General features: G+C 39.5%; 2 protein-coding genes across 4 annotated transcripts; one reads left to right on the top strand and one right to left on the bottom strand.

The window, feature by feature from the left end:
• Positions 1–461: 461 nt before the first annotated feature.
• STK32B (serine/threonine kinase 32B) lies at positions 462–162795 on the bottom strand. 2 transcript variants are annotated; one of them, XM_039551615.1, is made up of 12 exons: positions 162772–162795; positions 134055–134110; positions 126193–126344; positions 74442–74615; positions 53134–53171; positions 43823–43912; positions 31949–32052; positions 27314–27430; positions 26066–26191; positions 21171–21302; positions 20365–20429; positions 462–2042 (listed from the first exon to the last, which is right to left on the bottom strand). In XM_039551615.1, exons 3-12 carry the CDS (start codon positions 126309–126311, stop codon positions 1904–1906), a joined length of 1104 nt encoding a protein of 367 aa, XP_039407549.1. In that variant the 5' UTR covers positions 126312–126344; positions 134055–134110; positions 162772–162795; the 3' UTR covers positions 462–1903. The 2 variants fall into 2 exon arrangements, with proteins under 2 accessions (XP_039407549.1, XP_039407548.1); XM_039551614.1 differs by lacking the exon at positions 162772–162795 and adding an exon at positions 162354–162654.
• A 24543-nt stretch (positions 162796–187338) lies between these two features.
• Positions 187339–190105, top strand: CYTL1 (cytokine like 1). Of its 2 annotated transcripts, none has more exons than XM_010401904.3 (4): positions 187339–187593; positions 187703–187747; positions 189116–189244; positions 189431–190105. In XM_010401904.3, the coding sequence occupies exons 1-4, from the start codon at positions 187453–187455 to the stop codon at positions 189512–189514; spliced, it is 399 nt and encodes a 132-aa protein (XP_010400206.1). In that variant the 5' UTR covers positions 187339–187452; the 3' UTR covers positions 189515–190105. The 2 variants fall into 2 exon arrangements, with proteins under 2 accessions (XP_010400206.1, XP_010400205.1); XM_010401903.3 differs by having other exon boundaries at positions 187341–187596.
• Positions 190106–243793: the final 53688 nt, after the last annotated feature.

Raw genomic sequence — 243793 nt, 5'->3', positions numbered from 1 at the left:
GTGCTAGCACAGTGGCATCCTGTGTGGTTGATGTACAAAATCACCCGGAGTAACTCTTCTTGCTCAAAATAACTGTAACCACAGAAAAAGAATAAAATGTGCAATTGCCTTTTTTCCCCATGTTTTCCAGCTGGAAAATTTTACATGGAAAATCTCACTAAATTACTGGTTCTCCTTATAAACACTCTGTCTCTAATCTATATCGTCTGATACATCATGGATCTTGCAAAATTTTGCTTACGATATTTACCCAGTAACATTAATCTCTGTAGGATTACTTAAATAAATAAAAGATTTTCTTTCACATCCAGATCAAGGTCCAGGATCATAATGAATTTTGACTGGAACAGAACAACAGGTGTTTCCAGAAATTATGTGAAATCTTATCCCCTTTGGTCATTCCCAAGGGAAACCAATGTCAAGAAAAAAAAAAAAAAGAAAAAGGTCATTATAAGAAAGGATGGATATGAAACAGTTTATTCTGGGCAATGATATCTGTCCTCTTATGACCAGAAAAATTCTGCTCCTTTGCTTGATCCTATGATTATTCCAGTCTATGACCAAATTAAGCAAGTAGACCAACATCATGCTCATGACAGACATAAAATCTTTATCTTTGTACATTTGTAAACTGCTTGTTGTTGATAGGAACACCATTTCGTGGAGCGATAAAAATCTGTATTTGCAAAAAATTGTGACCAAAATATAACATGAAACAAAATTTTAAAATATATTCAATTACAAAGAACTTTGTAAAAGATAGAATGGGAACAATGCAGTAAAAATAGATTATTTCAAATGTTTTTCACTTCCAAAAACCTTACTTTTTTTTAAAAGGCTGAAATGAAATTTGCTTACAAGTGGTAACCCTTCAAAATAGAAGCACAATAGGAGAGAATAAACATGCATTTATTATCAAAATGTGGATGTACAAGTTGCAAAATGCCATAAATGTTTGGAATTTTGGGTGCTGTTTAAAATAAAAGGATTTCATGTCAGCAATATTTTGACTAAATTATGTTTCTTTCTATTCAAGATAGTTTCATCCGGAATAGATCCATGAAAATAGAGACGCATGTAACTTCTTCACATTTTATAACAGCTAGCTATGGATCTGAGCAAATTCTTAATGTTTTTAGCTCTCCTTACTAACTCTGGCTCAGTCAGCCTATTGGTACAAATAAAAAGGTCTTTCTTTACCATGGTTAGCATACATAACTAATGTGTCTGATCTTGCATCCACTAAAGTCACTAGCAAAACTTTGACTTGGCCAGGGTCACATCTTTTACTACAAAGCAGAACACAGGATGTTAAAGAACAATGTGAATACACTCACACTGCAACATTTTCAATGAGTTTCAGGTATTTAAATGAAATTATTCAGTGTTTGGCCCATTTGACACTACATTCATGTATTTACATCATGTACATCTGTTATAAACTCAACAGCAGGTGCTTAGAAACAGCTGTGTGCAGCAGTTTCACAAAATTCCAAACTGGACCATTTTAATTAACGGAGGGATTTGGGGTAATGTAAAGCCTTCAAGACAAAGCTGGCCCCAATATAACGTTGTCTCTTGCAAATATCCAGGAATGTGGCAATCTTTGAGAGGCTGCCTAATGAATTGTTTCAAGTTTTCTTCCAGGATTTTGAAAACAAAAGTCACACTTACTTAAAAAACTGTATTTTGTTGCTGATGGTCATTTTTCCAGTGGCAGATTCAAGAGCAGAGTTGTATGTGGAAAATCTCAGCCAGTGTGCTGTGTGGGTTTGTCCTTGGTCGGGGATCCGGCTTTTGGAGGGGTCAGGTGTCCCAGGACCCAAGGGGTGCAGAAGAGGGGGGGTGCAGAGAGGACCTCCCCTCCCGCTGCCGCTGAGGAAGCGTGTGGGACCGTGGCTCACTAACTGCTGCAGCCTCTGGTGCAGCCGTGTCCCAGCAAATTGTTGTTCCTCCCGTCTTGGAGTTTCTCATGGCTCTGAAGGGATGCTCTGCTGTCAATGCTGGAAGTCTGTCCACTTTGATCCTGCTGTCTTCTTAATCTGCCAGAGGTTAAAAACATTGATAGAGCTGTCATGTGCAGGTAGCTGTAGCAGAAGGACAGCTGCTGCCTGCCCTGTGGACGGCCACGTACACCTGGGTATAAAACAGATTCCTGCAGCATTTCACCTGTATTAACTGCTTGAGCTTTATAGCTGCCATTTCCTCTAAACACTGATGATTGCTTCCTCCTAAATATATGAAGTTAGGTCTTGGACAAATCCTGCTTCACTTCAAGCCTACCATAAACAGCCAGCAGAGGAGAGTGCTTTCCCTGGCTTTAGCACCTCTGCTCAGGCTGTAGCTTGGTAAAACCTCCAGGTAGCTGGAGGCTGATGAAAGCTGTTGACTGGGCACACAACAGCTGCTCCCCTCTGTTGTCCTACAAAGTTATCAGTGACCTTCATCAGTAAAAGAGAAAAAAACCATGAGATGAAAGCATATTCAGTACTCCTCTTGTAATTACTTCATATGTTATCAAAGCCTCATAAGTGGTTTCAAGCAACAATGGCAACAAAATCCTATGTTTAAAGACTGCAACATTATCTTTTTTTGACATCACTTTCTAGAGAACAGCAACAGCCCTAGAAGCATCTGCAGTCCTCACCAACTGTGTTATCATAGAGCTTCTCAGCATTTCTGCTCAACAGTGGTAGCAGTCTCTGTGATTTTACTGTGATTCATGTCATATTCAGTGTTTTCCTCCAAACACTGTGTAAATACTTTCAGGAGAGATGGAAAGACTCACAGGGAAGCTACATGGTAGGGACCATTTTTTTTTGAAGCATGGACAGCTACTATTTTGAAGGAACTTTTCTCTGACTGCTTCTTTTCTCAAAATGGGAAATAGTACTCCTGAAAATGGCACCAAGACTTGGCACCAGAGACACTATGGAAGAGCTCTTTGGTACAGTGATTATAAAAGGTATATATGCTATACTCCAAAAAAAACCCAGCTTTGAAAGTAATATAGAATACTTAGAAAATAATCATTAATGGAAAAGGATGAAAAAATCAAAGTTAAATGATCAATTTCAAATCCTTAAATACTTCCAGGTGGCGTAAAGAATATGGAGACACCATAATGAACACTCAGAAGAGAATGTGAATGGATATGAAAATACTTTAATTAAACAGAGGACTAGAGGAGGCTATTAAAGCAAAAAATATGGGAACACTGTACAAAACCTTAAGTTTAAAAGGGCAGACACATTAAATGAAAAGCTGTAAGGCAGAATGAAAACAACAAATCAGAGGAACAAATTTCTAAGAGCATTTACCCTAATGGTGAATTTTTTCAATTGCATCAGAAATCCAATGGTTACCATTGAGTCTAGAGGTCAATGTAGGATTTATTAGAGGATAGCACAGAAAATACGAGTCCCCAGCTGAAAAGCCTATGAATTATCTTCACTAATGTCCACAACAAACGTGCTTAGGAAGATTCCTTTCCTTATGACAAATTTGTCCATCATCTCCAGTTAAACCATCAGTGAAAGAGCTTTAGAACCTGTTGCTTAAATTAATGTTGGCAAAGCATCAAGACAATGGATTTTCACCCAAGGACTCTAAGAAAATTATAATTTTTGCACAGCTGAATGGAGAGTGTAACTTATTCTTCAAACTGTCTTGGCACCGTGGAAGACAGCAAATTTGATGACTTAGTTTTTTTGTTGGTTTGGGGTGTTTTTTGTTTGCTCGTTGGTTTGGGTTTTTTAACAAGACCTTCAAAAAAGATCCAAGAGACTACCAGGAGAGCAATAGAGCTCGACTTGAGACTTGAAACATCTCAGGATCTGAGCTACTGGTACAAGACTAATGTGTTTGTAGGCATCGAAAGAAAAGACTACAGTGCTTGGAAACTCATGTTGCAAAGTGTGGGTGGCAAACCTTGCAAACTGCTAAATAGTGGAGTGAGACAAATTTTGGCTCTATAGAGATCTGAGGAATCATTGCATTGGTCTAAGACATGCAGGTGCTTTCTCCCTGAAACTGTATATTTCCTTTGTTTGTAGAAAGCTGAAAAAGAAGGCAGTTACTGCACTGCTCAATTTAAAAGGAAAATAAGAATTCTCTCAATAACAACATGAAGCAAGAAAACACCAATTTTTTTTTTTTTTCTGAGAACCACTCAAACTGGCACAAAGGCAGCATGCATGTAAGGAGGACAGTGTAAAAAGGAGAGAAATAAAACCCATGCTGAGTTCAAAAGATACCTCTGGCCAGGCTCAATTTTTTCACTCTCTACAGAGGTGGTTAATAATGGTGATTTATTTCCATTATTTTCTTTTATACTGTTCCTACTCCCCAGGTCTACTATTGAAACAGAATATGGGGATTTGGAAGTGCTAAAGAAATACATTGTTTTAGCAGTGCTTCATTGAATTCCCTTTTCAGACATTTTCTGTTTCTGTATCTAGATTCACTACCCATATTTCAAACTATCGAAGTAAGCAATAGGTTATTAACCTGATGAGGAGGTAAAAAATTAACTGGTATTTAACTATTTAATAATTTATCAATAACTTTATTAAGTTATTTAAATTACATTAAGTATTTCACTCTAGGGGTTTAGTTACTGTGGGCATACAAAAACCTGCTTACCAATGGTCTCTTGGGGCTGGGGAATTGGACTAAGAATCAGAAGATTTTTATTCTTTTTCCACCTCTGTGGACAAATTGCAGCACTTTTCTGTGTCTCAGCTTCTCTCATCAGCTGTCAAGGCAGCTGCTGTCTAAAATGATGGAAGCTGAGAACTTTGTGTCTCTAAGTACTGCTCTGTGTCTCACAGGCCTGAATGAAACAGGGAATTACAGTCTGGTCTCTGTGATTATTAGAAAAGAAGGTGGTGTGTATAATCAAGAAAAATGTAATTATACTGCATGTGTAATTATGCATGTATGCATTACTGAATATATAAAAATACAAAAATAAAGAGAAAAAACTGGCTAAAAGCTAGGATGGAAAATAAAATCTTGAACTGAAAAAGACTGCTACAACTATGGCAGGCCAGAACGAAAATCACAAACATTTAATGAAACCCAGTAGCAAACTTGGGAGCACCAGGGAATTGCTTACAGCTCAGCTTTGTTCTCTAGATGAAGAAGAATATTGAAGTTTGTCTTTAGGCTGCTTAGTAGGATAAGTCCAATGACAAAGAATGAGTAGTTGCAGATTCAACATAACTGTCAAAATTGCAGATTTGCTAAGAATAAGGCCTCATCCCAAACCACTGCAGTTTCAGAAAAAATAAAATAAGGCAATTGGTTTGTATTTCTCTCTAGCTCAAAACTGCAGACTCAGGTCAAGACACAAAGAAATGTGTGTGCACAGTCTCTTCAGTTAAAATATTAGACAGTTAAAGAAGTGAAATTTCTCTCTTTTTGGTGCATTCTTGATTCGTTGGTGTCAAACCCGGAGAACTTTTCTGTCAGATGTTCTCAGCTTTTAAAAAATGTGAGTACCTTGACATGTTTCCTGTAATCATGGCAAAATAAATGCAGTCTGGGCCATTCTGTTCAAAAATGACTCTAGTGCAATAAATCACTTGTAGGAGCTGCTTTCCAGTGAATGACTTATCTTGCCTTTAAGCTGATGCAGCGACAGGCTGTGATAACTGGATAAAGGCCCAGGGAGAATGAATGGCTTGACAGAGACTTTGTGGTGGATCTGAAGCAGGTTCAGATGTTCCTATGCTGAATACTATTGGCTAAGAATAAATAATAAAATGGCCAGCTATGAATGAAAAAGTGAACAAGTGGTTCTAGTGGACAGTCATATGGAACAAAAAAAACCTGCAGGGAAAAGAGGATGAAAATGAGTTTGAACAGTTTCTGTTACAATTATTCCATGACAGTTCTGTGCAAATACATAAGTAGTCTCAGAGGCAATTATGCTGAGTGCTTCTGCTGAACCAACAAAGAGTTTTCCTTCCCTTCGCCATCGATCTGTGCAATATTGCTAGTGTGTGACACTGAGCACTGCACAGACTCCTCTCCAGCAGCGAGGAAGAAGGAGGCTGTACCAGCCACTACAGGAATGAAGCAAGAACAGTAACGGAACCTCCAGTCAAGTCTTGGCTTTGTCAGTATTTCTGGTAAAGAGGAAGAGCCTGTGTGAGCCATGAATTGCTTTTTAAGGTTCTCATTTTCTCAATACTCAGATATTACAGTAACTTTCCTGCAGCATTGATTTCTGATGCTGGATCTTGAATCTGATATAGGTCAGTGGAAGGGAATTCAGAGGAGAGGGAAAAATTCTAGGTCCAAAACTGCTATATCAGTACAGAGCAATGGCATCAGGCTTTGCAAAACATAGTTGCTGTGTTTGACAGCCATGCAGAGGCTGTTACACTGCCTGTCACTCATCTGTTTGCTCAGTGCATGGTAACACCTTTGTGCAGCTGATGCACTCCTCAGTGGGCCTTGCCAGGCTGTCAGGGTGAAACTGAAGCCTCAGAAATACAAGGAGTTTCAAAGGGTGAGCCTGCTCTCAGCAGCCATTGAGAGGAGAAAAGAGACCTTCTACTGGCAAAAGAGACCTCAAGCCAGGCAGAGCTGCCCCTCCTCTGAGACTCTCACACTTACCACATCGTAAAGGAAACTCTTTTGACTATGGAAAATCTGCAAGTGAGTTCGCCAATATTGCAAATCAAGTGTCCTAGGTGTGGAGGAAACAGAACAGTCTGAGTGGGCAGTGGATTTGTTTTGCCTTTTCTATATTTAGCATTTTACCTTGGTCTCTTGATATTTCAAACACTTTGCTGGAGAAAATGGATGCTTTGCTTTTGGTTTGGGGGAAAGAAGAGCTTAATAAAATGAACTTTAGAAACTGTAGTTTTATTGTAGGAAAAAAAGCCTATTAATGACAACTTTTACATCCCTTGGGATAAGTCCTGAGGAGTAGATAAATCTGTGGAATATTTTTCCCAGTTATTTTTCACAAGGGAGGGGGTCTGAGATCAGAAGAGATGAGGCATGTCTGTGCTGGCTTTTTGAAATTCATGAATCCTGGAGGACAGTTTGCTAAATAGTCAGAAAACCATCTCAGTTGTATGATTTAGCATCTACACAGAAGTAATGCTGATGGCTTGTGCAGATGGCCTTGCTATAAGGCTAATTCTGAACACATCTGAATCAGAGACTGATCTGTCATGAGGAATGACTGTGCTCAGGAAGGAACTGTTTCATCTACATGTGTCTGAGCATGTCATGTGTTTTGTCTACGAGACCACAGATACAGAAGTCACGAGGAGATTTTAAAAACGCAGTGAATGTCCTAATGTCCAAATCCCATATTTTTAGAATGAGTTGGCAAATAATACAGCACTAGAAACTTTTCATTCTCAATAGAAAAGATCTAGCAATGACATTTTCTGAAGGACTTAAAAGAAGCCAGAAAGGGACAGAGATAGGCACTATTTTGTTAGATCCTGGTCAGAGAAAATACAAACGTGAAAGTTATGCCATATAACTAAAATAGCTGAATATTATAATGTTGAAAAACTTTCATCCAGATAATTTTTACAGGGTGGTACAATTCTGTAGAGGGACTCCATAAAGTAAGAAGATCCCAACAGTAGCAATATCTCGCAGGGATCTTGTCAGAGCTGGGGACACCCAGCATGCCCAGCCAAGATGGGAGCAAGTTGCCGAGATAGCCAAGGATGGAGTAAGATATCTCAGCACTGAGGGCAGGCAAGGTGTCAGTTTTGTACCCACTACTCTTGCCCACTGTTTGTTTCCAATTTCAATTTTTATTCATTGTGGTAATGATGCATCCAAATTTGTATGCAAACATAACCAAATCAGGCCCAGAAGAATAAATCACAAGTGTTGAACACAATTTCTTTCACAAGGTGGTGACTCTTTAATTATTCCCACACCACCACTGCCTGTCCCTGAACACAACTAATTAGTTTGAGTGATAACTAAGCACTGTTTCACCAAATGGTTCAGAAATTGCTTCCTAAGGAAATGGACGTAGTTAGCAGCTGTTATTGAAACTGGCTTCAAGGCTTGGTTCCACACAAAAGAAAGATGAAATGCTCAGCCCAAATAATTTGTAAAATTTGTGGCAATCTGGAGCTCTGTGAACCAGATCCCCACCCATCTCCTTTATTTCCAGTCAAAAGGTATAAAAAGGAGAACTTAATGGGACTTTGGAGTCTAACTGTGGCAATAAGATTTGCTTACTGTGGAATAAGTACAGACTATATCCCTGTGTTGCTCACATTTTTAAGTGTTTTTATGCAGAGAAACATGTTCTAGAAAGAACAGAAGGATTTGGACTGTGAGGATTCGAAAGGACTCACACTGAGTGTGATACAAAATGTAACCAGAAAGCTGCTGGGCAGCTTGGACTTTACACCTTGGTATAACCCTCATGAAAGGGGTCTGTTTTGGTTTACATCTCTGCCTAAATAATAAGTGTTCAGTAGTAAGCAGGTGGTTGACAGGTGGAAATCAACAATGTTGGTCATGCCAGCTCATTTTCTACATCAGCTCACCCAGCAGCCCCAAAAGGACTCTTCCCTCAGCTTGGCACTGAGGAAAAATGTTCACAGCACCCACAATTTCTCATGCTTTACCTGGAAAAAGAGTCACTTCCCCAAAGTCATGCAAAACCTCATCATTTATAAAACCCCTGTCTAAGCTTTATAGCAGCTCATGCACTTCAGTAAAGTGGACATACTACAAAAACAGGGCAAGTTTTTGGCAGTAAAATGTAGGTCCTGCAGTGCACACACGTCTTTTCAAAAATAATGGGCTGTATGCATGTGCATCTCATACTCCACTTCGAAAAATTCACCCATTATTTTTCTGACATCATTTTAACATCAGCTGCAGGCAATGATTGTGGAAATACTGATAACAGAGCATGATTTCTGGGACAATAAGCAGCTTGGCTTGTTGTCTGGTTTCCTCTGTCGGGAATAAGAATGGACTTTGATACACAGTCACTTAATAATTTTCTGCCTGCATGTTTTAAGGTTTCTCTTATAAATTGGTCCTTGCTGTGTTCTACTTTTTGTAAAAATGGAAGAAGCTGGCAGTACTTTATTCTGCTTACTAGTTCTCTTCTGCCAAGATTTCATTCAACTATACTTTTTAGTGAAAAGGTGAAATAAAGAAGGAAGAAGTGAGCAAAGGATCCTGATCAAGTTATTTTTTAACTGAATAAGCATATGAAGAAGAGTATTTTTACTTTTCAAAACAAAGTAGCCAGAAAAGTTATCATAAAGGACTGAAAATTCCTAGATTTGCTTTCTTTTTTAAAATGTTAGCAAAAGTGAGCCTATAAGTTTATCAGAAGTTCAGACAATTTGCTTAATTTACACTTCCATCCATAAAGAAGAAAATAGTAGCTTTGCTCAGTGTAAATCTTAAGGAGCAGTCAGGTCTACCCAAATCCTATGAAATTCCCCAACTTGAAAAGATGTGCTCTAATTTAATAGCAACATATAGCAGAAATAATTGTTAATCCTCCTTAAGATTAAGTTACCTGGTAACCTGAACATCTGACAATTTATTCATCCACTTCCTATTCCCCGGTGGTACCTGGGAGGGCTCTCATGACAGGCAGCAAATAGAGCACTGCATGGGAATGCAATTCCTGTCTTTTAGACATCAGTTCCATTTGCTCCTGAAGATAAGGATCAGTGCCTGGGAACTGAGTGAGTGGCACAGACTGCCTCACACCCTTATGGCTAATCTCTAACCTGCAAACCAGAGTTGTTGGATTCCAGCTGCCTGTTGGGCAGCCTTTGGTCTGTGATAACCCCTGATGCATGAAGGGAATTGCTTCAAAGAGTGATTTTAGCCTGGGAAAAATTATGCCAGGGACCACACTAACAATGGAGCAGTATGGCAGATTGCCTGTGTACTGCCTATGAAAAATAGGCAGAAAACAGCAGTGAAGGTGGAAAATGCAGGATAAGAAAAAAAAGGAGTGGAAATGGAGGAAGGAGAGTTAAACACTTTAGAAAAGAGGACGGATTCAAAAGAATCCCAGCTGTGGGCATCTTATTAATTAAACTAAGTAATTATATAGCCAATTGAAACTGTCCCAAAAGACAGCTGTATATAGCTAATGTCCTTTTTGGTTTGTTTATTAAAAATTCTTTTTTACATGTAGCAGAGGAACAGAAAGCATGGGAGAGTTGATAGTGGGCTTTTCTTTCATTTGGCCTCTGCACAGAGTGATCTCAGAAGTCTTTTCAGGAAAACAGAAATCACTGGAAAGTGTATGAATTTTCTAATCATTTCTGAGTAAACAAGGAAGGCACACTCTTGCTCTGTGTCAGAGGAAGCTTGGGGCAGACCAGGGCAGACTTATGGAGTTGCTGAAGCAGAGACAACATTCATCACTCAGCCACATCAAAGCTGAGTCACAAGACTCCAAAGTGAAAATTAGCCTGTAAACTCAGATCATTTCCCCTTGATCTGGAGTTTGTGTAGAGAACCGATGTGTGCAGAGCAGCCTTAAATGAGACACAACCCTCCCCGCTGTCTGAGTTACAGCAGGTGTGTGTTTTGGGAGACCTGGGTCCAAGAAGCAACTCCATTGAACCACTAGCCAAGAGTGGATGTCATGAGTCTTTGACACTTCCTTGATAATGTTTACAGCTATGGCTTGCTTGTTCTTGGCCTCCTGCCCCCATGGCTATGGACATACACTCAAATGCAGCTGCCCCACAAGCGATGCTTGGTGCTCCATGAGATACCCTTGATTACCTGACACAGAGAGAGTGGTCAGACCACAGAACTCCTGTGCCTGTGGAACTGACATTTAGAAATGATCTGAACTCTCAAATGTGGGATGGATTTTATGCCAGCTAACTGTAGACAACTGAAAGATTAGTTCAGATTCTCTCTACAGGATAAATAGAGTCACTAACATAGATTAATTTCTTCTGGTCTAAGTAATCTAATATATGTGTCACAGATCAATCTTGGGAGATACAAGTCTCTCCTCACTGAGTACTAAAGGAGCTTAAACTAAATAAATTATTTTAAAATATATTAATTTAAAGGGATACAGGCTTGTTGCACCTCTAGAAAAACATATATGCCTTCCCTCTTTGAGAAACAGATTCAAGGCCCTTCCTGTCTAGTGGCTTTACAAGCTCACCACACACTGCACTGCTTATCAGAGCCAATTTACTTCTGGATTAGAGCTAATTTGCACCCACACTGTTCAGGCGTGCAGAAATTGAATGGTCCCATCAGCCTGTAACACAGCACATGCTGATAAACTCTGCCAAGAGCTGGGTAATGAAATCACCAACGAGAACAGGGTGCAATTGCCTGCTCATCCATGCAGGCGTGCCTGTAGCGTATCCAGGCTCCGGCTCTGCCAGCAGTGGCTTTTCTGCATGACTTGGGCTATAACTTGAAAAATACTTTGTCATCTAATTCCCATTTATTTCAGATATCTCTGAAAAACCTTGTGTACAGCCTGTGGGGTAGGAGTTGTTCTGTGTCTAAGCACTATTTAACTCAGTCAGTCTTTGACCCCAAACATGTTCTCTTGGAACTGAGTGCTTTGATGGAAAGAGTCATAACGTCAGGTCTGTTTTCCTAATACACCATGGCGTACGTGTTTTGATAGCTCAGTAGACTACCAAGTAATTATTCAAATAACTGTATTTTAACTCCATTTAAATTTAAATTAATGATTTTCAAACTAAAAGTTATGCTTTATTACAGCTGAATGTAAAAAATAAAATGTTGGGGGAAGTATCCCCATGTAGCCCGTATATCTTCTTTTACCACTGACACTCATGACATTTACTCCCACCTTTTCCAAGAATCTTCAGGGAAATATTCTTAGAGTTTGGATAATTGATTCAGGTTGATGGTTCCTGCTGAGTAATTACACTCAGTAAATGGCTGTGAATATAATTTTCTATCAACCAGCAATTTATAATCAAACCTAATGGGTTCAGGTGCACATACAGCATGAGTGACATGTGAAATACCAGTGTGCAGAAGGCAAGTGAAATATTGTACTGGGTGCTATAGGATGTTGACATTCGTTGTCTTGAGATCTCAGGTTTATCCTGGGATTTGATGAAGCAAAATAAGTGAAGACATGAAGTAAATAAATGAAGACTTCAAACGATGTGCAGTCATTTAAGAAAATGTGACTAAACCAACTGATTAACACTAACATTAAAGCCAGGTTCAGACAAGTGAAATAGGTGTCTCTTAGAAGTGGCCTATTGTCTGTTCAAGGTGCATCCTAAACAATGTCTGTCTTGTTCAGCCACATTTTTAAATGTGAACAAGTTTTTCTAGTTTAAGTGTCTTTGCAGATCCACATCTACAGGGAACAGGAAAGCAGTTATGAAATTTCCCAATAATATACTGGGTTTTAGACTTTTTGGGATGACAGGGAAAAGATTTTCTTTCTAGTTAGCCAATATCCAGTTTTAAGACCATAGGCACCTGTCCACAAATAAAGATATTTCCCGGTGTGGGCCAAAACACATTTTCAAGAAAGGCATTAATTTCCTAGCCTGCCTTTGGTGTGTATCCTGCAGGATGTTAGGCTCACCCTTTTGTTCAGCTGCCAGCAGATGGACAGACCACATGGAGGTCAAGGGACCCACTCTGTAGCAGTTTATGAAGAAATGCAGCCTGTGTGAGGAAACTCACATTGGAGCAGGAGAAGACTGTGAGGAGGAAGCAGCAGCAGAGACAACATGGAATGAACTGACTGCATTCCCCATCCCCATGTGCCCCTGTCATGGAGGAGGTAGAGGATTTGGGAGTGAAGTTGAGCCCAGGAAGAAGGGAGGGGTGGAGGGAAGATGTTTTTAAGATTTGCGCTTTATTTCTTACTATCCTGGTCTTTTATTTATTGGCAATAAATTAAATTAATCTTCCCCAAGCTGAGCAAATTTTGCCCATGACAGTAACTGGTGAGTGATCTCTCTCTCCCTGTCCTTTCCTCAACCCATGAACCTTTTGTTGTATTTTCTTTCCCCAGCCCAGCTGAGGAGAGCTGTGATACAGTGACTTTGGTGGGCATCTGGCATCCAGACAGGGTCAACACACCACTAAAGTCAGTCTGGCTTTGCCTAATTATTTAGACCTGACAATAAACATTCTCAGGCTGGCATATGCATCTGGGAGTAGGCAGGTTCAGCCCTACCCTTCTCACAGCACCAGACTTCCAGGAATTAAAGGCTGTGAGTTGCCAGGGAGCAGCCACAGCCTGCACTCACCTCTCTGCAGGCTCATCTCTCTCCACCTATTTCTTATGCAAGATTTCTCTGCTCCAGTCCAAAACTTAGCTTCACATGAAGTCTGATTAACTGTGGAGCTCCTTCCTCCCCTGAAGGTGGACCCCACAAAAGGAGGCTGAGCCAGGAGTTCACCTGTGGTTGCACAGCATAACTTGCAGCCTTCGGTTAATCACCAAATCTCCCTGCACAATGTGTGGGAAAGGTGCTGCCTAACACAGGGATCCCCAGAAGCCACTCTACTGAACATCATTCAGGTTAGTCACTAAGGTGCACCCACAGCAGAAGCATGTATTGTGCCCCAGGTGGGACACAGGAAAATTACCTCCACATGGGAGGTCTTCCCAGGGGATGGGGGATGTGTCCTGGAACACAGCAATGGACAGTCTGAATCTTACCTAAATCTTTTACTGACCTAAGTCTGCATTTCTTTTCCTATTTCCAATAGTAGATATATATATAGATAAATAGATAAAGATATAGATAGATACAGATAGATATATATACACACACACATACTTGCATGTATGCATACATACACAGATATGTGCTATTATGAAGGGTATATGAAAATGGAGGCCTTGTAATCTGTGAGAAGCCATAAATGCACAAACCCAGCCATTCTACCTAACAGAGATTCCCCTCTCTCATAGTGGCCCATTTCAGACACTAGTGCATGTTGTCGAAGAATGAGCTGAATGGAGACAAATGTCTGCTGTGGCATATCCCCCTCACTTCTGACATTTCCAGGTTTCCAGAACCAATAACTGCATCAGAGGCCTCACATCTCAAGGACCTTGATGGATCTTTTCCCATGAATTTCTCTAATCCTTTTTAAAATCTTTTTGTATGTTTAACATCCAAAGCACCACTCAGCAACATGCTGCAATTCACAAAAAAGCATGGTTTGTTTTCTTTTAAACCTGCAGACTGATAACTTTGTGACCTTGGGTTACCACAAAGAGTGAATAATCATTGCTTAGTCATCTTCTCAATAAGTTTCAGAACATGTTATTATTTATCCAGTTCCTGTCTTTTCAGTTGCCTCTTCTCGGAGTTTAAATTAGTTCAAGTCTATTAAATCCTTCTACATGACCCATGTCACCCCCCTGGCCAATCCTGTTTTTCTTGAAACCTTTCTAAGTCCTTTGTAACTTTTTTGAGATACGAAAGCAGAACTGTACACAGAATGAAAGATGCAAGTTTATGTATATGAACATATATTTATCTGTAGCTGTTTTTTCAGGTTTTAACATATCAGCACCTTTTAGTCTTCTGCTTAGCATTGTGCTATCCACAGTTTTTTCAAACTCTCTGTCCTTCATAACTGGAGTTAATTTTGAGTCTATTATCCTAAAGGTAAAGTTTAGATTTTCTTCTTCCTAATGTATTTGCATTTGTCAGTACTGAATTTGAGCTGCCATTTTCTTACCCTGCAACTCAGAACCATGGCTATCATTATCTATTGCAGCTCTTTGCAGTCAGATTTAGTCGTGACTACTCTGGTATCATAAGTGAACTTTGTTCCCTCACCATTCACCTCCCTTCCCAACTCATTTATGAATATATTCAACAGATACATGGACATCAGAGGGACTGGCAGTAATAATGTTATCTCATTACTGGCTTGTTTCTGCATTGCTTCATCAACTGGCTCCAAATTGCTTTCTTAAAACAGGACAAGGATTTCAGTCTTCACGACTCATAATGGTGACTCATAATAAGTGAAAATTTATGTTAGTGTGGGACACAAAGAGAGATGAAGAGAAATCATGGAGGTAGTCCCCTATGGCAATGGAACAGTCATGACCTGTTATGCAGCCTTTATTTATCACAGATATGATTTGTCCCATGTAACCTGTTCAAAAAATTAAAATATTTGGTACTCAGAATTATACAGTTGTGCTTCCCCTCCAAAGTCTGAGATGTATAAATGAAGACTCCTCTTTCCTCTGAATTGACTTCCAATTAGTTTTAATGAGGTGTATTTCTGTTTAGTTTTCTGTGAGTAAAAACTAATTTCTGGCCTCCACTGCTGAGGATGTGCATGTTATCCTGACCTTTCCAGGACCACATTTCAACATGGAGAATGCCCTGACATATGCACCCCCATACAAACTTTCATTCCCAAAGTTGGATGGTCAAGTGTAGCCATTATAATGGTATCATTACTTGCTTGGGAAAACTTTGACCATTTTTCCTGGAAGACTTTTAAAATGAGGTTCCAGGTACTCATTAGCCTTTGTGGGTTTTTTCCCTCCATGAAACTGTGAAAGGAACACGTCATTGAAACAATGGCATTTTTCTGACCACTCCTTTCTCAAAAAAAAGTGAATTTGAAGGTATATCTGTAGAAAAATTACCAGTTTGGACCTGCTACACTCAAACTTTTAGGCAGCTTGGCTCACTAGGAAGAGAGTGACATTTGGATTGGCAATTCTAAACCAGCAACAGTGAGCAGGAATCAAAGGCAGAAGTGAAAGGGCTCATGTGAGCAAGCAACAGTTATTACTGCCCAAACACAAATCAGGTTCAATCACATTCAGAAAAACATCTTTCTAATTGCGAGAGCAATCTCCAAAAGCAGACATATCCATTTCAAAAGGGAGAAGAAAGCTTCAGTGAAAAGCTGTGCAACCACTTGAAATGCTCAGAAAGAAATGGATCTAAACTGAATTAAGGTCAGCAGAAGGGGCAAGAAAAGGAATGCAGCTTCATCCAAAAAGGATTCAGCTATTAGAAGGATTATGATAATATAAAGATCTCCAGAGATACCAAAGTGACGTAAAATACATATTAGAAAAGTACATTCAATGAAGTATACTGCAAATCATTATGAATATTCAATTTCAATCAAAATAAAATGAAAGAGAGTACTCAGGGACTCTGGATTTGAATCTGAAAAGACAATTAAAAGAAAAGAAAAAGAACTAAAAAGAGAGAGATAATAAATTTGATCCTATAAAAAATGCAGAGAATATTAAGTAAGCTTTTCACCTATGATATGGAAAAAATCAGACAACGTGATTTTAAGCATCTTAATATGCTTAAAATATGCTCCCTCAAGTTTTGCTATTTATTCTGGGAACAGAGAGCTGTCTGTTCACCTCGAGCTGTTCAGGATCATTTATAAGAGAGCTAGATATGCTCAAAAGGTAGGAATGATAGCAGGAAAAGACAGAGCAATGTGCTTCAATTTGTGGCAGATTTTTTTTAGTGTGGAAGCATTGAACAAATACTGAGAAGAGGAATAAGGTGTATCAGTATCTTAGGACAGAGACAATTTTTCAGGGCGAAGAAGAGGCTCAGGAACCATAATGGGTAAGAAATATGATTTCACTACAAGCAAGTATTGGGTCTATTTCTTAATTTCTGGTCATTTCAGGTTTTAGGTATTCATAAAGAGATGTAGTTGTATGTGAAGATCTGTTTAGTGATTACAGCACAAAAATAGCAAAATAATCTGTGCTCATCTTTTCAATAAAGCTACAAGAACACAGTGTGGATTTATCTGTACAATCTCCTCCACCACAGACACACACACAAAATTTAAAAAAGAAAATTTGAAATTGTAGCCTACAGCTTGTAAATGAGATCAAATTCTTGAAAAATTGCTGGCAAGTCTATGGGAATACACATTAAGATACTGCAGAATGTTTGGTGCTGCATTTCTGGATATAATAAAATATCTATATACAGAAAAGGAATTAAAACCAAAAAATAATTATTTTTCCACCAAAAGGAGCCAAACAGATCCCTGAAACCTACTTCAGATCATACTTGCCAGCTAACCAGTGTGTGGACCATTTGTATATCAGAGTTTATTTTGTTTATGTGTTCAAAACTAAGAGACTGCATTGACACTTTTAAGAATAGAAAACAAGTCCTGCAAAAGGATTTTCCTATGTTGTTTTACTTTGCATCAGTGCAGTGAGTGCCCCTGTCTTGAAGGTACTGGAAGATAACATCACTGTGGACAGATGCCATACCCCCATGTCATATCAAAAGACACCCACACCCACCCACACCCACCCATACGCATTTTAATTTGCAGCTCACGCCCACTGAAATATTCAACAGAAGATGCCATGTGATCAGGAGTGGGTAAGGGATGCATTTCTAACTTTTTTTACCCACTGCTGGCAATCACTAACATCATGTCTTTGTCAAGGAAGCCGTTGCTTAAAACATTCCTACAAATACCAGTTTTCCATTACTTAAATACAGAAAGCAATGGAATACAGAAAATGTGCACATTCTGTCTTTGTCTCCGTTAACTGAAACTATTAACGTACTTCAGTCTCTTCCACTATGTTTAAATTATTTTTATCATAGTGAGCCTTTTCTCTAATTCCCCCTGCTCCTCTTGCCTGCAATCTAAGAGCGTCTGATAGTCTCCTGAGCTTCTTGACAAGAAAGCAAGTATGACATATTGCAAGATTTGCAGTGTCTGTTGCAGGATGAAAGACACACAGTGGAAAAGAGGCACAGTGTACAACTACCAGCAAGGCATTCGATAAAATCAGACTCTGCTTTTCATACCAGATATTTTACAAGTATTGGATTGCAAGATATTGTGGAACTGGGATGGTTTAACATCACACAGTTAACTACATATTACTACCTGACTTTGTGTTGCTCAGATAGAAGCATCTGAAATTTTCCTCGAATCCTTGTAGTTTAGAGAGTCTCATTTTTTCCCTTGAAAGACATGCTATTTTTTTTTCATCCTTTATTGGGATTTTTGTGGTGTTCTGTGACACTGAAGTAAACTGAGCAGAGGGCTTAGGTCACAATAAAATGTAGATTTTTGTTGCTGAATATAATGAATATCTATAGAAATATGCAGACAGTTTCAACAGTTACTATGCAGAGGAACATGGAAGAATACCAAAACATCTGGCTGCTTTAATCTGAGACTGATTTAAAGCCCTGTTTGGGGTTGACACCTAACCTAATGATACAATCACATATTAATAGGTATTGTGTTTGTGGGAACAAACAGTTCACATCTTTCAGCATCTGCAGCTGTTCCTAAGAACTTGATGGGCCATGTGGCTTTGGAAATCCATGTAAGCACAGCCTCAGCCTGTACATCCAGTCTTGAGGGCACAGAAGGTCTAAGGAAACCCACCCTGAGTTCCTCTGGTGTATACTGTGTAGCTTCTTCTGGTATAATGGCATCTGTGCCTGCCATTGCTCCTATTTTGTTCTCATTAACCTGAATTCACTTTGCACTTCAAACATTTGACCTCTGCTTCCCCCCAGTCTTAACATTTTTGTCTTTGGAAAGTATTACAGAAGTCTCTCCATGTCCTTCTGAAGCTATAATGCAATTTAAATGAGAAATTATTGTGATCTGGCTTTAGACAATGCAGGATCTGTTGTAGGTCTATACTAAATATTTTTCCATTACCTTGTCAAAGCCAGCCAAGCAATGACCAAAACACATGCTTTTTTTGATTGAAGTGCATGTGGTTTACCTTTTGCTTCCATTTTACTGGTACTCAATTTAAACCTCTTGATCTCTCATCAGCCTCTCAGAGTTCTTTATAGCTTGTGTTGCTACTGTAGTTGTGCAATATGAAACAAATGAAAAAAATTTCCTATGCATAAAATGATTTAAGAATAACACAGTAAAATCATGATGAGAAATTGTTCAAGGTAGTGAACACACCAATGAAATTTTGAGTGTCTTACAAAATCTGGGGTTTTAACTTTCAAAAATTGCTGCATATTGGAACTTCTTGATGTATGACTCTAGAGTAGGTGGTATAATAATAATAGTAGTAATATCTGGAAATTAATTACTTGTGTGAATAGCTTCTAGAAAACTCATTAAATTGATTAATAAATGTAAAATTTTTCTAATCTTGTCATTATGATCTTAATAATTTTATTTTTGTGGGTTAAATTCAAAGTTCAAGCATTCACTGGTTCAACTGATTCAGAGAATCCACCAAGATGTTTCTGAAAACCTTCTATGGGCTGACTTGGTCTGGCTTCTCTTCTTTATGGTTTTTACAGAAACAAAAGGCTTTCTTGTGCTAGAGATCATGCAAAATAACATGAAGAATCTGCTGGACCTTCTTTTTCTTTCTAAGACCTTGTAGCTTCTGTGAGCATCAGTATCAATCATAGAAATGTCCCACAGATTGTAACAGGAAGAAGGGTATATCATGGCATAATTTCCTTTGTGCTATTGTGTGAACTGTACAAAGCCGACAATTCCTTTCCCAGTTTTAATTACAGAGACAGTAATTACCTGCATTGTATGCATTAATTAAAATAGTCACAACTTTTAAATTAATTTTTAACATCTCACAACTCTATTAGAAAGGCTTGCATATATAGTTAGGCCAAATAAAAACATGGAATATACTTGAATGAAATGCAATAATTTGACCAAAGACACAAACAACTCCACTGTTATGGGGTGTATCTGCTAATACAAATGGGTTCATAATGACTGCAACTCAAAGGCAGTAAATTATGAAAAATGCAGTGCATTAATTGAACCAGGAAGATTATTGATATCCTTGGGAATCAGTCTTGTGCTTCTGACTAACCCTCAGATTACAAGTTCTTGCTTCGTGTCTGGTATAGGTGTAATACTTAGCTTTGTTGAAATAGGTAATGTTGAAATACACTTTTTTTTTTCCCCAATAGTGGGGAAGTATGAACAGTGTTTCCAAGTCAGAACAGTGCAGCTCGTATCATTAAAATTTCATGAGTTATGACTTCCCTTGGATTTGTTTGAGTTGTGAAAAAGCAGTACCTTGTATTGTATTCCTCTGCTTAATTACTGGCATTTTCTCTGGGGAGTTCAGTAACATTTACCTTATATTTCTAACATACTTTCATCACAAGGTCTTCTGCTTGGTTGCAGAGAAGCAAGCACTACAAAACCATCCCACCAGAGACTGTAGGGGAAGAAATCAATGGAAATCCAGTCTTTTAGGCTCTGCTGCTGTGATCATTAATCACTTCCCCTTATACTGTGAGAAAAAAAAATAGTTTTCAATTTAATTTTAGTAGTGAGTGCTAAAGAGGCATTAAGAAATGCACTTACTTCTCTCTGTTGAATATGATGAATTCTTTCCTAACGGTTTCCAAGCACTGCTGCAGGTGTACGTTCTTTAAAAAACAGCATGAATAGGTTGATTAAAAAAGATGAGAAATCATAGACAAAAATCACACAAACACAAACAACACTGAACAAAAAGGCTTACGAATGAATATTATCACGAGTATTTTGAAGACTCTTAAATTGGGCTGTGATAGCACAATCAATCTCATTCTTTTGGAAGAAGTTCCCCATAAAGAATTCCTGAGGATTTTTACATCTGATAGCTGTACGAAGAACAGCTTGCACGAACGTACAAAATCATTAGGAGTAGCAACATAATTTATAAAACCTCACTGAAATGATAATTCAAGTCTGGAAATTGTTATTAATTTTCTCAGTACTCTTGACTATTCATACAATGCATCTTTCTACATGGGACACATTAGTCAAGGGTAAATAAAAAGCCTTTTCACTGCATACTTTTCATTTTTGGTAGTAGTACTGAATAAATACTTTTTGTAACTATTTGTCCATGTGTGGGAAGTGTTTTTGGCAACTGGAAACACTTTTTCATACTTTAAATGAGCATCTGTGATAACCTTAAAAATTATTATAGCTTAAACATGTTGTTACTATTTGACTGAAAAAAAATGGTTGCTTTTCATCTTGCTTTGGAGATGATTTATGCAATGTATGAAATCACAGACAGAAAGGTTGAGTCTATTTTCAGAGGTAATAGAAGTGAATGGAGTTTGCCTATTCGAGTGTAATCAAAATGCCACTGACTGCAGTCACAGTCCCCATCTTACCAGCGGGCAGGTTTCCTTGGCTCCGTCTTTGGATTTGTTTTTGGCAAGTCGCTTTTTCTTTTTATGGAGAGGCTTGGACTCTAAAATCATTTCTTCAAGTTCAAATGTGGGATCACAGTTCAGTCTTCCTTTCTGGTACAAAAGGATTCAAAGTTACTCTTTGAAGCATTGTTGTGGTTTTTTAGTTTGCTTGGCAAGTGTTAATAGCAGTAATAATGAACCAACTCCTCAATCACATCTGTAAAATGAAAACTGTCTTTTTAGGCCTGGAGTGACGCTCAAACTCTAAGTAAGGGAGATAAGATAAAAATCATATTATATAGCAATTATAAAGAGTTAGATCCACTTCCTAGTTATAAACAGATATACTCCTAGAGTGACTAAAGTTATGCTTCCCCAGTGAGAGAGATTAATCTGGTCCCAGGTCTTCACGAGAATATCAGTTAGTGCTGTAGAGCGTAAATGGCACCTGTAATAGTGCAAAAGAGATGGGGAGTGCCTCTAAGACTTTGTTGAAATCTGATTTTCTGAAGTGTTACTGTGGATTCAGTTACTTACATGCTGTCCATGAGAACAAAGGAAGGAGCAGGCCTGTTTTGGTTAGCAGCCTATACTAAAAAAATTGATTCACAGTATTATAGAATCCCGGGTTGGAAAGGATCCCAAGGATCTCCTGGTCAAACTTTTCTGGAAAAAACCACAGTCCCCAGTCTGGACAAGACAGCCCAGCAACCTGTCCAGCTGAAAAGTGTCCAGATTTGGGGAATCCACCATTTTAATGGGCAGATTATTGAAATGGCTGATTGTTGTTATGAAAAACTTTGCTCTTATGTCCAGCTGGAATCTTCCCAGGAGTAACTTGTACCCAATATCCCTTGTCTTTTCCATGTGACTCCCTGTAAAAAGGGAGTCTCCATCTTTGTAGCTAACCTTTAAATAATGGGACATGGTGATAAGGTCTCCCCTAATCCTTCTTTTCTCAAGGCTCTACAAGCCCAGTTCTTCCAGCCTTTCCTCTTATGGCCTGTTTCCCATTCCTCTGATCATCTCTGTGGCCCTTCTCTGGACCGACTCCAGCCTCTCCACACTTTTATGTGTAGTGTGGACCAAAACTGAACACAGTATTTCAGGCATGGCCTGTCAAGTGCTGAGTAGAGTGGGCAGTGACTTTTCCTCTGCTGGTGATGCCCTTGTTGATGCAACTCAACATCCCATCATCTTTCTTTGCCGTGGCAGCACCCTGGTCACTCACATTGAGCTTGCTGCCCACCTGGACCTCCAGAGGTGCTGGAGCTGTTCCCCAGTGGGGTAGATCCCACCCTGGGCTACATCCCTGGATTATGCTTCCCAGGTTTAAGACCTTACACTTGTTCTTGTTGAACTTCATAAGATTCTTGTTAGCCCACTTCTCCACAGGTCTTCCTGCAGGGAGGTTCTCCCAAAGTGTCCACTTCCCCACTCAGTTTGGTATCATCAGGGAACTTCCTCAGAGCACACTTCCCATCATCTACATCATTTGTTAAGGTATTAAACAGTGTTGGACCCAATATCGATCCCTGGGGGCCCCACTTGTGACAGGCTGCCAGGTGAAAAGGAGCTGTTTTCCACCTCCCTCTGGGTGCAGCCCACCAGCCAGCTCCCCACCCATAACATGCATCACTTGTCTGTACCATAACACGATTTCTCCTAAAGGAGGCTGTGGGAAACTGTATCACAAGCCTTGGAGAAATCCAGGTAAACAATGACCACCACTTGCCCCATATCAACTGAGCAGGTTCCTTTGTCCATGAGTATGATCAGGTTTGGAAAGTACTTTTAGTCCTTGGTGAATCCCTGGCTTTTCCCAATTATGGGCTTCATTCTAGTCTATTATTCTTTTTCTATTCTATCCACTTTATTAAGATTTTCCTTACCCATTACACAAATTACTTAAATATTTTGGATTCTCCATAAAAAAATGTTATGTTAATTTGTGATGCATGATGCAAATTTTAAGATTCTTTGAATCTTAAAATACAAGGAAGTCCTTTAAAAATTTTTTAAATTTCTTTTGGAAGTCCAAAAGTTTCCTTTTATTTTCGGAAAAAAATTTTCCGAAAGATTTGAATTGTGTTGTGGAAGATGCTAAAAGCAGCCTGTTTTCTTCTGGGACTTCTGAGAGTTCAATCACACCATTGTCACTGTCAAGGTGGCAGTACTAAAATGAGTCATATATGGACGACAGATATTTTTAGTAACCAAAACCACCAAGCAGTAAAATCACATCAGAAATTACTTGTATAATTTGTGGTATCCTACAATGAAACATTTTGTTTAGCGATCACTCCATCGTTTTTATTCCTAGTGAATTCTGTATAGTCGGAGCATAATATTTACATATCTGATGCCTTTTCGCATATTATCCAGACAGCTTTAGTAAAATGTATTTGGTTTTTATTTATGGAAATTTATAGTTTGTTTATATTTATTAATAAATAAATATTTATTACCTTAGGTTTCATTAATATCAGTTTCTTTCTTGACAATGTATAGTTTTGAGATTTGTGTGACTACTTAAAAAATAGATCACTTTAATTCTGAAGCTTTAAAAATAAAAGTAAATTATATTTTTAAAAACCGTACTAATAATTTATGACTCCAAGCTGAATATGAAGAAACTAACTAAGCCATAAAGAAACACATGTGCTAGTTAAGTAAGAACTATGTTTATGGAATCACTCTGTAAGGGAGAAACTAACCTGTGGGATATTGCTCCCACGGGCCTCCCATGTGCCCTCTTAGCTGCAGAGGGCAGACAAGCTCCTGACAGTCATGGCAAGCTGTCAAAATTTGTAAAACTCTCTACTTTCAAAACACTCCACAGGTCACAGGGCCCCAGCTCACCCTCTCATCAAAGGCTGAAAAAGAAGAAATATTTTGTTGTGTGGCCCCAATTAATCAGTGAAAATTTTGCTGGTGCAACAAAGAGAAAGTTCCTGGAAAATGTGTGACCAAACTTGGTCTCATGAAACAATAAAGTTTCTATAAAAAGAAATATTGTACTAGAAAAGACACTTTGATTCCCATATCACTTTTTTTCCTGACACACTTGATTGACCAGGTGAAACGAGCCCTGGTTGATATCAGACTCTTCATGAAAGAGTCTGATAGAGCTTGTAATGGGACTTTCATATTAATCTGGGTAGATAAATGAAACATTTTACTCCTATTTCCTTTTAAATGTAGAATATTATTTTGCTTCAAATAAAACAGCTTTTCCCTTCAGTTTTATAGATGCCTGCCAAAACACAAATAAGGTGAATCCCAATGTGAAAAGAAAAGCTGTCTTTGCAGAATCTGAGTCTCTCTTGGATCCCCAAGTATGTTGTACCTTTGGATATGGGGAAATGGATCTCCCTTTTAAGATACTGTGTTGTGAAGTTTTCCACATGCTGACAGTTGTGGATTAAACTTTTAGCTGGGAGTAGGAGGTCTAAATAATCAGTTGAGTTCTGCCTGAGAAGTCAGTGCACACCTCTGGTATCTCAAAGAGCAGCTTGAACTTGAAAAAAGGAAAAGAGGAAAGTCAGTCTCCACTCATCTTGCAGATCCACACCACCAGGAGAACGGAGTTTACAGTCCACCAGGCCAGGAAGGAGCTTTGTTCTGCAGTGCTTTGCTTAGGGCAGAAACCTGAAGGAGTGGAGGGGAGGTTCCTGGCATGGCATAGCTTAGACACGGAAGTAAGAGGGAAAGACTCCTGGCCTGACAGATATGACATTCACCTCTCCAACTTTCATGTTGCACTAGGATTGAGCTACAAAATGAAAGGAAGGAATTTCCCCGCAGGTGAACATTGTCCTGAGTGCCTGTACAGAGGAGCATGCCTTTCCCTTCTCCTGTTGTGCTAGTATTATACCTGCCATATTCCTGGTCTTTCCCCCAGTTCCCTCAGGGAGGCCTGCTTCCCCACCTGCAGCTTTCTTCTCCTGTAGGATATTGCTTCCAGAGAGGCTCTGGTCAGGTGCCAAGAAGCCCAGCAAACACTGCCAGCAGTGTCTTGGCAACCCACCTGTCTACCTTTGCTCCGTTAGGCAATGTCTCTCACCTCCAGCTTCTGAAGCATTGGATCCTGTCCCCATCATGTTTATGATGGACTCTAATGCGCCCCTGGATGAAGACAGGGTCTACCTATTCCACCTTCGTCATCTTTGTTTACAGTTGCATAAAAAAACCCCCAGCAAAACAGAAACAAACCTTGGTATGCTACAAATATGTTGTTTGGAGAAGAATTATAGTGTGATATGACTGAAAAAAGTGAAGAAGCATGTTAACACCACAGTCATTGCTTTTTATTCATGGCCTTCGAATACATTTAACTTGAAAACGATGAAAATGGAAATACCCGGAAAACACCAACAAAATGAGACTACAGTAAAAAAGAAACCACCAGATTCCCTCACACATCTGAATGTTTTATTGTCAGAAACTGTCACAAAGGAAATAGGTCAGCCTTTTGGAACCCTATTTTTTAAGTGAAAAAGTAGCAGCATACTGGGATGTCAAAAAGTTTTCCAAATGTTATTTAAATGCCGGACTTTCACAGCCACACAGTCTTCTTGGTTTTCTTTGTCTCAGAGTTAACTCTGACAATCATTTGCTCTAACAGCGGAAATGCAAAGTCTAGAAAAAGCTTTCTTTTATTTGAAAGGGAACGAAAAGTGAACCAAGGTTAATTAGTTTTTGTTGTGATCTATTGAAATGGGACGAATTTTCCCTTAGCTGTGACTGAGTAAATGAAAGTAGAATCCAAAGTAAATTGCTGAAGAGCAATAAATACAAGCATAAACAAGTAAAATAGCAGTGATAACTAAAGTCAGAATTTACAAACATATTCACCTGGAATATCGACTTACGTTAGGAACAAAGCCCGGGGTCACAGCTTTCTCTAGAACAGCATCCCAGTTGACATCAGCTAGGTATGGAGAGTTTTGGATGTCTGCAAGGCTTGAAAGGCGGCACTCTGGGTCCTTAGTGAGGAGCTGTGATCAAGCACAAGGCATTTTCTAAGGGACTGGATGCCATATGCAAGAGTAAATGTATCACACACATAATTGTAGGATACATATTTTTAAGTAAGAAAATGGCTAGGGAATCTTCTGACAGATGCTAGAAGTCCCAATTAAAAAAAAAAAATTAAAAGTAATAACTCATAGGGTATGGGTATAATTTAATTGCCCCCAGATGGCTGCTGCAGGCATGAAGTGTATAAACGCATTAGCAACAAAAGTCTGTTTACAAATACACAAGAGTCTGAGCGAAATGAAACATCATAGTGCAACACCACCCAACAATTTGTATTTTGTATTTAATTTTTTGGACAATAAAGTTACACTGAGCATCCTGGCAGCAATTAAAATTATCCACCTCACTTCTCTTATCTATTCAACACTAGATTGCTAATTGCTTCAAAAGACATGTATTTTTTATTACTCTATTCAAACATTCACCAATATTTCCTGTTCAAGTGTCAACATTGATGATCTGAAATATCTAAAATAGACAGATTATCTTTGCAGTATGGCCAGAAAATTAAAGCAAACAAAAACCTGGGATTTTAGGAAGAACACAATTTTTAGGGTCGGATGCATTCAGAAAGAGCCCTCCCTTGTAGCTTAGCGACATTTACAGCAAAGTGGCTTGACTTTTGTTGTTGCCACTGTAGCAACGTGGGACAGGAAAAGATACAGCCATTTTAATTTTTAATCTCCCTTTCTGGAAACTGCAGCAGAAATTCAGAGGGCAGAGTGGTCCTTCCTTCCCTGTCCCACTTGCATATCCACAGCTGGGGGGAAATGGGGCCAGGGCACAGAGGAGGAATTACTGATCCCCAAACTTTTACTATCACTTGTGAATCAGTTCCAAAATAAAAGAAATATTAAATTTTTACTTCTCTGAAGCCATGAAAAGCCTGAATCCAAGCCTAAGAATAAAGCACCTAAGAATACTGCACCACTCACACTCAGCCTAGAAATAAGGCCTGCTCTCTCATCCTTGAAATGTCGACTACCTAATGTGTGTGCTTGTCTAATGCCTTTTCCAGTATTGGAGGGGCTTCTGGAAGAGAAGAGAACAGAGGACAAAAGGTATTTGTGCTTTCTTACCTTTTTCAGTAGTGCTATCATGCCCTTGCACCATGCAGATGAGTAGTGAACTCTTTCTATCTTGAACATGTTGAGTATCTCATCAATGGGGGTGGCTGAATGAATTTCATAGGGCCTCTGGGATAAAGTTAAAACAAAATCAAGTCAGCAAGAATGGATAAAAGAGTGCAGACTATTCACGTTTTCCTGAGCTCAGTATTGTTTATCTTGGAAATACCAAAACCACAAAAACATCTTATAACAATTTTGAGTCTAATCCTTTGCATGTATGCTTTTCTTTGGTTGTAATAAATATAATTACTCATAGATGCATTTCCTTTGCAAATTTTTCTCTCATGAAAGGAAGTATCAGTTCAAATGAGATGAATAAATAATTTTGAACCTAGGACATTCTATGTGAAATGTGGATTACTTACTATTTTTTGGTTGTAGTACCAGTGGTCAGTTCTGGTAACCTAAACTGACTAAATCAAAAAGAGGTGGCTGAAAGGAGCTTTGTCATCCTGATTTTACTGAGTAGTAGATAAAGAAACTAAAAAATGCTTACAAAAGTCTGTGTCAGAATCACAGTAAAAAAGAAGACTCCCAATCCTTCTCCTTTGCCCTTGTTTAAAATCCAAAATTTACTCATTATATGGATCTGCTGTCATGTGTTTGCAGTGCCTAAATTCTTCTACAGATGAAGAAAAGCCCCGGGCTTTGCAGTGCTTTGTTCATGAAGTTTGCTCTGATTTATCTTTTATAAAATGCAGAATTTGGAAACAAAGGTACTACATATAAATTTATATTCTTGTCATTTTCTGTGCGCATACTTGTATGTTTGAAGCAAGTTGTTATAATTATAGTGTATTTTTATAAACAAGGACAGAGTGGATTGTTTGTGAATTAAGTTGTACCCAGCAGGTGATAAATATGTGATATGAGATCTGCAGCTAAATGCCATCCTAGCAGCAGTGTGCAAATTAATGCATCGTAATTCATAAACAAAATAGAGTTACCTATTAATCCATATCCTGAACAGCAAAGGGCAGACACTCATTATCTTGACTAAGAACTGAATCATGCCGTGACTTTTGCTAGTATGTACTGGTAAAACATTATAATTTAAGAATATTTCTAGGTGTTAGTTATCTAATCTGTTAAGGACTTGGAGTCGCTCTTCATAAAGACCCAGGACATATTCTTATTCTGGGAAGATTGATGCACATATTTAACTTTTAACATATGTATGAAACCAAGTCCATTCCAAGGCACTGGGGTGTTCTAAAAATAAGTTCAAGGAGGGCTTAAATCTTTTTGCTTTGATTCACATTAAGTTAGCCTGTTGTCATTTAGCTATACCATGTCCATATGAATTCAACAGGACCTAAATGTCTGCTCTAAATACGTAATTTTCTTGAATCAGTTTCAAAATTGTCATTAGAAATAGTCTGTCATGCTTTTCCCTACCTGTGGCAATGTTGCCATAAAACAGTTATTAAAAATGAAGCCTTGACATGCTTTCTGTCACCTAGAAGTAACCTACTGCTGACTTAACTTGATATAAAAATGTGGTCAATAGGATCATTGAGGCAGAATGTACACCAATTGTTGAAAATGGCAGTTAACTCTAAAAATAGCAACTATAAGGAATTGTGAATCATGAAAAGTTTTTCTGTTAAGGATATTTCTGTCCATGCCTTTTTCCTCGCAGGAAAATCTCTGAAGTTTACCTTATTTTCAAGACTATTAGCATTCTGCCCTCTTGATTTTTTGAGATTTGCAGAGATTTTAAATATTGTTATTAGTTAATTCAAACCATAAATGGCCATTATAAGTTTGGTCTTTTGAGGCTCTTCGTACCTCTATCTCCCCTGCTTTTCAGCTATTCAATCCACTTGAGTGTCCTATCCCTTCAGTTCTATTTTGTGAAAAAAGGAAAAAAAAAAATCTGGTTTGCTTTTGTTCATGGTTTTTTATCAAAGTTTGTTGTAAATTGGTCACATTGCAGTGAAAGTCAGAATCTGGGAATCCCACCTACTATCTCATTCCTTCTCTTTGTCTCTACTGAATTCATGGTATATACATTTATTGTAGCATTTTAGCAGTTGTCTATAGCTCAGTAGCAGACTGTCACGTGGCAGTTTGCAACAGGCAGTTTAATTACAATTTAATTTCATGGACTTGGTGAAAAGATCGATGTCTGATGCAAGGCTGTATGAATTTGCTTTTTTCTTGCTAGGTATTTTATTAGCAGTTGGGTAAGGAGAAAAATTAAAGGAGAAAAACTAGTGAGAAATGTTAGCTCTGCTGTGGATAACCAAAAAATGGTGCAGACAGCTCTGTACTGGACACAACCTGCTCCTGTAGCTACAGCCTCATTTCCAGCACAGCATTGTTTTAGCTGCCCAGCACTAAGAAGCCAGACATGAGAGTGGCTGGAATGCCTTGAGCACCCTGAACAGTAGAGGCAAATAAAACCAAAAATTTTCAGCTCAATGACAAACAACTCATTTTTACTCATTTTACTTTTACTTATCACCTCTTGAATTCAGATTGTCAGCATCATACGCTATGCACAGCTCCGAGGTGGAAAATCAAATTTGTGATGTTCCTTATTTCTAATGCTCCTTCCTTGCTTGCCTGCTGCCTTTCCCATGCAGCAGCAGGCAGCAGGCTCCAGCTGCAGACAGCCCTGTGTCCTGTGGCTCTGCCCTGTGCCACAGCCTCCTCTCTGCCCAGGGCTGCTGCTGCTGGCGTGGGTGGGCTGCTCCAAGCGCCCACCCATGTTCTGGGTGGCAGTGGGGCTGTTTCCTTGCTGTGGGACAGAGAGCTGTGGGAGCCTGGAGGAGCAGGGGCTGCGTGCCTGCAGCTTTAGCTCGCAGCCTTGTGTGTGCAAAGTGCACCTTCGCGGCCACCTGCACGGCGCTGCTGCTGCAGATGGGGCTTCGGAGCTCGCTGCTGTTGAGACAGCAACGTGCCTCGGGTTAAGCACATTTCCTCAACCCACTGCTACTTCTCTTGTCATCACTTGTCAGTTTAGGCCTTGTCTAGACTAGAAAAATTTAGAAAATATTCACCTTTTCCTTATCCATACAGTGGTGTGGGCTGCCAAGCCATCCTCTGGCTTGCTCAGCAGCCAAGAGCTGCTCTTCAGGAGAAAACAAGCAGCTGACTTGGTTGACTTGAGCAGGTACAGATGGCAATGTTTTTATTAAAAAAAAAACCAAACAAAAAAATTGATTCAGTCTCAACTTTGCTTTGTTTGTAGCCAGATTGACTTAGTCAGGAAAGACTGTATGGATCTTGGCAAATGGATATTAGTCTACGTAATTTTTCATTTATTAAAGTGAATTTGACACATTAAAGTGATCTTTTGTGATTAGTCTTGGGAGTTCAGCTTTCATTAACAATCATTCATTGTGCTCCTTTCTTGGAGACACTCAGTGGTGAAAGGGTTGTTATAAAACCATCAGGATGTTCTCTAAATTTACCGAAAGTGCAGCTAGAACTACCGTCTCTGACTAGGATTGAGGATGTATTATCCTTATCACTGCCAGACTTTAACTTCTCCATTCCAGAAAGAATGTCAGCCTAAAAACTGCCTGAGGTTTGAGAATTATGGTAGAGAAAAATTGATAATAATTGTTGGTTTGTTGTTTTTGTTAAGAAAGGTATTTAATATTCCTCTGCTTTGAGAGCTGAAACAGTCTTTGCATGGGAGAGATCTTTGTCAGGAGCATAACTTTTTCTATTTCTGTGAAAATACAAAACAGATTGGCCAAATTTTAGGCCTTTGAAAAATTAAATGCTGAAGCAACAATATGCAGACACTCTCAAATTAAGTCTTCCACCAAAAAGAGGGAATAACAATTATTCTTTATTTCTATTTTCCTTTTTCTGTCATCCTACATGAAATTGTGAGATCTTTGTGGGACGGATTGTCTGGCAAGACAAGGTAGCAGAACTGTGTTAGTGTCATAATATAAAAAATACTCCTTCCCTTTTAAAAAAGCATACTGCAATGCAATAAAATCCTCTTTCCAAAACAGGAATGAAAAATAATTTTAAAACCTTCAAACAGCTACTTTAGCTATGTCATCTGAAATAGTATCTAAATTAGTGTTTTCCATGGGGAATAGTAAATATTTAAGCAACTGACTGAAATCCTTAGAACCAAAATGGAAAAGAATTTTCCATTATCTTCTGTGATATTTGACCATGCTCAGGAAGATTTTTCATTAAGCTTATTCACATAATTGATTAGATAAGAAACAAATGCACTGGCAGATAAGCATTTTCTATAGCTGGGCCAAGCATCTTAGGATATTGCATTAAGTCTCTTATGGTATTAGCCAAGACAATCAAAGATAAAATAGAGTCTGAAGTAACTCCTATTTGAAAAAGAACACCATTGTTTGCAATTCAGCATTATAAAGAAGCCATTTAACATAAGGCTTTTCCTTAGCCAAACTGAGGCAAATTTTCATAATGTATTTGAGTGTGGGGTGAAACTTTCCCAAGAGTGTTTTCAGCTGGAAAAGAATCAGGACAGCATTCCTGACCTGGACCTCAAATTTTATCCTGAAGAGTGCACTCAGTGGCACTGCAAACTTGAGACTTTTGTCAGATAACAACAAACTCCATCATTCTTACCCAACCCCTCAGTAATTCATATGCTGTAATTCCTAGAGACCACCAGTCTACTGGGTATGAGTATCCTGGACCTCCATCCATAAAAGCCTGGAACACTTCGGGAGCTAAAACAGTAAATGAAATCAAACAAAAAAGCATTTCACTAAGGTTACACTACAGATATTATTTCACAGCTGAAAAATTATCAAGGACTCAACAAACTGGAATTAAATAGACCTGGAAGAACAGTATTTTCAGGATGTAGTTTCAGTGCCTTGTTTTACTGATAAAAAGCAACCTTCACCAGTCAGGGTATTTCAAAAGTCAGTAATTTCATATGTTAATTCTTACCTGATTAATTGAAGTTTTAAGCTATGTGAATAAAAATAAGTAATAAGAGGGGAATTCTTGATCTGAAGTGTGACTTAGAAAGTTTAAGGTAATGTAAACATTTTATGGGAAAAATATCTGCAAGTGAGGCGGTTCTTCCTGATTGATGGAGATGTTGAATATAGTAAATCTCATCCTTCTTCTCCATTTGGGTAGAACTAATCAGACAGGTTTAAAAGTATTCAACACAGGAAAATGGTACTTAGAAATCCTGACACTGATTTTATGATGTGAGAAACTGTGATGACTGCAAGAAAACCCACTGTCAATGAAGCAATGACTTCCATAAAAGTAACTTTTGTGGAGGAAAAGAAAAGGTATTTTCAAAACAAGGATCCACTTGTCTAATTTCAGGAAAAAACTTGTACTAAATAATGCTACTGTAGTCTCTTCAGAAAACCAGACATAAATAAGAGTGCATATGAAATGAAACGAAATGAAATGAAATTAAATTAAAACTCAGTCATGCTTTTCTAATGATTTAACAGCAGAATCTTAGTGCACTTTGTGAAAACAACACTTTCACTGGAGATTTTCTAAATAACATTGTCCCCAGCCATAACATCATGCTAGATTACAACTACCATGTGAGCCTCTTCCGGCCATGGTACCGAGTCTAATGTACCACACTACCCTCTGATTACCATGGCCTCACTTTGTGATGTGCACACTGCAGTGAATGATGTGCTCTGGTCACACTTACTTCTGACTGGCAGTTTGGGATTTCACTATTTAAGGCATTTAGAGAAGCACCTTTAATAAATGGAAAGGCATTCCTTTTAGAGGAGTTTTTGCAGTCCTTGCATTATGGATGGCAACCTAATAATTTACACCTCCAGACCTGACTTCAGAAAGTCTTCAAGAGCCAAATATAATAGAAGATTTCAGCATGGCAAAACTCTAATCTGTAGAATAAAAAGCAGTGAATGTATGAAAGTAGTCTTATACTCTTTGGCCAGCAGGACCATGTCTAAACACATTTGGTATGAGATCTGCAGGCACCTAAATAAACATTTTTGCTAGGATACATGTGTTTGGAGAATAGATGACCAGTGGATCTCTGTCAGAGTAAAACTTGTGCTGTGATCCAGTATGACATGAATCAACAATGCCATAAGAGTCATTACACTGAGTTAACTCTGTCTCACCTCCAGATGACATAGCTTCCCTTGGCATGCTATATCTTCATGTGTATTTCAGCTCTTGTTTGCATGCTGCTGGTGTGCAGGCACATTTTACAGGTGTGAAGTCTATCAGATAGGTCCTGAGAGTGTAAGCAGGACTCTTTTTATTACTTGAATGGATGGATGAACTTAAATTGCACATTAGGCACCAAACTTATATTTTGAATATCACCATAGGCACCTTGTAGTGAAGGTTTGCTTGATTTAGCCCCATTTGTTATGGTTTTTGCCCACCGTGCCTAGATGACGTACCATATTTCATTACAGAAAATAGCCTTTTGGCATTTTTACTGAGCTGTGTAGGTATAATATTGGTTTCACTATTTCTTTTATAGCTTTAACATTTTAATAATGAGACAGATCACTATCTGATTTCTGTGAGATAGAGGTGAAAGTACTTTATTGATGCAACCTGACATTGCCAGAATCATGCAGCTGTTTTGCTAATTTAGTGACTGAGCAATTGATTTACACTGTATTTTATTTTCTTGTTCTAGAAGTTTCAAGGTCAAATCATCCTACATTAAGCAGATCAGCAGAAAATGCTGTCTTTTGCCCTGGAGTTTTGAAGCTGCTCTCTTACCTTAAGCCGATGGCATTCTTAGGTCAGAATATGAGCAGTTAAGGTCCCAATTTTTAAAGCAGATAGCCCCGTTTGCCCACTTTAACATCATTATTTTCAGTCCACCTGGAATGCCTCCCTGCATTCCACCAGCTCCAGTGAAGCAGTTGTAAACACTCTCTTCCTGTGAGGTGGGGGACTGGCAGAGGGTGCAATATAATTTGCAGTATCCTATATACAGGTTTTTTCCCAGGGTGAAATCTCAACGATGTTGAAGCCAAAAGACCTTTCTCTAGTTTGACAAGGCTGTTAAATACCCATTTCACACTAATCTTGTGCTTAATGTGTCTAAAAGTTTTTCTGAATGGAGACATTAGGTGCGAACAAAGGGCTCCAGGCTGTGTGCAGACTTCGGGAGTTTGCCTGCTCATTCAGAGAAAGCATGATCTTACAGAAAGACAGCACACCCTCCAAATCATGGAATTAGCCAAGCTCTGAAGAACTAGAGCTGTGAAATACATGACATAACACTAGGTTTTGCTGTAAGAAATAACTGTGCCAGAAGAACCAATTCAGAGTGCAAATTGGCTAGGACAAAAGCAAATAAAAATTCTGAAAGGAGGGATGAAATTCTCATTGAATTTCTTTAACATTGTTACTTAAATAGGCTAGCTGTAATCTTTTAAAATTTGAACTTGATCCCAGGCTCATCTTGGACAGCCATCCTGCAGACTGCTCTGGGTAGATTCTTCCAATGGATGATCAGATTTGAGCTTGCCAGCTTGGAGCAAGGGCAACAGCTCTGATGTGTGCACCCTTTGTGAACATATCCTCTCTTGCCATAACAGACTTAGGATGAGAAGAATACTTCATCTTTTACCCCCATGCATCTACACAGGCAGAAGTATTCTGCCTTCGAGAGTGTGTCAACAAGAGTGAGAGTACCTGCAACAACAAGAGTTTCAGACCTTTTCCCTCTAGCAGTTTCTACTGAACAAAGGCTTTTCAGGAAAATAAATGGGTTTAATAATGGGTTTGATCCTGCAGTTTGTTTTGGCTGAGAGCTGTAGTTCCTATCACAGGCACTTAGGCAGAACGCAGTAGATGTTTGCATGGCAATAGCACGACTTTTAGATAGCGAAGCTAAATCAAGTAATAGAAAGTCTAGCATCAAGAGTGAATTCAAAGAAAAGTTGAGAAGTGTTGCAATTGGTAGATCCCACAGGTCCTCACAGCTTCCCCTGACCTAATTTCTTTCATATGATGGAGAACCACATATTCCTAGAGCTGCCTGAAGAATGACTCAACAGCAGGAACCTGGTCCAGCCTCACTGCTCACCCTTTGAGCAGAGCTGGGCTAGAGGCTCCTGGGGCCCCTGCTATCACAAGCCACCCCACAGTCCTGTGATCCTAATGAAGCTCAAGCAGCCAGCTCCTCACAGCACATCTGAGTGGGATGACAGAGGCATCTGAGGCCAGAAAGCCTCAACGAGGTCTTTACAGCTTCTTCCTCTTGGCAGTCATCATTAACTGCATGGGCTCTTCACCTCTGCTCAGACACCCAGAAAACCTGACGCCCAGAGTACGGGGAATTTCTAAAAGTATGCAATTCAGAAGTAATGCAGTCTTCTTGTTTGGGTTATTGCTTTTCATGGTTTGAGAAGTGTGATCTGACACCTTTCATGCAACTTTTTGAGAGAAAAGTTTCTTTGACAAAGAAAAACCCTTTAAATACCAGAGCCATTCCAAGCTGGGACATCTGTACTAATTTTAACAGAGTAAACAACAAAATCAGGAATGTGTCTGTGCCTTATATAACAATGAGTAATTGCACATCTTTAACTTTGGCAACTAGCCAAAGTTGTTTCTTTTCTGCATCTGTATTTTTCTCTTAATAATACACTTTCATGATTTTATTGTTTATCTGCTTTGCTTTCTTGAAAAATTACATAAACAAATCCACTTTTGTACTGTCTTGTGTGCTTCAGTGCATTTCTTGCAGTCCCCAATACAAATTTCCAGTCAAGATTTTTTTCCAACTAATAAATAAATAAATCCTCTTCAGAGATGTGTGTTCTGATGCTCTTGCACAGTATCTTTTTAGTAATACAATATTACTGCAGACTGTAGGAAGTAAATAAATGGTTATTTCTCTGTAAAATAAAACCATACTAGGGGACAACATATGAAAAAATTGAATGTGAAAGCAAATCTAGTGGGTCTGCACCCATCTCAGAAGCAATGGCTTATTGTGATAGCCTTACTCCTGTTCTGTAGGTTTGTGCAAAAGGGAGTAATTTCTGGCAAATCCATTAATGTACATAACTATCCACTGGAATTTTCATAGTAGTCTGCAATGTGAATTATGTAGATGATGCATCTCATACTGTATACATATTTTCCTAAAGATCTGTAACAAAAATAAAGTTATAAAAAAGAAAATGTCATGTAGCTGGTAGGTAATCATCTACCTTTATTTGTGGAAAGGTATTAGTATCTAACAATATGATTCATGAGCTTGAAATTAAAGAGAATATCAATGTAAATGCAAACAATGCTACACCAAATTTTCAGTATTCTTTCCTATTGTAGAAGTCCATTTTGTACAAAGAATAAAATGTTTTGAGTACGGTTTCTGAAAATCTGCTGAGTACTCATTGGTATCGCAACTTCATAAATTTTAAGTGCTTTGGATCTCTGAAATTCAGACTATGTTTAATTTGGTGCTAAAAGGTGAGTTTGAAAATGCTGACCATGATAAAATGATCAATTTGAGGTCTATCTCTTGATGTGGCTGGCAAAAAGAATAGCTGCTATTATTTCTGATGGAACATCTACATACTAACAAATCTGTCTATTTAAGCAATAACTTACTAGTCAGTCTTGCAAGATGGATTACTGTAAGGAGCTCACTGTCCATAAAAAGCTAAATGTTGCCAATGACAGCTGGTCATCAGTTCCTGCAAAATGCCCTGTGCCAGTGTTATCAATAGGAGAAACTGAAAATGAAACAAATAATTAAAGCCTAGTGGTTTTGTCTCTTTTTTTTTTGAATGATCCATTTCAGGTGGATATGTCCAAAACATTTCTTAAGAATGAAATCCCTGACATTGCTCATCCAGTTGTCTAGCTACAGCTCTCTGAAGTCTATTTGTATCTCAGCAGAGACCCTACTTGCCAGTAAGGGGAATCAGAGGTTTGTGGTTTACAGCAGGGGTTGCAAAGCAACACACTCTGCTGTAGTCATTGCAGCAAAACATATTTCAGTGGCGTGGCTTTGATTGCAATGCCCAAGATTTCAGATTAGAAAATACATTCCACTGTCATTAACTGCGATTCAGCATAATACCACACTGCCAGATATCATACTCCTTCCACGTTAGTCCCTGATCTTGGCAAAAAAATTATGTCTATAAGTATAAATTGATATATACATATACATACAATACACACAGCATAAGCAATATTTTGACTGACTAGCACAGGTCAAGCTGTTAAAATCTTAGATGTTTGCAAATTTTAAGTGTGTGAATGATGATGGATATAACACATTTATAGTTTTACCTTGCTGAATCAGGCTTAAGGCATGACAGATTGAGCTGAATAAAAAATGAACTTGACTTTTGGAATAATATTCCAAGAACCTTGAACTGAGATGTTTCAGTGAAATATTAATTGCTTTCTCAGCACTGTGATGAGAAAATAATAATTTTCACTTTCCCCTGAGAAGTAAATTCAGGGGTCAGTAATTTTTCTGGATCATGGTTTAAATAGAAAACAGAAATCGAGCTACAGTAATGACAAGTGATCTTCTATCCAGAGTAGAAGCTGTTTCTAGAGCAAAATGGAATAAAACAACTTCCCTCTCCCTAAATATAAATGTGGATTTGGTAAACTATCAATTTACCTCCTAGTGTTTACCTTCTCATGTGCTAAAAGGGTCTAAATTATAATGGTCAGCCTTCTGACTCAGAGCTTTAGACTAGTCAGCTGCTAACTTCTATTTTATAAGGCAAAATGCTGCTTAAAACCTGGCCATGCTGGGATGGCAATTTTCTACCGTGAGGTTTATACTTGTTAAAGCCATGTAACCGATTTTGCACCATTATTCACATTATACACCTCAATAGTTTTAATACTCATATTTAATGCAATTATTCAATCAAAGTAAATAACTTAGATACCATTACCTGAAAACAGACACGGCATTTAGAATGCCTTATCAGTTTTCCATATGGCTGTATAACCTCTCCTGCCCTTATTCAGCGTGCTATCCTCATACAACCCTCTGCTTTACTCAACCACTGAACAGAACTCACTTCCCAACCTTGCACAGAGAAGCCCTTAGTGGCTGAACATCCTGATCAGCCTCAGAGAAACCACCTCAAGTTGCTACCCCTGCTGAAAGCAAGCCCAACAGCAATGAGCATGTCATGGTCTCCCATTATTGAACATGAAATTATACACAAGCACCTTCATTACTCCATACAAAAGCTCACAGTGGATGCAGGGCCAGTTTTTCTAGCAATTTTTAGAAGGGATTTTGTCCAAAAATATCTGTTTGATGTTCCAGTGTATAGACAGCAGCTGCTCTGCCTAATACGGAAATTAGCTGATCTGCATAACTGGGGATTCACAGGACAGACTGTACCTGACACACCAGAAGGACTATTACATACTCCTGCCTCACATACTCCTCACAGGTTAGAAAATATCTTTACACCAGTTTATGCATGCAAAAACCTGGGGGGGCTGGCCTGACCAAAGAACAAGAGTTATCCAGTGGGCAGAAGGGCCCTGCTGGGGACTATTTGCCACCTCCACTGGACATCTGCTCCCCCTCAGATCTGCCTGCAGAGCTCCACAACACATCAGGCCCTTTCAGGCAGGTAATAAATAAATAAACAAACAAACAAATAAAAATCCCAACCCAAAACTACCTCTTGAACTCAGAGTGGGGTATTTATTAACTGAAATAGTCAAAGAAATGATTACATTAGTAGTTTTGCTGGAAGATCTGAAAGGATGGTAGGAAGTCAGAGAGCACAAAGAGGTGAAGAGCAGCTGGAGGTAGTAACTTCTTTCCTGACCTCCTGAGGTTCCTCAGCTGCTTATACTCCTACTCGTTAATGTCAGAGTGGAACCAAAACCTGAATGCCTGCTTGCAGCTCAGTGTGTAATCCCTTGAGCCAAGTAGCTCCTAGCATGAGCTGAAAATCCCATCAGTGTGGGGAATATTTATTTCAGCACCTCAAAGTCTCACATGGCCACTCTTGGTTCTTATCAGAACAAACAGGAGCCTCCCTTGCCATGCTGACATAGTGAGATTTCCCTGGGATCAAAAGGTCAGGTAATGCCATGAACACAGCAACTCTGCAGATGGGCAGTCAAACTCCTTGTAGGATAAAGGTAGGATTTTTAAAAACCTAAACACTGCCTTAACTGCATTCAAAATGCAATGAGCTGCAAAACAATATTTAATTTCAGAGCACTGCTTGAGTTCAAAGGAAGACCAAAGGTTGACCACTTTTGAAAACCCTACTCAAAATTTGCCCCTGCTGTATTTTAACCATCTGAGGAACAAATTTAGCCCTATGGGATATGTTTTTTTTTACATGAAAGGTTTATATCAGAACATCCACTGGCTTTCCTCTGAATCCAATAGTACTCCTACACAGTATTAATTAATAAATATGGATGACTCATACATTTTAGAAGTTCAGTGGACCAGTGTAAATCCACAATCCTCTGGTAATCTCAGGCATACAGTCATTCTTCACCACGACAGCAACTTATGAAAGGAGCTGTGAAAACCTGAGATAACAAGCCTGTAGGATAGGAGGAGGGTAGCTGAAACCTTTCACATAATTTATGACTGATTTTATTGACTTTGGATTTTTGTCAGGTGTATTTGTGTAATAAAATGTATTTTATTAGTTTGATTTGAGGTAAAGTCACAGTGCATCATTTGAATAACTTCAGTCTCTGCTGAGAAAAACATCAAAGACTCTACCTAGTCCCCCCAAACCCTCCTACCACTAAAACCAGAAACTCCAAAAAACCAAAACAAAAATAAGCAACAACAGCAACAAAACTACACAAAAAACCAAAAAATCCTTAACCCCCCAAAATATAACCTGTGAATGGCAAGTTTTTGCAGCACTCAGAAATAATACACAGATCCGTGGAAACTAATTATTCCAAAATATTTCAGTAAGGAGAAAGCATATGCTATAGGACTCAAACACCCAGTCCTCCAACGTGAGGAATAAACAAAAGTGACACCTGTCATGTTTTCTAGATGTGTTTTACTATTTAACTTCTGGGTTTGTAGCTGAGCAACCTGTTCCAGTGTAGAGGGCCATCACTGCAGATGGGTACCCAGCACAAAGCACATTCTTTCAGACACACAGGTTTTTCCTGCAGCCTTGTTCTTGAGGGAGCAACTTAAGAAATATCCTTTTTTCTTTTTTTTGTTTTTCACTCATAAAGATGGAAAAGTGTTGAAAGTAGCAAGGACTTACACAGGTGCTTCCAGTCAGGTGAACACACACTTCCCTTTCACACAAGAGGCCAAAGTAATATCCTTCTGCAGGAAGAAAGAGCCACAGCTGAATCGCCCAGCACAGGCTGCAGCCAAGGACCATGTCCTGCCCTGCACTGGCTTTCCTGGTCCACATCCCAGTGCAGAATGGAGAGGGTCCTGCACAAGTGCTCATGCTCATTGTTGGCAGCAGCTGTGCCTGCCAAAAGCCAGCCTGGTCTCAAAGGATATTTTGTGTTGTTTGCCAGGGTAGGATGACGGCCTGAAACCGTACGAGGTTTCAGAAAGCTATTCCTGCAATAAAGCCTTGACAACAGCTCCAGTCACAGGTGTTGCAGAAGGTTTGAGCAGTGAATTTGTGAAGGTAAAATCAGGCACGGGTGACACACAGGTTTCCCAAATCAGCTGAAGGCACACATTGCCTTCCACAGTCACAGCCACCTGAGTCTGTTGGCCTTGTTCCTTTCACATAAACTGCTGTCGCTGTCTTTGTTTCTGCATGTGGCAGGTATTTCAGTTGTCTGAGTGAACTGGCTGGGAAGGGGGGGACACAGAAATTGACAGGGTTTCTAGAGAAACATTCAGGTTCGGGTATAGTGCATTCTGCATAAACATTTAATAAGTAGGGAAAGAGGCAGGGAATATTTCAGGCTGAGAAAGACTTAGGGGCTAAAAGGCTAATGTGAAGTGGGATTAAGCAAAAGCTGCAGGAGCTGACTCACACCATGCTTAGCATTACAAGATAGGCATCTTAATCAGAACAGCTAGGGCATTTTTACAACACAATATCAATTCACTCTGGTTTTTTTCCTGGAAACCATTTTTATTCTGTCATGCTGCATGTGAACAAATCACTCCCTAGGAATTTCTTAGCCTATTTCAATCAGATTTCAAAGAGGAACAGAGGCTTTAGAGATAACATTTTTCTGTTTATTTCCTTAAATGGGCCATAGGAAGAAGTGAGAAATCCTATAAGGGCCTCTGCTAAGGGAAAGGTTGGAGAGTGCCCTCATATCTGATTAAACATAACAGGATCCACATGAGAGTAAGATTTTATAAACCTTAAAGAGGGGGGGAAAGCTTTCATCACATCTCATACTGTCATCATTGTGAAAATCAGCATAGCATAAGGCATATCTCACAGAAACTGCTAAGTTTCCTTGGTTCTGGTACTCAGCAAGTACCATGCTTGAAGGTGACTTTGGCTTGTTACACCAAGCTTCAAATGTGGTTTGAATTCCTGGTAATAAAATCTTACCACCAACCATAGAGCCAACCTCCCTAGCTCTGTTTATTTCTATTTTTCTCTTAGTCTAAATGTCTCAGGAGAAGCCACATGGAAAGCCTTTGATACAGCCTTACAACCAGAAATCACTGCAACTGAAAAGTCCTTGTAGAATTTCAGTAAAGTTACAATTCTTCACAAAATAAAAGGTGTAAACTAAAAGAGGAAAGCAGCACCAATGAATGTCTGACCATATCTGTCACACAGCTAATATTTGGTTTGTTGAAGCCTTGATATCCAAACTGTGCCACAGAGAATCCTTACCCATCGCTTTTCATCTGAAATAGAGGATTTTTACAGCTCTGAAATATTTTCTGTCTTTTTATAGCTCCAAATCAAAACAAGGATGGCTCTTCTGTCTCCTTCTGAATGGCAAAGACTGCACTTGTGGCTTTTGCAGCATCTTTGTATTTCCAAGAGGTGAGGAAGGCACACTGAAGAGAAAGTCAGCTGCTGGATGGTATGACAGCCTTCATAAAGGAAAGGAGAGCATTTTTTGGTACTGTTTCTTCTTGTGTGGTTGTTGGATATGGTGGAGATCTGATGTGTGGGGAAGAAGCCTCAGGAGTAGAACAGCTACATGAGCTGAAGAGAACCGAGACCAGACCCATTGGTGTGAAAAGGTAAAATCTTTTCCCTATCTCCCATCTTTCCCTTGACCTCCTAATGCTCTATATCCCATGCCTGTGCTGTGCTGCTCATTTAATCTAAGCAGAGTCACTGAACTAGCCTGTCAGGGGCAACAGACTCCAGCTCCTGCTAACTGTTGATTCACAACAAAAAATGTATCATATGTGAAAAAATCTACTCTCATCCACTGCCTGGGACTGCTCTGCCACAGTCCCACAGCTAGTGTGGAGGCACCCTGCAGATGCCTGCCTCCTTCATGTGCAGGGTAGTACAGTGCTCTTTGTGCTGTGAAAAACATCAGTGTCAATTCCTATTTCTTGAGCACATGCTTTTACTCCTATGCTAAAATGCAGAGGTGTGGCAACACAGTGGCCTCTGGTTCCCCAAATGGCAGTTTCAGAACATGATAATTTACCAATATTTCACCACTGCACATGGTTAGGTGTGCTCTGAGCACGTCTGCTAAAGACTCTTGGAGATACACCTGTCTCTTAGTATATGGTTTCCTGAATCTAAATACATTTAGTCTTAAGCTAGTCATCTGCCCAAGCAATGACAATTACATATACAGAAAAAACTAAAACAGCAGATATGTATAAAGCCACAAATAGGACAAATCACACATACACTTAGTCATGGAAGCTAGCCTAACTTTGGTGGGACAAACGACCTTCAGGAGATGCCTTCTATCCTTCAGCTTCAGGGAAAGTTTGAGTTTACCTTTTTGACACATGAAGACAGATAAACAGAATTTTACTCTCCCAGCCTTCAATCAATCATATATTTTAAATATATTATTACAATATATAACATGGCCCTAAAAGCCATAGGGCAAGAACTTCAGCAATTAGTTACAAAGAACTCTAATTTTAAACAGACACCTTTCTGAGGAACTCAACATAGGAAAGCAATTAAGGATGTGCCTAAATACTTTTAAATGACATTAGGTGTTCTCTGCTAGGTCATAGCCACAGTGGTGCAAATATACAATATATTCTTGTCTCAAGATGTGGGGATTTACAGAAAGTAACACGGCTGAAATTCTCCTGAATTTGAATTCACAAAACCAAACAGAACCTGACTAGAAGCAGTGTAGAGATCAAGCTCCTCTTTAAAATTAGCATCCAAACTACATCCTCTATCTCCCAAGTTTTGCACTGCTAACACACGTATATCTTGTCAAAAAAAGAAGTTGATCTCATCTACTTTATGCTTTTACAACTTAAAATCATTTTGCTATACCATTAGTAATCCTTAATCTGTCAATTTTCCTACATTTTTAAATGTCTTGAGAACTTACCCATATAGGGTTTTGTGCCAGCCATAGAAGAAGCTTTTTCTGAGCCTTTCACTATGGTTGCTATGTTAAAGTCGGTGATATGAACATGTCCTGCAATTACATAAAGTAAAAACAGAAGTTAAAATAGCACATAATACAAATAGTTCTCTCTTTATCTAACATTTAAATAAGGGAAAGAAACAAATTTGGAAAGATCCGTAACATTAATAGAAACAATATTAAACGTTACTCTTAACTAGAAAAAATCAAATTGGAAGTAAAGTGGTGAAATACTCTTTTTATGTGGTTGCACCCCACTACCTGTTTGCAGTGCTGAACTGTTTTTGCTGATCACTCCTGAATCCTGCCCTGCCATGAACAAAGTGGGCCCACAAGAACCTCACGAAGTTCAGCAAGTCCAAGTGTAAGCTACTGCACCTGGGTGGGGGCAATCTCAGACATGAGCACAGACTTGGAGATAACTCATTAAGAGCAGCCCTGCGGGAAAGAACTTGGGGGTTCTTGTGGATGAAAAGCTGGACATGCCAGAGCAGTGTGCATTTGCAGCCAAGCCTGTTCTGGGCTGCATCAAAAGAGGCACAGCCAGCAGGCTGAGGGAGGTGATTACTCCCCTCTCTGCTCTGCCCTCATGAGACCCCACCTGGAGTGCTGTGAGACACTGGCACAGGTTGTCCAGGGAGGTTGTGGATGCCCCATCCCTGGCAGTGTTCAAGGCCAGGTTGGATGGGGCTCTGACCAACCTGGTCTAATGGAAGGTGTCCCTGCCCATGGCATGTAGGTTGGAACAAGATGATCTTGAAGGTCCCTTCCAACCTCAGCCATTCTGTTTATTCTATGATTCTCTCTGTATTCTCAGAACAGTAAGTAACATGCAGAAGCAGAATGTGAAGCTATGTGCAAAATTTGCCTCTCCCTCTCCTCACATCTCAGGTACTTGCAGCACTGTCTACAATTGCATCCACTACATGTTACCATCAGCCTGACTTTTTCTGTCTTCTCAGGGCAAAGAGAGAGTGAGAAGAAATTTTTTTATCACACAGTAACTATAAAATTAGATCCATAGTAGCAGAAGATGTGTATGTAACAGGAGCAGGTCCCAAATGCTCACTCATTTGACAGCAGGTGACAAGATGAACAGTAAGTGGCAGAAGTCAGCCTGAGAATGTGCTACCTGACCAGCCAGACAGATGATTTAAACTGAACTAATCAGGCTGGATGGCCCAAACCTTCTATTACTTTTTTCCTATTACTTTTTTTCCTGGGATAGTTTATTATAAGCATAGGTTCAATTACTCCACCACAGTGAAGTAATAGTTGTTAACCCTGGTTTGTCATAGGCAGGTAAACTGAATAGAAATCCAGTTTGAAAATCTGCAGTTTTAATTTGTCAAGTCTTCTGGTAGGTTTTGCATCTTTGCTCAAGGACTAGTGTTGTGGAGTGATGCGGATACTGTCCTCTCTGTGATTACATCTGGCAATGCCATGGAGGACAGGGGTGTGTACTCCATTTCCCAGCTGAGCTCTGCACTCAGATCAGGATTAATACATCATGTGTTGAACTAGACTCCTGAGTGACAAATTTGTGTGGGTTTTTTTTATCAAGGTCTCAGTCTCGTTCAACCCACAGAATGGATCAGGGTTTGGGCATGATGCAGTTGTTAAGTGAGGGAGGCTTTTATCAGACGAAAAGATTGTAACAAATGACTGATGGATGTTACCCTGGTGCCTGATGGAGGAAGAGCAGTCTCAACAAAATGTCATGCTGCTCCAACAATCTAACCTAGATCCTGCTCAAAGTCCACAGGAAATGTATCTGCCAACCTCTAACTGTGAAGCTATGCATGTGTGAACTGAAATTCTCAGAGGACCCTGATTTGGCCAGATCTGAGCTGACTTTGAATTGGAAAAGGAAGAAGACACTTCTCACTGCTAAACTTAAAGCTGCTTCTCCAAATGGGAGACACAATAGAAGTTTTCAATGAAACGGTTTGCATGTTTTTCCACAATTTTTTTGAAAAACCTGCTTGCATTTTATTGACACTTTTTTCCTAAGATGCCCAGACCAGGAAGTCCTCTACACATGGCAGAGAAAAACTGTGAGCCAGTGAAAGCCATCTCTTTACAAGATGTGGAAAATGTTAGGCTGCCATAACGAGAATTAGTGTTCACAGCCCAGCTTGACATACCAATTGGAAGGTGGTATTCCTACTTCCTGGTGGCTGGAATGTAGCATATTTGCAGTTTATTTCCACCATCACAAAACACTGTGGCAGAATGTTTTTGAAAATTATAACTGAAAAATATAAATCCACCTCATGGCAGTAGTTTAAAGCAATTCTGTGTATACTATAGAATGAATAGTTGTAAGGACCTTAGTAGACTAATGCTTTCTCTTTTTTTAACAAATAATATAAATAGAAATATAAATATAGCTCTGTCACTTAAATGACAGCATTGTAAGTGACACTCCCTATTATTAGATTGTTGGAGCAGCATGATATTTTGTTGAGACTGCTCTTCCTCCATCAGCTAGCATCACTGCCCATTGCAAAACATCTATTGCATAATATCTGTTCACACTGAGCCAAATAGGTGATTTGCAATGAAAATGGGATTGTTTTCTCTCCCTTTTATTAGATTTTTTTCATTTAACAAAACCAAAATAGCACACATGAAGTGTTGTATACATTGTGGGGGATTTTATTAAAAAATGCCTTTCTGGAAGGTAAGGGGTGGATTGGGAAGGTAGGTTCCCTATAGTTCCTCTGCATCCTGCTGCCCATACAGCAACAGGCAGCTCCTGTACACGAGATAGGGCACAGTTTACTGCTGGAAAAGCTGCCCTTTTGCTTTTCCCCGTAACAGGGCCACTCCACAACTCTCAGGCTGTCTGCAGGCTGCCTTTGCCTGGTGCTTGAGGGGCTGCTAATTGGTGCTGGAGGGAAAGGAAGGTGCTCTGCAGGCAGAGGAGGCAGCTGGTGGGAGCTGGGGGCAGGGAGAGTGGCTGTGTGTGGGACAGGGGCAGAGCAGGGGTGACTTCCCTGTGCCTGTGGGCAGTGGAGGAGGGCTGGAGAGAGGTCGAGGTGGAGCTCTGCCTGCCTGTGCATACCACTGAATGACCTCAACTCTTGTAAGCCTAAGGACTTTGGGGTTTTGGTTTTGGCAGTTTTTGGTTTGGTTTGGTTTGGCTTTTTAAGGTTTTCATTCCTGGTGTGAATATTTCAAGAGACAATTAGATCCCAGTTCTCTATAGCAGTCTTTCTAATCAACCTCTAAGACAAGTTTCTACTGAAACTCTTGCATGTAGGAAAAGGGAAAGTTGCTATTGCTGCAGTGAATATGCTGGGATTCCACCTACTTCATACTGTTTGCAAAATTTCTGTTCGTGAGGAGTTTTTCCCATCTGAGCTTCACACCTTGTAGTTGATCTCCCTTTCTGGATATGATTGTGAACAACTAAATGTCAAAACCAAGTCTGTACCCTGGTATAATATTGAACTAAGCAGAATGTCAGTGTCACTTGAATTTAGCTCTTATGAACAGTGAAGCAGAGCAGTGCACAACAGATTCAGCAGACCTAAATAATTTCAAGTATTCCAGGGAAAGAGCTCATTGCTTAATTCTTGGAGCTGCATGACCCCGCACATAATAAGATGGTGGTAGAAAAAGCAAATGACCGCATTCCTTTGACTCTCTGCAGAGTGGCTTCTTCAAATAACATCAGACTGCAGATTTCACATACACCAACATATACATTTGAAGAAGAAATTATCTCAGTGGAAATTGTTTCAAAATTATATTGCTTCAGTCAGCTTCCATTTAAAGCTTTAACTACCCACAGAACCGTGTATGACTTTGGAAAGCTTTATGCAATGTGACTTTTATGTCTCACTTTTCAACGTGGCCTGAAATTACAGTTTCTGAGGTAAACAGCAAATGATCTGTATTTACATTTAATTTTTGAGCAAATCATAATGACAATTAGAGCAAGTCCCGAAAGTTGGCTGGGGCTAGCTGACTAACATTCAGCAGAGGAAGATGTACGTGACTTCAAACCTCACTGAATTTTTCAGAGTCGGAACCGAAGTGGTGAATGTGATGTCAGAGAGAAGAAATATTATACTGGAGTTAATGCCATCAACTCAGCATGCACCAGAGCTGATTGTAAATCTCAGAACTGTAACATTTTGAAGTACAGTCAAATCTGATTTGCTCCCAGAAAGTCGAACCCCATGAAGAATTTAAAAAGCCTCTCTGGGTTCATCTGTACTATGTATGAGAGCCTAAGCTTGTACCCACCTGAACTTGGCATGACTTGGCAGTCTGAAACTTATCATCAGGGAGATTGGTAGAAATTGCATGACTGTATATGGGTTCAGCAGAGCTGTGCATTTCAAAAAGTTAGGCTGTTGAATGGCCATGTAGGCATGTAAAATTTCAGATACACTTTCAAAGTCTAGACAGCTCCAGGTGGATGAATTATGCTGGAATCTTTTGTCTTCTTAATCAGCACTGGAGGGTTAAACAAGATTTAGTCCTTGCAAAGTGTCTCACAGACATCAGCATACAGCAATAATATTGTCAGTTTTGCTATTCAAAAGTCAATACTGGGATTCCAATTATTTATTTGTGGGTAGGTTTTTTCATCCCATTTTTGGTTTTAATGCCAGGATTGCCCATTGGCTACATCTTTCAGTTTTGCTGAGAGTTTTCAAATAAGAGCTGAAATGTATTCAAGGAAATAGAGTTTTAAGGAAAACTTTGATGATACACAAATATAATAATATATAATAAGGCACAAATGAATGCCAGTTTCAATTAATTTTGCTCACTCATAAGTGAAATGATTTTACTGAGTAAAATTGTCACAAACAGATGCAAAAATCTAACAAACCCCCAAAACCTCATAACATGTAAATAGCCCTGTTAAGTATAACAGTGAAATATTAGATCTGTGATTTCAGTATGGAGAACCATCGGGTAACAGTTTCAAGACTAGAAATAGTAATAATTTGGTGAAATTAGCAGGTAGCACCTTCAAAAAATAACAAGGAGGTAGTGAGTCTTCACATAATCTATCTTTAAACTAAGGACCCAAACACAAGATGTTAAGGGTGCTAAAAGTTCTCTCCACTCAAGGAAGCACCAGAAAAGATCTTGGAAAAGGTCAACAAAAGCTCTTAAATGTGTGGAAACCATGATCCAGGAAACACCTCAGTCACAAAAAACTGGAGGTTAGGTGAGTACATGGGGAAAGTACCACAAAAAATAGTCTCTTTATATCCTGCTCTGTCATTCACTTTTTGGAGACTCCTGGAGATAAGAAGCTCAATTAGACAGGTCTTTGATCCACCATGGTTGCTCTTCTGCCCTGAAACAGGAAGCCTGCATATCTGTAACTCTATCTATGGCAAGAGAGAGAGGGGCAAAACATCTCCCTAATAGGGAGACATTAAAAACACTGAGGGTCTTTTGCTGATAGGAGGGTGCTGAAGGAGTTTTTGAATATCTTGAATATTGTGATTGTAAGTTATAATTCATCAAATCCTGGAATTCTAAATGTTTGGATTTTTTTTTTTTTAAGAATAATACTTTCAAACATATTAAAGAAAACACTTTTCTTTCATGAAGGATGGTGAACTTCTACAAATTGTTGCTCCAGGAGGGTGTAGAGGCTAGTATCAGCTGCAGCTTCAAAGAGGCAGCAAACAAACTCATTAACAAGAATTCCTTCATATTCTAAATGGAATATGAAAAGATGCTGTAATATCCCACCACAAAAAAATTGTGGGTGATAGGCAGCACTGAAGCATTTGGTGCCCAGGTGGCAAAAGGCATGTTCCACAAATAATGTTTCCTCTTGCTACCAGTTGCAATAAAATGCTGGCCAAGGTCTTGGATCTCACCTAGCAGGGAGTTCTTCCTCAGTAAACCAAGCAAGGATCTTGCTGCATCTCATGAAATGATGTTGTGGAAAACTTGCCTGAGAGGAATTCCAATCCTTGCAGATTTTTTGTAAACAGATTTTAATGATGGTGTGGTCACTTAGTACAAGGCTAAGCCTGGATGCAAAAGTGGAGCTTGTAATTTTTGCAGAACCAGCAGAGATGTTAATTTCAATGGTGCTACCAAATACCTACAGAAATAATGTTATCATCCTTTTAAAAAGTCAGTTTACTCATCTGTTTGCCACTGCTTGTTTTTCTGCACTTAGAAAATTCTATGTCTCTTTAGACGTCATAGTTAATAGATCATGCAAACTTTTAAAGTTACCTTTAATTTCTTTGGTATTTCAGAAAAAAATACAACATGGACCAGACTTAGCAGATTCCAGATCTAAATGTTGTCACTTCAGTTATATTGTTCTAAACCATTAAAATGAAAGGAGTAGAAGAGGAAGCAGAATTCTGCCATTAAGAGAATTCTATAATGCTTTTCTCTGTACGATACAATAGTAGTAGTTCTCCTGGAACACTAGGTAGTCCCTTCAGCAGTCACTGGAATAATTCTGTTTCAGATGTTTGTTAGCAGAACAGAGCACTACTACTAAATTTAGAGATTAATGTTAGTCATAAAAGGAAGAGCTTTCTGCGAAAGCTGAGAAGGAAACATAAAAAAAAAGAGCTTTATTGAGTGAATTAATTTCCTTAGAGGATCTGATTCTGATTCAGAGAATGAACCCTGAAACCATCCCTACCTTCTCTCCTCAGAGACAGGATGTGGAATCTCTCCAGGACACCATACAATCATTCTCTGATAGGGGCTGAACACTGTTTTAAACTGCCAGTTATCCCATTCTCATGTGCCACTATGCTTTTCATGATCATCAAACATTTATTTCCACTGATGCATCAGAACCTGTGCTCAGCAGTGCTGAGATGTGGCTTTGATGAAAAACATATGGAAAAATTCAGACTTCCTCTGCCAGAATGATTTTGAATAGGTTGTATATGTTTTTGTGTTCATTTTTTTTTTTAATTTGTAAATTAGATTGATCATTTTTAAAAAAAAATCTTCTATTTTCACTACTTCTGTATTCCAGAGGTGTGTTCCCTAAGCCATACAGATAAATTATAGAGAAAATAGTTTTAATGAGCACAAATATCTATAATATATATTCTTGGTATCTGTTCTGAAAGTCAGTCAATTTAACTGCTTGAAGATGTAAGGCAATGTGAATAAGGTAACACTAAATTTTGACTTCAGCCAGAACAGGTTTGTTCAGTGAGGCCAAAGAAATCTAAGTCAGTGAGACAAAGTCTCAGTCAGAAATGCTGTGCATATCCCATTACCTGATACTTTGTGTAAGCATAATTTGTTTAATGAACTGTAAGAAAGACCTAGGGGGTACAGTCAAGCACATAGGAAACTGTTGTGCCATTTTAGAGGCCACAGGCTAAGATAAAGTTCCTTCCCGTGCACCTGGTTAAGCTCATATTAGGTGAATTTGTTATGCTTACTCTGCAGCCAAACATATTTGTGGTGCATATATTCAGCGCATTTTTCCATTAAGTGAAATCTGATGATTTCATTAAAATGATGTTACTATGTTGCAGCTTAATCAGAGCTGTTAGGGACTTTAAGAATAGCTTTTTCTTGCGAAAGAACTTCACTTCTGTAAGGTAAGCCTGAGGTAACGAGCATGGTACAGACGCTTGTCCCACTGATATCACCACATTTAGTGAGTTGAAGTGTATAGACCCTTTCCCAGCTCCAGGGAATTCCTTCTCCAAACCACATGACAGGTCTCTGAACCTGTTTGAACCCATGAATTGATTACTTCTGCTGACCAAGATTTGTGTGCATGTCTGGAGAGGTCTGTTGCTCCACCACTTGTCTGCAGGTGTGCTATGAGGGAGCAGTACTCTGCTGCTTTGCAAAAAAGAGGTCATCCATCCCAAAATTTCCAAGCTGTTATTCCAACAGATAACTTTGTTGCTGAATAGTTTATAATCACAAAAAAATCCCTTCATTTTGCATTTTAGTGCTCACTCTGGTGTGGGTTTTTCTCTGTGCTGCTTGAGTCTCTGTAGGAAAGCTCCTGCAAGAGGCTGGTTTTGTGCACTAATTGACCTTGATGAGAGGCAAGGAGAGATAAAGGCGACCGTGCTTCAAAGGCTGTCAATCAGAGATTTAACATTCTCATACCCATTTTGTGTTGCTGTTGACATCTTTAATTCACCAGGACTTAAAGACAAGATATTTCTATTTCATGCTTGTTTGCTGATGCTAGAATCTTGGGAACATTAACACTTATGGGTCTGAGATATTAAATTGTTGAAGTTCTAAATGGTTTCAAACTCTAGATGGTTTAATATTACTTAGCTTTATTAGCTTTCATGTTCCTAGGAACTTCAGCTATGCAGAATGTTACCTCTTTAATCAACTTTAAATTGTATACCCAGCAGTTCTGCAATCGATTTTGAAACATAATGCCATCGTTGGCATAATTTCAACATTATAGTTTCTCAGAGATTATCTGCTTTTAATCAATTTCTGAAGTAAACAAAGCACAAGATTTTCGCACAGTAGCAAACACATATCTCCTTTTTCCATTTAGTCTTTTTCCTCTATGTATTTCTGTTCTGACTGATACAAGGCCCTCTTTGCCTATATTTCTCATGTTTTCCCTATGAACAATTACAAGAAGATACACGACATTTTAGCTAAATACTCCTTAGAGAGAGTATATGCTTAAAATTTAAGTTTAAAGAAATTAGCTGCTTTTTTTTTTTTCATACTATGTCTTTTATCTTTGAGAACATGGAATTAGAAGTAAAAGTTCAAAGTTGTTTATTATGGTCTACTCTTTTTTGTGCTATTTAAGCCAAAACTACATGTAGAGGCACACAAATTTTGCAGTCAAATTTCCAAAATCCCTATCTTGATTTAGGAAAGTAATTTTAGCTACCTATATGAGAAATAATTTGTTATGTGACCTTTCTTAGCCCTTCAGAAGTTCAAAAAAAGAAAATAAAGTGCTTGGTACTGTTCTACTGGTAGGCACCTAAAAAGGGGTTATGGAGATTCACAGAAACCCGTTAATAAAATACTAAGATCTTTTTATCAAGTGTCCCTGCTGGTCTCAACTCATATTAAATTCCTTTGTTTTCCGACCTTGAAAGTTTCTGATCCACACATTTCTTTGGCAATAAGAGAGAAAACTACAAAATCCACAAGGTGTTTTGAGGGAGCTTTCTGAGAAAGTCCAGGTTTAGGTAGGAATTCAACATCTGAGGTTGATTTACAAAGAATGTCATGAGCATGCCACAATTAGAGATTCTGAGACAAAGCAGTCAATATTCACTTACCATGTTCATCCAGCAGTATGTTGTCAGGTTTGATGTCCCTGGAAAATAAGGAAAGGAAAGCATTACACTTTTTAATAAAAGGAAATCTGCAATTTTAAAGTTTTTCCCATTTGGGTATGAGGACTAAGTCACTTAAATCATTACAAAACCAATGAAAACCATGTAATACATACAGGCAAATGATTTTTATCTACATCCTTTTGCTGCCCTGAGAAAACATGCATACTAAAGAGGCTCTCTGGGTTTCCATTTATTGTGCTTTTGTTTTCATATGGTTAACATTGACATGGGTCTGGTTTTCAAGATTATGTGCTTTATTCTTTATAGCACAGTAAAAACGAGAAGGAAGATTTGCATCTAGAAGGTGCCTGATTGCTTCAGGGACTCCACATTTGACAGAAATCATTTAATTGGAAACATAGGTGGTTTACCCTGTCTGCCAGACCCCACTAATCTGCCATGCTCACATGCGTGGTCGCTCACATACTGCAGAGTCCCGTGAGCTCTCTTGTGCTGACTGAACATGTCCAGCAGCTCTGCCTTTACCCCCAAATCCCCACTTGGCCCTCTGTAATCAAGTGCCATACTGGGGAAAGGAGCAGGGATAGGGGAAGATGGAGATCATGACAGGCTGAAGCATCAGGTCAACTCTTGCCATTCTTGGCTCAAGAGAACAATATTGCCCTAGAGATTTGCACTTTCAGGATTATTTTCCTTTGACCTAAGTTCATGCTGCTGTGAGGAGGGATGGAAACAACTTTTCCCCACCACTGTCAGGCATTCCCATTCTCTTTCTTGGTCCAGAATTATTGCCCCTGGTGTGGAGCTGTTCAGGAAAAATTCATCTCTTCACTTTGCCGTCTGGATCGGTCCCTGGTTTGGCTCACCCCATGGCTTGGTGAGTGTGCTGTGGCAGTGTTGTGTGGCACTGCCTTGTCACTGGTAGCTTGCACTTCATGCAGGTTTGAAACTGTGTTTTTTTCTTGGTGGGGCATTGCCAGAGTGGCAGAGGCAATCATCCACCTTGAGCAAAGATTTTGCCCCTTGGGCTGATTTTTCCACTTATCTCAAAAGACAAGGAACCATAAACAGGCAAAATAAACTCTTGAATGTCTGCAAATGAACTCCAAACACTTCCACCTCTGTAATCTCTTTTAGATAAGGAATGTTTAAGTTTCAATTTAACCATTTCCTAGGAAATTTTTTTTTACAACATGCCCATAAATGGAATAATCAGAAAGGTGAAATGTTGCAAAAGGAAAACATATTACACCAGAATGTCTTTTTTTTTCCAAATTTAAAGTAGAGAAGGACTTTTAAAATAAACATTATACAGGAATAAGATAGCAATAGCAATTATAATATGCATATTGCTTGCATGATATGAGCTCAGTCATCACCTAAATTTCACATCTTTATTGACAGAAGAAGGAAGACCACACTTTCCTTAGCATTCTGGATTCCACACTTTCTAGCCCTTCCTGAGAATCATATGCATTTGTGAAGTATTTTACAATTATTTTTATAATTTGTGTAGTGGCAGCTGGGGAAACACAGGATAAATAAGAAATTAGTTTGAATAATTCTCTGCAAATTTGGAAATAATGTAGAATGCATGTACATATGTCTGTGTAAGGAAAAGGATCTCATTATGAATTAGCATCTGGAATGGAAATTTAAAATTATACCAGTATTTCAGTGTGAATACTGTCTTTTTTCTGCACAACTTACAAGCTACCTATAACTGTCTGATTCAACAGCAGTTCTAGTTATGTGTGTAATATAAAGAAACATCTGTCCTAAAGTTTATTTAATCCAAAATCTTCCAGACTCTGTCTTTCCTGTCCACTGTAATCACTTGGCATATCGTCTATCATATCATAATCTTTCCTTCCCTGATTTCATATGGGTGAAGCTGTAAGACAAACTGTAGGAATAAATAACTTTGTATATATTATGAAACATGATTGTGTTTTGTTTGAATTTGGAATTTGTATTTTGTTGAATTTGGTTGAAGTATCACAGGAGATTCTATGCAATTCAAATGTAACATCATATCTAATCTCTCAATTGATGAGACAGTTTTTGAAAGAGCTGCTGCTCTGATGATATCTATATTTGCTAGTGACAAAATGATCTTTGGTTTCTGATAACTGTTTTGTGATAAGAGTTGGAATTGTGATTTCCTGTTGAATAGTCTTTGGGATTGATCCATGACTTGAAAATACAGCAATAACTTTCCATGGAAGTAAGTAACTAAGTCATAGTTTTGACAGCTGAGTTAAATATTTTAAACTTTGTCTTCACAAATTTTAACAAGCACAAAGTTCACACATGGGTAAAAATATTGGGGGTCATATACAAGTACATTTGGGTCTTTTTGTGGCTTCCTAAAATCAGTGATACATTCAACATCACTCCAAAGTCTTTTCCCCAGTTTAAGAAAATTGAGAATTAGAATTATACATTCATTAGCACTTCACCAAGAATAAAACTGATCAAAAGGAGAAATTCATCTTTATGAGCTACTGCCATGTGTATAACAATAGAGCAACCAGGGATGGCTCATTACAAGACAGTGACTTTTCTAGCTTTTTTTTTAAGAAGATTAGTTCAAACAATTTGAATATCTGCTATGGTATTGCATCATTAAATGGACTATACATTTTTATAGTCACCAGAGAAGACATTGACAAATCCACTTGACAACTGCATGTATCATCAAATATATTCTTCAGGCAGTCTGCATCTGTAATGTTCAGAAAGTTGAGTGGTAAAATTAGATCTGTGCTTATCTTTCCATGACTAATTCACGCAGCGGCTGGTACTTGATACAGATGAGCACAACCATAAAGCCTTTCCCATCTAAGGGATGTTCCCCACTGTCAGCTTTGCTCATTTTGCTCAGAGGCAGGATATAGCTGGGGGCAGGCACCACAGGGTGTATCGCCTTGCACACAGCAGCGCAACCCCTCAGTCCCTGAGGCAATCTGATAGACTCATAACCCTTCCTCAGACCTCAAACAGTCCATTTTAAACTGCTTTTACAGCAAGTAAAAGTCTTAAAAAAACTTAAGCCAGAAGGTAACAAGTTTCTTAAGACACTACTGCTTTGGGGTCACACGCCTGGAGAGGCGCGAGCCGCACAGATTCACACGGCAGGTGAGAAGGACAAGCACGGGGTCACCATGCAGAGTGTGCCTTCCAGCGTGCCTTCCTCTCTGCTGTGTGCTTGTCCCCAGTTCACAGTGCACACTAAAAGTTCTGCTCTCCAGAGGCTGCTTGTTGAAAGCTCTAAGGACTGCAGTGGAGCAAGGGCACTGCTCTGCTCTTGCACTGACTGCTGCCAGCCAGGTGCAGGGCAGAGAGGGTTCAACAGGGTCAAGGGGAAGACTTGGCAGGTCCAGGTGCATTGCAAGTTACTGGATATATTCAGAACTGAGCGCTTCTGAAATCTTTTTTTTTAGTTCCTCTAGATAAATACTCTAGTGAATTTAAAAGATAACGCCTCTTTATTTAAGCAGTTTAAATTCAAACATATTATGTAAGTGAAATTCTGTTTTGATTACACATCAATTTTTCTGAAAAACATTTCCCATTAGCTAGCATGTTCAAACAGCAGGGTGCTGTTCAGCAGCACCTTAACTTCAGGGTTTTCCTGTTACATGTATCCCTAGCTAAGACAATTAATTGAAACACTCATTTCATAATCCAAATACTTTGAACCAGCTTATAGGAGAAATTGAAGGACTTTTGCAAGGAGAACACTCACCACAGTTTGGATTCAGATACGCCCTGGGCTTCTCTCTGGCCATTCATCAAGCCATGACCAGCAGAGCTATGGAAGCATCCTTGACACTTCCTCAATCTGTACTGGTGCTACTCCAACTGTTTTCATATGCAGAAAATTCAGAGCAACATAGAAACAAGGGTAGAGAAACCTTTGAAGTCTTCTGGTCAGTGACAGGACAAGGCATAACTAACATGAAAGCTGGCTCAAGAAACTCAAAGGTGCAGACAATTGAGAAAAAACGTGGAAAAATCCCACAATTTAATTGCCACTTGTTGATACTGCCTGTGAAACAATTTCTAGATTTCTTCAATTGCCTTATCTACAAGTGTCAAAATAAAGCTGCCTGAAGGATGAAAGTTGAGTAAGAAGTTGCTATTATAAAAACAATTTCCAAGTAGGAAAGAATGATTAATAATCTACTTGTATCTTCCATAATATCTAGGCTGTATGTGCATCCCATGTGCTTGAAGATTTTCTCTCTGCATGGAGTAAAACTATGCACATGGCTCAACTCACGTTCACTGCATATGCCAGTCAGAGTGTCCTCCCTGGAAAGGCTCACAATGGTTATAAAGGACTTAGGTTCAAGAATCTGCAGTTTTAATTACCTCTTCCATCAATTTCTTTCTGATGTTACTAAGTAGAAGCAGGTTTCTAAATCAAGAGGTGGAGAAGTCATGCAGTCTTCATCCTTGTTGGTTTTCAAGACCTGACTGGATAAATCCCAAATAACCTGTTCTGATCAAAGGCTGACCATGCTTTGGGAAGATCATTATACTGGAGGCCTCTGGAGGTCCCTTCCACCCTGAATTAATCCAAGTCTATGAAAAATAATGTATCTGAGTTCAAAGACTGTCATACTTATTCCTCCTCTTTTTGACTGCAAGGAAGTTCATGAAAGATTGAAGAAACCTGTGAGAGAACTATATGTGGAATTTAGTGAGTCTTTGATATGGTCCATAGTAGTTGGCAGCTAGTGAGGGTTTTCACCTCTTAAATTCTGTCATAGGGCTTGAAAGCTAATGAAGAAAATAGTAGGAATAAATAGCCTATCTTCATCTTGAAATGAGGTTAAAATTGCAATGTCCTGCAGTTTAGCACTGGAGAGGTGTAACACAATATTTATTAGCTATGTAAGCTGTAAAAGAATGAGGATTATACCACCTGAAGGGGACTCAAAAAAAGTTTCATGTGATATGATCAATCAGGACTTCATGACTTTTTATCTCTGTTTTTATTGATGGCACTTGAAACATCCATCTACAAAAGAAAGGAGCATCTCTGGTGAATTCAACCATGAACTGCTCCGTTCTCTCAAGAAAAAAATGATGGCTGGTTCATATCACTTCACACTGAAATCAACTAATTCTAAGCAGGTTACAGAAAATTATTGCAAAAAAGTGTTGTGTGGTAATTTAAAAAAATGTAGGTCCTTCAGTTATGTAATTTCTTAGGAACTGTAAGAAAACAGTCAACAAAGGAAAGATCTAAGACTAAACAAAAAAATTCCTTGTGAATAAAGAACAAATAGATTAGATTGCTTAGTTAACAGCAGAGACCTGTAAGATGTGATGTGACAAATAATAGTACCTACATGGGCAGCAAAACCTTTCTATTTGCTTTTGGAACATGAATGTGGATTCATATTCCATAAAATCAAAGCGAAATAAACAGTGTTCTATTTATACAACTGAGAATTAAACTCAAGTTGATTACTACAAGACATAATTCTGTAAAAATGCTTCAGAGGCTTAAGCAAAGATTTAGCCATTGATGTGAATAACAGAACTACCAGCTAGACTTCCTCCAGCTAATATTAATCTAATTGATTTAGGAAAGCACTTCTACATCAGAGACGCTCTACCCTTCACCTTTTTGAAACACACCCATAATAATACCAAACACAAGATCTATGCTTTTCCTTAAACCTGTGAGAACTGAAAACCTATCACTGTCTGTCTGTTTTACTCTGCTTTCAAATTTTGCAGCAAGCTTATACACACCACACACTTGGTTTTGGCCATGTTTGACTTTGTGATTTTTTGCTTTTAGCTACATTTTCTCATTTTATCAAAAGATTTCAAGTGTTTCCAACACAGGGACAGCTGTTCTTTGCCCATCCAAACAGCGAAATATTTCCACTTATAACAGCTCTGTATAGGTCTGAATTCACAGATGTAATAACCCCATACCCTTAATTTGGTATCGGCAAAAAATCAAAGTACATTATTTCAGATTTATATCTGATATATTTCACTCTTTGCCTTACTGGGTCAGACCAGCATCTAATATATTATCACATTTCCATTCTCTTGAGTTTCTAAACTCCAACAGTACCATATATGAGCATTCCAGTTGATAGAAGTTTTGCCAGCATGAATTACAATGCAGTATCTCCACTTTTTAATGAGGATTGGTTTTCCCAAAATGAGGACCACTGAGGCTTCAACTGTTCATTAACCAAAGGTGAGTTAAGGAGAAAACGCAATTCTGTACAAACTGAAGAAATGAAGCCTTAGATTTTTAAAAGTAGCTTCTGCCTGCCTTTATTTGACTAGACAAAAGACACATGCTCACTTTCATTCAAAGGACAGAATCTAGCATACGAAAAACAGGTGTGAGTTGCAACAAGGGAGTTCAGACTGGATATAAAGGAAAACTTCCACCGTGACGACAGAGAGAGGAACAGGAGTGGCTGTATGGTCATCATCCCTGGAGTTTTTCAAGACTCATATGACTACATAATCCCTGGGTAGACTGGTCTGGTGTTGTATCTGATCATGCTTTAATCAGAAGGTTGGACTGAAGACCTCCTGAGGTTCCTTTCTACCTGAATTTTGCCTATGATGATTTATGTTTAGACAAGTTCTGAAGGAAGAAAAGAGGCCTTTCTCCACGCTTCAGTTCAGAGCAGAAGTTGAGTAACTTCCTATAAATGACACCCAGCATTGCAGCCTATGGCCAGCCTCCTCCAGGGAAGTGGTGATGCCTAGAGCCCATGGACAATAAAACCCCTGGGTCACAAGATATGTTTATCTCAGCCTGGATGTAGTCACCCCAAATTTACATGTGAATCACTGAAAATTCATTGGCTGACAATGAACCCATGTCCTTGCAGAACACTAAGGGTTTTTTTCTCAAAGATAATTTCAACACATCCACAGAGAAATTAAATTAGATGGATTTTGCATTCTCATAAGGACGCAAAATAAGCAGGATTTAAAGGCCCTTGAGGTCAGTGGAAGAATTACACTGGCTTCAGTAGACTTTGTTTCCACTTTAATAAAGGCTTTCTTATCCATTTGTCTCTTTAGTGCTAAAAATCTAACTGTTGTGTAGGAGAAAACCATGAAATACTGAGTTAAAGGTTTTTTCTTAATTATGCGGTTCATGTCTAGGTATAATATTTTTTTTCCTTACATAGAAATAGGCATTAAGATTAATGCTAGGTGCATAGCAGTTCTCAACAACCATAAAAAAGGCAAGGAGCTGGGAAATACAAGCTTCAGCTATGGATTATTTGAGTTCACATCAGACATCACTGTATCAGAGCACTGAAGTGAACCATATATGATAAAGGGTTTTCTCCTGATTATGGAAAGAAACATGAACAAATTCTGATTTTCACAGATAGGGACCTTATTTCCTTCCTATTTGTTATTATACACACAAATAATACAAATGTCCAAGGCATGCAGTACATAAAAAAAGTGACTGCATACATAGGGAAGTTTTCTTTAGGTGAATTTACTGAAGCTTTGGATAAAGGAAAAGTCAATAAATATTAGCTACTGTATAGTCATCAATTTTGTCAAAGGTGTTTTGCTTCTGTAAGGGTGGTACAGAAATGAGGTATCTTCCAGAGCTGAACTGTGCAGGGCACCTACCAGGAGGACTTGTTCAAGAAATAGCCTTAATGAAGTGTGATGCATCTTTCCTTCCTTTCATCAACACCTCACTCATTTAGCTTTTTATTTTTCTGTTCCTGACCAACATCCTTCCTAGTTTCAAGAACTGTATAATAGTATTAAAAAAAGATCATAGTAAGAATCTCAGAGCTCTTTACTGTTATTTACTATTAGATGAATGGGAATGAAAGACTTTGACAGCTCCAGAGCTCTGATTGCCTGTTCACATACTACTCACTTCGGTCTCAGCAGTAATTGCTGCCGCTTACTGTCCTTTCATAAAAAGATCTTCAGAGCCTTCTGTTTCTGCTCCAATGAATGTTGTGACATTACATGACCCTGTGCATCACGGTAATTTTGAAATTTAAACAATTCAGTGAAACTGAAAATAAGCTGAGAAGACGAGATACTAGATTTTGTTGTTTTTCTCTGCAATTCCTGCTCCTGGGGCTTTAATGCAGAAACAAAAAATGCATAATTACTTCCAACTATTTATCTGGTAGCAAGCATTCATACGCTCCTAATCAGGGTCCCATCATCCAATCTATTACCACATTCTGGAGTCTTTTCTTTCTGTGGGACAACCTATGTGGCTACAAGACCATTTTCTAGTCTGTATGAAAGATATGACTGCTGTAATAACTTTGACAACCGAAAAAGCTCCCACCCATGAAGGCCTCTGAAGGTCCCACCTCTCCCTATGTACCTTTAAGGAGTGTCTGGACACCTGGCTTAAGGCTTGGGATTGTAGTGCCTCATTATACAGAAAAAAGTTACTGTGATGCTGAGTGGTGTGGTGCCTGGAGTTCCTTTCTAGTTTAATTCTATTTTTTGCCAGGTGTCCATGACAATGCTGGATTTTCTTAGCACTTGTACTAGCCAATTTTACATTGCTCTAAAAATAAGCTGTCAAACAAGACATCAAAACATGTTTATTTACAAATGTCTTAACTGGAACAAGCTCATTATTTTCCAATTTTATCCCCATGTGGAAATATACAAATATGAAAATATCTTCAATTCTCTCCTCGTAGCAATAGGTGGCAGTAATGATATCTACATTTGTCTGGATGGCCAGTGGGTTTTGGAAACACTGTGTTTGCCAGTTTTAGCTTAGACAAATGGTTGTAGTAGATATTTTTATCCCAGGTTGAAGAAAATTACCTTTTTAAATAAAGAATTCCTATATCTAACCTTTCACATATCTGGGTATATATATATAGCCAGATAATAGTCTTCTTTGGCTACATTCAGCTTCTGAATTTACACAGTTGCCAAATTAAAATAAAAATATTAAACGCAGACTATTTCATTATATTGTTCTTATTGAATATCCAAAATTGCTTTACCACAGGGGTAATTATATACTGCAATAGCAAGAAAAATAGGCAAAGAGTCTTAAATGTTATACAAGCTAGAAAGATTTGTCCAAAGGACACTGTGAATCTGTACTTTGTTCTTCATTGTATGATGCCTCAGAGAATGGGATTAGAAAGTACCACTGCAGCCTTATAAACTGAGCTTTTACATAACAAAGCCCAGGCTATATTATCCAGGATTTGTCTTCCAGACAAATTTAGTTCTTTTTCAACTAAACATTTACAAGCACAAGCAATTTGCAGGCAATCTAATGGTTAGTTTTAATTTTGCCTGAAGGACTTAAAGTAATGACAAATGTGGTATTCCTTTGCTAGAACAGTTTCCTATAGTTTCTAGAGTTAATGTTACACAGTTACAGGCCTTGGACTTTCACACAAATCTGAAGGGAACAACTGTCAACACTGTGATGATGTCAAACATCACCACATCTCAAATAAAAAGCTTCTTCAGCCAAATGCTTCTTCAGATCACATGGAGGAGCCATGCAGAATCACCACAGAGCAGTAAATTTTGATACTCTCACAGGTAATGACTCCAATCTTTCCTGTGTTGTAGAGTCAAGTATTACTGAGACCTTCTGCGTGTACACGTACAAGGCTCAAACCACTATGTGTGAATCAGTTTCAGGAACAGGTGACACCTCTGACAACCATGGGAAGGGCACAACTCATTAGGCCTGTGGCAGTGTGGCATTTGGAAAGAATTATCTGGTGCAGCAGGAAAGCGTATGCATTGCAATGGTGATGTTTCCTTCCATGACCTTGTGAAGAGAGCTTTTTACTAGGAATAAGGGAGAATGTAATCGGTGCCAGCAACTGCAAGACTAGAAGTCTCCTTCCAGTAGAAGGCATAGGCCCTCTTCCAATTTCCACAGGAAGAAATCCATGTGTGAAACTAAATGAGAGAAGAAATTGATGACATTTGCCCTCTGCCTAAAGACAAATCTGTAGGGTATTGTTACTGATAAGCACATTTGGCTTTATCTGTTGAAAAAAGCCAGCATTGAAAGTGTGGTGTTTTGTAATGTCTGAAATTCATATAGCTGCTCCTTTGTTTTACTCTGCATGAAATATGGAATAGACCCATTCAGATGTATCACATCCCCAAGAGTTTGCTCAGCTTATCAGACAAATTCAAAAAGAAAATATACAGAATTCCAAGCACACACATGTGCTTGTCAGCCACTGTTCATAGTGTGTAATACTGTATAATATCCGTAATATTTACCTTAAACCCTATACCAACTTCTGTACCTAAAAGTTCATGCGCCACCTGCTAGAACAACAGTATCCACAATAATACTATCACATTATTTAACAGCTGTTTCCTTCATCTATACCATAGTGCAATCAATTACAGTCAACATGGCTGGCAACTAAAGTGTGGCTCAGCACAGTGCTCTTCACGTGCAGGGCAAGGAAATAAACAGCAGCTTCGGAATGTTTCAAGATTTCAGCAAGTACCCGGGTTCAGTGCAGCAGTGAAACTTCCCAACAAGCACATTTTCTGCTGATCCAAGTCTCTGCAGCACCGTGCAGCAGGGAGAAGGGCTGCTGACCAGCAATCAGGAAACAACCACGTGAGGCTGTGTTATTCACTTTCATCTGAAGCCCCAAATCACCTTCACCACTGCCAGTGTCTCCTGCTGGCTTGTGCCTATGACATGGGTACAAGTATTTGGACCTTTACTCCTCAAACTGACCACCTCATATCCTGTAATATACACAACCAGGACATATCACCATGAGGATGTTGAATATGTTCCACAGACAAGCGAACTTTGATGTCCTGCATATGCTTCCCCTTCTGGGTTGTTTTATAGATTTATGCAAAATGGATAAATCTGCTGTGGTAGACCAGGATGGGAGGTGCAGTCTACGCTAGAAAAGAAAATTACATTTCATAAATGATTTAAAAACTGACCTGCTACTGATGCCATGAAGATTTTTGCCTTTTCTTTTATACCCGTTATACCTTTTTACAGCTTCTGTATTCCTAGTGCTTTTTGCCTACATTCTTGGACTTGTTTGTTCAGCTAAGAGACTAAACATTTTAGAAGCCTCATAGCTAGGGATCAGTGTGCCCCAGACCCCAAGGTCCTCTCCAGAACATATTCTGTAAACTAAGATAGAACCATCCAGGGGAAGGTTCCTTGGGGAGGGGGGGCTCACTTGAACCTCTCATTGGGGAATCTTTGATAGATATGCTAATTAGAAAACCTATAATGTTATACCCAATGTTGGGGGGAGGACACGGAAACACACGGGAGGAGAGAGACACAGAGACACAGGGAAAGACTCGGTGGGGTACATCTTGATGCATATGACCTGGACGTGTACACCTAAGGATCCTTAAGAATAAATACCAAGGTAAAATCCCTTTTCCCCTTCTAACCGTGTATGCCTCTTGATTTTAAGAACAGGAAAAAGGCATCACTACTACCTGAAATGTCAGTAGCATGTCCCATGATACTTCTCTATGTTGAGCTTCAGGTATCTTGGGAAGCACTGTAATAAGTTACTTGTAAGAATAACTTTGTATGCTTTTAAGAAGGAACACTTGCAAACAAACTCACAGAGCAATAAATGTGTGTATTACCACATGTTGCTGTTTAGGATAATGAGACATGTCAGGCAACATTTGACCCAAACCCAACCCCCATTTCAGTATACCACCCTTCTAAGAAGTTTCCCTCTTCTAGGAGATGTCAAAAACATACTGCTTGTTGCATGAAATCAAGCAGCCAAGTATTCTAACTCCTCTTGAAGAATCTGGATAAGGAATTATATAGTGGTAATATTGTTTGAGCCCACAGACTGTAGTGCCAACATCCTGGTTAACTGGATGACTAGGCAAGAATATAGTAGGGTTGAAGGTGAGTTTAAACTAGACAGTGCAGAGAAACTGCTGTCACAGTAACTACTTGCACTGAAATGATTATAAGGATTATTCTTGTTATTTATTCAAGTGAAAATAGCTATGGGATTCTGATCTCAGGTTAAGGTGCTTGGATTAGGTTCTATTGTAAATTAGGCATGTATATACCCATTTATAGTCAATGGATGTGTAACCTTCACAGTCATTGGAGTGCAGAAGCCATTCAAATGACTATCTGTTTTTAGATGAACTGAAAGCTTTATAGATTCTGTTAGCTTTATAGATTTGTTGGCTAGGTTGGCTTGTTTGGACAGACAACTAAAAAAGCATAGTCTCTCTCATTTAAATCTTGGTAAACTGTGGACTAAGTTTTTAAAAACAAGAAAAATCTTGCATGCTGTGTGGAATTCTGAAAACAACTGGGGATGTTCTCAAGTCAAATTATTGTAAGGTGCTATCACAGAAGTGCAGGCAGGTGTTTAAGCCTCTTGCAGGAGTCACGCTTCTGGCACTCATTGTCTTGTTTGACGTCATGTCACACCACGAACAGTGCAATCCTTCATACATGATTAATTGTGCCGTATTTAAAACACCTTGCACATTTGAGAATTCTTTTAGTTGCTGCCATCAAATAAAACATTTGCACACACGAACCCTCTGAGGCTCTGTATTGTCTTCTGTCTGTGTGAGGCTTAGAGGGAGATACCTGTGCAAGGAGCCCAGGAGTTCCTTGCTTCCCTCCAAGGCAGGTGGACTTCCCAAGCTCAGCTGTTTGTGGCATGCCAGGAACCTGGCGCTGCCACACAGAGCTGCTTTTGTACAACTGGAGCCACATTTCAGCTTGGGGAGTTAACATCTTGTCTCCTGCAAGGAAACTGGTGACCAAGTGTTTCATAGGAGGGAACAACAGGCAATGACTGAGCCCATTAACTGAAGAGTAACAGTGGTCTGATGTATAGGTTCAAAAATCTAGACAACTAAGGCTTAATAATTCCATTTCTCAGCTGTAGATCTCATATGCTACGCCTTTTTGACACTGTTCCTTCCAAAAGCAAATATTAAGTAATAATGATAGGATAAAAGACTGTTTGCTGGAAATGTACTTCCTTAAGTACCTGCTCATAATTCTTAGTTTCAGCAGTGGAGCTACTCTGGGACTCAGGGAAATAAGCTGGTACTTTAATTAGTGTTAACTCTCTTTACATATATAAGTGCATGTGTTTGCATTGGGGTGCCTCTGTAAAGCATTTCTGTGGCTGAGGAGATTTGCAGAAGAGAGTTGAAGGAGCACCACCAGGGGGAAATTCTGCAGCATCTCAAATTAAGAGGCAAGCTGTGACTCTCTGTGGGTTTTAAAAGCAGAACTCTAGATAACTAATATGTTTAATTAGCATAAAAGCTGAAAATGCACCATCCTGGCAATAGGTTTTCCACTCAGCAAGTCTTGTTAAGTGGCTGTATTAGTAATTGTTACTGATTATTGACAATACATCAATTATTTTTTATTGGATTGCACTCAAAACAGACCTCTGACACTCATTGAGTAGTCCTGTTGATCTGATATTTTTAATGAAGACCGTATCTAAATTATTGTAGCAACATGAGAGAGAAATATGGGAAATATAAAACTGCACTTCCCCACATCATCACTTTTTCTAGAAACACAAAGAGAGATTAATCCTTATGTCCATGTGTTATTTTTTATCCGCAGAGCTCTGAGCAGAGGTTTTCACAGCTGGTAAATAAAGCTGTTTGACCCCTACAATGACAAAGAAAAACATACTCAAAACCATTCAGCCTTCAGTAAATCTTATCCTGCTGACTGGGAATTTGCATACTGCCACCAAGCCCCTATTTCCTCTGCTACTGGACCCCTACGTTCACCCTCTCTGGCCACTCTTAACTTTGGCTTTTAGGGTCTGACTCTTTCCATAGCAGTTTTCTCTTGCCCACATCCTACACCACACTCTGCACTCCCTGGTCATTTCCTTAGCCATCCTAGTCCCCCTGTGAACATCTCTGCCCTACCTGATGGAGATAGATGATGTCCTTTTTTTGGTGCCCTCAAATCCATCTATCTTACCATCAATTTCTCTTTTATTGTTCCTGTCTCTCCAAAGAGTAGCTGTCCAAAATATTTGCAATCTAAACTCAGCCTGAAAGCAGAGTAAAGACAGTATCTGAGTATAGAAAGTGGGCCCACAGCTTTATCATAAAACCCTCACATTTATCTTCTAATATATCTGTGTCCATAATTAAAACTCCAAACCTAAAAAATAAAGTGACGTGTGCAGTAAGAGTATCACTGAAATAAACTTTGAGAGTACAACATGGTTACGCACAGAGTAGTCACTCACTCTGAAAGGTAAAAAAAAAAAAGAGATGCACCAGTTTTGTATTGTTTTTTTCTTAGGCTAGAAAGGAAGTCCTCTACATTCAGAACACTACCAAAGTTTCACGTTTATAACAAAATGAAGAGAAAAATGTCTGAATAAAAATGGTAGCCAGTGGATAGAATTTCTCATTCTTGTTAGTTAGGCTGTAGAGATGATTTTGATCATCACTGTAAGAATGACCCAATTAATCTGAAACCAATTTAATAAATTTTGGTTTATTGAACATGCAGTGCCTACCAAGTGCTGTTTCCACCTTGCAAGGTCCCAGTTTGGCATTGTATTTTAAGGTCTTTCCCTGCTGACAACATTTCTTCACCACAAGAGCACCACAGCTGCTGAACTGCAGGTTTTCCTTGTCTCCTCTGCTGCAGGCAAGCATGATTATCCACACTGCATTATCCCAGAAAATTCCCTCAGGATAAAGGTAAGCTGTGTATGCACATGTTGGGAGAAGCAGAGGCTCTTCAGTAGCACTGTCTGTCATAAAACATCAAAGCTTTGAGCTGCTGTGATTTCTCCTCTTGAAAACCTATCCAGGGGAGTTGGGACAGGATTTTACAGAGAATATAGGAATGTTTGAAAATAACCTTGAGGGAGTGTCCTGAGGAGCATCCAAGGAGGGGTATAGAAAATAAATGCAAGGGAAAAAAAACTGAAAAGGCAAATTCAGCATAACAAATCTGATGGCAATTTTTATCCTAATTGCAGTCCCTGCTCACAAGGTGATTTATTTTGAAAGAAGAAATTGTCATATGATTACAATTACAACTCTCACTCTTTCTCATCTCTCAGTGTATCTGTGAAGTCAAAAGTTCTACAAAGTAGACTACATCTCACCTGAAATATTAAAGCTGTACTGAAAGCTGCTGAATGCATTTCCAAGGCATGAAGGAAGCTCAAATTGCAATATCTATTAATGCAATGTCTTCTGCCACACTGTGAACAGTTCGCTCAACTCCTGAGATACAGAAGACTACTGCAGGCCTGAAGAAGTCAAGTAAAAGTCTACTTTTTTCCTAAGTCTTTTTTATTTTTCCATATGTTAGAAAAACTTACATTGTAAGGAAATCTCCAAGGGAATGATAGAATACTTTATGTCTGTGTTGCCTATTCAAGCTGAAAAAACATTGCCACCACTGAAGCAGAAACAGGAGAAAGAAACAATAGTCCATATGCTGCTCTTGGTTCATACTTTGCTTAGCATGAAATGTACAGTGTTTTGCCATATTTCCTTTCCCATCACCTTAATCAAAGATTTTAAATTTCTTCACTGACTGCAAACAAAAAAGATTCAAGTACATTGCATGCAAATCTGCCATTTTGGTGAAGAGAATATGCCACTCAGGGTCATGCTGTTGTGAAATTTCCAAGATACAAAGATATCAGAATACTTATAACATTAACACTGAAGCTTTGGGAAAAAAAGGATGAACATATGGTTAGCTCTTGTTCTCTCCTCTGTTTGTTGGGACTTCACATCATTTCTCATTTATCTCTCTGGATCAGCCACTTCCTTCACAGATGCATGGAGGGTTTGGGGCAGGAGGTGGAAGGTCACAAAACCAGGGTAAGCCAGGCAGTGCCATAGGAGCCAGTGGATACAGTTATGCCTCTGTAGAAGGAGTGCCTAATCATTTTAATTACTTAGTAAAAATTACTTGCATGTAGTTATTAATACTCTTGATTATTATATTTAGCATAATAGTATCAACATGCTATTAATATGGTGGTCTTTGCTAGCATAGATCAGTTAGGAGCAGACACCCATACTAAAATCACTTGAAGCTTTAAAGCAAAACCAAGAAATTTTTAAGGGATTTCTGTGAAAGAAAGATATCTCTGATAACTGGCCACAAAGAAACTAGCAATATGCTAAAACAGAAAACTGGCATTAGCCAGATCAGATTTGTGCATGGAGACCTGAGATAATCTTGAATATAAAGCCCTGCTTTAGTTCTTTCAGCATCTTCTGCTTCAGTGTCTGAATGTCTAAAAATGATTCATGATCAAAATTTTAATACTGAGGAGGTAGGGAAGGAAGGAAACAAAACATTTAATTTTATTATCCATCAATAGAATGCTAAATTGTGGAGATGAGGGATATGTAGCATTTTAATACATATCGTGTGCCCTAAAGACTTCTTTTCCTAAAAGGGTAGGTTAATGTAAAGGGATTATTGAAGAAAACCAGGAAAGGAAAAGCAGGAACATAGACAGGTGATGGCAGCTGATTTAAGTGTGGGTGCAACCAATGGGTGTGTTTGTGGTGTACACAGCATAATAGTTGGTTTTCTTATTGATTGCTGCTCTGTTTAAAAGCAGACACCCTGACAAGTGAAGACATGAGCTATACACAAAGGATTGTATGACATGCATTTAGAAAAAAGAGTTACTAATTATTCTAGAAAGAATTTCAAGCAATGGTATCTAAATCATAATTTTTATACACTGATTTAAAGGTTTCCCTGAATCCTCCCCCAGATAATTGTCATTTAGCTGCAACCAACAAAATAAACCTGAGAAATCTCTAAAATCACAATGCCATCACTAGGGCATTGTGGACTTAAACATCTCTAGATCATATCTACACTTGTCTGGGTGTCTGATTTTAAACAGAGAAGCAATCAATAATAAAACCAACTACTGTGCTCTGTACACCACAAACACACATTTAAGATGGCCTTGATTTAGGTTATCTTTGACCACTAGGTTTGTTACCTAATGCAAAATGCATGGCCAAGCTCAGTCTATAGGTCAGATGTTCCATCTGCTACCATTGACCAGACATGTAAATTTTAAATGATCTGGAGCTGGTGAGATGAGTTTTCCTTGGCTAAACAATAATTTCATAAAAGCACATTCCTGCAATGCCACGATAATGAAAGAAGGAAGATGAAAGAAAGGGCCAAGAGGTGACTTCATCTACTCACTTGAAAACTGTAAGGAAACAAGCAATTCCCTGCTGGGTTCAAGGAGGGTCTCAGCCCTGGGGTATTGAAGGAGTGAGGGTGTGATAGGTATCTTCTGGTATTTCACCTCAGTGAGGAAAGGACAGTACATCAGGCCCACAATAAAAGATTGTATCCATGCCAGTGGCAGGAACTAGAGCACTTGATGGGGTGTCATGCACCTCAGAGAGTTCCCTGTGTCTCTTTCCCAATACAGCCTGTTTTACTTCATTAGTGCTTTAGTCTCTGTATAAGGAAATCTCAGTATATTTTGAAACCAGCTTCATTTATTAGCAATATCTCATCTGGTATATCAAATAACTTTTTCTGTAGCTAAATGGAAGTAAAATTAGTTTGTTCTTGTAGGGAATGAACTCCATTCAGAAGTTGAAAGGCTTGCTCTCTACATATTTGCATGTTGTGGTATCTAATTCTTTGTTAAGGGCATGACTGAAATTTAAATACCCTTTGTGCCTAGAATTTGTGAATCACTTTCTTTTTTCATCAGTGATGGCTCATAAGCATTCAACAGGTTTTCAGGGCTTTATAGTTTGCGTGGTGCTTATTTTTTGACTGGTTTTGGTATGTTTTCTGATTTATTTCTCTTACGTAGCTCATTGCTCAGTTCCTGTAATTTTTCCTTTGAATAATGTGGGCTAGCATTCTTTTAAAGAACAAAATAAAATGCCATGGAAGAGACATGGGAATGTGAACTAAGAAAATTCAATGGACAAGACTCCTGATCTGCTATGATCTTTGATAATGCTTATGAATGGTAGTCGTATTGTGGTTATTTTTTCCCTAGTTCATCTACTTCAGACCTTATTTTTCTTCATCTACACACACTTGTCAGAAAGTAAAAAACTATTAGTATGAGCAGAAATCTGTAAGGAACTGTGTTTTATTATGTCCAGCTAAATATCAGGTTGGCACTATTCTGCCTGTGACAACTGTGAAAAACTAGGGGCAAATTTTCCATTTCCAAGCAATTTTCAAGCCTATTTGCTGCTTACATACTAAATGGAAAATGTTATGAAGGGAACACTTTTAAATAGAGTTTGTTCTTTTGCTATGTGTTGTTACAAGTGAGGCAGGGAAGGCCCATTTTAAAGAAGTGTCGAATCATTTAGATATAACATCTTATTTCACCAGACTGTTGGAGATCTTGAAGGACTCAATGATAATGAACAAACAGGTCCAGTTCTGAACAAAGAGTAGCCCTTGTCTGGTTGATAGCAGTAAGACATCCTTACCCTGCAGTGGGTCATCTGGCAGAGGAAAATGCAGTGCTCAATTTGCCCCCATTTTCCAATTGCTTTTGCCCACCCTGCACTGCTATTGAGTTACTCCAAGATGAAATAACTGCTCGTGCTACTCTCCATTGGAAGCAGAACTTGGAGGAATGGAAAACAGACCGGTGATCACAGTAGCCACACTGCACAGACCTGCCAATCCAGGCTGATTGCAGTCATATTGTGCTCAGCAAAAATTGTTATGTATGCTTATATATGTACACAGACACACATGAATAGTTTTGTATTAAATAAACCCCACTAAAATAAAAGTGTCCTGGGCACACAGATCAAACAACTAGTCCAGTATCCTAAAATTGTGCTGGAAGGTTACTGCAATTTCCATTCCAGGCATCTGCCATATCCAGCCTCCTCTCTAAGCAGATGAAAACCAATGGAGCCAGACGATGATGAAAAGTTGTGAGGGCAATGCAGTTAACACTTGCCCCTTAGAAAGAGAAAATATGATTTTTTTCAGCATGAGCATATTACCAGGGCAGCAGCCACAGCATTGCAGGGCCAGCACTGCTCTGAGCCAAGGCTGTAGCTGCAAGAGCATCCTGGAAGGATCACAACACTGGAGGTACTGCCGGAAGAACTCGCTGAATGGAAACAGGCAGCCTACTCTGGTGAGGAGGCAGGTGGTTTTATTGAAATGTATGAACAGCAACATTTGTGAAAGGAGGAGGCTGAGTTACTCATGGCTGAAATAAGTTTATTCAGCCTTTGATGGGAAAACTTTTGTCCAATACATTATTCACTGGCATTATACAATGAGTTCTGGAAAGAATGTATTTAGTCATACCATCTTGGAATGGCAGAATGCCAGATTTGATCCAAGATTTGAGAATGTTGAGATGTATACTGTGAGAAGCCTTTCTGTGTGTACTGGGATCCAAGAGTCTATAAGAAACAGCACTCATCCAGCTAAAAAATAATAAGTTTTTCACGTAAGAAATGTGGATAAAATATAATTACAGGAGTGCTGTGAGAAAATAAAGTTTTTTGGTGTAACTCTTACCTGTGACCAACAATCTCAGTATTAAGTTAGCTGTTGTAAAAGTGTCTCGGGGTGACTTTATGATGTTGTATCTCCAACAGTGAAAAATCTACCCAGACTAGTCTTCAAATAATAGCTTGAAACTTAGATCTTTTCTTTTTAAAGTTTTTATAAGTCTGGGTGAATATCCATGTAAACGCAAACATTTACAATAGAGCTGTGAGACATAGTGCAGCATTCATTATTGTGCCATAATAAATAAATCCACTATTGCAGAATTACGAATGACAAATTTGGATTTTATATACATGGATGTGATTAATAAAAAATGCAAGTTTCATAAATACACCAGAACAGTAGTGGTTTTTACTCTATTTATGGCTAAATTTGTCCCTGCAGTAACAATAGTCCTATTGCTGAAATGATTGCCACATTCAAAGTACAGACCACAAACCACATCAACAAACACAGAAGCATTGCAAGGTATCTCCAAGGGGAACTGGCATAGTACTGATCTGTACACTTTGCCTCCATTCATACATGCCTGGTGATTCCTGTCCCCTTCAGTACCATTTCCTTTTGTAGCAAACTCCTGGGGCCACAGGTTAGCCTAGAAAAACCCATTCTGTCATGTTTCTGGATGCAATAGTAATGGAAACCTGAACACATTTCATACACAACTGTATATTAGGAGGAGTTAAGCTCCTGATTCACATCCCCTGTATTCAGTTCTTTATGATACTGCAGTTTGAAAATCCACCTACCCAGTCTGATAAATTGTTCGATTATTCTTTATTTGTAGCCAAGATGAAATTTAGTAGCAGGCTCTCTCAATGACTCACTTACTAACATTCTTCTTCCTTTTTGCTGCCAACACATTCATTTTAAAATGAAAGATCTAATATGGTTTTGTAGGTTAGCATGTGAATGCTGACTGGAAGCACTTGGTAACAATGATATTGCTAAGGTCTGCTACCACAAACTATAAACACCAAGCAGAGCACTGATTTCATCTCCAAACGAGATGGTGTGTTTGCAATGATAAAGAAATGACTACATGTCTCCTCACTGTGCATCACTGTTGGCTCTGCTCCTGAATGAGTTTAAGTCACTGCTGCGCCCTTGATGCCAGAAATGCTACAAAAATTTAAGGCAGCTGAAGACCCATCCCACAGACTGCTGTTCCACGTAGTGGTGAGATAGAGGGCAGAATTTGTACTATTATTCCTACTTCCCCACCTCTCTTCCTCCTGACCTTCATGCAAATGCTGCAAGTAAACAAATTAGTCTCAGCTTTGTTCTATAACCATTCCCTGATGTTATTGTGGGAAGCTCTTATACTGGATTACGATTACAACATTTTTGTGTTCAGTAACATTGTGAAACTGGAGAATTAAAAATAAATTAAAAGCAGTCAGGATGCTATTATGGGTTGTATTTAGTGTTTAAGGACCACAGCGAAAAATTTACATCATGGTATGAGATCAGAAGAAGAAAAGGGCAGCATGAGAAGGATACTGAATGGCTACTGAATGGCTGTAGACAGAAAGAAAGCACTATAAAAAAACCCTTTCAGAGCCAAATTCCACCCTTGAATAGCAATGTGAACTTTTCAGAGGTTTTGAATAAACAGAACTACAAATTCAGATGTGTGATCGAATTCCTCTGCTTTACCAAAAGCAAGCAGCCCATTCCTCAAATGAAATTCACTCACCTGTGAATGATGTGGTACCTCTGCAAATAATCCAAGGAGAGCGCCAGCTCACAAATGTACAGTTTAACAGTTCCTTCATTAAAGTGAACGTTCTGCTGCAAATGGTAACGCAGGTCACCTCCGAGTAAGAGATCAACCACCATGAACATGTCTTCTTCATCTTGAAATGAATACCTGGAAGAAAGAGTTACAGCTGAGGTCTCAGGGCTGATAATGCAGTCACAGCTGTGCCTTAGAGTGGCTCTCATTAAGGAGAGCCTGGTAAGTCCCTGATTTGCTCAAAAGGCATGCACAGAAAGGAATTCTGACTGCTGTGGTCTGGTCCTGCAGCAGACTTCGATTGTGGTGGGACTCTGCCTATTGAAGCATTGTGCTTTTACCCCAGTGACAATTAAATACCATGCAGATGCTCACTCACTCCTCTTTGCCCCAGTGGGTTGGGGACGAGAATAAGAAAAAAGTAAAAACTTGTGGGTTGAGATAAGAACAGTTTAATAATTGAAAAAAGTAAAGTATAATAATAGTACTAATGATAAAAACAGTAATAATTGCAATAAAAAGGAGAGAAAGAAAGAAAACCTGAGAAGAACAAATGATGCATAACACCAGTGCTCACCACCTCCTGACTGATGTCAAGCCTGTCCCCCAGCAGCGAACAGCCCTTCCCATCCAGATCCCCCAGATTATATGACCATGACACTTTATGGTGTGGAATATCCCTTTGGACAGTTTGGATCAGCTGTCCCAGCCATGCTCCCTCCTGGCTCCTTGTGCAGCTCCTCACTGGCAGAGCATGAGCCACTGAAAAGTCTTTGACTTAGGGTGAGCACTACTGAGCAACAGCCAAAACATCAGCGTGTTATCAACAGAATTCTCATCCTGAATCCAAAACACAGCACTGTTCTAGTAAGAAGAAAACTAATTTTATCCCAGCTGAAATCAGAACATGAAGGCAAGCCGACCTTGAACTGCTGCCATACTACTGTCTTATTCTAAACATGGATTAACACCTGAATGTTGATAAAACAGTATTTAAAATACCTTTAAGGTTTTTACATTCTTAAGTAACCATATTCTCATTCAGGTGACAAAATGGCTTACAAAATAGTACCAATAAAAGGGAAGGCCTTGAAACACACTTGGTATTTACACACATACAACTCTAGTTCAGTGCTTATGGAAAGTATCCTGGCAGCATTGAGAGCTGCTGTCTCAGGGGTATTTTCCAGATTCAATAAATATACACAATGTTCTATTGGCTGAGTATTTTTTACAGCTTGCAGCATAGGTCCAAATTCAATAAGGAATAAAACTGCAATTTTACTGCCTAACAATACATTTTTTTTTCAGTCAACAACTTATATCTTATAAAATGACAGAGTCTTCATGGTTACTGACTGAATTCTTCTGGACCCTTTCCCAGAACTGCCTGCTGAACACTCTGAGGACCAAATTTTGATGTGATTTAAATCCTGTAAATCCAAAGGTGTAACCAGTCAATGCACAGTATATATATACATATATAGTGCTTGGGCAAGCAGGAATTTCCATGTGTTTTTACTTACCTTGGCTATGCTGCCATTGCTCTGTTTATTGCGGTCTGGGTGGACCAATAGAAACTCTCTGGATTTTGTTTCTAAATGCATCTCTACAAGACAGTTTTTTAGTTTTCCCAAATGGGGATTGGTAAATACCTTATTTCCGATGTGAAATCACTCTTTTCTTAGAAATTGTTCTAGAATTAATTTTGATGTGAAGTTATATTATTTTATACCAGATATATATGGACTACTGAGTCCATATATACAATGACAGTGCCTCTTCCACCACCTTTGCTCCCATGAGGTGTGTAACATATGTTGGCTACAGATGTGATTCAGTTCTCCTGAACTGTAAAATTTATGCCAAGGAAATGAAAAAAAGTGGGCTTCCAGAAAATCTGTGTACACCCTCCCCCCAGAGGCAGAAAAGTCTATATTAGATTATTTTAATTGACAGTTACGTACAGTTTCACATTCATTCCCAGGCTTGCACTTACTGAAGTGAGGCACTGCTTAGGGGTTGTCACAGATGGTTCATTTTGAATTTAATGCTTGTTATTCTTTTTGAACACAGTTCTGAGAAGCGACTTTCTCTCATACTCTGCTCTGCTGTTGCATTTCTGTGTGACTGCCAAATGCCAGGAGGGGAAAATAATTTTATTTGTATTAAGCTTACTTCTCCCTAAGTGAAACCTCTGAAGAAAAATGGTGAAGTAGGTGGCACATGGTGTCTTCTCACCTCTAGAGGTGAGAGGCAGAATTTTGTAACACACAAACACATAGGTTAAAAACCCAGAAGACTTCAAATATATTCAAATTCCTCCAAGTATTGTGTGTTACTGAACCTGGAGCAAAGGCAGAAGCAAAGCTTAAATGTGTAGTTACATTTAAGATTTTTTTTTCTTTTTTGACACTGCTGTTATTTTAAGTGGAGAAATTGTAGCATTGAGCAGACGTAAAATCATCATCATAGAATGGCTTTGATTGGAAGGGGTCTTAAAAATCATCTATTTCCAACCCCCTTGTCATGGGCAGGGACACCTTCCACTATCCCAGGTTGCTCAAAGCCCCATCTACCCTGGCCTTGAACACTTCCAAGCATGGGGCAGCCACAGTTGCTCTGGGTACCAGTTCCAGTACCTCACCACCCTCTGAAAAATGTTAATTTTTCCCTTCATTTACCACTTGAGTAAGGTATAGATTTTGTTTGTTTCCTTTTTATATTAAAAAAAAAAATTGAAAACAAATTGCAGATTGAAAACTCTACTCAAATGATAAGTGAAATACTGTGTCTTGTCTGGGACTAAAGAACACTCCTGGTGCCTAAAATCATATGATTACATGTCAGTAGAAATGGTTCTGATGCAACTCTAGTCTTGAGATACACATGTTCTTAGTCATTTTTTTGGGCACAGCATGAAAACAGGGTAAAGAGTGACTGCTGTGAACTTGCTTTTAAATCCAATGATTACTCCCTTTCTTCAGAAAATTATGAGTATGTTTCAAGGTGAATGTTCAGTCTGGACAAAAGACCCATCAGAACCATCCAGAAATAAATGTGAAATCTTGTTCATGTCCAGATGAATGCTAACACTCGGTGGAACATGGTTTTCATTCCAAGCATGTTTTTCAGCTGATGTACTCTGGTTTTCTGTGCTTGTGAGTGGGGAATGGTGGTCCTTTGTCACCTCCCAGGCAAGCTTTGATGCATCTATAATTGTTAATGATTTAAAAGAGAGATCAAACAAAGCTTTCCTCCAGGGCTCAACCAATCCCCACCCATTCACTGCCTTGGGACTCTCAGGGCCTCAGGTATCTCTGGGAATCCAGGCTACGATGACAACAGATGGGTTTTGTCCAGGGGCTGTCAGATTTGCTAGTAAATCATTGGTCTCCTGCTACTATGCCTTGCCTCTCAGATAAACACATGAAGTGCAATCCCTACAGACAGAGCTACAAGGCTTCCAGATGTGACTGTACCTCTTGAACAAAGTATTTTGAAGCCAAACAGAAAAACCAAAACAAAAAAACCCAAATAAACAAAACCCTCAACAAAACAAAACCCTCAACAAAACAAAACAAAACAAAAAACCAAAAACCCCATCAGCACCAAAACTGAACTGAGAGGTATGCAGAAGTATGGCTAATGTTTGCACTAGGCAGCCTTCCCTCATTGGACACTTTTCAGATTTGTCTGGGCCATCTTGTCTAGATCATGATTTGCTAAGAAAGGTTAGAGCAGATGATCCTTGAGATCCTTCCACCCTGGTATTCTATGATTCTGTGATCTTTCATGACTTGTGGATGGAACATAAGTCAGTTTTATTTGGATGTTGAAGGTAGAATGACGCACACCAAGACACAGCAGTTGTGAAGCTTAGTATACCCTCTCTGATGTTCTGCTCTTTCACTCAGAACCAGAGTTGGTTTTTTTCATTTGTACTGATTATGTGTGTGTGGTAACTCTGCTGACCCTGCCAGAAGTGTTGTACGTACTGGTGTAGTTAAGACACAAGTTGTACAGGCATGGTTTGAAAGAATATGTGCATGGACATGTTCAGGATATCAGCAGATTTTTTCACCCTCTCTAAATTCTATCACACCTGACACACATCATTATGCTAATCTTATTATGCCAGTTCTCAGGGATAATGGGGTCTTCCCTGGACATTTGATCCAGTTGGGTCAAACCTTCATGGGTGGCATTTCTCTGACTGTCTGGATCAGACTACAGTGTGATTAAGACCACCCCAAGGTATTTTCTGGAGGGTGAAGAAGTTTATCCCTGTGAAAATATGTGTCTATGACCTAGAGGAGAGCTTGGGCATGGCAAACAGGAGAAAGTCTCTGGAGCTGATAGACACTCCACTAAGCAGATCCTGCAGCTACCAATTTCTAATGCAGAGCACGAGTTTCTCCAGGTCCTGCTGTGCAGCTGGATAAGAAATGGTATTGTTTTCCTCCTTCCCTGCCTTAAGGACTAACAGGACTTTGTTTACCAGCTTAGACAATTTGGTTTGTCATAGTCACAAGCAATCTAGTCCTATGGCTCTCTCCCTCACACAAATCCAGTATTCTTTCTTTACATAAGAAATGAAATACTACCTTTATCTTTTTTTTCTATTTCAATATTTCAAGAAATAAGAGCTTTTGATTTATTGGTCTAAGAATTGAAATAGGCAAGTGAAATATGGGAGAAAGAAATCTTTGAAAATGTTGCTGCAGGTTGGGGAGGGGCTGGTGGCAAATCAGACCAGTGGAGATTAATTTTTGAGCAAACACTGTAATTTTACTTCTGTAAGTTTCTTATCTCCTCAAAGGTAAATGACATAGAAAAGGATTTATTGGTTTTTGAAGTAAACTCAGAGGTTGTTTGGGATTTTTATGTTAACCAGTAGCTGGGAAATACCTGCTGAATGAATTTTAACATTGTGACTTATATGGAATATTAATCGATACTGAATACCAATAATACATTACTAGCTTACCCTAAAAACAAAATTTTAATCCTTCTTGAAATGAAAGAGTAAATGACTTGAAGTAATAGTTCTTGTTTCTTTAGTAGCATCATTATCCATTTATAGGAAAACTGTTCTAATTAGAGACTCAGCCTCTGCTTTCTCTTGTTTGAAGAAAGTTTTAATACATTAGAATCATCTTTCTCCAAATTAAGATAAAGTAATAAAGCCCATGGCAAACAGGGAATTGAATTTTTGGTTATCTTCAGACAGGAAGATAAACTAGTATTGAACATAGTCCTCAATGGAAACACATTTAAACAAATAACTTTTTTAATATGTTATATCTGTTTCCACATTTATATCTGTATATTTGTTTTAATAATATTTAATTTTTGTATTTATATCATATTTGTACTTATTATTTGTAACTCTGTGTCTTCATGAAAGCAGTTAGAAATGAATTATTAAGATAATTTTCCCCCTTTTCATTTCTTCTTTTTAGTTAACTAGAGTAATTTTTCATTTAAATCCTTCCAGTTGAGGCACCCAGTATTCATATATCTTGTTTCACATGAATTACCTGAGGAAAAGGACATCATGATGGATATTTTATATATTACTTAATGATTAAAAACACATTAGAAAAATTTCATCATTAAGCACAAACCTAACTTCATAATCTTGAGGTAATCAGTTAAAGCACAGTTCATATATTCAGAAAACACTTCTGCTTTCTATTGAATACAACAAATGATTGATCCTTGGTGTCTCCTAACTACAAAATTAAAGAAAGATCCCTTTTCAGTTTTCCCCTGGTAATATTAAAGGGACATGGTAATTTTTTCAAGGACATAAACCCCCCACTAGGAACTGTAGATTTTCCCAGTGTAGATGTAGATGCCATTTCTTGATATGGTTGCCTTGCTTTTTTCTCTTACCAGTCCAGTTAGTGGAACTATGTTCCAGAATACTCCTCAGCTGCTGTGAAGCAGCAACAGGTTCACCCACGACTTGCTGCATTGAAAAACTACAGGTTGCTTAAAGGCTTGAATAATTTGGCATTTGCCAAAGAACAGTAAGCCAGAGAAGAAAAGTAACAGTCCAGAGCTCTCTTGTACGGGTATGGTGGAATAAAATATAGACATAAGTTGGTATAAGTATAGGTTATAATATAGGTGCCAAAAATAGCAACTTCGATCAGTCAAACATCAAATCATTACAAACTTGCCCATTCTGAGAAGGTGTGCTGAAAATTATTACACTCACTGTGACCGGGAATAGCAAATACTTCCCTCTGAATTACATGTTTCATAAAATGAGGTGTCCAAGCCAACCAAATTAATGTTTTTGTTTAAGTTTGTTTTTTCTGCCAGCCAAGGACAAGCCTCAAGAGACAAAGCTTCAAGATATATTAACTTGGTAAATACAAATATGCAAGTATTTTGAAGGAATGTTGGAAATGTTCCCTCATAATGTCTGTTTTTGCTTACATTTCTATAGATTTCTTTGTTCTTTTGGAAAGTGGATAAACATCAGCTATTGGAATTTGAGGTTTATGCTTGCAAAGTATTTAATAGAAGACTATTGTTGGAAAGAAATATGCCTATTTCCAAACTCAGAAAGACAGGAGTCATTTCTACAAATGTTAAGGACAAAGGACAATTACTTTCTTTATTCTTCCTATATTTCTTCATATAGACATGAAAATATCTTTCAGTATTCCCTATTGAAAATTTCTGAGAACAGGGAATTTCTTCTATAAACTTTTCTATAAAGAGTTGAGTTGTTTATGCTTATACCTTCTCAAATTCTATTCAGCTCTGAAGCGACCAAAAGAAACAGGTAAGAAAAATGCCTAAATAAAAAATGACCTGAAATTAAGTTGAAAGATGACTAGAATTTGTTTCAACAAAGATAGTAAGAGACATGTCACAGACTTATTAGCATAGTAAATATTCACCATTAGCTCCCATCCAGGCAAGGATTATTAATTAGAGACAGCTCAGTATTTATCCTCACACGGAAGAAAATTTTCTCCCTCCAATAGGTTGAGAAGACCACAAATCCTCTCCGATCTGAGAATGAACCATTCATCATCTGGACATGAGCTGGCCATGTGCACTCATAGCTCAGAAAGCCAAAGCTGTCCTGGGCTGCATCCAAAGCAACGTGTCCAACAGAGTGAGGGAGGGGATTCTGCCCCTCTGCTCTTCTCTCCTGAGGCCCCATCTGCAGTGCTGCATCCAACTCTGGGGCCCTATCACAGGAAGGACACAGACCTGCTGAAGCAAGTCCAGAGGAGGCCACCAAGATGATCAGGGGGATGGAGCACATCTTCTAGAAGGAAATGCTAAGAGAATTGGGATTGTTCAGCCTGGAAAAGAGAAGGCTTTGGGGTGACCTAACTTGGGCCTTCCAGCACCTGAAGGGAGCCTACAAGAGAGTGTGTAGGGACAGGACAAGGAGGAATGGCTTTAAACCAAAGACAAGTTTAGATTAGATATTAGGAAGAAATTCTTTACTGTGAGGATACTGAGGCACTGGAACAGGTTTCCCAGAAAAGTTGTGGATGTGCCTACCCTGAAAGTGTTCAAGGCTGGGTCTGGTGAGGTTCTGAGCAATGTGGTCTAGTGAAAGGCATCCCTGTCCATGGCAGGGGATTTGGAACTAGGTGAACTTTGAGGTAGGTCCCTTCCAACCCAGGCCACTCTGTGATTTTATGATCATTCCCATATGCACTGTCACAGCATTTGGCTCAGTTCATCACAAGATACACAACCATGCCATGGGCAGGCAGCAAACAGTAATGAACTAAACATGAAAAACCAAAATGCAAAATAAATGTTGTTTGCTCTTTTACAATGCACTTTGCTTTCAGCTAATGAAATAAAACTCATTAGTATATTTTTGCATACACAAACTACAGTTATTGATCAATGCTGTTTTGAAGTGTTTAAACTCTTTGTGAGTCCTGATCATTTGAGCTGGTTTGTTTTAGAGCACATTTTCTTTCACTCCTTCACCTGGTTCTAATCAACTAAGGCTTTGCTCCACCTAAAAGAAGCTTCTTTATTTCTGCCTCTGATTTTGCAAATGCTAGGGGAGGAAGAGGTCATTTGTGATGTGGGTTATGGTAATAACTCTGGATAGTGAAAAAGGGCAGGTTTAGATTCGATGTTAGGAAGAAATTCTTTATTCAGAGGCACTGGAACAGGTTGCCCAGAGAAGCTGAGGATGGCCCATTCATGGAAGTGTTCAAGGCCAGGTTGGATGGGGTTTGAACAGCCTGGTCTAGTGGAAGATGTCTCTGTCCATTGGAAATAGATGATCATTAAGGTCCCTCTCAACCCTAACCATTCTATGAAAATATGGTATTTTGCTTGTCTTTGATCATGGTGATATTGTAGAGAAACCATGAGAGAAACCGTGTGATTAAATGTAGGCGGTCATCTACTAAAAGAGAAAGAGTTCTTACTGTTTTCTGTTGCTTTTAGGCTGGGACTAAAGAGCTTAGATGCAGGGTTTGCACACAGCCCACAGTCATGTGAGCTCTTTTACACTGTGATTAAGTAGTGTTCACTAAACATTAATATAGACCCACAGAATAATTTTGAATGGAAAACCTCTTCAGATGTCAGCGAGTCCAACCTCCTGCTCAAAGCAGGGCTAATTTCAAACTAGGTCAGGTTGCCAGGGGCCTTATCCAGGGCAGTTTTGAAACTCTCCAAGGATAGGAATTCCACAGCTTCCCAGGGAAGCATGTTCCAGCCACTCATTTAGTTTTGAAGAGACATTTTGCTTATATCCAGTTAAGATTTCAGTTGCTGAACTGTGCCACTTAAGTCACTCATCCTTTCAGTGTATGTGAGTTTTTCTCCATCTGTAGGCATTGCCGTCTTCATGTCATCACCACCACACCTTTGGGTAGTGGAAGACTGTAAATTGTTCCCTCCCTCAGCTCAGCAGTGTCATGTCCCAGCTCTGCTCTAACCCAGGAGCAATGATACTTCCTTAGATCTTGTAGAAAAGGGCTGGATTACCTTATTCCAAGGAAGACCACTGTAGTAGGTGTAGGTATCACTTTTGAGATGATAAATGGCATTAGCTGAAACTTTCATGAACACTTGTTTAAGGCCTAGAAAATTTCAGACAAATAGGATGAATTATTGGTACACTATGAACAATCACATGGAGGGAAAAAGCCACACTGCTATCAATTACTGTGATTCTGGAAACATTTTTATTTCCACATATTAAGAGCTCTGTTTTTGCAAATGGCTGGTCTCTAAAAGTGTTTTCTCATAATTTGTTTTTCAGGAGAAAATTAATTACTTTTCTGGCTCATTTGCTCATATACTTGTAGACTTAATGGCACAGTCTCATGATAAAGTCTGTGTTTTCTCAAATATTATTAGACCAATGATAAAGTAAGACTTGCAAATGAATGCAAAATAGGCTCATTTCTCAGTCTATTTGTTTAGGATTTTTAGCAGATTTGGATGCAATATCCTCAAAGCTCATTTTAATTGTTTTGCTATCATGCAAAGCACGACAGCTTTCACCAGCCTCACTCAGTTTTACTCTCTGAGCCCAAAGTCAGCTTCATTCTTCATCAATTTTTTCCAAGTGTTTTATCTTTCATATACCTTTTGTTGAGTGGAATAAAGAAAAGTCTCCACTATCTTCTGTTCTATTTATAGTCTTTAAAATAGCTACATCACAATTACACGAGAGCTCTATTCTGCTTGACTGAATTAGAACATATATAGAAGGCACTTAGGGTTTGTTGACACTCTCATCTGAATGCAGCCTCTAAAATCCATTCAGCTGTGTTGGAGATGTGCTGTGACTTGGCCAATGTTCACCAAGTTCTTCATTATCACTTCATGTTATTATCACTGCCAATTTATAGCACTTCATATGCACGTGGCACTACAGCAGTAGCAATTATGTGTATAGTGCCAACCAGTCTCTCTTGTCCCCCACTTGTCTCAAACACTTCCAGATAAAGCAGGCAACAGACAGATTATGTGATGAACTCAGGGAAATTACTCACACAAACAAGGGCCCCACTACCAATACAAGAAACTGCTCACCTAGAAAAATAGGTACTTGAGAAAGTTGTGGGCTCATGGGAAATAATGGACTGAAAACTTAGACCCCATTTGAGATGCAGGTCAAGAGCTTAGTCTGTAACTTGCAAAGTTTGATATATTCATAAATTACGGAATCACAGAATACTTTAGATTGGAAAAGACCTGCGAGATCAACTCCCACCATGAACCCAAGACTGCCAAGTCTACCACTAAACCATGTCCTTAAGAGCCACATCTACATGTATTTTAAACACCCCCAGGGATGGTTACTCTATCACTTCCCTGGAGAGCAAGTTCCAATGCTTGACATGGTCCATCCTGATAAGTAGAAAATCAAGCATAAGAAGGAAGCCAGCATGGATGAGCAAGGACATCCTAACTGAACTCAGAGAGTAAAAATAAGTGTACAAGAGGTGGAACTAGGGGTGGGTGATCCAGGAAGAACACAGAGTTATCCAATCCTGCAGAGATAGGGTTAGGAAAGCCAAGGCTGACCTGGAATACTGCACTCCATTCTTGGCTTCCCCGTCCGTGAAGAGTAAAGCACAGGGCTACACAGATGAATAAAGGACTGGAGCATTTTTCATATGAGAAAAAGTTGGGAGAGCTGGGACTGTTCACCCTGGAGAAGGTTTAGGTGGGATCTCATCAACGTGTATAAATACCTGATGGGCAGAAATGAAGAAGAGGGAGACAGACTCTTCTCAGCAGTGCTCTGTGACAGGACAAGAGGAAATGAGCACAAATTAAAACACATGAATCCCTTGTGAACACAAAAATGTATTTCTTCTGTGAGGATTGTCAAGCATTGGTTTGACAGGTTGCTCAGAGAGGCTGTGGAGTCTTCCTTTGAGGAGATACTAAAATCCCAACTGGGCAACCTGTCTTAGGTGACTCTGCTCGAGCTGGGGGTTTGCATTAGGTGAACTCAAGATGTCACTTCCAAACTAAACAATTCTGTGATTCTGTAATCTTTTCATTGCAGCAGCTAACCAGCTCTCTAAACTACATACAATTAAAGGAGTGTTGAAGAACAGAATTTGAGCAGATGTTTGTCTCATGGAGAATCTCCTCTGTTTCTCTTCCCTCTTTCTCACGGCCTCATTATCTGAGGTTCACAGATCTTCATTTGGTGGAAGATTTTTAAAAAAGTAGTTACAAATACTAATAGAGATAAACACTAACTACTAAACAAGGATTTCAACCTAACCAAATAACCCAAAGTTTTAGAGCACAGAGCAATAAGATTGTGCTGGGACAACAGAAGATAATGAAAGAAAACTGTGGCAGGTCTGGAGTTATACTATGCTGAAACCCAAAGTTCAGCAGTCAAACTTGTGATAGATTACAACAAATTATTCCAAACTCTCTGTGTTTAACTTCAAACACTGTTAAATTTATGGACAATCTTGTGTCTTTTTTCAGTTTTATGAAGTAAAAAATCAAAGTTGCAGCACTTATCATTAAGCTTCAATCACAACAAAATTTAATCTTCAGCACACGATTCATTGAATGAACAACAAATCACATACTGGAGTTAAGAACAGGTATAAATCTTTGCTGTGTATAACCTTAGACACCGCACTGATTGTGTATCTCCGTGTGCTTGGCACTCTACATGAGTTGAGAGGTGTAAAATAATGCTTTTCTTTTTCATTCATTTAGGCATGAACTAGATTTTCCTCTGAGACAAACAAACCCCTTCATTTTCCTGGTATGAAACCTAGAAAAGGCAGAACAATCTTTCCTTGCATGCATACACCTTCTGTAGCTAGTTTACTCATTGGAATTGGACAGATTTCCTATCATGTATTTCCCTCTTCCTGACTTCACTGTAAACTAAAATTTCTCACTGCTACTGACATAAACAGTTTTCTTTTGTTGGAAATATACAAACACTCTTCAACCAGCTCCCAGAAAATCTCTGCCACTCCAGTATAATCCTGGTGAGTAAAGCCAGCTACTCAAAAGGTTTCACTCAAGCAGCTTCTCTTACTTCCAGTCAATAAAATAGTTAATTTAAAACTGTGGTGCTCAAGTATAATGCTTTCAATCACATGCTTAGATATTGGCAGATGCCTACTAACATTTTCAGACATTCCTCTTAGTATGATGTCCTTCATTACTTGTGGGCATTTCTAAAACATTAAAATAAATTAAACAAGATGGACCAAAACATGTCTCACTCTGTCAAATCTTTACTAGCTCATTTCAGACTTACCCCCTTAATTGGCATGCAAGTTATTTTGCAAGCTTTCCAAACCCAAAAAATGAAGCAATAATCTGAATAGTAATGTGAAGGATGTAGTGCAAAACAAATCAGGCTTATTGTTTCTCTGTCATTTTAAATGAGGACAGAAAACTGTTTTCAGTTTCAATTTAAAGATAATTTCCTTCATACAAAAATTTCCTTACAAAATTCAATTTCCATGCAAAAAACAATTCTTCTGGAAGGAATATAAGATAACAGTGTGATTTAAGTGATTCTTCAAGCAGTATGAGCATACATGAAATAACCTTTTCTTTTTACTGTTGTTTCTCATCCATACACCAAATCTAGGAGAAACCTTTATCTAAGTGGGCACATGCTCAACAGCTTACTAGAATTGAGTTACTTAGCTCCATTTTTGTCCAGACTACCTTTGGGTACATTATTAATGTACTTTCGGTTAGAAAAGTAGTTTCTCTATGGTCACTGTGCAGTAAGCAGGACACCTATGGTCCTGCTCTAGGTGTGGTAACTGTCCTCTAGAATTTCCCTCTCTTTCCCACTGATTACAGAGGCAGACCAGGCAATGAGACTGATGTCTGAAGTGAGCTGGGAAGAATTCAAGTTCTCTGGAGCTTGTCTTTTCTGTTTTAGGAAGTCCCTATTATGGTCAGTACATCACATTCACATGTACATTTTGACTGCTACAGAAGGGTTGATAATTATGACTGTGAGTGAACATTCTTTGTTTGATTGGCAGAGAAAAAGATAAGACAGATTTTCTGACTTATGCTGATCTTACAGGTTCTCAGTTCCTTCCTTAACTGTGGTGCATATCTTGCCTCTGATCACTTAATTGATTTTACATTTAACTCCAGGAAGATAGACCTTCATCTATTTGCATTAAAAAGACAGGAAAGGCATTAACTTGCAAATACAACATGTTATGATGCATAAGCCAGGAAAAAGGCAAATAATGAAAACTTCCCTAATTTTCTATCTGTGTTGCTTGACCCCATATGAAGAAGCTTTTTGTTAATGTTCTATTTCATGTAAGTGGCATTTTGTTCTTTAATAAGATGTAGTGCAAGGAGACAGGGAAGGAGTGAGGAGTCCTTCGGGTTAGGGATCCTGAATTAAGAAGGAGATTCTTTAAGGCAGTTAAAGGAATAAGTAAATTAAATAAACATAGGCAATACTCCTGTGCTTTTAAAAAATTTTTTTATATTGCTCTCTCTACAATAATCCCAGCATATCAGTGAAGTTCAAAGGAAGGGAAGCTGCTCAAAAATCTCCTCTGCTTAACACATCTTACTCCCACATAATGATAAGCAATTGAGTTTCTCCAGATACTGTAGTGACCAGTCACACAGATGGTCACAAAGTAACCTGCATTGGCTCACAGCAGTGTAAGGATTCAGACTAGGACATCTCTATGGTTATTTCTCAGCTGGCAGCATTTTATACTCATTAATTTGAATATGAGCAGTCAGATAATCAATGCTTATGATTCTTAGCGTTCTGTTTTATGGCAGCTCTTGTGCCATGCTCATGCCATGCTTACTGCCATAGGAGGCAGTGAGGCTTCCATTTGTATTTTGTGTATGTGCCACATGTTCATGTCCCCTCCTTTTCTTAGCATGGGAAGTGCAACATCTTCCCTTGGTAGATCTTTTGGGTCATTTTGTTTTCTGAAATGCGCAGCACTGTGAGTACTATGTTAGGAACGTTCCCCCATGGTCTCAGAAGATACAGAAGTTGTTTGATACAGTTCTTAGAGCCTCGTTAAGACTATAGTTCTAAAGAAAAAAATGAAGGAAACCCTTTTATTGCTTTACTTTATCCATGAATTAGCCAAATCTGAGTACAAATATATTTTTCAGAGAGGATGTACTGAATGAGAATTTATGATCTCATCATGTGAAAAAAACCCAAACCCAAATTCTAATTCTGGTGTAGTCTCTTTGTTTAAATTTTCTGGGAATGAGTCTCAATGATTCACTGTAACTGCTGCCAAAGAGCAATATTTTTGTCATGGCAGAAAATTATTTCAGAATATGAATAATCAAACCTTATTTCTACCCTTAGATTCAGCATCTTGTTTTTCCAATTCCAATTATAGTCATAATAAATGTTAATATTTGTTATAAAACGAGATAACTCTTGCCTTTCTAATTTATAGTTGAGTTTATCAAGTTGCTTCAGAGCAATCACACAGAAGCAACTTCAGATATCAACTACTATCATTCTATCTCACCCCAGACATTTAAATTATTCTGCAAAATTGTCTGTCAAGCCTTCAGTATTTCCTCTTCTTTTTTTTTTAATTTAACGTGTCAGAGTCATGTTATTTGTGGTAACACTGCTTAGGTTAATAGAGGTGCAGAGAGGAGGAGCACGTCAAACCATCAGGAACATGGGAGAGACCCCAATGAGAGCAAACAACATCACCTTCGAAAGCACCATTGCACTAAGTGAACTAAATCCAGGGCTGTACACAGGGCCTTTGTCATCAGGCATCTTTTTTCCAGATGCAAACAGAAGCAGACTTGAAGGAGTAATACTGAAAGCTTCCTCACAGGCACTGCTTCCCAGCTTCCACATATAGGGCTTCTTGAATCACTATTTTTATATTAAGAATACAACAAAATGCAACAGTTATTAATTGAATACAGTAGATATAAATTGACTTACTGGAGTCTATCAGGAAGACTCCCCTGACTGCATGTTCTGCACTGCTGCAGGCCACCTGCCAGAGACAGGTTGTAATATTGGTTAAGATGAGACAAGGAATAAATTGGATGCAATGGTTGTGGATGGCCAAATCTACAGCTGAAGAGCTTCACTCTGTTCTCTTGAATTGATGAGCAAATGGCTGGGCAGTTGCTTTTTCCAGTGGCTCAGGACAGGATGGAGTGCTGCTTCCTTTCCTGACCTGTCCTGCCTCTGCACAAATATGTCCTGATCTTACCTTGAATCGCACTTAACATGTTTTCTTATAAAGAAAATAGGAGGGGAAAGGAAATTTAAGCAACTCTGCTCCAAAATTTGGTTCACTGATGCTTATAAATGTCCATGGAAATCTCAGATTTTTATTTTTCTTTTTAATGTGTGCCCAACCAAAGACTACAAAAGCTGGGAGAGGTGCCAGCCCGATGACATGACAGCTTCAAAGCAGGGCAGTCCAGACACTGAAGTGGGTTTAGATCTTCTGGCTCAGGCAAGCCAGCAGCCTGCATATGGGCAAAGAAGGCAGAAATTCAACCTGGGAGCTCTTTCTTCTTCACAACCCACCAGCAAAGGAGTGAAGATTCTGGCTGTCTAACAGTCCTCCAGGCAAGACAAGAAGGGGGCAGATTTCCAGCAAAATTTTTTCTTAATTGACATGTCTTCAGAACATTTGATTCACTTTAATTGAGGTTCTTCTCATTTTTCTGTAAAAGTCTCAGCCAGGTTCAAACACAGCAAATTTATCTCACTACACACGAAGAGAAAATTATTATAAGCTGTCCTCCCAAGTTGTATTTGTCTTAATTTGAAGTAATAAGTAGATCTGACTCTCAGTGCTAAGGCTGGCAGCTGTAGCTAAATTGGATGGGACAATGGAAACAATATATTCCTTTAATAAGGTAGTGTGAGACTGAAAAACGTTTGCATTTGGGACTGGGACCAAGAAAGAAACATCACTTTGTTGAACACATTAACCAAGCTTCTAACAGAGGCTGATGGCAATTTACACACTATAGCAGAGAGTGGGAAGATACTTTTAGCATGCAAATGTGTAGACTGAAGATGTAAATTTATCCTATGACAGAGGGAGGCAAATAGCTGCAGAAATGATCCTTTCTGAATGCATGTGTTAACTACAGTCTTGAGTACAGACACAGTAATGCAGCGGAAGCAGTCGAGAAAGCTGAAATTCTGAGAATTAAGTTGGGTAATAGCCTAAAAACAAAACTGGCAAGGCCAAAATCTTAACTTCTTTCTTGGTCTCACATTCTTCTTTAATTCTTAGGCTGTATCTCTAAATAGGCAGGAAAAAAGTAGGAAATTCTTTGTTTCTATAAGTTCATCCATGTGCAAATATGGAATCACCTGTGCACACCCCTGAGCACTACACCAGTGTGATAAATCTGTCTGTCATCTCTCCTTTCTTTTCTAATGATTACAGTATTCAGCATCCTCACAAATTTGTAAGTTGGGAGGAAATGAGGAGTGCAGAGCATCCTGCACATCCTCCCTACCGGTTTGTGGTTCTGCCTCAGGAAAGAAAATTATAATGCAAGCTGTAGGAGTAGCTGCTCTGCAAAACAGAAATTAGAAGAAAGAAAGGAATTTTTGTAACCATGGGCAAGGCATGCACTGCCTTCTGTCACTGCTCTGTGTTTTGTCAACAGCATCCCATTTTAACACGAGCACAGCTCTTCTGTTTTGCCCAGCCAGGTCCCCAGGGCAGAGGTTTTTGACTCTGACCTCCCAGTGTAGGAAAAATCAGACAGCCCTGGTTAGAGATGAAACAGTCTCTTTCAAATGGATATTTACAAGAAAAACAATATGAAATTTCTATCTTTACACACCAGCTTATTACATGGAAGGGAGAGAACAAATGCCCCACGGACCACTGTCATTAGAAAAGACCTGATTATTATCCCTGTTTCACTTCTGAGAAAGGATTCCATTTGCCATCAGGGAGGAGGGGAGTCTGGGCCACAGCTGTTCTTACACATCCAGCCTGTGGATTCTAGATCATCTTCTCACTTTGCTTCCCTGCTGTCCTCAACACGGGTTCCAAGATCTCCACCCCAGCTCTCTGCTTGTAGAGATTTATATTGTACTAAAGCATCTCCCTTCCATTTTGGCTCTGCACCAAATCACATCCACCCAAATTGCTTTCCAGTGAAGCATCTCTGACTTAATCACTGAGCAGTGATTAAGTTCACTCATTAAGTACATATAATTAATACAGAAAAGCAGATCCAAACCTGAAACTATAAGCAAGTCTTACCTGCTGGGAGGCAGGTCATTCAAAAAGAAGCCCACTACTTTTTGCATAGAAGTGACTGGCACTTTCTTACTTATGAAATGAGTAAAGAAAAATCACTACTTAATCAGAAAAGCTCAAAAATTATCTCATCTGTAACATAACATTTATAGTGAGGTGGATGTGATGGTCTGTGCTCAGAAAGATAAGAGCGGAACATGAGATAAAAACTCACCTCAAATCAAGGGAATAATGTTAAAAGTAAAAAAGGGCTAATACAATTATTTTCCCAAATTCCAGACTGTAAATCACCCTATCTCACAGCCTCAAGTCCTCTGTCACAATATGGGCGAAAAATAATTAATAGCAAAAATATGCATTCACACCCACCACAAAAAATTCCATAGAACTGGATAAAAACAATCAAAGCAATTACTACAGAAGTTTAAAAATGTTCATTTAAAAGACCTATTTAGATATCTATAAGGAAGGATAAACTATTTGTTTGTTCCTTTGCTACCATTATAACTTGCTGCTTTTGTTATTGGCACTGCTGATGCAGAGAACTGGTGACAATTCTCAAAGGGATGATCTCAAAGGGAATGGGAACGGGAACAGAAGAACATCAGCATTTAGTGAAATGTTAATAGGATGAAAACTGTAAAATCGGCTGATGGCAGCATGAGGCCATCAAGGTACCAGCAGTATTGAAGCTTGGTCTCCATGACAATGTCATAAATTCTGTATGAAATTAATATTTAAAAGGCAGGAAGGAAGTCCTCTGAAGCACCAGGGTTTCATCGGAGCACACACTAAAAGGCCAGTGGACACCTCAAACTAAATGTTTCCAGAAAAACAGTTTGACAGCTGGAAGAGTTATTCAGTACTGTCTCCAAGTCCCCAGCTATTTTCCACATCAGGAGTATAACTAAATTCTCTGTAGCAAAATATTTGTAGCATTGATGGTCTGCTCATATATTTATCAGATCTGCCAACATGTACATTTGACTTTTTCAAATATTCTGAAATATGCACTTTCTTCCCAGCTAGAGCAAGTTGTATTTTTCTAGCTATCCAGAATTAAGATTTGGGAGGCAATAAAAAAGTGTTTTAGATGATTAATAATTTCACCTCTAACAAGTAGATTAGCCTTCTTTTTTTTGGCATTTAATTGCACTGTGTAAAAAAAAAAATACCGAAATGCTTTTAAACAATTGATGAAAACCTAAATGTTCTTTTTGTAACTTTTATATAATTACAGAATATTGGGTATTTATTAATTTGCTTACTAACAGAAATTTGTGTGTATTTGACCAGTAATTCGCAAGAAGACATTGATTGGTTTTATTTCATTTTTACCCTCTCAGCTCCTGCATTTCAAGATAGTGGGTCAAACCCTAGATTTTTTAATTTTGGGGAATTCTAAATGATAAAACTTCTAGGACCTTCCATTTCTTCCTTTTTTCACAGTCATGTTAATTACTATTCTACAAGCACCAAAATGAAGCATAGTAAGAAGCAGAAGAAAGAGAGATAATGTTAACCAAGCATTTATTTCCTGAAGTCAAATTAGTGAGAAATACCCTTTTCAAAATGCCATACTAAGTTCACAATAAACTGCTTTTACTAAATCAGTACACTAGTCACTTTTATGTTAGTTCCAGACTTTAAAAGACATGAATTAAATCAATTTCAAACTCACCTAATTTTCCAACCATCTCCTGCTCCAAATGAGAACACCCAGTTTCAGGGACCGTGCCAGCTCAATCCCTTCATTAAAAGAAAACTGAAGTGCTCACAATTCATTAGCAATAATCTCGTCTATTAAATCATCATAATTGTCACCTCTCCCAGAACAGACCCATTTCTTGTCAAGAGTGTTCTCATCCCTTACCAGCTCTTCCCCAAACTTATCTGCACTGTTCCAGAAACTAATTTTTCATCTCAAGTCATATCCTTCTTTTCTTCTGCTCTTCAAGTTCAAGGTCAGCTTACCAACAGTATGCCCTTAGGATGAGGCACATGGGCAGCCTGCTCTATCTGCTCTTTCCCCCTGTCCACATCTCATTCTACCCACAGAGGCAACCTGTGTCAGTGTATGAACAGTTTATTCATAAAATTCCATCAGGGTCGCTGGTTTTTTCAGGGCTGGACTTGTTGTTATCAGCAGAAAAGCTGCTGTGTAAAGCCACTGCTTGCATATCCCTCTGTTTCTGTGTCCAGGGTTTACTTGTCGTACTTCAGCAGTCACGAGATACAGCACAAATACACTGAGATTTTAAAATAAAATATATGAAGCATATCTCCTCTCAGCAGTCATCTTTATGCAGGAAAGGGAGAAGTCAAATCTTCAAAGCCTTTAGAGGGAATATCACATTGATATGAATTAAAGAATTAATAGGCCTCAAGTACAATACTGATTAGCGACTTCTAATGGGTTGCCCACCTGTGCAATTGCCCATAATTCATCCCTGTGAATTATGTGGGTAACACTCGTGTCTCCATTCTAGTAATACATTTGAAATAATAAGATAACCTAAAGCTGCTGAAAATTGTTCATCTCATTAGTGGAATCCAATATTAAAAGGATTTCTCAATTCCTATCTGTGGGAACACTCTGCCAGAAGAGCTCAGGTCAGCTCTAACATCAAATGCAATGAAATGCTGTTCAGTGCCTTGGTGTGTATCATTTGATTATTTTAAACACTCAGTGACTGTAATTGCCTTTCTTTCAAATGGCTGGTTTTAATTAGTCAGCAGCTCATTAGTATGTCACAGGTGCCGTTCTTTAAATAATCTGGTGGAAAATTTCTTTATTGATATTTCAGGTGATTCAAAAGAAAAGAAGGGAAATTTCATGACCAAAACTTCTGCTTTTGGCAGTTATTGCAGAAAGATGATCTGATTCTATGCTGTAATGCCATGGTTTTTAATGTTCATACTATAGCAAATTTCTAAAAGACTGATGAGATATAAGAGTCAGGACATTTGTAATTCACTGGTGAAAGAGGTGATATGGCCAACAAATGAATTTGAAAGTCTAAATAAGATTTGTAGATTTAATAATGACAATAAGGTGCTGCTGTTTTCACGGAGTTACTGGATATTTTAATCAGTGGAATCAAGAATTACCAGCTACTTCTTACAGGACTGTGAATGATTTTCTGACAGAGTGGTTTCTGGGCTATTGCATCTGCACATGTACATCTACAGTTGTTGGGACCTTCATTTTGAATCATGACTGGTTAACCTTGGCACACGCCTTTAGTTGAACAAACACTTTATGCTATTTCTTACCACCCAACTTACATGTAAGTGATTTTATGGCATGGGAAACACAGTAAGTGTTGCCAAAAGAGAAGTTTACTTAAAATTATTCCAAGCCAGTACCAGAAAGCAATTAAGATGAATACCCATCATGATGATGGCATATACATCATGTTTCACATCATTTACAGAGAGTATCTGAAAGTGCTACAAGATGTAAAAATTTTACAAAATGTAGAACTTTTTGCGTGAGAGTCTGTCAAAACATCAGTTCACCTGTAGACAACTAACTAAAATATTCAAGTGATTTAATCACCCATTTATACAGAAATGCCTATTATTTTCAGGCCACCAAAGACAAAAGTTGGTGTTTTGATTGTGAGGAATCACTTAGCTGAGCTTTCCTGCAGTATAAATGGTTGCAAGATCCCATTTTCACATTTGGGAAGGGATAGTTGATGGTACCACGTTCACTCTTTACTCACACTTTTTCTGTCGCAAAACCAAGCTGTTTGAATTGCTCAAGGAATTTAACCAGTGGAATAAAATTTAGTAATAAAAAATTCCAGGGTTCATTTTATTCATTCATCAACAGTATTTTTTCTCTGTTAATCCCACAGAGGATACAATAGGATTTGGGCTGCAGGGAATGCTGACAATATTGATAAAAACAGAGACACTCTTGTGCTTCTGTGCCATTATATTTGAATAAAAATATTGTGATTTTAACAACAAAGAAAAATTTTCAGGCTTTTCTTTTTCTTCCTTTTTTTGAAGCTTTTAATTAATATATTTGAGCTCTTCGCCACTACATGATAGTCACACATTAAGCAACATGCTTCAGATGTGAGTCAATTTTCCACAGTTCCTCAACTGCAGGAACTTATAAATAAATAAAAACAATGTATGGAAAAGATAAATTTCTTTCAGATTTAATCGAATATTTTATCAGGGTTCATTCTTCCTTTTTCCACAGTATTTCATTTCCTCTCCTATAAGGACTCAAATCAATCAGAACTGCTTTTGAATGACACATGTCACTCAACCATTTGTTCCCCGTGGTGAAAATGTATTTTTTCCAAAACACAGTTTAGCCAATAAATCCCCCTGGGCTCTATTGTTTTACTTAAAGAGCATCAGAAATATTTCTGATCTATATTTTATTGAAGTGGTTGCTGATCTTATAGTTGCACTTTTTGTGGTCAAGAGGTCTAATTTTCCAGTCACTGACCCCTGAAACTTGGTTTCCATTTGACATGGAAAATGTATGATGAAGTACTGCATATTCTGACTTTGATCTGAACATCTAAGCCCTCCATTTGGAGGACATACACACATGAATCAAGGAAAAGTATAAAACTCTGGGGTATACCCTAATTTTAGAGTAGCAGTTGCACTATTAGTTCTGAACTTTCTACTTGACTATTCATTTAATGGAATGAAATAGAATGATAGCAGGAAGCAGAATGTGATTCAAGCTCAAGTCTGGCTTTTGAATTACGAGAGGCTGCATTATCTTTGCACCAAGAGAAAGGCAAAGTAGTAGCTAATAATCTGCAACAGAATCGAAGTACACAAGAAAAGAGAAGTTAATTTGCATGCTTTTCAATTTTTATGGAAGACTGGAAAACAAAATCTAGCAAGCAAGATTAAATTATGCGTCAGAAGATTATCTTGAAGAGAAAAACACATGAAAATACATAAAGGGAAAGCAGTGAGGGAGAAAAATCTCTCAGCAGGGAATTCTTCAGTTATTTGTCAAAACCAGGCAGATAGTGATGCACAAAACAAGTCAACTATTTCCTAACAGTTGGAAGATGTTCCCAAACAAAGACCAAAGCACAAGGGGAATGTTTTTGGGAGAACAGCACCATAAGCTTTTTAAACCAGTCATTTTGTACACATTTAAATGAACTTCAGAATTTTCAATTTATAAATAACAGCTTGAGACACCACTGGTAGACACATAACACATGTGAGCTGATCTTCACCAAACCATGCTTACATCCAACATCACAAGAAGTGAAGCCTGGGATGACAGACACTGCAAGTACACACAGTATTTCCTCAGTTTAGGAAAACTGCTTCTGGTTTTTTTTTCTTTACTACTTTCAGGCATGCTTAATGTGCTAAAACTCATAGATTACCTTGAAGAGTAGAGATGAATATTCCCCTCTTGAAAAAAATTGTCCTCATAGTAGACTTCTGAGTGCCTAAAAGAGGATAACCCCTCCCCACAAAACACCCAAAAAACAGACAAAACAACCTTACAAAATAAAACCTGTTGGGGTCACTTCCCCCCTGCCACGTCGCCCTGGGAGAGGGGCCCTGGGGGAGACACGGTGTTTCCCTGCCCCTGCTCAGCCTCGTTCCCCATTGGTTGTTTTGTGTTCCCTGCGCAGGCAAGGACCCTCGGGTCCCGTGATTGAGCAGCTCCTCGGCAGATCCCGGCCATGCGGCTGGAGAAATAAACATCTCTGAAACATCTATCAAGAATCGGTCCATAGATATTTCTTTTCCATGGGCCTCGTTGTCTGATACATGTGTTGCAGTATCCCCACTGTAACAAAACCCCACAAACAAACAAAAAAACCCAAGCCCAAACTAGCTCCTCATGCACTGTCTGTTCCCGTTGTCACTTTGATATTTGACCTTCTGTGAGATCTGACATACAGAGAAAGGGCAATTTATGAGGTTCTGGTCCACTGAGTAAAAGGAACATTTAATTTCAAAATGCAGGCAGCTGTGTACAGCTGGTAGACAGCATCTGTTTTACATTAATGGTCAGGAGAGCAGGTGCTAACTCTTCCTGTAGAATAGAAATAAGCCTGCACTATGCTACCATGCCAAAAGACCTTTTCTGTTCTTGTGCCTTATACTGTAAGATTCATCCATATTCCACCCATGTACTAATGATTTTCCACCAATCCCCCTGGCATGCTGCATGATCCTGGCATACCCTCTATGCCTAGCCATTCTGAACGTAGTCAATACAAAGTGACACCCTTTTAAAGTGATCCTGGGGTTGAAACATCACTGATGGCCCACATTTGAAGCACAATTCAAGCTGTATTTATCTAGACTTGAACTAATATTCGGCAGAAAACCCAAACCTTTTCTTACAAGTTCATTGAACTAATGAGGAAGCCATGAAATTCTGTGGCCAGAGTCATCTCCACACATATGGATGCAAGAGAGCCCAATGGAGCAATGGGACAAGGGAGAACCGACCTGTTTCTCCCCTGGCTTCTCCCAGAGCTACATCACAGGAGATACAACTACTTGATGGACTACTCAAGTCTAAGTCTGGCTTCCAAAGGGATCCACACTGTGTATGTACATGTACATGTATATTATTTCCCAGTAAGAGTCTGTCATCCTGGAAAGGCCACTGGTGGTGCTTGTGAGTGCTATGTGCTCTGCCTGTGTCAATCTGCATGACTGGCACAAGTATGTGCATGGTGTAGGGTGTGTTTACATATGTGCCTGGTGGGAATATATGCTCAGCCTTGCTCCTGGTGAGACCTGAAAGCACAGAGCTCTACTGACTACTACATTTTGCACCCCATGAGAGAAACAGTGCTATTTCACCTTCAGAGAAGTGAAATTGCCCCAGCAACAGTAAAATTTTGCAACAGACTTATTTTAAAATGTGAATAATTCTAAATCCTTACCTATCTGCATCTTGCAGATCTGATTTTAACAAACCCATTTGCTGATGTTATTTCAGTGGCAAAATCTAGATAAGACAAGACAAGACGTCGTGTCATTTAACTGTTACTTTCCAGGCTTTAACACATATTAATATGCTTATGGGTGTTCTGCTAGCAGGGACTGTGACATTTGAGTAGCCCTTTTAATTAATTTTGACCTTTTTCAGTTAATAAATAATTTCCAAATACATTTTGCCCTTGTTCATTGCAATTTTTTGCTGTAGGTTGGATGGAGTGTTATGTTTTCAGGGTAACCAGTAAACAATGTTGGTGATGGCTAAACAGGATTCTTCCGTAGCAGAACAGGAGATACTGGAACAATAGAACCACATCAGACTCGGAGACACAGACTGAGACTCAGTCACAGATGCTGGAAATTTACCAGAAATTCTTAAGTTCCCTGAATTATTTAATGGTGAGAAAAGTCCAGGGCTTCCTGCCTGAAATGCTTTGCTGAGCTAATTCTTCTGTATCAGTGGAAGATGTGTACTGCACCTGCAGCCAGTGTTGACTGTACCTGTCATGGTTAACTCCAGCTGGCAGCTCAGCCCCACACAGCCACTCACTCATTGCCCCCACAGCGGGATGGGGGAAAGAACCAGAAGAGAAAAAGTGAAAAAACTTCTGGGCTGAGATAAAGGCAGTTTAATAGGGAAAGAAAAAGCCACGTGCACAAGCAAAGCAAAGTAAGGAATTCATTCACCATGGGCAGGCAGGTGTTCAGCCATCCCCAGGAAAGCAGGGTTCCATCACGCAGTTACTTGGGAAGACAAAAGCCATCACTCCAAATGTTATCCCCTCCCTTCTCCTTCCTCCAGCTGTATATGCTGACCATGACTTCATTTCATGCATGATGCCATATGATGTGGCATACCCCTGGGGTCAGTTGTCCTGGCTGTCCCCTCTCAACTCCTTGTGCGCCCCTCACCTCCTCACTGGTGAGATGGGTGAGGAGCAGGAAAGTGTAAGCACTGCCCAGCAATAACTACATCCCTGTGTCACCAACTCTGTTTCCAGCACAAATCCCAGACACATTCCTGTACTATGCAGGCAATTACCTCTACCACAGCCAAAACCAGCACAGTATCTTACACCCACAGCTGCTCAGGGCACAGACAAATTTGCTCATTTTCTATTGCTGTTCCCTTCTGTAACATTTGAGTGTATCAAATGAGGCAGAGTCAGTGGTGATTGTTTTCTATTGCTGTGCTTTGATATGCATTTAAAGCAGAATTGAAATTCTAGTTTTTCACATTTGCAGACCAGATTCAAGTCCTGCTTGCTGAATAATGTTTTTCAGAGTATTTTTAAATTTTGTGAGCAAGACATTAAATTTCAATTTGTCTCCAAGACAAAGTATTTCCTTACATCCTGAAGTCCCCAGTCAATAAAAATGGATAGGCTTTCTATACAAATGCATTATCACAATGTCTTGGGGATTAAATCTCAGAATTCAATTAATTCTGATTTTGATCAATCACTTCCCAACTTCTTTGCAATTTAAAGAGCTGCACAAGAAGAAAACAGAACATCCTAGATGCCCAGCTTCTTACTTTTGCCATTATAGTTGCCATAATTCATTAGGTATGTCCTATTTTCTTTTTGGACTGCTCATATATCTTGGATCTAGAAATAACCAGTGGGTTGCTTCCCCTCACCCACTGCACAACACAAGTCAGAAGCATTTTACTCAAGCTTTCATTTATGGAGGGTAAAAATCAGTATTTGACTATATAAATTAGCTTAAAGGCATTTAAAAAAATTTAGTTCACACGTTAGCTGGTATTCACAAAAGCATGCAAAAAGTTCTCCTGTGTGTACAAACAAGTTTAAAACAATTAAGATTTAAGGTCTTGCAAGAAGTTTAGGGCACTTTCCTGATGATTAGAACCACGTTATTTTGTTTTGTTTCTTAAAAATCCCTCTCTTAGAATATCACTGATATTAGATTTTTCCTACAGGATGAGATAACTAAACACAAGGGAGTTTATTGTGTCCTAAAAATGCTCATGCCCTATTTTACAAAAACACAGACCTATTACAAATAAACACAAAAACTAATCAAGATAATCTAAAGCCAAAAGGAGCAAACCAATGTTGACTCTTGCATTCTGGATGCCATAAAGAAACCAGAAAAGATAATTTTTTTATACATTATTCTATACCTACCTGGGCTTTGTAGATTTGAAGACCTCAAGAAAACCCTGCTAACACAGTTTATATTATGTGGCACATCAATATGTATTTTATAAAAAGAAGATTAAAAGCAAAATCATTTCAGCCAAATTGGTCTTTCCTGAAGTTAGGTAAGTATGGCAAAAATCATCAATAAGGTTTTCTGGCTAAAGTTAGGTTTTCTCTCCAAATCCTACCGAAACTGCTTTGCATCAGAAAATTTAGAGCGACCTGACCAAAGCCAAGTGCTAAAATCAGGTACCCTGAATTTATAACTGAATAACTAATGCAAAACATTCACAAAACCACTAACTTTCCCAGCAATAAATAGTGCCCACAGTAGGCAATGTAACTGTATACTTTTTGTATGCCAAAGGTCCAAGTTGAGACTATATGATCAACCCCTCAACTTTTGAAGTCTAAACAGACATTGATGGACTTATGTGTAAGATTTCACTTTACCCTCCTCTTCGTGCTGCTGATCCAAATGACGCAAATCTTGAGAAAAAAGGAAATTAGGTGAAAAGATTGAAATAACAGTAGCAATAGGAGTTAGCAACATCCATCTGGTTTTTACAATCAACATCAGAGTGAAATCTCTCAATTCTTACCAAAGTGTTTGCTAAACAAAGGGAAGTTCAGCAATAGACAAGGACATCTTTCAGACCACTACCACAGCCACTGGCTTCTAAGGGAGAGTGGTTGTCTGCGGGGCACTCACGTCCCCTGTGAGAATATGACATTCTCAGTTTTCCTAAAAAACATTTACTGTAACACCTTTGTACCCTGCATAGCAATAACTTAGTTCCAGACAAACATTGCCTGAGATGTGACAGAACATTAATTAAGGGGCTGCTTAGTTCCAACATCTTCCACTGATAGCCAAATACACATTTTGTGCGGAAGCTTTGACAGCAAATATTACATTTGGGAGACTGATAAACATCTGTTTCAACAAGACATTCCATGATTAAACAAGCTTCTCTATTTCTGATTAATTTTGTAAGGAAACATGTGCAAAGTGAGTAAAACCATTTAATTTACTTATTATATGGGTCATTAGCTTTTCATTTATAAAAAGCAAACTTGTCACGGTACTGAGCTAGGATTATAATTAAAACACATATAAAGGAACTTTTGCTCCTGTTTCCTTTATGTTTGTACTTGAATGGCAAACAAACAAACAAACAACAAGCTCCTAGTAGAAGCTCTGATTATATTACCCTTTTAGCTTAGGACCATGTCTTGCATCAGAATGGTCTTTGACACAGACTGGGGGGATTTTTGGATGAAAGCAAATTTTAAGATCACTGGTATCAGGATGCAATTCTAAATACAGAAGAAATAAGCATGGTCTGAGGAACAACTGAGCAGTATCACGTCTGAAAAATGGGCTTTCTATTTAATATGCAATCTTAAGTTGTTCAAGTTTTTTCTTATTTGGGAATTTGGGATTCTGAATTCTGTGAGATGTTTCGAGAAGAAATTAATATGAATAATTTTTACTGCTAGCACAGTATATTAAAATTATTGAACTTCTTTCAACCTGTATATACTGTAAACTAGCAAAAATCTGATGAAACATCCATATTTAATTTTCATTGTTTCTCACTGGTATTTTTTCTTTTGGCAAAGAAATATATGTACCCTCAAGAAATATATTTAAGTTTTCCAGTAAAAGACCGAAAAACATAAAATTCTGATTCTCTCTGGTAAAAACAAAATATATTTTTATATGAAATGGCAACCATGAGCATTGCTAATGCTCTGCTTTTTCTTCTACCACATTTTTTCATTTACATGGTACCCTATGCTTTCTTTTCACAGAAGAGTAGAGGGGGTTGGGGTGTTTGGGAATATTTTATGTTCTACCATTGGGTTGAGAGGTTTTTTGGATGAAGGTTTAACAAACAGTTTCTAACGGCAGTTTATCCATTTTTCAAGATTCAAAATTACAAGCAAAATAAAATACGCGGATGTAAATCAGTAATCTTTTTCACAGTGAAACATAAATACTGGTTTTTTACTGTTACTAAAAAAAGATATGTTGCACTAGAAAAAAAGCATTTGATTTACAATTTCTTAAAGCTAAAATATTTCTACAGAACAGTGACCCTTTCCTGAAAGGAATCAGAAAATGAGCTGACTTGAAGAATGACTCCCTGTCTCAGATGAAGGACCCATGCACCACGTGGTCAATACTTGATGACCGAATACCAAAGAGATTCTGGCTCAGAGATAGACCACACAACCAAAATACCATGAATGCAAACAACTTGACCTCAAAATATCTTTTGAGCAGTTACTCCAGAACATACATTTGGAAAGGATTAACACATTTGGCTGTTGAGACTTTGCCAGCACCATGGATATTTGTCAGCAGCACAAACCCCTTTAGGGCAGACTTTACAAGAACAGCACAAGCAATTATGACACAAACTTTCCTGTGGGATTCCTGAAACAAACACCACACTTGGGCAGTGAAATTAAAGCAGTGTTGCCCCATTCCTCTCTTTATTTTCCCTATACATTTACAGTCATTCAGAAATTAACTTGAATCACCCAGCTCTACTCAAGTATTTACTGTGATATTATATACTAAACAGTTTTTCAATATATAAACATTTTCTTCACTGAATATAAAATATTTCAAAATATTACACGCTATTATAGAAGATTGTTTTATATAGTGTTATACATTGTATTATTATATATTTAATTATATAATAAGAATACCAATGACCATTTATAAAATGATACTGTTTTCCATCTTCCAATGGAGTTCAAGAGACCTACAGAAATATTTACTAAATAAATATCAAAATTACTGAAAAATACAAAAATAATGAAACAGTAGCATGACAAAGTCATCAAAATCAAGGATTTGAGCAAACGAGAAGAATTGGAAGTGTCCCCAAATAAGTATGGTCTTACTGGAGGAAAATGAAGAGTATCATTGCAGTAGCCCTCAGGAAAAAGAAATTTAATAAGACATAAGAGAGTGCCATTGGCACTTTGGACCTGACTCAGTGTTATTAAGCTGCTCTAATGCAGCACAGTGTTCTTTGTGAAATGTTACTGCAAGGAAAGGATGACATCTCAATGTGCAGCATTCAAATTAACTTTGACATTACATTTTGTTATTGGAAGTGTTGTCAATGCATTCTTCTCGTAAAAAGATTCAGCATCAACTACTGACTGATCTGAAGATTTTAGAGAGCACCAGGCTATAGAATGACATTACATACTGACAAAGATGTACCAGTTTTAAAATCCAAGTCTATGTAGAGTCTGCAAGACACAAACCATTTAGACACTTCAATAACTTGCATGCATTCATCATAACCTGTGTTAGAGACAGCATAACCCAAGGGACCAAATTTTATTCCCAGAAACATTTCTACAGCCTTAAAGCCTTCATGCATACAGTGGAATATTACTAAGTATCAAACCTGAGAAAATTAATTTGGTCAATTAATTGTTTATTTTACTCAACCAAGTTTTTCAGATGTTGTTTTCCACTTAAGTAGCAGAGAATCCTTGCACGTTCCTCTTTCAGGGCACGTTTCTCCTACATTCATGAGAAAATAAATTCCTCCCGTTTGTATCTATTATGATCACTTAAATATTGCTGAGTGTAGTGGTTTGGTCCAAAATACTCATTACTGTTTATCTTCTGTGAGATAAGAATTAGGAGAAATGCAAAGCAGGCACCAAACTTGAAAGAATATAAAGAAGTTTATTAACAGACCTAAAAGAGGGAAAAAAAATTATACCACCTTCCTCCCTTCTCCCACTGACAATGTAAAAAGACATCCCTTAAGATGTTCAGTCTGTTTACCACTTCCATAATAACCTTGTTCAGTCCATTTAGAAAGAGAAGTCTCTTCTTGCTCGTGCTATGAAAACATTATCACAACGAGACAGCCGCCCACTTCCAAATATTGTTCAGTCCATTTAGGAAGAGGAGTCTCTCTGCCTGCGTGTGAGTCCCTTCCCCCGACTTGCAGCTTTTCCTGCAACTGCTTTCGAGGGTCCACTCTTGAAGTTTTTTGGGGTACAATTTTAAGGTTGAGCCGTTCAGAAACAAAAACAGAGGCCCTTCTCCTTCCCTGGGAGCAAAGGGTCTTCATCATCTTCATCTTTAGGACTATCTCTGGGAGCATCTCTAGGAACTGAGGTTTCTCCTTTCCCATTTGGAGCAAAAGTCCTCATCTGGTTCATCTCTAGGGACTGGGGTTTTCTCCTTTCCCGTTTGGAGCAAAAGTCCTCATCTGGTTCATCTCTAGGGACTGAGGTTTTCTCCTTTCCCGTTTGGAGCAAAAGTCCTCATCTGGTTCATCTCTCCCTGTCCAAACTTCTCATGAAATTACAGCTGCATCAGCATCTGCCTATCTCAGCACAGGTGCTTTTGCTCACGAGTTGAACACTCCACCCCCCATATCTTCATGAAATTACAACGGGATACTCTGATATATCATAGCTTCACAACAGACTTTCAGCTTTAAGCATCTCCTCTCTCTCTTCCCTCAGGTTTTCAGGTCTTCACAGCAATAAAAAGGGTTAATCTCACCTCGGCCTTGCAGCTTTGCAGCTGGAATGTTGAATTTTTCTTATCTCAGTGGAGAGGGGGGAGAGCCGAGCCGCTCCGGCTGCCCATGGCAAGGCAGTGGGGGGGGTTCCACGGCTGGAACAGGTCCATCGGCTCCAGGGTGGCCGTGGCCTGGCCCAGCCTGGCCCGAGCAGGGCCTGGGCTGGGCCCGCTGGCCCCCACACGGGGCCTGCAGCCACCTGTGCCAGCGCCGGAAACGAGAGAGAGCTGGGGGGGAGTTTGTCTATTCTTAAGTGTGGATCACAGAGGTGGTCACAACTTTAAGTGGCTTAGAGAATTGTCCATATTCAAACTGGCCAGCTGATAGGTTCTGTCAGGTCCCAGAGGAAACTGTAAGCACCCCTTAGCAAGGACATCCCTTCCAGGACTATGCTTGCTAACCTATGACACTGAGACAGCTACAGCACTAGTCTAAATAAAAAAAAAAAAGTCTTCAGAAAGTTTTAGTCAAAATAAAACTGACCACATTAAAAAAGAAATAACATCTGTGAAACTTTGCTTCTGGTACTGAAGTACTAGTTTGCTGTAGCATTGAATATTTCTGTGGAGAAGCTCTGAGGCTGTAAATTAGCTGTAAATGGGTAAAAGAACACACAGAATTATGCAGCTGTCAGAGGCTACATGCTGACTACAAGGGAAAGACAGTCAGAAACAACAGTCCACACATGTACACAGTAACTATGAGTCAACCATAATAACACCAGGCTGAAACAAACGGTAAGAACAGGGACGGATCCTTAAAAACAGATATAATGATCTCTCAGATATTTAAATTTCTTCCTTGTACCAACACTTGGCAAGTTCTTTGCTAGCAATAGAGCTGATTATTGAGCTGATTATGTTTTAAATACAACCATTTTAGTCACCCATATTTAGGAAATATGCATAACAGGACGATGTATGAGTGGTAAGACATTTGCAGCTTTGGGAAAGGAAGATTATATTTCCTTTATTCCAGAAAGTATTACATTAATAATACAAATAGATGTACATTAATAAGGCAGGGAGAGGCAAGAAAGTGGATGACAAGAAGGCAGAACATTGTCAGTTCTAGAGAATGAACCAGTTACACTTGGATGAGCTGAGACGCCTCTGAAGACTGGTCCCGATACTGGCACATAAGAGAAATTTGTGCCTTCCACAGCTTTCAACTTTGTAAATTCCCAGCCAAAATGTCTCAGAACCTATTGAAAATGGAGAAGAGCTGTGTGGTGACAGGAACTGATGTCATTCTGAGTCAAACCTTTGCTTGCACGGCAAGAAATATTAATTGCTTTGTGATCAACCACCAAAAGATGTAAAGGAGGAAGAAAACTTTAAGAACAGGCTTTTAAACACATAGAAAAACAGTCTCCGTGAGAAGCTCTACTTTCAGATTTTCATCTCAAGGGAAGAGAGATTAGAATGAGTATTCTGGGCTAAGAGCAAAATTACAGTGGCCTTATTAACTCAGAAAATTACACTGGTATAAAACTGGTGATACAATTCAGACCTAATGCAAATCTTCTCACCCATATAGCTAGAACAAAACGAAACCCCAAAATATGTAATAGCTATGTCTGGTAATTTCTTGCCTTTAACCCGCTGTAAGCTTTTCCCTTATGGAGTGATGAATGTTGCTAATTGCAAGAAAAATGCTGTCACAACTGAATGAAATAATTTCATACCCATTCTCTATGGGAATTTATATAGAACTTGAAACAGCAGAGACTTCAGCAAAAAAAGAAAAAATCTGCCATATTTTAATTAATTCTGTGCTGTTCACAACTTTAAGTGCAAGACAAAAATTACAGTTTTTAAACTGTTAGTAGTAAATTCACTGGATCTCAAGAACCTCTCCCTGAAGTGGAAGAAATTTTCATCTTTATTCCACATATATGTTTTTCAGTGTTACAGAAACTGAGCAAAATAACCCTTAGTGTATGTTTTCCTTGCAATACTCTTCAGAAGGTTTACGAGTGTGGTGCTCCCAGCAGAGAGCATACACCTAGAGGAAAGGCAAATGCCAGTGATGCACTGACAGTGCATGTGACAGCACTCAGCTACAGACTCCTGAAACTCAAGAAATTCAAAGGCAGAGGAACATGAAGGGTAGGTAACAATTCCTCTCTCCACAGCCAGCTCCTGATCTTTTATCTACACCAGGGATAAATAATTTTGGCATTACAGATGCAACCTTTTTTCTTATATGGATGAGAACTTCATCTGAGGGTTTAGGCAGCTTCATCAGAGAGGCATATGCTTCACTGAAGGATGGACAGGTACCAGCTCCCTCTCAGCTATTTATTCCTCTGAAACAAACTTTGTTCCAATAACCTGGCTGCTTCCTGTTTAAGCAGAAACAGATCTGGCTGCTGAAAATGCCCACAGATGCATCTTTCATTTCCTCCCTTTCAGCAGCTGTTTATGACTCACCATTAGCAATTTTAATTATAAAAGCCTCCAGTTATCATTTTTGTATTCTACCATGATTGCTTATTACTATACACCTAAATCTAATTACAATGAGGTAATTACTGTTGTTGAATTATGACAGTCCTCTATCTTTGATTTAAACTAGTAAAATCAATGGTTCTGCCTCTAAAGAAGCCACAACCATAAAATATTGATCAAATAATTTTACACAGTGTTGGAAGCGGTATAAAATGGATATTTAAGACTAGCAATTAGCAGGAGACTTTGCTGAACACAATGACATTTAAATCAGTCGTGGATGTCTGAAATGTCAGAGAGAGTTATCTACAGAATGAAGGGGTTCTTACTGCTTAATGAGGGTTAAAGATTTTTCACTGCTCTGAACCTGGTCCTTGAATACCAATTCCAAAATAATATTTGTTGCATGGTACCTTAGGAGGCCAAACTATTGTAATACTGAGGAAGGACCTTTCATGTCCAAGCAGGTTGCCTGCCCTACTGGCACGGTCCAAAGGCACTGTGGCAGGGCTTTATCCCAAGGGAAACCATCCCATTTGCCTTTGCCTTCATGAAGCTGCTTTGCCAGATTCTTCAACCCACAGAATCTGTGGATTGGTCTCATAGTTTTGGTCCATAACTCTTCACATTCCCCTTGAAGGTTCTAACTTTATGTACCATGTTATTTCCAGGGCTGTAATCATTTACATACCCCAAGATTTTAACTAAAACCATAGATGTGCAGAGCTTGGCCAATCAACACACAACAAATGCACCTGAGGTGCAACGGGTGCTCATGCCATCGTAAGCAAAAACTGACAGGGAACTTGGGAGTCCCAGTGTACACCACCATGGTCCCAGTCCACAAACCCACACTGAAGCAAAGCACCCTGAAATGAGCATAGCATGGGTCTTCAAACCTCAGCAACCACTGCTTCACTCCAGAAATCCATTCCTAGAGGGCAAGCAGTGTGCTCCTTGCTGATACAGACACAGCCTGAAAGAACTAAATAAAACACAGTCAGAAGTTTTAGCCACCTCTCTGCTACTGACTGCTGGTTGCAACAATTTTTCATCTTTCTCCAGGAAGGACTGACCCTGTGCTATGGGTAAATGTACCTCTTCATGAGCATTTTAATTTTCTGTTATAAGACAAATACAACCCATTTTGGATTATCTCAGTTCATTTGCCATCAAAATTGGTCTGAACTAAAGAGCCCATGGGTTCTAGAAGACCAACTGAGCTACAGGAACCCAAACCCTTGAATCTTTGGGGACTGTACTAAAAACATGGTGTTCCAGTACTTTCCAACACCGGACATTTTTTCACTTCACAGTTTTTTAGGCAAGAGATGTTACCTTCAGTTGAAATCTTAGTTTAAAAAAAGCTCATCTCCAAAAGAACTTGCTGCAATTTAGATGGTAAGACAGCTACAAAATCAAAAGACCAGAAAGAAATCTACATACTTTTCTCAAGGCCGTGAAAAAAAAAAATTATGATCGAGTTCAGAAGGATATTCTCATTGCCAATCTGGACAGAAAATTTTGTCTTCCAAAGTGCACAATGTAACACATTTATTAGCCTAAGAATTCAGAAAATTAGAAGGCAAATTTATGGCATCTTTTGCCTTACAATAATACCTTAAAAGACAAACAACCAACCTTATCCTCAAAAACAAAATAAAAGACCCCACTTAAAAAAGGAATCCTCCCTATATTTTAAGCAAACTGACCACAACTCCAACTGTCTAAGGTGTTTCTTTTCCGCGAGTTAGTGAGGTGCTGTAATAAGTAGATCTCATGTGGGAAATAAAAGTCAGTACTGTCTACACACTTTGAAAAACAAAGGAAAAATGTAGATAAAAGCTGCTTAAGAAATAAAATATACTGTTTCATCCTGTAGACATTTTTGGCACAGAATCCTTAGTTTTCTCACCAGACTAAGACTTCAGCTACACCCTGCTCCCTCGATTATACAACCAAAGTCAAGAGCCTTCTTCCTTTCTCAAGAAAAGCTCTTCTCTCAGCCCTCGCACCTGCCCACCCCACCACAGAGGATGGTGTTACAGAAGCCTCCTCAAGCATTAGGAGCTGCTGAAGTGGCAGGCGCGGGCACACGTCACACAGCAATTTACATTGTCCTTTTTTCTCCCTTCTCTTTGGCAGTGAAGAAAGGAGTCGAGACAAAATAGTCTTTAAGATACTTACATTGGCTTGTGTCAGAGGCCAAAACAGCATTACTGCAGGGGAAGATATCATTTACTAGAATTATGATTGTTCCTGTTCTCAAGCTGCCGTAACACTTGGGCTCCTTCAGGGGAAAAGGGTTTCTTCTGCGGGGTACTTAGCTATCTGCTACTTCCCAGCTGTTTGGGCACACTTCTTTCCTTCTGTGGCATAATTACTCCTCATAGTAATTGCTCCTGGTTAAATTGTGAGCTATTTCCATTTCTCTGAGCCCCTGTAACACTGGTCTTCTATGCCTCATCCAACTTGAAAGTTGCTAGAATTGTATTTACTTCTCTACAAAGGCTTCTTCCCAATTCCATTTATTTTTCTGCCTCTGAGGCTTGTGCTTTTTGTGGGGATTTCATAGATGATCCACACTATCACATCGTTTACAGATCAGTCTTGTGGGTACACCAAAAGAGGATTGCAAATACTGTTTTCATATCCCCTTACAGATAAAACATTAATCCATCCTTCATCTCCAAGACTTATTCCACCAGGTTAGCATAGCAAGCTTTTTGTAGCAGGTGGGCTGCAGGTGTGGTTTCTGTGAGAATTAAGTTAATTTCTCCAGGTCAAGTCTGTTTTGTCTGCGATGGTCACCAGTGAGTGATCTTCCCCTGTCCTTATCTTGACCCATGAGCCTTTTATTCTATTTTCACATCCAGCTGAGGAGGGCAGTGACAGAGTGGCTTGGGTGAGAACCTGCACTGCAGCCAGGGTCAACCCAATACACTTACCTTTGTCCAGAAACCCCCATTACCATTCTCACTGTCATTATATGTCTACTTTCAGTTAGTCTGTACTCAGATTATATCAGCAGCACATAGAGAGAGAAGCGGAATTATTCCAAAATAAACTGAGCCAAAGAGGAGGGTTTTGAGTATCCCCACAAACACTGAACCAGTCTCTAACCCTCCCCTGTAATTCCTTCTGTTTGAAGGCAGGCTGTCACCACTGTAATCAGACTCCCATTCAACCAAGTCATTTTTGTAATGACCTAATTCTCCAATCTATCCTGTATCAGGAGGTTCAGTTTGGGATTTAATTAGTGATTCTTCTCACTCTCATCACATCTTTACACATCAAACCACTTTCAGAGTTTTCATTTTTGCAGAGCTACCTTGTACACACAGCCATCCTCAGGCTTTACAAGTGCCTTGTTTTCTTCAGCACCCAAGCTTTGCATTTCTAAAATGTTAGCAGAAGTAGCAGGTGTGCCAAAGCAAGCCTTTCTTTTACAAAGCAGACCTTTTAATTGCCAAAGGCAGAGTTTATACATTTTTTCCTGAAAGACAAGTAATAACAGCAACCACTTTCTCCAGTCCACTGTTACTTATTCAGTGAAAGTTTATAACATCCATCCTGATTAAACCTTTTGTGGAGACCATTTATCTCAAAAATCCTGGGCATATCTTGTCTTCTCTTCCACTGCAGTTGTTTCCAACTGTTTTCCTTTAAAAAATCCAGTTTAAACAAGCAGCTCCTCCTTCCACTGCTCAAGCCTCCTCCAAAGTGTTCATCTTTGAGCTGTGTGGTCCTTTCAGATTTTAAATTGTGTCGTTTTCTACAACTTGTGATACCTCCTTATATGCAGAAAGTGGTGCAAGGTACAAAATCCCCTTTCTTATGCCTGGTACATGACCCCTTTGGAGGAGCAGGGTGGGAATGTATCTTGCACTCTATAAATAGCACAGTCCATTGCTTGGGCCTTCAGAGACATCCGTAAGATGACATCTAGAAGGACCCAGGGTGAGGCTGAGGGTGTTTGGGGAGGGGGTGGAGCACACAACTTTCATTATCTGATCATCTACATACCACCAAGAACTGGCTCTGATGAAGTCACAGCCTGTTCACACAGCTCTCCCCAGCTGTCAGCAAGTATTTTTCAACTGAACATGTTGAATAGTTGAATCGGGCATTTTGCCCAGCTTGTCATAAAATGTGACAACTGTTCCGCAGGTATCTGACCCCAGCTTTTGTATTTTGAAGGTTCTGCTGCTTGAAATTTCCCTTAGAAGAAGTGGGAATGTCTCTGGCTTGTGCCAGTGAGACACAGATGCAACTTTTGGAGCTATACTCACAGAGATACTCACAGACCCTGATGCTCCAGAAAGACAGCTGAAAATAGGAGGAATTATTGTGCATGTGTGTGTTTCAACAAAATATGTCAGTGCTTTCTATCACGCACACACCAAAAAAAGGAGCACTGTAAGATAGGAAACACTGTTCAGGCAAAGTCAGCTGAATGTTTTGGAGTAGACTGATTTATTTTGTAGACCCATATCAGATCCATTTGACAGCAAGAGAGTATTAAAATCAAATTTCTTGTCTATCAGCACTTGAGAAAATTTACAATGACTTCATAGTTCCACTCTTTGCGGTTCTCCATGAGGAAACCTACAGCTATCTTCAATACCTGTGCTACAGGCTAGCATCAATGGTTAAGAACATTGATAGAAATCATACATTTCCAGAATTTTGTTCTAAGCACTTTTTACAATAAGATACAAACTTTCTCTTAAAAACACCTATGTAAATATGTGTAAATTAGATTGCTGTGTGTGCCTAAACTCCTTTCATCTTTGTCTCTTGATTGAAACAGGAAGCAAATGTACCAGACTACAATTTGCGGGAGAATCGATGCCAACACTAGAGAATCAAGATGATTCTGGATTTCAGAATTTTTTCTAGTAGAAGACAGACATTTGGAAGAAAGAAAAAATTAGATTTTAGTTAGTACAGCATTTTCTGTTAAAACTATTTTCAGGCATCTTTACACATGATTTTCATATAACTGTGTAGTTAGGCTACAGCATAACAACTCCTACCCTGATTTTATTACTCCATATTACTACATTAGTTAGGATAAAACCCCTTATTGTATTTGAACAGACTATTCTGTAAATAGCAGAGAGTCAAAATTGCAGATTAGCATCTCATCATAGTCTACATTTTTACAGAAGACTCTGTAAATAAAGACACAGCAGTATAATATGTGACCAAACACTACGACAATCTAATTATTTAAATGTACATCACATTTGTAAGGCTACTGACCAGAATGCAAATTGTCAGTTTTAACTATTGGCTCTGACTGATTTCTCTCTCTCTGCTGTCATGGAAACCTACATTAAAGGCAAAGAAACAATGGAAACTAATTAATGTCTCATCATTCTTCTGTACAGCAAATGTATTGTGCAATACTTGGGAACATTATGGCAGCACATACAACATGATTTTCAAATGCATGGTTAAAGGATTTCTGCCAAAAAAAAAAAAAAATGTTTTGCTATAAAAACTTTTAAAAATGGAGATAAGTCAGAAGTACAAGATGGATAAAAGAGAGTCTCTCCCACCACTCTTCCCCCAGATATATTTTGAGGGCTAAATTTAAAGGAGGAAACACCACTTTGAACTGTTCTTTCATTTAGACCCTGCAACCTGGCAGTCTCTCTATAAGATCAAGGATCCCCTTGGGTTAGAAGTAAGAGCCTGTCAGGTTGCCATGAGAGATGTCAGGATGTGGGTACTGGTAGAGGGAGGCAGCATCAAGATGGTGGCAAGAGGGTGTTAAAGAAATAGTTGAGAAAGAAGGATCTCTCTTCATTAAACTCTTTGTCACTGGCCAGGTTTAATTCATCTGTGTACTGTGGTACCTCTGTACTTTACTTCCACATCTGATTTTTTCCCCAAAGACTCACTGTTTAAAAGAGTACAAACCACCATATCTTGCTTTTCTAGTCTTGTCCTTAGAAGAAGGCTCTGCAAGCACAATGGTACATGTGATGCTTTTACACCCTGCTGCAGCTTCATGTTAAAAATTCAGTATTCACAGAGAATATGGGAAAGGATAGGATGGGTGAACATCCTGTAGGCTTAACTGGAACTTTTTACTCATTACATAATCAAGTCCCGCAAGTAAGTTAGACAGGAGATTAAAAGTAATACTTTTTTTCCCAGGTTAAACAATGGATAGTTATAGGATTTTGTCTTTACAACAAATTCTAGACTGCAACAAAACCCACCACGTCTCAGGGAAGGAGATGCTTATTGGACACTATAATTTAATTTCATTATAACTATAAATCCTCTGCTTCTGGGAGTTATGAATGAATAAAACAAAGAATCTTCCCAATGTTAAACTGAATCACTTCACACACAACTGATTAAGCAGGGAAAAAAAATGTTTGGGCATATTGATTTCTGCTGATGTGCACCAAATTGTCTGTCCATGGCAGTGACAGGACCCTGTTCCAGCTGCCCCATGCTGTCAGCCTGGCTGGGAGCCTCAGCTGTGACTCCTGCCCTCTTCTGTGCTCAGCACTGCTCCCCAGCCTGATTGTGTCTGACAGCATCCTTAGTCTCTTGTGTTCTATAGCTTACGAAAAAGTCATGCTTGTAAGGCTGTAGAGGCATTGTTCAGCCAGCATTTCCTACTTAAACAGAAGCTGGACAACAATTTGGAGGGTCCCCTTTTTCTCTTGTCCCTGGAAAAGAACACAGACATACAGGAGAGCACGAGTCTCAGTGACATGAAAAGTTTGCAGCTGTCTCCCAAGTAAGAGAGATAAAAGAAAAAAAAAGTGTGAAATGAAATTGTTCATTAGAACAGCTATAGAAAAATGAATATAGGATGTTATTAAAACAGGCTATACTTGTCAAAGGTTGTGAAAATAATAATTAAAGATAAATTCCATCAAAATTGAGAGTATCAACCATTGCCACTGGTTATGCAGATACTGTGCACGTGGCATCAATTGTAATGAACAGACAGCTAAAGAAAGAACCACAGGCAACTCTGTATTTATTGATGGGGTATCCTGAAGCTGGTATGTCAAAACCCTATTGAAAGGTCATAAGATTTTCTTGAATTATTTACAGAAAGGAAAACAAAAGAGAAGGAGAGAGGTATTAAAAAATACATGGTTCATCCAGCCACAGAGGAAACCCAGGAGATACATCTGAGCAAGCATTTCTCTATATGTCACAAGTGAGTGACAGACCTTGTTGAGCACGAAAATGATTGATTAGGAACACAGACAGACACTGTGTGGAGTTTTTTTAAGAACTCAAAGGAAATTTAAATACAAGCTCGCTGAAAAAGCAGTGCCAGCAGAAAAGTTCTAACTCTTCTTGAGCACTGAACTTTGTCAAAGTCGTAAGAGTATTCCTTTTTTCCTCTGTTAGTCTGAGTGAATCCTGTTGTGCTGTTTAGCTGTCTCAGTCTGGTGAGGTGCACAATGGTCAAAGAGCTTTTTACTTGCTGTGTGGAGGAAGAGCTGTTCAGTTCTTGACAGCACGTGTGCATGAGGCAGTCAGCTCAGAGCTAGTCCCAAAAACACCCTGCACTCTGTGATTCCAGATACTCACAGTGATATTTTCAATGTGTCACTGCTTTTTAAAAGACTGCCTTACCAATATTCTTATATCTTCGTATGCTAATTGCTAATTTTTCATTACAACTAAAATTCCACTTTCCACTTGAACAAATGCTAAAAACCCCTATGCATCATTAGTACCATTCTATAATTTAGTGATCCCAAATATGGATCAGAATCAGAGTTTAGTCATTATTATTTCATAGGAACCTTGTTATACACCATATTCCACCAGACTTTTAGAGGAGTGATAGGACCACTGCAGGTAGCTTGCCTCAAACCATACTTTGCTGAAGACTGCAGAAATGGAGGCAACTACACCATGGTTGAATATCAATGGAAGATGTTGCATCAGACTTCCCAGACCCAGTAAAAATAGGCAGGTGCCCACCATATGAACCACGATCATACAGTAAAGCTGGTACAAGAAATGGGAAATGTCCTACCTGTCAATTCCACAGAGCTGCTTGTACTGACTGGAAAGAAGCTATGCTTACGCTCCCTGAGGAATTCAGTACTGTAGTCAAACAGTCAAAACTACAGATGTCACCATTAACTAAGCGATGAACAATAATAAAAAGGATAATACTTGAGACCAGCATAACATTTTTTATTCCTTTCAGATGTTAATATCTTCACTTGTAAATGATATCTCTACATTTTTTTAGTGCCTTATGAAGCTTAACTCCTAAAATTCCTTTTAAATAGATATGGCTTAGAATGTGCTGTTCCTCCTTATCATATCATTTGATCATTTATCAATGACCAAGCTATTTTCTCTATGAAGAAATACCTAGGTTTTGAATATTTTCTTCAAATAAAGGACATTTTCCTCAAGAGAGAATTTCAAGTGCTCTACTTCAAGACAAACAAAATACTTAGTTATTTTTTAAAAAGGCTGCAGAATTTTCTACTTCCACAAAAAGAACAACTTGCACAGAAGTCTGTAGTTCATCTCTCTTTCATTGGAGAGACAAGAAACAAAACCTGATTTTGTCTTCTGCTTTCTTTATTTTTAAACATCAGTTAAAAAGTCCAGACCTTGAAGAATCTGATTTATGCAGTGATGTTGGTTACACTTTCTAATTAGGTTAGATTTTGTACCCACTAAAGGAGAAAAATGCCTTCTCCTTTCAGCCCACCGTTCACATTCTCACCAAGCTCATTACCATTTTTATTTGCACCTGTATTTTCTCTCATCCTTCTCCCAGCCCATCTATTGATGAGGCTGTGAAAGCTATGATCAAGAAGAAGAATTATTTCTGTTAGTTCTATTTCACTTGCTCATTTGTCAACAAGATTCAATACCACCACCTCACCTTTCGGCAAGAAAGAACTTGCTCCCTACACCCTGGATAAATTCTAGTTTAGGTAGTTAGAGAGAATTTGATGGGCAGAAGTAATTTTCCTACTGGCTATATCCATTTTGCAGAGGAATTTTAATAGTCATCTTCACAGCTCATGACCTTTCTTTGGTCCAGATGTTAATTTGTAAAATGTACATCATCATAGAAAAGGAACCTTAAATCCTCCCTTATGTGTCATGTACTTATGAAACGTGAGAGTTATCCTCTTCTCATTAGAACTTTACACTGCAAAACTGTCATTAATCTTGAAACAGGATACCATTAATAATTTTCTGAAGTCTTAGTATCAGGTTCTCACTGCACTTTACAAGCACAATAAATACAATTTTCATTCAATAAAATGGAATTAAAAGCACACTTATGCTGTAAAAATCTGTAGTTGACTTTTAAATTAATAAAAGCTTTGATAAATTTTAATGAGATAAGGCAAAGGTTCTCCTAGGCAGGCAAATTAATGCATTACAGAACTTCCTGCTTTCTTCAATTGCACTATTTTCCATTTAAAATTCAGTCTGTTTGATACAGTTCCAACAATGGAAATTTTAAATTTTCTTGCACTCAGGATTTTTATTGTTATTTAATCATTTATTTACATCTCTTATTCCCATATATGCAAACTTAGGCTTCTGTTCTGTCCTTCTGTCACTGTTTTGATATCTCTTGCTAGTTCCATGGGGGCTTTGGTTTTGTTTTTGGTATCATTACTATGACTTTTACTTCAGCTTTTAACTTTAACTGTTATAAATAACAAGGAATTCACCAATGTGTTTTATCTGGTTTGAACAAAAACCATCATCACTAAAACCACAAATATATTCAAAAGCAAACCAGGAAAAATTTATATAGCTATAATAACTGTAAACATTTGTGGACTAGTTGTATATCTGTAGGATCTGCTCAGTATCAAAGTTTTGCAGTGCAAGTGTTAAGAACTTATTTTTATTCTACAATGATCACCTACTTTACATTCACCCTTTGGGTGGTTTTATAGGTGCATCCAAGACAGTTTTGCCCTCTGATGGCCATTCCACTGTGGTTGGGCTTTGTTAGCACAGTGCTTAGCTGCATCTTGTATAATCTAATTTAACAGCCTTTACTACAGGCTAATTGCAGTCCCAGTTTCCACAGCATAAGAATTGATCCTGACTGAAAATAGTAGATTTACATGATGTACTTATTACTCTGTCACAAGAACCACTTTACCTACAGAACCTTGGTTATCAGTCTAATTGTACACTCTAGATATTGTGTTTGGCATTCATAAACTTTATTGCAGGGAAGGGAAAAAACAAAGAAAAAGAAAAAAAAAAAACACTGCTTGCCAAAAGTGGCAATTGAGGAGACTGAAGTAACATCTAAGTGCTTTCCTTCTTTCTTTCACACCTCATTAGGTTGAGAGTACCAAAACCCCGCTCTCATGCTCTCTTGAGAATAACCCTGCCACAGCACTGGAGCTCTGCATCCACCCAAAAGGAATAATACTCATCCCTGCCATAAATGTGCAGAGGATTACTGCAGCTGTCTACACCACAAACCTGAGACATGGCCAAGGCTCCCTCCAAGCTCAAGAGGGTCTGCTTTGGGTAGCAGGTACCCCCCTGTGAAGGCAGAACAAGGTAAGTATTGCAAATTCATAAGAGAAACATGACTGGAAATGAAAATTTTTAAAACAGATGAGATTATTTTTCTCAGAAGTTTGATTTTTATCAATATTTATAGTAGGACTCCTCTTGCAGTGAAAGCTTTCTGTGAGAAAAGTTTATTGGGGTCAGCAAATAAAGTGTGTGTCTCAGTAAGAATGATCCAGACGCTCCTAAGGGTCTTGGCAGGCAGCGAGACACACAGGAGATGAAATATCTCGTGCAGCAGTTTCTAATGCAAAAAAGATCAAAACTTAAACTATGCTAAAGGCCAATTCCTGCTTTTAAGAGGAATGTATTAAAGTTGAGCCTAAAGATATATATTTCAAGGTGACAGCAATTTCTCACAGGAAATAATTAGTCACCAGAACAAAATTTATCCAGACAGTGTCCCAATACTGTTAATTATTATCTTAGGGTATTAAAATCAGCACAAAAAATAAATAACTGTTGGATCACGCATTCATCAGTTGGTGATAATGTTACAGCTAACATTGATTTAGCACAAACACCCAGAGGTTGCCAGCTGGCAGTGTTGAGTCCGATGTAATTTCCACAGCTAGAAATAATATCCTGAACATTTACAACTGAAGTCAAATCTTTTCCATACTCTCTTCTTCCAATTATCTTACCCTTCCTGCTGCCTCATCACCTTTCCCTGCCCTTTTTCCATCATTATCTCTTCTAAGGCTCTAAAGAACAGAAAATGTTTTCAGTCTCTTTCAATATCTTCGCCTATTTCAGATTTACATTAATGCAGTGAAGAACTGATCTAGCTATTTGAGGAAAGTACTCACCCTTTGCTTTGTCTATAGCAAAAATAATTCACCCATCTAAGATCTGTACAAGATGCTAAATATATCTTTCTCCCTTGATTTAAGATCTCTTCTTGGCTGGAATAAAAACTTAGACACTGTCAGATACCTGAAATGGACCATGATTACATGGCCTGGCATTCATGACCTCAGCTAAATTCACAAAAGAAACACATGTTGCATCAATAAACATGTCAGTGACTGTTGTCCAAATGCACTAAGACCAAATGGCACAAAAATGCCTGCACCTGGTCAGCTCCCAAACCCAGGGAGATGTGGGTTTGCAAGCTGCCTACCTACTGGGAGCAATCTGGCTGCCCCTGGGGCTCCTCTGGGATGATGCTCATGCCCCAGCCCACAGCAAGGCTGGGAGCAGGCCTAGAAACATTTTGCAACATGAAATACTGGGTTTGAGAGCCCAGAAAGGATACCTAGTTCTAAGTTACTGGTATAGACATAGCCAATGAGGACAACATCATAGTTTTGCTCCACATAAACCAGACTTGGAGCAGCTGGGTATAACCAAAGGGAGTGAAGAGCATTGAGCATCTTCATTACTCTCCAGGAAAACTGAATCTGTGTCAGGATGGTTTCGTTACCTTTTTGGGATCCACCACATACTATGAAGACAGACATCAGTGCAGGTTACCTTTCCTTTTCAGCACGGGGCTGTCAGGACAGTAGCAAACACCCAGCCTGTGTCCTAGCAGGAAACAACACAACCCCACTGCTCCCTTCCAGAAACATAAAGCAATTTTTCTGTTAGATCATGAACTTTACTCACAGCCTTTATTGTGGTGTCTCATGAAGCTCAGAAAGACAGTCACACCACTTGTCAGAAAAGAAATTTTGAATCCCCCCATAAAATCTCTTCATTCCAGATTAGGCTTCCTATATCATGGCAAGTTAAGCAGCCACAAGACCACAGCCACTAAGCAAGCTCACCTGAGACTGACCTAAACTACCTCCTTTTGTTGCCTCTGATAGGTAACTGGTGCTCCTTGGTTGGTCATTTTCATCTCCACCCAGCAGTAAAACACTTGGTCAGGTGTTCTTGCTTCCCTAAGTTTGTAGATTTATGTACATTTTTGATGCCAACCTGAGGAGCAAAGCCATGCTATGGTGCAGTACAAGGTGACATCGTTCCCAAAATATTCTAGAAAGAGCACCTTCACAGGGAAGTGTTAATGTCCAGTTATGCATCTGTAAATGTGCATACATTAAGCAACCCATCCAACCCTTGAGACTGAACAAATAATTTCTTGTCTCCAGAATCCTTTTTTTTTCCTCTTTTTTAACTTCTCTTTCTTTTGAAGGCACGTTGGGGTATTAGATGAATTCAGAAACGCATGAACATTTTTGCTGCAATGTGTGTTCTTCACTTTTCACTGATTTGAAACTTGGCTTTACTGTAGCTGGTAACAGTAATGTACTTTTGTGGGTCTGTCATGGAATACATGCAGTTTCTGCAGACTGATGAGTTAAAAGAAAAATACATCGCAGTATACAGCCACTCTGAGAATGCAGCTAACACTTCTACATGGCTTGTTAAATAAATCAAACATATTGTTTTGTCTATACTAGGAAAATGACCTATAAGCTGACAAAAGTAAATGGTTATCCTTCTCCCTCTGCTGCTTTAGAAAATGTTCTGACAAGTTAAAAAAATTTAGCAAGGCTATTAAAAATAAGATCACTTCAATGTTTCAAAACTTTTGAGAAATGATCCAATTTTTTTTCAGTTTTTTCAGTTCTACATCAGCATAGAAACCACTTTGATACATTAGGTTTTTTTGCAAAAAAATTTCTGTCTTTTGTGGTAAGCCTTGTTGTTTTCAGAGCTTTCAGAGTAGATGCTTCAAACATCTCCTTGTGTTTGAGGACAAGTCACATAATACCAAACCTACCGGCAGTGGTACATGGCAAGTAACCTGGCTCTTGTCTCAGTCCTAATGCACGTTGTAAGAAATGTATTTAAAATATGAATACATTCAGGAACACCACGCATCTTGCCCAGGGGACACTCAGGTATCTGGGGAAGGATGAACATGGATAAAATGCTGAATATTAGAGAGGAACAGTCTCGAGGTAGGACCAAGTTGGCAGCTGACATTTCCACAGCCCATCCATCTATGCTTGAAATACCCAGGCCAAAAAAAGTTCTGATAAAAAACAGACTGAATTTTATTTTAAGAAGGAATCTCTATTATCAGAAATGCCTCTAATGGTGATAAAACTGGCTTTAAGCATTTATTCAATTTCATTTCTAAAATGAAGGTTATAAATCAACCCCAAACCCTTCCTGAAAAACACTGTTATCCTCCAAGCCTTTATGAGCATTTACAGAAGAGTAATTCCTTTCTGTGTCAGATGTTATGAAAGACAGTTCATACTTCAAATAATGTGACTTATAGGTTGAGATTGTGAAGTTAAATTTAATAAAGCTCAGAGAAGATGCATGAGCCTCAAAAAGCCTTTTAATAGAGATCTTTGAGAGTTGAGATGCTACCCTTTTTTTATATGAGCTGCTCTGTATTCTTGTGTAAGCTGTGGTTACTGATAGATCCAGCAGAACTACCCACCACAGAATGTTCACCCTCTTTCCTCTTCTTTTTCTCTCCACAAGAATTTAACTGATGACAGATTGTATGCACATACCTCATTACTTTCTTCAGTTATCATGAAAAACTAAAGGACTTTCCAGTATTCATGTTTGTTTCTTGAATTGCCAACTTTTATTTTTGATGATGTAATTTCTCAAACAAAGATTAACGTGCTTGGTTAGTATTCCCTTTTGTTCAAGGAGTTGTTGGGAGATTTATTACTATTTTAATTTTATTTTGAAGACCAGATGATAAACTTTTGAGAATCAGCTGTTCTTGTTGATGCCATGAAGATTTTTGCCTTTTCTTTTATACCCCTGTTATACCTTTTTACACCTTCTGTATTCCTAGTGCTTTTGCCTACATTCTTGGACTTGTTTGTCAAGCTAAAAGACTAAACATTTTAGAAGCTTCGTAGTTAGGGATGTGTGTGTGTGTGCCCCAGACCCCAAGGTCCTCTCCAGAACATATTCTGTAAACCAAGATAGAACCATCCAGGGGAAGGTTCCCTGGGGAGGGGGGCTCACTTGAGCCTCTCATTGGGGAATCTTTGATAGGTATGCTAATTAGTAAAACCTATAACGTCATACCCAATGTTGGGGGGGACACGAGAAGAGAGAAACGGACACACAGATAGAGATAGATTCGGCGGTGTGCATCTCGATGCATATGACCTGGACGTGTACACCTAAGGATCCTTAAAATAAATACCAAGGTAAAATCTCTTTTCCCCTTCTAACCATGTATGCATCTTGATTTTAAGACCAGGAAAAGGCATCATTGTCAGGGACAGTCCCACAAACACATGCTAAGGTTACCATGACAGAATTTCCTCCAAATATACTTTTCAGCTTTGATTTAGGATTTGATATTTTGAATTGAAAGATTCAACTTTTCTTAATTTCAACTCAGCCTAATGCAAAAAAAAAAAAAAAGAAAAAAAAAAAAAAAGGACACCGAAATTGTTCCTACAGGATACTTTAGGAAAAATAAAAGTATTTTGATTTCTGGATTTTAGTTACCAAATCATACCTTAGACAGGATTCCTGAAAACTGATATGAGCCCTGAGAGAGTGTGATAGAGGCTGGAAAGCCAGCCTAGGCCAGAAGAACCTTGTCATTTAAACAAGCTGCTGCTGTGTTATTCCCCATACAGCAGGACATAACTGGTTTTTGTTAAATTACTATTCCAGTTCCTGAAACAATACAGCGTTAGTGGCTCCTGTTACAGTCCCTTTGTACATTTACAGTGCAATTAACAAAACAAACAACAAAATCTAACTCTGAAACTAATCTAGCTGCAATTACTACAGAAAAAATGCAGATTCAACTGTTTCCTTCCATTAGCATGTCAGGAATTGACTCATAAGAGGAAAATTCATGGATTTGTGTTAATCATCTAATACAAGTTATAACTACAATGTAAACGTATTTGGTGCAAATTATTATTGCATCTAAATTTCAAGTAAAAATACATTAAACAGGATGCTAGTTCACCTACAATCAATGAAAATGTTATTTTAAGACATTATTTCTGGGAATATATTTAAGGACTATTCCATTCATACTTGCATTGTTCCTTTTCTCAAACTACATTTGAAATGTAGTTTCAAATATTAAATAAATGAAATACAATTCGTATGTTTAAAAGCTTCATATGGCTTAGTGTTAACAGAACAGATGTGACCATTATTCACAGATCACTTATGGTTTTTGTGATTTGCCCTTGTTGCAGTTCAATAACAAAAATCATTATTTGAAGATAATGCATAGAATGTCTTGAAATTCAGGTGAAATTTGAGACAGAGAAGTCAGAAGTCTGGAACATGCTACTGTAGCCTGCAAATGTAGACACTCCAGAAATATATCAGAAGTTATTCTAAATTCATTTAGGATTGTTCAAGGCTAATTTTTATAGAAACATATTATGAGCCTGATACAAGGAAAGACCTATTTGGGGTAGACTAGATTAATTTTGGGAAGGCTCAGGCTCAAGATTTCCCTTTGCTATCCCAGGGTGAAATACAGGTTCTCCAGCAGTTCAGTAGCTCACACTGGAGTCAGGGCTTTGAATCACCAAACATTTAAATGTGCAGTGTTTGAGGTGAACACTTCAGGTGAAAATAATAAGGGTCAATGAAATTATTTTTTGGAAAAATTTCTACAGTTCTGATAGTGTTAGTCCAAGTCCCTGAATGTCAGTAGAGCCTCATACAGAATCATAGAGTCACAGAATATCCTGAGTTGGAAGGGACCCAAAAGGATCATCAAGTGCAACTCCTGGCCCTGCACAGAATCACCCCGAAAGTCACACCATGTGCCTGAGAGCATTGTCCAAATGCTTCTTGAACTCTGTCAGGCTTGATGCTGTGGCCACTCCCCTGGGGAGCCTGTTCCAGTGCCCAACCACCCTGTGGGTGAAGAACCTTTTCCTAATATCAAACCTAAGCCTCCCCTGCCTCAACTTCATGATGTTTCCTCAAGTCCTGTCACCAGCCATGAGAGTGAAGAGATCAGTACTTGTAGATACATTGGTCAACTATAACCATAGCTAGAGACATCAAATATAAAACATGGTTAGTGCACTGAAGCATCTTGAATAGTGTCCTGTATGCCTGAAATGTTTTGTTAGCTCCAGAGTACTATATTTCTCTTTCATTTTCTGCATTTCTCATACACACATATAGTACAACATTTGAGTCTTGAGATCCTGTGACAGTACCTTAGAAGTGCAGGAAGGATAAAAAGCATCATAATGCCTAATACCATTTTAAAATATTGCTTATTTCAAGTTTAATATTTGGCATGGAAAAAGAAAAAGAGAAACAATATTTATCATCTGATTATAATTCTGTTATGGGAATCTAGCATTGTTTTTGTTTCACAATAAATATTTGATCTTCAGTCTTTCAACACTGTTATGTTTATCTCTCAGACCACATTAACTTATGACTGTTTCGGTACAGTGTGTAGTTACACAGTGGAAACTTCCATACCTCCTGATAAAGAACAAAAGTTAGTGGGATTTCAAGAAAGGTAGACAAATGCATAACAGAGAAATCCACAGGCTCCTAGGCACAGATATGGTATATCTTTGGTCAAGAAATCCCAAGACTACAGGTTGCTGGAACCTTGGAAAATATACTGGAAAAGTTTTGTATTATAGTCACAATGTTTATATCTTTTTCTTTAAGCCTTCAACAGGGTATTAGATTAGCTCAGATCATTCATGTCAAGTGGAGATCACACACATATATATATGTATATATATATATAATTAGGTCATTTTGGAACCAATTTTGTGTTCAAATGCTTTGCTGTTATAACAGAGTGCAATTATACTAAAGCTGTGTTCACTCAAGACAGAACACAATTTGGCTTTTAATTGAAAAGGTGAAAAGTGCTAACCTGGCACCAGGAGTGAGCTAAGGGATGGCCAAAACACTGACCTCAAGTAAGGCAGCTAAAACTCACAAAACACAAGATCAAGTGTGCATTGTGACCATCAAGCTATTCACAAAGAGAACAATTTTATTATCATAATGATTTATGTCCCCTCCACCTTTTTATTTTCTGAATGATATAGGTCATTAGAAAAGGAGGAAAACTCTGCATCCCATTACTACTATCACTATGAAAGCCAACGAGTATTATCACACTACATAAGAGCCAGCAAATACTTTAAGCTGGTGGTATAGTTGACACTAGTCATTGCTTGACCAGCATTTTCTCACACTCATATGTGACCAAGAGATTCAGTGGCTAGCATGGAGAAGATAAGGGAAATTCCAGGGGACAAAAAGACACTTTTCTGCTGTCCTGTGTCAGTAATTTTTAGAAAGTAACTGAGTTTTGACTTTTCTCTGAATCAACTCAAGAAAAAAAATTAAATGAATTATTGGTTTTGATATTCCATGGCTTTATGAAAGATGTTTAATCCAGGTATTATCACAGATAAATGATGAAGCTGGACAGGACAACACATTTCCACACACTGCTGTAACAGTTTGGAGAGAAACCAAACCAGAAATGAACAGATGAATATGATGCTTAAATATTCCAATTAAAAAAGACACCTTAAAATATTAATGACAAAAAAAAATTCTCTGTGAAACCTTAATACCTTTAACAAAGGAGGTCACCAAAAATCTTTTGTTCTTTTCAGCTTTCCAGCCTTACATAATCTGAACAGATTCAGCAACAAGGAGAAAATGAGAAATCCTTGAAAGCATTTTAAAGATTTTCTTACCACAGATTGACTAGGAAGGGATGTTCCAGGCCTTGCATTATCTGTAGCTCCCGGAAAACATTGCGAACTTCATCTCTCTCAATGCACTTCTGTTTATTCATATACTTCATGGCATACATTTTCTTGGTGTCTCTCTTCTGTACAATGCACACCTAATTGGCAGCAAAGTAAAAGAAAAATTTTGACACCTTAAGAAAGTGAATTCAATTGTGACTTTGAATAAAAGGATTCTTTAATGATATTTCACTAATTCAGATCTGGATACTACAGCTGAGTAACACCTTCGTAAGTTCACTTCACAGCTCTGCAGGATTCTTTGTAATAGGTTAAAAATTAACAAAAAACCAACCCAACCCTGCATAAGAACAAATGGGGACCCAGAAAAGTGTCTGATTTTCAGAAGTTACATGGTAAAGCTGAGAGGAGTATATGCCAATGGCTGAAATCACATGCTATTTCATTAGTCAGAGAAATTATTGCCTCCTGCCTAGGAAAATGCGCAATCATTGTCCTCATTCCCACAAGTCAATACTCACATCTTGATTACTGCATCATAAACCTTGCCTGTGTTACCGAGGCTCAATATTTCATCTAAATATCAGAATTATGCTCCCTTAATTATTGTTGAAAAGAAAAAAAAATTTTATACAGATATTCATCAATTCATCATAATATTTCTGAATTCATGAGAGACCATTACAATGATTTACTCTCTGGCAGTAAACTTCTATGATTTTACTTTATCTTCCTCTTCCTTTTTTTTTTTTTTTTTTTGAAAGAAGTCAAATAATGTAAATGCATGAAGAAAATCTTAGTCAAGAGAACTCCCATGGGAAGTCTAGATTGTTTTTTGTCATGGTAGTTTACCTTGAGAATGGAGCTGGAGAGTGTCACAAGCACCACAACCAAGCATCAGGTTAAGTACAATTTTTGGCAACACAGAAATAGACAATTGTTCTGAATGTACTGCAAACATCTGACAGGTATCACAGGTCTGTAGTGTCTAAGTTCAAAGGTATTCTGGATTCACTTGGTGTGGGAATTATTTTTTTATTTGTATATTTATGTACGTACACACACATACACATACATGCTCCCATATACGCACAAAAAAATTATAATATGCACTCTTGAAATTTGTGCTCAGAGATCAGATTATAACATGGTGACAGCCAAAAAGAAATCCTTTATGTCCGAGTTGTATTTTAAGGAACTTATGCACTCAATATTTAGAAACAATCAGGAGTAACTAAGGCAACTTCCCACAGCTGAAATTAGGAAGAACAGGGCCAGCGAAGCCAAACCACATATGTTTCTCTGAAACTCTATTTTCATAAAATGTGTCCTTGAGCTCAAATCTACTCCAAATAGCAGAGTTAATAGAGTACCTTTAACCTATAATGATAAGGCATGATTAAGCAGAGTTTCTAATTACCTTTCCTAATATCAGGAGGTGTTCTGCTATTAAGGAAAACATGGATAGTAACATTTTGTTTTGAGCCCATCAGTTTTGCACAATGGTGAGTACTGAAGTTTTGTTTCATTTTTCACCTTGGACTGTTATGAAAAATCTGAATATTGTTGATGCCCTTAAGATAACTAAAGGTTCACATTTATATGGAAAGAACCCTGCCTGTGGAACAATGGGGATTTGTGTTTGGCCTTTTGGAGGAAGAAAAAGTAGCAACTGGGATCGAGCTGAAACTGAGTGGGAAAAGAAGGGACAGAAACGAATTTTTCAAGCTCCCACAGGTCCTTCAAAAGCCTAAGCAATATTTTTAGGGGCAAATCCTGACATCCTGTCTTAGAATATGTGGAGACTCCATTTTAGCGAGTACATTATAAAGTACAACAGTTGGGGATTTTAGCTCAGAACCTAAGTCCAGGAGTTCAGTCATGTACATTAGTTTGCATCATGATTTTCATGTACTACTTGGCCAAGAGTTAGGTGTTTGCAGAAGTCTCCTGTTCCATTACAGTAAAAACCTCCCTACTGAAGGGTTGACTAGAGAGACTGCTGAGAGAATGGGGTTTTACCCAGCTGAAAATTACATGTTTGACCGATGTGGCAAACCAAGATCACATGCAGCATCTACATATGTAATGTAAACAGATTTTGAAACACTACTGTGACTCCAGAAGGCATTCAGTTCTCTTACCTGGCAGTAAAGACAAGGGTGTTCAGCACAGCTGAAACAGACCTTCTGTTGTTGGTAGAAGCTTGTCTAACACACAGCTTCAAGGCAGAATGATAGTAAACATTTTCTAGCAATGTGTACCTACGCAAATCTTCTAGCATGGTTACAAAATCAATAGGATTTTCATTAATATGATAAAGCTACTTCGTACTAAAAATCAGGAAACACAACCTGCATCCATTTTGATGTTATTGTGAAAAATGCCTGACATTGCTATGACAGCACTGGATCATAGTGGAGATCCTCCCTGGCACTTCTATCTGCTGGATGTCAGCTCTTCTCCTGAGCAGGACATCAACGGATTGAAACTTTCCACTAATGCAAGAAAGAAAGGAAAAGCCCTCGAGCTCTTCTCACATGTGCAGACTTAATGGAAATGTTTAAGTTGGGGGGTTTTTTTGTTCCAAAGGAGCAATTTTAAAATAGGGATAAAAAGGTGCTCTGGCACCTCAGCAAAAAAATTCTGTGATGATTCATTATGATGAAAGTCTGTGCAGAGCTGCCTTATTTACATGTATCAGTATGGAAGCCTGTCACACTCACATTCTCTTTCCATTTTCCTGTGAATATCATTTACCAAAGCCCAGACAGTATGATGATTCAGAGCAAATATGGGTTGTGAACTCAACAACTATCCATCTTCACAGTCAGCAGAGAGGGACAGGAACATCCATCTCCACATAAGTTACAGATGTAAACAGATACAGGGGACTATCTCTGTACCTGGGAGGGTTTCCCTTCTAATGTGCCCTAAAGAGACTGCAGATTACTGGATTGGATACAGGCATCTGTGTAGTTTAAAGGCAGGCATTATGAATCCCTGCTACTTTTCTCTGGAATAGTATAGTGCTATTTTTAAAAATCTCTTGTGAAAATATTCCCTTTCTAAAGAGGTTTTGTTAACATAGTTGTTATCACAGGGTGGTGTCTTTTGTTATTTCTATTAGAATGTAACAGTGAGCTGCCTTAAAACCTATCAAGTTAAAAGAAATTTCAACAGAGAGTGACTTGGAGCCATTTCCCCTCAAATCTGGGGAAGGAAGCCAATAGGTTATGGCTGTAGGGCTAAGCTTCATTTTTCAAGAGCAACATGTGCTGTGGTCCACTTCTAAACTACCTTCTTGGATTTCCTCTGATTTCGCAAGCAGAAAACAGAGAACCTACAAATCAGGTTTAATCTGCAGATTAAGAGGTCACACAGACACAGTGCTGTTGGTGACAAACTGCCCTATAGGCTATTGCAGAGTTTAGTAAGTGAAGTGAGAGATCATGCTGAGTAAAACTGGGGCAGAATTTGCTACAGGTTTGCTGAAGGAAGCTGCATAATGCTGTATAGGTTTGAGCAGCCGTGGGTAGTTTCAACAAAGTTCTTCCCAGAACAAAAGATGGGGATGGCTGAAATATCAGACTTGCTGTAAAACTTGCTGTAAAACACTCCTGTTTCCCACTAGAAGAGACTTATAGCTGCTATGTACATGGTCTGGAAAGAACAAGGTGTACTTAGTCTCAGTTTTGGTCTGAATTTGGCACGTGAGTACTTAGACCTCTCAGACTGCCACCTGATGTAGTTTCACAGCAGGTCATAAAAGAGGAGAGATACAAAACCCACAGCCAGAGAAACCTCTGCACAAAGTCACTGTTAGGTGGAGAGCTGGAAGCTGGAGCACATACTCACCCATGCTCCTGTATGATATTATGCATCTTATGTCAGTAGATGAGATGGGGCAGCTACAGCTGCCACGAGGAATGACAGCCCAGCAGAGCAGCTGTGGCACTGCTTGGGCAGAAGAACTCACCCCAACACAGAGGACTACAAGACAGAAATCAGATCTATCCTTCACACTCCAGGTGGGAATTGATGAATCTGCTATTGAGCATTTGCCTGAAATACTGCTACCCTGTCTGTTCTACCCATGTGCTCTGAAAAAATCGTTCTCATAGTCTTAGTGTACAAGCAGAGCTGGAAAAATTTACACAAAGAGGCTGGAGAATGGATATCATAAGTTTGTCTTTATGCTGCCAGGGAATTTCCTTTAAACAGGGAGATTCATTCCCAGATTCCCCTGAGCAAAGCATGACATCTGGAGCAGCTGAAGCATCTGCTTAGTATCCTTTCATATTAACTCAAGCTAAAAAATGGGTTGTTACACTGTCAAACAATATTAATACTCTGCAGTTGTGTGCTATGTTGCTTTTAGGATAGCAGCATATTTTTTCTGAAATATTTTGCATATTATTTACTAAAGTACCCTCAATCAGTGCAGACGTGGTTCTGGGCTCCCATCTGGTTTACAGCACTGTAATTTCAATTACTTCATCACAGGAAGTCACTGTTTTATACAACCAAATTAATCAGAACTAAGTCTTGTGTCTCAGCATCTTAGACAAACAAGAAAGAGTTTGTACATTGAAATTATAATTTGAATTTAATTTAAGGAGGTCAGATTGTTCAATATACCTACTCCCACGAACAGAGAACTCAAAGAAAATTGGTACTATAATATCTCTGAGAACTAGTTGTTACACCTGAATACAAATTATTTTGCAGCAGTAACCCTGCAATTACATGGTTATTGTTGCAGTAAAGGACAATGAGAATTCTTGTATTTCAATCCTCATTGGTTTTGTACAGATTGGATGATCTTCAAATATATAATTTTTTGCAGTATTTTGTTTGAGAAGAGTGATAGCTCTACATATAACAACATGGAAAAAAAATTAACCAGATTAAGCAGGAGAGAGTACTTCTAAGGTATCACATGCCTCTGCCTCTACTGTCTCTGCCCTTGCAAAGGGGCCCTCACCCTTCCACAGCATACAGGAAAATGAAACAAGCCTACGTATTTTATGAAGGCTTGTTGGTTGATTTTGATCCACTCTTCTCTATGGCATTCAGAAAACTCGTGAATATTTCTGTGATATTTCTAAAAACATCTAATTTTCTTACAGGTTTATATGAATGTGGTTCTTGTGAACCTGCTTTGGGGAATCTGCATTGGTGAAGATCCTGATCAATCCTGAGAGAACATGTTTTAAGTATGAGTTCCCTCTAAACTTAAATCCTTATTTTGCAGTTGTCAAATGCAACAGGAAAGTCCTTGGTGTAACAGGCCTTGTTTTTCCCAGATGAGTACAGGCTTCTGACGAATCACCTTGTTTTTCCTTCCATGGGCAAGGGAAAGAAAGCAGCCCATTTTAAAATGACCTATTATAACATAGCCAAAAGCACAACATGGTAAATCAGTCACCATTTCAAATGTCTGTCTCTGTGAGTCAGTCTTGCCTTTATTGTTCATTTAGAAGCCTCATTGCTGGCAACTTTTCCTATTATTGTCCTTCTGGAAGTACCTGGCAGCAGAAAATGTCAAAAAATGATGCAAGACTGTTAATCTCTATTGTTGGGTGTTTACTGCTTGGGGTCTGTTTTGCTCTAACATCTTGCAACATATAACACCATGTTCAGTATCACACTTACCTTAAACTGCCTGCTTCCTTTATGGCTCCTCTGTGGCCTTTTCTGTTTTCTGAGAGCAACAGGGTGTTTTAAGACATGCTCTATTTTTTTATTTTATTGCTCTTGGTTCAATATCTCCGTCTCTCTCTCTCTCAATATTTCTTAAATTACTCTGGTTGCTACAGCAACCTTAGGCCTCTGCAGGATATTTCTGCAGGAGATACCTGATATGGCAGAGCTGCTCAGCTCGCTCTTGTGCACAGAGCTCAAGGTGATGCTCAGCACCTCACCTCCTCCACTGGGGCTGGCTGCTTCAGCAGCTGTGATCTGTCCCCCTAGCTGGCTTCAGAAATCAGCTCCCTGCCTTCACTTTTGGCATTTTCAGGTCACAGTAGCACCATTTGCTGTTACAGGAATTCCTAGGCCATTTGGTATCAAATGCTTTGTATCTTAAGTGCGTGTCTTTTCTGAGAAGTGGCCACCTGCTTTCAGCTGCTGCCTCTGTACCCACTGCTTCTTAGGGACATGTCAAGAGCAGGTGCCATCTCATAGACACTGTTGCATATTTTTCAGAAAAAGATACATCACAGCAGTCTTGAGAAGGGTAGGAAATGGGTATGGAGAGAAGAAAAACCACGAGCATGCTCTTTTTTCTAGAAGCAAACAGGCTCACTCCAAAGGTGTCCTTTGAGAGCTCAGGTTTCACCAAGTAAGGGACAGATAAAGGAGGTGAGGTCTGAGCCTGCGTAGGACCATCACAGCCACAGCTTCTGTGTAAGCTGGTGGTTCTTTTGTTCAAGCCAAGTGACAGGCAAGCTGTGGCACAACGTGTGTGACCACTCACCAAGCAGCTGCCCGCACTCCTGGGCACGTGTAGACCTACCTGGTTGTATTATCTGTGCAGACAGACACTGGCACACACCTGGTATATCATCTGGTGCAGGTTCCAAGTACATTGGAAGAGGATAGGTTAGAAATTCTGACGAAATGGGTTTTATTTTAATATTAAAAATTTGCCAAGTAAATTCAGAAGCAGACAATTTTAAATATTCAAACCAAAAATGCTGATCTCTGATCTAAGTAGCTCTTCCTTTGTGACGGCTAGTATGATTCGGATATATCTTTAACTTCTTTTCCTGTACTTAACCTGCACTCTTGGACCTTTATTTAGTTTGGCATGGTATTCCATCTCTGTATTGCAATAATAAACAATCACAAATCTCTGCTGCCCTGATTTTTAAGGAGTTTTTAAGTACCATTTTGCCCAAGCAGCATATTCTTCTATTGACCTCAAAGAGGGTTTCTCTTGAAAATTACTGAATTGAATAAGGACCATGCCATGAAGGACCATGCTGTTCTGCAAGAAGTATTTCTAGCCTCTCTAAAATTAAAGTCATTGTTCTGCATTGGAGGCCAGCAAAATCCTTTGTGTGTTCTTAATGCATGACTACAGAAGCGCCTCACCAGCACTGAGCTGGCATATACTCAGGAATCGCTGAAATCAAGATCTAGACAGCTGTTGTTTGACCAGTTACCTGATCAAGTATCAGTTATATTTCACCTTCAGATGTATTCCTGTGAGGAATGGTTTCTAATATTTTTAAAATATGATTTTCTCTGACTTTGTGGCTTTGTATTTACCCATATTAAAATCTAAAACCTTGCTATAATCACTATTATAGGAAAGAAAGGTTGTCTACTCAAGTGTAAACAAACCATTAATCTTCTCTGTTTCAGAAAATCCTATTGAATTGAACAAACATTTACTCAATGATCATAATTATAGTGTATGTCAGTTTATACAGTCCCAAGAGGATTTAATCTATGTAAAGTGCCTTTAAAATACTGCAATTATTTTAAAGACACAAATAAGCTGAGATTTAAGAACAAGATCACTCTGGTGGACAGTCTAAAGAAGTAGTCTGCTCCTACCTTTTTATTCATTTTTGTTTTCAGGACAGATTTCTAAATTCTGCTAATCTCCACTGGGGATAATTAATTAGTATAATAATTTTTGCTCAATTAATTTTACTGAATGGATTATAATAGAAATATTTTTAATGAATAGTCAGACAGTTCATACTGGTTGTCAGATGTCTTTAAGAAGGAAAAGGCTACAAAACCTATATTCTTTTACCTTAATCAAGCCAGAAAACCACAAAAGTATTCCCTATTAAACTTTTAACTGTTAAAAATAAGTTGATTCTTACCTTTCCAAAACTCCCTTTCCCAATAGCCCGCAATATTTGGAAGTGGTCAAAGTTAACTGCAAAATAAAGGAGAGAAGAAAAGGAAAATAGTTTGTAGCATGCTAAGTCAGAATCAGAAATCAGACAAGAAAAGAAATTCCCGTGTGTCCAACTAACATCTTTTTACCATGTGGTATTCAATTTTTCTCTTAAAATACCAAATATACTTAATAGCTAGCAAAAAGGAAGTTTGCTTTAAAATGTGCTGCATTCATTTCGTCCATCAGTTCATCTTGCACCAATTCCTCCAGTGTCCACAATCTCCAGAAAGAAACATATCTCTGTCCTAACCAAGTAACGAGACAAGTTAGCATTATGCAGCCATTAGCAAAAACTGCTCAGCATTTTCCAGAAATACTGAGATCTATTAAAAGGACACTGAATAATTCAAGTAAGTAACGACCTCTACCTACAGATACATAAGAACATATGGTTAGCATTTTTACAGTAGTCACTCTTCAGAATAATTCCCATATTTTGTTACAGTGATGGAAGCTTGTCCCATGGTGAGCTAGTATGATCAGCCTTTCCAATGTTTTCCACCTTAATGCAAAACTTAATTCTAATATTGTAAGACTGTTTCATAAATGTAGCATAAGTTTGTTTTGAGAGATTCCATTTTAGCTTGGCAGTAGCATGGATTTACTTGCACTTCAGGAAATCTGACAGCACAGACTGTCCTAGACACTGAAGTGCTTTGCTGTGAGGGTGAGTGAGATTTCATTTCTCAGAAATGCCATTACTGTTGGTGTTACATGAGTTTAAACACAGCATGACCTTCAAATCTTCATTGGTAGATCTAGTTTAAAAAAACTCCAACAACATCCTGAACAAAATTGATGCAAAGCCACTGAAATACAAACACGACAATGTGTGATACAGTTTTTACAGTCACTTCTCAGAAAAGAATCACACTTAGAGCTAAATTCAGTGAACCAGAGATGACAAAGTTCAGTGCAACTTAACAGGATTTTTTTAAATTAAAACTTTCTTATGTTCCTGGATTTGGCCATGGACCTTCACCTATGTGCCTGTCATTGATGTAACAGTAACTGGCAAAACTGTGGACACAGACTGTCACTGGAAAAAATCATGGAACCCTAGAATGGTTTGGGTTGGAAGGGACCTTAAAGATATCTCATTCCAACCCTGCTGCCATGGGCAGGGACACCTTCCCCTAGACCAGTTTCTCAAAGTCCATCCAACCTGGCCTTGAACACTTCCAGGGATGGGGCAGCCCCAGCTTCTCTGAGCAACCTGTTCCAGGTCCACCCAAAAATGTGGTAACAAGAATAACTACAATGAAAATGGACTCACATAAAGATGAAGGAGAAAATCCTATAAAACTCATAATACTTCAAGTATTTGCCAAAAAATTATACCATGTCAAGCTAAGCTTTGCATAGAAAATTGAAAGGTTGATAGCTATCAAGCCTCTAAAAAGGGTTAATATCTTACTTTCCCTGTTGCAATAATATCTCATTTACACTACTAACACCACAAAGCATTTGTTTATTTACGCTTGCTTACGCTGCCTTCAAGGAAACATGGTTGCTCCTTTCATTAGTGCAGCTATAGCAACCACCTTCCTGGTAATTGCTGCAGACAAATCAAACCCAGAGCTGACAGAGCTGAGAGCAGCAGACTCTAGTCTACAGGAAACAAAGATGGTGAGTATAGCAGCTTTAGAATTTGGATACTGAAATAAAAATGCAAAACTTTTCAAAGGATATATAAGCTGCTTGGAAACTGAAAATCAGGAAAAAATTATTTGTGCTGAATCCTGTAAGATTTAGGGTTACCCAGATGTTTGAGAATCGAGATTGTCTGTCAGCAACCTGCAGCTGGGAACTGTGCTGACAGTTTTTACCAGCAGGGCACTCTCTTGTAGCTCTCACTGGGTGGTACTGGTCCGATGAAGAAGATAGCCAGTTTAGCAAAACCCCTTTCCACATAAACTTACATCCATTTAAATCCTGTTCCCACCTGTCATCCCTCCCAAGTGCATGACTGGGCTGTCTAAGATGATCATTAATTTAGGTAGGAATTCAAAACAGTTTTGAAAATATCCTAAACAACATGTTAATGTCATTAATTGCTTTGATAGGAAAAAATCATCCAAAAATTCAGCACAGCATGCTGGTGTTTTCTGTGTCACTCCTGTGTTTTCAAACTTTCTCGTGTTTCCTGCTTATTTTGCTAAATTTTTTAACAAGAACATTCCTTAAAAAAAGCTTATTTTGAATTTGTTCTTTACCTTGCAGACATTCAGCTGAGTCCAGTTCCCAAAACAAGTGAAAAATTGTTGCAACAGTCTGTAATTATCTCAATTTGAGTCAAGCCACATTTCAGTAATACTTGACTATATTATATTCTGAAACCTGACATGTTTTGAAATACATCAGTTTGAAGAATTATTCTGTTTTTGTAAAACTAAGATTAAGCATTTATCTTTAGCTATGAAAAGGACATTTTTTATTGTCCATATAACTTCTATTCTAGTTCTCTGTACTTCCTTCTTTCCCGTGTTTGTTGCTCTGAATGACTAGAAAAACTTAATTTTTAAATTGGATTTAATTTAAATTGCACTTCCATAAGAATGAAATTATTAAATGAGGCACAAGACCATGGAATTGAAGATGGATTATTAGTAAGGTAAATAAGTGGTTAAAAATCATAGCCACAACAGCTGATCAAATTTTCTTAATTTCTGTGCTTAACTTGGATAGAAAGTGGGATGTTACATTTTCATATCTTCATTAAGAAAAAAAAGATTATTTTCTTTCTGTAGCTAACAGTGCCATAAGCCTTATTTAAATTAAGGTACAATGATTGTAACACATTTTTTGAAGAGAAAATAAAGACAATTTTAAATGACTGAGGAAATATGTAAACATGCCTGAACCTGCATCTAAAATGAGCAAGCCACTTGCAGCCATTGTGGTTCTCTGGAAAACAATAATTCACTAAAGTGAGACAACTCAGTCTCTTTTGATCATTCAAACATACAACATTGCAGATTCACAAACTGAGGAAGTTCCTCTCTTGGGATATTAGGAAAGAATAACAAATGGGCTACCTTGCAGCTGAGACCAATACTAAACTCATTGAGTAAAACTAAGATGCTTTAAGCAACAGTCCCATCTAGAACAGAGCAGCACAGCTCTGAAAATAGTGAAGGCTTGAGCTAAGTTCACTGCCACCTTGCTACTACATTAGCCAAACACCTCAGGTGTTTTCCTCAAATGTTTTTATTTTCACCGTCTCAAAACTTTTGTCTAATTTTGTTCCTCTAAAGTTTTTTTTCAGGTTCTATATGTGCTTTTCTGTCCTTATTTTTGGTGCAAATTCAATGCCAAAATATCACCACTTACTCTGAGAAGAATTACAGCTCATCATGACCTCTGTCACTTCCAATGTTGAAAATATCATCAAGGTCAGACACTGCCATTTCCTCTGTGCAATGAGGAGACCACAAGTGTTAAATTCTTGTCCTCCAAAACATGGCATGTGTAGTTCTTTTGGTGCCTGGTTTTACAGCTAATGACATTTTTCTAGTGCAAAGCCCCACTGAGATAATGGTGTGGCTGGTAGAAGGACATTTTCTTCTGTATCAGTAATATGAGTATTACTCTTTTGAAAATAGCTTTCTTTGTACCTTTTACTCAAGAGAAAAAAATATATTTTCCAACTCTTTGAGCACCTTCATTTTTATACCACACCATACTTTGGAGGTCTTATACATCAGCTCTGAATTTGAGTCTAAGAATATGAACAGTTTTCAGAAAACAAAATTTGTTTGTATTGTCTTCAGGTAATTTTTCATACAAGTATACCCACAGAATGAAACTTACTAACATCACTATGAGAGACTTTCTTTCCAGTGTCTTTGATTTCCACCAGTTTGGAAAAACCAAGTATTATAATCTCTCCTACTACATCTCCCACCTTCATCCCTTAAAAAGCCACCGTTAATTCAAAACTAAGAAGGAATATGGAATAAATCAGATATTTTGCTAACTAAGAAACAAAATAGATCAGCATTTATGACATCTGTTTCATGTTACAGTATCAGAGCAATGGATGCACGTTAATTTCAGCAACGTGCTGTATATATACATATAAATATTTTGTTGCTTTCAATTTAGTCATACTCAAATAAACCTTAAATTCATTCCATTGCACAGACTTGACTCTCTATTAACAACTTTTAGCACAAGTGTACTTTACTTGGATTAGAATCATAGTTTCGAATTAGCCCCATGTAGAGTAGTTTGATCTTGAACAAATAAAAGCCAGATGATGGTAACAGGAATCACAACTGAATTAAAGGTTTCATCCTGCTTGCCATGAAAAACAAAAAAACGTGGTCCTAACCATTACAGATACCTGGTCAAATATATTAGTGTAGTCAAAAATGATCAGGAATATCTAGAAGGATGGTGCAGTGGTTTGTGACTGAATTATACACAGGAACCCCTCTACTGCCACAGTCTTCTCATGTGACCTTAGACAAGTGCTCCAATATTTTCTGCCACTGTCTGTAGAAAAAAAGAATGATTCCATCACCAAGCAGCTGTAAAATTAGGTATAGGGAATACCTTAGAGCTCAGACACACAAAGAATTGGGAGAGTAGTAAGAGCCAATTCAGGTAATAGTGCTTTATAAAAGCACTGTGAAGAATGAAAGCCATTTTTAAAGTGTGAGAAGTCTTCACCACTGTGGAAGCGGAGGTACAGAAATCAGTAGACTGATTCAAACCCCACACAGCACGTTGTGGTAGAGCTGAGAACAGAACCTGGCTTCCACTTCATACCACACATTCTCAGGCACCTCTTCCGAACTGCATGAGCCCTGATGGAGCAGATATTTGGTATAAAACTTTCTAGTGAAAGATAAAATAAATATTTCTTGCTCCACCGCTCCCTGAGGATAAAGTATACTTTGGGGAAAATATTCACATCACAGACTAATGGGTTTTACAACCACCCAGCAAAAACACTGGATAGTTGTAGTGGAAATGCCTATTCTTTTTTTAACCAGAACTATATACATAATGATATATGTTAAAACAACAAAGTATTTTATAAGCATTCACCTCTGCTGCATTATTCACAAATGCTATGTTTACTTGAACCAAAAAAAAAAAAGTTACATCAACAACAGACCATTATGTATTATGTATTTGATTTATGATCTCACAAAGGAACATAACATTTTTACCCTTTCGCTTGTAGTTTTACTGGTTTAAAATATTCTCATGTCACACATCATTTGTTCAGGCACAGATTACATTTAACTAAAGAGGCAATATGAATATTGGGTGGATTCTAGATAGAGCTGACATCTGTTTTCTCACTGCAGCTGAGGAATATTTGCTGCATGTATATGTGATTAGTCCAAATACACTCAATAACCATCACCTGAAAGAACTTTGTTTCTTCTAGAGAAAATATGCAATCGAATGTGGCCAAAGCACAGACATACACATGCTCTGCAGAATAAAAAAAATGTAGAGGCCTTTCTGGAAGAACTTGATAAGCTAAATACAAACTCTCCTTCCCTGGATGAGTCCCACTGATTTATTTGGACTGTCTGGGAGTAGCCAAAACCAGAACACGAGGACTAAGGCATTAGGAGGTGTACAGTAAAGCCATATTTTTAACACGAGCATTTCAACACGTCGAGCTTCATTCTCACTGATCTCAAGAGAAAACAGAAACAAGGAGATATGGGCATTAGCCAAGAAAATAGATTTTTATTTAAGTCTGAGCACTGTCTTGCAGGTCTGTTTTGGGGTGGTTTAATGCTTCCTGTTTCTGTGAATCAGGAAAACAGAATAATAACTAAATCGAATTTCCTTCTAGATTTGGCTTGTATGGTTTGATCTGAGACTCACTGGATAGCACTGCTATTAGGATTTCAGACTAGTTCTGCCATCTTCTTTCTGTGTCTGTCTACTTTTCAGATGTTCCAGCCTTCTGTAGGGAGAGCCACAGGCTGTGCTGACAGAACCTCAACAAATCTTAGCAGCCATCAGATCTTGTTAAAATTTTTACTGTCCTTCCACACAAAACACATAAGATGAGTAACCAAGTAGACACAGTCATATATATTCAATAGTCATAATAAAACCCCCTGCTTGAATGGTCATAGATAGGACAAACATGAACAGTGCCTAAAAATTAAGTAAAGGGTCATAAAATGGTTTGGGTAGTCATAAGGAGTCACATTCCATCATGCTCTGTTCACAGTAAGTGCATTAGTGAAGAAAGACACTTCTTAAATTAAGGCAGAAATTAATTTCTGCTGACAGAATGATAAAGCCAGGCACGTCTTTGAAGTGAACAGAGCACAAATCTGCATAGCTTCATAAGTTTCTGAGTAAAATGGGACATTGCTATACATTATTTGACTGGGAAACTTACTAGCTAGAAAGAGATACATAACAAAAAAGAAGTTTCAGAGCTGGTTTTATCTCACTAATGATGAATCATGATATTTAGGGGCTTTGTATTTAAATTGCATCACAATGTCTCAATTCTTCATGATTAATGAGTGTTTTAGTCTCAATATAAACTAATTATGTTAATTTTTTAATAATTATTCAGACTTTATTTGCAATTAGAAAGAATTTAAGATCTTTGTATGCATGCCAAACAAATTTTATTTAAAATTCGGCTAATTTTGTTTTGAACTTTACAATGCATTTCAGTCTTATCATGTTTGCATACTTCACTTTCTTCAGTCAAAATGAAACATTCCTGTATTATCAAAAGACTTTCATTTCAGAACTCTTGACTGATCCATAGTGGCTTTTTCAGAACAGCTTATTTCTGTGTTTTGCTTCCTTGTGAAGCCACCTGCAGGATGGGATCGTTGGCTGGGCTACATCTCCCTTTCATGGGTGTCCTCACAGCACTTTCATGGTATGTGCTTTGTTCCCTCTGAGCTGGTGGCCTGTTGGGCTACAGGAGTTGTAAACAGGTACAAGATTTGGATCTACAGAAGGGGATACAAGAATCTGATTCCAATACCTTTGAAGAAGCGTCATATCACAGAAATGTAGTCCAGCTTTGAACTGTGCCAGAAGGAAATCTGGAAAGGTAAACTTGAATTCCATTCAAACTTTCAAAACCAGCTTTGTTTTCCCAGCATAAGGCTTAATTTTTGTCAAGGAAAATAACAGCATTTTGATTTGGCAACAAGTTTAATTATTCATTAAAATTGTTTTCAGAGGAAAGGTCTGATTCAAAAAAAAAAAAGAAAACAGGGTGACAGAGTTTCTTGTTATCTTCCATCTATGTCACATTTCAAACAAAACATAGGCGAAGAAACCTTTTCCCTTCTTAAAGTGGGGAGAAAACCTCAGTACCAGGGTGTTAGAAAACCAACAATGTGATTTTATTAGAAAACCAACAATGTGATTTTATTTATACCTTTCTTATTTCTATATTCTATCAATAAATAACTGATACCATAGATAAAAGAGTAGGCTAAAGAACATCTGCTGTGATGCATTACAGACATTCTGATTTCCTTATGTCAATCCTCCTACAATGCAGTACTTCACATGCAATTTAGCTACACATTTGATGAAATTCACAGAGTATTTAGACCATGCATGGTTTGTTCATCAAAAGCAGTGCCAGCATCATGGGGTTCTACACTGTAATTAATGAAATCCACCTCACATCACATCGTTAAAGAGAGTGGGGTTTTCCCTAAATGGCTGGGGAGTTTTCTGAATGTGTTAGTTGAAATGAATACTGGAAAGAACTACAACAGCCTACCATTTTTCAAAAGGCTATAAAAACAGACTAGAAGAATTTGGTGAATCAGCTAATAATTTACACTGTTAGAGAAACAGGCATGTGTTGCCAGAACCAGAAGTAACATTGAAATTCTAAAGAAAATTAGCATTTGAAAGTTACCAAGCTGCTAAGCAAAAAAGATACTAGGACTGATTCTCAAACTCTTCTTCCCTTTTAATTCTGTAAAAGAACATAATTGTATTTCTAATGCTATTCTGTAAAAGCTGCAAAAAAAACCAACATGAGATTTTGCATTCACAAGGGAACTGCAACTCCTTGGTAAAGAAGAATCTGTTTGAACCCAGGATCAAATGAAAATTTCTCTCCAGAGCTGCTTACCCCCAATAAGCCAAATTAAAATGATACTGTCATTAAATACATCTATTCTGAAAAATATATCAGGCAGCTACCTGAAGCCTGTAAAACAAAGTTTGCTCCTTTGACAAGTAGAACAGGCTGCAAATCATTACAACTTTTCTCTGAGGGAAGTTTAAACTGAAACTCCTCAGTGCCATCCCACAGTCTCCAGACCTTGTCTGAGAAGTTAGAGGTCTATCACCAAACCGAAAATCAAGAAAAGACATCTGATGTTTTTAGGGATGTCAGTGTCAACTTCCATGAGTCACTGGGAGGGATTTGTCTGCCAGCCACTGAAGTCAGCACAGAGCATTACAGCTGTAAACTGCAGCAGGATTTTGATCTAAGAGCACAGTCATTAGCTTTTGCCCAAAGTCGACTGAAAGGTTGCCCTGTGGTAGCCTTAGTAAGAGCTTCACCAGAAGCACCAATGACTCCAGGGGTTGCTGTTATTTTTATCCTGTGAAAAAACAAAAAAATTGTTGCTCTGTGGAAGGTGTGGGGATGTTTAGCTGCTGCTTTGCTCCACAAGAATTTTAACACAGATTGGATGAAATTAGCTATTCTTTCTGAAGGATTGAGCACAAATAGGTGTTTACTAGCAAAGATTAATTGTACTGATCAGAAGATCTCTTGTGACTTCATATCTCTCCTGCAGTGTTTCTTGGGATCATTAGATTAAAAAATAAAGTTACTTTTCTTGTCTTTATGCCTCTTTAAAACTAGTCCACATTTTTACCATAACAATTCCTAATTGGAGATTTTTGTGTGCTGCCCCTGTCTTCAGACAGGTTACTCTGTTTCAGAGGCATACAGCAGTACTCTCAGGTGGCTGGGGAAAAAAAAGAGCAATTGAAAAGCCAATTCTTGCCTGTGATGCTTTGTGTGAGCATATGCAGGAAGAGGTGAGAGGAAAAACTATTCTTTAAAATAAATAATCTCTTTCTGAAGGATACAAAGCAATATGAAAGTTCTGTTCTTTTGAGTAAGGATGTGATTTCAGCTCCAATGAAAGCAAACAGAAAGTTACCTAGTTTTGGAGTCTTTCTCATCTTTTTGCTTTGTGCCTTCTTTCCATTTTTCCTCTTTTTTATTGGAGAAGGAAGCAAAAGAACTACAAAATCAAAAGGTCTTCACTCATCTCAGCTGAAATGAAAAATTTCTGAGTATTGATTCCTGATGGTTTCTGCTTCACTATTATTGCTGTCTGTGTCCATATAGAGTATGTGCATTTCTGATACTTTTCTTCTGAAACGAGAACATTTCAAGAAATTCTACTTCTCATTTTCCTTTTGGCTTTACACAGGAAAGACTTCTATTTTAGGCTGTATTTTCATGCAGCCTAATAATGAGAGGAAGTAGACAATATTTATATTTCCCAACATCAGAAACATATGCTTTAGGCCCTATACCATACCAAATTTCTCTCAAAGATCACCTCACTGACACTGTATTTTAGCCCTTTATGATCCTTTTCATATGATGTTATGACAAGAGCACATGATCATCCAGGTAAAAAACTTGTTCTTTGAAAAACTGAGAAGAAAATGAGGCAGTCACAAAGACACCATGTCTGGCACGCTGCAGACAGCAGGAACAGAGGAGATCACAAGCACCCCTTTTGATGGCAGTATGGATGTTTAGACTGGATTAAGCTGATTGTGGCACCTTATTATACACCTACAGTGCTGACTTGGTTGGAAGTCAAGTTTCAAGGGCAGTGCAATGAGATGGTCACCTTCACAGGGAAGTTACAGTGCTTACTAGTACAGAATTTATGTATTTTACTTTAACAGGGATTGTTTTATATCACAGTAGAGATCAAACTCTGATCCCTGCCATGTCAATATATACTGACAGCAATATTTGCATTTTTCCTCACACATAAGTGAGCACAGGCAATAAAGATAAAGAAAAATTTAAAATTACCTGCTCAGCAGGTCTTTTGACTTTGTTGGCGATTCCAAGAAGGCAACCAATTAACTTGATGCAAATAAGTAGGAATAATAATAAGCAACCTATGTCAGAAGATTTAAGCTAATACAGACTAAAGTTCAATTACTATTATTTGAAGGCAAAGTTAATAATTTAAATTAATTAATTTTAAATTGTTTCTTATTAAAAAACAAAAGGAAGGTCAAATATTGCTATCAGAGCTTGGCAGAAGATACAAGGAACATGAAATGTGTGTTATCATTGCAAAAAGTCAGCTGGACAATCTAGTAGGGATCAAGGCCAAATTCATAGCATGTCCTCAGCAGTGCAGTACAAAAGAATGACTATCTGTTTAATGTCACCACAGATGATGTGAGCAGCAAAAAAATTAGCACAGACAATGATATGTTTTAGTTGTCTTTTTTTTGGGATAATGGAAGATCTTCAGAAATCCTGATGATGACTAATGGTACAGGCAATTACCAAGGTGAAGCTCCCTTGACAAATACCTAAGATTTGAAACAGCAGCAGCTGAGACAGCTTAAAAGGAAAAAGAGACAAAATATGACAGTGGCAAGCATGAATGGAAGATAACACTGCAAAAAGTCAATTAAATTTATAATAATTCCTATCCCAAGATACCATCAACTGAAAGGCAAGTTCAGAAAGGGATAGAACTAGCACATAGTGAAGGCACAAAGTGGGAAAGACTCAGACTGTGACTAAGAAGAGAGATACGTGCAGAGCTGACTCTGCAGGGTAACCACAAATGACACTCTTTCAATGCTACTTCCATGCCCATGGAGGTGGAGGGTCACTGATCTGATCAGTCTGAAAATGTGATACCATGGACAGAGAGCGAGAATTTGAATGCTTATGATGGGCTGTCAGCCTAGATGGTCTCGATCGTGTGGGTCAATTTAGTGTAATCCTTCAGCAGCATAATTTTAAAGCAGACCTTTTCAACATCTCATTACCCTCTGTTATGATGTCTGGTTAAACATCCATCAGCTGAGCTTAAAAAACCCCAAACAATTGGACTCCAAAGACATGGGCTTTTACTGTTAGATTTAACAGAAAAGTGAAAGGAATTTGGAGTGCCAAATCTACCACTCTTTTTCAACAAAGAGCAAATAGTAACAAATTGTTGTGAAAAGCCTGTAGCGGCTGTCAGGGGTTTTACATATTGATGTATGACTCAGTGCTAGGAAAAATAACCATCAGAGGTCAGGTGTTCCTCTGGATAGACTGAAATATGGTAACAATCCTCACCTTTGCTAAATAACAGATATTGATGTCTGGAAATGACCAGAGCCTGGTTAACACAATCCTGAAGCTCAGAAAAGATTTGCTAGTAGTTGAAAATAACACACAGTGTGGTAGGTATGTTCACTTCTTGCACACAGGATTTGGTTTGACTGGTCACATGAAGGTGGCCACATAAAAATGGCCACATCATTCCATGATTCTGTGAAAGAACACAAGTCTCTCCATATTTAGACTGGCACTGAAACTATGTGACATGAATAACTGCCATTATTAGGTTATTATTAGGTTTGATGCATTGGCTAACAATGAAACTGCTTTAAGTCCATAGTCCTGACCTCACTGTCACACAGAAATGACCAGGATTTAGTCAGGCAGTGTCAAATCTTCAGTATAACCATAGGTTAGTTTATCATAACAAAGCTGATTTGTCTGCTTCTACATTCTGTTAGCATATAATCAGGTAACCTATTTTCCAGTAGAAAGGTTTCTTTTCATTGACTCACTTGGCTTAGTGGAAAGTAATTGGAACTTCTCATCCATGTATCCTATTATAACCAGCAATTTATAGAATTTTACTATTATAAACTCACAAGTCAGTGAATTATTTTTATTTTAAGACCAGTGAAAGTGTCAATTAAAGATCCCTTTTTGTGGCAATGAAAACAGTTTTGTTTTGTGACAGGACAGAGATTTGGTTCTGATAACTTAATAGCACCACTGGAAACATCAGAAGTCATCAAGGAACAATTGAATTGATGTACTGGACCTTATCACAGCCAGTGAATAGCAGGGAAGCCTCTGTGAGTCTTCATGATTTTCATAGCTCTTTCAAAAGACATTGACATTGAAACTAAGGAGAAAAGTCCCAGGACCTGCTCCAATGCAAAATTTAAGACTTTTGGTAAGTGAAAAAACATTTGTTTTTGTTGAGAAAAGAGAGTTTCTGATTGACCATGTTGTTCACTTATGGATGAGCTGACAGGAACAATCTCTGAAATCATTGCAAAGAGAAACAGGTTGACAGGTATAAGAAGCAGAAAAGATACTCCTTGTGAAAATGTATTGCTACAATATAGAAAATCTAAATTTCACTTTACTGTAATAGACTTCCCTGTGAGATCAGGATACACATAATAGATTATGAAGCATTCTTTTCAGCTGGAAAGTGGGAATATTCACCTCCCTCAGAGTTTCTATGAAAATAACCTCATTAATAACTGACCTGGAAGGCTCTCTGAGGGAAGTTGCTATGGGAATAAAATGTCAAATATCAGTTTACCAAACTCTTTTCTCCTGCAATAAAATTTATCAGAGTGATCCCCAGGTGAAGGAAAATTCTTTAAGTGAAGTTAACAACAAAATCCTCAGTGAGACATCCATCAATCTTATCCATGCAAAGGTCTCTGTAATTCCAAACATGCCAGGGGAAGCAAATAAACCTCTTTGCTCTTGGCTCCTGGGGGTAGTGGCTCTGAAAGCACTGTTCTTGCAGATCAGGATTTCACAAAATGAGTCTTGGTGCTATGTTAATGGGAGGTTGGGGACCCATGTGAAGAGGATTTTACTCAAACATCTAGAGAACACCTTCAAACACCTTCACCTATGAGTTGTTCTCTTTTTCTTCTAAATTCAGAACCCAAAACTTGAGGAGTCTCTCTCCAGAACCGAATCTTGAATTATCTCTTCTATTTTTAACCACAACTACAAATTAAATACTTGGGGTGAGTAAGGACAGTAAAGAGACAGAATGATTCCCATTTCAATTGGGATTGCCTCCCATTTAGTGATTTTAACTCAAACCATCACCTTGGGCTTCAAACAAATGGTGCCAGTTCTAAGTTGCAGCAGAAGTGTGCCTGAAGTGTCCCTGCCTGCTCCAGCTGCACAGTGGCACATCCCAGCAATAACCTGGGCCGTGGCTGTAGGACCCAGCTGCACGCAGCAAGGTTGCACAGCAGTAGCTGAGGGATTGTGAACAGGAAAATCTGCTTCTCATCATGGAAAAAGGCAGTATTTAATTAAATTAAGTGCATATAGAGAGTACCTTTAAGGGCCAGATCTCCAGCAGAGGAGAATTAAAGAAAATTTCAAGTATTCCGTTACTGCCTGGCCACAAAGTAGCACCTCAGAGTCCAGTGGATGCTAGATACCTCATAAACTGGCCAGACTTCTATTGACTGTTTAAGTAAAAGACACAACATACTTTTAAGAGGACTGAGCTCCATTAATTCCATCTGTTAGCCTACCCATAGTTATCCATCCTCCATAGTTATATGACTTTCACTATGTACTTCAGCACTCAAGTTGCATTTTATTCATAGGTCTTGTAAATTTTTTAAACTAAGTTATACTTCTTAAAAAAATAATAAAATCCATTTTAGACATGGAACCTCAAATCCCAACCTCTGAGGTTGTAAAGGGACTGACCTCAACTCAGCTTAACATTTCTGATTTTTATAGTCATCTGGAGCCAGGAAGAGGCTTCTTTTTGATTCTAGCTAGGGTTCTCAATATTTCACTGTGTGAATCATCTACTTGCGTAAGAATCACTCCACTTTCTCTGCAATTTTGGAGGAAAGCAGGTCTCACAAAGGTTTTTTTTTTACCAACATGCTCCAGTCTAAACTGTTGTTGATCAAACGTGATCAATGTTTTCCGACTTCATCTGAGCTGTTAGTTAACACCTTTGTATACATCACTTTTTGTGGATGTTTCTCTTCAGGATGGCATAGAAAGGGTAGGGAAAAAAACCTGATAATAACAGCTCTATTTAATTGATAAAAAACTTCCATAATTTCAGTGCAATGCATATGTCTTCATCTCAGTGTTTACAGATAAATATTTGATGATGGAATGTGTAGTTTTTCTACAGAGACTGAAAAAGATGGGTTGACTGCTGTACATAAAATGACCACCTAACTGCAGAAGTTTTTTTTACTTGGAGCTGATGATTTATTCTCTCATCATTGTGCTTCTTACCTCTGGGAAATTCTTGTATATTTATTTACAAGTTATTTATAAGTATGCTTATTTACAGTCCACAAGCAATTACACCAAAGCTGATAGGACCATTCATTGTAGGAAACAGTAAATATGAATAAAGAAAGTAGGCACTTTATCTTATCTATCCACTGCTAAGATTAGGAGTTGCCCTTGTTTCTGTTGGAATAGAGTTAATTTTCTTAGTATCTCGTATAGTGTTATTATTATTATTGTCATCGTTATTATAATTTACTTTATAGCAGTTATATTCTTATCTCAACCTACATGTTTTGCCTTTTTCTGATTCTCCTCTCTATCCAACTGGGAAGGGGCGCAGAGTGAGCAAGCAGATGTGTGGTACTTAGTTGCCAGCTGGGATTAAAACCACAACAGAAATGAAATATTAAAGACTTCAAGCAAAGCAAACATAGATACACTTATGAAACAAACCAAATCCACCTCAGGTCAGCTGATACAGTGGTGACTGAGGAGAGGAGGAGGACTTCACATCAGCCACAATTCCCAAGTTATGGCTGGGGGTTGGTATTAATAGCAGGAGGTCAGTAGATTCTAAGCCACAACTTAGCTTAGATTTACCTCATATCACCACACAACAGGAAAAAATATAAAGATTTTCCTGTTGGTGGTGCTCACCTGTTGGTGAGCAGGGTGGGTAGTTGACAGATATTAATGGAAAGGACATAAGTTCTAATTTTAACCACAGAAGTTACTAGGTGCAAAGCACAAACAAACAGTGAGCTGCAGAGGATAAAACTGCTCAGTGTAGCAGAAGGCTTGTTAGTCCCTGAAACATTCAGTGGCACTAAATGTGCTTATACCAATTCTGTATAATCACAGAAAAAGAACCTCAAATAAGTTTAATTATAGATATTAGATGAAAATAAATAATGAATACTGGTGACTCAGTTCTAGAGTTCCCTACCCCATACACTGGGTTCGTTTTGATGAGAGTAAAGTATATAAAAGAAATCTATTTATATAGAGAGAAAAAGAGGGACAGAGAGAGACATAATCTCTAAAAATACATGTGTATTTGTATTATATTTTCTTAACTAGAATAAAATGGCAAATCAGTATATCAGAGCTTCTTCTGGCTGTCTATGGAATATAGTATTAAACAACCTTGGCTTCTTCACAGTACAGATTGGGAAGTTTTCAACATAGCAAAAAAAAATTGTGGGGGTTTTTTATTTACAGGTCGTGAAAAGGACTGGAAATCAGCTTTATATCACTAAATACTAGCAGAAACATGATGTATATGACAGTAGTCAGCAATCTTTCTTGGGTGATCTGCTGGGGTGTGTTCTTTTCCAAATTGGAATGTAGCACATCAGGAAGATTTTTACAACATCTGGGACATCCTGTCACTCAAAAATTCAGGATGACATTGATCCACATATGTCTGTGGATCAAAAGATGTATATGATCCACCTAGCGGAGGAAGGTTAGAGGGCTGACAGCAGCTGGTAGTTACTCACAGATATGTGAGTATGATATGCCCAGGGAAGCATTTAAAATTCTCTGCATCTCACAAGTGAGAACCCTGAATGCTGCAATCTTTCCTCTGTAATGGACAGCTACAACAGTGATAGGGCCGCCTTCTATGAATGCATTTAAAATCCGTGACTGTGCCTCATCCAACACCACTGAGACAGACTGATGGCTCCTGGCTTAGGAGCATCAACAACCTGAAGTCAAGGCAGCACTCAGCGTAAGTGCTTGAAACCACTGAAAACACGGCAACCCTTCACTGCCACATATTACTTAATCTTTTCTAAACAGCAGACATAACCTCTCCTCACTCTCACAAAAGTCCTGGGAAAGCCGTTCAGAGAGCAGATGCTATCCTAGCAACAGCTGGAATTTGCCTAGCCACCAGACAAAGCTCCACTTGGATGTCCTGCCTCCCACAGCCACAGCCAACACCTATGAACCTGATTTCCAGTCCTTTTCCCAAACTATAATAGTAAAAAAAAAAGGAAAAAAAGGACAGGACAGACCAGGTGATTGTAAATAATTTTTTTGTTATTTTGAAAGCTGCCCAGGCAGCTTTACTCTAGCTGTTCTCTTCCCCTGTTCACCAACAGAGCGCTCACTAAATCCAAAAGAAAAATTATTGCCCTGCTGAACATTTGGATCAACAGCAAGTGTTAAATACTTTATGACTCCTTTCCAGCAAAATCTCACAGCACTTAGTGCTGACAATTTTGTTCAATAAAGATCAATAAATCCTTCAAGAAAGTATTTCAATACTGAGATTTTTATGGAGAATTTCACACTAAAAATGTTTTTTTCTTTCTAAGGTATTTTCACCTGCTATTATTTTTTTGCACCATAAAACAACCCTAGTTTAATCACTCAGTTTAAAAACTTGAGCAAGAGATCTCAAAGACATGTCACTAGGCAGGAAAAGATGTGGCAATAAGGGCATAATTGGCATGCAGTTACTGAAAAATCACATGCCAAGGCTGGGCAGAGAAGAATCTCATGAATCTGCATAAAACTTCTGTCTAATCTGTTCCTCATGTTACATCCAAATCAACCTCAATAAAAGCTAACTTTGTTTTACAGCAATTCCCCACACAGAAGATTGTACTTCTGTAGTTTTCACATGCTAAAAGAGTCAAATATGAAGCTCGGCTTAAAATAATGACTTTTTCCTACTTCTCAAGACAATCTTCTGATGATCTCTTGTTGTTTGATTCTGTGTAGCAGTTCACAGTGCTTGCCCCAAAAGTATTTGCAGACTTTACAGCTTGGACAAAGATTTATCTAAACCTTACCCCAAAAGGCACAAAATCAATCTTCATAACATAATGTGAAAGCAATCCAGGGGGAAGTGGAAGATTTCCGACAAGTTTCAGAAAGGTGTGAAGGACACTCAGGAGGCTGACAGTGATTTTGTGATTATATTGCATCTTTGTTTTAACAAGGTAGCTAAGAACAGTTCTCATCACTCGGCAAGGGATGTGGAACAATCTCAAAAGGAAATAATAATTACTGGAAGGATTAACTCAGTTTGCATTTTTATGTCCTAAATAAGGAACAGCAGGTGTTCCCTTATCACTGCAAAAATAGGAAAAAGAAGGAAAGTATTTTTTGCCCACTGCAGCAGACTGCCTTGTAGTATATTTGTCTTACTAAATACAATAGTCTTTCTTACACAGAACAGTGCTAGCAATAGAATGATTAAGTCAGTGCTCTATTTTATTCAGTATCATATCAAGCAAAAAATGACAGGGCAGAAAAGTACACCGGTTGTAGAACTTATCCAAATGTTTCTAAATTTGATATTATTTAAAAAAAAAAAAAAAGAAAAAAGAAAGAAAATGAGAAAGAAAGAGTGAATAAACACAAAATCAATAAAATATTACCAGATAGAAGTCAAAAGCACTGATTTAATTCACATTTTGATTCAGATAAACAGACTGTATGGTAGATTTGATGAATATATCTAAAACAGCTTTTTTCAAAATATACCAAAATAGAAAAAGTTTAATGAAGTATAAAATAAAGAAGCGTACTTCAATTTAAAAGGAAAATACCTTTGTCTTTATTATGGAATGAATGAAGCTTAGGTGTCTACCTCGTACTTAGTACCCATATCAGAAAATACAATACAATATTTTTAAGAATGAAAGCATTACAGTATTTGATACTTTTGTGTCAAGACCCGTGACAGCAATCATAGAAAAGAGGTGTAGGAGAAAAACTGATTATAAAGAATCTTCCACTAGTTGTAACAGAAATAAATCATATGCAAAACTGGAAAACAAACCTTGACAGACTGACTACCAGTGAAATAAACTGAAATCACAGAATCATACAGTATTTTAGGTTGGAAAAGACCTTTAAGATCTTTGAGACCAACCATAAACCTAACACTGCCAAGTCCACCACTAAACCATGTCTGTAAGAGCCCAATCTCCAGTAAGCTTTCCTTGCCAGGTTGGAAAATACAGAAACCTGATAGTCTTTAGAAAAGAGGTGGTGAATTAAGAAGACTTTTACAGACATCTTTTTGCAGAGTTCAAATTTCCAGTGATTAAAACCAGAACTGTCCAGTGACCTCACAAATCCTAGTCTGTCCATTCAGACTGTTTCATTTACTCAGTAAAATACACAAGTTGATGAGAGTCAAAGTGGAAGTTAAGGAGTTAGAGATAAGGTCAAACTGAGCATGTGAGAGACTGCATGTAAATAAGTCTTCTAGCTATTGGAGTGGAAAATAACTTATTTGGAAACGAAAGGAAGGAAGTCCTCATTTCTGTGACCCAAAAGTACAACCCTACTAGTATCACTGTTGATGGATATTTGAGGTGAATGCTGACTGCCTAAGGGAATAGACCACTGTATAACATCAGGGTTTTCTTGAGGACAACATGAATACACATCATATGCGGCACTTCCATTGTATTTGTCAGATTTTAGTAACTGAGGAATCTGGGAGGGAAAGCCTGGTAGTATTCGCTAGTGAACAGATGCCTTCTTTCTTTCCTCCAGAAATGTGTGTTTTATAAAGGTACAGTACTATACTGTGGAATATAAATAATATATATTGGCCTAACTATAAAACTGTACTGTATACATGTAATGTAAAATTTAAACAGTATAATGTTAATTTCTAAGAGTTTAAAATTAAATAAAAGGATTTTCCATTAAATACTGTATTAAGGCAATCAGTTCTAGGTCTTGATGAACATATTGATGCTCAACATCCTCTTGTACTGAGAAGGTGTAGGCATCCTGGGCCTCACCAGAGCTCATCTGCAGACACAGTGTGATTTGAACATACATTTCTGATAAAGGAAATAGTTTCCTGTGATCAAGTGCAGCCAAACAAAAAAGTGTTATTTTTCAAAACATTTAATGTATAAGAGACCGAACCCTAGAGAGTAAACCAACTTTGTTCTCCTTTAATCGTAGGAGAAAAAACCCAAGACATTTGCCTGCTCTTTTTCTGCAAAGACCCTGTATTTGCTATTCATGCCAAATTTTGATTGAGTCCAAGGGAACTCAGAGTATGATTTAGTAAAGAAAACAACTTTTATTGATCTCTTCAGTTTTTTATGTTTGTGTAATAATAATCTTTTACTTTTTCCTGTTGCAGGGAAGCTTATATACACACACACATACATGGTGTTCACAGGCACAACAGCAAATTAGGCAACACTCCAACATAGGCCTATGTTAGGCAGTAAGTAATGCCATTCATGGTAATCAATTTAACTAGTTCACTAAAATAAGTAGAACTGTGCTCAGGAGAGATCACACCCTCTGATGTGCACACTGCTTACTACTGCTGCTCTTCCCATCCAAAATGTCCAGGCTTTTCCTGCTGAGTTTGGTGGGTGTTCTGTATATTTTGTTCCTTTCCCTCACATGTTTTACATGATAGGATGCTGTGGAGCTCCTCTACCAGACTGAACTAGAAGCTGTCCTTTTTAATTGAATATTCTCTCAGAAATTTTTGCTTTGTATTGATTGATCTCAGTAGCAACCTATTCTCTTCTACACCTTTCCCATCATCTCAGCATTAGCTCACTCTGGCTAAGTCAAAATGTTGTGAAACCTCCAAAATAACTTGACAATCTCTCCTCTATTCCATCCTTCAGTGCTTAGTCACAGGTGTCACAGCCCACCAGGTTTTGCTTTAGGAAGGTTTCGCCTTCTGCCTCCCCAAGCTTGCTTTTTAATGAGAAAGCTAGAAAAGAGTGAGTCTTGTGCTTGGCCAACAAAACCCTGCCTTCTTTGGTTTTATGCCCACATTCAGAAGATACTGTACAAAGACAGTTCTGGTGAGACTGGACCTACTTTCTCTGAGTATCTATGAGCAAGATCATAATTCCTTACTATGCGTTTTTTCCCAAAAATTTTCTTGGCCATTTTCTAATTCAGTCAGGTACAACATTTGATTCCAGGCTGAACTTCACTCATTGGACAGTGTGATACCCAAGGTACACAAAAAACTGCTTCCCTCCCTAGAAGCTACTGCTGGCTTTGTAGCCCACATTCACACATTCACATCAAGGAATTCTTTCACTTTTATGCCAAGTGCTATCCATGACTCAGTGTCTGTCACACTGGAGCCAGGTGGGAGGAAGTAGATGTGTTCCCCCTTGTTCTATGGGAAACTGTCAGAACTTTTGAACTCTCCTAGAAGTGAAGCCAGTATTGAGGAGTAGAGTCAGTTTAACATCTCTGTACATTTGAAAACCATTAGCCCTGGGATAAAACCAAATATTTACTTCTCAGATTGCCACACCTTCCACCATTCAACTTTTCCAGTCCTTCAGAACCCACCTGCTCTTTGGCACAGAAAACATCAGCAGCACAGCTGAAGCAGCAGAGCCTTTTCACTGCAAGCAACAGCTGTGGGCAGGGACAGGAGACAATGTCTGAATTTGTGAAGGAGGGATTGTAAAAGCAATGGTGTTGAGATTGAGACAATAATCTTGTTTTCTCAGAGTTTATTTCATAATCAGAATTTTCCCTGATCTTGAATAGGAGTCTCTGAGCTTACCTTGCTTGATGCTTGGTTAGCTTTGAATTATTTATACTTAGTTATACACAAAAAGCCTATCTTGATATGCAGGCACGCTACTGACACATATTGCAACATGGATAAAATGTTACCTCTGTGAGCATGTCCTCTATAACAAGTCAACAAGAAATTCCTTAACAGTCTTAGACATAGGTGTCATGCCAACCACTTTGCAAATTTTAGAAGTCTACAAAAGCAGCAACAAAGACTTACATTATGCCTTTTTTTAAGATGGAGGTCCTGACAAGGATGTTTCCACCAAAGCAGAAAACTAAATTGGAATTGTAGTAAATATTATTAGGAAGGATCTTGAAAATTTATCTGGTCCACTTCTAAGATATTGCTGGCAGAGATTTTGTTGAATCTGGATCATGTAAAGTAAAGTAGAATTGGCAAATACTGCCCCTGGAAAGGATCTTTGTTCTAATCCTGACAGTGTGAGGTAAATCTGATATTGCACAACATTTTTAGGACATTCAAATGGTGGAACAGAGATGCAGCTCATTTGAGATAGCAAGAAGCTAAGGTGAAAGTGCCAGATCCATCTTCTTTAGAGTTCTCTGTAAAAAAGGGAAAACTGATACAGTACCAAACTTCACCTACAATTATCAGTGTCTGAAGAGGTCCACATTATTTGTGTGCATAGCACCAAAGCCTGAGTCACGAAGACGAGGGCTGATGGTGATTGCAATGTCACGATACTCCTTCTGAACCTCCTTCAGCACAGACCATGTAAACTGTCAACAGCAGTTTGGTAGTTGGTACCTTTGTGGCTGCCTGAAATTATCATATTGTTCTCCTGTGCTCTCCTTCCCATCTATATTCTCCTACTGTCTCATATCATGCTGTAAGTGTAAACTCAACACTGATCTGTTTTGTGCTGTGATTATACAGACACTGGTATTAGGGTTTCCAAAGTGTTTTGCACTACCCATAATGATGACTTCCTGTCTAAAGTTCAATAAATAGAAAATGAAATTGTATAAAATTCAACATGGTCATAAAACAAGTAAAAAAATATACAATGGTCTGGATCTAATTTATCTAAAACATTGATATTCCACATAAAATAATGCCTTTGACAGCTGTGGCTTTCAACAGAACTGCCTTTGAGCAGTTTTTAAATCACATTGTGGTATTCTTATCCAACTGAGTTCTAAAGGCAACTGGAATATTCATCTTTGCAAAGAAAAAATTAAAATGCAATGTAACACACCATAGAACTTCCAAGAACAAAGTAAAAATCCAGCAGAAATATTGATCCCACATGATGTTTGCTACTTTCTCTAACAGAAGGTATTTAGATGCCAAAATCTTTATTTAAGTGTTCTTTAGGGCTGTATTTTATGGAACAAGTAGTTTGAAGGAGTGTGTTATTATCTCGTGATTCAAGTTGAGTGCAGCAGCTCTGTGACTGCATCAGGCGTTATCCATTACAGCTCTGTGGCAGCAGGATGATGAGCACTATCATATCACTGACAATAAGTGGACACTGCATACTCTGTTCTCAATCTGACTCATTTTGACATTTAACCACTGCTTTAAATTGGTTCCAAGCAAAACTCATTTGTCATTTTTCCCTATGTCACTTTACAGTTCTTCAGCTTTCACAGCCCTTACATACAAACTCAGCCATTATGCTCAGAATTTAACTACCTGAATCCATACTAATTGCAGGCATTTTTCTTGGGCTCTGCATCTGGGTCTTAGGCTTTTAGTACAAGTCTTTCAGCAGATGGACATTTAATAATGATGTTTTCTGGCACTCACCAACAATTTCAAATCCTTCATTTAAGATGAAGGCTTTTCTAAAGAGGAGAGGTAGAAATCAATTTTGAATTACATCTTCAAATTGGAAGTTTAACTCCAGAGAATGGATGCTATATTCTCTAGTATGTAAGATTTCCATTGAGCTCTGTAGTTATGACACTACAGCAGAACAAAGCCTTATGACCCAGGCAAGGAAGTGGGACTTCAGCACTTCCTTGAGGTAGATACACGAGCACTGAAGTGAAACAGGTTCCGGCCACAGAGAATAAGCCAAGGTATGTTGCTGTGCCTCATTTCCCACACACAAGACTACACTACTGAGGCACAGCCTGTCACAATGATCTCCACAGAGGGGTGTTCAAGCTCTACAACTTCAGGATGCTCAGTGAAAGGCTCTTTGGAAATACATATTTACTTTAAATGTAAAGTCATGTACTACAAAAATAAAAACAAGCTCTTTAAAGGTTCAGTACACTTATTTCTAAAAGTAACTGTACCAAAGCTGCCTTTTTGAGCCCCAAATAATCAAATACAACTGCCAGTTGTATACAAATACAACTGTTGGCAGAACCAGCTTCTAACACTTTGTTTCTTATCCTTTCGTCTGTATCTTCCACCACAATGTAGGCAAATACATTATTCCTGTTTGATAGTACTAATATCTCTTCTGAGTCAGCTCCTTTCTAAATTACTCTTTTCGACTATTTCATTTACACATTTTGAATATGATTGAAATTTTAACTGAACATAGTCAAGCAAATCCACCATGAAAGACACTCTTCACAGACACTAGTTTGTTAATATATTCATTACTTGTGATATTTACTGAGAATTTGCAAGGAACATTTACCTATGGTGACTATTACCCTTACTCTTCTATTTCCATTCTTGTGAACATATTGCTGTTTCTGAAGAGTTGAACATGAGGAAAAATTTACTTCTTTGCTCTCCTGATATCAGTACTGGATATATGTATTCAGGAGAGGGTAGTTATGAGAACAGGAAACATTCAAGGTGAAGAGAGTCAGGTTCCTGTGCCTTGGTAGTATTAACCAAAATAAAACTGTTTTCCTTTTACCTGAATTGATTACACAATTTGGGTAGTACCTGGCTTAAAATGCTTTTTAAATGTCTGAAAAAATGTAGTTACACACAATATAAGTATCTAGCTTTGGTAAGAGGTAGTGATGTTGCACAACACCAGACCTAATTCTCTATCCAACCTATACAGCAATAAAAATCAAGAAATGAAACATATTTTTCTATATCATTAGCTGAGTGCAAGGTCTAGGCAAACAAAGGGCTCTGTTCCCTGGATTATTCCTAGCTGGTTTTGTGCTTTAACCCAGGCTAAGAAGAAAAAATGATATTAATACAGCATGGTTTTACCAGAAGTTTTTTGCACATGAGTAACCAGACATTTCTCCTTGATGACAAACTTATTTTGTAAATGATAGAGTTGGCTTAAAATTAATTTTTCTCAGTTTCAGTGGAATGATAAGTAAGAAAGTATAAGGAAAGCTGAATATGGTAAGGGATTAACTGGCAAAATGCAAGGTGGACATCTGTGTTGGTTTTGGCTGGAATAGAATTAATTTTCTTCACAGCAGCTAGCATGGGGCTCTGTTTGGGATTTGTGCTGGAAACAGTGCTGATAACTCAGGTATGTTTTAGCTATTGCTGAGCAGCTCTTCCTCAGATTCAAGGCCTTTTCCATCCATCATCCCATCCCACCAGTGAGGAGGCTGGGGGTGCACAAGGAGCTGGGAGGGGACACAGCCAGAAGAGCTGACCACAACTGACCCAGGGACATCCCACACTATATGGCTTCGTGCTCAGGATATAAAGCTGGGTGAAGAAGAAGGAAGAGGGAAACATTCAGTGTGATGGCATTTGTCTTCCCAAGTCACCATCACATGTGATGGGCCCTGCTCTCCTGGGTGTGGCTGAACACCTACCTGCCCCTGGGAAGCAGTGAATTAATTACTTGTTTTGCACTGTGTTTGTGTGCACAGCTTTTGTTTTCCCTATTAAACTCTCTTTATCTCAACCCACGAACTTTCTCACTTTTATTCTTCCAATTCTCTCCCTCATCCCACTTGGGGGGAGTGAGCAAGTGGCTGTATGGGGCTGAGTGAGTTGCTGGTTGGGGTTAAACCATGACAGTAACACTGGAAAAAGTATTATTTAGAAGTGGGAATTATGAGGTTGGCAGGGGTTAACAGCAAAGAAGATCAAGTCTGGATATGATCCAGCTGAATACTTACATGAAGTGTTCAGTGGTCTTGATAACTGGGATGGAGCTGATCAGAGTGGTGATAATTTAAAACACTGGATAAAGAAGAATCAGAGTGTTGCAAGGAAAGAAGTGAGTGATCATCTTTGAGACTATGAATAATAGAAATGGACCAAAATTCAGTCCTGCAAAAGGCCATGTACAGAGGAACATCAAGAATTTCTAATGTAGATTGGAGTTCATCAATGGAAATTACTGAGCAGGGCACTGACCACAGGGTGACAGAACTATCCACATGGTATGTCCATGAAAATGGCATATGTAGTCAGTTATAGGCTGTACTAGAAGTTATTTCCAGTAGACAACAGGATGTATTTTTCCAACACAAGGTCCTGGTGAAAACTACAGTTCTGTGTGTAATTTGGGTTATCTGTGTGAAACCAAGACAGGTTCAAATGCAGACAGATGCAGGGCACAGCAAACGAGAAAGCAGTAGAAATAGTAGAAAAATAGAAGAGGTTTGCCTACAAACCAAAGAGTGAGAGGGGACATTTTTGCTGTCTGTCAAAGCCCCAGAGTAATCCTGGAGGGGGGAGAGCATTTTAAACTAACAAAAACTTGAAATAAACACAACTCTTATAAATAGGTTTAAGAAACATTTAGTCAGGAAAACAGATGTTTCTAACCATTCAAAGAGAGACATTCTGTAAGATCCTGATAATAAAAATGGAACACAGAGAACTAATGTAGCTGGTAAAAATGGTATGCATTATAGCCTTCAAAAAGATTAGTGTATGGAAATGATGTGTTATACTGTCTGTAATAACTGGGGACTAACAGCATGCAGTTCAGGCCTCTGATTCTCTAGAATAATTTTTCTATTATCCTGAGCATGGTGGGGAGTCTACATATGACTTACAGTTTTTAGATCTACTTGATGGATCAGCACCTCTTCTCATCAGAAAGCAGGAGTTGTAACTCTGGAACAGACACCCTGTAGGCTTGTCAGGCAGCACCTGGGTGCTCTTCACACACTATTTCCATACATTTATTTGTTAAGTAATACACTGAGTAAGTAACTTTTTTCTACGATTTACAGAGTGACATTACATTGTTTTAAACCTTTTCTTCAAAAATTCATGTTTTATTCTACATCCATCATTAATGTGTATGGATATAAAATGACAATACTTTATTCTGCTCATTTTTATAATTTTAAGAGGCAGCTGTGATGTTATACACAGTACACGAAATAGCTTATTTTCTACTATTCCTACATCTTCATGCACAATTTACTGATTCGAGTTCTCTCTGAATTGTCATTCTTGAGCAAAATTATACCATCTCAAGAAACAAATCCACTTTCTCTTGTTATACTTTCTCTTTAGCTTTTTTTGTTTTTAAATTACACATTGAGTGCAATATTGTGGGAAATGGTGACTTTTTTAGCTACTAGTGGGAATATGAAAAAAACAGCTTCATTTTGCATTAAATTCTGTAAGATACTTTTTCAAAGAGGAGATATTTCCCCATATTGTTTAGGTACTTGGGAAAATGCCATCCTGAACAATATTTTGTAAGTAGTATTGGAAACTGGTTATTGTTTCAAAAGCAATGGACTCTTCTGAACTAGACAGTTGTGCCAAGCAAAATATCTTAAGAGGAATAAAAGATTATGTTAGGAACATTCATAATGGGGAAAACCACCTCAGAACAAAACAAAACCATGCAAAGAATAAATAATGACCTAATAGAAATCCATAAATACTTCATGTGCTTTTTTTATTAGCTGTTAATAATGGCTGCATTACAGAAACATGTTCCTGATGGAAAGGGAACTAAGTGGGATGAAGGCATCTCTGCAATAATTTACTATTGGACTTTGTTCATTTTGTTTAAAAATTGACCACACTTTTGTATCATGGAAAAAAAAAGTAAGGTGGTAATAATTAATGGAAACTGCTAACTCAGGAGAGCCCAATTAAAAGTCTTCAAAGGCAGGAGCATGGGTGTCCTTTTACCTTAGGGTGTCTAGACAGCATGCTTTCACTCTGGAGTATTTCTCAGTGAGTTACCTCGAGGTTTACAACACCAATTGTGCATGGTCGAGACTTTACCTGGGGGGAGGTGTGGGGGACTCTTTCTCATTTGTATGTTTACACAGCATGACCCATGGTAAAAGTCTGAAATTTTAAATCAGTGCAAGAAAATGACAGCTATGGCTCCACAATACACAAATGGTAAATAATCGGTCCCACTCCCCACACAAACAATGGAATGTTGTAAACCACACCTCACCAAGCTTTACCAAGGAATAGGGAATGGTAATCTTGTCTTAATGTATGTAAAGTGCTTAAAAGGGTGAATATATCTTTACTTGCATTTTAGACATTTCCCCCCTACTAGCAAAACAATACAAATATCTCCATGTGCCCTGAACATACATGTTTTTGACTTGTTAAGAAACCCAGGAAGCCAAAACAATGTGAGTCTATTAAGGCATAATCACTTCCTAAAAAATATATATTGGGAACTTCTAGAGAAGGAATACGCTCAAAATTAAGCACCCATTGCCTGGATAGGCAGCAACATCTATTCCATAAGTAACATTAAAAACATTTCTATGTTCATATACAAATATCTGCTTTCTAAGAGTGCCGTGTTCTCTCTGCTTCAAGACCCAAAATTTTTTAAATTGAAATGCATTCACATAATTCCAATTAATTACAGTCTACATTGGAAAATGACACTGAAATGCATAAAGAGAAAAGAAACACCACATTTTAGGCAAACTTTTGCATTGCCTTCCAAAAACTTTACAAGACACACTTTCTTATGACATATTATCTAGGCAGGGAGTAGAAACTCAGAGTAAGAAAACAAGCTAAAAAAAGTTTCAGAAAGTATAGGTGATGGAAGAAGTCTAGAGTAAGAGAGACATCGCCATTTAAAACAGGCAGGTGGGCAAAGAGAGAACCATACACAAAAACAAAAATGTGGGCATCCATCTCCAAAACGATGCCCATTCATAAACGCAGGTATGAAGTTACCTGCCATGTGCTTCAACCCCAGCTGACGATGTGCTAGACTTGAGCCTGTGCCTAAAAGCAGCCACCCACTCTCTCGGTGTGGATGGCTGGACAAAGGCGGGCTCTGCCGCTGCTGCCCCGGGCAGCGCACCCGCAGCTGGCAGCCCGCGGGAGGACCTGCGCCCGCGGCTCCCGCACGGAGCGGGCCCGGACCCCGCACGGCCAGAGGCGCCGCGGCCCCGGAGCAGCCCGGCGGGGCCGGGCGGGGCGCGGTTCGGTACCGCGGACAGCTCCGCACTCACCGTCCTCGTTCTCGTCGAAGACGGGCGCCCTGTGGGAGTGGCCGCCCCCCATGTTAGTCCGCGGCCGGCTCCGCATCCCCCGCCGCCAGCATCCCGCGGAGCGCGCCGGCGGCACCCCGGCGACGGGGCAGCTGCCCGCCCGCCGCCTGCCCGGCCCCGGCTCCGGCCCCGGCCCGGCCCGGCCGGGGGAACCTCCGCAGGGCTAGCAGTCACCCTGCGACATGAAAGCGATCCGTCTGCCCCTGGCAGAGACCGCTGCTGGCTGGAGCGCACCGACTTGGCCCTTCTCTCATCGCGGAGGGGCAGGGGAGGGAGGGAGTTAGGGGAGGAGGGAGGGATGGAGGGGGGGAAGGGGGGAGGGAGGAGGCGGAGGTCCTGCTGCTGGTGGCTTTTGGTAAGCGGTAAAAGCTGGATCTACCTGGATCCTCCCGGATCCTCCCTCCTCCGCTTTTCCTCCTCCGAGACCTCCACAGGGGAACGCGGAACCCCCGCTCCCGCCCCGGCAGCGGGGCTGGCCCCGCGCCCTGCCCTGCCCGCCGCCCTGGCGGCGATGTCTGATGGGGAGCGGGTGCAGAGCTGCTCCTGCCGCCCGGCCGGGCTGGCGGCACCGGCCGCCCAGGGCTCCCGAGGCGCGGGAGAGGCAGGAAGGTGAACGCTGCCCTGGCTCCAGATGGGTTTTGTTTTGCCTCCCGACTGGGAGGGCGCGTTCATGCCCGGCAGCCCGGAGGGACGCGGCCGGCTGACCGAAGTTCGCTGAGTTTACAAAGTGGCAGAAAGAAGCAAAGGGAGCTGCTCCCGGCCGCTCGCTCCCCCGGCGGGGCGGCCCCGCCAGGCCCGGCCGGAGCGGGCGCGGCGCGGGCAGCCCGGCCCCGCAGCGCCACCTGCCGCCCGCAGCGGGCAGCCCCGGCGCAGGGGCGGCTCCGGTGGTCCGGGCGTGCGGCTCCTGCAGAGATGTGTGTGTGTGTGTGTGTGTGTGTGTGGACATGGACACGTATAAATGCGTACACATACACATGTGTACACCTGTGCATCTGGAAATCACTCCCCTGTAAAAGTGCATTGGGGAAAATTGCCAGCACCGGTAAGGGATAACACGGATCACCTGCCATGTAGTAAGCAGTAAGGGCTTTCTAGGCTTGCTATTCTATAGACAGAAATAGCTGTATCACTCCCTTACAAAAATCCTACCGTTAGCAACTTTTGAGGTGAAGTAGAAACAATTGCGTTTGGCACTTCCTCCAAAGGGAAACAGATAAAAAAAATAAATATCCACATTATTATTGTATCCAGGTCAAAGCCTTTGCAGTTCCTGTAGGGGAAACCTGCAGACAAAAAAAAAAAAAAAAAAAAAAAAAGAAAATCAAATGGAAGTTGCATTTTTGGCTTCTTCACTGTTACGTGGGGAGAAGAGGGAGAAGGAATTGGAGATTGAAGCCAGGGTATATGTATTTCCTTATACACAGGCAGAGAGACTTTAATGTTCTCCTGTAATGTTTACCACCCTTCTTTCAGTATAGCTGTTTAGAAATGCCCAAGAACAAATACTACATAAAGCAGAACTTTCAGTCTCTTTGCTTATGATTTTTACCTGGCTTAGTTTCTTTCGTCACCTGTCTTTGAACCCAATATAATGCTGCTATAACCTTTCTGGGAAAGGCTGATCAGACTTAAATGAAGTGGGTAAGACCCTCTACTGTGTGGCTAAGAGCTTAGAGCTTGCAGCAGCTACAAACCCAGAAAACTGATAAATTCAGACATGGTGATATTTTTTCCATAAGAAGGCATGGACAGATTGTATCACCTGCTGATCTCCTTTACTTAAATTATTTGGTTTGCCGTTATTTCCATATGAAAGCATCTGCAGAATAGGGAAGCTTTCAAAACTTTGACCAATGACTGTTCTTCTAAAACGTAGTCTGGAAAGCATGACTTACTCTTTGTTATTCTTTTGTTTATTACTCACCCATTCAAAGATTCAGTCATCCAGTCAAAAGCAGAAGTAATATCATGTTACTGAGGTTATATTCTTTCAGTCAGAAGAGAGTAATAGTATTTAGAAATCACAGACCTTCAGCTCTCTTTTGGGTTAACTAGCCAACACAGTGCTTTATGTTAATTCATTTTCTTTGGCAGGACCAAGCATGCCTGCACTTAGAGTTTAACACATTTCAACTGATAAGAGTTACCTTCTGCCTGAGCTAAGGGCTTACATCCAGTCAACCTAACTGGTTCAATTCATGTGAAAGTTTTTTAAAGTCACCTTCCAAGTAACATAAAGAACTAATTTGCCAGTAAGTCCCCAGGCTGATCATTTTACACACAAGAAACACACCCATAGAATATAGATATGAGGGATAAGCAAGAGCAGTTTGGTATTCCTTTGCATGCAGAAAATACAAATTAATTAAAAATTACTTAAAACGACCTCCAAGAGTTATTCTATTTCTTTTTTACATCTGACATCCTTCATATATACCAAAAGTCTAATGAGTCTTCTGAGATGACTTTCTTGATTTCATATGACAAGGCCCATCATGAAACAAAACAGTTCTAACAATTTTCAGAACAATGAGTTGTCTTGGTCCATTAATTAGTCACTCCAACTAGGCTGATGTATCTTTTTGGCTCCTTTTTGACAGCTTTGCAATAAATCTGTCCTTGATTTGTAAAAAATTCTGGCTTATGTTTAAACCTCAGCATAGCTAGGAGGTTAAGACAAATGGCATGCTGTATTAATGGGAGATGTGAAAAATTAGCATATAGTAATAAAGTATTGATGAGACATTCTTTTTTTGATTTATTAATTGATAACATTATATTCCTCTATAAGTCTTGCACTTGAGTAGTGCCAGCCATTATCCTTCACAGTCATTTTCTATAGAAACAGACCAAAAACATGATAGTCTGACAAGAATTGTTGCATTTGCTGTTCTGAAAGCAATGTAATGTATTCTTTGTGTCAGTGTCTTTGCTGTGAACTAAGGTGTGTTTGTATGATACTCACGAGCTTCCTGGGAGCATCAGTGTTTCTGCAACTAAATCAAAAGTTGTTTACATAATGGTGTCCAGTGGCATGAAGCTTAGATGTGTGCTCAGAGCCCAGCAAAGACTCGAGGAAATCAGTGGCAGTTTTCCAGTACCTTTGACATGAGTAATATCAAGCCTTGGACACACAGGCTCTTTATTCATGTGGTCCTGGGTTGCCCTTTGTCCTTTGCAACTCTGAATGAATGCTAAACTCTGAACAGATGCATAACTCCAGTATCTTTTTTCTTAAAAATATTCAGAACCATCTGAATTCCATTGCATCTTCTTCAAATTTAGCAACAACTCTTCAAGAACAATTACTCATATGTTTTTCCAATTGCTTTTGTAAACCAGAAATAAGTCTGAAATTCTCTATCATAACATCATGCATATCAGTAAAGCTCTCTGAAGCCTGAGAATTCTCAGAACAATCAAATGTTTACTCTTCTGGGACAGAGATTTCTAATCTACAAGCAGTCCATTTCTAAGTCTTGTAAGACCAAAACCAAACCCAAATTCTCATGCTTTTCTTTTCTCTTAAAAGACAATCAGGTTTTTCTTGAGGTCAACGAAATTCTAAACTTAAAAACTCATTTTATTTTTAGCAGATAACTGCTGCATAGCCCATGCAGAAAACACAGTAGGGAAAAAGGACAGTCTAATAGAGCTGTTTTCTTCCCCCTCTTTTCTTTCCCCCTTCCTCCTGCAATCAGCATGAACATCATTTTAAGATATTGTTTTACATTTTCATTTAAGGCCTATGTTGTCTGGCTTAGATTAATAGTGATTTTTTCAGATCTCCATGCAGAGTTTGCAATAAAGAAAATCAAATACGATTACACTCCTCTGCATTATAAAACTTCCCTCAGGGAATTCAGTGGTTTAAAGCCAGTAATTCTGTGATTACAGCTTTTGTATTAAAATGCTTCTGATGAGACTTATGGGGTGAGGGTGACCTTACAGTTCTTGATTTCACAGCATACCTTGTTGGTATGCTAATATTTGTAAATTGCAGACTGTTTACACTGACATTTTTGTGTTTGAATACTATCCTGGAGTTAACAAAGAAGATATTGAAATAGCATCTTTTATCTTTATGGTTATGACTACTTTAAAAAGAAAGATGATGGGTAAAATGTCCCCTCCTTCAAAACCAGTAGGGTCCCCACATCTATTCTAGTCTAGTCTAGTCTAGTCTATTCTAGTCTAGTCTAGTCTATTCTATTCTAGTCTATTCTTTGACTTTGCACAGGACTGCAGTAAGCTCACTTTGGCTGTTCACTACGTCAGCCGAAGAGGTGGTAAATCTCCTCAAACTCTGTTTCCAAGCCACATATGCTCTCCCCCAAACCCTTTCAGATCAGTAGGATGTGACAAAAGGCAGAACATGCTGAAATCAGAAGAAAAATTTTTTCTTTCCATGGTTCGCTCTCAGAAGATGGCCTCTGCTCATATTTCTTTTTGTTTTAGAGAACTTATGCATTGGGAGTATTTGCTAAAGAACCAAGCAAGAGGCAGGAACTGGAATTACATGCTGACAGTCTTCTAGTCACTCGTCAGGCATAAGTGCTTGCTGTTTCCAAGAAAGGCCAGAGACTGTGCAAATTGACTGACTCCTATTTCACACCAGATGAATTTGGAGAAAGCTGTTTCTTGTAAGGCTCTATCAAAATAATGTTAAAACCCTGGAGTTTTATTGAGATTTACTGTGAAAAGCAGTGAGTCCAATTGGCATCATCTGGCATTTCCATGCAAGAAACAGATTATAAATTCAAGCATTGGTTAAAGTTTCCAACAATTGGTTCAAGCACAGACCAAAGTTTCCTTTACTTCACCAAAGTTAAGACAATCCTGGAAGAGAGTGGCTTAGTTTGGCTTCACAACCTGCTCTCCCAACTGCTCCTTCCCCACCCATCCCATCTCTATTCCCCAAGACACCAGTTTAAAGCATAACATAGTTTTGGACTAATCCCAGTATAGGTCACCAGGCATGGATTTGTGTGAGGATAAAAGCAGCTATAGCAAAGATTATGGAGTATGGAATAAATTCATGGACGAGTCATGCACAATCAAATCTTATGGTTAGAATGTGAGTGTTTCTTTTCCCATCATCCATTTTACATGGAGGTTGGCAGGTTTCACTGTTATTTATAAAAGGCTGCCAGCCAGCTCCTTCATTTGCATTGCATCTGTGTGAACACAACACAACTGTGTGTATTTACTTATACCTGCTGTATCCTCAGCCTTCTTTCAGGAGAGAAAGAAAGTTGATGGTCCCAGCTAAGCTTAGGAAATCATAGAAAACTTTTACCACCTTTAAAAGGACATAAAGGGCAAGAAGAACAAGGATGCCTGAGTAAGTAATATACTAGAGCAAAACTGGAACAATTTATTTGTACAGAACCCTAAACAGATAAAGAGGGGAAAGTAATTTCTATATTACATCAAATACACTGGGGTCCTAATTGCAGTAGGTTTGGGGCTGGGCTTCAAGTTAAGTTCTAGTCTTACTTATATATACGTTATCTGTACAATACTGGGATGCCAGCCAAATAGCAAAACCAGATTGAATTACCTACTTGCACAGCAAATACCATTCCAGCACCGGCTCTAGAAAGAGTCCCCAACCCACTGGAGTCCCTCAGAAGCTCATTGTCTGTAGAAAGGAAGTCAGCTTCCTGTGTGTATTCAAGGAGGGAAAAGAAAATGGTTAGTGGAATCTGAGATCAAAAGTAATTACAGGTCCAGAACTGCTGGCCCCAGTTTGGACATATTACTATTGAGTTGTGTTTTTGCAATTGGCTTCAGTCACAGCCTGATCAGGTCCATTATGCCCATCTTGTGATTTGACACTGTTACACTGAATCTCAGATTGATAAATCCTAAGCAATTTTCACTGCAGTATATAGCAGAAATCACTTCAAAATAGAGAGCATTTTGTTCTTTTGTAGCTTTTACCTGTTTTCTGTGGAATTCAACGTGGTATGCATTATTTATTTCCCTCAGCACAGAAATAGCACAGAAAACTTGTGAAAGACTTTCCTAAGTACCTTCCTTGATATGACTGAAGTTTTGAAGTCCTGGATGTGAGAGAGCAAACCCCAATGGTACAGCTGGAATGTGAGAAACTTGGTGTCACCTCTCAGCAGGATTATGTGTGGCTGTCCTCTTCTGATCCCTGGCAATACTTTGGTCAGAAACAGCTGTGGTGGAGCAGAGTCAAGTGGTGTAAGACCAAAAAAGTATAACAAAAAGTCAAGAGATTGGTCTTTACTGCATGCAGGTACATGAACAGGAAGCATAGGCAAAATATCTTCTGCCTGTGCAGGTTTTGGTCATAGCCTCTGATTTTATATTTGGGATGTTGGAAAGGACTTTTTCTATGCCTTCTGAGGCTGTCAAAACATGTATATGACAAAAGACTTGGGACACCACAGGACTTCGTTCTGATCAACTTACTGCAACATCAACTGTACTTGAGCCTATTCAGCCTGGGCATGAAACTGTGACTAGGGGTCCCCATGTTCCACTCCTGCTGCTCATGGTCTGTGGCCACTACACACTTCTTTGTCTTTCCACCAGATGTTTTCATGTACAAAGTATATTTTTCAAAGTAGACTTCTTGCAACTTAAGGAAGGGGCAAATGAAAACATCTGAAGTTAATTTCCTTTCTTTAGAGAGACAAAATGGTTCCAGCACGTAACCCACCTCCTGCCCCTCCCCACAGCTAGGTATTCCACAGGAGGTCATGCTGGATCTGTGCTTCCTTGGGCAGCCTGCTCTGCTGTTCTGCTGCTCAGCAGCACTGCCATTACCCTGCACTGCAGTAGCTCAGCCGTTCTCTCTCACAGCCTGTACCAGCCCTATGTCGTTTATGATCCCCTCAATCTTAGCTGTTTAATAAGCTTTATTGCTTAACGATTTTTTTCTTCCTCTCCTCACGTAATACAGCTGTATCTGGAGCACTGGGGATTCTCCATTAATAACTTGTCCTATTGTGTTTTGCCACGTCCTTTCTTGTGACTAGTAATTTATCAGCGACATTGATTGATGGAAAATTATAGACTTCCCAATCTTTCCTAGCCTGCAGTGTGTCTTTCAAGAACTCATAAAATAGCTCAAGTGATGAAGAGCCCTACTTTGAAGAATAGTTAAGAGGCTGCTCTTTTAGAGCTATTACATTTGGGCTATTAAGGCAAAACGCTTAAATAGGGGTGCCAGGGTGACTTACAGCTCTCTTGTTTCTTTTATTCTCAGGAGTGTAGCTACACCTTTTAATTTTGGTTTTGTGTTGTTTTTTTAAATTTGGACATAAAAATCCAAAGCTGCTCAAGACATGTATATTCTCATCTCAGAGATAAGAAAATATAAGCTTGTTATTTGAAAGCTGAAATACTCTGCTGAATTCACAAGATAAAACCATGCAAGTTGTGGAACCATGATGGTTTTGAACACAGGTAGCTGAGAAATGAAAGAAAGAAAAAACAATTTTTCACAGAAGTGGCACCTGGATGAACTGTTATCAACAATAATTGGATGTGTAAAATAAGGAAAACACTAGCTGCCAAGTAACCCATTCTATTTGCTAAAATGTGTCAGAGTAAAGCCTAGACAGATGCATTCATGAATTGCTGAAGTGTGCAGCAAAGGGTGAAAAATTCACATTCAAATTTACAGAGCAAATGAACAAAATTTAAATGTTGTCCTGTGTCTGCTGAAAACAATAAATGAGAATCCAAAGTTTTATAAGTGTTCTTGAAATTAATAATTTTATTATTTTCCACTACCTTAATTGCTTAGAGGGTAGGAAATAAATACTTGATGATAATTTTCAGGGGAAAAAAAGCTAAAAGAATAACACTGTAGTCCTAAGAAAGATGTCTGTATTTTCCTCTGTTTGGTTTGCTTTGCTGTTCTTGAGATTTAATCACATCTTTCTCTGCCCTTGTCTCATAAAGAGATTTGCTGCATGTACATTCAATAAATGCATACGAGACTGTAATATGTGCAATAGGATGGTAGAAAAGACAAAGTAGGAGGTTTAAGTATGCTATGGAAGTGAGGCCCAATGGTGCTTGAGAGCTACATGGGTTTGGAAAGTTAAAGGCATGTAATTGCACCTTGTGAAAAATAGCAGGAATTATTTATCTGACACCTTGCAATTTACCTTTGGTCACGCATAAGCACGGGAAAGCATTTTGCTGCTCATTGCTATTACATTTACTGGAATCATATCCAATTAACACAAGAGCCTAGCTATCTGACAGAACCTTATTATAGAGCCAAAGTCATCACCAATCTCTGTAAAATATATTTCCATGAACCCACTAAGCTCCTTTATCCCCCAGTCCATGCATTAGCTCAATGAAAAAAATGAGACTAATAAAGCTTTCCATTAAGGTATGTTTGTCTTCTCAGCTCTAGGATTTCCCTCAAGTGAAATTACTGCAGAGATGCCCTGAGCAAACATGTCCCTAGGACTGTGACCAGATGCATTTTTTTCCCCCAGCACTGCCCACATTGACAGTGCTGGTTTGGTTTGACACAAGAGTGCACTTTTAAAGCAAATCTCACAGTTGAGTCAATCCATTGTGCTGTGCTTTACACCATGGAGCAGTCTCAGTACACAATCTGGATTCCTTTGGGGGGCACCAGAACCAGAAGGTGCCTTGCAGGAGTGCACCTCGTACAACCTGATGGTACTGGGCACTCAGCCCATGGCACCAGAAAAGAGATCATCCAAGTGAACCCCCAAAACACACACAGTATGGATATTACAGCCTCAGAACCAACTCTTTCCCACTCCAGATCTGGACTGATTGCTAATATAGATAGAAAAGACATCTCCAGGCCCCTAAAGAGGTTATGATTTTTTGCCTCCCTCCTCCCTTCCCAATACCCAATGTTTCTGTCATTATCATGAACATGAAGCAGCATATCATTAGATCAATTGCAGAATTTACCTTCTCTTTCTTCACTATTTCTCTAAAAAAAGAAAATAATCAGAAAATACAGTTTACGGGAAAAAGATTGGTGAAGAAAACTCTTTGTATGTACAGTCACAACAGCATTTAGTTCTTATACTCCATCTTATCTCAATTTACATTTAAGCAATGATTCAAACAGAAAGATGTATAAAAGTACCAGGAGAGGCATCCTATTTAAAGTCCTCAGAACCGTGCACGGATGCCAGTGATGAGCAGGCTACAGCCAGATACATCAGCTGTCCCTGGGAGCCAGTGAGCTGTGAGAAATGAGTGTGTCTCCTGGGGGGAATCCTGCAGGATAACATACATTCACAACAGCAATTTTTTTCTTGTTAAAGTACAATTGGACACCCAGTTTGGAACAGTCATGCTTGGTTAGGAAGGGGAAGGAGCTCTTTCTACACAGACTAGTCAGAGCAGAAGGGGAAATTGGCTGTTCTCATGTTATCTGGGGTTTTCTAGGATTCCTAATATATGCAGCTCTGTAGATGGCATTGATGTGATGCAGTTGTAAGTCCTTACAATGTGAAGAAGTTCCCAATTATTCTGCCATTTCTACTTTATTCAGATATCTTTATTCAGATATTTTCCTCTGAATAATCTGTGTAATGGCATATTTAAATTCAGGAAAGAAACTTCTGTCAAAGGTTAAATTTACAGTAAAATTATGCTTTTAAAATATCTTAATGTTAATGTTTTTTATGCCTCTAGGAATAATTTTATAATTTAAAAGTAATTAAACTTTTTAATAAGTATAGATCTATTAAAGGGTCATTTTATTAAAGGGTCTGATATTTTTCTGACTTTTCAGGACACAGTCACTCAGGAAAGAGGAGAAAAAAGACAACAAACACTGAATGGGGATCCAGTTTCTCCTGTCCTGATACAGAAATGAGGACAATTTGGTCTGGATTTTAAGACTTTTCAGATGTACTGTAACCTTCAGTGCTTATGACCCCTTCAAGCCTGTTTATTTTATGTCTTTTCTGAATTCTTTTTTAGCCTTCTGAACTCTTCCATGAAGGAGAATGGAAAGGGAAAGTAATACAGCAGGAAATACACAAAATATTCTACAACTGGTGGCACAATGTAATATGTGATTATTATATGAGTTTTATGATTTTGCCTCCCTTTAAGAATGTTTAAAAATAGCTTCAGAGTACATTTGTGCTAATCGTGACATTTATAGACAATTATAAATTTTAAGGTTAGAACCTTAAAAATGGAGCCAGCTTCCAGGAGGTTCCTTTTTTACATGCATATAAAGGTGTTTGTCTCTTCTGCTTCTGAGCAAACATTCATGAGTAGAGAGTTACAAATGTCGATACTCAGCAGCGACTGCCACCTGCCACATCCATTCTTCTGCCTGTGTGTGTGTTTTCCATAAGGAAAGCCCCATTGCATCTTCAAGATGGAAAATGACCCTAAAGTAGTGATGCAAATGGAGAACTGGAAATAAAAGAAAAGAAGCTGAAGAAAACATGGTTCCTACTTCCATTACTCTGAAGCCAAAATCTGATGAGCATCACTGAAGGCAGCTTGTCAAAACTGTTTCATTTGGTATCAAGGTTCCCAAAAGTAGGAGTCCCTTCACGTCTCCTGAAAAGTATCATAAATTTCCAACTGCAGGTGAAAGAAGTGTGGTGTTTACCCTGCAAAGGGCTTTACCCCTCAGCCTAGAAAGGAGAAACCGCAGCAAGACCATGTGAAGGAACAGAAGCTCCTGCAGGTAGGCAGAGTGCAAATATTTGGGTTATTTTTCTGCAGGAAGAAAATGTTTTAGCTTGCTTATCTGTTTTGTTTCAACTCAGTTTGTAGCCTTTGTCTTGCTGGGCTGGGAGATGGTGATTTGGGATTTGGAGCACATTTGTGTGCCTGAATGAAGTCAGAGTGTGCTTGCTTGGAGGGGAATGTGTTACTGTTTCTTGCTGTGACGCTGCTGCTGTTGATTGAAAGGAGCCTGCTGTGGCTTATTGCTGAAATTACAGGAATCTTCAATAGAGCGACCGACAGCCCTTGGAGGGGGATAAAAAACACAGAAAGGAAAATGTTGATATAAAATTGTGTTGGTGGTGAAGTTTGTTGATATTAACTGTTCCTGCTACGAGCCCGAAAGTGGCCTTTTCTCACGTAGGGCGCTGGAGCTTGTTCCAGGCGAAAGTATTTGCAAGTGTGCTCACAAATGAGGATTTTACTGAAATCCTGGCAGTTTCCATCTGAGTCATCTCACAAGAATGGGGTAACAGCAAGAGTGCAAGGGGCCAAACACCCCTGCTCATGTTGATCTACTGTGGCCCATGGGCATGGCAGCAATTTGGGAGAAAAAATGTACTCTTGCTGGTTTCAAAGCAATTTGGTTTCAGTTGATCACTGAAAATTAATAGACCAGAAAGCCTCCAATTTTCTTAGGAAGAATACTACAGGATGCTTTAGAAGATAGTATGTCCAGAGGAGTCAGAATACACCTCCTATACTGCACTGACCAAGGGAAAAATGAGTCTCCAGCAACATCCATCCTAGTTTATAGACTCTAGGTGTGTGTAGTTACTGAAGCATTCAGTAACCCAATTATTAAAGGTGCTTTAAAAGCTGCTTTTGAAATTGAATATTACACAGGACAGAAAAGGAGGCAAAATCATAAAAATCACAGCAAAATATGACCAAAAAAATCAGTTAATTTATTTTTGTTTTGATTTACATGCTATCTGTACCTAAAGAGGTGTGATATGTTCAGTTACTGAATAGATAAATTCCAAACCAGTGGCATTGTGGCTTGAAACACATCTGAATACATTTCCTCCCTATATTTTGTGCAAACATTTACTTTCTTGCCAAAAAGACCAGGAATTCTCTTTAGGCAACATTGAACACACAGCTCATGCTTGCTTGAACACACAACTTGTGTTTGCTCGCTTGCTTTATTTAGTGCAGAACTCTCTGGTCATTTACCACCATGATTTCTTGTCCACGGTTCATTCTGTGCTCTCCTGCTTCCCCGTGCCCTTAGGGTTTTCATCCTCACTCTCAGCAAGACACCAGCTCACAATATTTCATTTTCAGTCCTCAGTGTCATCAAGATGGAAGCACCACAGAGAAGAAAACAACTCTCAAGCATGTGGTACACATAGTCCAGTGGCTGGCACTGGACTTGTCTATTCAGTGCCAAATGAGCCTCCATTAGAGAATTGTGGACATTAAAGTGACAGGAATTGAGCTGAGGCCTTCTGAAGCTGAATACATGAGCTGGAGCAGGATAGCCAAGTTCTTGGTGCTGTGAAAGCTCTCTGTTCTATGGACCAGATAGTGGAGTGGTAATACAAAGGAAGAGTTTGCCTTTTGGGTTTAGATTCAAACAGAAGAAACTGTTTAGAAACACTGACACATTCACTGTGCTATTCATCCTAAATGTTGCCAGATGAAATAAACTCCAAAAGCAGCGTTTCTTCTACTAGGAAGAACTGTTGGAAGAAGAGCTGGCCAGTCTGAAAATCCCAGGTACACAAAACCCCCAAACCAGATACGGACTTTTTCAGATGTATGTATGTGCTCTTGGAAGAGACAGAAATTTGAGTACCTTCTCAGTGTGCTGTCTCAAGAAGGAATGATTAATTGATGCCAGTAGACACAACAGTGAGAAATCCACCATATTAACACAGACATTTTTCATTTATTGATTCCATGAAACAAATGCTAAGCAGGCATGCAATTGCCAGACAAGCAAAATACATCATTATTAATGGACTGTAAGGAACAACCTGCAGAGAAAGACGGCAGTAGGTTAAACAGAGAAGCGTGCAAAGTTCTGTGACCCAGAGATCATCTTTTCACCACATGTTTACACAGCTTCTGACTCAGTGGGAGTCTTGATCTATGACGTTGCCCCGTAGGCTTTAATCCATACAGCAGTGCTAACAACATGTTTCACCTGGAAATTAGTCTCCAGCCCTCAGCAACATAGTAGATAATGACATGTAGTGTCTGCTTCAGATATCCTCTAGTGAGTTACACTCACTATCAGCAGATTTCGTTCCCTCACTGGAGTCTGTGAGCCAAAAGACAAAAGGAATTTTTTAAAAAAAGCATGCATAAACAAAAAAAAAAGCCAGAAATCATTATAGTCCCTAAGGCATCTGTGCTTCAGAAGGACCAATGGCCACATGATTTATTAAAGAAGATTCTGAATTATGCATTAAAACTCCAGCATAGAGTCCACCCAAGCATACTTCACTTGAGTAGGTAGTTGCACACAAGTATTTGTCCACAACTTTCTCTGCATGCTTTTTATGCTCTTGGCACACACACACAGAGTTTCAGGTCAAAGGGTGTCCTTACTGAATTCACTATCAGACTGTGAACCTTGAGTTTTACTCCGAGAAGAACACCATCATCTTTTAATCAGTGCTGTCTTTGAAAAAGAAGTCAGCATCTGATGCTGATCTCTGACACAGCTGAAGGTCTTTCAGAGATTGCACTGGAAATTCAAGTAATTTGTATTCTGTAGCAAGAATCTCTCAACATCAGCAGTCTAATCCAAAATTATTTTGTATTTCTTTTAAGAATATAGTTGTCACATCTACTGTTTAATGTTAGCTGAAGCACCAGAACAATCTGAAGGGGAGAGCAACACCCTCATTTACATCAGTCTTATCCTAGTTTATAAGTATTTGCTTTCTAATTACTAATAGAATTCTAATTGAATCATTTGCTAATAAATGATGGTGTGTTCAACACTGCCCAAAACATTTATAAAAAGTTTGTCCCTATATAGCAGTGCCTTTGAGTAAAACATTGCAGAGCTTGTGATGTTTTCACCTCTGAGTGGAGCCATTTTTCTGTATTGCTCCAGCATCAAACACTGGCACCTCTTCACCTTTGTCACTTAAGACAGGACCATCTGCTTTCTGGCTCTTCCTCTGCTTGGGGAAGCTGGTAATGGAGGGAGCCCCAAGAAGGAGAGTCCTTGAACTCACTGACATGAGGGGCTCTGATCCTCGAGGACTTCGACTGGGCAGCAGAAGAGGGGCCCCTATCACCGGGTCTGGCAGGAGAAGTAAATCTCATGGTTTGTCCTCATGTTTGCTCATCTGAGCCACCTGCAAGCAGCCCACAAATCCCTGGTGTCTTTAGTTCCTGTGATCAGAACCTGTAAAACAAGTAAAGTTAAATAAATAAAAATCTTGATAAATAAAAGTTCAATAAATAAAGATAGATAGATAGATAGATAGATAGATAGATAGATAGATAGATAGATAGATAGATAGATGTGTTAAAGAAACAAAAAAATAAAGCACTAGAATATAGTTCATTCTCATAGAGTGTCTGGCCTAATAGCAGCTCTGTTTCAGGGCTGAAGGCAAGTCCTAAGTGAGGGTCAGGCTGGTAGTTTTAATCATGTTACTGTATCAGTTGTCCTGTTTCTGACTCCAGCTGCCAAAATGGATGCCAGTATCTGGCTCCATCTGAGAATAAAATAGAACTTGATTTTCCTCACATCTCTGCCTTGAGTGAGTGAAAAGAAAAGAAGGCATGAAAGAGTAATCATACATATATGACTTCTCTTGCCTCCTGACTTGCATGATTCTCCTCCACAGCAACATACTGTGTAGCAAGTTCTCACTCATGACAACAATTGCCACTCTCCATGTCTGTCTCACACATGGGAAAAACAAGTGAGTGCTGGATATGCAAATATTTTTTCCATGTTGTTTTTTTCCACTCTGACCTGGCCAGGGGATATAGGGCTGTCCTTGGACAGTGCTCCCTGTGTTCAGAAAATGACTATATTGGTCCACAGCCCAGCTGGTAAAAACAAAGAAGAATGTGAAATACACAATTAAACATGCACTGAAGTTCAGATTCCAGACCCAGTACTGGTTTGTTTTCTCTTCAAGCTTTGAATTCTTCTAATGGAAGGCCTGTGTGTGTTGTGTGTGTGTGGTTTGGCTTCAGTATTTCCTGGAGGAATGTGTCCACACAGCTAAACAAAATACCTCCCTGGGGGCAGCTTGTGCTTTGCAGTCGCTGCAGCACAGAGAGAAAATCTGATTTTACAAAGACAGAAATGGGGTACATCCTGCCAGGGTATAAGAAAAGCTTCGTGCTTGACATCATTAATGGTCAAATGATAACATCGACAAAATAATATTTTCCTTCTGTGCATTTAGATCAGGTGCCTTGAAACCTTGCCTATGTCTTTGGGAAAATAATGGGAGATAGATACATAAAAATAATCAATATTTTCTAGCCATAAAAGGGCTATGGTCTTTTCCAAAATGCTCTTACATACTCTGTGGGTTGCTCTTTTTCCCTGAGGCTCGGTCTGCTAACAAAGAGCTATATTAAATACAAATGAACAAAAAATCTGCTCAGAGCTTCTCCTCATGCTTGCAAATGCTGATTTTCCTATAGGGCTACTCAGGCCTGACACCAGGTCTCCCTCAGTGAAGGCTCTGCTTCCTCAAAGAACAACAAATACATTTAGTCTTTTCCTAGCAAGTTCAAAACTTGATAGCAAGGCTTAGAAAACTCAATTCACTAAAGATTTTTTTTTGTTGTTGTTCCTACTCCTATCAAAGCATAAAGCTAAACAGAGCTGGTTTATTGGCATCAAGAATGGACAGAGTGTGTTTGGAAATGTAACACTTCTTTGAAAACTATGTGTAAAGCAGAATAAAAGAGGCTGCTTTGATCATTTTGATACTTTCCTGAATGTTGTTTGGTTTCTTTGACTCCATTTGCTCCATTTCTCTTTGGTGTCAGAGAGACAATGGTGTGGACAATGCTATCATTCTCTGCCTGGCACACTGTTTTATTACAGAAGCTCGTGTACCTAAATTATGCAATAGCAAGAATTGGAACTGTGTCTTTTTGATGTGAACAAAGTTGATGCCAACCTTTTTTGTTAGCATACATTTAATGAATAAAGTGGGTTGATGTTCTGAGTGTAGCAGCTGCTCTGCTGCCTGCCTGTACATGTGCTTTTCATGTTCCCCAGGAGCAAAACCAGCCTTTCTGTGTAGCTGCACAGTGCTGCTGGCACAGCTGTTTTAATGCTCAATTCAGACTAGGTGGGACAACTGTCCTTCCCTGGCCAGCACATTGTCACGTCCTTCTCTGGGCTGGACTCCAAGGCCTCCAGCCTCTACTTCAGGCAGCTCTGAGCTCTCTCCTAGAAAGCCATTGACTATCGTCCTGTGCCTCCACAGCTTCAATTCTCACCTCAATCCAAGTGATAGCTACCGGTCAGCCACCAAGGCAGAGCCCAATCCAAAGGGTTGGGCACAGAAGCAGAGTTCCCTCTTTCCCTGGGCTCTACAGTCCCAGTGTGCCTGGATTTTGAGACACTGGGATGTATGTGCATAGGGGTCTACAGGACCACCTCCCTTTCTATCCCCTATTACACAATTTCCCAGCAGCAGCCGTGGGAAAATGGATTGTGAACAAAGGAGGCTGCGATGGATCCGGAGTGCCCTGAGCAACACAGCTGAGAGCTGGCTTTGCCAGAAGAGCAGGGCAAGGACTCAGCTGTTGGAAAAGTAACTGGGGTGACAAGGAAAGAGATGTAGAAGGGAAATATGCACACCTTGTCCCAAATTTCCCTTACACTGAATATTCTCAGTTCTTTCTGCACCCCATGCAGTCTGAATTCATCCTCCTCAACTATGGGTGGCCAAAAGTGGCCAACATGCCAGATGAGCAGATCCCTGCCTTTATACCAGAATCAGTATCTCCTTGTCCTTGCTGGCTGTAACTTCTCTGACACATCCTAAGATTAAATTCACCTTTTTCATGGCTATTCCAACAAGCAGCTAATATTTATCCCATGATTAATGAGCAAGTATGTAGTAATTAACTTAGCACTTTTTTTTTGCATCCTCCATCATCACCATGAGTTCTTGCACTACAGTAGAAATTCTATGTGAAAGCGCATAGATAAACACATAGTGCTATTGGATTTAATTATTTCCATTAATCCAGACTCTAGTTATCTGCTTTTTGTTTCTGATCATTTATGTTGATACAGAATCCCAAATGTTTAAGTTAGGTCAGTGGAAGGGTATATGGTAATACTTGTCACAAAGATAGATCATGATTAATATAGTAAAGATAAAGCTTCAGCCTTGTGTCTTTATGTTACCAGGAAGTCATTATTTCACACAAGCTGCTTGGTTACTAGGTAGATGGTGAGTACAGTAAGTCTGGATAATTTAAGATAAACAGACAGAGTTTTCCTTTAGTATTTACTCAAGATTACTGGGGAATTGGGAAGCCTCTTTCCCTCTTGTGCACTCACACATGCTTTTACCCTTTTTGGGCTATTTATTTGAGAAACAATGTTTTAACAAAGAACATTTAAATTGCCCCTTCAGACTTTGGCGTGACTTTACTCTTGTGTATTCTATATATATGTATATCAGAAGGACACTTTACATTTCAAAAGCAACAGTTCTCAGTTTTTTGAAGACAGCTGCTTATTTCAAGAGAGCTTCTCATTTGCAAGGGTAGGCCTAGCTCTCAGCAAGAGAGATCACTGCAGTGATCTAACTAACTCTCATTGCTGATAAGATTGCTTTTTGCCCAAATGCAGTCTGCCTACTTTTCAGCTTGGGAAAAGTTAAATTCTCCAGTGACTTTGCCAGCTAGACAACGACAGCATCAGAGTGTGAATCACACCGTTTCAATGGGCTGATTGTGAAATAAATATGAACAGGAACAGCAGGGGGTGGCTTTTCTTTAGCAGTCACAGTTTCCTTTTCACTATATGCCCTTAAAATGCCCAGGCAGACCATTAGCAGAGGGGAAGATTGATAGAATTGCATTTACATCTTAAATCAAGCCAAGTTCTCACTTCCCCAGCCACAACCCTTCCAAAACATCAAAAAAACAAAACAAAACAAAACAAAACAAATCAAAACAAAACAAAACAAAAAAGCTGCAGCCAAATAGAAAGAAGGAAAATAAATGTTAATTTGATTATTTCCAATGGAAATTAGCTTAATGGTCCAAAATTAAAAGCATAGATGTTTAAGACCTTGGCTGGTTCTACACATGAAAGACATAATGCTCCAACTAAGGTGATTCTTCACTCAAAATATTTCTCTTTGTGCCATCCCTCAGTGCTTTCCTCACTACATTACCCAGATGTAATATTGTCTCCATTTTGTGGTTTATTTGGGAATAACTATAAACTGAAACTTTATAAAACTGTGAGAGTAAGTAGACACTCTTCTGAGGAAGGCTCCCAAGCCAGCCTTGGCTCTGCCATGCCTTTCACCCAGGTGGTGACCATGAACACACATCCCTGCCCTGGCTCTCCATGCCACTGGTTATCCCAGTGCTGGGTTAACCCAGCGCTGGGTGCTCTCTGGGAAGCTGCCTGAGAGCCAGCCCTGCAGGCAGAAGGGGCCTGTTCAGCACCTCATCCTTACAAATGTTCTCAAAACTACCTGTGAGGATGACAGGGCAACCTCTGGGTGTAGGCAAGACCCCCTGCAAGCTACAGTCTAATTCTTATAGCAAAATATCAACTGTATCATGTATGTATGCAGCTACACTCCATGGATCTTCGACTCATTCTTTCCTCAGTCACCCAACTTAAACAAAACCAAGCTAAAACCACACTTGTAGGGACACTTAGTCATCTGGGAACACATGTAATATGTGATTCAGAGGCAGAAGGAGATCCTTTTTCTGTTTTATTTTTATCAAAAGAATTTAAAACAGAAAAGTTGTTCAGGTTTAAATGGCAATTACATCTGAAACACAGTCTGTTGTTAACACCAGTTTCTGACATGTTCTGGTATTTATGTTTTCTTTGTTTCAAGTCAAGCTGACAGAACAAAAATATAATTATTAAGCTTATGGATTTTCTTAAATAAAATTAACCTCCACTCATTTTCATCACTTCTGGATATTAAGTAGTAGAGTAGATCCTCAGCTATTCCCCTCTATTTTATACACTTTTATTCCTTAAAAGAGTATTTTAGCTGTACAAGGTACTTGTCATATCATTTGGCTTCAAGGCACTGATAAAGCTCTGAATCTGTGCTGTGTCACCAACAGACAGGACTCCAAAGGTAATGCTCTCTGTGACAAACAAGAAATAATGAGACTGATTTACTCTTACTTTGGCTTTAGGGCTTTTGTACTAATAAGGCCAGTGAACTGAACACAAGTTTTAATCTAAAGTGAGAATGTGGATCCACAGGAGTCTGTGACTTGTGTTATTGATTTCAGAGATGGCAGGATTTCTTCCACTGATCTTAAGTATAAAGCTCAAAAAGCCACGTACAGAAAGAAAGCAGAACTAGGAAGACATGACGTATTGTGTGGAGTTGTACCTTACCTTCTCTGCCAGCTGAGATGAGAATTTATGTTACCTTGCAGTTTTTCTAGCCTGCTGAAAGAACTATTGTTTGTATCTAGAAATATACAACAACATAAGCTGTGACATTTGCAGTTTTCTAGGCAAGAATAAGTAGGAAACTGTGCCTGCTAGCATGCTAAGCAGCTACTAAAAAGCTCTTGTGTAGGCAGCAGTTCAGCAAAGTCTCTTTGGATTCTTCTTTGGCTTGGATTGGATTGTTTTACAGAGCTGCACTTTCAGTCTCATCCATTTTTCTTTCAGTGACATAATTCTTCTGAAAGGTGCTGGAATACCAGTCCTAAAAAATAGAGTCACTCATCCCCTTGTATATTAACCACAGCGTAGACAAGAGCTCCTTGGAGGGACAGCAGAGAGCTTAGACCTTGCATTTTTCAGCATTTGAATTCCCTGGAGGGCTTATATCCAGGACAAATTTGGTAGATGAATACATTTATTTATATCACGCCCGGTACACTCCTTGGTGGCTGACATAATTTTTCATCACGAGGGTAATTAGGGCGGGTGGGAAGCTGACCAGCAATGATAAGACCTAGAGCTATCTACCACATTTGCATGTGAGAGAGAGAGAGGGAGGAGGATGGAAGGCAAGGCAGAGCAGGAAAACATGAATAACTTGAAATACTGCTGCTCTGAACCTGAACAAGGCTCCCTCCTCAAAGCCCTGTTATTGTGACTCTGACTGCAGTGTTAATAAAGAATGGTATTACCTTGGGATAACTCATACACGAGTGGTCTCAACGCCCAGGCAGAGTCCAGACAAGGTACTTGTGTATAACAGGGACAAGGCAGCTCTGCCTGTGCCATGGCCAGACAGGGAGCCAGGCTGAAAGCACCACTGTTATTTCACTGGAGAGGTCTGCAAGTTACTCCAAGCTAAAATTGCCTTTTTCTTAGCAAGGTGGTGACGGCTTAAGCCTCTAAATCCTGCATTACTTGAATCAATACGCCTTGCAGTCACTGAAAAGAGTATCCCTGACAAGGCTAAAACCGCATAATCTCCCGTCTCCCTGGTGTTGATGGCTGAGTTCCCACAGCGTCTGTGGGAAATACCATTATCCCCATTATGGAGACAGCAGCCAGGATGGAGACAAGCCAGGCTACGCCTGCACTGCAGTGACAGATGCTCGTGTGGACATCTCTGAGCTGTCTCGGGCTCTGCCATCATCCAGAGCCCCGTGTGCCCTCTGGGTGCAGGATGCTGCTGCCTGAGCCCCTGCTCTGCTGCAAAGGCAGGGTGGACACTGCCTGCAGAGAGGGCTGGTCAGCACAGACAGTGCAAATGATTTGGTCACCGGTCTGAGGCTGCACATGGAAATGATTCCTGCTCCCCAGGTCTGCTGGGCTGTCCTGTCTGTGTCCTGGATCACAGGGCTCCCCATTTCCATATGTTTTTTGTCAGGGAAAGTGCCCAGTGCCAGGTTCGTGCTAGCAAGACCAACAGATTTCAGAACATCTAATTTCTTTTTCTGACCCAGATGGTTTTACCTGCTTCCATAACCATTTTATGTAAGAACAGGCTATTGAGCAGTACCATTAGTTTCCTCAATATATATGTAAATTTTTTTAAATAACAGCAACAGTGAAGAAAAAAGAAGCCTGTACCACTGAGTAAGGAAAAAAAGACTCTTGCTTAATTATCATGGGGAAATGGCATTGCTGCACCAGCCCAGAGACAGCTCTGAGACCCTGCCTGCCTTGTCTATGTCTCATAGCTTGGCCAAGCCATGCAGATGGTCAGCAGACTCTTACTGCCATCATGGAAGAGAAAATAAGACGCATTGGATTACCCCAGCTTCAAATGCAGGCATATCAGGCTTCTCTCTGTGCCAGGAATCTGTCAGCATTGTGCACCAGCACCCCCAGACTCAGGGCAATGTGTGAGGCTGCACAACTTCTGCACTGAATTTCAGCTGATGTTTACAGAAAGGCTCAGCAAAATGTACTGTTTCACAGCAAGGAAAAACATGACAAACTGGTAAGACCTTAAACAAGAGGCCAGGGTTTCCAAAAAGTCTTGTGCTGAGCTGGGAGCTTGCAGGGCAGTTTAGCCCTGCTTTGAAACAAGAAGTGGCACCTTCATCACAGCAAAAAGCTGAGTCACTTTGGGCTTTGAGGTGCTGCTTAAACACAGAGCTTTCTCTGTTTTATTGTTTTTATATTTTAACTTTTTTTATTTTTCATTATATTCATTACATGAGGTGTCTCATGATGGCCCCCAACTATTTTAAAGTAAGTATTTTCATTAAGAAGGTGGATTTTGGTGTTAAAAAATCAGCAGCTTCCAGGGGCTTTTGTCAAAAGTTGCTGGACACCCTAGTAGACTATTCAAAAATGGGAGAATTTCTGACTGCATAGTGAGTCCTTTGACTTTTAGAGAAGTATTATTGTTTGAGTTTTCAGTAACTTGGAAGAAAAGGACAACACAGATTAAAACTTTTTAATAAAAATATATACACAGTTATGTCATGATAGGCTTCTCAGTTTCTTCTCAGCCCATGTGTCTGCTTTTCTATGGAATATTCCTTATATAAGAGCAAATAAATGCACTGTGAAGAGCACTCAGGGATGTAGTGACATCATCAGCATCAAGAGTTAATGCAAAACTGTGAGAGTGTGTGTCCTGAGCCCTTGAAGCCCCCGTGCTCACTGAATGGAAGAGCATGATAAAGATGTGTCTGTGCTGGAGATGTCCACAGTGTGATAACAAATATGGTGACACTGATTGACTCCCGCTGTGCTCCCTCCTAATGCCAGCCTGAGCATTGTCCCACAGACTGGAAGGGCTGTAAATAGCTGCTTCTCCACAGAGGCAATCCTTAGGCAAGTTTTGATTCTAATATATTTTGATCCTTTTCCCCTTCCCCTCCTGTAGCTCTAAATTCTATTTCCATGTCCATTTTGAATATTGCCTCTAAGAGGCTATTAGCCTTTGTGAAGAACAGCTTGTGTTTCCCTGTTAAAGACCTTCTCTGCCCAAGGCAGGGTATGCACCAGAATTAATAAGTGGCTTTGCATAAGTGACTGGATAAAGACAGCCACTGAAAAGATTCTGGAGTTTCAAGGGCTTTGGTAACTGTGTATCTGCTTCACAGTTGTGCCAGGTGCCTTAGACTGAGAGGACTCCTAGTGCCTGGTGTCACTTGCAAGTTCTCCTGAAGTCACCACTGAGCTTGTTGGAGAAAAAAATTATTTAGTCATATCTGGACCATAAATTGAATGTACTCAGAGATCAAGGATAATCTTGCTGATGAGCTACAAATAGAAGTAACTGAAAAGAAAGTATTTGTCATCGTTTAACTGAATTGCATATTCTGCACACTGAGATAGGCAATAGTGCTGATGAGATACTGGATATTGGAAAATAATCATTTGGGTCAGAGTCACCTATGCAAGTAATCTGGCCCAGGGAGAATATGTAGGTGAGGAAATTAAATGCCAGTATTTTGTGTTTTTTCAGGAAATAAAACATCCTATGGTTTCTGAGGGTAGCTCAGACATCCGTCAAAGGTGACTTTCCTTGACTTAGGTTATATGGGATCAAAGGGAAACCACAAGGTAGGAATACTGCAGCTGAGCAAAAACCTCACAGCAAATTATCTTAGGAATTTTCCACCTTCACAAAATAGTTTTTTTGGGGTTTTTTTAATTTGACGAAGTGTTTTGGAGAAGCCAGATCCAGCCTTTGCTTTCCTAAGTCATCCTTGGCAGCAGCTGGGTTGCTGACTTCTAGTACTGGGAGAGCATTTATGCTGTTCAGAAAACTGCTGTTCTGGCAGAGCAACTACATTTCAGCAGCTTGCCAAACATGAATGTGATAGAAGGATCATATTTCACTCCTATCCTCAGCTATTCTTTACAGCAATGAGATGGTGATTAAGAATCTGTTTCTTTACTAGCAAGACTCACAGTAAGTAGGATCCTTTCCTTGGATGCGCATCATGTAGCTGCACTTAGAATTATGATCCAGCTGCTTGGGGCCCTCTCAAAAGGCTTCCTGTCTCCCTCTGGCCTCTTAACTCACTTGTCCAGACAACTCCTTTTCCTGAAAATAAGTCCCAGCAGTCCAAGGCCGGTCCTAAAATCCCCACAACCAGGATTCCCAACTTTTCTTTATTCTCCAAGGATCTACCATTTTAGCATTCAGGAGTACATGACGTTACTAAACCAACTGTTCTTTATGAAGGCAAAGAAGTGCATAACAAGACAGTAGTATACAGCCCTGTTCTCCTATTTCCCCCAGGTGTTTTGTTGGACTTAAGTCAGAGTCCTCTGCACCATACAGAGTATGTTTTTTTTCTCCAAAACTGGTTTTCCCACCTTCAGATTAATCTTCCTGGTGTACTACAATGCCAGGGGATTGCAGTACTTCATCAGATACTTATTGTTTTGGTTAATACCTTACTAAAATTTGAATTTAAAAAGTTGGGGGTGGCATAACTTTCAAAATAACCAATTATTCATTCAAGGGTACCTCCATTTTACAGGACAATTAACATATAAAACAACATATGTTCAGCTTCAGGCCTGCATCCCAGCATCTGGATTTCTCAGCTCCGTCTGGCATCTAATAAAAGAACAAAGCCTCAGAAATTCAACTCAGAAAGCAAAATAATTTTTATACATTTATCACAGCCATATAGAGATGTATTCACATTGCTTGAGACCGTGAATACGAAATACATGGGTCTCCCGAAGCAGCCATAACAAGCACTATTGTTTTGATTGATAATTGTGAATCATAGAATCATAGAATGGCTTGTTTTGGAAGGAACCTTAAAAATGGTCTCGTTCCAACAACATTGCCTTGGACAGGGCCACCTTCCACTAGACCAGATTGCTTGCTCAGAGCCCAATCCAACCCAGCCTTGAACACTTCCACAGATGTTGCATCCACAAATTCCAGAGGCAACCTGCTCCAGTGCCTCACTAAACTCTCAGGAAAGAATTTCTTCCTAATATCTAGTCTAGACCTACTCTTTTTCAGTTTGAAGCCATTCCCCCTTGTCCTGCCACTACATGCCCTTGTAAAAAGATCCTCTCTATCTTTCTTGTAGGCTCCCTTCAAGTACTAGAAGGCTGCAATTAGGTCACCCTGACATTTTCTCTTCTCCAGGCAGAACAATCCCAATCATGTCAGCCTTTCCTCATAGGAGAGGTGCTCCATCTCTTTAATCAACTTGGTGGCCTCCTCTGGACTCACTGCAACAGGTCCATGTCCTTCCTGTGCTGGGGAAGTTTGCTTTTTGGAAGGATTTCTCTCTATCCGCAGTCTCTGTAGTCCCACAGCTCAGAAAAGAGATGCATGTGCCAAAGCACCAAAGGGATTAGGGCCTATGACACTTGATAACCCTGTGCTCTTTCTTACACATATTTCTGTTGTTTGAGATGCTCACTAGGTTGTTTTCTGTCTGGAATGTAAAGGGCTGGTGGTGTTTGTTTTTGTTACCCTCATTCCCCCTTTCCCTGCTCCGGGCAGGAAAGTGCTTGCAGCTCTGCCTCATAGGTTGGCAGGAAATTTAAGACGGCAGTAAGCTGCTGCTCGGACCACCCCCAGACTTTTTTTTCCTGTTCATGCAGGAGACTATTTAATTGAGGACTGATTTGTCTAACTTACTCATTGACGCTCAGCAGTACCTACCTAAGCAGTGGCAGTGATTTTTTCCCTCCCTTCCTCCTCTTCTGGACAAACTCCCCACAATGAAGATGCTGCTGCTCCTGTCTGCTCTGCTCTCTGCTGCCCTGCTAGCCAGCACAGCCCCTCCAACTTGCTACTCGAGGGTGTTGTCTCTGAGCAAGGAAATCACAGAGTCCTTTAAGGAGTTGCAGACCTCCAAAACTGTGGTGAGCCCACCTAAAAACAGCTCCTGAACAGACATTGCAGGTTGCCACTTCTGACACAGTTTTCTCTCAAAACAAAATTGCAACAGGTTTTTCTTCTTTCCTGCAGGACTCATGTGTGGAGACGCTGCCCAGGCTGTACTTGGACATACACGTAAGTTTGCACACTTCTTTCTTACTGTTGTGCAGTAAAAGCAGTTAATGAAAAGAGAGAATAGCTCTTAATATTATATCCCAGGGGAGTGATTTTAAAGGATTTTTAAAAGCTTAATTAACCAGACAGATGAGTGACCAAAAATAATCTCAGTTTGAACTTTATTAAAATCCTTATGAACTTTCTGAGATTTTACTTGATTAAAAATTTTAAAATGAGGAAATCAATATTTTTAAGTTATTACCATATGCACGCTATTAATTTACTGTGGCAGAGCCTTTACAGAAATTAAATATGTGCAACAAAACTTTGAATAATAGTTTAAAAGAAGAAATCCAGAATAAACTTTTTTCACTTAATAAATCTACTTCATTTTATATCCTGAGTGGTTCTTGGTGTGTAGTTTTAATAAAAATCAGTGCAGGAATACCTTGCTGGCTTTTTCTCTTTTAAATAGCTACTTGTTGAATCCAGAAAAAAAGTGTGCCTGAGGATACAGAAGTGTGATACTGAGAAAAAAAAGCAGTAGCTGTCTCCTAGCTAAGACAAAATAACCTCCGGCACACAGTTAGTGTCATAGTGTTCTGCAGTGAGATATTTGATGTATTTTGCTTCTTTTTCCAGTTTTATTTACTCCAACAGAGTAAATAAAAACCAGAAAATTTCAGACAAAAGAAATGTCTGACACATTTTCTGTAAGCACTACACCAAGTCTTGTAATTCAGGACACTCTTGATCCCAATTCCAGAGCTGCCAGTGTCTCACATCATGGCAAAGACCAAGAAATGTGAGTCCAGTGCCTCAGTTTCCCTGGCTTTAAAGCAAAAGCTGGGGTATTTATTTACCTGCTTCACAAAGATGTTGTGAAGTTCATGTTGTCTGTGCTTTATTTTGGTAGCACAAAGTCTGAGGTAAAAATTACCCTGAAAAATTCAGGACTGGTAGTCACGGTTTCACCTATTGTACAGGAAGAGAGGAATCGAGTCTGTGAGATCTTGATAATCTGTTCATCTGCTAAATCAGGTGCTCTCTAAAAAGTGAAATAGTGCACCTATTCTGTAGAATACTCCACCTACTACAGGAGCAATTTGATTGTATTGGCACTGCTACCTCCTAAAGCCTGTGAGAAATAAGCTGGCAGACTAAGACTGTATATATGCAATTTTCCAAGCACTTATTTGGACCAAACATCTTTGTCATAAAATATTGATGATGAATTTTCATAACTAAAGGCTGCATAGGTTACATGTACATCGAGGTAGGAATTCAAGGTTCCCCCACAGCAGTAAGAATTTTGGAAGTGGTGGATGAGAAACATGAATCTGTATTTGTGCAGGGTTACACAGACCTCTTTTGCATGCTTTGCAGAATTACTGTGTGTTGGCAAAACTCCGTGATTTTGTGGCCTACCCCGGATGTGACAGAGTGGTTGAAGTGAATAAACTGAAGGAAAAAGCCCGGAGCCTGTACACCATCTTGATCTCCTACTGTAGAAGGGTAGGTCAAGATGCTTCAATGCATCAACAGGGACAGAGTCCCTGCTTTTAGTTGTTTTTGTCTCCACACTGTCTCCTGACCAGCAAAACTGGATCAGGCCCAAGCTTCTCAATGTTGTTCTGTCTTCTGCCTTCCTCCTCTCATAAATGTTAGTCTTCCTTTTTTTTTTTTTTTTTGTTTCTCCAGGACCTGGTGTTCCTCACTGATGACTGTAATGCTCTGGAAATTCCCATTTCACCTCCCATTGAACACTCCATCACTGAGAGCTAAAAGACAGTTAAACCCAAAAGTTATGCCTGGGAAATTTTCGACGTGACCAAAAGTCAAGATATGTATATGCAGTCTATAACATCAACAACTAAGATCTTTTTCAAGCACACTCGCAATATAATCTCGGACCCACCCATTTTTCTCTGCCTTGGCAGGAAATGAATTGCATACCTTGCATACCTACTGAGCTGCTAGGGAACCTACCATTAGGGAGCAGTTTTTCGTTTGGCAAGGTATGATATTTCAGCTTAGCCAAACGTATAAAGTATGTTTTGTTTAAACATCAGAAACTAGATTTTTTATTTTTACTCTTTTATGAATAACTAGACTCATATAAAGAAAAAAACTGTGTGATTAACATTCTCTCTTGACTTAGCTGTTTTTCTTGTATTAGATGGGCATGGATGGGACCATATTTGTTTTTCGTAGGATGTTTAATAGAAGAACGTATAGTAACGTTGTACTGGCAGATTTCTCTGCCTGAATAGCTCAAATATATATCTTGATAGTTTTTGATGTCAGATTTGTGAGATTAGAGGTGACAAAAAATGTGTCTGTGGAAAACTAAATAAAAACAGTCTTCTAATCCAAGATGCTTGTGTTGCAACGTGTCTTTCAAGATCAAGCTGAAAGGTGTCATTCTTATAAACTTACTTTTCACATTCACTTGCAAGTTGTTTTTCCCAGCATAACCTTTGTTTCCATAGCAGTGCAAACTTTGTTGTGTCTGCATAATTTGACAATGTATAAGTTTCTACTAATAGAACTTTTCTATACTGCAAACAATTTCTTTGATGAAATTAGTGATTTGTTTTTAATAGCATTTCTGAGTTGTGAGAATGTAAATTCTAAGCCAGAGGCCCAGAAAGCCTATTAAAATTTCAGACAGTTTTTGAGACATAACCATATAGTTGAGCTACCGGGATTAATAAAACTTTCAGACAATAATTCCAGAGTCATGGGTGTCTTCAGAATCTGCAGCACATGAGACCTTCACAACTAAGAGCTCTTTGATGCCAAGAATAGAAAGGTTCTTCCCCATATTCTTGGAAGCAGCTGCTGTTACCTCAGAGAATCCCTTTCTTCCCTCTGTGCAAGTAATTCCTCTCTCTCCAGTATAGTATTTTTTGACCGTTCATCTACAGCACCCCCAACCCTGGTGACTTGGTCAGTGGTCTCACCAGGTTTTATAAAAGCCATGGGGCTTCCATAACTGGGTGTTTACATGACAATCACAGTTCCTCTACTTGACATCCTGATGGTACAACCCAAAATATTTGACAACTGTTATGTAAATAAGTAAATAAAAACATTAACCCAAAGGAAAATAAGTGTTGGGGATGGGTAGGAAAGGGTTTTTTCTTTATTTTGGAATCACCCTGTTTTGTTGAAACTACTAGTCTGATTTTAGCTGTAGAAAATTTTACTGTCCCTTTGAGTCATAGAATAAGGGTGGGAAAATCTGAACCCAGGGGAAGTAGGGAAGAAATAAACAAGTGCTTTTCTTCCCAGTATGTCTCAATTCTAAGTGTACATTCAAGGAATGTGCCTATCAGACTTTGTCATTCCCTCTTGAAGATTAAGTCCTCGTGTGCTAACCCTACTAATCCTTTAGATGAGCCATTCTGCCCACAGTGGTTTTACTCAAGTGTCTCTACAAGCATCTGGTGGAGACAGCAGCAACTGAGCAATCTAATCTAATACCAGGCTGAACTCAAAAATGTGCAACAGCTCAGATAGTCCTAATATCAGGAAAGTCATTGCTTGGTTTGCCTTTCAGAATCCCTCTCTGAAAGGCAAGAGAAATCCCTCTCTGAATCCCTCCAAGCTAACAGCCTCTGTACAAGATCCAACACACTCTAGAGATACCAATACCTATTTTTCTGCATCACCTGGACATGCCCAAGACCAACTCCTTCATCAGCAGACATATTCTGCAATAAAAGCAGCTCTTAGCATGCTGGTGGGGAGCCTGGGACCCACAGAAGGATCATGTAAGTACTGGCAGATCCCTGGATCAAGGAGAAACACAGGTAGAGTTGAACCATTTGCTGTCAGACTCCACATTCAAGCTTTTGCTCCCCCTAACCAGGGACAGAGACTCCTCCTGGGAGAGAAAGCAGCGCTGGTATAACATCAATGTCTATCCACTTCCATACAAGTACTAAAACCACATCACAGCCTCTGTTTTTCATATCTTTATACAAAGCCAGGCATGGATGAACCCTGCAAGAAAGTGTGGTAAGGTCACAGCAGGCCATGGTGCTTACAAAGCTAACCAAGGGATTGGGCAGTACAAGTGCTTGGAAACTGGCAGCAGAAGCTGTTAATTTTTGGCTGTTTTTTCCACCTCCAGATGTCACAGGTTTTAAACACTGGCCTGTTGTAAAGCTTGTATTGCGAGTTGGCAAGCAAATGCTTGCCAACTGCAGAGCAAGATGTGTTTCGTCTCCTGCAGAAGCCCATACCACAGCACCTAGAACCAGACCTTGGGTAAACATGCAGGTAACTGTGGCACTTCTGCCCCTGCTGCTTTCCTGTCCCAGTGACACACAGTCTCTGAAATGGAGTATTTAATGATGATTTTCTCATGGATCATCTCATAACTCCTCTTTCTTTATTGAGGCTAATAAGCCTGCCCTGGACATTTTGATGAAATTCCTGATCCTAACACCAGATTTCTCTCGTGATGTTCCCATTCCTTCAGCCATCTTCCAAATATATTTTCTCCTGTTTCAGGCTGAAACTTCACTTCTGTGAAGAAAATGTAACCTAATATTTTTAGTACAAAATATCTTGCAAGAAGTCTCTGGAACTGGAAACAGAGTAGAAATCATTGCTTTATTTGCACTGTTTTTGTTAGTAACTTTAGCTTTTTCATGACTGACAGGGACACACTCTGCAATACTGGCTGTTTACCAATAGCTCTGTTGTGTACTGGTACATCCTAGTTCTGCAGAAGCTGCAAAAAGCAAGTAGGTGATTTGGGGCCTGTACATACTTGCATGGACTTTAAAAGCCTGTCTACCATTTGCAGATGCTGTATATTTTATTCCCAGAATCCGCTTTGTCTGATCATTGGTGTGCTTTTACAACAAGTATATTCCCTATGGTTTATGCTGTGACTCTCTCTACATCTCATATGACATTTTTAATGGAAAGTGTGCTGAGAGCAAAGCTATGCTCTTTCAGTTCACCATAACCTCCAGTCAATCAGACTGTCTCAACATGATTTGTGATTAGATGAACCCTTTTTATGAACAACATATTTTTCCAGGTTGTCACAGTCTAGGGGCAAAAAAACCCCACTGATAAAGAGATATAATCCACTTTTGACAAGGAAACATCCACCTCTCCCTTTCAGTGCAACATTAAGTTTACCAGCTTTTTAATTCACCAGGTATATAAGGAGCAGTGGAGCCATTCATGCAGCTGAGCATTTATTCCTGCATCACAGCAGTCCGTGCTCATTAGGGCTCCGGCCAGGAGGGAGACTGTGGAGGGATTAAGAAGGGATTGTAATTTGCCAACTGGGATCTTGCCTATTTATTACAGAATATTACTACAAGCACATCATTAAGAAACTGCACTTAGTTTTTACAGTGATTAGGGAAGAATTGTAGAAAAACAAAGCATCTGTTCTGTTTCCTTGCTTGTTGAAGGAGGTTTGTTGGAAGGAGCAGTCATTCCTAGGAACAGGTTTTCTTTTGCAGACTTCTCTGTCTCTGCAAGAAGCCTCACTATAGACCTGTCCTAGGATGGCTAAACTCTCCCTTATATTATCATATGGAATCCCAAGGTCTTGGGTACTGTCTCTGCAAAGCTATTAAAAACATTAATTTCCAATTTTGCCAAAAATTCATAGCAATTTTACTAGATCCAGTTCCTTCCCCTTCTATTTTTTTCCAGTCAAATGGGCTTTCCTTAAGTAAGGACTCTGATCACTTAACTCCTCATACACTGGGTTTTGTGAAATCAGGAAAGATGGCAGACTTTGAACTAATAATTAAGTCATTCAGGGTGATGAGGTTCTGGATAGAATGTAACTTGCAACTACTTAAAATGGTACCAATTTTTTTTTTTTTTTTTTTTTTTTTTTAGGAAAAGGAAAAGCATTCATGCAGACTTGAGGAGAAATCTGCTCTTTTAGGCTGTACACTTTGAGCAGAACATTGGTTTGTCCAAACACCAGATTTGGGAGTGCCCATTTGTCCATTGCACCATTTCCAATGCTTGTGGTGTTTGCGGGTTGCATTAATGGGATGCTGAGAGAGATTTTCCAAAACTTTGCTACAACGTTAAAGTCTGGTAAATAGTGTTGCCTTACAAATATTTAACCACTGTACTTGGACAAGCACTTTTATCCACATCAAAATCTTCTAATTTTTGGAGTGTATGGCAATGCAAGTGAAAATTACAATGGCCAAGCTCCAGAAACTTTAGTTGTGCAATCATTTGGGTTCACACTTTTCTTTTGCTGTGGCTAGGAACCCTGTGCCATCCAGAGTAAACAAAGCTGCAAGGGAGCTCGTGGTAACTAAGTCAAAATTCAGAGACAATGTCCAGAGAAAGGTCATGATCTTTTTATCAAGGGATTTTTCATAGTCTAAGTTTCCTCAGCATAGGTGTCATAGGTTAGCAAGCATAGTCCCGGAAGGGATGTCCTTGCTAAGGGGTGCTTACAGTTTCCTCTGGGAACTGACAGAACCTATCAGCTGGCCAGTTTGAATATGGACAATTCTCTAAGCCACTTAAAGTTGTGACCGCCTCTGTGATCCACATTTAAGAATAGGCAAACTCCCCCTCCAAGCTCTCTCTCGTTTCCAGTGCTGGCACAGGTGGCTGCGGGCCCCGTGCGGGGGCCAGCGGGCCCAGCCCAGGCCCTGCTCGGGCCAGGCCGGGCCGGGCCACGGCCATCCTGGAGCCGATGGACCTGTTCCACCTGTGGAACGCCCCCATTGCCTTGCCGTGGGCAGCCAGAGCGGCTCGGCTCTCTCCCCTCTCCACTTCGATAAGAAAAATTCAACATTCCAGCTGCAAAGCTGCAAGGCCGAGGTGAGATTAACCCTTTTACTGCTGTGAAGAGCTGAAAACCTGAGGGAAGAGAGAGAGGAGATGCTTAAAGCTGAAATTCTCTTGTGAAGCTATGATATATCAGAGTATCCCGTTGTAATTTCATGAAGATATGGGGGGTGGAGTGTTCAACTCGTGAGCAAAAGCACCTGTGCTGAGATAGGCAGATGCTGACGCAGCTGTAATTTCATGAGAAGTTTGGACAGGGAGAGATGAACCAGATGAGGACTTTGGCTCCAAATGGGAAAGGAGAAAACCTCAGTTCCTAGAGATGCTCCCAGAGATAGTCCTAAAGATGAAGGTGATGAAGACCCTTTGCTCCCAGGGAAGGAGAAGGGCCTCTGTTTTTGTTTCTGAATGGCTCAACCTTAAAATTGTACCCCAAAAAACTTCAAGAGTGGACCCTCGAAAGCAGTTGCAGGAAAAGCTGCAAGTCGGGGGAAGGGACTCACATGCAGGCAGAGAGACTCCTCTTCCTAAATGGACGGAACAATATTTGGAAGTGGGCGGCTGTCTCGTTGTGATAATGTTTTCATAGCATGAGCAAGAAGAGACTTCTCTTTCTAAATGGACTGAACAAGGTTATTATGGAAGTGGTAAACAGACTGAACATCTTAAGGGTTGTCTTTTTACATTGTCAGTGGGAGAAGGGAGGAAGGTGGGGGGAGGAGGAGAGTTCTGAAGGTGGTATAATTTTTTTTCCCTTCTTTTAGGTCTGTTAATAAACTTCTTTATATTCTTTCAAGTTTGGTGCCTGCTTTGCATTTCTCCTAATTCTTATCTCACAGAAGATAAACAGTAATGAGTATTTTGGACCAAACCACTACAATAGGGTAAATGTATATCCTGAGACAAATAATATAGCAATGAACATAAAACTTATCAAAATATCTACCTTTCTAATACAGATAACTGTATCGATACATACCTTGAAATCTTGTTTCATATTTGCAGATCTGTAAAGAGAATGCATTCAGACAGATAAGAGGATTTGGAAGGCAAATAGATGCAGGGGAAAGAAAAATTTCTCCAAAGATGTTTTGCAATAGATTGAAATAGATTTACATTATTTCATTAGTATTCAAATCTTACAGAAGTAAAAACCAAAAAGTCACAGAACAAGAAAGAAACTCAAGATCTCCTACTGCGTCCCTTAAGCCCAAGACTAGCCTGGCTATCACAGGTCTTTTCTGGTAGCAGTTGGCCTGAAAGACTTTATGAAACAGTTGTCTAGAAAGCCCACAGCAGTTCAAATCAATCCATCCCAGACCCCTCTTTTGTTACAAAGTTTTACCTGGAACGCAATTTACCCTCTCAAAATTTAAACCCTTTGCTTTCAGATTTATTCATCACAGAAATGGGTATTGGACTGTTCTTTCTTTTTTTGCAGCAGATGTTAGTTGAAAGACTTCTGTCTCTCCCTACTCTACAAATCCAGTTCTTTCAGTCTTCCTTCTTTGATCAGAGGTCTAGAAAACACAATCCTTCTTGCTGTCTTTCTTCTAGCTCTATTCTCTTGTTTCCCATCTTTTTTGGAGCACAGTGCTTGAAGTTACATATAGATATCCAGCTGAGGCTTTATCAATGTCAAGCAGTGTAGAAGTAAAGATTTATTGGTATTTCCATGAAAACAGTAGATTACAAATGAAAAATTATCTCCAAGTATTTGGAGACAATGTTTCACTTTTTTTGTTTAAATTTTAAGATGAATATAAAAATTTAGAGTACAAGTTGGCCTCCCTACTCTATAAAAAAGAAAATGTTTGGGGAAAAACAGACACACAAAAGCAATGGATAGTGAAATACAATGGCTGCTCCTTTTGCTTTCCTGTCCTAACTACTAAACACTTGCCCTCCTAATCAGGGTGGCTTCAGCCAAGTTGCTTCTTGGCAATGGTCACCAGTCCATGCTATCCCCTAGAACAGATCCAAAACTTGTTTGGAAGTGTGGCATCTCCCCCAGGTCAAAACTGTGCTCAAAACTGTTATAACAATTTCCAAGTATAGCCATGCATGCTTTAACACCTGGAATGTTCCTAACACTGAGCAAATAAATAAAAGACTGATTTTGGAGCACAGTGTTTCAGTTGTTCTCCTGGGAGAAGAGCTGTGCCTTTCAAATTGTTAATGCATTTAGTATTATTACTGAGTTTAAACACAAACACTGAAGTAGTGCAGGGAACAGATCCCAGATCTTCCCAGTCTCCTGATGACTTTCTCATTGGGTAAGTACCGGATAAATGAATTGGAAAGGTGTTATTCCTACTGAGAGAAGAAGGCAAGCAAGAATGTCAATTTTAGCAAACCACGGTCAGACAGAACACTAATGACTTAGAAAGGGAAAAAATATTATTTGAACATCACAACATTTTTTGTCTGCTAGTTTTCCCCTGTTTAAGACAGAGGGATCTTTTTCTGCAGTTGCACAAGCTAGACTTTTTTTCCACTGTGAGTTCTCTAAGATCCATAAGTGCTTGGCTGTTCCTGTCTCCTTATGACAGCTAGAGAGCCAGAAGATGTGGGCTTGGAAAGTATGTTGTTTATCAAAAATTTTTCCTTGATCGGGACACAGAGGCCAGGTCAAGGAAGTAAAGAAATCCACTCAGGCTGTTCTATTGACTCCCTCTTCTAGTGAATAGGTCACTAGCCATACATCTGGGAATTATTTGCATTTGATGCCCCCAAGCAGAACAGTCTGTCTCTTAGTTGATGTTAAGTATACTGCTTGTCTTAGTGTCCTCTTCTGAAATTTTAATAACAAGCCATAATTGATTTTTAAATCTTTTTTTCAGAAGACCTGCAAACTCAGTCATAGACTAAAGCCAGTCATGAGTACCTTATGTTCAGCCTTTACACTCACCAGATTGTATAGCTTGGGCCTGACCCACATCCAGCTGGGGCAGTTCAGAGCTGGGGAAGCCATAGCCTGTTCTGGAGGTATGTCTGCCTTGCAGAAAGGAGCAGTTTTCTTCACTTTCTTCTTTTATTCCCTTCAAACACTAGTGTCTCATTTGTATTAAGTATCTGAATGTTTAATGCTGAAAAAGTCCTAGGAGTCTGTGTCCTGAGCTTTCCCAAGCTTATACAGACACTTGGAGAAAGTCTATGGTCAAATTACTTGCAGCATGGGGTACATATGTCCTCCCTGAAATCCTCTGCATCGAAGGTAAAAAATGTCACGAAGTGATGCAAGGAAAAGGAAAAATGATACAGCATGACAGTCTTCAGGAGAGGAAAGGCTGGGCAAACTACCACTGTGGCCACAAAGAGCCACAGATCAGAGCCACACCTTCCTCTTCTCCCACATGCCAACTCACTGCTCAGCACTTGTGAGAACAAATGGGCTTATCCAATTGCCTGAGATAAACTTGACTTAAACCTTGTCATTTTGCCATGACTTACAGAGTCAAAAATTTTCAGCTGATCCAAAAGGTCATTTGGTCATTTTGGCTGAACAGAGAGCAAACAATGGGGATGGGAATGAAGAAAAACTAGGCAAGAGCATCCTGCCTCTTTGCTTTTTCAAAGAAAGATACTTAAATTTCCACAAAACTATTTTCCTCAATCAGTGCAAATTCATCAGTCTTTCTCCAGTCTCCTCTAATAGCATTTTATCACTTACGTCCTCACAAAGCAGGCTTATGCAGAAGAGAAATTATGCAAATAAAATCATTTCTAATCATCACTGTCTTCAAAGGAGGACAACAAGAAGTTGCTCTCAAAAAAATCTATTGATAAGGATAATTATGCTATTAGGCTTTCTCAGTCATCTCTTCATTTGTACAGTAATTGCTTTCAACTTAGAATTTTTTATCAGCATGGCATAAAAATCTGGATAGAGATGTAGACAGGTGAAGAAAAGATCATGAAGTGTTTTATTTACATTAATTACACCTCATAATACCTCTGACAACTCAGAAAGAGATTGTTAAGCTCAGGCATTGAGGCCTCTAAACAGGCTGCGTATTTTGTTATTTAAATGTGGTTTTGAGGGTATGTGTATGAACACTGTAGCACAAACAGCTTGCCTAGAATCAGACAGCAAATTGACGACAGTGACAAAAATAAAACAGATGTCTTTCGAGCTTCCTCCTCCAGCACCCTGAGCAGTGACTCCAGCACATGTCCTCACATAGTCTGGGTGACACATCCAGCATTTTACATGGCAATCAAACAAATTGCTATTTTATTGTTCCTGGCAAGCTTTTGACCAAAGCTAGGTTTGAGGCCCAAATTTTAAGTTCTTTTTATTACATATGCCAGAACCAGTTTGAAGAAATATTTCCTCCACATTAAAGCTACTGTCAAGCCAAAGAAAGGTCAGTCTATTCTCTGTAATACTCTCACAGTGACTTGCATGGGACTCATGATGTTGAAAAACAAAGACCTGATGGTCACAGCAAAATGTACTTCACAAATTGCTTGCTGGAAAGAACATAATCCAGAATTCAGCAGCAAACAATAATTTCAAAACAGCCATGGATTCCTTAAAAATGTTGAAATCCTGAAGAACAATAACTGTTTAATCTGGATCACTAAGAGCACAGTGATTCATTCTTAATATCTTCAAAAGCCAATTCTGCAGCCACCACCACTGAGAGCATATGATGTGTCTGCAAACACATGGCATGTTTAGAGTAAGACATCAAAATAGACTGTATGATAAGGCCCCACACCTCTTCTCTCTTTTACCTGGGCAATCAAATGCAATTTCATACAATTTCACTGTACAGCTGATAAAAGTCAAGAATCCAGTCAGGATCAGGATTGACAATTCTAATTAAAAATTGAGGGGAAGGAATCAACAGTTACAAGAGGTGTTAACTCTAGTATTTTAAGTTAACTGTAGTATTTTAAGAGTGATTTACTGACTGTAACGATATGTTATTGAGAGTTTAGGGTAGAGATCAAATCAAGTAATGGATCCTAGTAAACAGGAAGCTCTAGCAGGCAGTGATATATCCTTTTATGAAACTATGCAGACTAATCAATACCAGGCTCTTACACAAATATGCAATGTAGTTAATGGCATGTTCTGCCATACTGCAATTGCTGTGGGACTCAAAAGAAGACCCCAGGAGGGGATGCACCCACAAACATCCTGTCCCTTCTCCATCACACAAATTCTTGCATGAGTTGGAACTATGCTAAAACTTATGCAGGGAGCACAAGGAGCCTGAACTGGTTATATGTTTCTTAAAAAAATCTTTATAGCCTTCTATTATTGCTACTTGAAGCAAGTCAATCTGTTACACTGTAAGTAACTCTTGTTCATTGCCTGTTCAATCTGGAAAACAGATGCTGTGTCTCAGCATCTGAGTCACTGAGCTGGGCTCAAAAGAAAAAACAGCAGAAACAGTCCTATCAACTTTTGAAACTGTTTGAGTGCTACATAAGTTTTAACAGCACATTTGCAGTGAAAACAGTGAAGTTGGCAACAATAATTCACACCTTTCACCCTTGGGTTTTTTCTAAGCTTAACCTCCCCCTTAAAAGATTGTATGCTAGTTAGTTCAAACTGGTTTTACAATCAAGATTTTGGCATTTCATCACTTTTGCTTTTCATCTGTTCACAAATTTATGACTCAACTCACCAAGTCAGATTGCAAAGTCAGATAGCTGCTGCATGGACTGTTTTTGTCTTCTTCATTCCACTTAGCACTATTGATTTTGAAATCTGCCTCTCTATAGCTGACTCAGGGTTTACTATTAACAATAGCCAGACAGATTCTGATGCTACTTGATGCTGAAGATAGCTTTGGATAAATTGGAGGAAGATTGACAAGAAAGCATGAGGATCATCTTGTCTCTGTAAGTCTGGAGTATGAAAAGTTTATTGCCATGTTTAATTTCTCTTTGCTGGAAGACACATGAACTCCAAGAGATAAATTTGTCCCAAATGTGCAGAAAACAGTGCATCTCATAAAAACTGAGCTCATTTATCCTTTCAGTCAATTCCCATAAATCAACCCCCAAAAATGTGATTTATTAATATCCTATTATATAATGCAAGTTGCAGACTGTAAATCTATTCCCCTTGAAATTACTTTCCCTGTGCTCCACACTTTTCAAAGAGAATATCTTTACCCATGCTAAAACAAGAGCACCTAAAGGCCTGCATAGGTGACCAAGGAGATCCTGTCAAAATTCAAATATAGAAGTAAAGCTCACATGAGGTGCAATTGGGGTCAGAAGGCCCAGGAGGAATATAGAGAGACTGTCTGAGCAATCTGAGACAGGGTTAGGCAAGACAAAGCCCATCTGGACCTGAATCTGGCAAGGGGTTGTAAGGGCTTCTATAGGTCCATGGACCTGCATTCCACAGCGGCATGGAGACACTGCTGAAAGAGCAGGAGGCAAAGCTGGAGGCAAAGGTACTCACTGCCTTTTTCATCTTGATCTTTACTGGTAAGATCAGACTTCAGAAATCCCAGGCCTCAGAGACCTCTAGAAGCATCTGGAGCAAACAAAACTTACTCTGAGGGGACAAGAGTTATATGAGACATTTAGATGATCTGGACTTGCTTAAGTCTCTGCAGCCTGATGGGTTTCACTTGGGAGTGCTGAGCGCTGGTGTCATTGCAGGGCCACTCTCAATTACCTTTGAAAAGTTGTGGTGATTGTGGGAGGTTTCCAAGGACCAGAAGAAAGCAAAAATCATTCCTATCTTTGAGTAGGTAAAAAGAATTTGCGGAATTGGAGGCTGGTCAGCATCACCTCCATCCCTGAGCAAGTGCTCCTGAAAACTATTTCCAAACATATAATGGCAAAGTAGGCGATACGGTTTGCATTTATGGGTTGTGATTTAACCAGCCTGATAGACTTCTATAACCAGATAGTGATAACAGTGTGTGAGAGGAAAACAGTGGGTGCTGTTTACCTCAACATCAAAAAGGCTTTCCCATAACATCATCAAAGACAGACTGGCATACAGCCTAGAAAAATAAACAATGAGATGGATTGCAAACTGGATAAAATGCCAGGTCCAAGAGGCTGTTATCAGCAGAATGAAGTCCAGTTAGAGGCTGGCCACTAGTGACATACCTCAAGGGTTGAGACTGGGGCCAACCGTTTTGGTCTGTTGTACAAGATCCGCACCTGGACATGAGCAACCCCAGGCACAAGACCAAGAGTCCAGAAAGAAGCTTTGTAGAAAAGGACCTGGAAATTCGGGTGGACACCAGATTAAACACACACCAACAATTCCCAACTGTGGCTACAATAGAAAGAGTGCTGCCAACAGGTCAATGGAAGTGATCCTTCCCCTCTGCTTCCCCCACTCACTCTTACTGGGAGGGTGGTCAGACACTGGGACACGATGAACAGAGAGACTGAAGAGTTTCTATATTTCCAGATATCTGAAATGTAACTGGGCAGAGTCCTCAGAAACCTGTTCCAGCTGATTTTGCTTTGAGTATGTGGGGTGAACTAGACTTTCTCCAAATCTGAACCTTTCTGTGATTCTGCAATGACATCCATGTGTTTTTGCAGGCACATGTTCCTGATGGTCATCTCTAAAGAATATAGGTAAGTGCAGCTTTACCAAAGCTGTCTGAGAGGTTTATTTGGTTCTCAGCAGAGAAAGGACTCCATTAAAAGGTAGTTTATGTAACAGACTCCACCAGTGCAGTTTTTCTTCTCAAAACTTTTTCCTCCAAACTGTTATCTTCTCTGACAGAAGGACTAAATATAGACTTGGTCAGAAGACTAGTTTCAGTAGTAAGGAGGTCCAATCTATTTAAACAGCTCATGTGGGATTTTCCATTTACAAGAGCTCTTACTAATTTTTACACTCGCAAATAGCTTTCAGTTAAGTCCAGCTTGGAATAGCAGAAACAGTTGCTTCTGTCATAGAAGAGAGGAGGGTGGGGAGAGCTGAATGTTGTCTTTATTTGGAGGATAGACATTTTCCTTGAGAAAGGAAAAACAAACTAAAAAAAGCCCCCAATTACTCTTCAAGAGCACAGAGCTGAGTAACACTTGACAGCGCTCATTCCATGAGTTGCTGCCTTCCCATGCTCGATCACTTCCCTTTCACTTCTGCTGTGTGACCGTACACTCAGTGTCAGGAATATTCCTCTAGGGAAGGCACACTTTTTCCTTTTGTCTCCTTTTAAAATTAAATTCCTAATCAAGTCTCTACAAAGAAGATATGGAAGATATCAAAGGTAGAACCATCACCACCTCTTGACAGCGTAGGATGATGTGAATGGACGTGAAAAACCTTCTGATCCCCTTGAAGCTCACATTGTACCTTTCCCTCTATAACAGCAACAGTGTGTTGATGTGGTTCCATAGTGAATACAAGGGCTGGATGGACCACCAAAAAAACTTCTCACCTCTTATCACCTGCTACAGCCTTGTAAATGGCTGGCCTCAGCTCAACAAATTAGATAGATAGGTATTCATTAAATCTATATTTAAATGTTATGCTGACTTGGAATGGATTTGAAAACACAGCATAGAATGAGCTCCTAACTGGATATTCCAGAAGAGTTTTGTAGGAAAATGTGTTCCCTGGCAATGTAGCCAAATAAGGTGGGGCTGTTTTACTTAATCCCCTTATTAAAACCAATGGTTCATGCTGTTCCAGTAAAAGAATAACAGCGAGGTTACATAAAGTGTTCTCCTGAATGACACGAATCTCTTTGTATCTAGGGAAATCAAGGTCTCTTTTCTCCAAGTACATAAATACTTAGATCATACAGGAAGCAATTAATAAGTCAACATTTATGAGTTCTAGAAATACCTTGCAGACCAAGACATTGGAGGAATCATGCAACTGAACCATACCTTGCAGATATGTAGACATGAAAAACGTAATTTTAGTAATCCCTTTGAATTCAAGAGATTATTTTGAAAAGTTAGCCAGTACACCTAACACCAAATTTTCCAGAGGTTAAACACACAAATACCTTGAATGAGATTGGGTACAAGCATCTCAAGAATTGTATCACAGTAAGAGAAACTGTCAGGAAAGTGTGAATAAAATTGATACCCACTGTAAAAGACTGGAAAATCCTAAAAAGATTGAGAGACTATTATGTGTACTACCATTGAGGAAAAAAACGTAGGCAAGAAATAAGGCATTTGCATGACTGTTACTAAGTCAAATAGTTTCCACAATCACCAACAGAGATGAGACCCACTGTGCCTATCAAATTTACTTGTGGTCTAAACAGCATATCTAGAAAAAAGCTAACAGATGTATTGGCTTCCATTTTAGAGCTTTCTGAGACAGGTTTTATTTCTGAAAAATAGAAATTCTAGCTTTGTATGGTCACATCCAGAAGAACAGGGTAATTCAATGCTATTACACCACAAGTGCAACAGCTTTCCCTCCCTCTCCAACTCTCCCCTACTCGAGACACTTGTCTCAGTTAATTGATGATGATAAATGCCCAACTTTTAACATATGTAAGGAACATATGTACATACTTATATATGTGTTCATTTTTAATTTTTTTTTCCTCCAAAACTTACTGTTTGTTACCTTTAACAGTAAGCACAACATCCAATTATCTCAATGAACCAGGATGCCACAGAGGTTTTTTCTGTGGTAGAGATCACAGAGGAAAATACAGCCTTATCACAGCAGAGAAAACAGGAAACAAATTCAGCATCACAGGAGGCAAGAGCTGCCCAGGCCAAACAATGAAAAGTCACAGCCAGGGGGCCACCCCACCTTCTTGTTTAGTTTGTTTCAGAGCTGTTGTTTTGTGGTCATCATGTTTATATCCACAAAACCTGGCATGTTCCTGTTTGCTTTGAGTCTGTTATTCAGTGTTCAAAGCCCCACAATAAGACCAGCTCATAGTCTAAATGAGCCTGGAAATATCATGACTTAGATGGAGAGAATTAAAAAGCTCCATTTAAAAAAGCAAAACAAAACAAAGCAAAAAACCCAAGCAAAGCCCCACCAAAAAAAAATCTTTAACCTATAATCCAGCAAACTGATCCGTGTAACACTAAGTAACTTGAAGTTCTGTCAAATCTAATTATTAAAGATAAATTTTGCAAAGTTTAAGTTGCAACAACTGAAGTGACAACAGTTCACAGATTCCTGTGAACCACACAAGTCCTCTGTTAAACTATTACTCTTGTCTCCACTAATTGGTTTTGGCTTGAGATAAGGAGGAGATTAATTCTGCTTTGGAGACAGCACACTAGTGGCAAGATAGAGAATCCCACTCTAGGAAAGAGAGCGGTTATTGAATGACTGTAGTTCTGCCACTTAAAGCTTCCTTTTTTCTCTTTTTGTTATGCAAAAGTGTGACTTGAAACAGTCCTATTCCAATTACTGAACTCAAGAAATCAGACACTCATTAAGGACTTCACTTGCTGCATTTGTGAAACTTTTTGACATACACTGGTCAGACAGCAAAAGGAAAATATGTGTTATTTATGGCTAGCTCAGAGTGAATGCTGGACAAAGCAAAGAGCAAGTTGTGTTATAAGTTCCTTTGTGCTAAGCAATGGACGAGAGATAAAACCTGAGATTGAGAAGTGGGGAGACTTCTCTTAAAATAAAGATTAGGAGAGATGGAAACCAATTCCAACAGCCATCTGTCCAACAAGACAGGCCTAAACTCAGAAAACTGCCAGACTTTAGTGGAAGTGGGTCTGCAAATCTTCTGTGCTTGGTTTGTGGAGAAAGCAGAAGATGCGGTTACTGGCACGTACGGGCCTGTATGGGACTAGCATTGCCCTCTTCCTGTACCTGAATCAGCCCAGCAAGACCTGTGGAGAAACTCTTGTGGACATCAGCCAGACCCTGAATAGCCTTTGAGGGTTCAGTCCTGCTCAGACTGGGCAAAAGTGTCCTCCTGCCTCCAAATGCCACCCCATTCCCCCTCCATAGCTCTTCACTCCCTCACACACACTGTACCAGCTTTGCTCCCTGTTGCTGTGAAGGCCCCTATAGTACTTCTTCCTTACCTCAAGCACCTCCCATGGATGTAGGCAAACCCACATGCTTTACTGTAATAGATGCAAAAATTTCTGTTCTTTAATCACTTAGAATGCAATGACTCCAGTTCCATGGTCCCATAAAGCATTGTCTTTTGCCTCATGTTTTATGAATGAAATCATAAAAAAAACCCATTCATATAAAAAATGCAACTCTCAACAGTATTTCCCTTCCAGGCTTGCCTGGAGCTAATTTTAGATCCAGCCACAAATTCCTGCTAGTTCACAACCATCATGGATGGTGGGGAGAAATCCTCCATCTGTTCCCTGACTTTCTAGTCATCCCTTTCCTGCCCAGGAAAGTGCTACTGATAGAGTGTCATGGTGTGACACTAGTTAAAATACCAGGCACCCACAAAAATCATAACAAAGGGTTCATGAGTTGAGATAAGGATTGGGAGAAAACACTCTTAAGGGCAAAACAGGCTCAAACATAAAGGTATAAGTATATTTATTATTAACAGAGTCAGAGAAGGATAACAGGGAATAAAATAAGCCTTTAAAACACCTTTCTCCCCTCCCCAGCCCCTCCCTCCTTCTCACTGACAGCGCAGGGAGACAGGGCGTGGGAGTGTTAAGTCAGTTCATCACTCGAGATCTTTCTTCAGTTCGCTTAGGGAGACCAGTTTCTTCTGCTACGCCATGGGGTCCTTCCCACGGGAGACAGTTCTCTGTGAACTTTTCCAACGTGGTTTTAATTTCATGAGTAGCAGTCCTGCCCAACCTGCTGCAACATGCCACAGGCAAAACAGTCATCTCAAAACTGCCATGGCATGGGTCACTTAGTCCATGGGGTGTAGTCTTTCAAGGATAAGTTGCTCTAGTTTGGAAGCAAGGGCTCTCTTTTTCTATCTCTGAAAGCAAGGGTCCTCTCACTCTGTTCAGGTCTCTCATTGGATTACAGCTTTTTCTAGCATCTACCCACTCCAGCGTGATCACCTTTTCTCACAGGCTGTGAGTGGATCTCTGCATCACCCCACAGACTTCATGGATTCAAGGGAGAGAGTTTGTTTCATTATAGTCCTCACCAGAGCATGCAGAGAGAGCTCCACTTATGCTTGGAGCACCTCCTCCCCCTCTTTCTTTCCACTGACCTTGGTGTCATAATGTTGTCTTTTTCCACTTGTCCTCACTTCTTCCTCTTTTTCTGATTAAGAGGAAAAAATTGCTGCTCACAAGTACCATTCCTAACAAATTCCACCAGTTCAAAGATTTCTGCAGGATTTTGCAGCACTGAGAAGTTGATTTTGTCTATGTTCTGCGTTGGGGAATTTTTTGCCATGTTTCAGCTGCCAGCCATGTGGCCCCTGGCACTACTGTGTGGGCAATTGTGGCCGCCACGGCACCGGTGCCGTTCAAGGCCTCTCTTCATGCAGGGCGCTGGAAAGGAGAAGCCAGCGCCGCCCCTGCCCTTCCACCCGCGGCACGGCTGGCTAGGGGCGGCCAGGCAGGCAAGGCTTGCCTCAGGCCGTGCCCAGATGGCGGCGGCCGCGCGGCCGCACAGTGCCGGGATGGTGCTGGTGGCGGCACCTCAGCACCCCTGGGAAAAAGCTGCCGCTGCACAGTTTGGATTTCATTCTTAAATATGTTATCACAGAGGCATTACCACCTTCTCTAATTGGGCTAGCAGCATGTCCATCTTCAGAGCCATCAGAGATTGGCTCTGCGGGACATAATGGAAACTTCCAGCAACTTCTGTGGCTTCCCCCCCACCAAAAAAATCAGGCTGTGCTAAACCAACACATAGAGAGAACCAAAATTTCCCACTACCCCTACAGAGAGGAGAGGCAGGGCACACGTTTATAAGTGTTCGGGATGCCCAGCTTTCACTCGGGTCTTGTAGGGCCTGAAGCTATTCTTTCTCTCTCCTTCCAAGGATGATGGGAAGAGCATTCTGTGCAAGCTCTCCTGCACTCCCCATCCCATTTCCTATGCTTCTTCTCTTTGCACCGTCACCCTGCTCAGCACAGCTCATGAAGGCTGCTGCAGGAGAAGTCGTATTCAAGGGACAATGATAACAAATACAAAGGTTTTATCCAGCTCTCCAAGAATGCCAGAAGGAGGACTTCTGTATGCTGATATTTAGTTGTAATGGAACTGATGCATTTCACTTATTGGCAGGAGTCAGTGTCAAGGAAGAGCATTAGCGCTTGTGATGGACTTTAATCATGTGCCCTCAACTGACTTTGGTGGGATTTCCCACCAGCCATACTTCAGCACATGTGTAAATGCCAACTGGATCCAGAGCAAACACAAGCAACCCTGAAAGTGGTTCAGACCCAGCTGAACTCCCACTTCCACCAGCTGCTGAAGACAGTCAGGGAGCAGCTCTGGCTCCAATACAAGTTGGCAGAGTTTGAGGGTGGAAAGAATAAAACCATGCAGTGAATTTGTTCTGTTGTGGCAACATCAGCAGTAAGCAGGCAGGAAGGATGTTGAACAGCTCTCCCTACACATACACGCCTATTCAACATGTGAGTTGGCAAGTTTTCCCTGTCTTTTTTCATATACATCGTCATGATTTAGCCCCAACCAGCAACAAAGCCCCACACAGCCACTCACTCACTTCCCACTGGTGGGATGGAGGAGAGAACCAGCAGAGTAAAAGTGAGAAACTTGTGGGTTGAGATAAAGGCAGTTTAATAGTAAAGCAAAAGTTGTGCATGCAAGCAAAGCAAAACAATGAATTCATTCTCTGGTCCCAAGGGTAGGCAGGTGTTCAGCTATCCCCAGGAAAGCAGGGCTCCATCACACATAACAATGAATTGGGAAGACAAAACTTATCACCCCAAACAACCCCTCTTCCCCTTCATCCCCCAGTTTATTGCTGACCATGTTCCATATGGTCTGGAATATTCCTATGGTCAGCTGGGGCTAACTGTCCTGGCTGTGTCCCCTCCCAGCTCCCTGTGCACCCCCAGCCTCCTCACTGGTGGGGTGGGATGCAGAGCAGGAAAGGCCCTGGCTCTGTGTAAGCACTGACCAGCAGTCGCTAAAATATCCCTGTGTTTCCAATACTCTTTCTGTCACAAATCCAAAACACAGCCACACACTAGCTGCTGTGAAGAAAATTAATTCTATCCCAGCCAAAATCAGCACACACCACAGTTTTCTGAAAAGAGTACTCCCCACAGAAATATCCTGTGCAGACACAAACATATTTGAGCTACAAGTAGGATAATTTACAAGAAAAAAATATGAATAAATCATATCTGGACACAGTCACCCTTGGCAAGAGCCACATCCCTTCCTGGTTAATGGAGTTTCAAGACTGAAGGGATTCTATCTTGGGACATATTGTCAACATTCCCACCACACCAAATTACCTAACACCATGGTAAATCACTTCCACTCTGATTTTTACTTGGCATAGTATATCAAGCACATTAATAATAGTAGATCTCTAAATAAGCTATGCTTCTATTTCTGTTTGGATAGACTTCTGTGGAAACTGGAATTTCTTATTATTCCCCTTAGATTTTACAATCAGAGAAACATGTCATTATTTACCATAAAGCCATGCTGTGTTCAGATATTGGTACTTATTTGTATGTAAAACCATAAAAATTCTTTTTCTCTTGTCAGTGTAACATTCTTCCTCCAATTTCTGATAAGACATCATAGCACCTGCTTCACAATACCCTAGATTTGTCATTCAGAAATCTGGTCAGCTTATTTCAGTGCAAGAGAATAGCTTATTGTCTTGCTTTAGGGGATTGTGATTCTATTTTTAATTAAAATAGATTTATTTCCTTCTGTTATCACTAGGTTCAGACTGCATTTTCTCAAAATGGATTCAGGCCAGAAAGAAATGCGGAAACATGCAATGAATCCTATTAAACCTGAAACAGTTGTTTTAGCTCTATTCACAAGCCAGTCTGGTTTTGAGTTTTAACCCAGCTCTTGCAAAGAACATCCAGTTCTTCTTACATTATGCAGTTAGTAAGATGTCTTCAGATTGTTAAAAAAGAAAAAAAAAAGGCAAATTCTATTTCATTCTTAGTCATAATTGTTTTTCCTTTTGATGAATACATTCCTACAGAATGGATCTTTGAAGATGCTCAGAGTTCTCTTTTCTCAGTACTTCTCCCACACCTCTTACAGCTTAGCTTTTAAATTGATGAAGAAAATTCTTTGAAATTGTGAGGATTTGAGCTTTCCCTGAACTTCTTTGTTTGGAGCAGGATGATAAGGACAGTAGAACTGAACAGCACTTTTCTCTGATAAGGACAGTAGAACAGAACAGCACAGCCTTGGAGTGGTAGATAAAGGACGTAACTTAGGCAAAGAGGAGTCATGCAAAACACAAGCAGGATGCCAGCTCAGCTCTGCAAGGCTGACAAAGCAGAAGTTATGCAAAACAATGAGATTGTGCTTACTCAAAAGTGGGGTTGAGGAACAGCCCTAAAAAAGAACACCAGACGTTGAAGACAGACCCCAAAGAACCAAGTAAGGACTTCCAATAAGGGGTACAACTGTGTAAAATAAAGTAATAAAATAAATAAAGTAATAAATAAATAAATAAAGTAATAAATAAAGTAAAATAAAATAAATAAAATAAAGTAATAAAAAAAGCATCAATTAAGTGTGGATAGCCAATTAATATGTAATCAGTGTGTATGATCAAAACTCTGTTCACCTGATGCTTGGGGCACTCAGTTAGAGGAAGGATCCTCTGAGTGACCAGCATGCTGCAATAAACAATTCCTATTTTTTAATACTCAAAACTGTGTTAGAAAGTTTCTATCTGGCTGATTTCACTATCAGGATTCAAGGGAAATCAGTGCCACACAGACCTTTAGCATTAAGGAAAACCCCTCAGCTGTTCTATTTGAAATGTACGGAAAGAGGGCAGTGTCTTCACAATAACGTAGTTCTTCAATTTTGTGAATGTTGGGGTGATATTTAGGCCTTAGTGAAGTAAAAGAGGTCACTTATTCCTGCTCCCTTGGAATTAGGATTTCAGCCCTTCATATTAACCAGTAGCATACACCATTGAAAACATGATATTCTTAAATAAAAAGCTCCAGCCTTTCATTTTAACCCAGTGACTCATTCCATCTTGTCACAGCACAGGCAGCCAGACACAAGTGAAACACCTATTATTTGGCTTTCCACTGTTTCCTTTCCCTTCCTCAAGGATCTTTGCTGAGTTTTACCCCAGCAAGAAAATCTGGGTGGACAATGGAAGTGTTTATGTGGAGACTCTAGAATTGTCCTCTTTTCTCAAGATATCTGTTGTTAAAGCTTTAGCAGCTGAAAAATTCTTTATTCTTCCTTCAGGGGACAATAGGAGATTAAATGCTGTCACAAAAGATGGATACATTGTTTCAGGAGCAAGACTCTCAGCTTCTTGGCAGGATTTAATGTCTTCTTGATGCTCATGTTAGCAGCTGGCTTTTCAGTTTTGGAAAGCTGAGGTATCTGATCTGTTTGATAAACAACTCAAGAATGAGCAATCTCAAGAATGAGATGGGATAGAGGCAGGTATTGTTCAAGTCCACACTCCCCCACTTTGTGAAGTGCGGCAAATCACACCCCTAAAATCCTCCACAGAGATGCAAGGTAACCATCTGAGAGAAGCTGCTTCCTTACCCAGAGGAAGCACAGACTGATTCACAGCCTTACTGCTGAGAAAAGCTTTCCAGAAGCATTTACGGAGTATGTTCCCCCCAGGAATGTGAGTCCACTCTGAAACCTTAAAGCAAGAATGCTTTAACTTCAGATGTGAAGCCTTGCCTCATTTTACAATGTGTACTAATTTAACTCCTTGTCAGGCTGTGGGGAATAAGGTGACAGCACAAATGCTGGGCAATTAAAATATAAGTGTATATGAGGTGAATATGACTAGTGGCTGGTTACTTGCTGGTACCAGGTGGAGCACATCATTTCACTCATGGTTCATTGACAGCAGCGCTGTAGGTGCTGACACAGCTGCATGTTAATACCTCACCTCCTATGTTTCCCATCATTTCAGGAGCTGAGCACCACAGACTTGTAAATTCTCCCCTTTCACAAGCAAGTATTTCCACTTGCAGTGTATTTTGTTGTGGGAAAGGATTTATAGGCCAGCACTTAGAACCATCTGGTCAGTGTTTAACAGGAAGCTGAAGCATATATTATTCATTCAGGGGCTGCTCTCCTGGCTAGCAGCTAGCTGCCAGGCTCCCTAGGTCATTTTCCCCTCCCTATCATATGCTTTAGAGACTGATGCAGTAAGTTAAACATTGAAAAAGCAGTATCTCAGGTAAGTCATCTGTCTCATCTACAAATCTGTCCTACAGACATGATCTTTACCTTCCTCACCCCAGGGTTAGATACTGGGGTGTCAGATGCTGGTGTGCACAGCTCCTCCTGCATCCATGCCAGAGCAGGCAGAAATACCCTCCAGCCATGTCCTCCATCTGTTTCAGACAAGTGAGAGGTTTCAAAACAATCTCAGCTGATTTTGTGGGGCTGCTGCACTCTTGCTTTCTGCTTGGACACACCCACCCACCCCATGTTGAGTTGATTTTCACACAACTCCTTTACTGCACTGTCTCACCCCACAACTGCCTCAGGGTTGGGAGGCAGAATCACACAGCTGCGGAGGGAGGAGAGTCCAACTTAGACTGGGATGAGCTGTAGGGGAATCATGATGTTGCCTCTGCAACAAGCTGCCTCAACCCAGGAAATGTGGAACTGCACTTAGGAGGAAGCAGGAAGCCTCAGTGAAAGGTAAATTAGATTGGGACTTGACAAAGGTTGAGCGAATGGGGATGCATGGCCTGCGTGCAGTCAGGGCAATTGTGTCCACTCTGGCAGAGCACTCTCGGGCTGTTTGCCAAAGCTGGTGCAGACATACCCATAGTGTAGGTTCCTTTTACAGCACACCTTGTGCTCTTCAAGCACTTTCATGTCTCAGTTTTATGTGTCCAAACTACACCCACTCAGCAGGTCAGTCTGACCGAGAAGCCATTGTCATGCCTCCATCCTGCCCAGACACATCCTGAGGGTACAGCACCCCTGAGATAAACAAGACCTAAAGACAGACCCTATCAGGGTTGTATGGAGAAATCCATGAGAAGAGATAAATAACAGACCACTCATCTTCATCCTGCCTCTACAGGAATAGAAGGCATTTTCCAAAAGGGTTGCTCTCTCTGGTACAACAAACAAACAAACTTCATAGTTCAGCTTTTCAGAACTTTTTCTTGAGCCTAAGACTTAAAAGCCTTAGATAATAACTGGAAAAATCCCTTAAGAAACAAATGAATCAATCTTTTTGTGACAAATTTTGAAGTAATTCTGCATTCAGAACCCCATTTCTTTTTCTTTGAAATGGGCTGAATGCCTGGAAAATAGCATCTGTAATTAAGGTCACTGAGTCATTAACTGCTCAACATTGTAGGTGTCTGACATCTCTTGTTCAGGAAGAATTCTTAGTCTTGGCCTTCTCATCCCTTAGTGGGGTTTGGTTTTGTTTTGAGAGTGGCTTTTTCCATGAAAGAGAATTTCCAGAGGGTAGCTAAATTAACCAGGCCAGGAAGGTATGAATTTAGATACTTCTGCAGTTCTGCAACCCCCCCCCGCCCAGAGGCTGAAGATGTGGATGGGATCATATCTGCATGAAGCCCACCTAAATTCCTGGTAGCTATGACTGTATTTTCCCCCAAGGATGTACTCCCTTCCATATCACTTGAACTGTTATGAACTCACTACTGAAAGTTAGTAAACGGTCAAGAAAATTTCTGCTTTGTCTGTCCATGTTTTTCACTTCCTTTCTCCTCAATAGCTCATTCATCAAGCCAAGCAAGAAAAAAACCCCACAGACCTACTTAAAATAGTAGTCCAGCCAGCATATTGGCTTTGCTACCATGTGTACTACATGCAGACTGCCACTAATGAGAAGTGGAATTCACCTCACAGTTTACGAATTTGTTTGAGGATAATATGTCAGTAGAAAAGCAGATACATATTTGAGGCCCAAATTAAACACCAGTGTGCAGTTCTTAAGTAACAGAGTCACTGTTACAGCTACTGTTTATTAGCAAACCTGGAAAATCTCAACCAAAACATTTAAAACACTGGATTTAACTTTTAATCCGTTTGGTCTTGTCTCTTACATTTGGCGGTGACTCTCAGCCTGTGCTTTAGAGGAACTGCCATCCACAATGCTGTAAATAGAAGGGACCTCCAGATGTTTGAGACACAGAAACAATCAGTTTATGCTCAAACACTCTGGTATTTATCCTATTGACACTTAAATGTCTGTTGATTTTAGTGTGACAGACAGACATAAAATGGCTTCTGTTGTCTTAGAGCCAGTGTCTACCATTCCTTATTTCTTTCGGCATTAATGGCATTGTATTTGATAATACAAACTGCTCCCATGGTAGGAGTCAGGTTTTATCTTATGTTCCAGATGTCAGGGCTCATGAAGGCAGCTGGAGACAAAGTCCATTCCTTTGCCTATAGAAGAAAAGGTCTGGCTCAAGAGGCTTTCACTCTATACTTTTGTTCAAATATTCAAAGCTCAGTTTAAACATCACAACAGTCTATAGAAGTACAACAGAAGTGAACTCCATCACTGAAAGGTTATGGAAGCAGGGAATGCCCCCCTTCTTACCATGCTGGGCAGTATTGACAGGACTGCCTGCACCCCCAGGACATGGCTGGAGGGGCTGGATAACCTGGTCCTGTCCAGAAAGGTAGCAGGGATCATTAACGCCTTGTACTCCTGCCAAGCTCTAGCATCAGTACTACAGCAAATTCTTTGTAATCCATAGAGATGATTCAGGAATGAGAAGGAGAAAAAAGATGAAAGACATAAATTAAAAACTGCAGGATTTTTCTGCTGCTTCTGCATCATAACTCACACTTCCCTGCCTCAGAGCTATCAGGAGCCCATAGCAGGGCTGAGAGCAGCAAGTGTTCTCCACAAAGCAGTGACACGGTTTTGCTTCACTTATTAAGGAAATTCCTCTTCCTTGATGCGTTGTGGCAGCAGCAATCTAAGAAGACAGATGCTCCTGAGAAGAGTTGACCTGAATGCACAAAGTTGTCCTACCCTGTCCAAGCACAAGTATATCTTATGTCTTTGGTATTAAATGACTTTTGGAACAGCACTTCAGATTTATCCCAAAGTGACAGTAACTGACAGGCATAAACTACATAAGGCTAAAAGGAACATAAAGTGAAATAAATAAGCTCCTGTTACTAAGAACTTGGCCATGGTGAACAGAAGGTCTGTCATTAATTCCTTTCCTGGGCAGGAGGGTGACCACAGGTAACAGCTGAGTGAGACTCTGCCTCTATTCCCAGTTTTCAATACAGCTGAGTCAGTGCAGTTAGTGCATCCTGCAGCACTCAGGTGTCCTTTGTCTGTGGGGTAGGAGAGAAATCCATCTCATAGAAATATATATGAGGAATACTTCTTCTCAAAGCCTCTTCATTCAGACCTGCAATCCCTCTCCTGCCTTTTACAGAAACAAGCAACCACTTCAATTCACAGCAGTCCCACCAGTGAGATGTACCTCTGTTTTACAAGTCATAATTTAATGCAGAAAACAGAAAGGCATCCTGATAGTTTTCCATGTGAGGACAAGATCTTTTTTCCATAAGGGTTCCATTTTCCTGCCTGCACAGAGATTAAATCCTTGCTTTTTAAAAATACACCAGGCTCATAGCATGAAACCTCATCTGACTTCTGCTTTGCTGTCATCAACTGCCACCCTTTCCTCCTGCTAGCCAGGATCTCCAACAAACCAAAGCAAGACCAGGATGTCCAACAGCCATAGATCTGCAGGCACTGTGGGAATTTGCAGTGTTCTGACTTATTTTTCCCCTTAATTCATCTTAAAATATGAGAAGATGACCCATGTTCATCCTTGTTTAGTTAGAAATAGATCAAATTACTACAACCAGACTGAAAACATGGTAATACAGTGATTCATACACACGTTGAAGCATGAGCAATACAGACGTGGGCTCAAGGTCCCAGATCTTAGTACCCAGTAAAAATGTAAAAGGTTAAGCAGTACCAAGATATCTTCTTGAGTTTGTAGATAACGTGAGATGATATCTTTAGGAACTGGAAATTCTCCCTGCTTGCCTGTGATGGTAAGCTCAGAACTATGCAAGAAAAGAAGGATTAATCAGGCCTTCCCCACCATGAGGGATTCCATCTGTCACACAGTGAGAAGAGTAAACCTGGCCTATCTATGGAGAGTTACATCCTCTCCCTGCAACTCCTACCACCTTCCTCCTTTGAACAGGAGGTGCCTTTTGCAAGGCACAAATTCTGGTGTCCCTCAGGCAAGGAGGATTTATATCGTCCACTCCTGAGCAACACCTGCTGGAACTGGGAGCCCTCACCAGCCACCCTTAGTGTGCCTTCTGGGGAGCAGCTTGGTCGTCCTCTCTCACCCTGCAAACAACAAGCAACAAGGAAGACTCTTACATGATGACTGCCAAAATCTTGTCAGGGCCAGGACACTGATTGCCATCTTTTAAAACAACATCTAGCAACAGCTTGGACATGTTCATGCAGAGATAAAACAGTGTGAACTGTGTGATATGGGTCTTAGTCTAGCTCAGGGCAGCCCAATGGTCCCCTCCTCCAAAAAGTCTGCAAAATCTCCATTGACAAAATTATTAAACTCACTGCCAAATTTCCAGATACTTAGAGAAATTAACAATATAATCCATGTGGGATCTACATATTCTGTAAAACGTGCTAGAAATGCTGAAAACCCACATCTTTTCCACCAAAGCTTTTTCACTCAAAGTGAGAGGAGATAAAAGAAGAAAATATTTCTTATAACTGATGATTTTTCCCTCATCCTGAAAGTCATGAACCAGACACAGTTAGGTGATAAAATACAGTTACCTTTATGAGGATCCTTATGGTGCACAACACTCTGGATTACACACCAGAAGAGTGCCAAAGATGCACACCGTGATATAAAGTGGGCACAACTTCGTATGTTTAGCAAATTAGTATAACTGACAAGAATCCCCAGTTAGAGACACAGATGATGAGGTAATTCCTCCCTGGTTTGACCCTTTTCTGAAACCCCCCCTTTAGATAGTAACTAAATTTTGCTTATGAAGAAGTGTCTCAAGAACCTGGTTTTAACCTTGGTCCCCAGAAAACTTAACCTTGGTCCCCAGGGGCTTGGAGACTCTAGGAAATGTATTTGTCTTTCTGTCTAATAGAGTAGGTGAAATGCTAGGTACGAATCTATGTATTTATACAATAAAAGGCTGCAGAGCTACAAATATATATATATATATATATATGAAGAATATAAAGAAGCTGTAAAGGCAAAATAGCAAAAATAAATTTGGCACCATAACCATGATGTGAAATCTTATGAAGAAGAATGGAGTAAAGCATTTGTTAGCAAAGGACTACAGTATCCACACAGCCTCAGTAAAATGGATGTACTTATGCCATTGTGGCAAGGGAAAAACAGCAGCAGAGCACTCATGTGCTGTGAGCGAGCAGGGTTATTCACTCTGGCACCTTACAGAGGTGAGTACCTCGAGACACACTGACAGGAAAGCAGGAGATGTAAAACTGTAACACCAGATCTGTGTCACATCCAGCCGTGCTGCTTTGTGGGCTGCCAGGATCAGCCACAATGACAGGCTGGAATAGGAACAGGAATGTGCTGCAGTCACTGGGACATCTGGAAGGACATGGGAAGCACACAGGGATTCCCTCAGGAAAGGAAGGACATGGGAAGCACACAGGGATTCCCTCAGGAAAGGGAATAGGGGGGAAAAGGCCCCTCTCAGGAAATTTGGTGGTGTTCATTGCAGTGTCACTACAATTTCAAAGCAGTGCCGTATCTCAACTTCTTCCCACATCTTACATGGGTTTTGATCCTTCATAATTTCAACACCTCTCTAAACACATGACCTACAGGGCAGAGAGCTCTGCAGAAATACAAAATTTCTGAAAAGAAAGAGGGCATTTAAGAAAGAATATGTGAACCACATTTTTGTTTTTAAGCTGACAGCAAGGGAGTAAATACCAGGTATTATATGAGGTTACTCTCAGGAAGAGCACTTAAAACACATGTACAGTTCTGAATTACTTCCTCCAAGCATTACACAGAATTTTTTCCTCTGTAAAAAGAGACATAATCAGCTTACAGGCACCATGCTTCCTCTCCCTCCTTAGATTTAAGACATGCTTTTCAACTCACTGGTCCTGCTGTTTACTAGTTGCTGCCCTGTCTGGCAGCCCTTGCCAGACTGACTTCATTTTGAATTCAAATCTTCACTCAGTGTTCACTACACAAATAAATTTCACCAATCAACCTAACTTGGTCCCTAGCCAAGGTGGGATGAATTAGTCACACGTAAATTAAGATAGATGCACATCTGATGCAAGTCACTGTATTTCTCTAAAAAAACCCAGCTCCACTCTCTCCAGTAGGGATCAGGTTTTAAGGGATTATCATAGAGGAAACAGCGAAGTAGGGCCACAGCAGATGTCAGGACATAACAGCAGTGTTGGCAATGGCCACAGCCTGCGGGGCCAGCACCACCAGCAGCAGCCTTTGAAGTTTCTGCCATCTCCAGCACCAACACCTTCTTTCATGAAACTACTGTAGGATTCAGCATCTAGTGGTAACTCTCATGTGTCCTTCGGAGCAAGTACTGATGTACCCTGAGCAGCCTTTCTACACCAAAAGAAAATCAAAGAACAAAAGACACCTTTGTGTTACCTTAATCTTGTGGGCTGATTTTGAGAGCACTTTGGTTTTCAGCAAGTGCAGGGGACTGCGCTTTTATGAACCAAAAGCTGAGACAGGAGTAAAGTGTCTGAGGTTTAAAACAATAGGGAATTATTTTCTCTGTTTTCTCCTTCTGCCATTTTTCCCCTGTCTGCTCTCAGTTTGGGAACAAGAGCTGTGTTTGGTTAGCCAGCATTTCAAGGCCCCTTTGGAAGCAGCATTCGTTGCTGCACACTGCTATCTAGCGGTACAACTGCAGATGGTCGGGGGGAAGGAAGTGTTAGCAGATCTCATCCCAGGTGCCACTGCTTTTATACTCTTAACATCTCTGTTATGACAAGAGAATCTGTGACCCTGTGAGTATTCATTCCCCTTAAATAGCCAGCACATGTGAATAGAATTTGTTTAGTGAAATAGACCCATTCTAAATCGTACTTCATATACTGTACATTTCACTATTTGTGAAGGAATTGTTTTCTTTTGGACCAATGTGTGAGTCTAGGCCCATATGATTATGGAAGATGAAACAAGAGGCTGATTTGAAAAGATAAATTACCTTCCTTAGGAAGGATAGAGAAGGTTACATGGGAGAAAAGAAGGAACAGACCTCTCTTCCTTAGTTATTCCTCCCTGAAAGATCACCTGTGTCGCAGGATAGGAATAAAAGAGTGGCTGAGGTTAGAAGGAACCTCTGGAAATCACCACCTTCAAACCCTCTGCACAAGCAGGGCCACCTAGAATCGACTGCCCAGGACCAGGTCTTGGCTTTTGGATAAGGATGGGAATCCCACAACAACTCTAGGCAACCCCTGCCAGAGCTCAGTCACCCTCAGAGCAGAAAAATTAGATGAGATGGTTTCTGCTCTGTGACTGCATGGCCTACCCACTGCCAGCAGCAAGAGCATCTAAACAACCCTTCTGGGCTCTGGTTCGGAGAGGGAGAAAACAATGGCTTATAATCAGGAGGTCACACAGTTTAAGGTTCTCACCTTTACTGCACTGAAAAGAATAATCATCTTGCCCGTGGACAAGTCATCGCACATACATGATCTGAAAAGCACCAGACATTAATTGAACTAAGTTAGTAGTCAGATCTTAAAAATGAGGACTTCTTAAATTGAATTATCTGTCATAAATTTGGATCACTGTTATTTTTTAAACACAGGTTCAGACTCTTGATCTGTATTACTGTAATAGCCACTAATCTCCAGAAAGACATTATCCTACAACAACCTGTCAGTACAGACTTCTGCATTTTTCTTGGGTATTAAATATACTGCATGAGCCATCACTCCGAACAAGCTCTTTCTCCTGCTCTGCAGCAGTAAATGATGAGGATGTAATAGTTCCATGAAACAGTTGAATTTGTGGAGCCTAATCCTGTTTAATTAACTGTGCTCTCAATATCCTCAGTTCCTCTGAACTTCTCCATAAAACTCCCTCCACTTTCTGGGTGCCAGGTGTCTGTAGAGCACCCACCACCATCTCTTCAAATGTATTTCTCTAAAAAAAACCACTCCACTTTTGAAGAAATCTTCATTTCTTCAAAATGAAACAAAAAAAATTAATGAATGACAAAAGAAGAGAGGAGGTGTGAACTGAGAGCAACCCAAACTGCCCTTGGTAGCTTCACTGGGAAATTAAACAAGCTGCTTTCCTTTGCATTCCTTCAACACTTGGGTAGGAAAATAGTTTGGAAATCAAGTATGTCTTTATGTTTGCTGAAAATGTGCATCTGAAGATGAGCTGCTCTGTAATACTGGGTCTACCATGAGATATAATTAAGCAGAAGGAAAACATTGGAGTTCTAGGATTAACATCTCCTGAGATAATAAGCAGCAGAGTGCTTGTTCTGGAAGCAAATAAATTGCAACCTCTTCACTTTATATCACAGCTGTGTCCAAAGGAAATGGGAAAGCAGGTCAGAGCAGAGCCAAGATTGGAGAGGGCAGTATGAGTGGAGAGCAGCTCTGGCTGTGAAAGCTCAGCTCCTTGAAGTCTGAAAAAGGGTGCCAGAAAATCTCAGACAGGAGCTGATGAAAACACATCCGCTACAATGGATGATACTGTAGATCCTACCAAACTTATCAGGTAAAAGACCACTTATATCTTACTTCTTCCTCTGACTCACACTTTTCCAACCCCTGCTGCAGTGGCACTGCATGATGGTGTCAGGATCACTTTGATCAGACACTCTCTAACTAGAGACAACCTAGTCCATGAACTTCTATCAGGTGGAGCTGCTGCTGACCATACCACAATAACACATTCCATGCCATATGATTTTACCACAGTACTTAGTGTACATCTCGAGGGAACTGAGCCCCATTTCTTCTTAAGACTCAACACAAATCCCAAGGATGTGTCAACACACACTTGAAACACCACCAGTCTCAGGCCTGAATTTTTGTTACAAAATAATTTCATGAAAGAGTTAAAAGATCTTGGATATGGTTTAGTGTCTTGCCTTTGGATGCAGCATTGCACACAGAAACACAGAGGGGCAGAAAATTGAACTATTAATTTTCTTTCTCCTGCTTTCCCAGGACTTTTATGTTCTCCCTTCAGGATTTTGAGACCAGAAAAAAAGAAAATCTATTGTGCTTTTAATTGCATTTCTTAGATTGAACATTTTGATCAAAACACTGGTGCAGGATTGTTCCCACTGACAAACTTTTAATTTCACAGTCATTGCTGTTGTATTGCTGTTTTCCCTCTCCCACTCACTGACCCAGAATCTCAGATCTCATAAAGTTTTTATTAGGGTAAGAAATTAATGACTATAGATATGTGGGTTAATACAGTAATTTAATATAAAAATAATATGCACAGTCCTGCTTCACTGAACAAGGGCTGGTGAGAGCTTGCTTTGCTCCAAAATCTCGGGTCATAGAATCATAAAATCACAGAATGAGTCAGGTTGGAAGGGACCACAGTGTGTCATCTGGTCCAACCTCCCTGCTCAAGCAGGGTCATTGCCCAGGATAGTGCCAACACCTCCTTGGCTTGAGGCAGAAGATGAAAAATGCAGTGTTAACATTAAGGATCTCCCCAGCTTGCCCCAAATCCAAATGTGCTTCCAATTGGTGCAAACACACAGTTCCTGGAATTTGACTTTAATTCCAATTAAGTTTTTGTTCACAGTAGTAGGTTACCAGCCTTTCATTCTTTCATCAACTGCTCATTGATGAAGTTCCCTCTCAGTTGTCTCTTCTCAAGACTTCTCAAAAAGGAACCCAAGTCCCTCAGCCTTTCCTCGTAAGAGAGATGCTCCAGTCCCTTCAGCATCTTTGTAGCCCTCCCCTGTACCTCCTCCAGGAGCCCAGAGCTGGACACAGGTCTCCATGTCTACTCAGCCCAGATGACCTCACCTGCGCTGTGTAGAGGGGCAGAATCAACTCCCTAATGCACCCCAGGACTCCATTGGCCCTCTTGGACACCAGGGCACTGCTGGCTCATGGACAGCTTGTCATCCACCAGGTCCCCATGGTCCTTCTTGGCAGAGCTGCTCTCCAGCAGGTTGCTTTCCAGCCTGTGATGGTGCCTGGGGTTGTTCTTCTCCAGGTGCAGGACCCTGCATTTGCTTTTGTTGAATTTCAGATTGTTCACCTCTGCCTACTTTTCCAACCTGTCCCGGTGCTTCTCAAGGGCTACACAGCACGTGGGACAATCAGCCCAAAGCTCCTCCCAGCTTTGTGCCATCAGTGAACTTGCTGAGGAGGCATTTGCCCCTTCATCCAAGTCATTGATGAACACGTTAATCAACACTGGCCCCAAATACTGAGTAGTACAAGCTGTGGGGACCAAAACCTTCATCACAGCATGCCGCCGTTGAATTATTCAAAATGGAAGGTGCATAAATGGTGCCATTGCTCCATTTGCTGGGATGTTACAGATATTTGTCCTGCTGAACACTTATCCTTCAGAGCCACTAAATTAAATCTGTGCATTGTGCAATATGGATCTGTCATCCAGTGTAGGAAAGCAGAGGATTAAGGCAGCAATGGCAGATAATCCTCTGACCTAAGCAGGCAGGAGAGCATGTGTTGTTATCCTAATTACTGCCATGCCCAATTCACTGAGAAAACTGCCAGGGAACAGATTCAGGGTAGGGCATCTGAGCAAAGAATAAATTACATAAACCATCTTAAGGTGCAGTAATTCGTCCAAGTTTTGTCTGCAAGATGTTACACGGCAATGTCCAATAGAAATGAATCAGTATCAGGCCTGCCTGCCTTCCCAGGAGGGCAGTCATTAAATCCTTGCCGAGTCATTGCCTAGCTGTGGTTAAGACTAAAGAGTTCAGGATTAAAGAACATTATAGTAAAAATTTATTTTACAGAGTTTGGTCAAAATTCTATTGTCATCTACAGTAGTGTTACATGGTACAGTGCGTGGTCACTCTGATGCTGCTCTGAAGTAAAAATCCAAATTTCACAGCTAGAGAGGAGGCAGTATTTTCATCCTTTGAAAAACATGCCAGCTCATTAGAAACTCCTGACTTGCTGCCCTGCCATGAACGCACTCAAAAGAGATTTCATAGTGGACAGTTAAAAAGGCAAACCTTTACAAGCAATAATGGAGAGAACTGCATAGATAGCACTCCCAATGCCTGATTTCCCACTAAGGAAGAAAGGAGTCTTCAAGTCTTTTTGAATGCAAGGGAGACTTTGTGGAGGGGGAAGAAGCATGGGCAGTTTGTGGATTCACGTGGTACAGATGAGAAATCACTTGGACTTTGAAATGCAGACAAGAGGATTAATTTATCTTGCTTGAACTGAAAGCCCTAAAATTTTCAAACTTGGTCATTTGAAACATCAAATCTAAAATAAGACAAAATTAAAGGAAGAATGTAAAGATTTGAAATTTGAAGATTTGTCACAGCGTCAGGTCACTTTCAAAGAGACCTAAATCCTTGGCAGAGAGTAAACTAGTGTGGCATTTTTTAGTTTAAACTACTGGCATGTATTTGAAGTGAATGGATCTCTGCTAATATCTGCCAGGTCATCAATAGTTACATCAATGTATCATACAGCTGTGAGGATTTTCCACGATAACGTTGAAAACTACCTCTGTAAAAGTAACTCATTTGACTACAACATTCTTCTGCTATCATTTCCTTCACATGGTAGGCTCTTGGATTTATTTACAAAAGCAAAGGCCAGTAATTATTTTGTTTGTGAGTTTAACTTTGACCAAAACAACAACAAAAAAAGACACCAGTATAGAACAAAATAGAATGGAACATGGAAATAATTTTGTTAAAATAAAAACACAGCTGACCTCTAGTGGCTGCTTGTCAAAATTAAAGTTGTTGAAATACTCCAAGACGAAAAAAACCCACCACATTTTTCTGATTAAGTCTTCAGTATGGATTCAAAGATTGTTTTTTCCCCCGATTCTCTAGTAAGTATCTCTTTTCCTGACACGTCTCTTTGCCAATCCCAGGTCTCCTCCAGATAGCATCTTAGAGTTTTGAAAGAAAGATAAAAAAGATAAACTCAAATGTCTGTTGCTTTGAAGCAAATTTTAACTGCAAATTTCCATTTTTCCACATTTTAAAATATTTTTTTTTGGAAAAACATACTTTGCTTAATAATTTGTTAATTTGGTAACACATTGATACCTCTGCCTCGTGTTATTCTGGGTCTACTGGATCAGGTGGGTACAGCTCCATTTTTTAATATACAATGAAGTGGAGTTATAAATTTTTAAGTGGCTGTCCCAAGTCCCAGCCTGTTAAGTCCATACGTGTGTCCTGGATAGGGCTGGAAGGGCATGATGTGAGCAGCAACTCACAACTGCTTTGCTTGAGGAACCCCAATTGCCTTACTGCCTTAGGAACAACTTAATCTCTCATCCATGTGAGGCCAAAAGTGGCTCTTGTACCTCCTCCTTTCTTGCTCCCCCCACCTGCCTGCTGGGCAGCACTGGGTGTGATGCCCAGAGTGTCAGAGCCTCCGGGATGCCTCCTCCATGGCCTTATTCCACTTACTCTTCACATCACATCCAGGCAGAAGAGACTGCCATGAACACACTATCCATGCAACATTTGATGTAAGGGTGTCTCAAGAGCTTTGAGATTTTGGCCTTTTTATTCTTCCTGCAGAGGGGATGGGTTTCTTAATAAAAAACTTGCTTTTTCCTTGGAAAATATTTGTGTGGAGAGCTTTTGGTCAGGCTGTCTTTTGTACTTCAGCAGGGCCCATGGTTCCCATCACTTCTGCAGCGTGTCAGAGTGATGAGTGTGAGTGCTGGGCACAAGAGAGGAGGGAGCCTGGCCATGGAGAGCCCTTCCACATGCGTGTTTTCCAGCATGCTGTGGGCAGGCGACCAAAGGCTGGCTCAGCTTGGAGAAGCACTTCAAACCACAGGACCTGCCTGTGTTCAGCTTGCTCTGATACCCAGTTGGACCAGAGAGTGATTACTCAGCTCTCTGTCCACTTCTGGGGTGGGACCCCTCAGCTCACACAAAGCCAACAAGGAACAACAGCTTTGGTGTAAGTAACCAGAGAAAACTCTGCATTGAAAAAATAGTTTTCTACGGTGAAAAAAATTTAATGTCTTGTCCAAATAGAGGTTGACCTTAGAGATTTTGTATTTTCACACTTCATTTTTAAAAAGAATCATACCAACAATCAGCACAGAGGTGTGGCTATGACGGCCTAAGGACATAAGCAATGTCCTTTGGGGAAAGTTAATAACTGTTACTCAAGAGTGTCTCTGCTTCTTCCAGTTCTACCACTCGGCATTGTAGCATACCTTCCCCTACTTGGTTTATGTTTTCTGGGCTTTGGCAGGGAGCTGTGAATAAAGTGTATAATTCCTACCTTGAGACCACCAGAGGGGTTGCTGGTTTCTCTGGGTGAAGTCACCAATGCTGTTGTCACTGGGCTGAAGGCTGCACGTGTTGGGACATCTGTACTACAACCAAACTCCCACAGAGCTGGGTCAAGGTCAGTGTCTGGCTCACAGGTGGCTCAGACGGGGGTGCTCATGGTGCTGCTGACAGTCACCTGCCCTGGTGACAAAGCAGCTCAGGGCAAAGCCTGCAAATGACCTGGGTGGGCTCCAGACTGAGCTTAAACCAAGAACCTTGCAGGCTGTCAGCTGGCACCCTTTTATTGATATTGACATTCTTAAAAAGCCAAGACAACAGAAGTTTTTGAAATGGAGCCTGGATGCATAATATTTTTCTTGTAAATTGGTCTCAGAAATTGCACTGGGCCTGTAGAAACTTGCAGAATGCTGAAAACTTGTATTGACGTGTGTTTGAGAAGTTCCAAATCAAGTCACTGTAATACTGTAAAAAATAGCTAAAATGGAAAATCATCAACAGAAAAACTAGAGCACTAAATGATCTATGTTATTATTCCCATAGTGATTAACATACTGCATTTTCCCAGCCTGTTGCAATTTATTAGCCCATGTTCTTCTGTATCAGTATCAAATATTATTTCATTATAAAAACTTGTGTGCCTGTTAACAAAAAAAGTCCAAATTAACTGTCAACATATGTTACTTTCACATTTTCAAATTAGAGTAAGCAAACTGGCTCTAATTAGTTTCTTGATTAATGAGTGCATGGTAAGCAAGAGAATTACATTAAGAACAATTTCCAGTTTACACTGGTTAGGAGGAGGTAAAAAAATAATTTTTCAACAGGGATCAAATAAATCTACAGAACCTCATTTTTTTACAATGCTGTGAAAATATGCAAGGCATCACGTTGTAAATTGCTGGTTAGGTCACTGAGCAGGATGAATAAATACTCTTTGCCATATGAAATTGGCTAGTTAAATGAAGATCACAAAATTGTTTGTTGCTATATAAGGCTCATTTTTGCTATAAAAAGAGCAATTTTAATTTACAGGGGCTTAAGGCAATTTTCCATCTAATTTTATGTTTTATAATGTCTGCTAAAACACTGGAGCCTTATTAGTTTGTGTGGTCGAATATATATTGTTTCCAAATTTCAAGGCTCTTGATTTATCTTGACCAAAGCAAACCAGGGTCACTTTTTCTTCCTAAAGGCTAAGAAAATTCCACACAGATCACATTAAGACAACTAAATTCACTGCATCATAGATCCATCTCTTTTTGTGACCAATAGAAAAACATTCTGATTTATTTGGGTATGAGTAATGATAGGTTAACTTCACTGGTCAGAACTATAATCCTTCCCATGCCACTTTTTGCTGTGCAATTTCACTCCTAAAAACCTTAAAGCTGAAGCAAATTAAATGGCTGTTATAACTCAGAAACAGCTGGATGGACACACAGCATGATTTCTTGAACACCTGAGCCCTGTTTTCTCCAGGCAAGGTCATGGCAGCCAGGTCAGAGGAAGCTTAAGGCTTTTCGTCATCCTGTGGATCAGAGGCTTCAGTTTCCTCCCACCTCCCCTCCCAGACATCCACAGTGGGAGGATACTGGCCTTGTCCTTTATCCATCAGCCCAGCCTTGGATAGTGTTGGCCTTGTTACCACCTGCCCCACAGAAGTGAGAATAACCCAATTTCTTGTTAATAGATCCCTTGGGGTGGATTAGAGAGAAACAACACTGGATGATCAGTGTTTGTAAATATATACATGGAGGGTTTAGTTTAGAACAATTTGGTTGCAATGGAAAGCAGGAACCCAGCTGTTTTGGTTAGTATTATCTATAGTAATACTGCAATATGAAAGCATACAAATATTACTTAAGATAGGGAGAAGAAAGATAAAAAAAGGATAAGAGCAGAAAGATACATAATCACCACCCGTGGATCTTCGATGAGGTTTGATTGTTGCATCTTAGATGTCCATTGGTCAAAGCGATGGTCTTGATCTGTTGGAATTAGGGGAAGAAGCCCCAAAACCACAAAGTCCAATAGGTTAAAACATGCTCAGGCTGGGTGGGAACGCCCAGGTGCCTCCCCTGGAGGGGAGCTTTCAGTCCTGTGGTGGAAGGCTCCAGAAATGAGTCAGGGGGTGCTTGGGGGCCCTTTGATGGTTTATGACACCTCCTCAGCTGCCCCTCACTTCAACACAGTTGAGCCAGTACTGCCCCCTTAGATCTTCCCAGGGTGTGGGGGGAGTTTTACAACAGATCGAGTTGTGTAAGGCAGAGCAATTAACATGATAAGAAGCACCTTCACGCCTTTCCCCTTATCAACCTCAAAGCCCAGAGAAGTTTGTAGCCTCCAGGCAGTGCTAGTTCACCCCTCTGCCTTTTGCAGACCAGCCATTATACACCCCAAAACTCACCTCCTCCTTCGAGAGATGCAAACCTGGCCTTAGTTAAGCACCTTGGAACCTCCACAAATGGGTAAATGTTTTGTCATTAGTCTTTAGTAGTCCAGTCTCTCACAGCCTCACTGCTCAGGAAAATCAATCATCTCACCTTTTGGCCATGACACAGACAAGAGGACAAGCAAAGCATCAGCCCTACACCCACAGGCTGAATTGCTCTGGAACCTTGGCCATTTATAAATCTTACCTCTTGTCTGAAAAGCAGACAAGCTTCCAGCCAGATGCTTTTTTTTTTTTTTTTTTTTTTTTTAGTTTCCTAATTAACACCCCTTTCCCAGTCCTTATTTCACTGACACAAGGTCCCCAAAAGCCAAGAAAGCATCTAGACCATTTGTGTTCCTTCCCTGGTTCACCATGAGATATAGAGGACAAGGAGTGATGGATTTATGGTTGGCTGGGACTGTATGGCTGATCTACTCTGACAACACAGCCCCAGTTTCTAATCTTTTCCTTTTCTGAGTCCATCTGCACAGTGCCAATACCACAACCTAGCTGTGACTCTATCACCCCACTGTACACAAGGTATGAACTCAAAGCAAGGCTAATCTCAAAGACATTTCCTCCAAAGACTTTTCCAGCTTATGTTTCTCAACCACTGGTATTGTTTTGTCTTTGCTCCAGAATTTCTCCAGCTCCATAAGCTGCTGTTCTTCCTTTCTGCAGTCACCACAATTTTTTCTTCTGGTCATCATCAGCTGTTTTCTCTGCCTTCTCTCTCTCAGGTATGTCACAACCTTTTATCCCAAGTACATCCTAATGTCATTTAACACAACAATTTTATTTTCAGGTCACATGACCATGTATTCTGAAAATAGCATTTTTTTCTAGTTTCAGTGAAATGGGGGAGGTGAAAGTTCGAAAGCAGTCAGTGCAGCAGACCTGTGTGCCATTATCAGTGCTGCAGTAGGCTCGCCTGAATGCATCAGTGAGAGATGTGTTGTCAGCACTTAGCAAAGTCAAACGATGCTTATTTTCCACCTAAGTAGGGACAGCCTTATGTGAGGAAACTGGGTAGCACTTGTGGGAGGAGGTAATACCATGCCTAATAGAGGGGCCAGTAAGTCTTCTTCCATCTTTTCAACCTCTGAACAGATGCTGGTGTGGAGGGGCAAAAATTATCGTTTCCTGGCCCAGCAGCCCTGTTTTGTTGTACATTTCTGTGTACTGGTGCTTCACAGGAAGGAGGACTCTCACTAAAAGTTTTGCAGAGATCTCTGCCTTGCTTTCACATTAGTCTGAACTTATGTCTTGCTGCAGAGTTGGTATTGGAAACTGGCTTAGTGCAAGCAGCCCCTGTGCCCGGCTTGGTGCAAGGTAGCAGCAACCTGGTGAGTGCTCCCTTCTACCAGCTGGGTTTGGCTGAAGACGTGAACACCGTCGAGGAAAAATGGATTTGGGACAAAGATGCAAGCCAGTGACTGTCTGAGGTGTATAGACTGCTTCTAGCTAGTCAAGGACAAATGCAAGTTTTGTGTCCAAACAGGAGACACCCCCATCTCTTTTCTGCACAGAGGCACTGTGAGTACAATAATGCATGATAAGTGCTCTTCCACACAGAGAACGAGCCCAGGTAAGATGTCCTTTATAGACAAAAATAGTAATGCGATTATCCTAATATGAAGCTTTATCAAGTGTTCCAAGTAATTATCTTTTCTTTCCATGATCACAAAAAAAAAATCATATAAACATTTTCAAAAAACCTTTATTTTTTTTTAAGCTAACCAGGATTTCTGGTCATAAAGAATAATGGCAAAGGCAAGCGTTTTTTCCTTTGCATGAAAATTCTTGGAGCAGCATGCAAACAGACCTTCTTGTGGTATTAATATTGCCCCATTTATGCTGAAGCTATGCAAACAGAGACATATAAAATCGTGCTCCTAAAAACTTAGGTTGCCAGTAAATATTTTTACCACTTTTAATTTATACTGTTTGCAACTTTGCCCCCTTGCAGAAAAATGATTGCAGAATGCAAGCTAAGTTATTCTGAAGTTTCTGAAGCTATCAGACATTTAAAATAATTTGTGTTCCTCTGAACTTAACCTGTTGTTTTTTTGAAAAGATTTGAGTTGGGAGTTTGCAAAGCTTCATCTCACGGACTAGTGACAAAAACTTAGAAGTTTTAGCTTGAATTGATACCAAGCAGCCTTGTTTACTGCCCCAGGAGATTTGAGTTCCCATCTTGACCTTACTGTGCCCTTGCTGCAAATATTGGGTGTATTTTCATGAGGTTACTGCTCTCCAGTTAGCTATCTTGATATCTCAGTATTTAAAAAGTCTCAGTATTAAATAGATTTAATGTGCCTTGCTACATAAAGATACCAACCTGTATTCCATTAAAACAAAAACATGGCTTCAGGCTTCCTTTATAAGCTTACTGAGTTAATGGAAGTTACAAATTCTCACCACACTGAAAAACTGGTGTGAAAACCAGCACTTTTATTCTGGTGCCTACATAGTGCCTGCTGGATTTACTATCTAATTTTCACAGCGCTTAAGGTGATATTCATCTTTAAAAGGTACAAGCTGTGCCTCAAATAGCTGGCTTATAAGTAAGAACATGGTTTGAAGTAATGACCCCGGGTATTTTTTTAAAGGGTTTTTTTAAGACTTTTGGGTTCAAACTCCAAAAATTTTACCCATATTCAACAGGAGGAGAAAAAAGACAGCTGAAGTTCTCACACAGTGCTTGAATGTGTGAGCTGTGGAATTCAAAGAAAAACTAGAAGATTGTGACAAAAGTGGGGGAGCTTGCAACTCAGTCTGCCCCAGGGGTTGCTGAAACTAGTTCTGAGCTATTATATTTACAATTACGTGAATAGAAGTTAGAGAATACTTAGAAGGTCATGGGCAACCTGACTTTCTTAATTTTTGAGAGTTTGACTTAACAAATTTTTAATTGTTCTTTTAGACACATAAGTAAATGCTCACACTTCTACTAAAGTATAGATTTCCTATCATTTTCATTTCTGTCACTTTTTCATTTTACAACGATGTTAATTATGGCAATTTTGATATTACCTATTCCAGTGCTAATTATTTACTAAAGAAACCAAATATTTTTATTTGGAGTTTGCTTTGGTTTTAAGCAGCATTCAAAGCACTGATGTAGCTCCTAACTGGTGCTACAACTTTGGGACATAAGCCCATAAAACTTCACGCATTGGCAAGCCTCTGATCTCCTTTCATTCCAAAATTCTCCTCCTTGAGATGAAAACAAAGCAGAAATATTTGCAATTATAATGTCGTAAACTTCTATTTGCTTGTTACATGTTTTCAGCTCTCAGCCTGTAACTGAGGATGATGGATTGAAACCTGCTAGCTTGCTAATGAGGCAGCTTCGCCTCGGGGAGGGGGGAAATCTGGGCAAACAGGTACAACTGCAAAAGGAGTCAGCTGCATCTTCTCAGAGGACGTGGCAGTCCTGGGGGGGAAGTACCCAGTTGTGTGCACTTCTCAGCTCTGCGTAGTCCAGGCAGGGCAGCTGTGGGGTCCAGTAAGTTACCTCTGTATCTCCCGGAGCACTGGTTGTGGGTATCATGAACAGATCCTGCACTGCTGTTAAAATGTGCCTTGGTACTGGGGGTTTGCATCTATCTGCAAATTTTCTAATACCAGGAAGAGTTTTGTGCATACACATGGAACAAAACAAAACCAAAATATAGCAAGGGAGGAAGTAAGACAACATGACAAAAGGAGAAAGACTCTGGCAAATGTCACTGTTTAACAAAGCTCAGTTTTGATGAAGATCAATGAAGCTGGTTGGCAATTAGCCTTTGGCTGTATGAAGAAAGCACTTTTGACTAGTTCTTGCATTATTCTGCAGAGGTTAGTGTTATATATACTCCCAGTCCTCCTATGCCACCCAGCTTGCAAGCATAAAGCCAGGAAAAAATTTTACTTTTAGCCAGTTGGCTATATAATTTTCAGTGGCCAAAAGCCAACTAGTTACTAATTGTTATTGCAGTGAAACTGAAAACAAAGCTCTTGGTATGAATACTTGGACTGTTTGTTATATTCCCCCTTGAAATTCTTCAGGAAGTGCCATGAACTGCAGCTCACACCCACAGCTCCCAGAAAGGATGAACTGGGTGCCTGTATCTGCACACAGCACCTGGTCTGCAGCCTTGGTGAATGTTTTCCAATGGCTGTCTACAACTGAGATTAGCTGTCTGCAAAGAAATTAAGTTATTTAGGTACTGTGCATGCTTGGAGTATTTTCCAAAAATCGAGTGTTTGTAGGTCCATGGGGGCCCCAGCAAATGTGTGTGAGGCAAGAGAGCTGGTGAAAGGTGGAATTGTTTTCAATAGTAAGGGAGATAACTCACATCTATTTGTTATTATTTGTGGAAGAAGCTCCTGAGGCAAGGAACAAGTTTTTGTTTGCTATTTGTGTAGCAGCTAGCACAGCGGAGTGTTAATCCATGACAGGGAAAGCAGGGCACTGCCATCATTCAAGTAAATAATAGTGGTTACTTCCAAAGCTGACTGAGCAGACACAACTGCATCACCTGTGCTCATCCTGTGAGTCACAACCACCTCAAGTAAACACGAGGGGAATGTGTCTAGAATCTTTCTTGTCCCTCCTTCACACAACCCTTTGCACAGGCTATCAACACTGAAAAAAAAATCCTTCTTAGTAAATTTAGACATATTGATAGGCACCTCCATGACTGCTTGGTTTCCACTTAGTCACAGAACTGAAGGCAGATCTGTGAACCAAAGTTTTGTTTCTCTTAGTTATGTTCTTCCAAACACTAATTAATTGTGTCCCCATCAGCTGCTTTTGCTGTGCCCACAAAACCTCTAGCAAGGGTACAAAAGGTAGGGCATCGAAGGGGCCACATAATTCCAGGTACAATTTTAGCCCCCATAAAAGCACCAAGCAAATACACACATTTCTCAGACTTCTACCTGCTAATGGTCTTCCCCTGGGGTGTCACTTGTTGCAATGGAAAGAGGAAAAAAAAAAGATAAGGGACCTTGTGTACTAGCATTGAGGGACAGTATGTCAGATGTTAGCAATAAATAGTGGAAATTGTGAACTTTGAAACAAAGAGACAAAGGAAATCCTGTATATTTTCCAGCAAAGGAAAGCTGTGGTGAAAACCAACTGTGGATGCTTACTCACAATGAATCAGGCCTATCTAGAGTCCCTCAGAAGAATCTATACATTTGATTTTGCAACCAATTTAACTATTTATTTGATATATGCTAATGCTTAATACTGTTCATGCAAACATCAGGTGTGTTCCGTGATTACATAAAACCTTTCTTTAAAAAACCGTACTTCAGAATATCTACAAATATCGGTAAATATTTTATCATTAGCATATAGTATTATGGGTTCAACCTTGTGCATACGTAGCTAGCACACAGAATCAGAAGCTGGATCCGATGGTACTGTCGGCTTGCAAACACAGAGTAAGGCATTGTCCTTCCTCCAGTGCAAATTTAAAATGTTGATCAGCAAATACTTAGGCCAGAACTTCTGCAAGCAATAGTCTCATTGGATGTAAGAAGATGGCTTGTGTTAGGTAAATAGTCTGCACACATTTGCAAGATCAAAGCCTTACTTAGGGAAATTCACACGTTTGAAAAACACTGAGATAAAGAGAAAGAAAGGATGAGCACAATAGTGAAAGAAACGTGACATGACACCTTAACATCATAAACTATTTTGAATGCAAAGGTGTCATTCTAAAAACTATTAATGATGTTATTAATCTCCATAGTAGATGTGTCTACCACTGTTTGTCACTCATTATTCAAAATAATAACACAAAGAGGAATATGTTAGAAATGAAAAAGAATTATCACTGCACAGAAGCAAAAGAGGGAAATGTCTTTCCTTCTCCAGAAATTGCTAAAGGGGCAATCTCTGTCATTGCTGTTACTGTTGTTAGGGAGAACTGAGAAACGCTGGAGACACTGACCAAGTTCAAACCACAAGACAGGAAGGTGGTCAGTGCTGCTGTGCCCAGCTCTCCACCCTCATCTTCAAGGGCTCACAGAGCCACGTTGCCTCGGGAAAACCCTGGGAGGTGTTCTTCCTCGGAAAAAGATGTTTCCCAAGCTCAACAGCTGCTTTATGCAGAACCCTTGGTGCAAATATATCTTAAATTGTGGTTTGTCTCCAAACTATTGTTAACTTAATTTGGTCCCCCAGCCACTCCCTCCTCATTCCCTGTGGTAACTTAGGTTATACTCTCAGCCTCAAGTACTCATATATTCACAGGTAAAGAAAAAATAGATTAATCTGTGATTTAAAGATTAATATGTTTAGAGGTTTTAGCTGGTCCTTGGATTTCTGTAATGTCAAGGAACTTATTTTTAGGTTTATCTTGGTGAATAATAGGATCACGAGTTAACCACTTAATTTAGGGACCCTGCAAATCTGCTGTAATATTTCTCCAGTTTTTATGAACTTAGAAAAAATACCCAATACCATCAGCTTTAGAAACAGTGCTCAAGTAATTTGGCAAAATTACTCCTCCTGAATCAGCTGTCTAAACACTCATCCACAGGAACAGAGATTACAGAGAAATTTCATCATGACCACAGAAATGTGTCTGCTGCAGATCTTATAGGAAACATCCGTTCATGTAGGAATTTTTAAGTTTTTCTTTACTTCTGCCAGTATTGCTGTAAACCAAAACTCTTAAGATAAATGGAAAGCAAACAACAAGAGGCAACAGAACAAGCTAAGCCAATGTGGCATAACAAATTCAAATAATTACAACTTCTCTGGAAGATTCCTTCAGCTGTGAATCTGATAAATTCCTCAACTAAAAATGCCTAACACTTGTGTAATATTTTTTTCTGAATGGTTTTACAAAGGGTGTTATATATTATATATGCTATATATATTTCTGGTTTCATTTGTATTTTACGTCCATGATCATTCAAATAAAAATCACAGTGAAGTGGAGTACTTGAAAGCATTCCTACAGCAGAATTTTAATTGCCTAGAAAGAAATGCATTCAGGTCAGCAAAATGAAGTAGCTTGAACAGTTTAACAGTTACTGAATTCTGCTAGTAGCTCCCACTGCTAATGCAAGCCTAGAATCATCCACAGTTATGATTTTTCACAGGGAATCTGCCAGTAATAATACATGTTTTTATTTTACAGTTTCGGAACACACACCGAAACAGACTTCAGCAGGGGGAGAGGCAAAGGAGGGTTCCCAGGGTGGGAGAAAAGAAGTCAACTCCAGAGAAATAGCTAAGAACTGTGTTTTCCCTAAGATACAGTGTTTTTATTTACCTTTAGCCAGTGATGTCCTGTTTAATAACTGTAAGGTAGCACAAGGCTGGCCTTGTAAATTCAGAAAAGAATCTCAGCTTTTAGGCAACCAGAAAACTGATGGGCCACCTTGCAGAGAGACGTTTGTGGCACGCAAGAGTGTGCCAATAATTCCTGCAGTGTCACAGGAGCGCTGCCGCCAGGCTTCCTGGAAGATCTGTCCAGATCTCACAGAGGACACATTGCACCAGAGCCACCTCAGGGAAGTATTTTAAAACACAGAAGCATGGCCCCTTGTTCTATGAGGGCCTGGGAATTTAACATGTAACCACCTTTTGTCATAAAAATGCGTTCTTCAGTTTCAGCTTTCCTTTCTTAAAAATATGTGTGGCTCTGCTTTCTGACTGGGAAAAAGCTTGAAAACATCTGAGCAAGAGAAGTGCTCCTGAGCCATGACTGCAGCCTCAAAATCTGTTGTTTTCTATTATGTTCTGAAACTCAGTAGTTTGGGCATCAAACTGACTGGTTTGCTCCAGGCAGATATCACACAGGGTTTTTCTTTCCCCTTCTCAGTGAGGACTTGCCTCTTGCTGTTCCACTTTCCCCACAGAGTGAAGTCAGCTGGACAACAGTGCTTGTACTTTCTACGATGTTTTATGGAAATGGACAGCTGTGTAACAGAGAGCCAGTTATTGTGTCTTTGTCAGAGACCCTTCCCCTGGTGTAATTACAATTACCTTGCATAGCTAGGGTATAATTACTGTCTGGATAATGCCGAAGTAATTAATGATCATTCTTTCCTTGTGAAAAAACATTTTTACAATTGCTTTTAGTATCTGAAAAGTTAAAATTAGATCTATATTTCATTGTTGTATAATCTTGTGTGTGCTCTTCTTGGACTTCTAATCTTAAAAGTATATTAACGGCAGTGTCTGGATTTTCAACCTTGGTAGCAGCCACATCTCACTATTTCCAGACACAGCGCAACATTTTCAAATGTAGAATTTTTAAAAATCTCTTGTTTGCTACAGGAAGGCTGCCATGGGTCTTCAACATTGCTGCTGATAATGACAGTTGTTCCTGCAGAAATCTCTCATAGTAATTTCTTATGAGACTCTGTTTCATACTAAAACTTCTTGGTGTACGGACTTTCCTGCAGTGGGCAAAGCAGAACATGTGGAAGGCAAAGCCAGATTGGAAATGCCAAGGGAGGTTTGCCTCATACTGCGAGATGAGGAATAAAAGATGAGCTATGATTTATGAGGGTACCTGAAATCCAGTGGTCACTTATCTGCCTGGTGATATCTTTCTGGTGTTACTTAAAGAACCAGACATATACATGCTTTCAGCATCACTGTTTAATACTTTTTCAGAGACTTTTATCTTTCTGTTCCTTTTTATCTCTATCTTTCTTCCATGGGGTTGGGGTGGGAGAGATTAGGAAGTTAGATTTTCCCTCTCTTTCCTTGGTGGAAATAAGCGTGAGAGGATTAAAAAGATTTTTCACCTCCCCTTCATCCAGTTTGTCTAAAAGAATTGTTCCACTTGTAAACTCAAGTGATTACTAACACACCCACTAGTTCTCAGATCATCTGAGACATTCCTTAGAAAATCAAAGGTCTTTTCTAGCTCAGAAGAGAAGTCTTTACATTAAGTACTAAAATAGAAGCACTCTGGCATTCTGCAACCCTCCATAACAGATCATTATGCTGAGACACACCGGGTTCCAAATTTTCTACGGGGTAAGGCTAACAATGTTTTACTGAAGAGAAGACCAAACACAAAGTTCCTGAAACATCTAAGTAGGTGCTGTCTTTTCCACAATAAAACATTTTGCATATTTTGAAGTTATTTCAAGTTTTGTGACTTATTTTTGTGTGTAATGTGAAAGAAGTGCCAGATAGTTACTTTTTTTTTTCCCAGACCAATCAGATTTCCTTCTTCTTCTTCCTAAGAGTCCAAGTCACTGTTCCACGTATTTCCCATTCAGCTAAAGACGTTTAGATTTCTTCTTTTTGTTTTGAATTATGCTGCTTTGATTTTAGGTATCAACACCTCTAAGTTTGCCTTGGACTGTCTTGAATTTAAACGTGCTGTAGGAAGGTGTTAGGCAGCACAGTCAAAGCAAAACTCTAGACAGTATGCACTAGGGTACAGCACATGACTGAACACCCCTGAGCTACAGCAGCTCCCACGATGAACTTCCAATTTTTAACCTATTTTTACTGTATCACACTGAATTGTGATTTGGTGTCCACAGACTTCAACTGTTCTGACCTCACTGAGTGACTTTAAGTCGGACTGATAGCATGAGTGCAGTGGTGTTAGCACATAATGTGCCAAGTGCTGTCTCAGCCAGCAAGATGTATCCAGCCAGCACAGTCTTTGCTTCCTGACAGTTCAGTGGGACTCTAATTCTGGGACAAACTTCTTATCTACTCTGTAATACAAATAGACCTAAACAGAAGCAACCCCACAAGATAATAGACACACTAACGATAATAATAATAATCCATAGGACCACACAAGGTGGTGTAATTTAATACACAATTTTTCACATAAAGCTAGCTTTTAGCTATGGAAATATGAGGGGAAATTCACACCATTTCCTATCGGCACCTGGCTTAACATAGGCATGGTCTCAGATTGATTTTCCCTCTGCTTGCTCTCCTGTTCACTAGCTGCAACATGGGGAAAGTGCTTTAAAACCTTTGAATATGGATTTCTGACTCCATAGACGCTTGACTCCAAATGAAATGTCTGATCTCTAAGGCTTCTGAGGTTTCAGACTTGTGAAGTATCTCACTTTAGCAGCTGCACCCATAAAATTGAGTATACAAGCAAATTAGTAGAGACCCAAATCTTTCCCTACTTCCTCATGAAAATTCTGGAGCAAAACCAGTCAGATTGATGTATTGCCATATTCCCAGCTGTTTCTTACCACCACCATAACTGTCAAAGGAATCAAGCATAAAGGTACCTGGGGGCATTGTAGGGCAAATCTAGTGGGAGAAACTAGTTCCATGGTTGCTAGACTTTGTGCTGAAACGGATTTGTGAGTGGATTTGTTCTTCTTCTCTGGTACTGATAACTCCTTTTGATGTCCTATTGCAGAACTTTGTGCTGAGCAGCGCTTCAGGTGCCCAGGAGTCCCCATAGCTCTCCAAAAGGCTACGGCAGGAAAAACCAGCAGCTGGCACAGGTTCCTGCTTCCTGACATGGTCATATAAGTGAGAAGTGGCTGAAATGAGCCTTTTTTTCCCTCCTGGTTTGCGATTAGGAAACTAGCTCACCATGGACAGAGAGGTGAGAGTTCACAGTGGCAATTAATACAAACACCCCAAATCACCCCCCTTGCACGGTAACTGAATGAGAGGGAGGGCAAGCAAAGTGCCTTAGTTTATACTTAACTAGAAACTGCAAAGGAACCTTTGAAAATTACCCCTTTGAATTCCACAGCAAGGACATAGCTAGAAAGTGTCAGCAGAGAACAGCTGCCCATGGGCCCAGACTCTGACACTTAATAGCTTTCTTCCTAGGTACCAGGTACATTCTGCCAGCTTCCCTCTCATTTTCTTCCAGGTTTTGACAAAAAGATCTTTCCTTCTGGCTCAAGCTACAATTTTCCCAGCAAGTCAGTCATGGTGAGAAGGTGTCTGACTTCAATATTTCTTAACAGAAACAGCACTTCTAGATTTACAAGCCCCAAGAGAAAAGCTGCATTTAAGCAGAGCAGTCTCTCTTATAGACACAGTCTATAATCAGAACTGTGAATTCTCACATGCTGAGCATGGGACTTACCCCACTGGCTTCTCCCTGAGGTCCCGTGGTTAGGGATCGATGCACACAGTGCACTGTCTCCCCCATTTCCCCTTGGAACAGAGTACTCCAGAATCTGCTAAGGAGCAGTAATTGATACAGGATCATGGATTTAGAAGGCTGAGGCCAGCAGGGCTGCCAGGGGTCCCACATCCAAAGCGCCATTGGAGACACGTTCCTCAGCTCCAGCCATGCACTATATCCTTTCCTGAGCACCTGCATGAATAAAATATCTTTCCATGATGCTATTCATAGGTCCATTCTAACATATAATCTAGTTCCCAAACAGATACTGGCCCTCAACATTTGACTGGAAATAGAGCATTAACCTCTCTGACTCTTATATAAGCATTCAAAACCATGGCAGGGGCTACCTATTCCTGTTTGAATCATAGAAACTATTCTGGCATGAAAATCACTTACACCCAAAAGGAATGTGGTTAGTGATTTGAGGCTGTTTGAGCACAAAAGTGTGAGTTCACTATTTATGGAACCAAAATGCTGTCTGGGACCAAAATATTGTCACTCACACAGCAACCATGTCCATTAACAAGGCAAGACAGGGTTTTGCTTTCCATTTCCACCTCTTGCATCATGACTTCTCTTTATCTCAGTCCATTTTGAATAAAGGCTTCAAAACTTTTACAGTACATAAGCATGGGTACTTTTTCTCCATTAAAATTAGGAAGACCTCTAGTTTAAATGAGTTGTATGTTGTAGCAGCAACCTGAAACTAATGAATTACAGAACAGAGGTTGGCAGCAGAAACCTACCATAAGTTACAGTGTGCCCAATTATACTAACAGGCTGAGTAGCAGCAAGTGAATTATTCCAAGAGAATATAAACCAGCATAATTGTTTTCCTGCAATTTTTATATCAAATATCACTTGTTTTTAAAAACACATTTCTTCATTCCTTTACCGTAGTCTCCTGTCGAGAAGTTTAATCTATGCCTGATCAGTTTGTTGTACCCATTGGAAAAGAGAGAACACACTGCTTGTATGTGGATTAAGCTGCCTGTTTCCTCACAGATTTTCTCCTCTGATCTACCTTTAGGATAGAAACCTGCCCAAGGGCTTTCTCATGGACACAGTCAGCAGCATTAACTTTCAGTGTGGGTAGATTGCTACAAACCTGGGCTGATACAGCTCGGACTAGCTGTCGTGTTTTTGCTCATCTACGTTCTAAAACCCATAGCAAAAACACAGCACATCACAGGAGAAGAAAGGACTTCCTGACAGCACAGCTCCAGAGCTTCCTCACACAGGTGAGATGCAGTGACACCACCCCGAGTCTGTGTCAAGGGTTTTGCTGCACAGTTCCTTCAGTGAGTGAATACAGGTTCTTTTTTTTTATGGTTGGTGGGGTTCTTTCCCTGCTGTTATTCCATATTACATAGCTTCAAAAAAAAAAAATTAAATTCATCACTGAGACCTGGTCTTTCACTGAGTCTCCTTGCTCCAGTTTTGGGCAGGGATAAGGATTTACTATATATAAACATGGCTTACAGCAGTTTTAACAGTAAGGATTTGAACCAAAGTAGCTTGATGATGATGATTTCTAATGATAGAGGTCCCCAGCAGAGACAGTTAAGGAAAAAACATTAATTCACCAACCCTGATTTTTAGTCAGATAATATTTGGGGTGAAATTTTAAATAAAAGTCAACAAGGAACACAAGGGTAAAAGGAGTCTTTCAGTGTTTCAATTTGCCCTCTTCCAGGGGCACAGATTAAAAAGATACGACTTTCTAGTCAGTTCTACTAGAGTTTATACATTTCTCACTCCAGAATCTTGTAAAAATAGTAGTTTGGGGTATACTTTATTTTACTTAATTTTATTTTATTTATTGCCTTATTTTCACAGACTTTGCTGAGCAAAGAGCCTTCAAGTATTCCAGCAGTAAGTGGTCAGTGAAAGAGGTCAATGATTGTGGCCCTTTAGGAGTCCCAGTGATGCACTTTGGCATTCCCAAACAGCCCCATGCCATGGCATCTGGCCATGCACCCTCTGAGAAGCAAGGCCTAATGTGAGCAACAGCTTCAGCACCAGGAACACATGGACCATGCCCAGCCCCACCTTGGGACCATGCAGTGCCATGATCTGAGAAGAACTCTGCAGCACCCTGGATTTTGGGCAGCATTTTTCTCCCAGATGCGGCAGGGCATTTCCCTGCCACCACCTTGTGTGCAGCCCCCTGCCCCTGTGTGGTATGAGCTCACTCCAGCAAAGAATGTGCAATCGAGATCTACAGTTCAGACCCAGGAGCAGAATGCTGTCTTTAATTTATGGAGCGTATACACAAAGTGAACCCTCAATCTGACTTTATTGTTTGTGCATATACTACTTTCCTAGTATCAACATAGACTTATGCATATAATTTCATTTGTTTTGGTTGGGTTTTTTAAATTTTAAAAATTCTTTTCAGCTTCTACTGCACAACACCCTTCCTGTCTCTTTCTCTTAGTGAGTTGAAATGTGTGCATGCAGTTGTGCAGATAAATGTGCACACACAGAGCCTCCATTCAACCCTGTTCTGCATAGAGGTTCCCAAGCTGTGCATTTCCTATTGCCCAGCTCCAGCATCTCAGGAGGTGGAGTTCTATTTATGTGTAAGTTGCTTCTAAATAATATTTCCTCCATCATATGAGAATTATTTCTGATTCTGTTCCCTGCGGCATTAGGAATGTCAGGTGAGAATGGCCTTCAGGGATGATGACAGCAGTCATTACTTCTGCCTCCATCATAACAACAACTTCAAGAAACTCATGATATCCCATCTTTAGGCTCTACTGTTTACCAGAGAACTTAAAAAATTGTAATGAGACAAATAATTTTTAGGAGGCAAAACCACTTCATACTAGCATCAAATTCAAGCAATATGCCTTTTAAAGTTCCTTGTTAGTAAGGAAAAAGTATTTTTGATTTGCACTGCATTTTTCCATGTTGTACCGTGTCCAGAATCTAGAAGATCTACCTGACAGATGTTTGAACACTGTGGTTAGGCAAGCCAAGAAAGGTTCTAAGAAATAAAGGAGACTTGTACAAAATATTATAAACAATAGTGAAAAAATGTTATTATGGCTGGCAAACAAACCAGAAACAGAAACAAAATAGTCTATGCTTTATAAAATATGTTAAATTGTGGGTTATGACATTTCCTCTTTTCATCCAATGAATTGGCCAAGAAGTAAAGTCTGGATACTTTTATTACTGCTGTTTTGGTACAGGACATTTGTTAAACATGATCCCATTGTGACTGAAGGGTGTCCTGCAGCAAGTCTAGTGACTGGGAGGTTGATCAATGCCATCTGCTTCCAGGACTGGAGAACTCCTGGTCTGAGAATGCAACACAGGCACAAAGAAATGCAGTCCAGGCCCAGGACTGAGTGGTCAATGGTGTAAGGACAACTTGTGAAAGAGTCTTCAAGGGACAGAGTTGCAAAGGTGGAACTTGGCATGTAGGAGCAGGGAGAAAGCTCCAAGGGTAGGAATGAGTAAGAAAAAAAATTAAAATGCCAATTGTGGGAAACTGAGACACAGGAATCAGTAACAAAAAACAACCAGAATTGTATGGACGAGAGATCCCAAAAAAGAGGCGGGGAGGCTTTACCAACTTGTTTGTGCAAAAGTTGGAAAAAATGTCACATTCTACTTTTTGTGTATTTTGGATGGTTGAAAAACTCGTTGAAGTCTTCCAGCATTTCACAGAAAAATATTCTGGGATTTTTCCTGGGGGTGTCAGAAGGGGGAGGGGTCCTTTTCATTTAACATTTTTAGTATTCAAATTAGAAGACTTTCAGCATCCTGGGGTGAAACTCAAAAGCCTTTCCCTAGGAAGCCTGGGACCATATCGAAAATCAATGGCATGGAGGATGGAAAAAGTTTCAAAAATGTGAGACTGGCAGGAAATACTGGCACATTTCTGTTTGATATTTACTTTCTTGGCATGCAGTGGCTCTTTTAGCGCCAATGGAAAATCCTTTAGTGCCAAGCCACTCTCAGATAAATCTGCACACAAATACACTTTGAATTGGCATGTAGCTTTTGAGATTAAGGTTTAACCCTTGCCAAAATATGCATTTTTGGATTCTAGCATCTCTCTTGAGTTAATTAGGTAACTTTGTAATACGAAAATGCTACACATGACTGATTTGAATTTGATGCATCTGAGCTCAGCAAAACCAAATGACACCTGACATGGAAGAATAAACAACCTAGGCTCTGAATTTTGTAGAGACATCAAGGAAATTGCAGCCTACAAACTACACAACCTAAATCTAATCTCTGGGGGTGACTGAGTCCCGTTACAAGAGCAGAGGTGATCTTCATGTGAGTGGGGAATGTGAAGAGGTTGAGGAAACACAAGCAAACTTTACTTCTAGTCCTGCTAAGGAATTTTAAAGCCCCTTAGCCATCCTTATTAAGTCCATGCTTGCACTATAACCCACTCAAAATCATAGAATGTCAAGTTCAACCTTCAATTGAACAGTCTGTATAATCCTGAAAAAAAAACCCCTTACATTATTCCAGAGTTCATGGTTTCCAGCTCAGCCCATTGACAGTTCTGTCCCCAGGCTGGTCAAATGACTGGGTGGAGGTTTACTGCTGTCTGTTTTGGTAATTAAGCACTGATGTGGGAATATCTCAGATCAGTAGTGCTCCCTGCAGCAGTCTGGGAGCAAGCACTGGAGCCCCAGGTCATGCATGGATTGAACATAACTGCATTTCAATATAATAAAGTCCATGTGGACTTTTAGAGTCCATGTGTCCATTATGGACACAGGCAGGGCATGTACATCACTGTAAGCAGTGCCACGGTCGCTGAATCAGGGCTGTGGTGAGCATCCAGAGCCAAACCAGGTAGCACAAAGAAAGATCTACTGAGCAAGACAATTAAGGATATCAATCGAAGGCTGAAGCTGGATCTTTAGCCTGTTTCCCACTCATTTTTTCCTTCTCATTCATCAGCATTATGCAGAATATTTCTCAGGAAGGAAAGGTTCCTTGCACCCTCTTTTTCCTCACAACTTTGCAAACCAGCACTTCTGACAGAGTGCTTCTCTGCTGTCAGTGGCACAATGAGAACCCACTGGCACTTTTGGAAAGCTGGAGAATACCGCTCGATCAGCTGGAATTCTTGAAATTACA

This window comes from Corvus cornix, chromosome 4, assembly GCF_000738735.6.
Source record: "Corvus cornix cornix isolate S_Up_H32 chromosome 4, ASM73873v5, whole genome shotgun sequence".
Taxonomy (NCBI): Eukaryota; Metazoa; Chordata; class Aves; order Passeriformes; family Corvidae; genus Corvus; species Corvus cornix.
Note: the sequence above shows the minus strand (reverse complement) of the source record. Positions and strands in the feature narration are given on the sequence as shown.

Coding starts and splice junctions, on each gene's coding strand:
- CYTL1 (XM_010401903.3), top strand. CDS start 187,453: ATGAAGATGCTGCTGCTCCTGTCTGCTCTGCTCTCTGCTGCCCTGCTA. Junction 187,597..187,702: donor TGCAGACCTCCAAAACTGTG/GTGAGCCCACCT, acceptor TCTTTCCTGCAG/GACTCATGTGTGGAGACGCT. Junction 189,245..189,430: donor TGATCTCCTACTGTAGAAGG/GTAGGTCAAGAT, acceptor TTGTTTCTCCAG/GACCTGGTGTTCCTCACTGA.
- STK32B (XM_039551614.1), bottom strand. CDS start 162,429: ATGCGGAGCCGGCCGCGGACTAACATGGGGGGCGGCCACTCCCACAGG. Junction 21,303..26,065: donor CCCCGGGCTTTGTTCCTAAC/GTAAGTCGATAT, acceptor CTTTTGTACCAG/AAAGGAAGACTGAACTGTGA. Junction 20,430..21,170: donor CCAAGGAAACCTGCCCGCTG/GTAAGATGGGGA, acceptor TGTTTTTTAAAG/AACGTACACCTGCAGCAGTG.